The sequence below is a fragment of the Halichoerus grypus genome, chromosome 8, assembly GCF_964656455.1.
Source record: "Halichoerus grypus chromosome 8, mHalGry1.hap1.1, whole genome shotgun sequence".
In the NCBI taxonomy this organism is placed as follows: domain Eukaryota; kingdom Metazoa; phylum Chordata; class Mammalia; order Carnivora; family Phocidae; genus Halichoerus; species Halichoerus grypus.
Window position 1 is genome coordinate 30811748 of NC_135719.1, and position 242483 is coordinate 31054230.

The following is a 242483-nucleotide window of genomic DNA, read 5'->3' on the forward strand; positions in this document are numbered from 1 at the left end:
TTGTGGAAGCTCTGCATCTCTCCATCCATTCTAAATGAAAGCCTTGCCGGATAAAGTATTCTTGGCTGCATGGTCTTCTCATTTAGTACCCTGAATATGTCTTGCCAGGCCTTTCTGGTTTGCCAGGTCTCTGTGGATAGGTCTGACGTAATTGTGATGTTCCTCCCTCTGTACGTAAGGAATCTCTTCCCCCTAACTGCCCTTAAGATGGTTTCCTTGGTTCTAAGATTTGCAAGTTTTACTATTACATTCCAGGGTGTTGGCCTGTTTTCCTTGATCTTAGGAGGGGTCCTCTCTGCCTCTAGGGCTCGAATGTTTGTTTCATTCCCCAGATTAGGGAAGTTCTCAGCTACGATTTGCTCAAATATATTTTCTAGCCCTCTCTCTCTCTCCACTCCCTCCAGGATTCCAATTATTCTGACATTGGAACGCCTCATGGTGTCACTTATTTCTCTGATTCTATTTTCATGGATTCTGAGTTGTTTTTCCCTGGCCTCCTCTTTTCCTTTTTTATCTATTATACTGTCTTCCAGGTCGCTTATTCTCTCTTCTGTCTCAGTTACCCTAGCTGTTAGATTTTCTAGATTGGATTGGATCTCATTGATAGCATTTTTAAGTTCTGCCAATTCACCTTTCATTTCTGCCCTTAGACTCTATGTTGCCATTAATTGATTTCTCCATTCTAGCCATTGTCTTCACAATTGCTAGCCTGAATTCCATCTCCGACATCTTGGTTATATCTGCATCCATTTGTAAATCTGCAGCATAAGTTATAATCTCTGAGTCTTTTCTGTTTTGGGGGCTCCTCCTCCTAGTTATTCTGTTGATGGGTGTTTGAGGGAATATATAGAGTCCAAATTATTGACCAGAACCCAAGTAAGATGCACCTGTTTTCTTGGGACCTTATGGTTCCTGGCCTCTTGTTTTCCCAGCCCGTCTTCTGGGGGAGGGGCCTGCCGCACTGTTACTCAGGGAACCCTGTTTGGGCGGAGTTGCCCTGTGCCCCTGTGGTGGGGGATGGGCTCAGTGGGAATCAGTCTTCGGGGCTTTTGTTCTCTGGATCTTTTCCCTGGCGGCTTTCCGCATCTCTTCCACAAGTCAGAGCAGAAGAGACCGTTTCCAAGCCTCTGCCTCAGAGCAGAGAGACCACAGTCTGTTCTTCAGTGAGCTCTCCAGGCCACACTGTCTCCGTTTCTGTCCGTGCTGCTATAAACTGCAGTGTCCTGGGTTGTGCGCCCCTCCGCAGCGCTCCCAGTCCTGCCTCCAGGTCGGGGCACGTCTCTGCCCTTTGTGCTTCTAAAACCGCCAGCCGCTTCCAGTTCACGCGCGCGCGACTCCGCCGCTTGGGGTTTCCACCCTGGGGGTTGCAGTTCACCGGTGGGACCCCGGCTCACCAGGTTTCCGTCTCGGAGGCTGCAGTTCCCGTGTGCGCGACCGTCGCTCCCGGGTTCTGTCCAGGGGGTTGCGGTTCGTGTGCACGCGACCCCGCCAGTCTGGTCCTCCACCCCGGGGGCTGCCCTAAAGTCCTTTCCTGACGCTACCAGTCTGTGAGTCTGTGCCCCGTCCACAGCGCGTGAGGCTGTCACTCACTGGCGGTGTAGGATCCCCATGGCCAGGCACCCTCCCGCTGCCATTTATCCTCCGATATCTGCCCGCAGAATCATGGCTCTCCGCTTCATACCTCAAAACCAACCGCCTGTGATATTCTGTTTGTAGAGATCCAGATCTTCTTACATCTCAGGCTGGTTTCGTGGGTCCTCAGAGTGGTCTGGTAGATATCCAGCTCAATTCCGCGGACCAGTTGAAATAGGGTCCCCTACTCCTCTGCCATCTTTCCCCCCTCCAGAGGCTTTTTATCTTGATGAAGTCCCAAAAGTTCATTTTTCCTTTCGTTTCCCTTGCCTTTGGAGATGTGTCTTGAAAGAAGTTACTGTAGTCAATGTCAAAGAGGTTACTGCCTATGTTCTCCTCTAGGATTTTGATGGATTCCTGTCTCACATTGAGGTCTTTCATCCATTTTGAGTTTATCTTTGTGTATGGTGTAAGGGAATGGTCCAGTTTCATTCTTCTATATAGTTGTCCAATTTTCCCACCACCACTTATTGAGGAGACTGTCTTTTTTCCATTGGATATTTTTCCTGATTTGTCAAATATTAGTTGACCATAGAGTTGAGGGTCCATTTCTGGATTCTCTATTCATTTCCATTGGTCTATGTGTCTGTTTTTGTGCCAATACCATGCTCTCTTGGTGATCATGGCTTTGTAATATAGCTTGAAGTCAGGCAACATGGTGACCCCAGTTTTGTTTTTCTTTTTCTATTGGATCCTATTAGCTAGGATTTGTTGAGTATTTTGGCATCCATGTTCATCAGGGATATTGGTCTGTAATTCTCCTTTTTGAGGTGATCTTTGCCTGGTTTTGGGATCAGGGTAATGCTGGCCTCATAGAATGAGTTTGAAAGTTTTCCTTCTGTTCCTATTTTTTTTTGGAACAGCTTCAGTAGAATAGGTATTATTTCTTCTTTAAACGTTTGGTAGAATTTCCCTGGGAAGCCATCTGGCCCTGAACTCTCATTTTTGGGAGGTTTTTGATGACTGTTTCAATTTCATTACCGGTTATTGGTCTATTCAGATTGTCAATTTCTTCCTCTTCCAGTCTTGGTAGTTTGTAAGTTTCCAGGAAGGCATCCATTTCTTCCACATTGTTTAATTTGTTGGCATATAGTTGCTGGTAATAATTTCTAATAATTGTTTCTATTTCCTTGGTATTGGTCGTGAACTCCCCTCTTTCCTTCATGATTTTATTAATTTGGATCCTTTCTCTTTCTTCTGTAAAAGTTTGACCAGTGGTTTATTGATCTTATTAATTCTTTCAAAGAACCAGCTTCTAGTTTCATTCATCTGTTCTACTGTTCTTCTAGTTTCTATTTCATTGATTTCTGCTCTAATATTTATTATTTCTCTTCTCCTGCTTGATTTAGGCTTATTTGCTGTTTTTCTCCAGGTCCTTTAAGTGTAAGGTTAGCTTATACATTTGGGATTTTTCTAATTTTTTGAGAAAGGCTTGGATGGCTATGTATTTCCTCCTTAGGACTGCCTTTGCAGTATCCCATAGGTTTTGGACTGATGTGTTTTTGTTCTCATTGGTTTCCATGGATTGTTTAAGTTCTTCTTTAATTTCCTGGTTGACCCATTCATTCTTTAGCAGGATGCTCTTTAACTTCCAACTGTTTGAATTCCTTCCAAAATTTTTCTTGTGATTGAGTTCCAGTTTCAAGGCATTGTGGTCTGATAACATGCAGGGAATAATCTCAGTCTTTTGGTATTGGCTGAGACCTGATTTGTGACCCAGTATCTGGTCTATTTTGGAGAAAGTTCCATGTTCACTCATGAAGAATAAGTATTCTGCTGTTTTAGGGTGGAATGTTCTGTATATATCTATCACCTGGTCCAATGTGTCACTCAGAGCTCTTGTCTCTTTGTTGATCTTCTGGTTAGATAATCTGTCCAATGCTGAGTGGAGAGTTAAAATCTTCTACTATTAATGTATTATTGTCAATCTGATTCTTTATTTTGGTTAACAGCTGGCTTATGTAGTTGGCTGCTCCCATATTGGGGGCATAGATATTTACAATTGTTAGATTTTCTTTTTGATAGACCCTTTAAGAATGATATAGTGTCCCTCTGGATCTCTTATTACAGTCTTTGGTTTAAATTCTAATTTGTCTGATATAAGAATTGCTGCCTCAACTTTCTTTTGAGGTTGGTTGGCATGATAAATGGTTCTCCATCCCCTCACTTTCAGTCTGGAGGTGTATTTAGGTTCAAAATGAGTCTCTTGTAGCCAGCATATGGATGGGTCCTGTCTTTGTATCCAGTCTGCAACCCTGTGAAGTTTCATGGGAGCATTTAGGCCTTTCACGTTGAGAGTTACTACTGAAAGATGTGTATTTATTGCCATCCTATTGTCTGTACAGTCCCTGTTTCTATGGATTGTCTCTGTAAATTTCTGGTCTACATTACTTTTGGGGTCTTTCTTCTTTTATAGAATCCCCCTTAGTATTTCTTGCAGGGCTGGCATGGTGGTCACATATTCTTTCAGTTTCTGCTGATCCTGGAAGCTCTTTATCTCTCCATTCATTCTGAATGACAACCTTGCAGGATAAAGTATTCTTGGCTGCATGTTCTTCTCATTTAGTATCCCGAATATGTCTTCCCAGCCCTTTCTGGCTTGCCAGGTCTCTGTGGATAGGTCTGACGTTATTCTGATGTTCCTCCCTCTGTATGTAAGGAATCCCTTCCCCCTAATTGCCCTTAGGATGGCTTCCTTGGTTCTAAGATTTGTAAGTTTTACTATTATGTGCCAGGGCATGGGTCTGTTCTCCTTGATCTTGGGAGGGGTCCTCTCTGCCTCTAGGATATGAATGCTTGTTTCATTCCCCAGATTAGGGAAGTTCTCAGCTATGATTGGCTCAAATATGTCTTTTAGTCCTCTCTCTCTCTCCACCCCCTCAGGGATCTCAGTAATTCTGAATTTGGAATGTTTCTTGGCATCATTGATTTCTCTAAGTCTGTTCTCATGGATTTTAAGCTGTCCCAGGCCTCCTCCTGTCCCTTCCTTTCTATCAGCTTATCTTCTAGGTCACTAATTCATTCTTCTACCTCATTTACCCTAGCAGTTAGAGTATCCAACTTAGACTGCATCTCATTCGTAGCATTTTTATGTTCAGCCTGATTAGCTCTCATTTCTGCCCTTAGAGATTCTATGTTGCTGCTAATGGTTTTCTCAAGCCTAGCTATTGTCTTCATAATTGCTATCCTGAAGTCTATTTCTGACATCTTGCTTATATCCATATCCATTAGGTCTGTGGGAGAGGCCATTGTCTCTGGTTCTTTTCTTTGTTGGGAGTTCCTCCTCCTAGTCATTCTGTTGAGGGCTGGTTGAGGGGATATACAGAGTTGAAAATATCAACCACAATCCAGGAAGCAAGATGCACCCTGGGAAAGTTTGGAGGGGTCAGAAGCCACCATCAAAAAAACACAGCCAAAATGAAACCCAAGAATAAGATTTATAAAGTTAAAAAAAAGTCGGGGGTGTGAGGGGATGGGGAACTATAATCTCTCAATGTGGGCAAGGTAAGGTGTTTCAGTTCTTCCTGGGTGTATTTTGTTCTCTTTGCTAGAGAGCACTACTTCCCAGAGTTACAGGGAAATTAAAACTGGTATATATAAAGGTAGTATTGAATAGAGAAAAGGACTACATTGAAGCTTATATCTATATATATTAAAAAAATAGGTGTGAAAAAGTACAAGTTAAAAAGCTACTATGGAATATGTTGTATTAAACATCTAGCCCAGTGATGGGTATTAAGGAGGACATGTACTGCATGGAGCACTGGGTGTTATACAAAAACAATGAATCATGGATCACTACATCAAAAACTAATGATGTATTGTATGGTGACTGACATAACACTATAAAATAAAATTAAAAAGAATATAAATAAACATCTATTTGAAATGAGAAATAGGTAAAAAGTAAAAACAGAGAAGAAACATTAGAAAGGATTAAAAAAAAGGAAAAAAAAGTTGTACCTGAGAAATACAGTCTGTGAAGCAACACCAGGAGCTCAGTATACTATTTTCCCCTGGTGTTGGGGATTTACAGCTTTATGGGGACCCTGGGGTTATTGTCCTCCCATTCTTCCAGCTTGTCTTCTGGGGGGAGGGGCCTGTCATGTTGTTTTTCAGGCAACCCTGCTTGGGCAGAGTTGCCCTGCCCCCTATCAGGGTGCTGGTCTCCATGGAAACCGTTTTTTGGGGCCTTTGTTCTCTGGTGGCTTTTGTTCTCTGGAGGTTTTTCGTGCCTTTTTGGAGTGTCAGAGCAAAGGAAAATGTCTGCACACAGACCTCCACCCCCGGGCAGAGAAGTCACAGTCTGGTCCTCTCTGAACCCTCCAGAACACACAGTCTCCCTTTCTGTAAGCGCTGCTGAAAAGCGGTCTCCCACAGGCTGTGCCCGCCCCCAGCAACCCTCTCAGCAGTTGACTCAGGCCCCCACTTGTCTCTACACTTTGTGCTTCCAAGACTGCAAGCGGTCCGGGTCTGCGGCCCTGGGTCTGTGGGTGCAGGACCTCATGAGCGGCCATCCCAGTCCCAGTGCGCTCCCCCTCAGCTCCTGGATCCTGTCTGAATGTTGTTATCAGGCCCTTCCTGACCTGCCGCCACCGCTCTGCAAGCTATCCCCATCCCTGGGCACAGGATACTTTTGCGCTCAGATATTATATTACTTTCCAGTGGCCAGGTTCTGGTGACTCTCTCCCCCTTCTGTTTATCCTCTGATATCTGTCCACGGAATCACAACTCCATCCTTTGTACCTCAGAGACTGCTCGTCCTCTGCCCCCATAAAGATCTAGACATATTCTTACATCTCAGGCTGATTTCATGGGTGTTCAGAATGGCTTGGTAGATATCCAGCTAATTTCAGCGGACTGGTTGAAAAGGAGTCCCCCACTCTTCCACCATCTTGCCCCTCCCCCCGTGAATGATTTTTTAAATGTATTATTAGACTCAGTTTGCTCATATTTTATCGAGAATTTATGTTGCATGTTCATCAGGGATATTGGCCTGTCTTTATCTGGTTTTGGTATCAAGGTAATGCTGGCTTCATATGAATTTGGAAGTTTTCCTTCCTTTTCTATTTTTTGGAATAGTTTGAGAAGAACAGATATTACCTATTTTTAAATGTTTGGTAGGTTCACTTCTGGGTTTTCTATTCTGTTCTATTGATCTGTGTGTCACTTTTGTGTCAGTACCATACTGGCTTGATCACTACAGCTTTGTAATGTAACTTGAAGACCATAATTGGAATGTCTCCAGCTGTGCTTTTCTTTTTAAAGTTGTTTTGGCTATTTGCAGTCTTCTGTGGTTCCATACAAACTTTAGGATTGTTTGTTCTAGCTCTGCTGTTGGTATGTTTATAGGGATTACATTAAATGTGTAGATTGCTTTGGGTAACATAGGCATTTTAACAATATTTATTCTTCCAATCCATGAGTATGTATATTTTTCCATTTCTTTGTGTCATCTTCAGTTTCTTTCTTAAGTGTCCTATAGTTTTCAGAGTACATATATTTTAACTCTTTGGTAAAGTTTATTCTGATATATCTTATGGTTTTGGATGCAACTGTAAATGGGATTGATTCTTTGATTTCTCTTTCTGCTGCTTCATTATTAGTGTATAGAAATGTAACAGATTTCTATATGTTGATTTTGTATTCTGTGACTTTACTGAATTTGTGCATCATTACTATACAGTCAATTAATCTTTTACAAAGCAGGAAAGACTATCCCATGGAAAAAAGACAATCTCTTCAACAAATGGTGTTTGGAAAACTACACAGCAATGTGCAAATAATGAATCTGGACCATTTTTGTGCACCATACAAAAAGATAAAACGAAATGGATTAAAGACCTAAATGTGAGACAGGGAACCCTTAAAACCATAGAGGAGAACACAGGAATAATTTCTATGACAGAGACCATAGCAACTTTGTTCTAGATATTTCTCCTGAGGCAAAGGAAACAAAAGCACAAATCAGCTATTGGAACTGGTTCAAAATATAAAGCTTCTGCAGAACAAAGGGAACAATAACAAAACTAAAAGGCAACCTACAGAATGGGAGAAGATATTTGCAAATGACATATCTGATACAGGGTTAGTATCCAAAATATATAAAGAACTTAGCAAACTCAACACCCAAAACTCAAACAATCCAATTAAAAATGGGCAGAAGACATGAGCAAACATTTCTACAAAGAATACATACAGATGGCCAACAGGCAAATGAAAAGATGCTCCACATTACTCATCATCAGGGAAATACAAATCACAACTACACAGAGATATAACCTCACCCCAGTCAGAGTGGTCAAAATTAACAACACAAGATTCAAAAGTATTGATGAGGATGTGGAGAAAGGGGAAACCTCTTACACTGTTAGTGGAAATGCAAACTGGTGCAGCCACTGTGGAAAACAGTATGGCGGTTCCTCAAGAAGCTAAAAATAGAGCTACCCTATAAGCAATCAATTGTAGTACTAAGTATTTACACAAAGGATACAAAAATACTGATTTGAAGGGATCCATGCATCCTGATGTTTATAGCAGCATTATCTACAATAGCTAAATTATGGAAGGAGCTCAAATGTCCACAAACTGATAAATGGATAAAGAACATGTGGTATATATAAACAGTGGAATATTACTCAGACAAAAGGAATGAAATCTTGCCATTTGCAGCAATATGGATGGAGCTAGGGAGTACTATGCTAAGCGAAATGTCAGTCAGAAAATGACGAATACCATATGATTTCATTAATATGTGGAATTTAAGAAACATAACAAATGATCATAAATTTTTTTTTAAAAAGAGGAAAACCAAGAAACAGACTCTTAACTATAGAGAACAAACTGATGGTTATAAAAGGGAAGGAGAGGGGTGGGATATGTTAAATAAGGTGATAAGGATTAAAGAGTGTACTTGTATTGAGCACCAGGTGTTGTATGTAAGTGTTGAGTCACTAAATCTTACACCTGAAACTAATATTACTCTGCATACAAACTAACTGGAATTGTAAAAAAAAGCTTTAAAAAACGTTTGGTAGAATTTGCCTGTAAAGCCGTCTGGCACTTTTTGATTACTGATTACTGATTACTGATTCAGTATCTTTGTTGGTTATCAAAGTTTTCTATTTCTTCCAGTCTCAAAACTGGTAATTTATATGTTTCTAGGAATTTTTCCATTTCTTCCAGGTTGTCCAATTTGTTGGCATATAGTTTTTCATAATATTCTCTTATAATTGTTTGTATTTCAGTGACATTAGTTGTTATTTCTCCTCTCTCATTTGTGATTTTATTTATTTGGGTCCTTTCTCTTTTCTCTTTCATAAAGTCTGCCTAGAAGTTTATCAATTTTACTAATTATTAAAAAGAACCAGCTTCTGGTTATATTGATTTTTAATTTTTATTTATTTATTTATTTTTAATTTTATTATGTTATGTTAGTCACCATACAATACATCATTAGTTTTTGATGTGGTGATCCACGATCCATTGTTTTCGTATAACACCCAGTGCTCCATGCAGTACATGTCCTCCTTAATACCCATCACTGGGCTAAACAATCCCCCCTCCCCTCTCCCCTCTAAAACCCTGTTTGTTTCTCAGAGTCCATAGTCTCTCATGGTTCATCTCTCCCTCCGAATCCCCCCCGCTTCATTTTTCCCTTCCTTCTCCTAATGTCTTCCATGCTATTCCTTATGTTCCACAAATAAATGAAACCATATGATAATTGACTTTCTCTGCTTGACTTATTTCACTTAGCATAATCTCCTCCAGTCCCATCCATGTTGATGTAAAAGTTGGGTATTCATCCTTTCTGATGGCTGAGTAATATTCCATTGTATATATGGACCACATGATTTTTTAAAATTTTTTACTTTATTCAAATTCAATTAATTAACATATAAGGTATTATCAGTTTCAGAGGTAAAGTTCAGTGATTCATCAGTTGCATATAACACCCAGTGCTCATTACATCCTGTGTCCTCCTAATGCCCATCACCTAGTTACCCCATCCCCCCACCCACCTTCTTTCCAGCAACCTTCAGTTTGTTTCCTACAATTAACAGTCTCTTAAGGTTTGTCTCCCTCTCTGATTTCATCTTATTTTATTTCCCCCCCCTTCCCCTATGATCCTCTGTTTTGTCTCTTAAGTGACACATATGAGTGAAATCATATGATAGTTGTCTTTCTCTGATTGACTTATTTTGCTTAGCATAATACTCTCCAGTTCTGTCCACATCCTTGCAAATGTTAAGATTTCTTTTTTTGATGGCTGAATAATATTCTGTTATATATATATATTACATCTTCTTTATTCATTCATCTGTCGATGGACATCTGGGCTCTTCCATAGTTTGGTTATTGTGGACATTGCTGCTATAAACATTGGGGTGCAGGTGTCCCTTTGGATCACTATGTTTGTATCCTTTGTAAACAACTAGTAGTGGGATTGCTGGGTCATAAGTTAGCTCTATTTTCAGCTTTTTAGGAACTTCCATACTGTTTTCCAGAGTGGCTATACCAGCTTGCATTCCCACCAACAGTGTAAGAGGGTTCCCCTTTCTCTGCATCCTTTCCAACATTTGTTGTTTCCTGACTTGTAATTTTAGCCATTCTGGCTGGTGTGAGGTGGTATCTCATTGTGGTTTTGATCTGTATTTCTATGATGCCAAGTAATGTTTAACATTTTTTCATGTGTCTGCTGGCCATTTGTATGTCTTCTTTGGAGAAATGTCTGTTCGTATCTTCTGCCCATTACATGACTGGATTATTTGTTTTTGGGGTGTTGAGTTTAACAAATTCCTTATAGATCTTGGACACTAACCCTTTATCTGACAAGACATTTTCAAATATCTTCTCCCATTCTGTAGTTTGCCTTTGGCTTTGTCTATTTCCTTAGCTGTGCAAAAGATTTTTTATCTTCATGAAGTCCCTATAGCTCATTTTTTCTTTTGTTTCCCTTGCCTTTGGAGATGTGTCTAGCAAGAACTTTCTGCAGTTATGGTCAAAGAAGTTCCTGCCTGGGTTCTCCTCTAGGATTTTGATGGATTATTGTCTCACATTTAGGTCTTTCATTCATTTTGAGTTTATTTTTGTGTATGATGTAAGAAAATGGTCCAGTTTAATTCCCCTACATGTGGCTATCCAAATTTCCCAGCACCATTTGTTGAAGAGAATGTCTTTTTTTCCATTAGATATTCTTTACTGCTTTGTCAAAGATTAGTTGACCATAGAGTTGAGGGTCCATTTCTGGGTTCTCTATTCTGTTCTACTGAACTATGTGTCTGTTTTTGTGCCAGAACCATACTGTCTTGATGATTACAGCTTTGTATTATAGCTTGATGTCCAGCATTGTGATACCAGCAGTTTTGGTTTTCCTTTTCAACATTCCTCATGGTATTTGGGGTCTTTTCTCATTCCATACAAATCTTAGGGTTGTTCCAGCTCTGTGAAAAATGTTGATGGTTTTTCCATAGAGATTGCATTGAATGCATAGATTGCTCTGGGTAGCATAAACATTTTCACAATATTTGTTATTCCAATCCATAAGCATGGAGTGTTTTTCCATTCCTTAGTGTCTTCCTTAATTTCTTTCATAAGTGTTCTATAGTTTTCATAGTCAGATCTTTTACCTCTTGCCTTAGGTTTATTCCTAGGTATCTTACGTTTTTGGCGCTATTGTAAATAGGATCGATTCCTTAATTTCTCTTTATTCTGTCTCATTATTAGTGTACAGAAATGCAACTGATTTCAGTGTATTGATTTTATATCCTCCATGTAAAGCACCATGTCATCTGCAAAGAGTGAGAGTATGACTTTGCCAATTTGAATGCCTTCTATTTATTTTTGCTGTTTGATTGCTGAGGCCAAGATTTCTAGTACTGTGTTCGGCAACAGTGCTGAGAGTGGATATCTCTGTCGTGTTCCTGACCTTAGGGGAAAAGCTCTCAGTGTTTCCCCCTTAAGAATGATGGTCGCTGTGGGCTTTTCATAGATGGCTTTTATGATATTTTATGTTCCCTCTATCCCGACACTGTGGAGAGTTTTAATCAAGAACGGATGCTATATTTTGTCAAATGCTTTTTTCTGCATCAATTGAGAGGATAATATGATTCTTCTTTCCTTTGTTAATGTGATGTATCAAGTTGATTGATTTGCAAATGGTGAACCACCCTTGCAGCCCAGGAATAAAACCTGCTTGGTTGTGGTGAATAATCCTTTTAATGTACTTTTGGATCCTATTGGCTAGTATCTTGGTGAGAATTTTGGCATCTGTGCTCATCAGGAATATTGGTCTGTAATTCTTTTTGGTGGGGTCTTTGTCCAGTTTGGGGATCAAGGTAATGCTGGCCTAGAACAAGTTTAGAAGTTTTCTTTCCATTTCTATTTTTTGAAACAACTTCAGAAGAATAGATACTAATTTTTCTTTAAATGTTTGGTAGCAGTCCTATGGGAGCCATCTGGTCCTGGACTCCTGTTTGTTGGGAGATTCTTGATTACTGCTTCCATTTCATTGCTGGTTATGGGTCTGTTAAAATTTTCTGTTTCTTCCTATTTCAGTTTTGGTAGTTTATATATTTCTAGGTATGCATCCATTTCTTCCAGATTGCCTAATTTGTTGGCATATTGTTGTTCATAATATGTTTTTAAAATTATTTGTATTTCTTTGGTGTTGGTCGTGATCTCTCCTCTTTCATTCATGATTTTATTAGTTTGGGTCCTTTCTCTTTTCTTTTTGGTAAGTCTGGCTAGGGGTTTATCAGTCTTACTAATTATTTCAAAGAACCAGCTCCTAGTTTTGTTGATCTGTTTTACTGTTCTTTTGGTTTCTATGTCATTGATATGCTCTAATATTTATTATTTCTCTTTGCCTGCTTGGTTTAGGCTTTATTTGCTGTTCTTTCTCCAGTTCCTTTAGGTGTAGGTTTAGGTTTGTGTATTCGAGACTTTTTTTGTTTCTTGAGAAAGACCTGTATTGCTATGTACTTCCCTCTCAGGACTGCCTTTGCTGCATCCCAAAGGTTCTGAACTGTTATATTTTCATTCTCATTTGCTTCCATGATTTTTTTTTAGTTCTTCTTTAACTTATTGGTTGACCCGTTCATTCTTTAGTAGGATTCTCTTTAACTTACATGTATTTGATTTCCTTCCATATTTTCTCTTGTTGTTGAGTTCAAGTTTTAAAACATTGTGGTCTGAAAATATCCAGGGAATAATCCCAATCTTTTGTGACTGGTTGAGACCTGATTTGTGACCCAGTATATGATCTATTTTGGAAAGTGTTCCATGTTCACTCAAGAATGTGTATTCTGCTGCTTTAGGATGAAATGTTCTGAATATATCTATGAAGTCCATCTGGTGCAGTGTCATCAAAGCCCTTGTTTCATTATTAATCTTCTCCTTAGATGATCTGTCCATTGCTGTGAGTGGGGTGTTAAAGTCCCCTACTCTTATTGTTTTATTATCAATATGTTTCTTTAATTTTGTTATTAATTGGATTATATAATTGGCTGCTCCTAAGTTAGGGGCATAAATATATACAATTATTAGATCTTCTTGTTAGATAGACCCTTTTATTATGATATTGTGTCTCTCTTCATTTCTTATTACAGTCTTTGGTTTAAAATCTAATTTGTCTGATATAAGGATTGCTACACCAGCTTTCTTTTGATGTCCATTAGCATGATAAATTGTTCTCCACCCCCTCACTTTCAATCTGGAGGTGTCTTTGGGTCTAAAATGAATCTCTTGTAGATAGCATATCTTTTTTTTTTTTTTTCATTATGTTCAGTTAGCCAGCATATAGTACATCATAAATTTTTGTTGAAGTGTTCAACGATTCATTAGTTGCTTATAACACCCGGTGCTCATCCCAACACGTGCTCTCCTTAATACCCATCATTTCGTCCCCCCATCCCCCCACCACCCTCCCTTCCATAACCCTCAGTTTGTTTCCTGATGTCCAGAGTCTCTCATCATTTGTCTCCCTGTCTGATTTCTTCCCATTCAGTTTTCCCTCCCTTCCACTGTGGTCCTCTGCTCTATTCCTTATGTTTCACATATGAGTGAAACCATATAGTAATTGTCTTTCTCTGCTTGGCTTATTGTACTTTGTATCCAAACTGATACCCTGTGTCTTTTGATTGGAGCATTATGTCCATTTATATTCAGAGTAATTATTAATAGATATGAATTTAGTGCCATTGTATTACATATAAAGTCACTGTTTCTGTATATTGTCTCTGGTACTTTCTGGTCTTTGTTACTTTTGGGCTCTCCCTTCCCTTAATGGATCCCCTTTAATCTTTCTTGCAGGGCTGGTTTAGTGATCACAAATTCTTTTACTTTCTGTTTGTCCTGGAAGTTCTTTATCTCTCCTTCTATTTTGAATGACAGACTTGCTAGATAAAGTATTCTTGGCTGCATATTTGTCTCATTATTACCCTGAATATATCATGCTAGTTGTTTCTGGCCTGCCAGGTCTCTGTAGATAGGTCTGCTGCCAGCCTTATGTTTCAGCCCTTGTAGTTTAAGGACCTTTTGTCTCAGGCTGCTTTCAGGATTTTCTTTTTATCTCTGAAATTTGCAAGCTTCACTCTTATATGTTGAGTTGTTGACCTATTTTTATTGATTTTGAGGGTGGTTCTCTGTGCCTCTTGGTCTTGAATGCCTGTTTCCTTCCCCAGATTAGGGAAGTTCTCAGCTATAATTTGTTCAAATAATCTTTCTGTCATTCTCTCTCTTTCCTCTTCCTCTGGGACCCCAGTGATTCTAATATTGTTTTGCTTTATGGTTTCACTGATCTCTAGTATCCTCCCCTCATGATCCAGTAGTTATTCATCGCTTTTTCTCAGCTTCCTTATTTTCCAGCATTTTCTCTTCTATATCACTGACTCTCTCTTCAGCCTCGATTATCATAGCACTTAGAGCCTCCATTTTTTATTGCACCTCAATAATAGCCTTTTTTATTTCAACCTGATTAGATTTTAGTTCTTTTATCTCTCCTCTAATGGATTCTCTAGAGCCTTCTATGCTTTTTTCAAGCCCAGCTAGTATCTTTATAATCATTGTTTTGAATTCTAGTTCCGACATCTTACTTATATCCGTATTTATTGTATCCTTGGATGTGAGTTCTGCTCTCTTTCTTGGGGTGAGTTCTTCCATCTTGTCATTATGTCCAGAAAAGAATAGATGAAAGGGAGGGGAAATACAAATACAGAAACAATGACATCAGAAAATTATGCTCAGAAGAGAGCAGAAACCAAAAAGAAAAGAAAAGAAAAGAAAAGATAATAAAATCAAACAAGAAGTAGAACAGAAAAGAACAATAAACTGGATCCTGAGTATATTTTGGTCTGTTTGTTAGAAGAAACTAGATCCCAAAATAGGCAAGAAATAAAACTCTATATGTATAGTTTATATATATATATATATATATATATATATATATATATATATATATACACACACACACACAAATGTAGTTGAATACAATGAAAGGAAGCCAAAAATTAAATATATACATACTTTAAATATAAAAAAAATAAAAAGGACTTAAATAATAATTTATAAGATAGGATAATAGTTGAAAAGGATAATAAAATATAAAACTGAAGGACTAAAGAATAATAACTATACCAGAAAAATATACACTACACTAATCAGAAGAGAACTGAAACCAAATAGAAAAGAAAAGGGAAAAGTTGGGGAAAAAATGGGAATAAAATCAGGCAAGAACTCGAACAGAACAGAATGATAAACTGGATCCTGAGTGTATTTTGGTCTGTTTGTTAGAAGAAACTAGATCCCAAAATATTTAAGGAAGAAAAACGTATATATATACATATTTGTGTATATATACAAAACAAAACTTGAATACAATGAAAGGAAGCCAAAAATAATATATATGTATAAATGCATACATATATATATTTACTGTAAGTGTAAAAATGAAAATTAAAAATGTCTTTAAAATAATTGATACAATAAGAACATAGCTGAAAAAGATAATAAAATATAAAACTGAAGGACTAATGAATAATAAGACAACCACAATTGCTATATACTTCTTTCCCCAAGAACAGGAGTTTTACAGTTACGTATGATCAGTAAACTTGGTATTAGCTGGAAGTTCCTGCTGGTATTCTGGGGGAGGGGCCTGTTGGGCTGATTCTCAGGTGTCTTTGCTCTGGAGGAATTGCACTGCCTTTGGTAAGGGGCTGAGCTCAATTTAAGTGGCTCCAGAGCCAGTGGGGGAGGGCTGAAAATAATGGTGAGCTGATTTCTAGCCCAGAAGCTGAAATTTTGCTCCCTCACACTCTTCAGTGAGCCCTCACAGAAAAGCAATCACTCTTGTCTCCTTGGTTTCCCTCCAAACTCTGTGTTCACCCAGACTGTGACAGAGCATTTTTATCTCAGGCACGTGACCCTGTTTTGAGTCTCCAAACTTTTCAGACTCTTGCAGCAGGCACCCACACTGGTCCTCCTGGGGTGGGGAGGGGGGCCTCACTGCAGTTCTGCCTCTTGCTGGGCCCCTGCTTGGAGAGAGGTCACCCAACTGAGCAGTGGTTCGTGGTTTATGGCAACACTGAGCAGAAAGCCGATGCCTGGTCTCACTGTTTGTAACCAGCTTCTCTGCTCCAGTGCCTGGGAACTCTGCCAACTCAAGCACCCCTATTCTTTTTGTGACCCTGGGGATCCTCAGGCCACAATGTCCCACCTGGGATTTTGCCTCACTTCACCTCCTTTGCAGCTTTCAGGTAAATTTCTAAAAGTTCCAATTTTGAGCTCTACTGCTTTGTAACACTTTCCAGTACCTGGCTTCCAGAGGCTTCTTCCCCACCTCAGTTTATCTTCTGCTGTATCTCCTCAGATTCACATCAACACACCTCCTACCTTGCAAAAAGTGGTCGCTTTTCTATTTGTAGAATTGTAGCAATTCTTTTCTCAGACTCCAGTTGATTTTGTAGGTTTTCAGAATGATTTGATAACTATCTATCTGATTTCCAGGGACCAGACAAAAGTAGAATTCCCTACTCCTCTGCCATCTTGGAGAGTCTCCTCATTGATTTCTTTTATTGTTTTTTAGTTTTTATATTATTTATTTCTCCTCTAATCTTTATTATTTTCTTCCTTCTGCTTGCTTTAGCCTTCATTTGTTGTTCTTTTGTTAGCTCCTTTAGGTGCAAGGTTAGATCGTTTATTTGAGATTTTTCTTATTTCTTGAGGTAGGCTTGTATTGCTATAAAGTTCCCTCTTGAAATTGCTTTTGTTGCATCTTAGAGGTTTTGGACCATTGTGTTTCTATTGTAATTTGTTTCCATGTACTTTTTAAATTTCTTCTTTTATTTCCCGGTTTACCCATTCATTATTTAGTACCATGTCATTTGAACTCCATGTATTTGTGGTCTTTCCAAATCTTTTCTTCATTAGCATTGTGGTCAGAAAAGATGCATGGTTTGACTTTGATCTTCTTGAGTTTGTTGAGGCTGGTTTTGTGGGCTAATATGTGATCTATTCTTTGAATGTTCTATATGCACTAGAAAATAATGTATATTTTGCTGTTTTATGATGAAATGTTCTGAATATATTGGTTAAATCCATCTGTTCCAATGTGCCATTCAAAGTCATTGTTTCCTTGTGGATTTTCTGTTTAGATGATCTGCTCTTTGATGTAAGTGGGGTATTAAAATTCCCTACTATTTTTGTATTATATATTAGTTTCTTTATGTTTGTTATTAACTGTTTTATGTATTTGGGCACTCTTCAGTTGTATTCATAAATATTTATAATTGTTATATCTTCTTGTTGGATTGCCCCCTTTATTATTATATAGTGCTCTTCTTTGTCTCCTGTTACAGTCTTTGTTTTAAAGTCAGTTGTGTCTGAAATAAATATTGCTACTCCAGCTTTCTACAGACTATCATTTGCAAAATTGATGTTTCTCCATTCCTTCACTTTCAATTTTAAGGTGTCTTTTGGTCTCAAATGAGTCTTGTAGGCAACTTATTGATTGGTCTTTTTTTTTTAATCCATTCTGTCACCTTATGTCTTTTGATTTGAATGTTTAGTCCATTTACCTTCAAAGTAATTATTGATAGGTATGTCTTTATTGCCATATTATTACTTGTTTTGTGGTTGTTTCTGAAGATTTTCTCTTATCTTTTCTTGTCTTTCTGTCTCTCGTGGTTTGCTGATTTTATTTAGTGATGTATTTGGATTTCTTTCTCTTTATTCTTTGCATATTTCTTAGTGGTTTTTGATATATGCTTACCTATAGGTTTGTGTATAATGTCTTCTGCATATAGAAGTCTGTTTTAGGTTGATTGTCATTTGAGTTTGAACCCATTCTTCACTTGTACTTCCCACATTTTAGGTATATGTTACTATATTTTATAACATTTTTTAAAGTTCCTTGACTATTTTTTACATAAATATTCATTTTTGCTGTTTTCATGTTTCCGACTTTTATACTGTCACTTTTGGTCTGCCCTTTCTACTCAAAGGGTCCCCTTTAGTATTTCTTGTAGGGCTGGTTTAGTGGTCACAAACTCCTTTAGTTTTTGTTTGGGAAATTCTTTATCTCTCCTTCTATTCTGCGATAGCCTTGCTGGATAGAATATTCTTGGCTGCAAATTTTCCCATTTAGCACTTTGAATATATCATGTCCTTCGCTTATTGCTTGAAAATTTTCTGATGAAAATCTCCTGGGTTTTCCCTTGTAAGTTAATGACTTCTTTAATCTTGCTGTTTTTGTTTGTTCTTTTTTTCTTTATCACTATATTTTGCAAGTTTAATTATAATATGTCTTGGTGTGGGTCTGCTTTTGTTGATTTTGATGGGAGTTCTCTGTGCTTCCTAGATCTGGATATCTGTTTCTTTCCTCCAATTAGAGAAGTTTTCTGCTACTGTTTCACCAATAAATTTTCTGCCCCTCCCCCCTTTTCTCTCTTCTTCTGGAACTCCTACAATACAAATAATATTACATTTGATGGAGTCACTGAGTTCCCTGTCTATTCTCATTTTGTGTAATTCTTTTTTTCTCTCTTTTGTTCAGCCTGATTACTTTCCATTACTCTGTCTTTTAGGTTACTAAGTCATTCCTCTGCTTCTTCCTCCCTGCTATTCATTTCATCAAGTTTGTTTCTCATTTCATTTGCTGAGCCCTTTATCTCTGCTATGTTATTCCTTATCTCTGTTAAGGATCTCACTGATGCCTTCCACTCTTTCCTCAATTCCAGTATCTTTATTATCATTACTTTAAATTCTCTATCAGACATGTTACTTATATCTGGTTCACTTAGATCTCTGGCTGTGGCCTTGCCCTATTCTTTTATTTGGAATAAATTTCTCTATATCCTCATTTTGTCTGCCTTTCTGTGTCTGTTTCTCTGTTAAGAAAGTCAGCTGTGTCTTCTGCTGCTGAAAGTAGTCACTCTATGAAGAAGAGGTCCTGAGGTGCCCTGCAGTGCAGTGTCCCCTGTTCACTAGAACCTTGCACTTCAGAAGGGTATCCTCTGTGTATTGCTTATATCTGCTGTTGCGTCTGAGTCACTTTTTCTTTCAGTGATGTTGTTTGCACTGACTCTCTACCTGTTGTGGGCTGTGCTTTCTCTCTGTGGTGTTAGTGGACCCAGTCAGGCCTGGTCTGAGGGGGTGTGCCCACTGGGGAACTTGGGAATGGCATGGTGGTATTAGCAAAATTTGTGCTGGGGCACTACTCCCATGCTGGATCCTTGGAATAGTTTTGGCACCTGGGAGTTGAGTGCTGGGGCTACCAGAGCATGAGAGTAGGCATGGGGCAATGCTTGGGCCTGGTGCTGTGGCTGGGTGCCATACACAGTTGTAGCTGTGCACCTGGTGGCTGGTCAGGGCACATGCATGGCTTTTACAACATTTTTCCTGAGCTCAGGGCAAAGGCCAACAGGCTTGGAGTGGGCTAGTCCTCAGACTCATGGGCATGGTACACTTCCACCAGGTCAGGCAGCAAGTCTGTACAGCCCTGCCTCTGGCAGGTGGCTCTGCGTTTTTGCTGGGGGCAGGGGGGCAAAATGGCACCTGTCAACTCCCTCATTTTTGGAGAAGTCCTGCAACATGCTCCAAAATCTGTATGAATAAATCTGTCTCCTGTTTTTTCCCTGCATTTTGAAAACTGCCAATTTTTGTTGCCTCTCCATGCAGGCTGCTGTCTCTTTAAGGACAGTAACACAGCTATCACTCACGTTCCCTGCTTGCCCAGTCCTGAGTCAGCAGACTTTTAAGGCTCTAAGCTCCAAGTACCGCTGGTTTTATAAGCTCATGGAATTTAGCCCCTTTGGTTTTTAAAGCCAAACATGGGAATTAGTCTTCCCTGTGTGAGTTCCTTTGTATAAGTACCCATTTCTCTGTCCTCTCCACATGCACAGCCCCCTCCCTCCTGTGGTCAGCATCCAGCTTTGCCTTTCTGACCTTCCTAAATTTTCAGCTGCAGCTTCTTCTCTATATTTAGTTGTGGAGTTCATTCTTCCAGTCTTTGGATTGTTTTCTGGTTTGTTGATTTGGATGTGGATGATATCTAATTGAAAATGTGGGATGGGGTGAACTCAGGTCCTCCTACTCTGCCATCTTCCCAGGGGTTTCTCACTCTATTTTTTTTTTTTTTTTTTTTGTCGCTCACTTTTATCCACTTTTCCCAACCCCACCCCTTGTAGGTGACTGACTTCATTGTTGGGTGCTTTATCCTTTTTGTGTGTCTTTTCATAGAGACAAGCAAAATATGGTTATTATTTACCATTTCTCTTTTCTTAACCAAAATGTGGCATATTGTCTATTCTATTTTGCAATTGCTTTTTTTAAATTTAATTTAATTTTATTATGTTATGTCACTCTATGTTTTTTTTTTTTTAACTCAGTTTAATTCATTCACATTGCAGGTAATTATTGGCAGGTAAGAACTTAGTATTGCCATTTTGTTAATTATTTTCTGTTTGATTCTTTTCTTACTGCCTTTCTTTTGGTTTGATGATTTTTTGTAGTTGTATGGCTTATTTACTCTTTAGCTTTTGTATATTTACTATAAGTTTCTCTTTGTGGTCACCATGAGGCTTACATTGAACTACTTATAGTTATAATGGTCTGATTTAATCTGATAATAACTTCAATTGCATACAAAAGATCTACACTTTTATTACTAGGGTTCAAGTAATTTATATGCCATTGTACAGTATTACAATATTCTGTTTGTCTATATTCTTAACTTTACTAGTGAGATTTGTACATTCATATGCTTTTTTGTTTCTGTTTAGTGTTTATTTTTTCAACTTGAAGAATTTCATTAATGATTTCTTGTAAGGCAAATCTAGTGGTGACAAACTCCCTCATTGTTTTGTTTAATTGGGAAAGTATTTTTCCTTCACTAAAAAAATCTTTTGTGAGATATACAGGCTACCAACTATGATATTAATAAGTCATGGGAATGCAAGTATAGCATAAGGATTATAGTCAATTAAATTTTAATACCGTTGTATGAAGACACATAGTAGCTACACTTGTGGTAAGCATAGTATAACATATAGAGAAGTGGTATCACTGTGTTGTACATCTGAAACTAACATAACACTGTGTGTCAACTATATTCAAATAAAAAAGGGGGAAAATGTTTATTCTTTTTAAAGAAATCTTGCAAATGATACATGTTAAAATATAAAAAATAAATTTAAAATATTAAATTTTTAAAAGTTTCTTCAGGTTTAATATTCTTGGTTAGCAAATTTTTTTTCTTTCAGTATTTTAAATATATCATCCCTTTGTCTCCTGACATGCAATATTTCTACTGAGAAATCTACTTATAGTCTTATGGGAGTTCCCTTGTATGTGGTAGGTTGCTTATATCTTGCTGTTTACAAAATTCTCTCTTTGTCTTTGAATTTGACAATTTAATTGCAATGTATCTTGGTATAGACCTATTGGGTCCAATCTACTTGGTGACTTTTGGGCTTCATTAATTTCATTTCCCTCCCCATCAGCTATTATTTGTTTAAATAGAACATCTACCCCTTTTTGTCTCTCTTCTTCTGGGACTCCCAAAATGTAAATATTGTTTTACTTCATGATATTCTGTACTTCTGTAGGCTTTCTTTACTCATTTTAATTCATTTACCTTTTTGTCCCTCTGACTAGGTAATATCAAGTGATTAGTCTTCAATTCACTAATTCATTCTTCTGTTAGGTTGAACATGCTGTTGAATTTCTCTATTGAAATTTTTGTGCAGTCATTGTATTATTCATCTCTAAGATTTCTGTTTGATTTTTATAGTTTTAACTTCTTTTGGTTGTTCATGTATTATTTTCCTGATTTCATTCAGTTGTCTATGTATGTTCTTTTTTAGTTCCCTGAGCTTCTTTCAGACAATTATTTTATGTTCTTCATCAGGATGTTTGTAGATATGTTTCTTTAGAATTGGTTATTGGGGCTTTATTTGTTTCCTTTTGTAGTGCTATATTTCCCTAATTCTTTCTGATCTTTGTATCCTCATATTGGTGTCTGCACATTTGAGAAAGTAGTAACCTTTTCCATTCTTAGCTTAGCTTAGCAGGGAAAAGTGCTTCACCAATCAGCCCAGCCTAGGATTCTGGGTATACCAGTTTTAGCATCCATGTACCAGCAGGGCAAGACACCTGTGCTGTGAGGTTGGGTGAGGACACTGGCTGGGCTCTGCAGTTGCAGAGGACACTGAATGGGTTGTCTAGTCAGATGGTGATCCTGGCTGGGCTCCTTCATTAGGCGGGGCCCCTGAATGGCCTCTGTGATTTGGCAGGGCTACTGGTTGAGCTCTAAGTTTCACTGGAGCTCCCTACCTAGGCAGGACTGCTGGCTGGGCTACACAGTTGGGTGTGTTGGTGACTCAGCTCTTGAGGCCAGCAGAAGTGCTGATTGGGGTCTATGGTGGTTCAGGCTGCAGGCTGGGCTCCCTGGTTGGGTGGGGGGGCTGGCTGGGGGCATTCCTTATTGTGGCAATGCTGCTGTAAAGAGCTCTGGTTGTCCAAACTGCTGGTGGGGGCACAGGGCTTCTGCTAAGAACTGCAGCACCCATTAGCCCATGTCCCTGTGAGCCCAGGTCCCTTTTCCTTGTTTCTAACAGTCTGCATGTGGTCTAACAATTCTAATTCCCTCCTGTCCCATGTGAGACAAGAGAGAAGTGGATATCTTAGTGTACAAAACACTGGAGAAGTTGGATGTATGTCTTAGCCTCTTCTTCCCCCGCTGGAGAAATCATGTGCCAAGGAGATCTTTCTCAGTGTGGTACTGTGCCAGCTTGGAGGAAGGGTGACAAGAACAAAGTAAAACCTTTACTCTGCCCATTTTTAATGTTTTAAATTAATTTTTGCATTCCCCTGTGTGCTAAAACATTACCTTTGAGGTCTGGGATTCTCACAAAGGCATTTTTGTTGTATATTTGCTAAACTGATTTTTCTGTGAGGGAATTAGGGCCAGAGACCTCCTATTCTGACATTGCTGATGTCACTATAGATTAGCCTTCAGTCTTTTTTATTTAATTTTATTTATTTGACAGAGAGAGAGACAGTGAGAGAGGAAATACAAACAGGGGGAGTGGGAGAGGGAGAAGCAGGCTTCCGGCTGAGCAGGGAGCCCAATACGGGGCTCAATCCCAGGACCCTGGGATCATGACCTGAGTTGAAGGCAGACGCTTAATGACTGAGCCACCCAGGGGCCCCTAGCCTTCAGTCTTAACGTAAATATTTGTATTGTTAATAAATATTGTTTGTGGTCTATTGTGCAACCATCCAACTTTGAAAGAATAAAGGCTTTTCAACATTGACAGCAATTAAAATATTACATGGGAAATTAATTACTGATTTATTAGGATCATTGAAAATTCTCTAAAATATTTATATTATTTATTTTAAAACTTATATTTGAAAACAGGATAAAATATTTTTTAAAAAAGGAATTTTTAGAGTAAGCTATGAAAAGAAGTATACTAAGTTTTGGACTGGTAAAATGAAATGCCTATTACTCATATCCAGGAGCTCTGAATGATAACTTTGGAAACATCTAACTCTCTAAGAATTAGAAAATTAGAAATCAAGAGGAGCTAAGAAGAATACCATAGAAAAATGGGAATTACATTATAGGACTTTTCTTTTACCTCAATCATATATATGGGTGGCTTTTTCATAAAATCAACCAACTCATTCATACAGAAGGAGTATGTTGAAAATTTTGGAATCTTGTAATGCTTGTATTGGATTAAATAATTCAAGAAATAATGCAAAGATGTGCTGTTTGTCAAAAAAGTTCTTTACAGAGAACACATAAGATAAGTCTAAGGCCAATGTTACCTGGAGTATGATGGCAATTGGACTTAACTGAGACTCCAACTTTCAAAGGTATTAAATATTTTTAGTAATGTTATATATAATGTCCATATGGCCACAAATGTGTCTGTAGGCTAAAGCTGATACTCAAATTGTGAACAGTGCCTTACTAAATTATATATATATCATCTAAACTTTTGGAATTCCTAAACATGAAGAATTCCATAAGAAGTCATTTTATTTTATTTGATTTATTTTTTATTATGTTCAATTAGCCAACATATAGTACATCATTAGTTTTTGATGTAGTGTCCAACGATTCATTAGTTGTGTATAACACCCAGTGCTCATCACCTCACATGCCCTCCTTAATACCCATCACCTGGTGGTCATTCTATATTTGTGGCAATTCAGGAGCTTTGTAATATCCTACAAGTACTCAAAATTTGGCTACTTGCAATCATCTCCAAACTTCAGGACAAGTAGAATGAATAAACCATATCCTAAGCAATTATTGGACTAAATTGTATCAAGCCAATGTCTCACACTAACCCAAAGCCTTACAACTGGTTTTATTAAAAATAATATTAACTCTCTGTTGTAAGCATGGTATTTCTTTCTTTGAGTTTGGAAAATCTATAAATTTAGGGTTTAAGCCTACCCTATTATGTGATTTAAAAAAAAACAGTCATGATCATATATAATACTTAATGAGTTTGTGGGTTTCCTTGGGCTAATTATGCCATCATGTGACCAGGTGCTGAAAAAAAATCTCCCTGAGGAGATGTGTTATCATCATTGAACAGGAGACCTGGTCTCTATTAAAGTGTTACACTGACAGACTGATGGTCATCCATTAAACGGAGTCCTACCAGATGCCAGACGATGTTGATTAACACACTACCATTAAGGTAAAGGAGAAACCTAAGTGGATGCATGTTTCACATGTGAGACCAACACGTATAATTGAGCAGGCTTTAATTCTCATTAAGCACTTTAAGGATAAATTCTTTAGTTACTTATAATAATATGAAAGCTGAAGAGAAAATTCCTCTAATAGACAGGAGAGATAAGCTGATTTCTTAATTTTTTCTTAATTATCTTGCCCTTATGATTTTATTTTGGATTTTTATTTTTTTCAATATTCTATTTAAATTCAAGTTAGTTCATGTATAGTGTAGTATTAGTTTCAGGGGTAGAATTTAGTGAGTCATTGGTAGCATATAACACCCAGGGTTTATTACATCAAGTGCCCTCCTTAATGCCCATCACCCAATTACCCTATCCCCCACCCACTCCCCTCCAACAACCCTCAGTTGTTCTCTATAGTTAAGAGTCTCTCATGGTTTGCTTCCTTCTCTTTTTCCCCTTCTCCTGTGTTCATCTATTTTGTTTCTTACATTCCATATATGAGTGAAATTATATGGTATTTGCCTTTTCCTCACCAACATTTGTTGTTTCCTGTATTGTTAATTTTAGCCATTCTGATCTGTGTGTGGTTTTGATTTGTATTTTCCTGATGATGAGTGAGAAAACATTACTTTTTTAAAAAAATTTTTATTGTTATGTTAATCACCATACATTACATCATTAGTTTTTGATGTAGTGTTCCATGATTCATTGTTTGTGCATAACACCCAGTGCTCCATGCAGAATGTACCCTCTTCAATACCCATCACCAGGCTAACCCTTCCTCCCACCCCCCTCCCCTCTAGAACCCTCAGTTTGAGAAAACATTACTTTTTAAAGTTTATTGAAAGTATATGAGAATTTTTCAGAACTATGGTTCCTACTCCATTTTGTGAGTTTCTTTGGTCAAAATATGCAAGTATACATATTTACACTAAGTATTGTATTTTCCTTTGTTCTGTTTTTGTCAAGACTGTAAGACATTGAAGAGGACTTACAACATACTACAACAGCTTATTGGCCATGATATGAAAACTTCTTTTATGGTTACAAAGGATTCATAAAGTGACCACAATTTCAAGTGTCCTGACATCTGATTTCTAGATCCAGGGTTTCATATGGCTGAAAGAGTAAGATTTATTTGAGTTTATATGCAATGAACCATGACAAATACCCTGACATGACCTCTTGACTGGATAGAATAAGATTGACCAATGAAAGTCTCCCATGTCTGCAAACACCACCTGAATGTTTATCCAAACGTAAGAAACCTGTATATAATGTCCTTTTTCTGCTTGGTGAATGAAAGCTGCATCAACTCTGTAAGAAGTAATTTTTTTTTCCAGAAATGATCATAATAATTGCTTAACATAGAGTATGGATAAATCGTGAGTCCATGAGAGATGTAGTAAAACATTTTGTAATCTGTCTTACAACTTACAAAATGACTCTAAAAAAAGAGCGCTGTTTGTTGCCACAGAATTAACCTATGTCAGCCAGGTGCTCATGATGGTATATGGCAAAGGTCATGTCTATTTTGGCATCACAAATTGCAAAATCTATCTCTGATGAGCATAGACAGGTCAAAGTGTGTAATTTTGCAGGTAATGCTGTAGTTGGATCAAAGATGAGAACTCATATTATCTTCTAGAGAAGTGATGACCTAAAAATCATGTTCAGAAATTTTACACTGAGGCCCAATGTAGTCAGTAATACTAAAGCAAAAGGTTGAAGAACCATATTTCCCTTCTAGAGAAATGGGTTTTGGGTCTTCAAGCAACAAATCCATTCAGGGAAACTTCTCTATAGGTTTCATGATAACAACACATCCTCAAGTTTAGGCTATATTTGGTGAGCCATATTTAGTCACAGAGGGCCATCCTCAAGGCTAGTCCTTAGCTATATTTTTCTCATCATCTTATTCAGTTGGAAGTTCTGGAAAGAATTTTGCTGTTGCATTAAAATTCAAAGTGAGTAGATGTGTTTGATCATAGATATAGGTGACACAGAAAATTAGACTATATAAGAGGTCTGACTTAAGAAGATAAATAAGTGACTACTTTCATAAAGCTAAGTGTTGTAGATGTTTGATTTCTGTCTGGGAGTCAGGCAACTGGGATAGCATCGCTGGAAACATTTTAATTATACCTGAAATGGATCACACTCCAAATAGAGGAAATATTTCCTTCACTACCCAGCCGCACCCCCTCAGGAAACATTACCATCTATCTGTGCAGAGGTTGAAAATTAACTCTAATATACTGAAGGGATAATAACTGCTGGGATCATCATCAGATCCTCAAAACAAATTCCTCTAAGGAAGGATCATGTCCATGGCATCCAGAGAGTGAAATGCAAGAATTAATCTGCCAATTGGTCTTGGTTAAAAGACACTTGAGTATTCAGATAACTACATCATGGCCCCTGAGGATTATTAGGTCTTTAAAATATCAGTGTAAGGAATCGTGGGTTATTGGTGATGCCAGTTTTTCCTAACTGGCACCTTAATCTGTTTAGCGTTGCCAAATGGAACACTAGCTTCACATTTGAAGTTCTTCTTCTCAAGACACAGATCCTTTAGAAGATGGCACCATAAAGAAAAAAAAAAAACAATTTTGGAAGTACTTATATAAATATGATGTTGAGATTTTGGAGCCATAGTATCATCTACATCATGAGGTCTTGTTTGCCCAAAGTACAGAAATAAATATATATATTACAAAGAAAAATTTTTGCAGTGCTGATTGTAAGATGTTAGTAAGAACATGAAAGAGGAGTCTGAACAAAAAGAATGTATTTTAGGCCATGACCTAAAGAACCTCATGCAAAGTTTTGCCTCAGTGATGGGTAGTGAACACATTTTCAAGACTCCATAAAACTAATTCTACATAATTTTACAAGGTCATTTTATGGGTATTCATGGCCAATAGCCAAGCCCAATTATCCACATACCACTATTGCTGTGTAAACAAAAAATGGACCATAGGGAACTTGATTTTACCAGACACATCCTGACTGCTTTTCCAATCTAGAAGCTTCTTTGTAAACAAGGACTTCTCCTTTATGGTGAATGAATGGTGCTTAGCATTTTCATAAGATAAATTTATATTTATTCTTCAGGTATTAATTAATTGATTAACTAATTAATTTACAAATTTCTTTTTTATTCATTCATTCATTCATTCATTGTTTTATGCATTATCACTGGGGAAATCATAGAATTTCAGACTTGAGATAACCTCAAGGCAATCCTTTGTGCTATACAATGTCTATAAGATTCCATGTACCTAACAAATGTTAATATTTTAGGCTTTATTACATGATCCATGTTTCCCCAAAGGAGCCTTCATTTGGAACAATTCCATACCTCTTTTTCCCTCATTGTGTCTTCAGTTGAACATTCAAGCAGTGGTTGTCATAATGATATGAGGTGAGTTGATGCATTTGATCATAGATACAGGACACAAAAAAGCTAGGGCAGAAGAGTAAGCCCATGTACAGGCAATAAATATGTTTGACTCCTTTTGGAAAACTAAATAATAGAGGATTGATTTCTTCCTGTGTCATCCTGACATGATAGAATCTCTGGAAAGCATAACTTTGTTATTTTCAAAGAAATGTGTAAGATGGCAGTGGAGGATATCTGTCCTTCATGGCCACTGGGAAACATGACACAAGTCAGTATGTGTCCAGGTTGAGGAAATATATCAAATACACTTCAGAGATGACAACAGTGAGAGTCTGCTTTGAGTCTCAGACTACTTCTTCTAGAAAAGTTTGACATCCATGGTGGTCAGAGGGTGAGATAAAAAATTCATCCCATGGATCTTAGTTGGAGGACACTGAAAAGAATTCATATAGCTTACTTGTGACTCTGGTGGATTGACAAAACTTCTTATGACAATATATATATATATATATAATGGAGTATTACTCAGCCATCAAAAAGGATGAAATTTTACCATTTACATTGACATTGATGGAACTGGAGAGTATTATGCTGAGTGAAATAAGTCAACCAGAGGAGACAATTATATGATTTCACTCATGGGGGATATAAGAAATAGTGCAGAGGATCATAGGGGAAGGGAGGGAAAACTGAATGGGAAGAAATCATGGAGAAAAACCATGAAAGACTCATAACTATAGGAAACAAACAGGGTTGCTGGAGGGGAGGTGGGTGGGGGGATGGGGTAATTCGGTGATGGGCATTAAGGAGGACATGTGATGTGATGAACACTGGGCGTTATAAGCTACTGATGAATTACTAAACTCTACAACAGAAACTAATGATGTACTATATGTTGGCTAATTGAATTTAAATGAAAATAAGCAAAAAATTTGTGAGCTATTGATATTGCCAGTTGTTCATGATGGGAACTCTGACCAAATAAGTTTTACCCAATAAGGACACTGGTGTTCAAAGTACTTGGAAAATAAATCTATGGCTTAAAGAATGAAACAATCAGGAATACAAAAACTATTTCAAAGATACTTTTGTAGAAATAAATAGGAAATTCTTCAAAATATGAAAGGAACTCCCTCATGACTTCATGCTTCTTTGATCACATAGGCTCACCTTACACCAGGATGATGGAGTATATGAATCACAATTTAAATGCTGTTAGCAGAATATAGAAGGAAAACATAAAAAAAACCCATGACTTTTGAAAAATAGACTGAAAGTTGCCTTGATCATAAGGAACAAGTATCTTTTAATGATGGGAAATATGTTTTACTGAAAAACAATTCCATATAAAATCACACTGACACTTCATGAGAGTTCCTGAAATATATTAAATTATTGTACTAAGAAAATGAAATTGAAGCCAAAAATAAATGAGCCTGAAAAGTAAAATTATTGAAAATGCAGAGAGTTTAAATAATGAATCAGAACGGCTAGGCCTACTTGTGACAGAACAGATAGATGGATGGATAGATAGATGATAGATAGATAATAGATAGATAGATGATAGATGATAGATAGATAGATAGATAGATAGATAGATAGATAGATAGATAGATGATAGATGATAGATAATAGAGATATAGAAACATAAACGAAGACTAGGGGCCAATTTACAATGTTTTTAAGAAAGTAGATATGTATGGATTTGCCAATACACTATAATTATACATCCATTGGTTCACTTATTATGAACATATTCATGTATTAAATGGTTTATACAGATATAAAGAAAAAGAACACAAAAAATAACGCAGATGGAAAGGTTGTTCTGACAAATATCCTACTTCTCATTAAACAGATTACTTCTGAAAAGGAAGAAAAGCAACATACCCACACAAATGCAACACCACCGAGCTCCAAGAAGAGGCCCAAAATCGTGTGTACATGGGCATCATGCTCTGTAGTAAGCCCGGCATTCTGCTTGGACAACGTGGCAACGGAGATCTTCCATGGTGCTCCATGCCCTATCAAACCCTGTTCAAAACGAAACATGGTACAACTTTGAATGCCACAAGGGGCTTATTCCGTGCAGCTTCCAAGACTGGGCCACACCAGCTGGGGCTTCCAAACAAAAACCCAGTAAATCATGGCCGAAAAATATAAACTTCAGGAACCCTGTGTGCCTGGCTTTCTGCACGGTCGGGGGTGGGGGTGAACATTAACAATACTCAAAATCTCTTGGAGACCAAATGTTCCATTCATATGGGATCAATGAAAAGGCACAGATTTTCAGGAATGCTATGCTTCAATCAGAAATCCAAGGTTAAAAGCACATATCTGAAGACTGGCAGCTTGTGGGGGCAGGGGCAGGTGCCAAGGAGCAGGGCGTTTTGACAGCTGGCCTACCCCTCTTTCCCCAGATGCCATCCCCAGACGAAGATCCTGCCCTGAGGGCCAAGTCTTGCTAGGCCCAGCCCCGGCAAGAAGCCCAATGTCTCATGCTCTTGCACCACCTCCAGGGCATCCCAATCTACAGTAAGCAACCCCGGTAAGCAGGTTTGGGGGACGGATAGCACCCACCCATATTGCCAGTGCCTTGCTTGGGTCAATGATGAGAACTCATATTGTCCCGAAGAGAGATGATGACCTAAAAATCATGCTCAATAAGATTACGCTGAGTCCCAGTGGAGGGGACCATTCCAGGGTCAGCATCCCGAGAATGCTTAGGGTGATGGGGGAGCACTGAAGTTTGGGGCTTGAGGCGACCAATCCCTTGAGGCTCCCCACTGTGGCTGTGGACTGACTCTGGGTCTCCAGGTGCCTAAGAGGGGCTCAGGCCTTCAGCCTTGCCTGCCAACACATTCCCTCCCAGGACGACTCCCGGGGAGCCATTGCTTAGCAACCCTGGGCTCCTTGTGTCTTTCAGTGGGCAATGGTGACCAGGGTCTCAGCACAGCCTCAATCATAGCATGTGAGTGGAAGCCACTGGGTTTGGAGGGAGGCCACAGACGCCATTGGAGTGGATTCGGGAGGCCCGTGTCTGGGTGGAGGCCGCATGGTCGTTGGGTCGGGAGCCCTGGATGTCTGGAGAGGGTGGACTTACCCCTTGAAGGTCCGCCCTTGGGCCATCCAAGGTGCAGGGGAAGCGAAAGGTTGGCCGGGTCCCTGACAAGGAACGGAAAGTGCAGGGATGCTGCAGTGAGCCCATGTTCAGCTCAGGGCTCATGCTGCTTCACAGTGTACCCCATGGGCCCATCCAGATGGTGGACGTGGACCCCTTGGGGCCACAGGCAGTTATCTCCCTCAGCCCTGGGCTGTTCCTGAAGCCCTGGGACTTGGCCAGTTGCCCCAGGCAGGAGAGCCCAGAGCTCCTGTTCATGCATTGACTCCCAAGGAGCTTGGGGCCCCTTGGGGCAGCTGGGGAATTCCCCTCCCTGATCCCTTTGGCTGCTGAGACAGGAAGGCCCCACCAGGCCTAGGAGGGGAATCTCAAGTCCCTGCAGGCAAGAGGCGATGGCCCTGGGCCTCTTGCGGCAGCACTCTAGACCTGAGGGAGTGATCACAGGGAAGATGCCCAACAGGTGCAGGGAGAGGTCCCCCCTGCATGGTGGGCAGTGGGCAGCATGCCTTTGTGGCATGCATGCAGTTGGCCCAGCATCTATTCCTCTGCCTTGGGGGCCCTGGAGACCGTGGCTCCTCATGTGCTCAAGGGCATCTGCCCAGCATCGGATGCCACAGATGGCCAATCGGTGGGAGGGCGAATGCCTGGCCCTACCTACCAGGGCACACCCCCTTCATGCTGGGCCCTGTGACCACACATGTTAACTCTCGGGAGCCTGTGTGCTGGAATTCTCCTGGGGGGCAGTATCAGCAAGGCTCAGCTCCCCTGGGGGGCCACACTCTCCATTGTTTTGGGGTCCAGGTATGGGCAGCTATAGCCTGTAGCCTGCCCCTTATTTGCGGATCCTACCGTGTGCCAGCCGGCCTCAGGCCTTGCCACGTGGTGCCAGGCTTTTGGGACTGGCAGCTCTTGGCCGCAGGGGCAGGTGCCCCAGAGCAGGGTGTTCTGATAGCTGGCCTATTCCTCTCTCCCCAGATCCTGTACCCAGATGAAGATCCCACTCTGAGAGCAAAGTCTTGCTAGGCCCAGCCCTAGCAAGAGGCCCAACGTCAGGTGCCAACATACCCCAACGGGGCATCCTGCTCTACAGTAAGCACCCCTGGTAAGTAGGTTTGGGGGATGGGGAGTGCCTGCCCGAGTACCAATGCTTTGCTTGGGTCAATGATGAGAACTCATATTGTCTTGAAGAGAGATGATGACCTAAAAATCATGCTCAATAGGATTACGCTGAGGCCCAGTGGAGGGAACCATCCCCGGGTCAGCATCCCGAGGATGCTCGGGGCCCTGGGAGAGCGCCACAGTTTGGGGCTTGAGGTGACCGATCGCTCAGAGTTCCCTGCTGTGGCTATGGTCTGACTGTGGGCCTCCAGGTGCCCAAAGGTGCTCAGGCCTTTGGCCTTGCCTGCCGACTCATTCCTCCTACCAGAACGCCGCCCAGGGAGCCATTGCTTAGCAACCCTGGTCTCCTTGTGTCCTTCAGTGGGCTGTGGTGTCTAGGGTCTTGGTGCAGCCTCAACCATGGCAGGTGAGTGGAAGCCACTGGGCTTGGAGGGAGGCCACAGACACCATTATGGTGGGTTAGGGAAGCCCGTGTCTGGGAGGCGGCCACGTAGACATCGGGCCAGGGGCCCTGGATGTCCGGAGAGGGTGGACTTACTCCTTAAAGGTCCGCCCTTGGGACATCCCACGTGCAGGGGAAGTGAAAGGTTGGCTGGGTCCCTGACAAGGACCGGAAAGTGCAGTGACACCACCGTCAGCCCATGTTCAGCTGAGGGCTCTTGCTGCTTCATTGTGTGCCCCATGAACCCATCCAGATGGTGGATGTGGGCACCTTGGGGCCACTAGCGGCTGCCCCCCTCAGCCCTGGGCTGTTCCTGAAACCCAGGCCCTTGGCAAGGTGCCCATGGCGAGAGAGCCCAGAGCTCCTGTCGCATGCACCTGACTCTGAAGGAGCTTGGGTCCCCTTGGGGCAGCTGGGGAATTCCCCTCCCTGATCCCTTGGGCCGCCGAGACACGAAGGGCCCACCAGGCCTAGGAGGGGAATCTCAAGTCCCTGGGCACAAGAGGCGATGGTCCTGGGCCTCTCATGGTGGCACTCTAGGCCTCTGGGAGTGATCCCGGGGAATAGGCCCAGCAGGTACCAGGAGAGGGCCCCCCTGCATGGCGGACAGTGGGTGGCATGCCTTGGTTGCGTGCGCACAGTTGGCCCAGCATCCATTCCTCTGCCCTGGGAGTCCTGGGGGCCAGGGCTCCCCGTGTCCTCGAGGGAACCAGCCCAGCTTTGGGTGCCACAGATGGCCAATCAGTGGGAGGGCGAGGGTCTGGCCCTACCTACCAGGGCAAGCACACTTCACGCCAGGCCCCATGCCCACAGGGTGCTACATCTCTGGAAGCCTGTGTGCCGGGCCTTCTCCTGGGGGGCAGCATCAGCAAGGCTCGGCTCCCTCTAGGGCCATGGTCTCCATTGTTTCAGGGTCCAGGTATGCGCCTCTCTGCTCCGGTAGCCTACCCCTTGTTTGCAGTCTCCTGCTGTGTGCCGGCTGGCCTCAGGCCTTGCCACGGGGTGCCAGGTGTTCGGGAGTGGCAGCTCTTGACTCAGGGCAGGTGACTGAAGGCAGGGCATTTTGAAAGCTGGGCTAACCCCCTCTCCACAGATCCTGTCTCCAGACGAAGATCCTGCCCTGAGGGCCAACTCTTGCTAGGCCCAGCCACAGCAAGAGGCCCAGTGTCTCGTACACCCGCAACCCCCTTCCAGAGTATCCCGCTCTACAGTAAGCACCCCTTTAAGCAGGTTCGGGGATTGGGAGAGTGCCTGTCAGTGTCACCACTGCCTTGCATGGGTCAAAGATGAGAACTCATATTGTCTCGAAGAGAGGTGATGACCTCAATATCATGCTCAGTAGGATTATGCTGAGGCCCAATGGAGGGGACCATCCCAGGATTACCATCCCGAGGATGCTCAGGGCCCTGGGGGAGCACCACAGTTTGGGGCTTGAGGCGACCAATCTCTTGAGGCTCTCTGCTGTGGCTGTGGTCTGACTGTGGGTCTCCAGGTGCACAAGAGGGGCTCAGGTGTTCGGCCTTGCCTGCTGAACCATTCCCCCTCCCAGGACGCCTCCCAGGGAGCCATTGCTTAGAAACCCTGGTCTCCTTGTGTTTTCCAGCAGGCCATGGTGGCCAGGGTCTCAGCACAGCCTCAACCATAGAAGGTGAGTGGAAGTCACTGGGTTTGTAGCGAGGCCGCAGATGCCATTGGAGTGGGTTCGGGAGGCCCATGTCTGGGTGGCTGCCGCATGGGCATCGGGTAGGGGACCCTGCATGTCCGGAGAGGGTGGACTTCCCCCTTGAAATCCTGCCCTTTGGCCATCCTACCTGCAGGGGAAGGGAATGTTTGGCCGGGTCCCTGACAAGGACTGGAAAGTGCAGGGACACCGCTGACAGCCCACGTTCAACTGAGGGCTCTTGCTGCTTCATGGTGTGCTGCATGGGCCCCTCCAGATGGTGGACATGGGCCCCTTGGGGCCACTTGCTGCTGTCCCCCTCAGCCCTGGGCTGTTCCTGAAGCCCACGCCCTTGGCAGGATGCCCCAGGCAGGAAGCCAAGAGCTCCTGTGGCATGCACCTGACTCCAAGGAGCTTGAGCCCACTCGGGCAGCTGGGAGCTTCCCACCCCAATCCCTTGGGCCGCTGAGACAGGAAGAGCCCAACAGGCCTAGGAAGGGAATCTTGAGACCCTGGGCAAACAGGAGATGGCTTTGGGCCTCTCGCCATGGCACTCTAGACCTGAGGGAATGATCCCCGGAAGAGGCTAAGCAGGTGCAGGGAGAGGGCCCCCTTGCATGGTGGGCAGTGGGCGGCATGCCTTAGTTGTGTGCATGTGGTTGGCCCGGCATCCTTTGCTCTGCCCTGGGGGCCCTGGGGGCCCTGGGGGCTGTGGTTCCCCTTGTCTTCGAGGGCACCTGCCCAGCTCTGAGTGTCACAGATGGCAAATACGTGGGAGGGCAAGGGCCTGGCCCTACCTACCAGGATATGTACCCTTCATGCCGGGCCTTGTGCCCACAGCATGCTACATCTTGGGAAGCGTGTGTGCCGGGCCTTTTGGGGGGCAGCCTCAGCAAGGCTCAGCTCCCTCAGGGGCCATGCTCTCTGTTGTTTCAGGGTCCAAGTAAGAGCATCTCTGCTCCTGTAGCATGCCCCTTCCTTGTGGTCCCCCCCCATGTGCCTGCTGACCTCACACCTTGCCACGTGGCACCAAGCTTTCAGGGCTGGCAGCTCTTGGCTGAAGGGGCAAGTGCCCCAGAGAAGGGCATTTTGACACCTGGCCTACCCCTCTCTCCCCAGATCATGTCCCCAGACAAAGATCCCGCCCTGAGGGCCAAGTCTTGCTAGGCCCAGACACAGCAAGAAACGCAACATCTCGTGCCTCTGCCCCACCCCCCAGGGGCATCCCACTGTACAGTAAGCACCCCTGGTAAGCAGGTTCAGGGGACGGGAGAGCACCTGCCTGCATAACGACTGCCATGCTTGGGTCAATGGTGAGAACTCATATTGTCTTAAAGAGAGATGATGACCTCAATATCATGCTCAATACAATTATGCTGAGGCCCAATGGAGGGGACATCCTGGGGTCAGCATCCCGACGATGCTCGGGGTCCTGGGGGAACACTGCAGTTTGGGGCTTGAGGCGACTGATCCCTCGAGGCTCCCTGCTGTGACTGTGGCCTGACTGTGGACCTACACGTGCCCAAGAGGGGCTCAGGACTTCGGCCTTGCCTGCCGACCCATTCCACCTCCCAGGACGCCTCCAGGGGAGCCATTGTTTAGCAACCCTGGTCTCCTTGTTTCTTTCAGCGGGTGGTGGTGGCCAGGGACTCGGTGCGGCCTCAACCACGGCTGGTGAGTGGAAGCCACTGGGCTTGGAGTAGGCTGCAGATGCTTTCGGGTGGGTTCGTGAGCCCACTGTCTGGGTGGCGGCCGCATGGGCATCGGGCTGGGAGCCCTAGATGTCCAGAGAGGGTGGAGTTCCATCCTTGTGCCATCCCACATGCAGGGGAAGTGAAAGTTTGGCCGGGTCCCTGACAAGGACCGGAAAGTGCAGGGATGCCATAGTCAACCCACGTTCAGCTGAGGGCTCTTGCTGCTTCATGGTGTGCCCCATGGGCCTGTCCAGATGGTGGACGTGGGCCCCTTGGGGCCAATGGTCCGTGTCCCCCTTGGCCCTGGGCTGTTCTTGAAGCCCAGGCCCTTGGCAAGTTGCCCCGGGAGAGAGAGCCCAGAGCCCCTGTCACACACACCTGACTCCCAGGGATCTTGGGGCCCTGCGGGCATCTGGGAAGATCCTCTACCCAATCTATTGGACTGCCAAGACAGGAAGGGCCTGTTGGGTCTAGGAAGGGAATATCGAGTCCCTGGGCAAAACAGGCGATGGCATGGGCCTCTCAACGCAGCACTCTAGACCTGAGGGAGTGATCCTGGGGAAGACGCCCAGCAGGTGCCAGGAGAGGGCCCCCCTACACGGGGGGCAATGGGCGGCATGCCTTGGTAGCGTGCACGCAGATGTCCTGACATCCATTCCTCTGCCCTGGGAGCCATGGGGCAATGGCTCCCCATGTCCTCGAGGGCACCTGCCCAGCTCCGGGTCCACAGATGGCCAATCCATGGGAAGGCGAGGGCCTGACACTACCTACCTGGGCACGCACCCTTCATGCCTGGCCTCATGTCCACAGCGTAATCCTATTGAGCATGATTTTTAGGTCATCATCTCTCTTCGAGACAATATGAGTTCTCATCATTGATCCAAGGAAGGCACTGGCAACACAGGCGGGAGCTCTTGGGAAGCCTGTGGGGCTTCTGGGAGGGCAGCATCAGAAAGGCTCGGCTCTCACGGGGGCCATGCTCTTTGTTGTTTAGGGATCCAGGTATGGGCATTACTGTTCTTGTAGCCTGCCCCTTCCATGCAGTCCCCCACCATATGCCGGCTGCCTCAAGCTTTGCCACACAGTGCCAGGCTTTCCAGACTGGCAGCTCTTGGCTACAATGGCAGGTGCCCTGGAGCAGTGCATTTTGACACCTTGCCTACCTCTCTCTCTACAGATCCTGTCCCCAGACAAAGATCCCGCTCTGAGGGCCAAATCTTGCTAGGCTCAGCCGCTGTAAGATGCCCAACGACTCATGCCCCCCCCTCCCCCCAGGCATACCCCACTTCAGCAAGCACCACTGGTAAGCAGGTTCGGGGGATGGGAGAGCTCCCGCCTGTGTCGCCAGTGCTTTCCTTGGATCAATGATGAGAATTCATATTGTCTCGAAGAGAGATGATGACCTAAAAATCATGCTCAATAGGATTATGCTGAGGCCCAGTGGAGGGGATCATGCCGGGGTCAACATCCCGAGGATGCTTGGGGCCTTGGGCAAGTGCTGCAGATTGGGGTTTGAGGTGACCAGTCCCTCAAGGCTCCCCACTGCGGTTATGAATTGACTGTGGGCCTCCAGGTGCCCACGAGAGGATCAAGCATTCGGCCTTGCCTGCTGACCCATTCTTAGTCCAGGGATGCCTCCCGAAGAGCCATTGCTTTGCAACCCTGATCTTCTTGTGTCTTTCATGGGCTGTGGTGGCCAGTGTCTCGGCATGGCCACAACCATGGTAGGTGAGTGGAATCAAGTGTGCTTGGAGGGAGGCCGCAGATGTTGTTCGGGTGGGTTCGTGAGGCCCGTGTCTGGGTGGCGGCCGCATGGGAATAGGGCTAGGAACCCTGGATGTCCGGAGAGGGTGGACTTCCCCCTTGATGGTCTGCCCTTGGGCCATCCCACATGCAGGGGAAGCGAAAGATGGGCCAGGTCCCTTACAAGGACCGGAAAGTGCAGGGATGCTGCCGTCACCCAGTTCAGCTGAGGGATCTTGCTGCTTCATGGTGTGCCCCATGTGCCCATCCAGATGGTGGACGTGGGCCCCGTGGGACCACTGGTGGCTGTCCCCCTCAGCCCTCGACTGTTCCTGAAGCCCTGGCACTTGGCAAGGTGCCCTGGGCAGACAGCCCAGAGTTCCTGTCGTATGCATCTGACTCCAGGGGCTTGGGCCCCCTCGGGGCAGCTGGGAGCTCCCCTGCCCGATCCCTTGAGCTGCCGAGACAGCAAGGGCCCTAGGAGGGGAATCTCAAGTCCCTGGGCACAACAGGCAATGGCCCTGGGGCTCTTGCCCTGACACTCTAGACTTAAAGGAGTTATCCAGGGAAAGAGGCTCAGCAGGGGCAGGGAGAGCCCCCTGCCCTGTACGGCAGGCAGTGCACAGCATGCTTGGTTGCATGCGTGTGTTTCACCCAACATCCATTCCTCTACCCTGGGGAACATGGGGGCCATGGCTTCACATGTCCTCGAGGGCACCTGCCCAGCTCCGGGTCTCACAGATGGCCAATCTGTGGGAGGGTGAGGCCTTGGTCCTACCTACCAGGACAAGCTCCTTGCACACCGTGCCCTGCTCCCACACTGTGCTACCTCTCAGAAAGCCTGTGTGCCAGCCTTCTCCTGGGGAGCAGCCTCAGCAAGCCTCGGCTCCCTCGGGGGCCACACTCTCCATTGTTTTGGGATCCACGTATGGGCATCTTGGCTCCTGTAGCCTGCCCCTTTCTTGCAGTTCTGGACGTGTGTCGGCCGGCCTCACACCTTGTCATGCGGCACCAGGATTTCGGGACTGGCATCTCTTGGCTGCAGTGGTAGGTGCCCCGGAGAATGGCGTTTTGACATCAGGCCTAAACCTCTCTCCCCAGATCATGTACGCAGACGAGGATCCTGACCTGAGGGCCAAATCTTCCTAGGCCCAGCCCTGGCAAGAGGCCCAGTGTCTCCTCCCCGGCACCGTCCAGGGTAATCCACTCTACAGTAAGCTCCCCTGGTAAGTGGATTCAGGGGACAGAAGAGTGCCCACCCACATTGCTACTGCCTTGCTTGGGTCAATGATGAGAACTCATATTGTCTCGAAGAGAGATGATGACCTAAAAATCATGTTCAATAGGATTACACTGAGGCCCAATGGAGGGGACCATCCCTGTGTCAGTATCCCGAGGATGCTCAGGGCCCTGGGGGAGAGCTGCTGTTTGAAGCTTATAGCGACCGTTCCCTCGAGGCTCCCCGCTGTGGGTGTGGTGTGACTGTGGGCCTCCAGGTGCCAAAGAGGTGCTCAGGCCTTCTGCCTTACCTGCCAACTCATTCCCCCTCCCAGGACGCCTCCCAGGGAGCCATTGCTTAACAACCCTGGTCCCCTTGTGTCTTTCAGTGGGCCATGGTGGCCAGGGTCTCCATGTGGCCTCAACCATGGCAGGTGAGTGGAAGCCACTGGGCTTGCAGGGAGGCGGCAGATGCCATCGGGGTGGGTTCAGGAGGCCCGTGTCTGGGAGGTGGCTGCATGGCCATCGAGCCGGGAACCCTGGATGTCCAGATAGGATGGGTTTCTCCATTAAAGGTGCCCCCTTGGGCCATCCCACATGCAGGGGAAGTGAAAGGTTGGCCGGGTCCCTGACAAGGACCGGAAAGTGCAGGGACGCCACCACCCACGTTTAGCTGAGGGCTTTTGCTGCTTCATGGTGTGCCCCATTTCCCACCCAGATGGTGGACTTTGGCCCCTTGGGGGCACTGGTGGCTGTCCCCCTCAGCCCTGGGATGTTCCTGAAGCCTCGGCCCTTGGCAAGGTGCTCTGGGCAGTAGAGCCCAGAGCTCCTGTCACATGCAACCGACTCTCAAGGAGCTTGGGCCCCCTCAGGGCAGCTGGGGAGCATCCTCCACGATCCCTTAGGCCGCTGAAGCAGGAAGGGCTTACCGGGCCTTGGAGGGGAATCTCGAGTCCCTGGGCAAAACAGGCAATGGCCCTGCACCTATCATCGTGGCACTCTAGACCTGAGGGAGTGATCCAGAAGAGGCCCAGCAGGTCCAGGGAGAGGGCTCTCTTGCATGGCGGGCAGTGGGCGGCATGCCTTCATTGCGTGCATGTGGTTGGCCCGGCATCCATTCCTCTGCTTAAGGACCCTGGGGGCCATGGATCCCGTGTCCTTGAGGGCACCTGCCCAGCTCCAGGTGCCACAGATGGCCAATCCATGGGAGGACAGGGGCTTGGCCCTACCTACCAGGGTACTCACACTTCACAATGGTTCCAGCCCCCACAGTGTGCTACCTCTCAGGAAGCCTGTGTGCTGGGCCTTCTTGGGGGCCAGCATCAGCAAGAATCTGCTCCCTCAGGGGCCACACTCTCTGTTGTTTTGGGGTCCAGGTATGGGCATCTCTGCTACTGTAGTCTGCCCTTTCCTTGGGGTCCCCCGCTGTGTGCCAGCCAGCCTCAAGCCTTCCCATGTCCTGCCATGGTTTCGGACTGTCAGCTCTTGGCTGCAGGGACAGTGCCCCAGTGCAGGATGTTTTGACACCAAGCCTACCTCTCTCTCCCCAGATCCCATCCCAGATGAAGATCCTAGTCTGAGGGTCAAGTCTTGCTAGGCCCTGCACCTGCAAAGAGCCCAACGTCTCTTGCCCCCATCCCCGCTCATCCGGGGCGTCACGCTCTAAGTAAGCACTCCAGTAAGCAGGTTCAGGGGATGGGAGAGCGCCTGCCCACGTCACCACTGCCTTACTTGGGTCAATGATGAGAACTCATATTGTCCCAAAGAGAGATGATGAGCTAAAAATCATGCTTAATAGGATTACGCTGAAGCCCAATGGAGGGGACCATTCCTGGATCAGCATCCCCAGGATGCTCAGGGCCCTGGGGAACGCTGCAGCTTGGGGCTTGAGGTGACCGATCCCTCGAGGCTCCCCCTGTGGCTGTGGCCTGACTGTGGGCCTCCAGGGGCCCAAAGGGGTTAAGGCCTTCAGCCTTGCCTGGCCACTCATTCCCCCTCCCAGGACGCCTCCCAGGGAGCCATTGCTTGTCAACCCTGGTCTCTTTGTGTCTCTCAGCGGGCCATGCTGGCCAGGGTCTCAGTGCGGCCTCAACCATGGCATGTGAGTGGAAGCTCCTGTGTGTGGAGGGAGGCTGCAAATGCCTTCGTGGTGGGTTCGGGAGGCCCATGTCTGGGAGGTGGCTGCATGGGCGTCAGGCCAGGTGCCCTGGATGTCCGGAGACGGTGGACTTCTCCCTTGATGATCCGCCATTGGACCATCCCACATGCAGGGGAAGCTAAATGTTGTCAGAGTCCCTGACAAGGACCGGAAAGTGCAGGGACACTGCTGTCAGCCCACATTCAGCTGAGGGACCTTGCTGCTTCACGGTGTCCCCCATGGGACAATCCAGATGGTGGACATGGGCCCCTTGGGGACACTAGTGGCTGTCCCCCGTGGCCCTGGGCTGTTCCTGAAGCTCTGGCCCTTGGTAAGGTGTCCCTGGCTGGAGAGCTCAGAGCTCCTTTTGCATACTTTGGCTCCCAAGGGGGCAGCTGGGGAGCTCCCCTCCCCGATCCCTTTGGCCGCTGAGACAGGAAGGGCCCACTGGTCTTAGGAGGGAAATCTCGAGTCCCTGGGCGCAACAGGCAAGAGCCTGGGCCTCTCACGGCAGTATTCTAGACCTGAGGGAGTGATCACAGGGAAGAGGCCCAGCAGGTGCAGGGAGACACCCCCCTTGTACAGAGGACAGGGGATGGCCTGTCTTGCTTGCGTGCACACTTTGTTGGCCTAGCATCCATTCCTCTGGCCTGGGGGCCCTGGGGGCAGTGGTTCCCTGTGTCCTCGAGAGCACCTGACCACCTCCAGGTAACAGAGATGGCCAATGGTGGGAGGGCAAGGGCCTGGCCCTACCCACCAGGGCACACACCCTTCACGCTGGGCTGGGGGCCCACCATGTGCTACGTCTCAGGAAGCCTATGGGCCTGGCCTTCTCCAGGGCCCCAGCATCAGCAAAGCTTGGCTCCCTTGGGGGCCATGCTCTCCTTTGTTTCGGGGTCCAGGTATGGGCATCTCTGCTCCTGTAGCCTACCCCTTCCTTGCATTCCTCTGCCGTGTGCTGGGCGGCCTCATGCCTTGCCACGCATTGCCAGGATTCTGGGAGTGGCAGCTCTTAGCAACAGGGGCAGGTACCCCGGAGCAGGGTGTTTTGAGAGCTGGTCTACCCCTCTCTCCCCAGAGTGTGTCCCCAATTGAAGATCTTGCCCTGAGGGCCAAGTATTGCTAGGCCCAGCACCGGCAAGAGGCCCAATGTCTCATGCCTCTCCATGCCCCCAGGATAACCTGCTCTACAGTAGGTACCCCTGATGAGCAGTTTCGGGGGATGGAGAGCGCCCACTCGGGTCGCTACTGCCTTCCTTGGGTCAATGATGAGAACTCATATTGTCTCAAAGAGAGATGATGACCTAAAAATCATGCTCAATAGGATTACTCTGAGGCCCAATGGAGGGGCCAATCCAGGATCAGCATCCCAAGGATGCTGGGGGCCCTGGGGGAGCGCTGCAGTTTGGGGCTTGAAGCGACCAATCTCTTGAAGCTCCCCACATTGGTTGTGCCTTACTGTGGGCCTCAAGGTGCCCACGAAGAGATCAAGCCTTCGGCCTTGCCTGCCGACCCATTCCCCCTCCTAGGACACCTCCCAGGGAGGCATTGCTTAGCAACCCTGGGCTCTTTGTGTCTTTCACTGGGCCATGGTGGCCAGGGTCTCTGTGCGGCCTCAACCATGGCAGGTGATTGGAAGCCACTGGCTTGGCGGGAGGTCTCAGACACCATTGGGGTTGTTTTGGGAGGCTGGGTCTGGGTGGCGGCTGCATGGGCATCAGGCTGGGAGCCCTGGATGTCAGGAGAGGGAGGACTTCCCCCTCAAAGGTCCACCCTTGGATCATTCCACATGCAGGGGAAGTGAAATGTTGGCCAGTTCCCTGACAAGGACCAGAAAGTGCAGGGACGACGCTGTCAGCCAACTATCAGGTGAGGGCTCTTGCTGCTTCATGGTGTGCCCCATGGGTCTGTCCAGATGGTGGATGTGGGCCCCTTGGGGCCATTGGCAGCTGTCCTTCTCAGCCCTGGGTTGTTCCTGAAGCCACAGGAGTTGGCAAGATGCCCCGAGCGTGAGAGCCCCGAGCTCCTATTGCATGCACCTGACTCCCAAGGAACTTGGTCCCTCTTGTGGCAGCAGGAGAGCTTCCCTTCCTGATCCCTTGGGCCACTGAGACTGGATAGGGCCCGCCAGGCCTTGGAGGGGAATCGAGAATCCCTGGACGCAACAGGTGATGGCCCTGGGCCTCTCTCTGGGGCACTCTAGTCCTGAGGGAGTCATCCTAGGGAAGAGGCCCAGCGGGTGCAGGAAGAGGCCTCCCCTGCATGGTGGACAGTGGGCGGCCCTCCTTGATTGGGAGCACGTGTTTGGCCCGGCACTCATTCCTCTTCTTTGGAGGCCCTGGGGAAGCACCTGCCCATCTCCGGGTGCAACAGATGGCCAGTCCATGGGATGGCAAGGGCCTGGCCCTAGCTACCACAGTATGCATACTTCATGCCCGGGCCTGCGCCCACAGCGTGCTACCTCTCAGGAAGCCTGTGTGCCGGGCCTTCTCCTGGTGGTAGCATCCGCAACACTTGGCTCCCTCGGGGGCTACCCTCTCCGTTGTTTAGGGGTCCAGGTATGGGCATCTCTGCTCCTGTAGCCTGCCCCTCCTTGCGGTCCTCTGCCGTGTGCTGGACTGCCTAATGCCTTGCCACGCAGAACCAAGCTTTCAGAACTGGCAGCTTTTGGCAGCTGACACAGGTGCCCCACAGCAGGACATTTTGACACCTAGACTACTACTCTCTCCACAGATCCTGTCCCTAGGCAAAGTTCCCGCCCTGAGATTCAAGTCTTGTTAGGCCAAGCCCTGGCAGGAATCCCAATGCCTTGGGTCCCCACCCCCCACCAGGGCATCCCACTCTGCAGTAAGCACCCCGGGTAAGCAGGTTCGGGGGGCAGGAGAGGGCTCGCTGGCGTCGCCATTACCTTGCTTGGGTCAATGATGAGAACTCATATTGTCTTGAAGAGAGATGATGACCTAAAAATCATGCTCAATAGAATTACGCTGAGGCCCAATGGAGGGAATCATGCCAGGGTCAGCATCCCGAGGATGCTCAGGGCCCTGGGAGAGTGCTGCAGATTGGGGCTTGAGGCAACCGTTCCCTCAAGCCTCCCCACTGTGGCTATGAACTGACTGTGGGCCTCCAGGTGCCCACAAGTGGATCTAAACTTCGGCCTTCTCTGCTGACCCATTCTACCTCCAAGGACACCTACTGAAAGCCATTGCTTTGCAACCCTGATCTCCTTGTGTCTTTCAGAGGACCATTGTGGCCAGTGTCTCTGCACAGCCACAAACATGGCAGGTGAGTGGAAGCCACTGCACTTGGAGGGAGGCCACAGATGTCGTTGGGGTGGGTTGTGAGGGAATATGGCTGGAAGCCCTGGATGTCCGGAGAGGGTGGACTTCCCCCTTGATGGTCCGCCCTTGGGCCATCCCACATGCAGGGGAAACGAAAGATGGGCCGGGTGCCTTACAAGGACTAGAAAGTGCAGGGACGCCGTCATCACCCAGTTCAGCTGAGGGATCTTGCTGCTTCATGGTGTTCCCCATGGGCCCATCCAGATGGTGAACATGGGCCCTGTGGGACCACTGGCGGCTGTCCCCCTCAGCCCTCGGCTTTTGCTGAAGCCCTAGCACTTGGCAAGGTGTCCTGGGTGGAAGAGCCCAGAGTTCCTGTCGCATGTACCCGACTCCCAAGAAGTTTGGGCCCCCTCAGGGCAGCTGGGAGCTCCCCTCCCTGATCCCTTGGGCTACTGAGACAGCAAGGGCCCACCGGGTCTAGGAGGGGAATCTCAACTTCCTGGGCACAACAGACGATGGCCCTGGGGCTCTTGCCCTGACACTCTAGATTTAATGGAGTTATCCAGGGGAAGAGACTCAGCAGGTGCAGGGAGAGGCCCCCCACTGCGTGACAGGCAGTGCACTGCATGCCTTGGTTCCATGCACATGTTTGGCCCAGCATCCATTCCTCTGCCCTGGGGACCCTGGGGGCCATGGCTTCCCATGTCCTCGAGGGCACCTGCCCTCGAGGGTGTCACAGACGGCCAATCTGTGGGAGGGTGAGGCCTTGGCCCTACCTAAAAGGACAAGATCCCTGCATGCCATGCCTCGCTCCCAAACTGTGCTACCTCTCAGGTAGCCTGTGTGCCGGGTCTTCTCCTGGGGTGCAGCCTCAGTAAAGCTCGGCTCCCTCAGGGGCCGCGCTCTCCATTGTTTCGGGGTCCAGGTATGGGCATCTCGGCTCCTGTAGCCTGCCCCTTTCTTGCAGTTCCCGCCGTGTGCCGTCCGGCCTGAAGCCTTGCCAGGCGGTGCCACAATTTTGGGACTGGCAGCTCTTGGTCGCAGGGGTATGTGCCCCGGAGAATGGCATTTTGACACCAGGCCTACCGTCTCTCCCCAGGTCACGTATCCAGACGAAGATCCCACCTTGAGGACCAAATCTTCCTAGGCCCAGCCCTGGCAACTGGCCCAACATCTCCTGCTCTGACACCCTCCAGGGTAATCCACTCTACAGTAAGCTCCCCCGGTAAGCAGAGTCAGGGGACAAGGGAGTGCCCCCCTGCATTGCTACTGCCTCCCATGGGTGAATGATGAGAGCTCATATTGTCTCAAAGAGAAATGATGACCTCAAAATCATGCTCAATAGAATTACGCTGAGTCCCATTTGCAGGGTCCATCCCGAGGTCAGCATTCTGAGGATGCTTGGGGCCCTGGGGGACCACTGCAGTTTGGGGCTTGAGGTGACTGATCCCTCGGGGGTCCCTGCTGTGGCTATGGACTGACTGTGGGCCTCCAGGTGCCCAAAGGTGTTCAGGCTTTTGGCCTTGCCTGCCGACTTATTCCTCCTACCAGGACGCCTCCAAGGGAGCCATTGCTTAGCAATCCTGGACTCCTTGTGTTTCTGCGGTCTGTGGTGGCCAGGGTCTCCATGTGGCCTCAACCATGGAAGGTGATTGGAAGCCACTGGGCTTGGAGGGAGGCCGAGAAGCCATAGGGGTGGGTTCAGGAGACTGGTATCTGGGTGGTGGCTCCATGGGCTTAGGGCTGGTAGCCCTGGATTTACAGTGAGGGTGGACTTACCTCTTGAAGGTCCACCCTTGGGCCATCCCACCTGCAAGGGAAGGGAAAGTTTGGCCGTGTCCCTGACAAGGACCAGAAAGTGCAGGGACACCACCGTCAGCCCACGTTCAGCTGAGGGCTCGTGCTGCTTCACGTTGTGACGCATTGGCCTGTCCAGATGGTGGACCTGGGCCCCTTGGGCCACTGGTGGCTGTCCCCCTCGGCCCTGGGCTGTTCCTGAAGCCCTGGCCCTTGCCAAGGTGACCCAGGTGGGATAGCCCAGAGCTTCTGTCACACACAGCCAACTCCCAAGGAGCTTGGGCCTCCTCGGACCAGGTGGGGAGCACTCCTCCTTGATCCCTTGGGCTGTCAAGACAGAAAGGGCCCACCAGGCCAAAGAGGGGAATCTTGAGTTTCTGGGTGCAACAGGCGATAGCACTGGGCCTCACGCAGCAGCACTCTAGACCTGAGGTAGTGATCTCAGGAAGAGGCCCAGCAGATACAGGGAGAGGGGCCCCCTGCAAGGGGTCAGTGGGCGGCATGACCTGGTTGCAGGCATGCAGTTGGCCCGGTATCCATTCCTCTGCCCTGGGGACCCTGGGGCCGTGGCTCTCCATGTCCTCGAGGGCACCTGCCAGGCTCAGGGTTCGACAGATGGCCAATACATGGGAAGGCGAGGGCCTGGACCTACCTACCAGGGCACGCACACTTCATGACTGGCCCCGCACACACAGCGTGCTACCTCTCGGGAAGCGTGTGTGCCATGCCTTCTTCTGGGGAGCAGCATCAAAAAGGCTCGGCTCCTTCAGGGGCCACGCTCTCCGTTTATTCGGGGTCCAGGTATGGGCATCTCTGCTTCTATAGCCTGCCCCTTCCTTGGGGTCACCCACTATATGCTGGCCAGCCTAAAGCCTTGCCACGGGGCACCAGGCTTTTGGGACCGGCACTTTGTGGCTGCAGGGGCAGGTTCCACACAGCAGGGCGTTCTGACACCTGGCCTATCCCTCTCTCCCCAGATCGTGTCCCCAGATGAAGATTCCGCCCTGAGGGCCAAGTCTTGCCAGGCCCAGCCCCTGCAAGAGGCCCAAAGTTTCGTGACTCCGTCCCCCCCGGGGCATCCCACTCTACAGTAAGCACCCCAGAAAACAGTTTTGGGGGACAGCATAATGCCTGCCTATGTCATCACTACCTTCCTTGGGTCAATGATGAGAACTCATATTGTCTCAAAGAGAGATGATGACCTAAAAATCATGCTCAATCGGATTACGCTGAGGCCCAATGGAGGGTCAACCCTGGATCAGCATCCCGAGGATGCTGGGGGCCCTGGGGGAGCGCTGCAGTTTGGGGCTTGAAGTGACTGATCCCTTGAAGCTCACCACATTGGTTGTGCCTTACTGTGGGCCTCAAGGTGCCCATGAGGGGATCAAGCCTTCGGCCTTGCCTGCCGACCCATTCCCCCTCCTAGGACGCCTCCCAGGGAGTCATTGCTTAACAACCCTGGGCTCCTTGTTTCTTTCACTGGGCCATGGTGGCCAGGGTCTCTGTGCAGCCTCAACCATGGCAGGTGATTGGAAGCCACTGGCTTGGTGGGAGGTCTCAGACACCATTGGGGTCGTTTCGGGTGACCAGGGTCTCAGTGTGGCCACAAACATGGTAGGTGAGTGGAGTCACTGGGCTTCGAGGAAGGCCATATACACCATCCAGAGTGTGTGCAGGAGGCCTGTGTCTGGGGGCGGCCACATGAGGGTCAGGCTGGGAAACCTGGACGGCCGGAGAGGGTGGATTTCCCCATTGAAGGTCCGCCCTTGGGCCATCTCAGGTGCAGTGGAATCAAAAGATTGGCCGGGTCCCTGACAAGGACCAGAAAGTGCAGGGACGCCCCTGTCAGCCAATGATTAGCTGAGGGACCTCGCTGCTTCATGGTGTGCCCCATGTGCCCATCCAGATGGTGGATATAGGCCCCTTGGGGCCACTGGTGGTTGTCCCCCTCGGACCTGGGGTGTTCATGAGGCCCCGGACCTTGGCAAGTTGCCCTGGGCCAGAGAGCTCAGAGCTCCTGTCACATGCACCCGACTCCCAAGGAGCTTGGGCCCCCTCGGGGAACTGGGGAGTTCCCCTCTCCAATCCCTTGGGCTGCCGAGACAGGAAGGGCCAACCTGGCCTAGGAGGGTAATCTTGAGTCCCTGGGCACAACAGGCGATGTCCTTGGGCCTATCGTCGTGGCAATCTAGATCTGAGGGAGTGATCCCGGTGATGAGGCCCAGCAGGTGCAGGGAGAGGGCCCCCATGCACAGTGGGAATGGGCGGCATGCCTGGTTGTGAGCACGCTGTTAGCGCAGCATCCATTCCTCTGCCCTCGGGACCTTGAGGGCTGTGGGTCCCCATGTCCTTGAGGCACTAGCCCAACTCCGGGTGTCAGAGATGGCCAATCCGTGGGAGGGCGAGGGCCTAACTGTACGTACCAGGGCACCCACCCTTCATGCCTGGCCCAGAGTCCACAGCGTGCTACCTCTCAGGAAGCCTGTGGGGCTTCTGGGGGGCAGCATCAGCAAAGCTCAGCTCTCACGAGGGCCATGATCTTTGTTGTTTCGTGGTCTAGGTATGGACATTTCTGCTCCTGTTGCTTGCCCCTTCTGTGCGGTCCCCCACCGTATGCCAGCCGGCCTCACACCTTGCCATGTGATGCCAGGCTTTCTGGACTGGCAGCTCTTGGCTACAATGGCAGGTGCCTGGGAGCAGTGGGTTTTGACACCTCGCCTACCCTTCCTTCCCCAGATCCTGTCCTCAAATGAGGATCCCGCCCTGAAGGCCAAGTCTTGCTACGCCCAGGCACTGCAAGATGCCCAAAATCTCGTGCCCCCACCTCTCCCCCTGGACATCCCACTCTACATTAAGCACCCCTGGTAAGCAGGTTCGTGGGACAGGAGAGTGCCTGCCTGCATTGCCACTGCCTTCCTTGGGTCAATGATGAGAACTCATAATGTCTCGAAGAGAGATGATGACCTAAAAATCATGCTCAATAGGATTACTCTGAGGCCCAATGGAGGGGATCATGCTGCGGTCAGCATCCTGAGGATGCTCGGAGCCTTGGGCAAGCGCTGCAGATTGGGGCTTGAGACGACCATTCCCTCAAGGCTCCCCACTGTGACTATGAACTGACTGTGGGCCTCCAGGTGCCCACGAGTGGATCAAGCCTTCGGGCTTGCCTGCCGACCCATTTTTCCTCCAAGTACCCCTCCAGAGGAGCCATTGCTTTGCAACCCTGATCTCCTTGTGTCTTTCTCGGGCCATGGAGGCCCGTGTCTCGGCATGGCCACAACCATGTCAGGTGAATGGAAGCCACTGCACTTGGAGGGAGGCTGCAGATGTCGTTGAGGTGGGTCATGAGGGAATATGGCTGGGAGCCCTGGATGTCCAGAGAGGGTGGACTTCCCCCTTGATGGTCCGCCCTTGGGCCATCCCACATGCAGGGGAAACGAAAGATAGGCCGGGTCCCTTACAAGGATGAGAAAGTGCAGGGATGCTGCCATCACCCAGTTCAGCTGAGGGATCTTGCTGCTTCATGGTGTTCCCCATGGGCCCATCCAGATGGTGGATGTGGGCCCTTAGGCGGCTGTCCCCCTCAGCCCTCAACTGTTCCTGCAGCCCTGGTACATGGCAAGGTGCCCTGGGTGGAAGAGCCTAGAGTTCTTGTCGCATGCACCCGACTGCCAAGGAACTTGGGCCCCCCCCGGGCAGCTGGGAGCTCCCCTCCTCGATCCCTTGGGCTGCCAAGACAGCAAGGGCCCACCGGGTCTAGGAGGGGAATCTCAAGTCCCTGGGCACAACAGGCGATGGCCCTGGGGCTCTTGCCCTGACACTCTAGACTTAATGGAGTTATCCAGGGAAAGAGACTCAGCAGGTGCAGGGAGAGGCCCCCACTGCATGGCAGGCAGGTAACAGCATGCCTTGGTTGCATGCATGCGTTTGGCCCAGCATCCATTCCTCTACCCTGGGGACCCTGGGGTCATGGCTTCCCATGTCCTGGAGAGCACCTGCCTAGCTTTGGATGTTATAGATGGCCAATCCATGGGAGGGTGAGGCCTTGGTCCTACCTACCAGGACAAGCTCCTTGCATACCGTGCCCTGCTCCTACACCATGCTACCTCTCAGATAGCCTGTGTGCCGGCCTTCTCCTGGGGGGAAGCCTCAGCAAGGCTTGGCTCCCTCGGGGGCCATGCTCTCTGTTGTTTTGTGGTCCAGGTATGAGCATCTCGGCTCCTGAAGCCTGCTCCTTTCTTACGGTTCCCGCTGTGTGCCATCCAGCCTGAACCCTTGCCAGGCAGCACCACAATTTTGGGACTGGCAGCTCTTGGCCGCAGGGCTATGTGCCCCGGAGAATGGCGTTTTGACACCAGGCCTACCGTCTCTCCCCAGATCATGTACCCAGATGAAGATCCCACCCTGAGGGCCAAATCTTCCTAGGCCCACCCCTGGCAACTGGCCCAACATCTCCTGCCCTGGAACCCTCCAGGGTAATCCACTCTACAGTAAGCTCCCCTGGTAAGCCGATTCGGGGGACAAGAGAGTCCCACCTGTGTTGCTAGTGCCTTCCATGGGTGAATGATGAGAGCTCATACTGTCTCGAAGAGATGATGACCTAAAAATCATGCTCAATAGGATTACACTGAGGCCCATTGGCAGGGTCCATCCCGAGGTCAGCATCCTGAGGATGCTCGGGGCCCTGGGGGACCACTGCAGTTTGGGGCTTGAGGTGACCAATCGCTCGGGGGTCCCTGCTGTGGCTATGGACTGACTGTGGGCCTCCAGGTGCCCAAAGGTGCTCAGGCTTTTGGCCTTGCCTGCCGACTTATTCCTCCTACCAGGATGCCTCCAAGGGAGCCATTGCTTAGCAATCCTGGACTCCTTGTGTTTCTGTGGTCTGTGGTGGCCAGGGTCTCCATGTGGCCTCAACCATGGAAGGTGATTGGAAGCCACTGGGCTTGGAGGGAGACCGAGAAGCCATAGGGGTGGGTTCAGGAGACTGGTATCTTGGTGGCAGCTGCATGGGCTTAGGGCTGGTAGCCCTGGATTTACAGTGAGGGTGGACTTACCTCTTGAAGGTCCACCCTTGGGCCATCCCACCTGCAAGGGAAGGGAAAGTTTGGCCGTGTCCCTGACAAGGACTGGAAAGTTCAGGGACACCGCCGTCAGCCCACGTTCAGCAGAGAGCACATCCTGCTTCATGTTGTGATGCATTGGCCTGTCCAGATGGTGGACCTGGGCCCCTTGGGCCACCGGTGGCTGTCCCCCTCGGCCCTGGGCTGTTCCTGAAGCCCTGGCCCTTGCCAAGGTGACCCAGGTGGGACAGCCCAGAGCTTCTGTCACACGCACCCAACTCCCAAGGAGCTTGGGCCTCCTCGGACCAGGTGGGGAGCACTCCTCCTTGATCCCTTGGGCTGTCAAGACAGAAAGGGCCCACCAGGCCAAAGAGGGGAATCTTGAGTTCCTGGGTGCAACAGGCGATGGCCCTTTGCCTCACACAGTGGCCCTCTAGACCTGAGGAAGTGATCCTAGGAAGAGGCCCAGCAGATACAGGGAGAGGGCCCCCCTGCAAGGGGGGCAGTGGGCAGCATGACCTGGTTGCATGCATGCAGTTGGCCCTGTATCCATTCCTCTGCCCTGGGGACCCTGGGGCCGTGGCTCTCCATGTCCCCGAGGGCACCTGCCAGGCTCGGGGTACGACAGATGGCCAATACATGGGAGGGCGAGGGCCTGGACCTACCTACCAGGGCACGCACCCTTCATGACCGGCCCCACACCCACAGCTTGCTACCTCTCGGGAAGCATGTGTGCTGTGCCTTCTTCTGGGGGGCAGCATCAAAAAGGCTCATCTCCTTCAGGGACCACGCTCTCCATTTTTTTCAGGGTCCAGGTATGGGCATCTCTGCTCCTATAGCCTGCCCCTTCCTTAGAGTCACCCACTATGTGCCGGTCGGCCTAAAGCCTTGCCATGGGATGCCAAGCTTTCGGGACTGGCACTTCTTGGCTGCAGGGGCATGTGCCACGCAGCAGGGCGTTCTGACACTTGGCATACCCCTCTCTTCCCAGATCGGATCCCCAGACAAAGATTCCTCCCTGAGGGCCACATCTTGCTAGGCCCAGCCCCTGCAAGAGGCGCAAAGTCTCATGACTCCATCTATGCCCCACCCCGGGGCATCCCGCTCTACAGTAAGCACCCCAGAAAGCAGGTTCAGGGGACAGCATAACGCCCGCTGCGTCGTCACTGCCTTGCTTGGGTCAATGATGAGAACTCATATTGTCTCTGAAGAGAGATGATGACCTAAAAATCATGCTCAATAGGATTACGCTGAGGTCCAATGGAGGGTATCATGCCGGGGTCAACATCCCAAGGTTGCTTGGGGTCCAGGGGGAGTGCTGTAGTTTGGAGCTTGAGGTGACGGTTCCCTCGAAGTTCCCCACTGTGGCTGTGGTCTTTCTCTGGGCCTCCAAGTGCCCAAAGGTTCTCAGGCCTTCGACCTTCCCTGCTGACCCATTCCCCCTCCCAGGACACCTCCTGGGGAGCCATTGTTTAACACCTGGTTCCTCTTGTGTCTTTCAGTGGGTCGTGGTGGCCAGGGTCTCTGCATGGCCTCAAACATGGCAGGTGAGTGGAAGCCACTGGGCTTAGAGGGAAGGGGCAGATGCCATTGGGGTGGGTTCGGGTACCTGTCCCTGGATGGCGGCTGCATGGACATTGGACTGGGAGCCCTGGATGTCTGTAAAGGGTGGACTTCCCCCTTGACTGTCCACCCTTGGACCATCTCATGTGCAGAGGAAGGAAATGTTTGGGTGGGTCCCTGACAAGGACCGGAAAGTGTAAGGGCACCAGCGTCAGCCCACGTTCAGCTGAGGGCTCTTGCTGCTACATGGTGTGCCCCATGGGCCCATCCAGATGGTGGATGTGGGCCCCTTGAGCCACTGGCATCTGTCCACCTGGGCCCTGAGCTGTTCCTGAAGCACTGGTCCTTGGCAATTTGCCCCGGGCAGGAGAGCCCAGAGCTCCTGTCACATGCACTTGACTCCCAAGGAGCTTGGGCCCACTTGGGGCAGCTGGGGAGCTCCCCTCTTGATCCCTTGGGGCGCATAGACAGGAAGAGCCCACTGGGCCTAGGAGGGGAATCTCGAATCCCTAGGCGCAACAGGCGATGGCACTGGGCCTATGGTCGCAGCACTCTAGACCTGAGGGAGTGATCCCAGGAAGAGGCCAAACAGGTGCAAGGACAGGGTCCCCCTGCATGGCAGACAGTGGATGGCATGCCTTGGTTGCGTGGACATGATTACCCTGGCATCCATTCCACTGACCTTGGGGCCCTGGGGGCCATGGATCCCCATGTCCTCGAGGTCACTTGCCCAACTCCAGGTGCCAGAGATGGCCAATCTGTGGGAGGGCGAAGGCCTGGTCCTACCTACCAGGGAATGCACCCTTCACGACAGGCTCCCCGACCACAGTGTGCTACCTCTTGGGAAGCAGTGTGCCAGGCCTTCTGGGCAGCAGCATCGGCAAGGCTCAGCTCCCTCAGGGGCCACACTCTCCATTGTTTCAGGGTCCAGGTACGGGCATCTCTGCTCCTGTATCCTGTCCCTTCCTTTCGGTCCCCCAATGTGTGCTGGCAATTCTCACAACTTGCCATGTGGCACCAGGCTTTCCAGACTGGCAGCACTTGGCCACAGGGACAGGTGCCCCAGTGCAGGACATTTTGACAGCTGGCCTACCCCTCTCTCCCCAGATGCCATCCCCAGATGAAGACCCCGCCCTGAGGTCCAAGTCTTGCTAGGCCAAGCCCCAGCAAGAGGCCCAACATCTCGTGCCATCGCTCCCCTCCCAGGGCATCCCATTCTACAGTGAACACCCAGGGTAAGCCGGTTCAGGGGATGGGAGAGCACCTGCCTGCATTTCCATTGCCTTGCTTGGGTCAATGATGAGAACTCTTATGTCTTGAAGAGAGATGATGACCTGAAAATCATGCTCAAAAGGATTACACTGAGGCCCAGTGGAGGGGACCATCCCTGGGTCAGCATCCAGAAGATGCTCGCAGCCCTGGGGGAGAGCTGCTGTTTGGGGCTTATAGCGACTGTTCCCTCGAGGCTCCCCGCTGTGGCCGTGGTGTGACTGTGTGCCTCCAGGTGCCCAAAGGTGCTCAGGCCTTCTGCCTTGCCTGCTGACTCATTCCCCCTCCCAGGACGCCACCCAGGGAGCCATTGCTTAACAACCCTGGTCCCCTTGTGTCTTTCAGTGGGCCGTGGTGGCCAGGGTCTCCATGTGGCCTCAACCATGGCAGGTGAGTGGAAGCCACTGGGCTTGCAGGGAGACCACAGATGCCATCGGGGTTGGTTCGGGAGGCCTGTGTCTGGGAGGCAGCCCTATGGCCATCGGGCCGGGAGCCCTGGATGTCTGGAGAGGGTGGACTTACCCCTTAAAGGTCCCCCCTTGGGCCATCCCACATTCAGGGGTAGTGAAATGTTGGCCGGGTCCCTGACAAGGACCAGAAAGTGCAGGGATGCCACCGTCAGTCCACGTTCAGCTGAGGGCTTTTGCTGCTTCATGGTGTGCCCCATTTCCCATCCAGGAGGTGGACTTGGTCGGCATTTCCCATCCAGGCGGTGGACACTGGTGGCTGTCCCTCTTGGCCCTGGGGTGTTCTTGAAGCCTCAGCCCTTGGCAAGGTGCCCGGGGCAGGAGAGTCCAGAGCTCCTGTCACATGCAACCGACTCTCAAGGAGCTTGGTCTCCTTCAGGGCAGCTGGGGAGCACCCTCCTCGATCCCTTAGGCCGCTGAAGCAGGAAGGGCTTACCGGGCCTTGGAGGGGAATCTCAAGTCCCTGAGCAAAATAGGCGATGGCCCTGCGACTATCGTCGTGGCACTCTAGACCTGAGGGAGTGATCCAGAAGAGGCCCAGGTGCAGGGAGAGGGCTCTCTTGCATGGTGGGCAGTGGGCAGCATGCCTTGGTTGCATGCATGCGGTTGGCCTGGCATCCATTCCTCTGCCTTAAGGACCCTGGGGGCTGTGGTTCCCCATGTCCTCGAGGGCACCTGCCCAGCTCTGGGTGCAACAGATGGCCAATCCGTGGGAGGGCAGGGTCTGGCCCTCCCTACCAGGGTACTCACACTTCACAACGGTTCCAGCCCCCACAGCATGCTACCTCTCAGGAAGCCTGTGTGCTGGGCCTTCTTGGGGGCCAGCATCAGCAAGAATATGTTCCCTCAGGGGCCACACTCTCCATTGTTTCGGGGTTGAGGTATGGTCATCTCTGCTACTGTAGCCTGCCTTTTCCTTGGGGTCCCTGCCGTGTGCTGGCCAGCCTCAAGCCTTGCCATGCACTGCCACGGTTTCAGACTGTCAGCTCTTGGCCGCAGGGACAGTGCCCCGGTGCAGAATGTTTTGACAGTTGGCCTACCCCTCTCTCCCCAGATCCTGTCCCAGATGAAGATCCTAGTCTGAGGGTCAAGTCTTGCTAGGCCCTGCGCCTGCAAGGAGCCCAACGTCTCTTGCCCCCATCCGCGCTGATCCGGGGCGTCACGCTCTAAGTAAGCACCCCGGTACGCAGGTTCGGGGGATGGGGGAACACCTGCCCGCGTCACCACTGCCTTGCTTGGGTCAATGATGAGAACTCATATTGTCCCGAAGAGAGATGATGACCTAAGAATCATGCTTAATAGGATTACGCTGAGTCCCAGTGGAGGGGACCATTCCTGGATCAGCATCCCCAGGATGCTCAGGGCCCTGGGGAGTGCTACAGCTTGGGGTTTCAGCTGACCAATCCCTCGAGGCTCCCCCCTGTGGTTGTGGCCCCCTCCAGGGGCCCAAAGGGTTTAAGGCCTTCAGCCTTGCCTGGCCACTCATTCCCCCTCCCAGGACGCCTCCCGGGGCGCCATTGCTTGTCAACCCTGGTCTCTTTGTGTCTCTCAGCAGGCCATGCTGGCCAGGGTCTCAGCACAGCCTCAACCATGGCAGGTGAGTGGAAGCCCCTGGGCATGGAGGGAGGCTGCAGATGCCTTCGTGGTGGGTTCAGGAGGCCCATGTCTGGGAGGTGGCTGCATGGGAATCGGGCCAGGAGCCCTGGATGTCCAGAGACAGTGGACTTCTCCCTTGAAGGTCTGCCCTTGGGCCTTCCCATGTGCAGGGGAAGTTAAATGTTGTCAGGGTCCCAGACAAGGACTGAAAAGTGCAGGGATGTCGCTGTCAGTCCATGTTCAGCTGAGGGACCTTGCTGCTTCATGGTGTGCCCCATGGGACCATCCAGATGCTGGACATAGGCCCCTTTGGGCCACTGGTGGCTGTCCCCAATAGCCCTGGGCTGTTCCTGAAGCCCTCAACCTTGGTAAGGTGTCCCAGGCTAGAGAGCTCAGAGCTCCTTTCACATCCATCGATTCCCAAGGGACTTAGGCCCCCTTGGGGCAGCTGGGGAGTTCCCATCCCTGATCCCTTTGGCTGATGAGACAGGAAGAGCCCACCCGGCCTAGGAGGGGAATCTCGAGTCCCTGGGTGCAACAGGCTATAGCCCTGGGCCTATCACAGCGGCACTCTAGACCTGAGAGATTGATCTGAGGGAAGAGGCCCAGCAGGTGCAGGGAGATGTCCCCCTTGTACGGCGGGCAGTGGGCGGCATGCCTTGTTTGCATGCACATCTTGTTTGCCCAGCATCCATTTCTCTGCCTTGCGGGCCCTGGGGGCAGTGGCTCCCTATGTCCTCAAGAGCACCTGCCCAGCTCTGGGTGTCACAGGTGGCCAACAGTGGGAAGGCAAGGGCCTGGCCCTACCTACCAGGGCATACATACTGCACACTGGGCTGCATGCCCACTGCATGCTACCTCTCAGGAATCCGATGTGCCGAGCCTTCTCCTGGGGGCCAGCATCAGCAAGGCTTGGCTTCCTTGGGGGCCATGTTCTCCATTGTTTCCGGGTCCACGTATGGGCATCTCTGCTCCTGTAGCCACCCCTTCCTTGTGTCCCTCCGCCGTGTGCCGGGCGGCCTCACGTGTTGCCACGCATTGCCAGGATTCCGGGAGTGGACCCTCTGGGACGCAGGGGCAGGTACCCTGGAGCAGGGTGTTTTGAGAGCTGGCCTACCCCTCTCTCCCCAGATTGCATCCCCAGTTGAAGATTCAGCCTTGAGGGCCAAGTTTTGCTAGGCCCAGCACCAGCAAGAGGCCCAACATTTCATGCCCCACACCCCCACTGGGCATCCTGCTCTAGAGTAGGCACCCCTGAGGAGCAGTTTAGGGGATGGAGAGCACCCCCTCAGGTCGCCACTGCCTTCCTTGGGTTATGCGGCACCAGGCTTTCAGACTGGCAGCTTTTGGCCACTGAGGCAGGTGCCCCACAGCAGGACATTTTGACACTTAGCCTACGACTCTCTCCACAGATCCTGCCCTAGACCAACTTCCTGCCCTGAGTTTCAAGTCTTGCTAGGCCAAGCCCCAGCCGGAATCCTAATGTCTTGGGACCCCATCCCCCACAGGAGCATGCCACTCTGCAGTAAGCACCCTGGGTAAGCAGGTTCGGGGGGCAGGAGAGGGCTCGCCGGCATCGCCATTGCCTTGCTTGGGTCAATGATGAGAACTCATATTGTCTCGAAGAGAGATGATGACCTAAAAATCATGCTCAATAGGATTACGCTGAGGCCCAATGGAACGGACCATCTCAGAGTCAGCATCCTGAGGATGCTCAGGGCCCTCAGGGAGTGCTGCAGTTTGGGGCTTGAAGCGACCGATCCCTCAGGCCTCACCGCTTTGGCTGTGGCCTGACTGTGGGCCTCCAGGTGCACAAGAGGTGCTCGGGCCTTCAGCCTTGCCTGCTGACCCATCCCCCCTCCCAGGATGCCTTCCAGGGAGCCATTGCTTAGCAACCCTGGTCTCTTTGTGTCTTTCAGTGGGCCTTTGTGGCCAGGGTCTCAGTGTGGTCACAAACATGGCAGGTGAGTGGAGCCACTGGGCTTCGAGGGAGGCCATAGACGCCATCCAGAGTGGGTGCGGAAGGCCTGTGTCTGGGGGCGGCCACATGGGGGTTGGGTTGGGAAACCTGGATGGTCGGAGAGGGTGGATTTCCCCATTGAAGATTTGCCCTTGGGCCATCCCAGGTGCAGGGGAATCGAAAGATTGGCCGGGTCCCTGACATGGAGCAGAAAGTGCAGGGATGCCACTGTCAGCCAACGATTAGCTGAGGGACCTCGCTGCTTCACGGTGTGCCCCATGTGCCCATCCAGATGGTGGATATAGGCCCCTTGGGGCCACTGGAGGCTGTCTCCTCGGGCCTGGGGTGTTCATGAAGCCCCGGACCTTGGCATGTTGTCCTGGGCGGGAGAGCTCAGAACTCCTGTCGCATGCACCCAACTCCCAAGGAGCTTGGGCCCCCTCGGGGCAACTGAGGAGTTCCCCTCTCCAATTCCTTGGGCTGCAGAGACAGGAAGGGCCAACCTGGCCTAGGAGGGTAATCTTGAGTCCCTGGGCACAACAGGCGATGTCCTTGGGCCTATCATCATGTCACTCTATATCTGAGGGAGTGATCCCAACGATGAGGCCCAGCAGGTGCAGGGAGAGGGCTCCTATGCAGGGCGGGAATGGCGGCATGCCTGGTTGCGAGCACGCTGTTATCCCGGCATCCATTCCTCTGCCCTTGGGACCCTGAGGGCCATGGGTCCCCATGTCCCCGAGGGAACCAGCCCAACTCCGGGTGTCAGAGATGGCCAATCTATGGGAGGGCGAGGGCCTGACTGTACATACCAGGGCACCCACCCTTCATGCCTGGCCCAGAGTCCACAGCGTGCTACCTCTCTGGAAGGCTGTGTGCCGGGCCTTCTGGGGGGCAGCACAGCAAGGCTCGGCTCTCATGGGGACCACGCTCTCTGTTGTTTTGAGGTCAAGGTATCGGCATTTGCTCCTGTAGCTTGTCCCTTCCATGCAGTCCCATGCTGTATGCCGCCCAGCCTCACACCTTGCCATGTGGCACCAGGCTTTTCGGACTGGCAGCTCTTGGCTATAATGGCAGGTGCTGCAGAGCTGTGTGGTTTGAAACCTTGCCTACACCTCTCTCTCCAGATCCTGTTCCCAGATGAAGATCCTGCCCTGAGGGCCATTTCTTCCTAGGCCCAAGCACTATAAGACACTCAACGTCTCTTGCCCCCACCCCCCCAGGCATCTGCTCTACAGTAAGCACCCCAGTAAGCTGGTTCAGGGAGGGGTGAGTGTTTGTCTGCGTCGCCACTGCCTTCCTTGGGTCAATGATGAGAACTCTTAATGTCTCGAAGAGATATGATGACCTAAAAATCATCCTCAATAGGATTACGCTGAGCCCCAATGGAGGGAATCATGCCAGAGTCAGCATCCTGAGGATGCTTGGGGCCCTGGGAGAGTGCTGCAGATTAGGGCTTGAAGCAACTGTTCCCTCAAGGCTCCCCACTGTGACTATGAACTGACTGTGGGCCTCCAGGTGCCCATGAGTGGATCACGCCTTTGGCCTTCCCTGCCGACCCATTCTTCCTCCAAGGACGCCTCCTAAGAGCCATTGCTTTGCAACCCCGATTTCCTTGTGTCTTTCTCGGGCCATGGTGGCCACTGTCTCGGTGCAGCCACAACCATGGCAGGTGAGTGGAAGCCACTGCATTTGGAGGGAGGCCACAGATGTCATTGGGGTGGGTTGTGAGGCCCATGTCTAGGTGGCTGCCGCATAGGAATATGGCGGGGAGCCCTGTATTTCCAGAGAGGGTGGACTTCCCCCTTGAAGGTCTACCCTTGGGTCATCCCACATGCAAGGGCTGGTTCCCTTACAAGGAGTAGAAAGTGCAGGGACACCACTGTTACCCAGTTCAGCTGAGGGATCTTGCTGCTTCAAGGTGTGCCCCATGGGCCCATCCAGATGGTAGACGTGGGCCCCTTGGGACCACTGGCAGCTGTCCCCCTCAGCCCTCAACTGTTCCTGTAGCCCCGGCACATGGCAAGGTGCCCTGGGCAGAAGAGCCCAGAGTTCTTGTCACACGCATCCAACTGCCAAGAAGCTTGAGTCCCCTTGGGGCAGCTGGGAACTCCCCTCCTTGATCCCTTGTGCTGCTGAGACAGCAAGGGCCCACCGGGACTAGGAGGGGAATCTCAAGTCCCTGGGCACAACAGGCGATGGCCCTGGGACTCTTGCGCTGACACTCTAGACCTGATGGATTTATCCAGGGGAATAGGCTCAGCAGATGCAGGGAGAGGCCCCCTACTTGGGCAGCAGGCGGTGCACTACATGCCTTGGTTGCGTGCATGTGTTTGGCCCAGCATTTATTCCTCTACCCTGGGGACCCTGGGGGCCATGGCTCCCTGTGTCTTCGAGGGCAGCTGCCAGGCTCGGGGTGCAACAGATGGCCAATACGTGGGAGGGCAAGGGCCTAGACCTACCTACCAGGGCACACACCCTTCACGACGGCCCTGCACCCACAGCGTGCTACCTCTCAGGAAGCGTGTGTGCCATGCCTTCTTCTGGGGGGCAGCATCAACAAGGCTTGGCTCCTTCGGGGGCCGAGCTCTCCTTTTTTTGGGGCCCAGGTATGGGCATCTCGGCTCCGTAGCCTGCCCCTTTTTTGCAGTTCCCACCATATGTTGGAGGGCCTCACGCCTTGCCCTGCAGCACCAGGATTTCAGGACTGGCAGCTCTTGGCCGTAGCAGTAGGTGCCCCAGAGAATGGCGTTTTGACACCAGGCCTATCCTCTCTCCCCAGATCACGTACCCATACGAGGATCCTGCCCTGAGGGCCAAATCTTCCTAGGCCCAGCCCTGGCAACTGACCCAACGTCTCCTGCCCTGACACCTTCCAGGGTAATCTGCTCTACAGTAAGCTCCCCCGGTAAGTGGATTCGGTGACAGGAGAGTGCACACCCACATCGCTACTGCCTTGCTTGGGTCCATGATGAGAACTTATATTGTCTCAAAGAGAGATGATGACCTAAAAATCATGCTCAATAGGATTACGCTGAGGCCCATTGGCAGGGTCCATCCCGAGGTCAGCATCCCGAGGATGCTCGGGGCCCTGGGGGAGCACTGCAGTTTGGGGCATGAGGAGACCGATCCCTTGGGGGTCCCCGCTGTGGCTATGGTCTGACTATGGGCCTCCAGGTGCCCAAAGGTGCTCAGGCCTTTGGCCTTGCCTGCCGACTAATTCCCCCCACCAGGTCGCCTCCCAGGGAGCCATTGCTTAGCCATTTGGGACTCCTTGTGTCTTTCCATGGGCCATGGTGGCCAGGGTCACTGTTCGACCAGCCCCGCGCCCACAGCATGCTACCTCTCAAGAAGCATGTGTGCCGTGCCTTCTTCTGGGGGGCAGCATCAACAAGGCTCGGTCCTTAAGGGACCAAGCTCTCCGTTTTTTGGGGGTCCAGGTGTGGGCATCTCTGCTCCTATAGCCTGCCCCTTCCTTGTGGTCAATTGCTGTGTTCTGGCTGGCCTAAAACCTTGCCATGCGGTGCCAGGCTTTTGGGACTGGCACTTCGTGGCTGCAGGGGCAGATGCCACACAGCAGGGCATTCTGACACCTGGCCTACCCCTCTCTCCCCAGATCATGACCCTAGATGAAGATTCTGCCCTGAGGGTGAAGTCTTGCTAGGCCCAGCCCCTGCAAGAGGCTCAAAGTCTCATGACTCTGTTGCCCACCGGGGTATCCGGCTCTACACTAAGCACCCAAGAAAGCAGGTTCGGGGGATGCATTGCACCCTCCTGCGTCATCACTACCTTGCTTGGGTCAATGATGAGAACTCATACTGTCTCGAAGAGAGATGATGACTTAAAATCGTGCTCAGTAGGATTACGCTGCGGCCCATTTGTAGGGTCCATCCTGAGGTCAGCATCTCGAGGATGCTCGGGGCCCTGGGGGAATGCTGCAGTTTGGGGTTTGAGGTGACCAATCCCTCGGGTGTCCCCGCTGTGGCTATGGTCTGACTGTGGGCCTCCAGGTACCCAAAGGTGCTCAGGCCTTCGGCCTTGCCTGCTGACTCATTCCCCCTACGAGGACACCTAGCAGGGATCCATTGTTGGCAATCCTGGACTCTTTGTGTCTTTCCACAGGCTGTGGTGGCCAGGGTCACAGTTCGGCCTCAACCATGGCAGGTAATTGGAAGCCACTGGGCTTGAAGGGAGGCTGAGATGCCATAGGGGTAGGTTTGGGAGGCTTGTATCTGGGCAGCAGCCACATGGGCTCGGGCTGATAGCCCTGGATATAAGGAGAGGGTGGACTTACCTCTTGACAGTCCGCCCTTGGGCCATCCCACCTGCAAGGGAAAGGAAAGTTTGGCTGTGTCCCTGACAAGGACCTTAACGTGCAGGGACACCGCCCTCAGCCCACGTTTAGGTGAGGGTTCGTGCTGCTCACGTTGTGACACATTCGCCTGTCCAGATGGTGGACCTGGGCCCCTTGGGCCACTGGCGGCTGTCCCCCTCAGCCCTGGGCTATTCCTGAAGCCCCGGCCATTGCCAAGGTGACCCGGGTGGGACAGCCCAGAGCTTCTGTCCCACACACCTACTCCAAGGAGCTTGGGCCTCCTTGGACCAGCTGGGAAGCTCTCCTCCCTGATCCCTTGGGCTGTCAAGACAGAAAGGACCCACCAGGCCAAGGAGGGGAATCTTGAGTTCCTGGATGCAACAGGAGATGGCCCTGGGCCTCTCGCAGCGGCACTCTAGACCTGAGGTAGTGATTCTGGGAAAAGGCCCAGCAGGTGTAGGGAGAGGGCCTCCTGCAAGGGGGTCAGTGGGTGGCATGACCTGGTTGCATGCATGCGGTTGGCACAGTATCCATTCCTCTGCCCTGGGAACCCTGGGGGCCGTGCCTCCCCATGTCTTCGAGAGCACCTGCCAGGCTCGGGGTGCAACAGATGGCCGGCCAATCCATGGGAAGGCGAGGGCCTGGACCTACCTACCAGTGCATGCACCCTTCACGACCAGCCTCATGCCCACAGTGTGCTACCTCTCGAGAACCGTGTGTGCTGTGCCTTCTTCTGGGGGGCAGCATCAAAAAGGCTCAGGTTCTTCAGGGGCCAAGCTCTCCGTTTTTTTAGTGTCCAGGTATGGGCATCTCTGCTCCGATAGCCTGCCCGTTCCTTGTGGTCACCCGCTGTGTGCCAGCCTGCCTAAAGCCTTGCCACGTCATGCCAGGCTTTCGGGACTGGCACTTCGTGGCTGCAGGGGCAGGTGCCACGCAGCAGGGCGTTCTGACACCTGGCCTACCCCTCTCTCCCCAGATCACATCAGCAGACGAAGATTCTGCCCTGAGGGCGAAGTCTTGCTAGGCCCAGCCCCTGCAAGAGGCTGAAAGTCTCGTGACTCTGTTGCACACCAGGGCATCCCGCTCTACACTAAGCACCCCAGAAAGTAGGTTCAGGGGACGTCATAGCACCCGCCTTCGTCATCACTGCCTTGCTTGGGTCAATGATGAGAACTCATATTGTCTCGAAGAGAGATGATGACTTAAAAATCATGCTCAATAGGATTATGCTGAGGCCCAATAGAGAAGACCATGCCAGGGTTAAATTCCCAAGGTTGCTTCGGGTCCTGGGGAATGCTGTAGTTTTGGGCTTGAAGCGACGGATCCCTTGAAGATCCCTGCTGTGGTGGTGGCCTTACTGTGGACCTCCATGTGCCCAAAGGGACTCAGGCATTTGACCTTCCCTGCTGACCCATTATCCCTCCCAGGACACCTCCCGTGGAGCCATTGCTTAGCACCTGGTTCTCCTTGTGTCATTCAGTGGGCCATGGTGGCCAGGGTCTCTGCACGGCCTCAAACATGGCAGGTGAGTGGAAGCCACTGGGCTTGGAGGGAAGCGGCAGATGCCATAGGGGTGGGTTCGGGTGGCCCGTGTCTGGGTGGCGGCGCTATGGACATCAGACCGGAGGCCCTGGATGTCTGTAGTGGGGAAGTCCACCCTTGGACTATCTCATGTGCAGAGGAAGGAAAAGTTTGCGTGGGTCCCTGACAAGGACTGGAAATTGTAAGGGTGCCAACGACAGCCCACATTCAGCTGAGGGCTCTTCCTGCTTCACGGTGTGCCCCATGGGCCCATGCAGATGGTGGATGTGGGGGTCTTGGGCCACTGGCGTCTGTCCACCTCGGCCCTGAGCTATTCCTGAAGCCCCATCCATTGCCAAGGTGACCCGGGTGGGACAACCCAGAGCTGTTCCTGAAGCACTGGCCCTTGGCAAGTTGCTCTGGGCAGGAGAGCCAAGAGCTCCTGTCACATGCACTCGACTCCGAAGGAGCTTGGGCCCACTCGGGGCCGCTGGGTGGCTCCCCTACTGATTCCTTGGGCTGTGGAGTCAGGACGAGCCCACTGGGCCTAGGAGGGGAATCTCAAATCCCTAGGCACAACAGGCGATGGCACTGGGCCTATGGTCGCAGCACTCTAGACCTGAGGGAGTGATCCCAGGAAGAGGCCAAACAGGTGCAGGGACAGGGTCCCCCTTCACGGCGGACAGTGGGAGGCATGCCTGGTTGCGTGGACATAATTAACCTGGCATCCATTCCTCTGACCTTGGGGCCCTGAGGGCCGTGGTTCCCCATGTCCTCAAGGTCACTTGCCCAACTCCGGGTGTTACAGATGGCCAATCCCTGGGAGGGCTTGGGCCTGGTCCTACCCACGAGGGAACGCACCCTTCACGCCCAGCCCCCCACCAACAGTGTGCTACCTCTCGGGAAGCCTGTGTGCAGTGCTTTCTCCTGGTCGGCAGTATTAGCAAGCCTCGGCTCCCTCGGGGGCCACACTTTCCGTTGTTTCGGGGTCAGGTATGGGCATCTCTGTTCCTGTAGCCTGCCCCTTCCTTGCGGTCCCCTGATGTGTGCTCACAATTCTCACAACTTGCCACGCAGCACCAGGCTTTCAAGACTGGCAGCTCTTGGCCGCAGGGACAGGTGACCTGGGGAAGGACATTTTGACACTGCTCTACCCCTCTCTCCCCAGATGCTGTCCCCAGATTAAGATCCCGCCCTGAAGTGCAAGTCTTGCTAGGCTAAGCCCTGCAAGAGGCCCAACATCTCGTGCCATCACCCCCCTCCCAGGGCATCCCGTTCTACAGTAAACACCCAGGGTAAGCCGGTTTGGGAGACGGGAGAGCATCCACCTGCGTAGCCAATGCCTTGCTTGGGTCAATGATAAGAACTCATACTGTCTTGAAGAGAGATGATGACCTAAAATTCATGCTCAATAGGATTACGCTGAGGCCCAATGGAGGGAATCACGCCAGGGTCAGCATCCCGAGGATGCTTGGGGCCCTGGGAGAGTGCTGCAGATTGGGGCTTGAAGCAACCGTTCCCTCAACGCTCCCCACTGTGGCTATGAACTAACTGTGGGCCTTCAGGTGCCCACGAGTAGATCAAGCCTTCAGACTTGCCTGCCAACCCATTCTTCCTCCAGGACGCCTCCTGAAGAGCCATTGCTTTGCAACCCTGATTTCCTTGTGTCTTTCTCGGGCCTTGGTGGCCATTGTCTTGGCGCAGCCACAACCATGGCAGGTGAGTGGAAGCCACTGCACTTGGAGGAAGGCCGCAGATGTCGTTGGGGTGGGTCATGAGGTCCGTGTCTAGGTGGCTGCCGCATGGGAATATGGCTGGGAGCCCTGTATGTCTGGAGAGGATGGACTTCCCCTTGAAGGTCTGCCCTTGGGCCATCCAACATGCAGGGGAAACGAAAGATGGGCCGGGTCCCTTACAAGGACCAGAAAGCGTAGGGATGCTGCCGTCACCCAGTTCAGCTGAAGGATCTTGCTGCTTCAAGGTGTGCCCATGGGCCCATCCAGATGGTGGATGTGGGCCCCTGGGGACCACTGGCAGCTGACCCCTCAGCCCTCAACCGTTCCTGCAGCCCCAGCACTTGGCAAGGTGCCCTGGGTAGAAGAGCCCTCCAGAGTTCCTGTCACATGTACCCAACTCCCAAGGAGCTTGGGTCCCCTCGGGGCAGCTGGGAGCTCCCCTCCCCGATCCCTTGGGCTGCCGAGAGCAAGAGCCCTCCGGGTCTAGGAGGGGAATCTCAAGTCCCTCGGCACAAAAGGCGATGGCCCTGGGGCTCTCGCCCTGACACTCCAGACTTAATGGAGTTATCCAGGGGAAGAGGCTCAGCAGGTGCAGGGAGAGGCACCCCATTCCCAGCGGGCAGTGGCTGCATGCCTTGGTTGCGTGCATGTGCTTGGCCAGGCATCCATTCCTATACCCTGGGGACCCTGGGGGCCATGGCTTCCCGTGTCCTCAAGGACACCTGTCCTCGAGGGTGTCACAGATGGCCAATCCGTGGGAGGGTGAGGCCTCGGCCCTACCTACCAGGACAGGCTCCCTGCACGCCAAGCTTTGCTCCCACACACTGCTACCTCTCAGGTAACCTGTGTGCCGGCCTTCTCCTGGGGGGCAGCCTCAGAAAGCCTCCACTCCCTCGGGGGCCATGCTCTCCATTGTTTCGGGGTCCAGGTATGGGCATCTCGGTTCCTGTAGCCTGCCCCTTTCATGCAGTTCCCACCATATGCCAGTGGGCCTCATGCCTTGCCATGCAGCACCAGGATTTCGGGACTGGCAGCTCTTGGCCGCAGGGGTAGGTGCCCCGCAGAATGGCGTTTTGACACCAGGCCTACACTCTCTCCACAGATCACGTACCCAGACAAAGATCCTGCCCTGAGGGCCAAATCTTCCTAGGCCCACCCCTGGCAACTGGCCCAACATCTCCTGCCCAGGCACCCTCCAGGGTAATCCACTCTACAGTAAGCTCCCCTGGTAAGCGGATTCGGGGGACAAGGGAGTGCCCCCCGCGTTGCTACTGCCTTCCTTGGGTCATGATGAGAACTCATATTGACTCGAAGAGAGATGATGGCCTAAAAATCATGCTCAGTAGGATTATGCTGAGGCCCATTGGAAGGGTCCATCCCGAGGTCAGCATCCCGAGGATGCTCGGGGCCCTGGGGGAGCGCTGCAGTTTGGGGCTTGAGGTGACTGATCCCTCAGGGGTCCCTGGTGTGGCTATATTCTGACTGTGGGCCTCCTGGTGCCCAAAGGTGCTTAGGCCTTTGGCCTTGCCTGCCGACTCATTCCCCCTACCAGGACGCCTCCCAAGAGCCATTGCTCAGCAATCCTGGACTCCTTGTGTCTTTCTGCGGGCCATGGTGGCCAGGGTCTCAGTTCGGCCTCAACCATGGCAGGTGATTTGAAGCCCTGGGATTGGAGGGAAGCCAAGACACCATGGGTGGGTTAGGAAGGCTGGTATCTGGGTGGCCGACGTATGGGCTTCGGGCTGGTAGCCCTGGATATAAGAGAGGGTGGACTTACCTCTTGAAGTTCCACCATTGGGCCATCCCACCTTCAAGGAAAGGGAAAATTTGGCTGTGTTCCTGACAAGGACCTTAACGTGCAGGGAGACTGCCATCAGCCCACGTTCAGCTGAGGGCTCGTGCTGCTTCACGTTGTGATGCATTGGCCTGTCCAGATAGTGGACCTGGGCCCCTTGGGCCACTGGCGGCTGTCCCCCTCAGCCCTGGGCTGTTCTTGAAGCCCCGGCCATTGCCAAGATGACTCGGGTGGGACAGCCCAGAGCTTCTGTCCCACGCACCTAATTCCAAGGAGCTTGGGCCTCCTCGGACCAGCTGGGGAGTTCTCCTCCCTGATCCCTTGGGCTGTCAAGACAGAAAGGGCCCACCAGGCCAAAGAGGGGAATCTTGAGTTCCTGGGTGCAACAGGCGATGGCCCTGGGGCTCTCGCAGCAGCTCCCTAGCCCTGAGGTAGTGATCCCGGGAAGAGGCCCAGTAGGTGCAAGGAGAGGGCTCCCCTGCAAGGGGAGCAATGGCGTCATGACCTGGTTGCATGCATGCGGTTGGCCCAATATCCATTCCTCTGCCCTGGGGATGCTGGGGGCCATGGTTCCCCATGTCTTCGAGGGCACCTGCCAGGCTCGGGGTGCGACAGATGGCCAATCCGTGGGAGGGCGAGGGTCTGGACCTAACTACTTACCAGGGCACGTACCCTTCACGACCGGACCCGTGCCCACAGCGTGCTACCTCTTGGGAAGCGTGCGTGCCGTGCCTTCTTCTGGGGGGCAGCATCAAAAAGGCTCAGCTCCTTCAGGGGCCAACCTCTCCGTTTTTTCGGTGTCCAGGTATGGGCATCTCTGATCCTATAGCCTGCCCCTTCCTTGTGGTTACCCGCTGTGTGCCGGCTGGCCTAAAGCCTTGCCACACAGCACTAGGCTTTCGGGACTGGCACTTCGTGGCTGTAGGGGCAGGTGCCACGCAGCAGGGCGTTCTGACACCTTGCCTACCCCTCTCTCCCCAGATCATGTCCCCAGACGAAGATTCCGCCCTGAGGGCCATGTCTTGCTTGGCCCAGCCCCTGCAAGAGGCCCAAAGTCTCGTGACTCTGTCCCTGCTCCCCCCACCGGGGCATCCTGCTCTACAGTAAGCACCCCTGAAATCAGGTTCGGGGGACGCCCTAATGCCCGCCTTCGTCATCACTGCCTTGCTTGGGTCAATGATGAGAACTCATATTGTCTCGAAGAGAGATGATGACTTAAAAATCATGCTCAATAGGATTACGCTGAGGCCCAAAGGAGGGGACCATGCCGGGGTCAACATCTGAAGGTTGCTTGTGGTCCTGGGGGAGTGCTATAGTTTGGGGCTTGAGGCGATGGATCCCCCGAGTTCCCTGCTGAGGCTGTGGCATTTCGATGAGCCTCCAAGTGCCCAAAGGGCCTCAGGACTTCGAACTTCCCTGCTAACCCTATCTGCCTCCCAGGACAGATCCTGGGGAGCCATTGCTTAGCACCTGGTTCTCCTTGTGTCTTTCAGTGGACCTTGGTGGCCAGGGTCTCCATACGGCCTCAAACATGGCAGGTGAGTGGAAGCCACTGGGATTGGAGGGAAGCAGCAGACGCCATTGGGGTGGGGTCAGGTGGCCCGTGTCTGGGTGGCTGCACTTGGACATCGGACTGGGAGCCCTGGATACCTGTAGCAGGTGGATTTCCCCCTTGAAAGTCCGCCCTTCTACCATCTCACGTGCAGGGTAAGCAAGGGTTTGCGTGGGTCCCTGACAAGGATCGGAAAGTGTAAGGTCACCAATGTCAGCCCACGTTCAGCTGAGGGCTCTTGCTGCATCATGGTGTGCCTCATGGGCCCATCCAGATGGTGGACGTGGGCCCCTTGGGCCACTGGCATCTGTCCACCTCGGCCCTGAGCTATTCCTGAAGTGCTGGCCCTTGGCAAGTTCCCCTGGGCAGGAGAGCCAAGAGCTCCTGTCACATGCACTCGACTCCCAAGGAGCTTGGGCCCAATTGGAGAAGCTGGGGAGCTCCCCTCCCAATCCCTTGGGGCACATAGACAGGAAGAACCCCCTGGGCCTAGGAGGGGATTCTTGAATCCCTAGGCGCCACAGGCGTTGGCCCTGGGCCTATGGTCACAGCACTCTAGACCTGAGGAAGTGATCCCCGGAAGAGGCCAAACAGGTGCAGGGACAGGGTCCCCCTGCACAGCGGACAGTGGGCAGCATGCCTTGGTTGCATGGACGTGATTACCCTGACATCCATTCCTCTGACCTTGGGGCCCCCGGGGGCTGTGACTCCCCGTGTCCTCGAGGTCACTTGCCCAACTGCGGGTGTCACAGATGGCCAGTCCCTAGGAGCGCGAGGGCCTGGTCCTACCTACAAGACAACGCACCCTTCACACTTGGCCCCTTGCCCACAGTATGCTACCTCTCGGGATGCCTGTGTGCCAGGCCTTCTCCTGGGTGGCAGCATCAGCAAGGCTCGGTTCCCTTAGGGACTACATTCTCCATTGTTTCGGGGTCCAGGTATGGACATCTCTGCTCCTGTATCCTGCCCCTTCCTTTCGGTCCCCCAATGTGTGCTGGCAATCCTCACGACTTGCCACGCGGCACCAGGCTTTCAGGACTGGCAGCTCTTGGCCACAGGGACAGGTGCCCCAGTGCAGGACATTTTGACAGCTGGCCACCCCTCTCTCCCCAGATGCCATCCCCGAGATGAAGATCCCTCCCTGAGGTCCAAGTCTTGCTAGGCCAAGCCCTGGCAAGGGGCCCAACATCTCGTGCCATCGCCCCCTTCCCGGGGCATCCCATTCTACAGAAAGCACCCTGGGTAAGCCAGTTTGGGGGATGGGAGAGTGCCCCCCTGCATCACCATTGCCTTGCTTGGGTCAATGATAACTCAATTTGTCCCGAAGAGAGATGATGACCTAAAAATCATGCTCAAAAGGATTACACTGAGGCCCAGTGGAGGGGACCATCCCCGGGTCAGCATCCAGAAGATTCTCAGGGCCCTGGGGGAGAGCTGCTGTTTGGGGCTTGAAGCAACCAATCCCTTCAGGCTCCCCGCTGTGGCTGTGGTCTGACTGTGGGCCTCCAGGTGCCAAAGAGGTGCTCAGGCCTTCTGCCTTGCCTGCCGACTCATTCCCCCTCCCAGGACGCCTCCCAGGGAGCCATTGCTTAAGAACCCTGGTCCCCTTGTGTCTTTCAGTGGGCCGTGGTGGCCAGGGTCTCCATGTGGATTCAACCATGGCAGGTGAATGGAAGCCACTGGCCTTGGAGGAAGGCCGCAGATGCCATCCAGGTGGGTTCGGGAGGTCCGTGTCTGGGAGGTGGCTACACGGGCGTCGTGCCGGGAGCCCTAGATGTCCGGATAGGGTAGATTTCCCCATTGAAGGTCCTCCCTTGGACCATCGCACGTGCAGGGGAAGTGAAAGGTTGGCGGGGTGCTTGACAAGGACTGGAAAGTGCAAGGACACCACCGTCAGTCCATGTTCAGCTGAGGGCTCCTGTTGCTTCATTTTGTGTCCCATGGACCTGTACAAATGGTGGACTTTGGCCCCTTGGGGCCACTGGCGGCTCTTCCCCTCAGCCCTGGGGTGTTCCTGAAGCCCTGGCCCTTGGCAATGTGCCCTGGGCAGGAGAGCCCAGAGCTCTTGTCACATGCAACCGACTCTCAAAGAGCTTGGGCCCCCTCAGGGCAGCTGAGGAGCACCGTCCCTGATCCCTTAGCCTGAAGCAGGAAGGGCTTACCGGAACTTGAAGGGGAATCTCGAGTCCCTGGGCACAACAGGCAATGGCCCTGGGCCTATTGTGGTGGCACTCTAGACCTGAGGGAGTGATCCAGAAGAGGCCCTGCAGGTGCAGGGAGAGGGCTCTCTTGCACGGCAGGCAGTGGGCGGCATGCCTTGGTTGCATGCATGTGGGTGGCCCGGCATCCATTCATCTGCCTTAAGGACCCCGAAGGCTGTGGCTCCCCTTGTCCTCAAGGGCACCTGCCCAGTTCCAGGTGCCACAAATGGCCAATACGTGGGAGAACGAGGGCCTGGCCCTACCTACCAGGGCACTCACCCTTCATGCCCGGTCCTGTGCCCACAGCTTGCTACCTCTCAGGAAGCCTGTGTGCTGGGCCTTCTTGGGGGGCAGCATCAGCAAGAATCGGCTCCCTCAGGGACCACACTCTCCATTGTTTTGGGGTCCAGGTATGGCCACCTCTGCTCCTGTAGCCTGCCCCTTCCTCGCAGTCCCCCGCATGTGCCAGCCTGGCTCAAGTTTTCCACACACTGCCATGGTTTTGGACTGTCAGCTTACGGCCACAGGGACAGGTGCCCTGGTGTAGGACGTTTTGACACCCGGCTTACCCCTCTCTCCCCAGATCCCGTCCCAGATAAAGATCTCACTCTGACGGCCAAGTCCTGCTTGGCCCTGCCCCTGCAAGGAGCCCAACGTCTCTTGCCCCCACCCCCCCTCAACCGGGATGTCCAACTCTACAGTAAGCACCCCGGTAAGCAGGTTCGGGGGGTGGGAGAACACCTGTCACCATTGTCTTCCTTGGGTCAATGATGAGAACTCATATTGTCTTGAAGAGAGATGATCACCTAAAAATCATGCTTAATAGGATTACGCTGAGTCCCAGTGGAGGGGACCATTCTGGGATCAGTATCCCCAGGATGCTCAGGGCCCTGGGGAGTGCTGTAGCTTGGGGCTTGAGGCGACTGATCCCTCGAGGCTCCCCCCTGTGGCTGTGGCCCCCTCCAGGGGCCCAAAGGGGTTAAGGCCTTTGGATTCCTGAGAGTCCCTGGGCACAACAGGCAATGGCCACTCATTCCCCCTCCCAGGACGCCTCCCAGGGAGCCATTGCTTGTCAACCCTGGTCTCTTTGTGTCTCTCAGCGGGCCATGCTGGCCAGGGTCTCAGCACATCCTCAACAATGACAGGTGAGTGGAAGCCCCTGGACATTGAGGGAGGCTGCAGATGCCTTTGTGGTGGGTTCGGGAGGCCCATGTCTGGGAGGCGGCCGCATGGGAATTGGGCCAGGAGCCCTGGATGTCCGCAGAGTGTGGACATTTCCCTTGAAGGTCTGCCCTTGGGCCATCCCACATGCAGGGGAAGTTAAATGTTGTCAGGGTCCCGGACAAGGACTGGAAAGTGCAGGGACGTCGCTGTCAGCCAATGATCAGCTGAGGGACCTCGCTACTTCACGGTGTGCCCCATGGGACCATCCAGATGGTGGATGTGAGCCTCTTTGGGCCACTGGTGACTGTCCCCAATGGTCCTGCACTGTTCCTGATGCCCTCGCCCTTGGTAAGGTGTCCTGGGCTGGAGAGCTCAGAGCTCCTTTCGCATACATCAACTCCCAAGGGACTTGAGCCCCCTTGGGGCAGCTGGGGAGTTCCCATCCCCGATCCCTTTGGCCGATGAGACAGGAAGGGCACACCAGGCCTAGGAGGGGAATCTTGAGTCCCTGTGTGCAACAGGTGATAGCCCTGGGCCTATCACAGCGGCACTCTAGACCTGAGAGATTGATATGAGGGAAGAGGCCCAGCAGGTACAGGGAGATGCCCCCTTGTACGGCAGGCATTGGGCGGCATGCCTTGTTTGCATGCACATCTTGTTTGCCCAGCATCCATTCCTCTGCCTTGCGGGCCCTGGGGGCAGTGGCTCCCCATGTCCTCAAGAGCACCTGCCCAGCTCCGGGTGCCACAGATGGCCAATGGTGGGAGGGCAAGGGCCTCCCCTACCTACCAGGGCATGCACACTGCACACTGGGCTGCATGCCCACAGTGTTCTACCTCTCAGGAATCCAATGTGCCAAGCCTTCTCCTGGGGGCCAGCATCAGCAAGGCTTGGCTCCCTTGGGGGCCATGTTCTCCATTGTTTCCGGGTCCATGTATGGGCATCTCTGCTCCTGTAGCCACCCCTTCCTTGTGTTCCTCCGCCGTGTGCCAGGCAGCCTCATGTGTTGCCACGCGTCGCCAGGGTTCCGGGAGTGGACCCTCTTGGACGCAGGGGCAGGTACCATGGAGCAGGGCGTTTTGAGGGCCAGCCTACTCCTCTCTCCCCAGATTGTGTCCCCAGTTGAAGATCCCGCCCTGAGGGCCAAGTCTTGCTAGGCCCAGCGCCCGCAAGAAGCCCAACATTTCATGTCCCCGCACCACCGCGTGGCAACCTGCTCTACAGTAGGCACCCCTGATGAGCAGTTTGGGGGACGGAGAGCGCCCGCTCGGGTGGGCTTCCTTGGGTTACATGGCACCAGGCTTTCGGAACTGGGAGCTTTTGGCCACTGAGGCGGGTGCCCCACAGCAGGACATTTTGACACTTAGCCTACGACTCTCTCCACAGATCCTGCCCCAGACCAAGTTCCTGCCCTGAGTTCAAGTCTTGCTAGGCCAAGCTGCGGCCGGAATCCCAACTCTTGGGTCCTCATCACCCACCGGAGCATGCCACTCTGCAGTAAGCACCCCGGGTAAGCAGGTTCGGGGGGCAGGAGAGGGCTCGCCGGCATCACCATTGCCTTGCTTGGGTCAATGATGAGAACTCATATTGTCTCAAAGAGAGATGATGACCTAAAAATCATGCTCAATAGGATTACGCTGAGGCCCAGTGGAAGGGACCATCTCAGAGTCAGCATCCTGAGGATGCTCAGGGCCCTCGGGGAGCACTGCAGTTTGGGGCTTGAAGCGACCGATCCCTCAGGCCTCACTGCTTTGGCTGTGGCCTGACTGTGGGCCTCCAGGTGCACAAGAGGTGGTCGGGCCTTCAGCCTTGCCTGCCGACCCATCCCCCCTTCCAGGATGCCTTCCAGGGAGCCATTGCTAGGCAACCCTGGTCTCTTTGTGTCTTTCAGCAGACCTTCGTGGCCAGGGTCTCAGTGTGGTCACAAACATGGCAGGTGAGTGGAGCCACTGGGCTTCGAGGGAGGCCATAGATGCCATTTGGAGTGGGTTCGGGTGGCCTGTGTCTGGGTGGCGGCCACATGGGGGTCTGGTTGGGAAACCTGGATGGTCGGAGAGGGTGGATTTCCCCATTGAAGGTCCGACCTTGGGTCATCCCAGGTGGAGGGGAATTGAAAGATTGGCCGGGTCTCTGACATGGACCAGAAAGTGCAGGGACACCGCTGTCAGCCACTGATCAGCTGAGAGACCTTGCTGCTTCACGGTGTGCCCCATGTGCCCATCCAGATGGTGGATATGGGCCCCTAGGGGCCACTGGGGGCTGTCTCCTTGGACCTGGGGTATTCATGAAGCCCCAGACCTTGGCAAGTTGCCCTGGGCCAGAGAGGTCAGAGTTCCTGTCGCATGCACCCGACTCCCATGGAGCTGGGGCCCCTCGGGGCAACTGAGGAGTTCCCCTCTCCAATCCCTTGGGCCGCTGAGACAGGAAGGGGCACCTGGCCTAGGAGGGTAATCTTGAGTCCCTGGGCACAACAGGAAATGTCCTTGGGCCTATCATCGCGGCACTCTAGATCTGAGGGAGTGATCCCAGTGATGAGGCCCAACAGGTGCAGGGAGGGGGCTCCCGTGCACAGTGGGAATGGGTGGCATGCCTGGTTAGGAGCACGCTGTTATCCCGGCATCCATTCCTCTGCCCTTGGGACCCTGAGGGCCATGGGTTCCCATGTCCCCGAGGGAACCAGCCCAACTCTGGGTGTCAGAGATGGCCAATCTGTAGGAGGGCGAGGGCCTGACTGTACATACCAGGGCACCCACCCTTCATGCCTGGCCCAGAGTCCACAGCGTGCTACCTCTCTGGAAGGCTGTGTGCCGGGCCTTCTGGGGGGCAGCACAGCAAGGCTCAGTGCTCATGGGGGCCACGCTCTCTGTTGTTTTGTGGTCAAGGTATGGGCATTTCTGCTCCTGTAGTTTGCCCCTTCCATGTGGTCCCCTGCCGTATGCTGGCCGGCCTCACACCTTGCCACGCGGCCGCAGGCTTTACGCACTGGCCACTCTTGGCTACAATGGCAGGTGCTGCGGAGCAGTGCATTTTGACACCTCGCCTACCCCTCTCTCCCCAGCTCGTGTCCCCAGACGAAGATCCCACCCTGAGGTCCAAGTCTTGCTAGGCTCAGACACTGCAAGATGCCCAACGTCTCATGCCCCCACCCCGCCCCCGGGCATCCCTCTCTACAGTAAGCAACCCCAGTAAGCTGGTTCGGGGGAGGGGTGAGTGCCTGTCTCGTCGCCACTGCCTTCCTTGGGTCAATGATGAGAACTCATAATGTCTCGAAGAGAGATGATGACCAAAAAATCATGCTCAATAGGATTACGCTGAGGCCCAAGGGAGGGGATCATGCTGGGGTCAGCATCCCGAAGATGCTTGGGGCCCTGGGTGAGCACTTCAGATTGGGGCTTGAGGCAACTGTTCTCTCAAGGCTCCCCACTGTGGCTATGAACTGACTGTGGGCCTCCAGGTGACCACGAGTGGATCAAGCCTTCGGCCTTGCCTGCCAACCCATTCTTCCTCCAAGGATGCCTCCTGAAGAGCCATTGCTTTGCAACCCCGATTTCCTTGTGTCTTTCTCGGGCCTTGGTGGCCATTGTCTCGGCACAGCCACAACCATGGCAGGTGAGTGGAAGCTACTGCACTTGGAGGGAGGCCACAGATGTCATTGGGGTGGGTTGTGAGGCCCGTGTCTAGGAGGCTGCCGCATGGGAATATGGCTGGGAGCCCTGGATGTCCAGAGAGGGTGGACTTCCCCTTGAAGGTCCACCGTTGGGCATGTGAAAGATGGGCCGGGTCCCTTAGGAGGACTAGAAAGTGCAGGGGCGCTGCCGTCACCCAGTTCAGTTGAGGGATCTTGCTGCTTCAAGGTGTGCCCCATGGGCCCATCCAGATGGTGGACGTGGGCCCCTTGGGACCACTGGCGGCTGTCCCCCTCAGGCCTCAACTGTTCCTATAGCCCCAGCACTTAGCAAGGTGCCCTGGGCGGAAGAGCCCAGAGTTCCTGATGCATGCACCCAACTGCCAAGGAGCTTGGGTCACCTCAGGGCAGCTGGGAGCTCCCCTCCCCGATCCCTTGGGCTGCTGAGACATCAAGGGGCCCTCTGGTACTAGGAGGGGAATCTCAATCCCTGGACACAACAGGCGATGGCCCTGGGGCTCTTGCCCTGACACTCTAGACCTGATGGAGTTATCCAGGGGAAGAGGCTCAGCAGATGCAGGGAGAGGCCCCCCCCTTGCATGCCGGGCAGTGCGCTACATGCCTTGGTTGTGTGCATGTGTTTGGCTCAGCATTCATTCCTCTACCCTGGGGACCTTGGGGGCCATGGCTTCCTGTGTCCTCGAGGACACCTGCCCTCGAGGGTGTCACAGATGGCCAATCCGTGGGAGGGTGAGGCCTTGGCCCTACCTACCAGGATAGGCTCCCTGCACGCCATGTCTCGTTCCCATATCCTGCTAACTCTCAGGTAGCCTGTGTGCTGGCCTTCTCCTGGGGGGTAGCCTCAGCAAGGCTTGGTTCCCTCGGGGGCCACGCTCTCCATTTTTGCGGGGTTCAGGTATGGGCATCTTGGCCCTGTAGCCTGTCCTTTTCTTGCAGTTCCAACTGTATGCCAGACGGCCTCACGGCTTGCCATGCGGCACCAGGATTTTGGGACTGGCATCCCTGGCTTCAGGGGTAGGTGCCATGGAGAATGGCGTTTTGACACCAAGCCTACCCTCTCTCCCCAGATCACGTACCCATACGAGGATCCTGCCCTGAGGACCAAATCTTCCTAGGCCCAGCCCTGGCAAGTGGCCCAATGTCTCCTGCTCTGACACCCTCCAGGGTAATCCACTCTACAGGGCTGTTCCTGAAGCCCCGGCCATTGTCAAGATGACCCAGGTGGGACAGCCCAGAGCTTCTGTCCCACACACCTACTCCAAGGAGCTTGGGCCTCCTCGGACCAGCTGGGAAGCTCTCCTCCCTGATCCCTTGGGCTGTCAAGACAGAAAGGACCCACCAGGCCAAAGAGGGGAATCTTGAGTTCCTGGATGCAACAGGCGATGGCCCTGGGCCTCTCGCAGGGGCTCTCTAGACCTGAGGTAGTGATCCCGGGAAAAGGCCCAGCAGGTGCAGGGAGAGGGCCCCCCTGCAAGGGGAGTAATGGGCGTCATGACCTGGTTGCATGCATGCGGTTTGCCCAGTATCCATTCCTCTGCCCTGGGGACGCTGGGGGCTGTGCCTCCCCATGTCTTCGAGGGCACCTGCCAGGCTCGGGGTATGACAGATGGCCAGTCCGTGGGAGGGCAAGGGCCTGGACCTAACTACAAGGGCACGCACCCTTCACGACTGGCCCCACGCCCACAGCGTGCTACCTCTCGGGAAGCATGTGTGCCGTGCCTTCTTCTGGGGGGCAGCATCAAAAAGGCTCAGCTCCTTCAGGGGCCAAGCTTTCCGTTTTTTCGGTGTCCAGGTATGGGCATCTCTGCTCCTATAGCCTGCCCCTTCCTTGCAGTTACCCACTGTGTGCCAGCCGGCCTAAAGCCTTGCCACGTGGTGCTAGGCTTTCGGGACTGGCACTTCTTGGCTGCATGGGCTGGTTCCATGCAACAGGGCGTTCTGACACTTGGCCTACCCCTCTCTCCCCAGATCGTGTCCCCAGATGAAGATTCTGCCCTGAGGGCCACGTCTTGCTAGGCCCAGCCCCTGCAAGAGGCCCAAAGTCTCGTAACTCTTCCCCCACCCCCCGCCGGGGCATCCCACTCTACAGTAAGCACCCCAGATATCAGGTTCGGGGGATGCCCTAATGCACGCCTGCGTCATCACTGCCTTGCTTGGGTCAATGATGAGAACTCATATTGTCTCAAAGCGAGATGATGACCTAAAAATCATGCTCAATAGGATTACTCTGAGGCCCAATGGAGGATACCATGCTGGGATCAACATCTGAAGATTGCTTGGGGTCCTGGGGGAGCACTGTAGTTTGGGGCTTGAGGCAATGGATCCCCCGAAGTTCCCCACTGTGGCTGTGGCCTTTCAATGGGCCTCCAAGTGCCCAAAGGGCCTCAGGCCTTCGAACTCCCTTGATCACCCTATCCGCCTCCCAGGACAACTGGAGAGCCATTGCTTAGCACCTGGTTCTCCTTGTGACTTTCAGCTGACCATGGTGGCCAGAGCCTCTGCACGGCCTCAAACACGGCAGGTGAGTGGAAGCCACTGGGATTGGAGGGAAGCAGCAGACGCCATTGGGGTGGGGTCGGGTGGCCCGTGTCTGGGTGGCTGCACATGGACATTGGACTGGGAGCCCTGGATATCTGTAGCGGGTGGATTTCCCTCTTGAAAGTCCGCCCTTGGACCATCTCATGTGCAGGGTAAGCAAGGGTTTGCGTGGGTCCCTGACAAGGACTGGAAAGTGTAAGGTCACCAACGTCAGCCCACGTTCAGCTGAGGGCTCTTGCTGCTTCATGGTGTGCCTCATGGGCACATCCAGATGGTGGACGTGGGCCCCTTGGGCCACTGGCATCTGTCCACCTCGGCCCTGAGCTATTCCTGAAGCACTGGCCCTTGGCAATTTGCTCCGGGTGGGAGAGACAAGAATTCCTGTCACATGCAGTCGACTCCCAAAGAGCTTGGGCCCAATTTGGGCAGCTGGGGAGCTCCCCTCCTGATCCCTTGGGGCGCATAGACAGGAAGAGCCCACCAGGCCTAGGAGGGGATTCTCAAATCCCTAGGCGCAAAAGGCATTGGCCCTGGGCCTATGGTCACAGCACTCTAGACATGAGGGAGTGATCCCTGGAAGAGGCCAAACAGGTGCAGGAACAGGGTGCCCTTGCACAGCGGACAGTGGGTGGAATGCCTTGGTTGCATGGACATGATTACCCTGGCATCCATTCCTCTGACCTTGGGGCCCCAGGGGCTGTGACTCCCTGGGTCCTCAAGGTCACTTGCCCAACTGCGGGTGTCACAGATGGCCAATCCCTAGGAGGGCGAGGGCCTTGTCCTAACTACAAGAGAACACACCCTTCACACCTGGCCCCTCACCCACAGTGTGCTACCTTTCGGGAAGCCTATCTGCCTGGCCTTCTCCTGGGTGGCAGCATCAGCAAGGCTCGGTTCCCTCAGGGACTACACTCTCCGTTGTTTCAGGGTCCAGTTATGGGCATCTCTGCTCCTGTAGCCTGCCCCTTCCTTTCGGTCCCCCAATGTGTGCTGGCAATCCTCACGACTTGCCACGCGGCACCAGGCTTTCAGGACTGGCAGCTCTTGGCCACAGGGACAGGTGCCCCAGTGCAGGACATTTTGACAGCTGGCCACCCCTCTCTCCCCAGATGCCATCCCCGAGATGAAGATCCCTCCCTGAGGTCCAAGTCTTGCTAGGCCAAGCCCTGGCAAGGGGCCCAACATCTCGTGCCATCGCCCCCTTCCCGGGGCATCACGTTCTACAGAAAGCATCCCGGGTAAGCCAGTTTGGGGGATGGGAGAGTGCCCCCCTGCATCACCATTGCCTTGCTTGGGTCAATGATAACTCAATTTGTCCCGAAGAGAGATGATGACCTAAAAATCATGCTCAAAAGGATTACAATGAGGCCCAGTGGAGGGGACCATCCCCGGGTCAGCATCCAGAAGATTCTCAAGGCCCTGGGGGAGAGCTGCTGTTTGGGGCTTGAAGCAACCATTCCCTTCAGGCTCCCCGCTGTGGCTGTGGTCTGACTGTGGGCCTCCAGGTGCCAAAGAGGTGCTCAGGCCTTCTGCCTTGCCTGCCGACTCATTCCCCCTCCCAGGACGCCTCCCAGGGAGCCATTGCTTAAGAACCCTGGTCCCCTTGTGTCTTTCAGTGGGCCGTGGTGGCCCGGGTCTCCATGTGGATTCAACCATGGCAGGTGAATGGAAGCCACTGGCCTTGGAGGAAGGCCGCAGATGCCATCCAGGTGGGTTCGGGAGGTCCGTGTCTGGGAGGTGGCCACACGGGCATCGTGCCGGGAGCCCTAGATGTCCGGATAGGGTGGATTTCCCCATTGAAGGTCCTCCCTTGGGCCATCGCACGTGCAGGGGAAGTGAAAGGTTGGTGGGGTGCCTGACAAGGACTGGAAAGTGCAAGGACGCCACCGTCAGTCCACGTTCAGCTGAGGGCTCCTGTTGCTTCATTTTGTGTCCCATGGACCTGTACAAATGGTGGACTTTGGCCCCTTGGGGCCACTGGCAGCTCTCCCCCTCAGCCCTGGGGTGTTCCTGAAGCCCTGGCCCTTGGCAATGTGCCCTGGGCAGGAGAGCCCAGAGCTCTTGTCACATGCAACCGACTCTCAAAGAGCTTGGGCCCCCTCAGGGCAGCTGAGGAGCACCGTCCCTGATCCCTTAGCCTGAAGCAGGAAGGGCTTACCGGGACTTGAAGGGGAATCTCGAGTCCCTGGGCACAACAGGCAATGGCCCTGGGCCTATCGTGGTGGCACTCTAGACATGAGGGAATGATCCAGAAGAGGCCCAGCAGGTGCAGGGAGAGGGCTCTCTTGCACGGCGGGCAGTGGGCGGCATGCCTTGGTTGCATGCATGCAGGTGGCCCGGCATCCATTCATCTGCCTTAAGGACCCTGAGGGCTGTGGCTCCCCTTGTCCTCAAGGGCACCTGCCCAGTTCCAGGTGCCACAAATGGCCAATACGTGGGAGGACGGGGGCCTGGCCCTACCTACCAGGGCACTCACCCTTCATGCCCGGTCCTGTGCCCACAGCTTGCTACCTCTCAGGAAACCTGTGTGCTGGGCCTTCTTGGGGGGCAGCATCAGCAAGAATCGGCTTCCTCAGGGGCCACACTCTCCGTTGTTTTGGGGTCCAGGTATGGCCACCTCTGCTCCTGTAGCCTGCCCCTTCCTCGCAGTCACCCGCATGTGACGGCCAGGCTCAAGCCTTGCCACACACTGCCACGGTTTTGGACTGTCAGCTTACGGCGACAGGGATAGGTGCCCTGGTGTAGGACATTTTGACACCCGGCCTACCCCTCTCTCCCCAGATCCCGTCCCAGGTGAAGATCTCACTCTGACGGCCAAGTCCTGCTTGGCCCTGCCCCTGCAAGGAACCCAACGTCTCTTGCCCCCATCCCCCCTTAACCCGGACATCCAACTCTACAGTAAGCACCCCGGTAACCAGATTCGGGGGATAGGAGAGTACCTGCCCGCGTCATCACTGCCTTGCTTGGGTCAAAATGAGAACTCATATTGTCTCAAAGAGAGATGATTACCTAAAAATCATGCTTAATAGGATTACGCTGAGTCCCAATGGAGGGGACCATTCTGGGATCAGCATCCCCAGGATGCTCAGGGCCCTGGGGAGCACTGCAGCTTGGGACTTGGGGTGACTGATCCCTCGAGGCTCCCCCCTGTGGCTGTGGCCCCCTCCAGGGGCCCAAAGGGGTTAAGGCCTTAGCCTTGCCTGGCAACTCATTCACCCTCCTAGGACGCCTCCCGGGGAGCCATTGCTTGTTAACCCTGGTCTCTTTGTGTCTCTCAGCGGGTCATGCTGGCCAGGGTCTCAGCACGTCCTCAACAATGACAGGTGAGTGGAAGCCCCTGGGCATGGAGGGAGGCTGCAGATGCCTTTGTGGTGGGTTCGGGAGGCCGGTGTCTGGGACGCAGCCGCATGGGAATCGGGCCAGGAGCCCTGGATGTCCAGAGAGGGTGGACTTCCCCCTTGAAGGTCCGCCCTTGGACCCTCCCACATGCAGGGGAAGTTAAATGTTGTCAGGGTCCCGGACAAGGACTGGAAAGTGCAGGGACACCGCCGTCAGCCCACGTTCAGCTGAGGGACCTTGCTGCTTCACGGTGTGCCCCATGGGACCATCCAGATGTTGGACGTAGGCCCCCTTGGGCCACTGGTGACTGTCCCCAATGGCCCTGGGCTGTTCCTGAAGCCCTCAACCTCGGTAAGGTGTTCCGGGCTGGAGAGCTCAGAGCTCCTTTTGCATACATCGACTCCCAAGGGGCTTGAGCCGCCTGGGGGCAGCTGGGGAGTTCCCTTCCCCGATCTCTGTGGCCGCTGAGACAGGAAGGGCCCACCAGGCTTAGGAAGGGAATCTCAAGTCCCTGGGTGCAACAGGCAATAGCCCTGGGCTTATCACGGTGGCACTCTAGACCTGAGAGATTGATATGAGGGAAGAGGCCCAGCAGGTACAGGGAGATGCCCCCTTGTACGGCAGGCATTGGGCGGCATGCCTTGTGCGTGCACATCTTGTTTGCCTAGCATCCATTTCTCTGCCTTGCGGGCCCTGGGGGCAGTGGCTCCCCATGTCCTCAAGAGCACCTGCCCACCTGCGGGTGCCATTGATGGCCAACGGTGGGAGGGCAAGGGCCTGGCCCTACCTACCAGGGCATGCACACTGCACACTGGGCTGCATGCCCACAGCGTTCTACCTCTCAGGAAGCCTATGTGCTGAGCCTTCCCCTGGGGGCCAGCATCAGCAAGGCTTGGCTCCCTTCGGGGCCATGTTCTCCGTTGTTTCCGGGTCCAGGTATGGGCATCTCTGTCCTGTAGCCACCCCTTCCTTGTGTCCCTCCACCGTGTGCCAGGTGGCCTCACGTGTTGCCATGCGTCTCCAGGATTCCGGGAGTTGCCCCTCTTGGACGCAGGGGCAGGTACCCTGGAGCAGGGAGTTTTGAGAGCTGGCCTACCTCTCTCTCCCCAAATTTCATCCCCAGTTGAAGTTCCCGCCCTGAGGGCCAAGTCTTGCTAGGCCCAGCACCCGCAAGAAGCCCAACATTTCATGCTCCTGCACCACCGCGTGGCAACCTGCTCTACAGTAGGCACCCCTGATGAGCAGTTTGGGGGATGGAGAGCACCCACTCGGGTCGCCACTGCCTTCCTTGGGTTACGTGGCACCAGGCTTTCGGAACTGGGAGCTTTTGGCCACTGAGGCGGTGCCCCACAGCAGGACATTTTGACACCTAGACTAGTACTCTCTCCACAGATCCTGCCCCAGACCAAGTTCCTGCCCTGAGTTCAAGTCTTGCTAGGCCAAGCCGCGGCCGGAATCCCAACTCTTGGGTCCCCATCACCCACCAGAGCATGCCATTCTGCAGTAAGCACCCTGGGTAAGCAGGTTCGGGGGGCAGGAGAGGCCTCGCCGGCATCACCATTGCCTTGCTTGGGTCAATGATGAGAACTCATATTGTCTCGAAGAGAGATGATGACCTAAAAATCATGCTCAATAGGATTATGCTGAGGCCCAGTGGAAGGGACCATCTCAGAGTCAGCATCCTGAGGATGCTCAGGGCCCTCGGGGAGCACTGCAGTTTGGGGCTTGAAGCGACCGATCCCTCAGGCCTCACCGCTTTGGCTGTTTCCTGACTGTGGGCCTCCAGGTGCCCAAGAGGTGCTCGGGCCTTCAGCCTTGCCTGCCAACCCATCCCCCCTCCCAGGATGCCTTCCGGGGAGCCATTGCTTAGCAACTCTGGTCTCTTTGTGTCTTTCAGCGGGCCTTGGTGGCCAGGGTCTCAGTGTGGTCACAAACATGGCAGGTGAGTGGAGCCACTGGGCTTCGAGGGAGGCCATAGACACCATCTGGAGTGGGTACGGGTGGCCTGTGTCTGGGTGGCGGCCACATGGGGGCCGGGTTGGGAAACCTGGATGGCGGGAGAGGGTGGATTTCCCCATTGAAGGTCCAAACTTGGACCACCCCAGGTGCAGGGGAATCGAAAGATTGGCCGGGTCCCTGACATGGACTAGAAAGTGCAGGGTCACCGCTGTCAGGCAATGATCAGCTGAGGGACCTCACTGCTTCACGGTGTGCCCCATATGCCCATCAAGATGGTGGATATAGGCCCTTTGGGGCCACTGGTGGCTGTCTCCTCGGACGTGGGGTATTCATGACGCCCCAGACCTTGGCAAGTTGCCCTGGGCCGGAAAGCCCAGAGCTCCTGTCACATTCACCTGACTCCCAAGTAGCTTGGGCCCCCTCGGGGAACTGGGGAGTTCCCCTCTCCAATCCCTTGGGCTGCTGAGACAAGAAGGGCCAACCTGACCTAGGAGGGTAATCTTGAGTCCCTGGGCACAGCAGGCGATGTCCTTGGGCCTATCGTCCTGGCAGTCTAGATCTGAGGGGGTGATCCCAGCAATGAGGCCCAGCAGGTGCAGGGAGAGGGCCCCTATGCAGGGCGGGAGTGGGCGGCATGCCTGGTTGGGAGCACGCTTTTATCCCGGCATGCATTCCTCTGCCCTCAGGACTCTGAGAGCCATGGGTCCCCATGTCCTCGAGGACACCAGCCCAACTCTGGATGTCAGAGATAGCCAATCCATGGGAGAGCGAGGGCCTAACTGTACATACCAGGACACCCACCTTTCATGCCTGGCCCAGAGTCCACAGCAAGCTACCTCTCAGGAAGCCTGTTTGCCAGGCCATCTGGGGGGCAGCATCAGCAAGGCTCAGCTCTCACGGGGGCCACGCCCTCTGTTGTTTTGTGGTCAAAGTATGGGCATTTTTGCTCCTGTAACTTGCCCCTTCCATGCTGTCTCCTGCCTAATGCCGGCTGGCCTCACACCTTGCCATGCAGTACCAGGCTTTCTGGACTGGCAGCTCTTGGCTACAATGGCAGGTGCTGCGGAGCAGTGTGTTTTCACACCTCACCTACACCTCTCTCCCCAGATCCTCTCCCCAGACAAAGATCCCACCCTGAGGGCCAAGTCTTGCTAGGCCCAGACATTGCAAGATGCCCAACGTCTCGTGCCCCCACCCCCCCCGCCGGGCATCACGCTCTACAGTAAGCACCCACAGTAATCAGTTTCAGGGGAGGGGTGAGTGCCTGTCTGTGTCACCACTGCTTTCCTTGGATCAATGATGAGAACTCATAATGTCTCGAAGAGAGATGATGACCTAAAAATCATGCTCAATAGGATTACGCTGAGGCCCAATGGATTGGATCATGCTGGGTTCAGCATCCTGAGGATGCTCGGAGCCCTGGGCAAGCACTTCAGATTGGGGCTTGAGGCAACCATTCCCTCAAGGCTCCCCACTGTGGCTATGTACTGACTGTGGGCCTCCAGGTGCCCACGAGTGGATCATGCCTTCGGCCTTGCCTGCCAACCCATTCTCCCTCCAAGGATGCCTCCTGAAGAGCCATTGCTTTGCAACCCCGATTTCCTTGTCTTTCTCAGGCTGTGGTGGCCATTGTCTCGGCGCAGCCACAGTGAAGCCACTGCACTTGGAGGGAGGCCGCAGATGTCATTGGGGTGGGTCGTGAGGCCCATGTCTAGGTGGCTGCCGCATAGGAATATGGCTGAGAGCCCTGGATGTCCAGAGAGGGTGGTCTTCCCCTTGGAGATCCGCCCTTGGGCCATCCCACATGCCAGGGAAGTGAAAGATGGGCTGGGTCCCTTACAAGGACTAGAAAGTGCAGGGATGCTGCCGTCACCCAGTTCAGCTGAGGGATCTTGCTGCTTCATGGTGTGCCCCATGGGCCCATTCAGATGGTGGATGTGGGCCCTTAGGGACCACTGGCGGCTGTCCCCCTCAGCTCTCAACTGTTCCTGCAGCTCTGGTACATGGCAAGGTGCCCTGGGTGGAAGAGCCTAGAGTTCTTGTCGCATGCACCCGATTGCCAAGGAACTTGGGCCCCCTCCGGGCAGCTGGGAGCTCCCCTCCTCGATCCCTTGGGCTGCCAAGACAGCAAGGGCCCACCGGGTCTAGGAGGGGAATCTCAAGTCCCTCGGCACAACAGGCGATGGCCCTGGGGCTCTCGCCCTGACACTCTAGACCTGATGGAGTTATCCAGCAGAAGAGGCTCAGCAGGTGCAGGGAGAGGCCCCCCGCCCTTGTGCGGCGGGCAGTGTGCTACATGCCTTGGTTGCGTGCATGTGCTTGGCCCAGCATCCATTCCTCTATCCTGGGGACCCTGGGGGCCATGGCTTCCCATGTCCTTGAGGACACCTGCCCTCGAGGGTGTCATAGATGGCCAATCAATGGGAGGGTGAGGCCTTGGCCCTACCTACCAGGACAAGCTCCCTGCACACCATGCCTCACTCCCACACCCTGCTACCTCTCAGGTAGCCTGTGTGCCAGCCTTCTCCTGGGGGGCAGCCTCAGCAAGGCTCAGCTCCCTCGGGGGCCATGCTCTCCATTGTTTCGGGGTCCAAGTATGGGCATCTCTGCTCCTGTAGCCTACCCCTTTCTTGCAGTTCCCACCATATGCCAGCAGGCCTCACACCTTGCCATGTGGCACCAGGTTTTGGGACTGGCAGCTCTTGGCTGCAGGGGTTGGTGCCCCGGAGAATGGTGTTTTGACACCAGGCCTACCCTCTCTCCCCAGATCATGTACCCAGACGAGGATCCTGCCCTGAGGGCCAAATCTTCCTAGGCCCAGCCCTGACAACAGGCCCAATGTCTCCTGCCCTGACACCCAGGCGAGGGCCTGGACCTACCTACCAGGGCACACACCCTTCATGACTGGCCCCGCTCACACAGCGTGCTACCTCTTGGGAAGCTTGTGTGCCACGCCTTCTTCTGGGGGGCAGCATCAAAAAGGCTCAGCTCCTTCAGGGGCCACGCTCTCCGTTTTTTCGGGGTCCAGGTATGGGCATCTCTGCTCCTATAGCCTGCCCCTTCCTTGGAGTTACCCACTAATTGCTGGCTGGCCTAAAGCCTTGCCATAGGGTGCCAGGCTTTCGGGATTGCCACATCTTGGCTGCAGGGGCAGGTGCCACGCAGCAGGGCATTCTGACACCTGGCCTACCCCTCTCTCCCCAGATTGTGTCCCCAGATGAAGATTCTGCCCTGAAGACCAAGTCTTGCTAGGCAAGAGGCCCAAAGTCTCGTGACTCCATCCACCCCCCCCCCCCCGCAGGGCATCCCGCTCTACAGTAAGCTCCCCTGGTAAGTGGATTCCAGGGACAGTATAACGCCCACCTGGGTCGTTACTGCTTTCCTTGGGTCAATGATGAGAACTCATACTGTCTCGAAGAGAGATGATGACCTAAAAATCATGCTCAGTAGGATTATGTTGAGGCCCAATGGAGGATACCATGCCATGGTCAACATCCCAAGGTTGCTTGGTGTCCTGGGGGAGCTCTGTAGTTTGGAGCTTGAGGTGACGGTTCCCTCGAAGTTCCCCACTGTGGCTGTGGCCTTTCTGTGGGCCTCCAAGTGCCCAAAAGGCCTCAGGCCTTCGACCTTCCCTGATGACCCATTCCACCTTCCAGGACACCTCCTGGGGAGCTATTGCTTAGCACCTGGTTCTCCTTGTGTCTTTTAGTAGGCCTTGGAGGCCAGGGTGTCCGTGCGGCCTCAAACATGGCAGGTGAGTGGACCTCTGGGCTTTGAGGGAAGTGGCAGATGCCATTGGTGTGGGTTCAGGTGACCTGTGTGTGGATAGCGGCACATGGACATTGGCCCGGAAGCCCTGGATGTCTGTAAAGGGTGGACTTCCCCCTTGAAAGTCTGCCCTTGGACCATCTCATGTTCATGGGAAGCAAAGGTTTGTGTGGGTCCCTGACAAGGACCAGAAAGTGTAAGGGGGCCAGCATCAGCCCACATTCAGCTGAGGGCTCTTGCTGCTTCATGGTGTGCCCCATGGACCCATCCAGATGGTGGACGTGGGCCCCTTGGGCCACTGGCATCTGTCCACCTGGGTCCTGAGCTGTTCCTGAAGCACTGGCCATTGGCAAGTTGCCCTGGGTGGGAGAGCCCAGAGCTCCTGTCGCATGTACTCGACTCCCAAAGAGCTTGGGCCCACTTGGGGCAGCTGGGGAGCTCCCCTCCCAATCCCTTGGAATGCATAGACAGGAAGAGCCCACCGGGCCTAGGAGGGGATTCTTGAATCCCTAGGCGCAACAGGCGATGGCACTGGGCCTATGGTCGCAGCACTCTAGACCTGAGGGAGTGATCCAAGTAAGAGGCTAAACAGGTGTAGGGACAGGGTCCCCCTGCATGGAGGACAGTGGGTGACATGCCTTGGTTGCGTGGACGTGATTACCCTGGCATCCATTCCTCTGACCTGGGGCCCTGGGGGCCGTGGATCCCCGTGTCCTCGAGGGCATCTGCCCAACTCCGGGTGCCACAGATGTCCAATCCGTGGGAGGGTGATGTCCTGGCCCTACCTACCAGGGCACGCACCCTTCATGTCCGGCCCACCGCCCACAGTGTGCTACCTCTCGGGAAGCCTGTGTGCCGGGCCTTCTCCTTGGGGCAGCATCAGCAAGGCTCGGCTCCCTCAGGGGCCGTACTCTCCGTTTTTTGGGGTCCAGGGATAGGTATCTCTGCTCCTGTAGCCTGCCCCTTCCTTGCGGTCCCCTGATGTGTGCTGGCAATTCTCACAACTTACCAAGGGGCACCAGACTTTTGGGACTGGCAGCACTTGGCCGCAGGGACAGGTGCCCCAGTGCAGGACATTTTGACAGCTGGCCTACCCCTCTCTTTCCAGATGCCATCCTAGAATGAAGATCCCGCCCTGAGGTCCAGGTCTTCCTAGGCTAAGCCCCATTAAGAGGCCCAACATCTTGTGCCATCGACCCCTTCCCGGGGCATCCCGTTCTACAGGAAGAACCCCGGGTAAGCCGGTTTGGTGGATGGGAGAGCGCCCACCTGTGTCAACATTGCCTTGCTTGGGTCAATGATGAGAACTCATATTGTCTCAAAGAGAGTTGATGACCTAAAAATCATGCTCAGTAGGATTACACTGAGGCCAAGTGCCTCAACCATGGCAGGTGAGTGGAAGCCACTGGCTTTGCAAGGAGGTCACAGATGCCATCGTGGTTGGTTTGGGAGGCCTGTGTCTGGGAGGTAGCCACATGGGCTTCGGGCCAGGAGCCCTGGATATACGGAGAGGGTGGACTTACCTCTTGAAGGTCCGCCCTTGTGCCATCCCCCCTGCAAGGAAAGGGAAACTTTGGCCGTGTCCCTGACAAGGACCTTAACATGAAGGGACACCGCCGTCAGCCCACGATCAGCTGAGGGCTCATGCTGCTTCACGTTGTGATGCATTGGCCTGTCCAGATGGTGGACCTGGGCCCCTTGGGCCACTGGCGGCTGTCCCCCTCAGCCCTGGGCTGTTCGTGAAGCCCCAGCCATTGCCAAGGTGACCCAGGTGGGACAGCCCAGAGCTTCTGTCCCACGCACCTACTCCAAGGAGCTTGGGCCTCCCTGGACCAGCTGGGAAGCTCTCCTCCTGATCCCTTGGACTGTCAAGACAGAAAGGGCCCACCAGGCCAAAGAGGGGAATCTTGAGTTCCAGGGTGCAACAGGCGATGGCCCTGGGCCTCTCACAGTGGCACTCTAGACCTGAGGTAGTGATTCCGGGAAAAGGCCCAGCAGGTGCAGGGAGAGGACCCCCTGCCAGGGGAGCAGTGGGCGTCATGACCTGTTTGCATGCATGTGGTTGGCCCAGTATCCATTCCTCTGCCCTGGGAACCCTGGGAGCCATGCCTCCCCATGTCTTCAAGGGCACCTGCCAGGCTCGGGGTGCAACAGATGGCCAATTCGTGGGAGGGCGAGGGCCTGGACCTACCTACCAGGGCACGCACACTTCACAACCGGCCCCGCACCCACAGCATGCCACCAAAAGAGGAAGGGCCCACCGGGCCTAGCAAGGGAATCTGGAGTCCTAGACACAACAAGCGATGTCCCTGGGCCTATCGTCACAGCACTCTAGACCTAAGGGATTGGTGCCAGTGAAGAGACCCAGCAGGTGCAGGGAGAAGGCATCCCTGCATGGCGGGGAGTGGGCTGCATGCCTTGGTTGCATGCACGCAGTTGGCCCAGCATCCATTCTTCTGCCTTGGGAGCCCTTGGAGGCCATGGCTCCCCATGTCTTCGAGGGCACCTGCCCAGCTCTGGGTGCCACAGATGGCCAATCAATGGGATGGCGAGGGCCTGGCCCTAGCTACCACAGCATGCACACATCACGCCAGGCCCTGTGCCCACAGCGTGCTACCTCTCGGGAAGCCTGTGCACCAGGCCTTCTCCTGGGGCAGCATCTGCAACACTCGGCTCCCTTGGGGGCCACCCTCTCCGTTGTTTAGGGGTCCATGTATGGGCATCTCTGCTCCTGTAGCCTGCCCCTCCTTGTGGTCCTCTGCTGTGTGCCAGCCTGCCTAACACCTTGCCACGTGGCACCAGGCTTTTGGAACTGTCAGCTTTTGGCAGCTGGGGCAGGTGCCCCAGAGCAGGACATTTTGACACCTAGACTACCACTCTCTCCACGGATCTTGTCCCCAGAAGAAGTTCCCGCCCTGAGATTCGAGTCTTGCTAGGCCACGGCCCAGCAGGATCCCCAACGTCTTGGATCCCCACCCCTCACCGTGGCATCCCACTTTACAGTAAGCACCCCCGGTAAGCAGGTTCACGGGGCGGGAGACGGCTTTCCCGCCATTGCCTTGCTTGGGTCAATGATGAGAACTCATACTGTCTCAAAGAGAGATGATCTAAAAATCATGCTCAATAGGATTACACTGAGGCCCAATGGAAGGGACCATGCCTGGGTCAGCATCCTGAGGATGCTCAGGGCCCTGGGGGAGCGCTGCAGGTTGGGGCTTGAAGTGACCGATCCCTCAAGCCTCCCCGCTTTGGCTGTGGCCTGACTGTGGGTCTCCAGGTGCCCAAGAGGTGCTCGGGCCTTCAACCTTGCCTGCCGACCCATCCCCCCTCCCAGGACGCCTTCCAGGGAGCCATTGCTTAGCAACCCTGGTCTCTTTGTGTCTTTCAGTGGGCCTTGGTGGCCAGGGTCTCGGTGTGGCCACAAACATGGGCAGGTGAGTGGAGCCGCTGGGCTTTGAGGGAGGCCATAGACACCATCCAGAGTGGGTTCGGGAGGCCTGTGTCTGGGTGGCGGCCACATGGGGGTCAGGCTTGGAAACGTGGATGTCTGGAGAAGTGGATTTCCCCGTTGCAGGTCCGTCCTTGGGCCATCCCAGGTGCAGAGGAATCGAAAGATTGGCCGGGTCCCTGACAAGGACCGGAAAGTGCAGGGACGCCGTTGTCACCCAACGATCAGCTAAGGGACCTCACTGTTTCACGGTGTGCAGATGGTGGATATAGGCCTGTTGGGGCCACTGGCAGCTGTCCCCCTTGGACCTGGAGTGTTCATGAAGCCCCAGACCTTGGCATGTTGCCCAGGGCCGGGGAGCCCAGAGCTCCTGTCGCATGCACCCAACTCCCATGGAGCTTGGGCCCCCTTGGGGCAACTGGGGAGTTCCCCTCTCCAATCCCTTGGGCCACTGAGAGAGGAAGGGTCAGTCTGGCCTAGGAGGGTAATCTTGAGTCCCTGAGCGCAACAGGCAATGTCTTTGAGCCTATCGTCGCGGCACTCTAGATCTGAGGGAGTGATCCCATGGATGAGTCCCAGCAGGTGCAGGGAGAGGGCTCCCATGCATGGCGGGAATGGGCGGCATGCCTGATTGTGAGCACGCTGTTGGCCTGGCATCCATTCTTCCGCCTTCAGAACCCTGAGGGCCAGGGGTGCCCATGTCATCGAGGGCACCAGCCCAACTCCAGGTGTCAGAGATGGCCAATCCGTGGGAGGGCGAGGCCCTGACTGTACATACCAGGGCACCTACCCTTCATGCCTGGCCCAGATTCCACAGTGTGCTACCTCTCAGGAAGCCTGTGTGCCGGGCCTTCTGGGGGGCAGCATCAGCAAAGCTCAGCTCTCATGAGGGCCACACTCTCTGTTGCTTCGTGGTCCAGGTATGGGCATTTTTGCTCCTGTAGCTTGCCCCTTCCATGTGGTCCCCCCGCCGTATGCCCGCCGGCCTCACACCTTGCCACACGGCACCAGGGTTTCCAGACTGGCAGCTCTTGGCTACAATGGCAGGTGTCCCGGAGCAGTGCATTTTGACACCTTGTCTACCCTTCATCCCCAGATCCTGTCCCCAGATGAAGATCCCACCCTGAGGGCCAAGTCTTGCTAGGCAGAGCCAGTCCAAGACGCCCAACATCTCATGCCCCCACCCCTCCCCCTGGGCATGCCATTCTACAGTAAGCACCCCTGGTAAGCAGGTTTGGGGGAGGGGAGAGTGCCTGCCCGCGAAGCCACTGCCTTCCATGGTCAATGATGACAATTCATATTGTCTCGAAGAGAGATGATGACCAAGAAATCATGCTCAATAGGATTACGCTGAGGCCCAATGGAGGGAATCATGCCAGGGTCAGCATCCCGAGGATGCTCTGTGCCCTGGGCGAGTGATGCAGATTGGGCTTTGAGGTGACTGTGCCCTCAAAGCTCCCCACTGTGGCTATGAACTGACTGTGGGCCTCCAGGTGCCCATGAGGGGATCAAGTCTTCGGCCTTGCCTGCTGACCCATTCTTCCTCCAAGGACGCCTCCTAAAGAGCCATTGCTTTTCAACCCTGATCTTGTGTCTTTCAGAGGACCATGGTGGCTAGTGTCTCTGCGCAATGACAACCATGGCAGGTGAGTGGAAGCCACTGCACTTGGAGGGAGGGCACAGATGTCATTGGGGTGGGTTGTGAGGCCCGGGTCTGGGTGGCAGCAGCATGGGAATATGGCTGGGAGCCCTGGATGTCTGGAGAGAGCAGATTTCCCCCTTGAAGGTCCACTCTTGGGCCATCCCACATGCAGGGGAAGCAAAAGATGGGCCGGGTCCCTGAGAAGGACTGGAAGGTGCAGGGATGCCACTGTCGTCCAGGTCAGCTAGGGATCTTGCTGCGTCAAGGTGTGCCTCATGGGCCCATCCAGACGGTGGACATGGGCCCCTTGGGACCGCTGGCAGCTGTCCCCCTCAGGCCTTGGCTATTCCTAAAACACTGGCACATGGCAAGGTGTCCTGGGCAGAAGAGCCCAGAGTTCCTGTTGCATGCACCCGACTCCCAAGGAGCTTGGGTCCCCTCGGGGGAGCTGGGAGCTCCCCTCTCCGATCCTTTGGGCTGCTGAGACAGGAAGGGCCCACCAGGTCTAGGAGGGGAATCTCATATCCCTGGGCACAACAGGCGGTGGCCCTGGGGCTCTCACCCTGACACTCTAGATTTAATGGAGTTATCCAGGGGAAGAGGCTCAGCAGGTGCAGGGAGAAGCCCCTCCTTGCGAGGCAGGCAGTGGGCCGCATGCTTTGGTTGCTTTCATGTGTTTGGCCCAGGAACTATTCCTCTACCCTGGGGACCCTGGGGGCCATGGCTTCCTGTGTCCTCAAGGACACCTGCCCGGCTCCGGTTGTCACAGATGACCAATCTTTGGGAGGGTGAGGCCTTGGCCCTTCCTACCAGGACAAGCTCCCTGCATGCCATGCCTTGCTCCCACACCATGCTACCTCTCAGGTGACCTGTGTGCCAGTCTTCTCCTGGGGGGCAACCTCAGCAAGGCTCGGCTCCCTCAGGGGGTATGCTCTCCATTGTTTTGGGTTCCAGGTATGGGCATCTCGGCTCCTGTAGCCTGCCCCTTTCTTTCGGTTCCCACCATATGCCAGCCGGCCTCATGCCTTGCCATGTGGCACCAGGATTTCGGGACTGGCAGCTCTTGGCCGCAGGGGTAGGTGCCCCAGAGAATGGCGTTTTGACACCAGGCCTACACGTCTCTCCCCAGATCACATAAACAGACGAAGATCCCGCCCTGAGGGCCAAATCTTCTTAGGCCCAGCCCTGGCAACAGGCCCAATGTCTCCTGCCCTGGTACCCTCCAGAGTAATCCGCTCTACACTAAGCTCCCCCGGTAAGTGGGTTCAGGGGACAGGAGAGTGCCCACCCTCATTGCTACTGCCTTGCTTGGGTCAATGATGAGAACTCATATCGTCTCAAAGAGAGATGATGACCTAAAAATCATGCTCATTAGGATTACACTGAGGCCCAATGGAGGGGACCATGCCTGGGTCAGCATCCAGAAGATGCTCGCGGCCCTGGGGGAGAGCTGCTGTTTGGGGCTTGTAGCGAAAGTTCCCTCTGGGCTCCCCGCTGTGGTCTGACAGTGGGCCTCCAGCTGCCCAAAGGTGCTCAGGCCTTCAGCCTTGCCTGCCAACTCATTCCCCCTCCCAGGACACCTTCCAGGGAGCCATTGCTTAGCAATCCTGGACTCCTTGTGTCTTTCAGTGGGCCGTGGTGGCCAGGGTCTTGGTGCGGCCTCAACCATGGCAGGTGAGTGGAGCCACTGGGCTTGGAGGGAGGCCGCAGACACCATAGGGGTAGGTTCGGGAGGCTGGTATCTGGGCGGCAGCCACGTGAGATTCGGGCCAGGAGCCCTGGATATATGGAGAGGGTGGACTTACCTCTTGAAGGTCCGCCCTTGGGCCATGCCACCTTAGGGGAAGGGAAAGTTTGGCCGTGTCCCTGACAAGGACCTTAAAGTGCAGGGACACTGCCATCAGCCCATGTTCAGCTGAGGGCTCATGCTGCTACATGTTGTGACACATTGGCCTGCCCAGATGGTGGACCTGGGCCCCTTGGGCCACTGGCGGCTGTCCCCCTCAGCCCTGGGCTGTTCCTGAAGCCCCAGTCATTGCCAAGGTGACCCGGGTGGGACAGCCCAGAGCTTCTGTCACATGCACCCAACTCCCAAGGAGCTTGGGCCTCCTCAGACCAGCTGGGGAGTTCTCCTCCCTGATCCCTTGGGCTGTCAAGACAGAAAGGGCCCACCAGGCGAAGGAAGGGAATCTTGAGTTGCTGGGTGCAACAGGCAATGGCCCTGGGCCTCTCACAGTGGCACTCTAGACCTGAGGTAGTGATCCTGGGAAAAGGTCCAGCAGGTGCAGGGAGAGGGCCCCCCTGCAAGGGGGCAATGGGTGGCATGACCTGGTTGCATGCATGGGGTTTGCCCAGTATCCATTCCTCTGCCCCGGGGACCCTGGGTGCTGTGGCTCCACATCTCCTTGAGGGCACCTGCCAGGCTCGGGGTGTGACAGATGGCCAATCTGTGGGAGGGTGAGGGCCTGGACCTACCTACCAAGGCATGCACCCTTTACGACCGGCCCTGCACCCACAGCGTGCTACCTCTCGGGAAGCGTGTGTGCTGTGCCTTCTTTTGGGCAGCATCAGCAAGGCTCAGCTCCTTCCGGGGCTACACCCTCCATTTTTTCGGAGTCCAGGTATGGGCATCTCTGCTTCTATAGCCTGCCCCTTCCTTGCGGTCACCCGCTATGTGCCGGCTGGCCTAAAGCCTTGCCATGCGGCGCTAGGCTTTCGGGACTGGCACTTCTTGGCTTCAGGAGCAGGTGCCATGCAGCAGGGTGTTCTGACACCTGGCCTACCCCCTCTCTCCCCAGATCGTGTCCCCAGACGAAGATTCCTCCCTGAGGGCCATGTCTTGCTAGGCCCAGCTCCTGCAAGAGGCCCAAAGTCTCATGACTCTGTCCACTCCCCGCCATGGCATCCCGCTCTACAGTAAGCACCCCAGAAAGCAGGTTTGGGGGATGGCATAATGCCTGCTGCGTTGTCACTGCCTTGCTTGGGTCAATGATGAGAACTCATATTGTCTCGAAGAGAAATGATGACCTAAAAATCATGCTCAATAGGATTATGCTGAGGCCCAATGGAGGAGACCATGCCGAGGTCAACATCCCAAGGTTGCTTGTGGTCCTGGGGGAGTGCTGTATTTTGGGGCTTGAGGCGATGGATCCCTCGAAGTTCTCCACTGTAGCTATGGCCTTACTGTGGGCCTCCAAGTGCCCAAAGGGCCTCAGGCCTTCGACCTTCCTTGCTGACCCATTCTCCCTCCCAGGACACCTCCCGTGGAGCCATTGCTTAGCACCTGGTTCTCCTTGTGTCTTTCAGTGGCCAGTGGTGGCCAGGGTCTCCGCAAGGCCTCAAACATGGCAGGTGAGTGGAAGCCACTGGGCTTGGAAGGCAGCGGCAGATGCCATTGGGGTGGGTTTGCGTGGCCCGTGTCTGGGTGGCGGCTGCATGGACATCGGACTGGGAGCCCTGGATGTTTGTAGTGGGTGGACTTCCCCCTTGAAAGTCCGCCCTTGGACCATCTCATGTGCAGGGGAAGCAATAGTTTGCGCGGGTCCCTGACAAGGACTGGAAAGTGTAACTGCGCTAACACCTTGCCACGTGGCTCCAGGCTTTCCGGAGTGGCAGTTTTTAGCTACAATGGCAGTTGCCACAGAGCAGTGCGTTTTGACACCTCGCCTACCCCTCTCTCCCCAGATCCTGTCCCCAGACGAATATCCCACCCTGAGGGCCAAGTGTGCTAGGACCAGCCACTGCAAAACGCCCAATGTCTTGTGTCCCCCCCCCCCCCAGGCATCCCACTCTACAGTACGTACCCCTGGTAAGCAGGTTCGGGGGATGGGAGAGAACCCCACGTCACCACTGGCTTCCTTGGGTCAATGATGAGAACTCATATTGTCTTGAAGAGAGATGATGACCTAAAAATCATGCTCAATAGGATTACACTGAGGCCCAATGGAGGGGACCGTCCCGGAGTCAGCATCCCGAGGATGCTCTGTGCCCTGAGCGAGCACTGCAGATTGGGGCTTTAGGTGACCATTCCCTTAAGGGTCCCTGCTGTGACTGTGAACTGACTGTGGGCCTCCAGGTGCCCAGGAGTGGATCAAGCCTTGCCTGCCAACCTGTTCTTCCAGGGACAGCTCCCGTAGAGCCATTGCTTTGCAACCCTGATCTCCTTGTGTCTTTCATGGGCCATGGTGGCCATTGTCTCGGTGCAGCCACAACTATGGCAGGTGAGTGGAAGCCACTGTGCTTGGAGGGAGGCTGACAGACGTCATTGGGGTGGGTTCGTGAGGTCCGTGTCTGGGTGGTGGCCACATGGGAATCGGGCTGGGAACCCTTGATGTTGGGAGAGAGTGGACTTCCCCTTGAAGGTCTGCCCTTGGGCCATCCCTCATGCAGGGGAAGTGAAAGATGGGCCGGGTCCCTGACAAAGACTGGAAAGTGCAGGGACACCGCCGTCACCCAGTTCAGCTGAGGGATCTTGCTGCTTCATAATGGGCCACATGGGCCAGTCCAGATGGTGGACGTCGGCACCTTGGGACAACTGGCTGCTGTCCCCCTCAGCCCTCAGCTGTTCCTGAATTCCCCATGCATGGCAAGGTGCCATGGGCAGAAGATCCCAGAGATCCTGTCACACGCACCTGACTCCCAAGCAGCTTGGGCCCCCTCAGGACAGCTGGGAGCTCCCCTTCCCCATCCGTTGGGCTGCTGTGACAGGAAAGGACCACCAGGTCTAGAAGGGGAATCTCAAGTTCCTGAGCACAATGGGTGATGGCCCTGGGCCTCTCGCCCTGACACTCCAGACCTGAGGGAGTGATTCATGGGAAGAGGCTCAGCAGGTGCAGGGAGAGGACCCTTGGTTGCGTGCACATGTTTGTCCCCCATGCCCCCCCCATTCCTCTGCCCTGGGGACTCTGAGGGCCATGGGTCCCCATGTCCTCGAGGGCATGTGCCCATCTCCAGGTGTCACAGATTGCAAATCCGTGGGAGGGTGAGGCCTTGGCCCTACCTACCAGGACAAGCTCCCTGCACGCCGTGCCCCACTCCCATACCGTACTACCTCTCAGGGAGTCTGTATGCTGGCCTTCTCCTGGGGAACAGCCTCAGCAAGACTTGGCTCCCTCAGGGGCCATGGACTCCATTGTTTCAGGATCCAGGTATGGGCATCTCCCGTCCTGTAGCCTGCCCCTTTCTTTGGTTTCCCGCCATGTGCCAGCTGGCCTCATGCCTTGCCATGTGGTGCCAGGATTTCGGGACTGGCAGCTCTTGGTCTCAGGGACAGGTGTCATGGTGCAGGACATTTTGACAGCTGGCCTACCCCCTCTCTCCCCAGATGCCATCCCCAGATGAAGATCTAGCCCCGAGGTCCAAGTCTTGCTAAGCCAAGCCCCGGCAAGAGGCCCAAAGTCTCGTGCCCCCGCCTCCCTCCCAGGGCATCCCACTCTACAGTAAGCACCTCGGGTAAGCAGGTTCAGGGGATGGGACAGCACCCGCCTGCATCGCCATTGCCTTGCTTGGGTCAATATGAGAACTCATATTGTCTTGAAGAGAGATGATGACTTAAAAATCATGCTCAATAGGATTACAGTGAGGCCCAGTGGAGGGGACTATCCCGGAGTCAGCATCCCGAGGATTCTTGGGGCCCTGGGGGAGCGCTGCAGTTTGGGGCTTGAAGTGACTGATTCCTCAAGGCTCCTAGCTTTGGCTGTGCCTTGACTGTGTGCCTCCAGGTGCCCAAGAGGGGCTCAGACCTTTGGCCTTGCCTGCCAACCCATCCCCCCTCCCAGGACACCTTCCGGGGAGTCATTGCTTAGCAACCCTGGTCTCCTTGTGTCTTTCAGCAAGCGTGGTGTCTAGGGTCTCGGTGCGGCCTCGACAATGGCTGGTGAGTGGGAGCCACTGCACTTGGAGGGAGGCCGCAGACATCGTTGGGGTGGGTTCGTGAGGCCTGTGTCTGGGTGGTGGCCACATGGGAATCGGGCCGGGAGCCCTGGATGTCCGGAGAGGGTGGACTTCCCCCATGAAGGTCCACCCTTGGGCCATCCCACATGCAGGGGAAGGGAAAGATGAGCTGGTTCCCTGACAAGGAGTAGAAAGTGCAGGGACGCCGCTGTCACCCAGGTTAGCTGAGGGATCTTGCTGCTTTACGGTGTGCCCCATCGGCCCATCCAGATGGTGGACATGGGCCCCTTGGGACCACTGGTGGCTGTCCCCCTCAGCCCTCAGCTGTTCCTAAAGCCCTGGTGCTGGCAAGTTGCCCTGGGCAGAAGAGCCCAGAGCCCCTGTCACATGCACCCGACTCCCAAGGAGCTTGGGCCCCCTCAGGGCAGCTGGGAGCTGCCCTCCCTGATCCCTTGGGCTGCCGAGACAGGAAAGGACCACTGGGTCTAGGAGGGGAATCTCAAGTCCCTGGGCACAATGGGCAATGGCCCTGGGCCTCTCACCCTGACACTCTAGACCTGAGGGAGTGATTCATGGGAAGAGGCTCAGCAGGTGCTGGGAGAGGCCCCCCCCTCTCCCAGCAGGCTGTGTGCAGCATGCCTTGGTTGTGTGCACATGTTTGGCCCAGCATTCATTCCTCTGCCCTGGGGACTCTGGGGGCTGTGGCTTCCTGTGTCCTCGAGGGCATGTGTCCAGCCCGGGTGCCACAGATGGCCAGTCCTTGGGAGGGCGAGGGCCTTGCCCTACCTACTAGGGCATGCACCCTTCACACCTGAACCTGCACCCACAGTGTGCTACCTCTCTGGAAGCCTGTGTGTCAGGCCTTCTGGGGGCCATCATCAGCAAGGTTCAGCTCCCTTGGGGGCCGCACTCTCCATTGTTTGGGGGCCCAGGTATGGGCATCTCTGTTCCTGTAGCTTGTCCCTTCCTTGTGGTCCCCCACTGTGTGCCGACCAGCCTTAGGCCTTACCACTCGCTGCCAGGCTTTTGAGACTGGCAGCTCTTGGCCACAGGAGCAGATGCCCCGGAGTAGGGAGTTTTGACAGCTGGCCTACCCCTCTCTCCCCAGATCCCATGTCCAAGGATCCTGCCCTGAGGGCCATGTCTTGCTAGGCCCAGCCCCTGCAAGAAGCCCAAAGTTCATACCCCTGCCCCCCCCCCCGGGGCATCCGTTCTACAATAAGCACCCTGGTAAGCAGGTTCAGGGGACGGGAGAGCACCTGCCCACATCACCACTGCCTTGCTTGGGTCAATGATGAGAACTCATATTGTCTCAGAGAGAGATGATGACCTAAAAATCATGGTCAATAGGATTATGCTGAGGCCCAATGGAGGGGACCATCCTGGGGTCAGCATCTCGAGGATTCTCAGGGCCCTGGGGGAGCACTGCAATTTGGGGCTTGAGGCAACAGATCCTTTGGGTCTCCTTGCTGTTGCTCTGGCCTGTCTGTGGGCCTCCAGGTGCCCAAGAGCTACTCCAGCCTTCGGCCTTGCCTCCCAACCCATTCCTCCTCCCGGGACACCTTCTCGTGAACCAATGCTTAGAAACCCTCGTCTCCTTTTGTCTTTCAGTGTACCTTTGTGGCCATCGTCTTGGCACGGCCTCGACAATGAGATTTGATTAGATGCCTCTGGAGCTTTTTGGAGGTCTCAGATGTAAACAGTCGGTGGGAAGTTCCACATGATGCAGCTTCGGCACTTCTCTCTTGGTGGGACACCTTCATGGCCAGTGAGGGTTGACTTCTCCTTGAATGTTCTCCCTTGTCCTTTGGCAAATCCACCTGATGAGTACATTTGCCCATCCTCCTGACATGGTCTCGAATATCCAGGGAGATCTCCACTCTGCCACCAATCTCCTACTACATTCCTCACCCCCTGTCATTGAGTTCTCAGCTTTAGCAGCCTCTGTTTGATGCCGGTCTCTTTCAGGAAATGCCATTTTATTTTGAAGAGAATTTGTTTGTCCAGTGAGGTGGGGTAAATCAGGCCTTTGTCCCTGCTGTCCACTTTGGGTGTTTCAGGAAATTGCCTGTACTGAGGCTCCCAGCTGGAGATTCCCAGCTGGATCTCCCTAGCCAGCCTTCAGAAGAGGGGAAGCCATCCCCTGAGGGGTGCTTCCTGTTTTCTTATGAACAACACTGTTTTTTCTGGACAATTTCTTGCAGATTTCTGGCAGATTACAATCCAATTGTAATCTCTGACTGAAACACAGCTAGATAATCATCAAATCATACTGAAATAGCAGGAATTCTTATCCTTCTCCACAGCAGCTTAGACAGAGAAGGCCATGTGGCCAAAATTAGGATGCATTGAGACATGATTTTTGGGAGAATTGGATCCCTGAGATCCTGGCCAGTTTGGGCCTCTGATCATGGAAAAGGCAAGAGAGAGTGGAGTTCACGTGGCAACACCTAGAGAAATACATCCCCCTACATTGCCTGGGAAAAGCTTAGAGGCTCATTTTTGTTGTTTTTGTAACCAGAAGCTTTTGAGGACTGTAATTTTATATTCGGTGGGCTTTTTTTGTGATTGATATTTGAGGGCACTGTCCTTGTCCTGGAGAAAAGGCAAGCAATCTACCCTGGCCAAATGGTGGGCCCTGAGTATCACCTGGGCACAGCTGTGGGCAATTATTTGCTCCTCTTGGACCATATTTGTGGTAGGTCACTTTCACAGAGTGGCCTCTTAGGATACAAAGGATCCAGTGATTTCCATTTCCCTTCTACACCTTTCAGCATAAATGCAGAGTCACCTGCCAAGTGCCGCTCATCCCTGACATTGGCTGCATAGTTGCTTGCTCCACATTCTAGGACCCTGTGCTCTTCTTTGTTAAATATCCCTTAGTTCCAGCACACTGAATTCCTCCCCCAGAAGCCCAGGATAGTCTCTGTCCACACTCTGTACCTAAAGTCTGGATTTTTAAATGATATCCAGCTTGGTTGGGATAGAATATGGATGGCACTGTTGCTCCTGGAGAGAAAGCAGGAAAACAGCCTGGAGTTAGACAGTGTGAAAACAGTGACTGAAAAATACCTAAGACACTCATGGGGGAGATAATTTGCTCTTCTTAGAGTGCTTCCCTGAGGAAAGCAAGCACTAAGACCCCTTTCCAGGGACAGAGGAGCTGGCTGGCACTGTTTCCCTTCTCCACCCCTCAGTATAAACATAGAACCAGCTTCCATAAATAGCATAATGCCTACAGTGACTTCCTAACCCACTTATTCAGGTCACGCACCCCTTTGCTGTGCCAGCACTGCCCTTGTACTACAAATTCGCCTCACTCCTAGTGTGGAGGACCCCTTCTTCAGAAGACCAGCATAAACCCCTAATCACACCACATCTTCTGACCATAGAGTTCTGCAAAGCCTCTGTGCTATCAGAAGTAGCATCAGATCTCATTTAACATGGAGACCAGAGCACACCTAGTTAAAACTCACCCACTCTGACCAAGTTCCAAACACTACCTACTGAAGAACCTCTGAAGATAACTGGCCTGCAGGATAGAGCAGCCAAAACACAGCAGCAGAGTGCATGCAGCACACAACAGAGACACTCCCTGAAGCACCAGGCGCTGGATATTATATGAATTTCTTCTTAACAAAGCCATTACTCTCAGAAGCAGGAAACATAGCAGGCTTTTCTAACTCAGAGAAGAAGACAGAGGCTTAGACAAAATCCCAAGACAGTGTAATTCATCCCCCAAGAAAGAACAAGATAAGGTCATGGCCAGAGATCTAATCAAAACAGATATAAATAATATGCCTTATGGAGAATTTAAAGCAATAATCACCAAGATACTCACTGGGCTTGAGAAAAGCATAAAAGACAACAGGGAGGCCCTTACCACAGAGATAAAAAAGTTAAAAAAAAACAGTCAGAAATTAAAAATTCAATAACTGAGATTCCAAACTGACTGGATGTAATGACCATGAGGATGAAAGAAGCAGAGGAACAAATAAGTGATATGGAAGACAAAATAATGGGAAACCATGAAGCTGAAAAAAAAGAGAAAGAATTATGGAACACAAAAGTAGATATAGGGTATTCAGTGTCCCTGTAAAATGTAATAACATTTGTATTATAGGTGTCCAGATTAAGAACAGAGGCAAAAGCGGACAGAAAATTTAATTGAGGAAATATTAGCTGGAAACTTCCCCAATTTGGGGAAGGAAACAGACATCCTAATCCAGGAGGAACAGAGACCTCCTGTTAAAATCAACAAAAGCAGGCCAACACCATGACCTATCATATTTAAACTTGCAAATTATAGTGACAAAGAAAAGATGTTAAAGCAGCATGACAAAATAAGTACCTAACTTATAAGGAAAGACCCATAAAGCTAGCTGTATATCTCTCCACAGAAACGTGGCAAGCCAGAAGAAAGTGGCATGATATATTCAACATGCTGAATCGGAAATACCTGCTGCAAAGAATACCCTATCCACAAAAGCTATTAGTCAGAGTAGAAGGAGAGAAAAAGAGTTTCCCAGACAAAACTAAAGAAGGTTGTGACCACTAACTCAGCCCTGCAAAAAAATATTAAAGGAGACTCTTTGAATAGAAAGGAAAGACCAAAAGTGACAAAGACTAGAAAGGCAAAAAGAATCTCCAGAAACAATGACAAAACAAGTAATAAAATGGCATTAAATACATATCTGCCAATAATTACTGAATGTAAATGGACTAAACACCACAACCAAAAGATCTGGAATGTCAGAATGGATAAAAATCCAAGACCTGTCTATATTCTGTGCACGAGACTCGTTTTAGACCTAAAGATTGAAAGTGAGGGGATGGAGAAATATTTACCATGCAATAGCACATCAAAAGAAAGAGTAGTGGTACTTATATTCAACAGACTAGATTTTAATCCAAAAACTGTAACAAGAAATGAAGAAAGGTACTATATCATAATAAAGGGGTCTATCCAACAAGAAGATCTAACATTTGTAAATATTTATGCTCCCAAATGGGAGGACCCAGATATATAAAACAATTAATAACAAACATAAGGGACTCATTGATAATAATACAATAATAGTAAGGGATTTAAACACCCCACTTACATCAATGAACAGATATCTAAGTAGAAAATCATCAAGGAAACAATGGTTTTGAATGTGGACCAAATAGACTTACCATATATATTCAGAACATTCCACTCCAAAGCGGCAGAATACACATTCTTTTCAGATGCACATGGGACATTCTCCAGGATAGGTTACATGCTAGTTCATAAATCAGGTCTCAACAAGAACAAAATGACTGAGATCATACTATGCATAGTTTCATATGTTTCACATGATGCTATGAAACATGAACTGAACCACAAGAAAAAAATTGGAGAAGACTGCAAATACATGAAGGTTAGGCAAAATGCTACTAAACAACAAATTAGTCAACAAGGAAATCAAAGAAGAAAAAATACATGGAAACAAATGAAAATGAAATCACAACAGTCCAAAATCTTTGTGATGCAGCAAAAGCGGTCTTAAAAAGACATAGATAGCAATTCAGGCCTACATTAAGAAGCAAGAAAAATATCAAATAAAAAACATAACCTCACACGTAAAGGAGCTCAAAAAGAATTTTTTTAAAAGCCTAAAACCAGCAGAAGAAGGGAAATAATAAAGACCAGAGCAGAAATAAATGATATAGAAACTAAAAAACAACAGATCAGTGAAACCTGAAGAAGGTTCTTTGAAAAAAAAATAAAATAAAATTGATAAACTATTAGACTTATCAAAGACAAAAGCAAATGGACACAAAAAGTAAAATCACAAATGAGAGAGGAGAAATAACCAACACCACAGAAATATAAACAATTATAAAAGGATATTATATAAAACTACATGGCAACAAATTGGACAAACTGGAAGAAATGGATAAATTCCTAGAAACATATAAACCACCAAAACTGAAACAGGAAGAAATAGAAAACCTTAACAGATGGATAACCAGCAAAAAAATTGGACGAGTAATCAGTACTCTCCCAATAAACAAAGTTCACAGCCATGTGTCTTCACAGTTGAATTCTATGAAACATTTAAGGAAGAGTTAATATGTATTCTTCTCAAACTATTTAAAAAAATAGAAATGGAAGGAAAACTTCAAAATTCATTCTATGAGGCCAACATTACACTGATAACAAAACCAGATAAAGACTCCATTAAAAACCAGAACTACAGGCCAATATCATTGGTAAACATGGAGGCAAGAATTCTAAGTAAAATATTAGCAAATCGAATCCAACAATACATTAAAAGAATCATTTGAGATAAGCAAATGTGATTTATGCCTGGGCTGCAAGAGTGGATCACTATTCACAAATCAATCAACATGATACACCACATTAATAAAAGAAAGGATAACAACCATATGATCTCAGTAGATGCAGAAAAAGCTTTTGGCAAAGCACAACATCCATCCTTGATAAAAAAAACAAAACAAAACAAAAAAAAACAAAAAAAACCTCAACAAAGTAGAGTTAGAGGGAACATACCTCAACATAGTAAAGTCCATAAATGAAAAACCCGCTAGTAAGATCCTCAATAGGGAAAAATTGAGAGCTTTCATCTATGATCAGGAACAAGGCAGGGATATCCAGTCTCACCACTATTATGAAACATAATACTGGAAGCAATCAGAAAACAAAAAGAAATAAAAGGCATCCAAGTCACCAAGGAAGAAGTAAAACTTTCAATATTTGCAGATGACATGATACTCTATATAGAAATTCCAAAACTCCACCAAAAAATTGCTATTATTGATACACAAATTCAGTAAAGTCACAGGATACAAAATCAATGTACAGAAATCTGTTGCCTTACTATACACGAATAATAAACAGCAGAAAGAGAAATCAATGAATCCATCCCATCTACAACTGTACCAAAAATCATAAGAATAAACCCAACCAAAGAGGTAAAATATGTGTACTCTGAAAACTATAAACCACTGTTGAAAGAAATTGATGATGACACGAAGAACTGGGAAAACATTCCATGCTCATGGTTTAGAAGAATAAATATTTTTAAATTGTCTATATTACCCAAAGGAATCTGCACATTTAATGCAATCACCATCAAAATATGAACAGCAGTTTTCACAGAGTTAAAAAAGAATCCTAACACCCAGTTACCCCCTCCCCCTACACCTCCCTTCCAGCAATCCACACTGATTATAATGAGCACTGGGTGTTATATGCAACTGATGAATCACCAAACTCTATGTCAGAAACTAATAATACACTATATGCTAATTAAATTGATTTTAAATTTAAAAAAAGGAAAAGAATCCTAAAATTTGTATGGAACCACAAAAGACCTCGACTAGCCAAACCAATCTTGAAAATGAAAAGCAAAGCTGGTGGCATCACAATTCTGGACTTCAAGTTATATGACAAAGCTGTAGTGATCAAGACAGTATGGTTCTGGCACAAAAACAGACACATAGATCAATGGAAAGAATAGAGAGCCCAGAAATGGACCCTCAACTCTATGGTCAACTAATCTTCGACAAAGTAGGAATGAATATCCAATGAAAAAAAGACAGTCTCTTCAACAAATGGTGTTGGGAAAACTGGACAGCCACAGGCAGAAGAATGAAACTGAACCACTTTCTTACACCACACACAAAAATAAAATCAAAATGGATGAAAAACCTAAATGTGAGACAGGAAATGAAAATCCTAGAGAAGAACACAGGCAGAAACCTCTTTCACATTGGCCGTAGCAACTTCTGACTAGATATGCCTCTGGAGAAGGGGGAAACAAAAGCAAAAATAAACTGTTGGGACTTCATCAAGATAAAATGCTTCTACACAGCATAGGAAACAATCAACAAAACTAAAGGCAACCTACAGAATGGGAGAAGATATTTGCAAATGACCTATCTGATAAGGGGTTTATATTCAAAATCTACAAAGAACTTATCAAACTCAACATACAAAAAAACAATCCAGTTAAGAAACAGGCAGAAATCATGAATAGACACTTTTCCAAAAAAGACATGCAGATGACTAACAGACAAATGAAAAGATGTTCATCATCACTCATCATCAGGGAAATACAAATCAAAACCACAATGAGATACCACCTCACATCTGTCAGAATGGCTAAAATTAATAACACAGGAAATAATAGATGTCGGCAAGGATGCAGAGAAAGGGGAACCCTCTTACACTGTTGGTGGAAATGCAAACTGGTGCAGACACTCTGGAAAACAGTATGGAGGTTCCTCAAAATGTTCAGAATAGAAGTACCATATGACCCAGCAATTGCACTGTCTTAGAGAAAGACAAATACCATATGATTTCACTTGTATGTGGTATTTAAGAAACAAAACAGATAACCATTTGCAAAGGAGAAAAAAAGAGAAAAGGAAGCATGCCATAAAAGAATCTTAATGATAGAGAACAAACTGAGGGTTGATGGAGGGAGGTGGGTGGGGGAAGTGTTAAATGGGTATTAAGGAGGGCACTTGTTATGATGAGCCCTCAGTGTTATATGTAAGTTATGAATCATTAACGTTACTCCTGAGACCAATATTACACTATATATTAACTAACTAGAATTTTTAAATTTTTTTTATTAACATATAATGTGTTATTTGTTTCAGGGATACAGATCTGTGATTCATCAGTCTTACACAATTCACAGTGCTCACCATAGTACATACACTCCCCAATGTCCATCACCCAGCCACCCCATCCCTCCCACCCCTTTCCACTCCAGCAATCCTCAGTTTGTTTCCTGAGATTAAGAGTCTCTTATGGTTTGTCTCCCTCTCTGGTTTCATCTTGTTTCATGTTCCCCTCCCTCCCCCTATGATCCTCTGTCTTGTTTCTCAAATTCCTCATATCAGTGAGATCATATACTTGTCTTTCTCTGATTGACTTATTTCGCTTAGCATAATACCCTCTAGTTCCATCCACGTTGTTGCAAATGGCAAGATTTCATTTTTTTAATGGCGGCATAATATTCCACTGTATATATATACACCATATCTTCTTTATCCATTCATCTGTTGATGGACATCTAGGCTCTTTCCATAGTTCATTGCTGCTATAAACATTGGGGTTCATGTGCCCCTTCGGATCACTACATTTGTATCTTTGGGGTAAATACCCAGTAGTAAAAATGCTGGGCCATAGGGTAGCTCTATTTTTAACTTTTTGAGGAACCTCCATACTGTTTTCCAGAGTGGTTGCACCAGCTTGCATTCCCACCAACAGTGGAGGAGGGTCCCCCTTTCTCTGCATCCTCGCCAACATCTGTCATTTCCTGACTTGTTAATTTTAGCCATTCTGACTGGTGTGTGGTGGTATCTCATTGAAGTTTTGATTTGGATTTCCCTGATGCCCTGTGATGTTGAGCACTTTTTCATGTGTCTGTTGGCCATTTGGATGTCTTCTTTGCAGAAATGTCTGTTCATCTCTTCTGCCCATTTCTTGACTGGATTATTTGTTCTTTGAGTGTTGAGTTTGATAAATTCTTCATAGATTTTGGATACTAGCCCTTTATCTGATATGTCATTTGCAAATATCTTCTCCCATTCTGTTGGTTGTCTTCTGGTTTTGTTGACTGTTTCCTTTGCTGTGCAAAAGCTTTTTATCTTGATGAAGTCCCAATAGTTCATTTTTGCCCTTGCTTCCCTTGCCTTTGGCGATGTTTCTAGGAAGAAGTTGTTGTGGCTGAGTCGAAAAGGTTGCTGCCTGTGTTCTCCTCTAGGATTTTGATGGATTCCTGTCTCACATTTAGGTCTTTCATCCATTTTGAGTCTATTTTTGTGGATGTAAAGAAATGGTCCAGTTTCATTCTTCTGCATGTGGCTGTCCAATTTTCCCAACACCATTTGTTGAAGAGACTGTCTTTTTTCCATTGGACATTCTTTCCTGCTTTGTCGAAGATTAGTTGACCATAGAATTGAGGGTCCATTTCTGGGCTCTCTATTCTGTTCCATTGATCTATGTGTCTGTTTTTGTGCCAGAACCATACTGTCTTGATCACTACAGCTTTGTCATATAACTTGAGTCCAGAATTGTGACGCCACCAGCTTTCTTTTCTTTCTCAACATTCCTCTGGCTATGCAGGGTCTTTTCTGGTTCCATACAAATTTTAGGATTATTTGTTCCATTTCTCTGAAAAAAGTTGATGGTATTTTGATAGGGATTGCATTAAATGTGTAGATTGCTCTAGGTAGCATAGACATTTTCACAATATTTATTCTTCTAATCCATGAGCATGGAACGTTTTTCCATTTCTTGTGTCTTCCTCATTTTTTTCACGAGTATTCTTTTTTTTTTTTTTTTAAAGATTTTATTTATTTATTTGACAGAGAGAGAGAGAGCGAGAGCAGGAACACAAGCAGGGGAGTGGGAGAGGGAGAAGCAGGCTTCCTGCCGAGCAGGGAGCCCGATGTGGGACTCGATCCCAGGACCCTGGGATCATGACCTGAGCCGAAGGCAGACACTTAACGACTGAGCCACCCAGGCGCCCTTTTCACGAGTATTCTATAGTTTTCTGAGTTCAGATCCTTTGCCTCTTTGGTTAGATTTGTTCCTAGGTATCTTATGGTTTTGGGTGCAATTGTAAATGGGATCAACTCCTTAATTTCTCTTTCTTCTGTCTTGTTGTTGGTGTATAGAAATGCAACTGATTTCTGTGCATTGATTTTCTATCCTGCCACTTTACTGAATTCCTGTATGAGTTCTAGGAGTTTTGGGGTGGAGTCTTTTGAGTTTTCCACATAAAGTATTATATCATCTGCAAAAAGTGAGAGTCTCACTTCTTCTTTGCCAATTCAGATGCCTTTTATTTCTTTTTGTTGTCTGATTGCTGAGGCTAGGACTTCTAGTACTATGTTGAACAGCAGTGGTGATAGTGGACATCCCTGCCGTATTCCTGACCTTAGAGGAAAAGCTCTCAGTTTTTCCCCACTGAGTATGATATTCGCTGTGGGTTTTTCATAGATGGCTTTTATGATATTAAGGTATGCACCTATCCCTACAATTTGAAGTTTTACTCAAGAAACGATGTTGTATTTTGTTGAATGCTTTTTCTGCATCTATTTAGAGGATCATATGGTTCTTGTTCTTTCTTTTATTAATGTATTAACTAACTAGAATTTAAATAAAAATTTGAAACAACAAAAAAGCGACCTATCTAGTAAGAAGTTGCTACAGCCAATGTCAAAGGGGTTAGTGCCTGTGTTCTCTAGGATTTTAATGCTTTCCTGCCTCACATCTAGGTCTTTCACACAAATTGAATTTATTTTTGTGTATGGTGTAAGAAAGTGGCCAGGTTTCATTCTTTTGCACGTTGCTGTCCGATTTTCCCAACACCATTTGTTGAAGAGACCATCTTTTTTCCATCTTATTCATATTTGTTCTTCCAATCCATGAGCATGGAATTTTTTTTTTCCATTTCTTTGTGTCTTCTTCAATTTCTTTCAGAAGTGTCTATAGTTTTCAGGGTACATATCTTTTACTTCCTTGGTTTATTCCTAGGTATCTTATTGTTTGTGTTTGGTGCAATTGCAAATGGGATCAATTCCTTGGTTTCTTTTCCTACTGTTTCATTATTGATGTATAGAAATGCAACAGATTTCTGTACATTGATTTTGCATCCTTTGACTTTACTAAATTCATGTATCAATTCTAGTAGGTTTTTGGCTTTCAGGTTTTCTATATAAAGTATCATGTCATCTGCAAATACTGAATCTTTCACTTCTTCTTTGCCAATTTGAATGCCTTTCATTTCTTTTTGTTGTCTGATTGCTGAGGCTATGATTTCCAGTACTGTGTTACATAACAATGGTGAAAGTGAACCTCCATCTTGTTCCTGACCATAGAGGAAAAGCTCTGGTTTTCCCCATTGAAATTATATTAGTTGTGGGTCTTCCATTTATGGCCTTTATGATGTTGAGGTATGTCCAGGATTCCTACTTTGTTGAGGGTTTTTACAAGGATGGATGCTGTATTTTGTCAAATGTTGTTTCTGCATTTATTGAGAGGATCATAGGGCTCTTTTCCTTTCTTTTTTAATGTGATGTTTCACATTGATTGATTTGCAAATATTGAACCACCCTAGAACCCAGGAATAAATCCCATTTAATCGTGGTGAATAATTTTTTTTAAGATTTTATTCATTTATTTATTTTGAGAGAGAGAGAGAGCAAGGGGACGAGCAGAGGGGAGGAAGAGGAAAAGGAAGGGGGAAAGAATCCAAAGCAGACTCCATGGTGAGTGCAGAGCCCAGCATGGGGCTTGATCTCATGACTCTGAGATCATGACCTGAACCAAAACCAAGAATCAGATGCTTAACCAACTGAGCCACCCAGGCGCCATGGTGAATAATTTGTTTAATGTACTGTTGGGTTTGATTTGCTGGTATCGTGTTGAGATTTTTTGCATCCATGTTCATCAGATATTGTTCTATAATTCTCTTTTTTTGTGGGGTCTCAGTTTTGGAATCAAGGTAATTCTGGCTTCATAGAATGAGTTTGGAAGTTTTCCTTCCATTTCTATGTCAGAAGAATAGGTATTAATTCTTTAAAGTTTGGTAGAATTCTTCTGGGAAGCCATCCAGCCCTGTACTCTTGTTTCTTGGGAGATTTTTTACTACTGATTTAATTTCTTTGCTAGTCATGGGTTTAATAAATTTTCTGAGCCTTGGTATTATCTCCAACATTCATAATCTTATACATGAGTATAGGAGTAGACATATTCATCCCAATTATTATGTTTTTGTGGTGATGGTGGGACATGGATGAGGACTGTTAACATAAAAACAATGGTTTATCAGCCACAGCTGAAAATTCCCATAAATCGGTTGAAAGATTAAAGAAAAACACAATTGTGGTTATTGTTATCTTGTTTTCTAAAAATAAGTTTCATATGGATTTATTGTTTCATTTTTTTAAGATTTTATTTATTTATTTGTCAGAGAGAGAGAGCACAAGCAGGGGTGAGCAGCAGGCAGAGGGAGAAGCAGCCTCCTGACTGAGCAAGGAGCCCAATGCGGGACTCAATCCCAGGACACTGGGATCATGACCTGAGCCAAAGGCCAACCCTTAACCAGCTGATCCACCTAGGCATCCCTGTTGTTTCATTTTATCCAAGTTGAAATGCAATGGACCATGTCAAGTGTTGCTGATATGGCTCCTTGATCAAATATGCCAAAAATGATCAATGAGATGCTCTTATTTCAACATGACATTGCCTAATTAGTTTTCCAAAGTCAAGAAACTTATATGCTTTGTCAAACTTTTGTTTGGTGAATTAATGTCAAATAGCCTATGTAATGGGTCATTCTTGCAGAAATGATTATATTGGTCCATTATAGAGAAGCATGCATGAGCCCCATGCGCATGAGAGATGAAGTGCTTTGTTTTGACAGCATTGTTATTCCTGTCTACCTAGATTATGACTCCAGAGGAAGAACCCTGTTGGTCTCAGTGTCGCTGGGGCAATCTGTAACATCCAGGAGTCCAACATGCAATACAATGAAACTCCTAATCACCTTGGCTTCATAGTTTCCTGTATCCATCTTTGGTAAGCATAGTTAGGTTCAAGTATATATATGCTTGGGGAATCCTGTGCTGCATCAATTTTGAAACCTCATATTGTATTGAAAAGATTTGTTTACCTAAAAGTCATGTTCAATGGCATTACACTGAGGCTCACTCTAGGTTTACAATCCTGAGACAGAATTTTAAGGATACTTGTTTTTCTTCTACAGGTATTGTATTTTTTATTTATCAGTAAATCACTTAAAGGAAACTTATAATTTCTAAACCTATCTATTCTCTTCAAATTACACAATAACTCATCCTTTTCATTTTTTTCGATGGTCGATAAGTTCTAATAATTTGACACATTTGGGGCTCACCTTAACTCTTTTTCTCTTATTGTTTCTTTTGGTAAGATGTTTCACAAGATATCCATCATTAAATTGATGAGACGTGTTAGTCTTGGTCATAAATACCTTCCAAGTAGACTTTCAGGCTTATAAAGTTTCACTCTAAGGCAGTTAGATTTACTCATTTGAGTAACTTAAATATCCATATGTTTTCCTACTCAATGTATGACTGAACTACTTGATTTGATCCCAAGAAAATATCTTTAACTTTTACCTGAACTTAGTGTTTTTAACAATGAGGGATTTTTTCATTCTTTGGTATTCAATCCAGTGTGAGATATATATTTGAATATATAAACAAATAGACTGATTTTCATGTATTGATGCTATAAGTTTCTAATGATGTTAGGCTGCTTTGGGGTTACTGACATAAATATCATCACTAAAGGTCTCTGACAATGGAAAAAATAATGTAAGATGTGGTAATTTGCTTTGCCCATATATGTTAAGATGGAATCCATTGATAAAGAAACCTGTATAAGGGTTTCCTGAGCTAATGAATACAATACATTCAATTCCATGTGCCCTAATATCTGATATCCAAATCCTGAGATTTATGTGGTTTTAAGAGTGTCAGTGCTTTATGAGCATTCATATACAATAAACCATGTCAGATGTTAGTGTTATGACTTTCTTGACTATATAGACAAGGGATGATCAATGAAATTCTCTTGACTCTACATGAAGACACTGGATTGCTTCTCCAAAGTCAAGTGACCTGTAAGTTTCATACTCATTAATTTTTGTTAATCAATGAACTAAACTCTGAAATGAGGTGGGTTTTTTTGAGTACTAACATTTTTTTCTCATTTAATGAAAAACATGCACAACCCATATGCACCAGCGAGAGGTAGTTCTCCCTTTAATAACAGTTCTGGTTTTTGTCCTCTTAGATAATGATATGGAAAAACATTCTGTGGCATGCTGTGACTGGAGCAATTGATATCACCCAAGGATCATGTAATAAGTACACGCTAACTCCAATTCACTTTAGCACCAGGGTTTTAAGACTTGCTGGTAAGGTAATCAGGTCCACGTTTGTGTATGCATGGGAAGTGTCATGGCTTTTGACAATGATGGGACCTTAAGTTGTCTCGAAGAGAAATAACTTAAAAGTTATGCTCAATAGAATTAAACAGGCTAGAATTAAATGACAATTCTGGGACAGATAATAGTAACTCTTTATTTCCCTTCTAGGAGAATTTTATCTTGAATTTGAGATAATAAAATTTCATGAATAACTTGTTTGCCCAACATTATCTATGTACCTATAAATAAACAAACATCTCTTATTCTTTAAGCTTTGTTTCAGATATTTGCATTTTCTAAAACTATGGCATTTTCAGATTTCATTTCTTAGGTCTTTTTATCTCATTTTTTGTTTCAGTAAGACTTGATTCCAAGAAATATAACATTCCATTATAAGAGATCAGTGGCTTCTTTTGACATACATATTTCATATAAACATTGAACTAGTGAAGATTTACACCTAAGGCAGTTTTATTCACTCAGGAAAACTGAATATCAATATATTTTTTTTCTTCTTGATATGATCCTCTTAACAAAATATGTAATTTTTATATGAACTTCAGATAATTGAATGTTGAACAATTGTTTGATTTTCTGTTACCTAGTCCAAAATGCAATATTCATTTAGGTGTAAATAAATGTCTAGAAAAAAATTTGCTCTATTATTATGGGATTCTAATGTTGCTTTTGGTTTCTCATAAACTTTCCCATAACTGCAGTACTGTGCTAATAGAGGAGATTGTGAGATTCAGTAATGTGCTTTGCCTATTAAACTTAAATTGAATAATTTGATGACCAAATTGATACCTATAAAACTTAAATTGGATAATTTGATGACTAAACTTTATCTTATGGGTATCATGTGACCCCACTGTTTTCAGAAAAATAAAAATGTATGCTATAAATGATGACAGTTGTTCCTGATATGGACTTTGAAATGACTAAGTTCACCAATTCAGTCATCATGAACCCTATTATGGGTTCTTCTCAGTGAGTGAATGACCTATTTGATGACATCTTCTTCAAAAATGTTTATTGTTTACTGAAATTTTATTTAAATAATGGAACATTTTTACTCATGTTTACTCTATGGTATGACGTGATATTACAGGGTATCCAATGTCAAGAAAACTGTATGCTTTGTCTTAATGTTGATGAATCAATTATTTAGAGCCTTAGTAATGTGTCTTTGTGATGGTATAAACCATCTCTCCACTAATAAATAGTATGTATAAGCCATACACACACATATTTCTGATTTTGAACTACTATCTTACTTCTATCTTCCTAGATAAGGACTATTGAGGAAGAGCACTCTTTGGCATGTTACACTGAGACAAGTGCTACCATCCAAGTATAGTATAGTGAATCTAAGTGGTCTCCTGTCCCTTTTGAATTACAGTTTAAGGATGCCAATCTGGTGTTTACAAGACAAAGTGGATGTGTATGTGAAAAGTGTCTTGAGGAGATGTAATGATGTAAAAATTATGCTCAGTAGTATGCTAAGGCCCAAAAGAAGTGACAATCCTTGCAACAAGGTGTAAGCAGTCATTAAATTTTTCTGGGGTATTCTATTCAGGAATTTGTAGAAAGAAACCCTTTTGGGGAATCCTGTTTTATCCATCTTTATCTGCTTCTAAGAGAAGTTTTTAAAACAATTTTTGATTTTAGTGTCTTTATTCTTAATATTTATACATTGTTAGAGTTGATATCTTGGTTTATTTTTTCCTCAGCATGGGCTTCAGAATATCAACCAGCAAGAGATGTGCCATTCCATGGAAAAGATGTAAGTTCTACCTTTGGTGATTAAAAAATTGCAAATAGGCCATTTGACTAGTGGTCTGTCCTTTAAAATAATTAAATCCACTCATTCACGCAAAATGAGTAAATAATACCTATTCTTCCCAATGAGTGACTGATTTGCTTAATGGGATCCTCATTAAAGATTTACTTTTAAATCCTAACTGTGTTTTAGAGATGAAAAGTTTTGTAATTTATTACAATCATCTCTTTAGTAAAATATTCATTTGCTATAAATGCACAAATAAATGATTTATTTATATTATTCTATTTTTTGGGTGCTATGGTATTACAATGTTTGTGGATCATTCAGATACTAATCACAGCTGAAAGATTTTTGGCAATTATGGGAAATAGTTTGAGATTCATGTGCAGTTTGCCTTTGATTTGTGAAATTGAATACAATTACAGGTGGTCTGAAATCTTATTTCCATATTCTGAGTTTCATGTGGTTTTATTACATTTATTATAAAAGAATGTATATGCTATGTATGATGCCAGTTGTTACTGATATGGGTCTCTGTATATTTAGTGAAAAGATGGTAATGAGAAGCTTTTGTTTCTGTCAGGTAATAATTTCTTCTCAGATTCTCAACATAAACCTATATTCTTGGTTCTTAACATATGTGGCTAATTATTGGTCCACAGCTTAAGTTATGGGTCATATTTTGTGTAGCAAATATATCAATCATATAGAAATTAAAGACCAAGCAGGGAGTGCCTGGGTGGCTCAGTCAGTTAAGCATCTGCTTTCAGTTCAGGTCAGGACCTCAGGGTCCTAGGATCAAGCCCCATATCAGGCTCCTCACTCAGCAGGGAGCCTACTTCTCCCTCTCCCACTGAGCCTCCCCCTCACCCCGCCCCCTGCACATGCTCTCTCTCCCTCTCTCTCTCATGCATTCACTCTCTCAAATAAATAAATAAAATCTTTAAAAAAAAGAAAGACCAAGCGGGAGCCATACACACATAAAAGATGTAATTCTTCTTTTTAACTATAGTTCCACTCTTGTCCTCTTAGAGAAATACTACCAACAAGGAACACTCTTTGCCCTGTTGTCCATGGGGCAGTTTATACCACCCTAGTGTCCTGCATTTAATCCACTTTAGCACTAGTGTTTAAGGAAGCTATCTCTGGTAATCATATTAAGTCTAACTGTATGTATGCATACAAATGTGATGGCTTGGGTCAATAATGAGTTAATGTCTTGAACAGAAATGAAAACACAAAAATCAAGCTCAGTTGGATTATGCTGAAGCCCAGCATAGGTAACAATCATGTGACAAGAAGTTTGGATTCCTTAGTTCCCTTTGATAGGATTGTAATTTGGGGCCTCATTGAAATCTCTGTGTGAAGCTTCTTTGCACATTTCTATCTATGCATTACTAAGTGAACTATAAATTCTGATTGTTTATGTGTTAAATATCTATAATTCCTCTTTTTTGACATTTGGTTCTGAGACCTTGGTTCTTCTTTCATTGAGTTTTTCAGTAAATCTTACTAGCACTATCCTATTTATTACAAGTCAGTGGTGCCTTTGCTAACTGAAAAATCCAAAGAGACTATTAGACTAGTGAAGACTCACTTCTATAACAATTAGACTTACTCATTCCGGAAACATGAACAGCATTATAGATCATTTTTCTCAATGATAAATTAACATATCTGATGCTATCCTTATTTAAAAAATCTTTACTTTTTACCTGAAATTGAGTTAATTGAATGCTGAAAATGTTATGATACATTGGAATTATGTTCAATCCACTATATTCAGTAGGGTTTAAATACACAAATAGACCAACATTTTTTTTCTATAATATTAGTACAGTATTTAAGAGCACTGGATTATTCTTTTATCTCTGATTAACTTCTCATAACTTAAGGACCCTCATAATTAGGGTAAGAATGTAACTTTCAGTAATATATGTGCCCAGGTTGAAATTGGATAAAATAATGAATAACCTTGTACTTGATTTTCACATTGGGCCTTTTTGTAAGTCCTGCTGGCAAGAGATATACCAACCCATTATTTATAGATAACTGGCTGCCTTTGCTGAAAGACAAATTCCAAATAAATAATTGGAAGATTGAAAAATCACTTTTAAGACAAATAGGTTTACTCATTTAAACAAGGTGAGCATCATTATGTTTTTTTTTCCCCTCAGTAAGTGGTTTACCTGCTTGCTGTGATTCTCACAAGAAAATTTATATTTTTAATCTGAATTTGATTTGATTGAAACTTGATAAATTTTGTGATTCCTTGGTTCCATAATCAATGTGCAAATCCATTTCGTTCTGAATACATAAGAAGACCATTTTCCCCTATAATCTCATTAAGAAATTGTAATGGTGTAGGGATGTGTTTAGCCATTGATGAACTTGTTATAACAGAAAGAGTCCAACAATTAGGGTGAGAATGTAAGACTCAGTAATATGCTTATCCCATGAAACTTGAAATGGAATAAAGTGATGAGCAACCTGATACTTGCTTTTCATCTACTGAGTGCATGTGGTTCCATTTTTATCAAAATAATGAAAGAAGATGCTGTGAATAATGTCAGTTATTACTAATAAGGTCTTCAAGTAGACTTGGTTTATGAACAAAATCAACATGAATTGCATTATAGGTTCTTTGTAATGGTATGCCTGATAGACCTATTTGATGAGATTCTTACGATAAAAGCTTAATTTCTTTTTACAAAACTAGATTGATATAATGTTGAGAAGTTTTGTGATTCATTCATATCGTCTTTACAGGGTGATATTCTCTTTGTCCAAATACAGGAATAGGCATACTTATCCTTATTATATTATGTTCGAGTTGTTATGATTTTGTGATATTTGGGGTTACTTATGACAAGTTATAACATAAAGAAAATAGGATTGTAGTCACCACCTTGAAATTCAGGTATATGCACTGCCTTTAATTTATTATGAGTTGTCTGATATCTGATATCCATATCCTGAATTTCATGTGGTTCATCAAGTGTACACACTTAAGGTTGATACCAGTTGTTATTGATATTGCTTCCTGGATATGTAGAGAAGAGGTGACTAATAGTAAGATCTTGTTTCTGCATGGAACCACCTGAGAAGTTCTCCAAAATATAAAACCTACATGTTTGCCTTTGTGGTGTTTGATGAATCAATGGTCTAGAGCTCATGTAATGGGTCATTTTTTGACAACTCGTGTCTCTCCATTAAGGTATAATACACATGGATCATATAAAATGAGAGATTTAATTCCAATTTTGAACTACAGTCCTGTCTCTGTTCTCTTAGATAAGAACTACTGAATAAATACTCTTTTAGTCTACTGCCTCTAGGGAAACTTGAAAGCACCCAAGTTTCTCACATTGAATATGCCGAAACTTTAATCTGCTCTAATATGAAGGTTTAAGGTTGTGATCCTTGATGAGCCTTTTCAATTCCAAGGGGCATATGCATGGGGAATGCTATGAGTTGGGTCAATTATATGATTTCATATTACTTTGAGAAGACATAATAGATTATAAACCATGTTTATTAAAAGCCATGGACCATGGTAGGTAACAACGGTTTTTGCTAAGATTGTGCTTTCTTTAGGTTTGTTCTGAGACAACTTTATTTTGGGTTTGAGATTGTCAAATCCTGGTGAGAAGTTTATTTTGGTAATCTATATCTATTCTCATCTAAGAGAATATTACTTTTAGAATAGTTGATCTGATTTTAGTGTTCTATAAATCTTAATTCTCCTGTTACTTTGAGGCTGATACTTTAGTTATTATTCTTCAAGTTGCATTTTGGAATGCTGAATATCATGAGATGCATCACCCCATGAAATAGATGTGAGTATCTGTCTTTGGTGACTGAGAAATTCCAAGTATGCCAAGTATGTGACCAGTGAACTTGGCCTTTAAGATAACTGGTTTTGGGGAAAAAAATGAAAAAAAAAAAGAAGAAGAAAAAAGATGGCTCAGTTGGTTGAGCATTTGACTCTTGACTTCAGCTCAGGTCATGATCTCAGGGTTGTGAGATTGAGCCCTGGCATCAGGCTCAGGGTAAGCAGGTAGTCTGCTGCTCTCCCTCTCCCTCTTCCCCTCCCCCCACTCCTGCTCACTCACTCCTCTCTCTCTCAAATAAATAAATATTTTTAAGAAGATAATTGCTTTCATTCATTCTGGCACATAAATATCATTAGTGTTCTCCTCAATTAGTGATTGGCCTACCTAATGGGATCCTTATAGCAATATCTTCACTCTACCAGAGCTTTGTTTGATTTGATATTATGTTTTGTGATTCATTGGTATCACCCTGATGGTATGATATTTATTGAAGTCTAAATGCAGTAGTGAAAAAATTCATGCTTATTACGTTATTTCAGTTATGATATTATGTATTATTGAAGACCTACTCATAACCAAGTGACAGAAACAATTGTGGCCAAGGGTTTGAGATTATGCATATGTTTTACCCCTGATACACGAAATTTAAATAAATGAATGTGCAGTCTTATATCTGATTCCCAGTTCAAGAATTTATGTATTTAAATTATGCTCATTTCAAAGTAATGGGTATGCTCTGGAAGAAGCCAGTGCTTTCTGATATGGCTTGCTGAATATATAACTAAGGGATTATCAATGAGGTTTTCATTTCTGTATAAAACAACTCAACAGGTTCTTCAAGGAGAAGAAACCAGTATATTTTACTCTTATTGTGTTTGTTGAGTAAGTTATCTACAGCCTAATTAATGGTGCTTCTTGTATTGCTATATCTCTCTTGTAGAAATAAAAGAATGTCATGCGTACACTATATACACATGAGAGGTATTTTTCTAATCTTTAATTTCTGTCCTACTCCTATCGCCTTAGGTAAAGAGTACTGAAGTAGAGGACCTTTTGGCCTGTTGTCCTTGACTCACTTTTTCAATTCAGGCATCCTGAACTCAATGTGCCTGACTACAGTCCACTTCTGCACTACAAATGAAGATTTCCATTCCTGGTAAGAGTTTTCAGGAACAAGGAGATGTATATTTGTGGGAAGCCATATCTTGGGTAATAATAAAATCTAATCTTGTCTTCAGTAGATTCTTAACATCTGATCTTAAGTGGCAGACATTTTCCAAATATTTAGGCCTGATTTCTGAAATCTCTGCCATTATTGGAGCTAATGTTTTGGTGGCTTTATTATTATTTTTTCATTATGCATTTCTGGGTGCCTGGTTTGTAGGAGATATCCTAGTCTATGATTTTATGTGGGTGACTGCTTGTGGTGGCTATAAATTTCTAAATAGACCACTGGACTAATGAAAACAGGGCTCGAAGATAGTTTTATTCCATCAAGAAACATGAATATCATAATGGGTTTTCTTCTCTTTAATGTGGTCTACATCACAAAATCCTTATGAGAAAATTTTCACTTTTTTTCTGAATTTGCTTAAAATTGAAACTTGAGAAGTTTTGTGATTGTCTTGCAACATATTTATTATAGCTTAAAATCATGTGTAGACAAATTCATTCCTGTTATATTTCAGGCTGGTTATAGTGTTGTGATATGTTTTGATCATTAATAAACTACTTACAACTAAAAGACCCAGGCATTTGTGGTCTCAAGTTTGAGATTCTGATATATGCTTTGCCTATGATATGTGATCTTGAATAAATTACATGCAGTCTGATATCTGTTTCAATTTAAATCTGATATTTACATTAGTTCACTTCTTTCTTTATAAAGGATAGTACACACTTTGATTAATCATTATTGTTCTTGATATTTCATCCTTGAAGATATATCCAAATAATTGTCAAATTCTGTCTGATTTGTTATATCCATATTTGAGTCTGCAGTCTAAGTATGGTGGCGTTTTTAGAGTAAGAATAGAGTTCCTTGTGTAGAATATGGAATAGTTCAAATGAGCAATACATATATTAGAAATGTAGTTCTCACCCTTGATGACTAATACTGTCAAAATGAGCACTGGGTGTTATACACAACTAATGAATCATTGAACACTACATCAAAAACTAATGATGTACTATATGTTGGCTAATTGAACTTAATAAAAAAATAAAATAGAAAAAAATTAATAATAATTTAAAAGTGATTTCTCAAGATCCTCAAGGACACTGTAACTACCCAGTAATTCATGCCCCAGTCTCCAGGTAACTTTGACACCAGGGTTCAAAGTCATCATATCTTGTAAAAGTTTTATGGCTGTATGTGTACATAGTTTGATATCTTGAATCAGTGAGAGCCTTTATTTTCTTTTTTCCAACTTTATTGAGGAATAATTGACAACTATAATTGCATATAACTAAGGTGTACATAATGATTTCATATATTATACATTATGAAACCACTACTAAGATCCAGATAATTAACACATCCATCACTTCACATAGTTAACTCATGTGGGCATGTGGTTGTGTGTGGGTGTGGGTGGTGATAATGCCTAAAATCTCTCAGCAAATTTTAAGTATACAATATTGTATTATTAAATATAGTCCTCATTCTGTATATTAGAACCTCAGAACTTATTCATCTTATAACGCAAAATTTGTACTCTTTTACCTATATGCCCTTGACTCCCCCCACCAGCTCCTGGCAACCACCATTCTATTCTATTTCTATAAAATTGGCTTTTTTTTTTAGATTACATACATAAATGATATCATATAGTATTTATCTGGTGGACTGGTTAATTTCATTTATCCATACAGTCCACCACATTTATCCATACTGCCACAAATGGCAAGATTTCCTTCTGTTTTGTGGCTAAATAATATTCCATTGAATATATATGTTTTTTAAATCAATTTATCCATCATTGGACAATGGACACCTAGGTTGTTTCCATATCTTGTCTATTGTAAATAATGCTACAAAGAACATGAGTGCAGACATCTTTTTGGGATACTGATTTTACTTTATCTGATATAGTGAGATTGCTGGATCATATGGAAGTCTATTTTTAATTTTTTTTTAAATTTTTTTATTGTTATGTTAATCCCCATACATTACATCATTCGTTTTAGATGTAGTGTTCCACGATTCATTGTTTGTGTATAACTCCCAGTGCTCCATGCAGAACGTGCCCTCTTCAATACCCATCACCAGGCTAACCCATCCTCCCACCCCCCTCCCCTCTAGAACCCTCAGTTTGTTTTTCGGAGTCCATCGTCTCTCATGGTTCGTCTACCCTGCTGATTCCCCCCCTTCATTCTTCCCCTCCTGCTACTATCTTCTTCTTCTTCTTTTTTCTTTCTTAACATATATTGCATTATTTCTTTCAGAGGTACAGATCTGAGATTCAACAGTCTTGCACAATTCACAGCGCTTACCAGAGCACATACCCTCCCCAGTGTCCATCACACAGTCACCCCATCCCGCCCACCCCACCCCCCAATCCAGCAACCCTCAGTTTGTTTCCTGAGATTAAGAATTCCTCATATCAGTGAGGGCATATGATACATGTCTTTCTCTGTTTGACTTATTTCGCTCAGCATAATACCCTCCAGTTCCATCCACGTCATTGCAAATGGCAAGATCTCATTCCCTTTGATGGCTGCATAATATTCCATTGTATATATATACCACTCCTTCTTTATCCATTCATCTGTTGATGGACATCTTGGCTCTTTCCACAGTTTGGCTATTATGGACATTGCTGCTATAAACATCAGGGTGCACGTACCCTTTCGGATGCCTACTTTTGTATCTTTGGGGTAAATACCCAGTAGTGCAATTGCTGGATCATAGGGTAGCTCTATTTTCAACTTTGTGAGGAACATCCATACTGTTTTCCAGAGTGGCTGCACCAGCTTGCATTCCCACCAACAGTGTAGGAGGGTTCCCCTTTCTCCGCATCCCCGCCAACATCTGTCATTTCCTGACTTGTTAATTTTAGCCATTCTGACTGGTGTGAGGTGGTATCTCACTGAGGTTTTGATTTGGATTTCCCTGATGCCGAGCGATACTGAGCACTTTTTCATGTGTCTGTTGGCCATTTGGATGTCTTCTTTGGAAAACTGTCTGTTCATGTCTTCTGCCCATTTCTTGATTGGATTCTTTGTTCTTTTGGTGTTGAGTTTGATGAGTTCTTTATAGATTTTGGATACTAGCCCTTTATCTGATATGTCATTTGCAAATATCTTCTCCCGTTCTGTCGGTTGTCTTTTGGTTTTGTTGACTGTTTCCTTTGCTGGGCAAAAGGTTTTTATCTTGATGAAGTCCCAATAGTTCATTTTTGCCCTTGCTTCCCTTGCCTTTGGCGATGTTTCTAGGAAGAAGTTGCTGCGGCTGAGGTCGAAGAGGTTGCTGCCTGTGTTCTCCTTTAGGATTTTGATGGACTCCTGTCTCACATTGAGGTCTTTCAATCATTTGGAGTCTATTTTTGTGTGTGGTGTAAGGAAATGGTCCAGTTTCATTCTTCTGCATGTGGCTATCCAATTTTCCCATCACCATTGGTTGAAGAGACTGTCTTTTTTCCATTGGACATTCTTTCCTACTTTGTCAAAGATGAGTTGACCATAGAGTTGAGGGTCCATTTCTTGGCTCTCTATTCTGTTCCATTGATCTATGTGCCTGTTTTTGTGCCAGTACCATAGTGTCTTGATGATGACAGCTTTGTAATAGAGCTGGAAGTCCGGAATTGTGATGCCGCCAGCTTTGCTTTTCTTTTTCAATATTCCTCTGGCTATGTGGGGTCTTTTCTGGTTCCATACACATTTTAGGATTATTTGTTCCATTTCTTTGAAAAAAGTGGATGGTATTTTGATGGGGATTGCATTGAATGTGTAGATCGCTCTAGGTAGGATTGACATCTTCACAATATTTGTTCTTCCAATCCATGAGCATGGAACATTTTTCCATTTCTTTGTGTCTTCCTCAATTTCTTTCATGAGTATTTTATAGTTTTCTGAGTACAGATCCTTTGCCTCTTTGGTTAGATTTATTCCTAGGTATCTTATGGTTTTGGGTGCAATTGTAAATGGGATCGACTCCTTAATTTCTCTTTCTTCTGACTTGTTGTTGGTGTATAGGAATGCCACTGACTTCTGTGCATTGATTTTATATCCTGCCACTTGACTGAATTCCTGTATGAGTTCTAGCAGTTTTGGGGTGGAGTCTTTGGGGTTTTCCACATAAAGTATCATATCATCTGCAAAGAGTGAGAGTTTGACTTCTTCTTTGCCAATTTGGATGCCTTTGATTTCTTTTTGTTGTCTGATTGCTGTGGCTAGGACTTCGAATACTATGTTGAATAGCAGTGGTGATAGTGGACATCCCTGCCGCTTTCCTGACCTTAGGGGGAAAGCTCTCAGTTTTTCCCCATTGAGAATGATATTCGCTGTAGGTTTTTCATAGATGGCTTTTATGATATTGAGGTATGTACCCTCTATCCCTATACTCTGAAGAGTTTTGATCAAGAAAGGATGCTGTACTTTGTCAAATGCTTTTTCTGCATCTATTGAGAGGATCATATGATTCTTGTTCCTTCTTTTGTTAATGTATTGTATCACGTTGATTGATTTGCGGATGTTGAACCAAACTTGCAGCCCAGGGATAAATCCAACTTGGTCGTGGTGAATAATCCTTTTAACGTACTGTTGGATCCTATTGGCTAGTATTTTGGTGAGAATTTTTGCATCCATGTTCATCAGGGATATTGGTCTGTAATTCTCCTTTTTGATGGGGTCTTTGTCTGGTTTTGGGATCAAGGTAATGCTGGCCTCATAAAATGAGTTTGGAAGTTTTCCTTCCATTTCTATTTTTTGGAACAGTTTCAGAAGGATAGGTATTAATTCTTCTTGAAATGTTTGGTAGAATTCCCCTGGGAAGCCATCTGGCCCTGGGCTTTTGTGTTTTGGGAGATTTTTGATGACTGCTTCTATTTCCTTAGTGGTTATAGGTCTGTTGAGGTTTTCTATTTCTTCCTGGTTCAGTTTTGGTAGTTGATACATCTCTACGAATGCATCCATTACTTCCAGGTTATCTAATTTGCTGGCATAGAGTTGCTCATAATATGTTCTTATAATTGTTTGTATTTCTTTGGTGTTGGTTGTGATCTCTCCTCTTTCATTCATGATTTTGTTGATTTGGGTCATTTCTCTTTTCTTTTTGATAAGTCTGGCCAGGGGCTTATCAATTTTGTTAATTCTTTCAAAGAACCAGCTCCTAGTTTCGTTGATCTGTTCTACTGTTCTTTTGGTTTCTATTTCATTGATTTCTGCTCTGATCTTTATTATTTCTCTTCTCCTGCTGGGTTTACGCTTTACTTGCTGTTCTTTCTCCAGCTCCTTTAGGTGTAGGGTTAGGTTGTGTACTTGAGACCTTTCTTGTTTCTTGAGAAAGGCTTGTATTGCTATATACTTTCCTCTTAGGACTGCCTTTGTTGTATCCCAAAGATTTTAAATAGTTGTGTTTTCATTTTCATTGGTTTCCATGAATTTTTTAAATTCTTCTTTAATTTCCTGGTTGAGCCATTCATTCTTCAGTAGGATGCTCTTTAGCCTCCATGTATTTGAGTTCTTTCCGACTTTCCTCTTGTGATTGAGTTCTAGTTTCAAAGCATTGTGGTTTGAAAATAGGCAGGGGATGATCCCAATCTTCTGGTACCGGTTGAGACCTGATTTATGACCTAGGATGTGATCTATTCTGGAGAATGTTCCATGGGCACTAGAGAAGAATGTGTATTCCGTTGCTTTGGGATGGAATGTTCTGAATATGTCTGTGAAGTCCATTTGGTCCAGTGTGTCATTTAAAGTCTTTATTTCCTTGTTGATCTTTTGCTTAGACGATCTGTCCATTTCAGTGAGGGGGGTATTAAAGTCCCCCACTATTATTGTATTGTTGTTGATGTGTTTCTTTGCTTTTGTTATTAATTGCCTTATATAATTGGCTGCTCCCATGTTAGGGGCATAGATATTTACAATTGTTAGATCTTCTTGTTGGATAGACCCTTTAAGTATGATATAGTGTCCTTCCTCATCTCTTATTACAGTCTTTGGTTTAAAATCTAATTTGTCTGATATAAGGATTGCCACCCCAGCTTTCTTTTGGTGTCCATTAGCATGGTAAATGGTTTTCCACCCCCTCACTTTCAATCTGGGGGTGTCTTTGGGTCTAAAATGAGTCTCTTGCAGACAGCATATCGATGGGTCTTGTTTTTTAATCCAATCTGATAGCCTGTGTCTTTTGATTGGGGCATTTAGCCCATTTACATTCAGGGTAACTATTGAAAGATAGGAATTCAGTGCCATTGTATTGCCTGTAAAGTGACTGTTACTGTATATTGTTTGTGTTCCTTTCTGGTCTATGTTGCTTTTAGGCTCTCTCTTTGCTTAGAGGACCCCTTTCAAGATTTGTTGTAGGGCTGGTTTCGTGTTTGCAAATTCCTTTAGTTTTTGTTTGTCCTGGAAGCTTTTTATCTCTCCTTCAATTTTCAATGACAGCCTAGCTGGATATAGTATTCTTGGCTGCATATTTTTCTCATTTAGTGCTCTGAATATGTCCTGCCAGTCCTTTCTTGCCTGCCAGGTCTCTGTGGATATGTCTGTTGCCAATCTAATGTTTCTACCATTGTAGGTTACATATCTCTTCTCCCGAGTTGCTTTCAGGATTTTCTCTTTGTTTCTGAGACTCGTAAGTTTTACTATTAGATGTTGGCGTGTTGACCTATTTTTATTGATTTTGAGAGGGGTTCTCTGTGCTTCCTGGATTTTGATGCCTGTTTCCTTCCCCAAATTAGGGAAGTTCTCTGCTATAATTTGCTCCATTATACCTTCTGCCCCTCTCTCTCTTTCTTCTTCTTCTGGGATCCCAATTATTCTAATGTTGTTTCGTCTTATGGTATCGTTTATCTCTCGAATTCTGCCCTCGTGATCCAGTAGTTGTTTATCTCTCTTTTTCTCAGCTTCTTTATTTTCCATCATTTGGTCTTCTATCTCATTGATTCTTTCTTCTGCCTCATTTATCCTAGCAGTTAGCGCCCCCATATTTGATTGCACCTCATTGATAGCCTTTTTGATTTCGACTTGGTTAGATTTTAGTTCTTTTACTTCTCCAGAAAGGGTTTCTCTAATAACTTCCATGCTTTTTTCAAGCCCAGCTAGTATCTTTAAAGTGATGATTCTGAACTCTAGATCTGACATCGTACTAATGTCCGTATTGAGTAGGTCCCTGGCAGTCGGTACTACCTCTTGTTCTTTTTGTTGAGGTGATTTTTTCCGTCTTGTCATTTTGTGCAGAGGAGAATAGATTAATGAGAGAACAAAATGCTAGCAGGGTAACAATGTCCCCAGAAAATATACTCTAAACAAATCAGAAAAGACCTGAAGCAGTGGGAAAAGAAAGGGAAAGAAAGGGAAAGAGAGAAAAAAGAAAAGGAAAGAAAAAAAGAAAAAAGAAAAAGATAAAGATAAAAACAAACAAAAGCAGAACAAAACAAAACAAAACAAAAACAGAATGTGATCAAATATGATGAGGCTGGATTATAGATCAGTGCCACACACTAGATTTTGGGTGTATTTTGGTCTGTTAAAAGAAAGTCCCGGGCGCCTGGGTGGCCCAGATGGTTAAGCGTCTGCCTTCGGCTCAGGTCATGATCCCAGAGACCTGGGATCGAGTCCCGCATCAGGCTCCCTGCTCCTTGGGAGCCTGCTTCTCCCTCTGCCTCTCTCTCTCTCTCTGTCTCTCATGAATAAATAAATAAAATCTTTAAAAAAAAAATAAATAAAAAAAAAAAAAAAGAAAGTCCCTCCCAAAATTTTAAAGAAAGAAAAACTTATATATGTACAAAACTAAGGGTTGATATGATGAAGGGATGGAATATGACTGTAAAGATGGAAATTATAAAAAAATTTAAAAAAGGATTTGATAAGTTGTTTGAAAAAAGAGATGAGGATTAAAAAAAAAAAGAAAGAAAGAAAAAAGGGAGAGAATGTGATCAGGCAGGGGAGTAGAAAACCATACACTAGAGATTTAGAGTATATTTTGATCTGTTAGAAGAAACTATCTCAAGATTTTAAAGAGAGAACAACTTATATATATATATGCCAAAAATATGGGTAACTACTATGAAGGGATAGAATATGACTTTAAAAATGAAAAATAAAAATGTTTTTTTTAAAAAAAGGGATTGATAAGATGTTGGTTGAAAAAGGGAAAAAGAAAAATTCAAAGAAAAAGGAAAAAGGAAAAAAGAAAAAAAGACAGTTAAAAAAAAAATTAACTTTGAAAGACTAAAGAATCATGGGAAAAAAGCCATGAATTCTATGTGCAGTATTCCCCTAGCGCTGGAGTTCTGCCGTTCTCATTGATCGGTAAACTTGGTCTTGGCTGGCTGTTCTCGCTGATCTTCTGGGGGAGGGGCCTGTTGCCGTGGTTCCCAAATGTCTTTGCCGGAGGCAAAATTGCCCCGCCCTTGCCCGTCCGGGCTAAGTAATCTGCTCGGGTTTGCTCTCCGGAGCTTTTGTTCCCTGCAAGCTTTCCGTACAGCTTTGGAGGCGGAGAGTGAGAATGGCGGCCTCCCAGTCTCCGCCCCGGAGGAGCCGAGAACTCGGGGTCCCACTCCTCAGCGAGCCCCCAGAGAAAAGCAGTCATTCACTCCCGTCTCCCCGGTCTCCGGCCACACTCCGCGCTCACCCAGCCTGTGACCGCGTCTTTCTATCTGGCACCCGACCCCGGGTGGAGTCTCCAAACCCAGCAGATCCCCGCGGTGCGCTCCCGCACCTCTCCTCCCAGGGGAAGAAGGTGAGTCTCCCCGGATCTGCCGCTTGTTGGGTCCCTGCTGGAGGAGCAGTGGCCCGACTGTGCCGCGGATCACCGTTTATGGCAACCCCGAGCTGAGAGCCCGCGCCTGGGCTCCGTCTCTGCAGCCGGCTTCCCTGCTCCGATACCTGGGAGCTCTGCCGCACTCAGGCACCCCCGGTCTTTCTGTGACCCCGAGGGTCCTGAGACCACACTGTCCTGCGAGGGTTCCACCCCCCACTTCGCCACCAGAGTGACGTCCCTCAGCGGAGCAGACTTCTAAAAGTTCCGATTTTGTGCTCCGTGGCTCTATCACTTGCCAGAAGCGGCCAACGGAGGCCCCTCCCCCGCCGTCTATCCTCCCGAATATCACCTCGGATTCACTTCTCCGCACGTCCTACCTTCCAGAAAGTGGTCGCTTTTCTGTTCAGAGAGTTGTTGCTATTCTTTTCTTTGATCTCCTTTTGAGTTTGTAGGTGTTCCGAATGGTTTGATCCCTATCCAGCTGGATTCCTGAGAGGAGACGAAATCCAGGTCTCGTACTCCTCCGCCATCTTGCTTCTACCTAAACTCTTCTTTTAATGTCTGGTAGAATCCCCCCTGGGAAGTCATCTGGCCTTGGACTTTTGTTTCTTGGGAGATTTTTTATTACTGATTAAATGTCTTTGCTGGTTATTGGTCTGTTCAAATTTTCTATTTCTTCCTGTTTCAGTTTTTGTAGTTTACATGTTTCTAGGAATTTATCCATTTATTTTATTTTATTTTACTTTACTTTATTTTATTTTATGTTAGTCACCATAGAGTACATCGTTAGTTTTTGATGTAGTGTTCCATGATTCATTGTTTGAGCATAACACCCAGTGCTCCATGCAATACGTACCTTCCTTAATACCCATCACCAGGCTAACCCATCCTCCCAATCCCCTCCCCTTTAAAACCCTCAGTTTGTTTCCTGGAGTCCATAGTCTCTCATGGTTCGTCTCCCCCTCTGATTCCCCCTGCTTCCTCTTTCCCTTCCTTCTCCTAATGTCTTCCATGCTATTCTTTATGTTCCACAAATAAGTGAAACCATATGATAATTGACATTCTCTGCTGCTTGACTTATTTTACTTAGCATAATCTCTAGTCCCATCCATGTTGATGTAAAAGTTGGGTATTCATTCTTTCTGATGGCTGAGTAATATTCCATTGTATATATGGACCACACCTTCTTTATCCATTCATCTGTTGAAGGAAATCTCAGCTCTTTCAACAGTTTGGCTATTGTGGACATTGCTGCTATGAACATTAGGGTGCATATGATCCTTCCTTTCACTACATCTGTATTTTTGGGAAAATACCCAGCAGCGCAATTGCTAAGTCATAGGGTAGCCATATTTTTCTTTATCATTTTTTTAAAAAATTTCATTGTTATGTTAATCACCATACATTATATCATTAGTTTTAGATGTAGTGTTCCCTGATTCATTGTTTGTGCATAACAGCCAGTGCTCCATGCAGAACGTGCCCTCTTTAATACCCATCACCAGGCTAACCTATCCTACCACCCCCTTCACCTCTAGAACCCTCAGTTTGTTTTTCAGAGTCCATCGTCTCTCATGGTTCATCTACCCCTCCGATTTCTCCCCCTTCATTCTTCCCCTCCTGCTATCTTCTTCTTTTTTTTTTCTTAACATATATTGCATTATTTGTTTCAGAGGTACAGATCTGAGATTCAACAGCCTTGCACAATTCACAGTGCTCACCGTAGCACATACCCTCCCCAATGTCTATCACACAGCCACCCCATCACTCCCACCCCCCACTCCAGCAACCCTCAGTTTGTTTCCTGAGATTAAGAATTCCTCATATCAGTGAGGTCATATGATACATGTCTTTCTCTGTTTGACTTATTTCGCTCAGCATAATACCCTCCAGTTCCATCCACGTCGTTGCAAATGGCAAGATCTCATTCCTTTTGATGGCTGTGTAATATTCCATTGTATATATATACCACTTCTTCTTTATCCATTCATCTGTCGATGGACATCTTGGCTCTTTCCACAGTTTGGCTATTGTGGACATTGCTGCTATAAACATCGGGGTGCATGTACCCCTTCAGATCCCTACTTTTGTATCCTTGGGTTAAATACCCAGTAGTGCAATTGCTGGATCATATGGTAGCTCTATTTTCAACTTTTTGAGGAACCTCCATACTGTTTTCCAGAGTGGCTGCACCAGCTTGCAATCCCACCAACAGTGTAGGAGGGTTCCCCTTTCTCCGCATCCCCACCAACATCTGTCATTTCCTGACTTGTTAATTTTACCCATTCTGACTGGTGTGAGGTGGTTTCTCATTGAGGTTTTTTTTTTTTTTTTTTTTTTTTTTCATTGAGGTTTTGATTTGGATTTCCCTGATGCCACTTTTTCATGTGTCTGTTGGCCATTTGGATGTCTTCTTTGGAAAAATGTCTGTTCATGTTTTCTGCCCATTTCTTGATTGGATTATTTGTTCTTTGGGTGTTGAGTTTGATAAGTTCTTTATAAATTTTGGATACTACCCCTTATCTGATATGTCATTTGCAAATATCTTCTCCCATTCTGTTGGCTGTATTTTGGTTTTGTTGACTGTTTCTTTTGCTGTGCAAAAGCTTTTTATCTTGATGAAGTCCCAATAGATCATTTTTGCCCTTGCTTCCCTTGCCTTTGACGAAGTTTCCAGGAAGAAGTTGCTGTGGCTGAGGTCTAAGAGGTTGCTGCCTGTGTTCTCCTTTAGGATTTTGATGGATTCCTGTCTCACATTGAGGTCTTTCAACCATTTGGATTCTATTTTTGTGTGTGGTGTAAGGAAATGGTCCAGTTTCATTCTTCTGCATGTGACTGTCCAATTTCCCCAACACCATTGGTTGAAGAGACTGTTTTTTTTCCATTGGACATTCTTTCCTGCTTTGTCAAAGATTAGTTGACCAGAGAGTTGACAGTCCACTTCTGGGCGCTCTATTCTGTTCCATTGATCTATGTGTCTGTTTTTGTGCCAGTACCATACTGTCTTGATGATGACAGCTTTGTAATAGAGCTGGAAGTCCGGAATTGTGATGCCGCCAGCTTTGCTTTTCTTTTTCAACATTCCTCTGGCTATGTGGGGTCTGTTCTGGTTCCATACAAATTTTAGGATTATTTGTTCCATTTCTTTGAAAAAAGTGGATGGTATTTTGATAGGGATTGCATTGAATGTATAGATTGTTCTAGGTAGCATTGACATCTTCACAATATTTGTTCTTCCAATCCATGAGCATGGAACGTTTTTCCATTTCTTTGTGTCTTCCTCAATTTCCTTCATGAGTATTTTATAGTTTTCTGAGTACAGATCCTTTGCCTCTGGTTAGATTTATTCCTAGGTATCTTATGGTTTGGGGGGCAATTGTAAATGGGACCGACTCCTTGATTTCTCTTTATTCTGTCTTGTTGTTGGTGTAAAGGAAGGCCACTGATTTCTGTGCATTGATTTTATATCCTGCCACTTGACTGAATTCCTGTATGAGTTCTAGCAGTTTTGGGGTGGAGTCTTTTGGGTTTTCCACATAAAGTATCATAACATCTGCAAAGAGTGAGAGTTTGACTTCTTCTTTGCCAATTTGGATGCCTTTGATTTCTTTTTGTTGTCTGATTGCTGTGGCTAGGACTTCGAATACTATGTTGAATAGCAGTGGTGATAGTGGACATCCCTGCCGCGTTCCTGACCTTAGGGGGAAAGCTCTCAGTCTTTCCCCATTGAGAATGATATTTGCTGTAGGTTTTTCATAGATGTCTTTTATGATATTGAGGTGTGTACCCTCGATCCCTATACTTGAAGAGTTTTGATCAAGAAAGGATGCTGTACTTTGTCAAATGCTTTTTCTGCATCTATTGAGAGGATCATATGATTCTTGTTCTTTCTTTTGTTAATGTATTATATCACGTTGATTGATTTGCGGATGTTGAACCAAACTTGCAGCCCAGGGATAAATCCCACTTGGTTGTGGTGAATAATCCTTTTAATGGACTGTTGGATCCTGTTGGCTAGTATTTTGGTGAGAATTTTTGCATCCATGTTCATCAGGGATATTGGTCTGTAATTCTCCTTTTTGATGGGGTCTTTGTCTGGTTTTGGGATCTAGGTAATGGTAGCCTCATAAAATGAGTTTGGAAGTTTTCCTTCCATTTCTATTTTTTGAAACAGTTTCAGAAGAATGGGTATTAATTCTTCTTTAAATGTTTGGTAGAATTCCCCTGGGAAGCCATCTGGCCCTGGGCTTTTGTTTGTTGGGAGATTTTTGATAACTGCTTCAATTTCCTTAGTGGTTATAGGTCTGTTCAGGTTTTCTATTTCTTCCTGGTTCAGTTTTGGTAGTTGATACATCTCTAGGAATGCATCCATTACTTCCAGGCTATCTAATTTGCTGGCATAGAGTTGCTCATAATATGTTCTTATAATTGTTTGTATTTCTTTGGTGTTGGTTGTGATCTCTCCTCTTTCATTCATGATTTTGTTGATTTGGGTCATTTCTCTTTTCTTTTTGATAAGTCTGGCCGGGGGTTATCAATCTTGTTAATTCTTTCAAAGAACCAGCTCCTAGTTTCGTTGATCTCTTCTACTGTTCTTTTGGTTTCTATTTCATTGATTTCTGCTCTGATCTTTACTATTTCTCTTCTCCTGCTGGGTTTACACTTTATTTGCTGTTCCTTCTCCAGCTCCTTTAGGTGTAGGGTTAGGTTGTGTACTTGAGACCTTTCTTGTTTCTTGAGAAAGGATTGTATTGCTATATACTTTCCTCTTAGGACTGCCTTTGCTGCATGCCAAAGATTTTGAACAGTTGTGTTTTCATTCCATTGGTTTTTGTGAATTTTTTAAATTCTTCTTTAATTTCCTGGTTGAGCCATTCATTCTTTAGTAGGATGGTCTTTAGCCTCCATGTATTTGTGTTCTTTCCAACTTTCCTCTTTTGATTGAGTTCTAGTTTCAAAGCATTGTGGTCTGAAAATAGGCAGGGAATGATCCCAATCTTTTGGTACCGGTTGAGACCTGATTTATGACCTAGGATGTGATCTATTCTGGAGAATGTTCCATGGGCACTAGAGAAGAATGTGTATTCTGTTGCTTTGGGATGGAATGTTCTGAATATGTCTGTGAAGTCCATTTGGTCCACTGCGTCATTTAAAGACTTTATTTCCTTGTTGGTCTTTTGCTTAGATGATCTGTCCATTTCAGTGAGGGGGGTGTAAAAGTCCCTCACTATTATTGTATTGTTGTCGATGTGTTTCTTTGCTTTTGTTATTAATTGCCTTATATAATTGGCTGCTCCCATGTTAGGGGCATAGATATTTACAATTGTTAGATCTTCTTGTTGGATAGACCCTTTCAGTAGGATATAGTGTCCTTCCTTATCTCTTATTACAGTCTTTGGTTTAAAATCTAATTTGTCTGATATAAGGATTGCCACCCCAGCTTTCTTTTGGTGTCCATTAGCATGGTAAATGGTTTTCCACCCCCTCACTTTCAATCTGGGGGTGTCTTTGGGTCTAAAATGAGTCTCTTGCAGACAGCATATTGATGGGTCTTGTTTTTTAATGCAATCTGATAGCCTGTGTCTTTTGATTGGGGCATTTAGCCCATTTACATTCAGGGTAACTATTGAAAGATAGGAATTTAGTGCATTGTATTGCCTGTTAGGTGACTGTTACTGTATATTGTCTGTGTTCCTTTCTGGTCTATGTTGCTTTTAGGGTCTCTCTTTGCTTAGAGGACCCCTTTCAAGATTTGTTGTAGGGCTGGTTTCGTGTTTGCCAATTCCTTTAGTTTTTGTTTGTCCTGGAAGCTTTTTATCTCTCCTTCAATTTTCAATGACAGCCTAGCTGGATATAGTATTCTTGGCTGCATATTTTTCTCATTTAGTGCTCTGAATATATCCTCCCAGTCCTTTCTGGCCTGCTAGGTCTCTGTGGATAAGTCTGTTGCCAATCTAATGTTTCTACCATTGTAGGTTACAGATCTCTTCTCCCGAGCTGCTTTCAGGATTTTCTCTTTGTCTCTGGGACTCGTAAATTTTACTATTAGATGTCAGGGTGTTGACCTCTTTTTATTGATTTTGAGAGGGGTTCTCTGTGCTTCCTGGATTTTGATGCCTGTTTCCTTCCCCAAATTAGGGAAGTTCTCTGCTATAATTTGCTCCAGTATACCTTCTGCCCCCCTCTCTCTTTCTTCTTCTTCTGGAATCCTATTTTTTCTAATGTTGTTTCGTCTTATGGTATCGTTTATCTCTCGAATTCTGCCCTCGTGATCCAGTAGTTGTTTATCTCTCTTTTTCTCAGCTTCTTTATTTTCCATCATTTGGTCTTCTATCTCACTGATTCTTTCTTCTACCTCATTTATCCTAGCAGTTAGCGCCCCCATATTTGATTGCACCTCATTAATAGCCTTTTTGATTTCAAGCTGGTTAGATTTTAGTTCTTTTATTTCTCCAGAAAGCGTTTCTCTAATAACTTCCATGCTTTTTTCAAGCCCAGTTAGTATCTTTAAAGTGATGATTCTGAACTCTAGATCCGACATCGTACTAATGTCCGTATTGAGTTGGTCCCTGGCAGTCGGTACTACCTCTTGTTCTTTTTGTTGAGGTGATTTTTCCGCCTTGTCATTTTGTCCAGAGGAGAATAGATGAATGAGAGAACAAAATGCTAACAGGGTAACAACGTCCCCAGAAAATATACTCTAAACAAAACAGAAAAGATCTGAAGCAGGGGGAAAAGAAAGGGAAAGAGAGAAAAAAGAAAAAGAAAAAAAAAGAAAAGGATAAAGATAAAAACAAACAAAAACAGCACAAAACAAACAAAAAAACAGAATATGATCAAATATGATCAGCTGGTACAAAGATCAGTGCCACACACTAGATTTTGGGTGTATTTTGGTCTGTTAGAAGAAAGTGCCTCCCAAAATTTAAAGAAATAAAAACTTATATATGTACAAAATTAAGGGTTGCTATGATGAAGGGATGGAATATGACTGTAAAGATGAAAATTATAAAAAATTTTATAAATGGAATTGATAAGAAGTTGTTTGAAAAAAGAAACAAGAGGATTTAAAAAAAAGAAAAGAAAAAAATGGAGAGAATGTGATCAGGCAGGAGAGTAGAAAAAAAACATACACTAGAGATTTAGGGTATATTTTGATCTGTTAGAAGATACTATCTCAAAATTTTAAAGAGAGAACAACTTATATATATATGCCAAAAATATGGGTAACTACCATGAAGGGATAGAATATGACTCTAAAATGAAAAATAAAAATGTTTTTTAAAAAAGGGATTGATAAGTGCTCGCTTCGGCAGCACATATACTAAATAAGATGTTGGTTGAAAAAGGGAAAAAGAAAAATTCAAAAAAAAAAGTTAAAAAAAATTAACTTTGAAAGACTAAAGAATCATGGTAAAAAAGCCATGGATTCTATGTGCATTATTCCCCTAGCGCTTGAGTTCGGCCATTCTCATTGATGGGTAAACTTGGTCTTGGCTGGCTGTTCTCGCTGATCTTCTGGGGGAGGGGCCTGTTGCCGTGGTTCCCAAATGTCTTTGCCAGAGGCGGAATTGCTTCGCCCTTGCCGGGTCCGGGCTAAGTAATCTGCTCAGGTTTGCTCTCCAGAGCTCTTGTTCCCTGCACGCTCTCTGTTCGGCTTTGGAGGCCGAGAGTGAAAATGGCAGCCTCCCAATCTCTGCCCTGGAGGAGCCGAGAACTCGGGGCCCCACTCCTCAGTGTGCCCCCAGAGAAAAGGCAATCACTCCTGTCTCCCTGGACTCCAGACGCACTCTGTGCTCACCCGCCCTGTGACCGAGCGTTTCTATCTCTGGCAACCGACCCCATGTGGAGTATCCAAACCCAGCAGATCCCTGTGGTGCGCTCCTGTGCCGCTCCTCCCAGGGAGGAAGGGTAGTCTTCCCGGATCTGCCACTTGTTGGGTCCCTGCTGGAGGAGCAGTGGCCCGACTGTGCCATGGATCACGGTTTATGGCAACCCCGAGCTTAGAGCCCGGGCCTCAGCTCTGTCTCTGCAACCGGCTTCCCTGCTCCAATACCTGGGAGCTCTGCTGCACTCAGGTACCCCTGGTCTTTCTGTGACCCCGAGGGTCCTGAGACCACACTGTCTCACGAGGGTTCCACCCCCCACTTAGCCACTGGAGTGACGTCCCTCAGCAGAGCTGACTTCTAAAATTTCCGATTTGTGCTCGGCGGCTCTATCACTTGCCAGAAGTGGCCGACAGAGGCCCCTTCCCCGCTGTCTATCCTCCCGAATATCTCCTCGGATTCACTTCTCTGCATGTCCTACCTTCCAGAAATTGGTCGCTTTTCTGTTCAGAGAGTTGTTGCTATTCTTTTCTTCGATCTCCTGTTGAGTTTGTAGGTGTTCAGAATGGTTTGATCCCTATCCAGCTGAATTCCTGAGACCAGATGAAATCCACGTCTCCTACTTCTCTGCCATCTTGCTCTGCCCCCCTAGGGTAGCCATTTTTTTAATTTTTGGAGGAACCTCCACACTGTTTGCCAAAGAGGCTGTACCAACTTGCATTCCCACCAACAGTGGAAGAGGGTTCCCCTTTCTCCACAACCTCTACGACATTTGTTGTTTCTTGCCTTCTCAGTTTTTGCATTCTAACTGGTGTAAGGTGGTTTCTCAATGTAGTTTTGATTTGAATTTCCCTGATGGCTAATGATGATGAGCATTTTCTCATGTGTCTGTTAGCCATTTGTATGTCTTCTTTGGAGAAGTGTATGTTCATGTCTTCTGCCCATTATTTGACTTGATTATTTGTTTTTTGGGGGGGGCAGTGTTGAGTTTGAGAAGTTCTTTATAGATCTTGGATATCAGCCCTTTGTCTGTAATGTCATTTGCAAATATCTTCTCCCATTCTGTGAGTTGCCTCTTTGTTTTGTTGACTGTTTCCTTTTGCTGTGCAGAAGCTGTTTATCTTGATGAAGTCCCAAAAGTTCATTTTGCTTTTGTTTCCCTTGCTTTGGGATCGTGTCTTGAAAGAAGTTGCTGTGGCCCATGTCGAAGAGGTTACTGCCTATGCTCTCATCTTGGATTTTGATAGATTCCTGTCTCACATTGAGGTCTTTCATCCATTTTGAGTTTAGCTTTTTTTTTTTTTTTTAAGATTTTATTTATTTGCGAGAGAGAGAATGAGAGACAGAGAGCATGAGAAGGAGGAGGGTCAGAGGGAGAAGCAGACTCCCCGCCGAGCAGGGAGCCCGATGTGGGACTCGATCCCGGGACTCCAGGATCATGACCTGAGCCGAAGGCAGTCGTGTAACCAACTGAGCCACCCAGGCGCCCTTGAGTTTAGCTTTGTGTGTGGTGTAAGAAAATGTCGAGTTTCATTCTTCTGCATGTGGCTGTCCAATTTTCCCAGCACCATTTATTGAAGAGACTGTCTTTTTTCCATTGCATATTTTTTCTTGCTTTGTCAAAGATTATTTGACCATAGAGTTGAAGGGCCATATCTGGGTTCTCTATTCTGTTCCATTGGTCTATGTGTCTGTTTTTGTGCCAGTACCATGCTGTCTTGGTGATCATAGCTTTGTAATATAGCTTGAAATCAGGCAACGTGATGTCCCCAGCTTTGTTTTTCTTTTTCAACATTCCTTGGCTATTCGTGGTCTTTTCTGATTCCATAGAAATTTTAGGATTGTTTGTTCCAGCTGTTTGAAAAATGTCATTGGAATTTTGATCAGGATGGCGTTGAAGGTATAGATTGCTCTGGGCAGCATAGACATTTAAACAATGTTTATTCTTCTGATCCATGAGCATGGAATATTTTTCCAACTTTTTGTGTCTTCTTCAATTTCTTTCATGAGAGTTCTGTAGTTCCTAGAGTATAGATCCTTTACCTCTTTGGTTAGGTTTATTCCGAGGTATCTTATGGTTTTTGGTGCTATTGTAAATGGAATCGATTCTCTAATTTCTCTTTCTACAGTTGCCTTGTTAGTGTATAAGAAAGCAACTGATTTCTGGACATTGATTTTGTATCCTGCCACATTACTGAATTGCTGAATGAGTTCTAGCAATTTGGGGGTGGAGTCTTTTGGGTTTTCCACATAAAGTATCATGTCATCTGTGAAGAGAGAGAGTTTGACTTCTTTGCCAATTTGAATACCTTTCATTTCTTTTTGTTGTCTGATTACTGTTGCTAGGACTTCCAGTACTATGTTGAACAATAGTGGCAAGAGTGGGCATCCTTGTCGTGTTCCTGATCTTAAAGGAAAGGCTCTCAGCTTTTCCCTATTGAGAATGATATTTGCTGTGGGTTTTTCATAGATGGATTTTATGATCTTGAGGAATGTTCCCTCTATCCCTACACTGTGAAGAGTTTTAATCAGGAGAGGATGCTGTATTTTGCCAAATGCCTTTTCTGCATCAATTGAGAGGACCATATTGTTCTCTCTCTTATTAATGTGTTCTATCACATTGATTGATTTACAAATGTTGAACCACCCTTGCATCCTGGGGCTTAATCCCACTTGGTCATGGTGGATGATCCTTTAAATGTATTGTTGGATCTCATTAGCTAGAATTTTGTTGAGAATTTTGGAATCCGTATTTATCAGGGATATCGATCTGAAATTCTCCTTTTTGATGGGGTCTTTGCTGGTTTGGGGATCAAGGTAATGTTGGCCTCATAGAATGAATCTGGAAGCTTTCCTTCTGTTTCTATTTTTTGAAGCAGCTTCAGGAAAATAGGTATTATTTCTTCTTTGAATGTTTGGTAGAATTCCCCAGGAAATCCATCAGGCCCTGGACTCTTGTTTTTTGGGAGGTTTTTGATCACTGCTTCAATCTCGTTACTGGGTATTGGCCTATTCAGGTTGTCAATTTCTTCTTGTTTCATCTTGGTAGTTTATAGGTTTCCAGGAAGGCATCCATTTCTTCTCGGTTGCTTAATTTATTGGCATATAGTTGTTGATAATAATTTCTACTAATTGTTTCTATTTCCTTGGTGTTATTCATGATCTCTCCCCTTTCATTCATAATTTTATTAATTTGGGTCCTTTCTCTTTTCTTTTGGATAAGTCTGGCCAGTGGTTTATCGATCCTATTAATTCTTTCTAAGAACCAGTGTCTAGTTTCTTTGATCTGATCTACTGTGTTTCTGGTTTCTAATTCATTCATCTCTGCTCTAATCTTAATTATTTCTCTTCGAATATGTGAATTAGGCATTGTTTGTTGCTTTTTATCTAGTTCTTTAAAGTGTAAAGTTAGTTGGTGAATTTGGGATTTTTCTATTTTTTTTGAGTGAGGCTTGGATGGCTATGTATTTCCCCTTCAGACCACCTTTACAGTATCCCATAGGTTTTGGATCGACATGATTTCATTCTCATTGATTTCCATGAATTTTTTAAGTTCTTCTTTGATTTCCTGGTTAACCCAAACATTCTTAAGCAGAGTGGTCTTTAGTTTCCAAGTGTTTGAATTTCTGCCAAATTTTTTCTTGTGATTGAGTTCTAGTTTTAAAGCATTATCGTCTGAGAAGATGCAGGGAATAATCTCAGTCTTTTGGTATTGGTTGAGACCTGATTTGTGGCCCAGTATGTGGTCTATTCTGGAGAAAGTTCTGTGTGTGCTTGAGAAGAATGAGTACTCTGTTGTTTTAGGGTGGAATGTTCTGTATATATCTATGAGGTCCATCTGGTCCAGTGTGTCATTCAAAGCTCTTGTTTCTTTGTTGATGTTCTGCTTAGATGATCTGTCTATTGCTGAGAGTGGAGTATTGAGGTCTCCTACAATTAACGTATTATCAATATGACTCTCTATTTTGGTTAACAGCTGGCTTATGTAGATGGCTGCTCCCATGTTGGGGATATTTACAATTGTTAGATCTTCTTGTTGGATAGTCCCTTTAAGAATGATAGAGTGTCCTTTGTGTTCCTAACTACAGTCTTTAGCTTAAAATCTAATTTGTCTGATATGAGAATTGCTACCCCAGCTTTCTTTTGAGGTCTGCTGGCATGGAAGATGGATCTCCATCACTTCACTTTCAGTCTGGATATATCTTTAGGTTCAAAATGAGTGTCTTGTAGAGAGCATATGGATGGGTCCTGTCTTTGTATCTAATCTGCAACCCTGTGCCATTTTATGGGAGCATTTAGGCCGTTCACGTTGAGAGTGTCTATTGAAAGATATGAATTTATTGTCATCATATCGCCTTTGAAGTCCTTGTTTCTATACATTGTCTCTGTTAATTTCTGTTGTATATCATTCTTGGGGTCTTTCTCTTTTTATAGAACCCCCCTTGATATTTCTTCCAGGGCCAGCTTAGTGGTCACATATCCTTTCAGTTTCTGCCAGTCCTGGAAGCTCTGCATCTCTCCATCCATTCTTAATGACAGCCTTGCCGGATAAAGTATTCTTGGCTGCATGTTCTTCTCATTTAGTACCCTGAATATGTCTTGCCAGGCCTTTCTGGCTTGCCAGGTCTCTGTGGATAGGTCTGACATTATTCTGATGTTCCTCCCTCTGTACGTAAGGAATCTCTTCCCCCTAACTGCCCTTAAGATGGCTTCCTTGGTTCTAAGATTTATGAGTTTTATTATTACATGCCGGGGTGTTGGCCTGTTCTCCTTGATCTTGGGAGGGGTCCTCTCTGCCTCTACTTTGTTTCATTCCCCAGATTAGGGAAGTTCTCAGCTACGATTTGCTCAAATATATCTTCTAGTCCTATCTCTCTCTCCACCTCCTCCAGGATCCCAATAATTCTGACATTGGAATGTTTCATGGCATCGCTTATTTCTCTAATTCTGTTTTCATGGATTTATGCTGTTTTTCCCAGGCCTCCTCATTTTCCTTCTTTTCTATCAGTTTGTCTTCTAGATCACTAATTTTTTCTTCTGCCTCATTTTCCCTAGCTGTTAGAGTATCTAGATTAGATTGGATTTCATTGATACCATTTTTAAGTTCTACAAGTTCAGCTATCATTTCTGCCCTTAGAGACTTTATGTTGCCATTAATTGATTTCTGTATTCTAGCTGTCATCTTCATAACTGTTACCCTGAAGTCTATTTCCAACATCTTGTTTATATCAATATCCATTAGGTCTGTGAGAGAGGCCATTGTCTCTGGGTCTTTTTTTTTTGGGGAGTTTCTCCTCCTAGTCATTCTTTTGAGTTGTGGTTGAGGGGATGTACTGTGAAAAATATCAACCACAATCCAGGCAAGGTGCACCCTGGAAAAGTTCAGAGCAATCAGAAGCCACCACCAAAAAAACCCAGCCAAAATGAAACCCAAGAATAAGATTTATAAAGTAAAAAAATAAAAACAAACAAAAAAACAAACAACCCCCCCCCCAAAAACCCCGACAAATAAAAAAAATGGGGGTGCAGTGAAGGTGGCTATAATTCTTCTATGTGGGCAGGGTAGAGTGTTTGAGCTCTTCCTCAGTGTATTTTGTTCTCTTTGTTAGAGAACAGTACTTCTCAGAGATACAGGGGAATTAAAACTGGTATATATATAAATGTAGTACTGAGTAGGGAAAAAAGGACTACATTGAAGCTTATATATCTATCTATATCTATCTATATCTATATCTATATATAAAGAAAAAGAAAAAACTATATGTGTGAAGAAGTTCAAGTTTAAAAGTTACTATGGAATATGTTGTATTAAACATCTGGTTGAAATGATAAGTAGGTAAAAAAAAAAAAAGAAGCATGAGAAAGAATTAAAAAAGAGAGAGAGAGAGAGAGAGAAAAGTTGTATCTAAGAAATACACAGGCCATGAGGCAACACCAGGAGCTTAATATACTAATTTTCCCCTGGTGTTGGGGTTTTACAGTTTTATGGGGACCTGGGGTTGTTGTCCTCTTGTTCTTCCCACTTGTCTTCTGGGGGAGGGGCCTGCCTCCTTGTTTTTCAGTCAATCCTGCTTGGGCAGAGTTGCCCTGCCCCCTATCAAGGGGCTGGGCTCTGTGGAAACCGGTTTTTTGGGCTTTTGTTCTCTGACGGCTTTTTTCTCTGGCAGCTTTTGGCGCCTTTTCCGAGGGTCAGGGCAAAGGAAAATGTTCGTACCCAAACCCCTGCCCCAGAGGAGAGAAGCCAGAGTCTGCTCCTCTCTAAATCCTCCAGAACACACAGTCTCCTGCTCTGTAAGCGCCGCTGAAAACCGCAGCCTTCCACAGGCAGTGCATGCCCCCAGGGATCTTCTCAACTTGTCTCTGCCTCCTGCCACCAAAACTGGGAGCGATCCCGGACTGGGCGCCCGGGCTGTGGTGGGAGCGGTGGCTGGCCCCCAAGTCAGTCCGGTCCTCCTGGGCACAGGCAGAGGTGGTGGCTGCCCCAGTCCAAAACGGGTCCTCGCGGGCAGGTGTTCGGGCGCAGGCAGCAGCTGGCAGCCCCCTGGCTCTGATCTATCATTTCCCTTCTTCTGCTGGATTTAGCCCCTTTTGCTGTTCCTTTTCTAGTTCCTTTAGGTGTAAGGTTAGGTTGTGTATTCCAGACTTCTTGAGATAGGCCTATATTGCAGTATACATCCCTCTTAAGACTGCCTTTGCTGCATCCCAAAGGTTTTAGACTGTTGTGTTTCTATTTCCATTTGCTTCCATGTATTTGTTTATTTCTTCTCTAATTTCCTGGTTAACCCATTCATTCTTTAGTTGGATGTTCTTTAACCTCCATGCATTTGAGGTCTTTCCAAATTTTTTCTTGTGGTTGACTTCAAGTTTCATAGCATCGTGGCCTGAAAATATGCATGGCATGATCTTGATCTTTTGTACTTGTTGAGGGCTAATTTGTGACCCAGTATGTGAATGTATTCTGGAGAATTTTCCATGTGCGCTCAAAAAGAATGTGTATTCTGCTGCTTTAGGATGACATGTTCTGAAGATATCTGTTAGTACATCTGGTCCAGTGTATCATTAAAAGTCACTGTTTCCTTGTTGATTTTCTGTTTAGATGATCTATCCATTGCTGTGAGTGGGGTGTTAAAGTCCCCTACTATTGTTGGATTATTATCAGTGAGTTTCTTTATGTTTTTTATAATTGATCATATATTTGGCTGCTCCCGAGTTGGCAGCATATATATTTACAATTGTTAGATGTTCTTGATGGATGGACCCCTTAATTATGATATAATGCCCCTCTTCATCTCCTGTTACAGCCTTTGGTTTAAAATCTGGTTTGTCTGATACAAGTATGGCTACTCCAGGTTTCTTTTGATGTCTATTAACATGATAGATGGTTCTCCATCCTCTCACTTTCAATCTGCGGTTATCTTTAGGTCTAAAATGAATCCTTTGCAGGCAGCATATAAATGGATCTTGTTTTTTTGTTGTTTGTTTTTTATTTTTTAATCCATTCTGATACCCTACATCTCTTGATTGGAACATTTAGTCCATTTACATTCAGAGTGATTATTGATAGATATGAATTCAGTCCCATTGTGTTACCTGTAAAGTAGGTGTTTCTGGTGATGTTCTCTGCTCTTTTCTAGTCTTTGTCACTTTGGGTCTTTTTTTCTCCACTCAGAGTTCCCCCTTAAAATTACTTTCAATGGAATATTACTCAGCCATCAGAAAGGATGAATACCCATCATTTGCATCGACATGGATGGAACTGGAGGAGATTGTGCTAAGTGAAATAAGTCAAGCAGAGAAAGATAATTATCATACGGTTTCACTTATTTGTGGAACATAAAGAATAGCATGGAGGACATTAGGAGAAAGATGGGAAAAATGAAGGGGGGGAAATCAGAAGGGGAGATGAACCATGAGAGACTATGGACTCCAGGAAACAAACTGAGGGTTTTAGAGGGGAGAGAGATGGGGGGATGTGTTAACCCGGTGATGGGTATTAAGGAGGGCACGTATTGCATGGAGCACTTGGTGTTATACTCAAACAATGAATCATGGAACACTACATCAAAAATTAATGATGTACCATATGGTGACTAACATAGCATAATAAAAAAAAATTACTTTCAGGGCTGGTTAATGGTCATGAACATCTTTAGTTTTTCTTTGTCTGAGAAACTCTATCTTTCTATTCTTAATAACAGCCTTGCCAGATGAAGAATTCTTGATTGTATATTTCTCCCATTCAGCATGTTGAATATATTCTGCCACTGTTTTGGCTGGCTCATTTCTATGGACAGATCTGCTGCAAACCTGATCTGTCTTCCTTTGTAGGTTAAGGACTTTTTAATCCCTTGCTGCTTTCAGGAATCTTTCCTTGTCTGTGTATTTGGTTAATTTGACTATGATATGCCTTGGCGATGGTCAGCTTTTGTTTAATTTAATGGGAGGCTCTCTGCTTCTTGGATTTTGATGTCTGTGTCCTTCCCTAGATTAGGGAAGTTTTTAGCTATAATTTGCTCAAATAAAGCTTCTGCCCCTTTTTCTCTCTCTTCATCTCTGGGACTGTTATAATATGAATGTTATGTTTTAAGAAGTCACTGAGTTCCCTAAGTCTAACTTCATGATCCAGTACCTCTCTTTCACTTTTCTTTTCAGCTTCATTATTTTCCATAATTTTATCTCCTATATCACAGATTCATTCTTCTCCTTTGTCCACCCTCATTTTTATGGCATCCATTTGGGTTTAATCTCCAGTATAATATTTTTAATTTTGGCCTGACCAGATTTTAGTTCTTTCATCCCTGTAGTAAGGGATTCTTAATGTCTTCAATGCTTTTTTCAAGCCCAGCTAGTATCCTTTAATTGTTGTTTTAAGTTTTAATTCAGACATCTTACTTATATCTGTATTGATTAAATCCCTCGCTATGAGTTCTACTTCCTGTTCTTTCTTTTGGGGCAAATTTCTCCATCTCATCATTTTGTCCAGAAAAGAAAAGAAGAAAAAGAAAAAAAAGAAAAACAAACAAAACAAAACAAAAACCTCCAAAAATTAAAAACACTAGATCCTGGATGTCCTGGATGTGTTTTGGCCTGCTTGTTAAAAGATTCTAGATCCAATTAAAATAAAATAAAATAAAAATAAAAATAATCAAAAAAAATGTATATATGTAAAATATATATAAAGATTTAAAAATGTAATAATAAAAATTTAAAAAGGAATTGAAAAAATAAGAAAATAAATGAACAAAATAAAAGTAAAAAGGAAGCTAGATTCTATTTCCCCTAGAGCTGATGCTTTGCAGCACCCTATGATCAGTAGATTGGTATGAGCAAGTTGCCTGTGCTGGTCGTCTAGGGGACGGGCCTGTTTTGCTGATTCTCAGGTGGACTTGCCCTAGTGGAAATAAGCCTTCAGGGCACAGGGAAGCAGGACTCCTTGTAAGCAGCTCTGGACTCCACTAGGTGGCACTGTTTTGCTCCCTGAAGTCATTCAGCATTGACGGCAGTATGCATGTGGCTGCACCCTGCTTTCTAGCCCCAGAACTGAAAGTTTGAGCCCCCCACTCTTCAGGGAGCCCTCACAGAAGAGCAATCAATCACCCCTCTTGTGTCCCTGATTTCCATCAGATCCCTGTGTTCACTCTGCCTGTGTCTGAGCTTTTTTATCTCAGACTATGACTGAGTTTCAAACCTCCAAATTTAGGGACTCCCAGGGCATGGACCCATACTGATCCTCTGGGGGAGTGTCTTGCCGAGCTTTTGCTGATTGCCAGCTTATTCCAGGAAAGCAGTCACACGACCACACAGCAGTTCAGATTTCATGGCAAAACAGAACAGAAAGCTGACACCAAGACTCACTGTTCTCAGCCATCAACCCCTTTCCTATGCCTGTTGGCACCACCCATTCTTCTTGTGACCCAGGGGATCCTCAGACCACACTATCACTCCTGGGTCTCTGACCCACTTCACCACCTGAGCACCTTTAAGCCAGGCACATCTTCCATGGTAGCAGACTTCCAAAAGTTCAGATTTCATGCTTTGCTGCTTTTAATACTGAGTTATAGCCTTCATAAGCAGTACTCACTCCCCCCCCCACCGCAGTACCCAGTTATATCTCCCCCGAATCAACTCTCCACATCTCCTAGCTTCCAAAAGATGGCCGCTTTTCTACTTGTAGACTTGCAGTTTTTGTTCTCTCAGACCTCTGATTGATTTCTTTGGTGTTCAGAATGATTTGATAACTATCTAGCTATGTTTGAGTGACAAGACAAGTTGAGGGTCCCCCTACTCCTCACCACCTTAATTCCAATCCTGTGCAGAAACATTTTAGATTGATGTAGTATTTTGCTTTTGTTGCTTGTGCTTTTAGTGTTATATCCAAAAGAAATTATTGCCAAAACCAATATCAAGAAGCTTTTTCTCTGTTTCTTCTAGGAGTTTTATGGTTTCAGGTATTATGCTTAGCCCTTTAATCCATTTTGAGTTGATTTTTTAAGTGGTATAAGATAGGGGTTCAGTTTCATTCTTCTTCATTTGGTGGTCCAGTTTTCCTAGCACCGTTGATTGAAGAGACTATGCTTTCTCCATTGTATATTGTCACCACCCTTGTTGAATGTTTATATGAATGGGTTTATTTCTGAGTTCACTATTTTGGTCCATTAATCTATATATCTATTTTTATGCCACTGTACTATAATGCTTAAATTGCTGTAGCTTTGTAATACATTTTGAAATTGGGAAGTATGATGCCTCTAGTTTTATTCTCCTTTCTCAAGACTGCTTTGGCTAGTTGAAGTCTAAAATTCTTTGGGATAGTTTTTTCTGCTTCTGTGAAAACTGCCTGATGAAACTTGATAGGGATTGTGTGGAATCTGTAGATTATTTTAGGTAGTATGGGTATTTTAACAATATTAATTCTTCCAAAACAGGAACACAAGATATATTTATTTATGTCTTCTGCAGTTTTTTCATGGATGCCTTATAGTTTTTAGGGTATAGTTCTTTCAAATCCTTGGCTAAATTTATGTTTAAGTATTTTAATGTTTTTTATTTCACTAAAAATGAGATCACTGGGGTGCCTGAGTGGCTCAGTCAGTTAAGCATCTGGCTTTGGCTCAGGTCATGATCTCAGGGTCCTGGGATGGAGTCCCAAGTCTGGCTCCCTGCTTAGAAGGGAGTCTGCTTCTCCCTCTCCCTCAGCCCCTCACTCTGCGGGTGCCCCTTCTCCTTCCCTCATGCTCACTCTCCCTCTCTCTCTCAAATAAATAAAATCTTTTTTAAAATATGAAATTACTTCCTTAACTTCTCTTTCATATAATTTGTTGATATATATCAGTTCAACTGATTTTTGTATATTGATTTTGTATCCTGCAAATTTATTGAATTGTGTATTAGGTCTAACAGTTTTTTGGTGGAATCTTTAGGATTTTTCTATATTTAAAATCATATCATCTGCAAACAGAGATAATTTAACTTCCCATTAGTTGATTTGGATGCCTTTTATATAAATTTCTTCTCTCATTGCTCTGGCTAAAACTTCCAGATTGCTGGGTAATATGGTAGTTATATGTTTAATTTTTTAATCACTATCCAAAAAGTGTGCCAAAGTAGCTATATCATTTTCTATTCCCATCAACAATGAATGAGACGTCTTGATGTTATGCATGATTACCATCATTTAATATTTGGTATTGTCAGATTTTTAAAATTTTAGCTGTTTTAATATGTGTATAGCTAATATCTCATTGTGGTTTTAGTTACCATTTCCCTAATGACTAATAAGCACCTTTTCAAAAAAACATTTTATTTATTTATTTGACAGAGAGAGAGAAAGCATAAGCAGGGGGAACAGCAGGCAGAGAGAGAGAGAGAGAGAGAGAGGGAGAAGCAGGCTTCCTGCTGAGCAGGGAGCCCAATGTGGGACTCAATCCCAGGACCCTGGGATCATGACCTGAGCCGAAGACAGACACTTAACTGACTGAGCCACCCAGGAGTCCTAATGAGCATCTTTTAATGTGATTGTCATCTATATATCTACTTTGGTAAAGTATTCATTCAGATTATTTGTTCAATTTTGTTTTTTTGTTGTTTTTTTATAGTTTCAAATTTTTATTTAAATTCTAGTTAGTTAACATATAGTGTAATATTAGTTTCAGGACTAGAATTTAGTAATTCATAACTTACATACAACACCAGGTACTCATCCAAAGAAGTACCCTCCTAAATACCCATCATATATTTAGTCCATCCCCCAACAACATCCCCTCCAGCAAACCTGTTTGTTAAGAGTCTATTATGGATTGCCTCCCTTTGTTTTTATTTTCCCCTTCCTTTATGTTTATCTGTTTTGATTCTTAAATTTCACATATGAGTGAAACCATATGGTATTTGTCTTTCTCTGACTGACTTATTTCACTTAGCATAATACACACTAGCTCCATCCACATCATTGCAAATGACAAAATTTCATTCTTTTTGATGGCTAATATTCCATTTTATATATACATCTTCTTTATCCATTCATCAGTTGATGGACGTCTGGACTTTCCATTATTTGGCTGTTGTTGATAATCCTGCTATAAATATTGGGGTTCATGTGCCTCTTCAAATCAGTATTTTTGTATCCTTTGGGTAAATACTGAGAGGTGCAATTGGTGGGTCATAGGGTACTTCTATTTTTAACTTATTGAGGAATCTCCATACTGTTTTCGAGAGTAGGTGCACCAGTTTGCATTCCACCAAAAGTGTAAGAGGGTTCCCCATTCCCCACAACTTCACCAACACCTGTTCCTTCCTGTGTTAATTTTGGCAATTCTGACAGCTGTGAGGTGGTATCTCATTGTAGCTTTGATTTGTATTTCCCTGATGATCAGTGATTTGAGCATCTTTTCATGTGTCTGTTAGCCATTTGTATGTCTTCTTTGGAAAAATGTCTATTCATGTCTTCTACCCATTCCTTAACTGGATTATTTGTGTTTAGGGTGTTGAGTTTGATAAGTTCTTTATATATTTTGGAGACTAATCCTTTATCGGATATGTCATTTGCAAATATCTTCTCCCATTCTGTAGGCTGCCTTTTAGTTTTTTTTATTGTTCCCTTTGCTGTGCAGAAGTTTTTACCTTGATGAAGTCCCAATAGTTCATTTTTGCTTTTATTTCCCTTGCCTCTGGAGAGTATCTAGTAAGTAGTTGCTATGAATAATGTCAAAGAGGTTGCTGCCCATGTTCTCCTCTAGGATTTTGATGGTTTCCTATCTCACACTTATGTCTTTAATCCATTTTGAGTTTATTTCTGTGTATGGTGTAAAAACGTGGTCCATTTTCATTCTTCTGCATGTTGCTGTCCAGTTATCCCAACACCATTTGTTGAAGAAACTGTCTTTTATCCATTGGTTATTCTTTCCTGCTTTGTCAAAGATTACTTGACCATATAGTTGTGGGTCCATCTGGGTTTTCTATTCTGTATTGATCTGTCTCTTTATGTGCCAGTACCATAATGTCTTTATGACTACAGCTTTGTAATATAGCTTGAAATCCAGAATCATGATGCCTCCATTTCTGTTTTGTTTTTTCCAAGGTTTCTTTAGCATTTTGGAGTCTTTTGTGGTTCTATACACATTTTGGGATTGTTTATTCTAGCTCTGTGTAAACTGCTGGGGTTATTTTGATACGGGTTGCATTAACTGTGTAGATTGCTTTGGATAGTATAGACATTTTAACAATTATTTGTTCTTCCAATCATTGAGCATGCAATGTTTTTCTATTTCTCTGTGTCATCTTTAATTTCTTTCATATGTGTTCTACAGTTTTCAGAGTGCGGATTTTTACTTTTTTTTTTTTTTTTTAAATCTTTTACCTCTTACATTAGGTCTATCCCTAGGTGTCTTATGGTTTTGGTGCAATTGTAAATGGGATCGATTCCTTGATTTCTCTTTCTGCTGCTTCATTGTTGGTGTATATATGTACAACAAATTTCTGTATATTGATTTTGTATCTGGCAACTTTATTGAATTTGTGTATTCTAGAAATTTTTGGTGGAGTCTTTTGGCTTTTCTACATAGAGTATCATGTCGTCTGCAAATAGTGAAAGTTTGACTTCTTGCTTACAGATGTGGATGACTTTTATTTTTGTTGTTGTCTGATTGCTGAGGCTGACTTCCAGTATTATGTTAAATAACAATGGTGAGAGTGGACATCCCTGTCTTGATCCTGAGTAGGGGGGAAAGCTCTCAGTTTTTCCCAATTTAAGATTATATTAGCTGTAGGCTTTCCATATATGGCCTTTATGATATTGAAGTATGTCCCTGTATCCCTACTTTGTTGAGGGTTTTTATCAAGAAAGAATGCTGTATTTTGTCAAATGCTTTTTCTCCATCAATTGAGAGGATCATAAGGTTCTTATCCTTTCTTTTATAAATGTGGGCATCATGTTGATTGATTTGCAAATATTGAACCACTCTTGATGCCCAGAAATAAATCCTACTTCATCCCAGTGAATCATTCTTTCAGTGTACTGTTGCATTTGATTTTCTACTATCTTGTTGAAAACCTTTTCATCCATGTTCATCAAGGATATTTGTCTGTAATTCCCCCTTTTTAGTGGGGTCTTTGTTTAGTTTTGGAATCAAGGTAATGCTGGCTTCATAGGATATGTTTGGAAGTTTTCCTTCCATTTCTACTTTTTGGAACATTTTCAGAAGCATAGGTACAAACTCTTCTTTAAATGTCTGGTAGAATTCCCCTGGGAAGCCATCTGCCCTGGACTTTTGTTTGTTAGGAGATTTTTGATTACTGATTCAATTTCTTTGCTGGTTATGGGTTTGTTCAAATTTTCTATTTCTTCCTGTTTCAGTTTTGGTAGTTTTTATGTTTCTAGGAATTTATCCATTTCTTCCAGATTGCCCATTTTGTTGGAATATATTTTTTCCATACTATTCTCTTATAATCATTTATATTTCTGTGGTATTGGTTGTGATCTCTCCTCTCTCATTCATGATTTTACTTATTTAGGTCTTTCTCTTTTCTTTTTGATAAGTCTGGCTAGGTGTTTATCAATTTTATTAACCTTTTCAAAGAACCAACTCCTGCTTTCATTGATCTGTCCTATTGTTTTTTTTTCTTTCTATATCATTGATTTCTGCTCCATTCTTTATTATTTCCATTCTTCTGTTGGCTTTAGGCTTTGTTGGTTTTTCTTTTTCTAGCTCCTTTATGTGTAAGGTTAGGTTGTGTACTTGAGATTTTTCATTCTTCATGAGGTAGGCCTGTATTGCTAGATATTTCCCTCCTTTGACCACTTTTGCTGCGTCCCAAAGGTTTTGGACTGTCGTGTTTTCATTTTCATTTGCTTCCATTTTTTTTTTTTTTAATTTCATCTCTAATTTCCTGGTTAACCCATTCATTCTTTAGTAAGATATTCTTTGACCTCCATGTATTTTTGGTCTTTCCAAATTTTTCTTGTGTTGACTTCAAATTTCATAGCAGTGTGGTCAGAAAAAAATGCATCGTATGATCTCAATCTTTTTGTACTGGTTGAGTCCTGATTTGTGACTTGTGACCCAGTATGTGATCTATTCTGGAGACTATTCCATGTGCACTCAAAAAAGATATGTATTCTGGTGCTTTAGGATTAAATGTTCTGAATATATCTGTTAAGTCCATCTGATGCAGTGTGTCATTCAAAGTCCTTGTTTCCTTGTTGATCTTCTGATTACATCATCTGTTACTTGCTGTGAGTGGGATGTTAAAGTCCTTACTATTATTGTATTATTATCATTGAGTTTCTTTATGTTTTTCATTAATTGATTTATATATTTGGGTGCTACCAAGTTGGGGGCATAAATATTTACAATTGTTAGATTTCTTGTTGGATAGACTCCTTTATTATGATATAGTAACATTTTTCATCTCTTTTTACAGCCTAAATCTAGTTTGTCTGATATAAGTATGGCTACTTCAGCTTTCTTTTGATGTCCATTAGAATGATAGATGGTTCTCCATCCCTTCACTTTCAATCTGTAGGTATCTTCAGGTCTAAAATGACTCCATTGTAGACAGCATATACATGGGTCTTGTTTTGTTTTGTTTTGTTTTGTTTTTTAATCCATTCTGACACCTTATGTTTTTTGATTGGAGCATTTGGTCCATTTGGTCCATTTACATTCAGAGTGTTTATTGATAGATATGAATTCAGTGCCATTATATTACCTGTAAAGTCATTGTTTCTGGAGATTTTCTTTTCCTTTCTAGTCTGTTGCTTTTGTTCTTTCTTTCCCTTTCAGAAGGTCCCCTTTTGTATTTCTTGTAGGGCTGGTAGTGGTCACTAAATTTAGTGTTTGTTTGTCTTGGAAACTTTGTTTTTCTTCTACTCTGAATGACAGCCTTGCTGGATAAAATATTCTTGGCTGCATATTTTCCCCATTCAGCATATTGAATATATCATGTTAATCCCTTCTTGCCTGTCATGTTTCTGTGGATAGATCTGCTGCTAATCTTATTTGTCTTCCCTTGTAAGTTATTTTCTTATTTTTTCAATCCTTTTTATTATTTATTTATTTTTATTATTTATTTATTTATTTTCTTATATATTTATTATTTTTAAATTTTTATTTTTATATGTACTTTATATATTATCTTTTATTTCCTTTCATTATACTTTATTCTATGTTATAAAATTTATTATTTATTTATTATAAATAATAGGGAAACTAGATCCCAAATTTCTTTCTTTCTTATTTTGGAATCTAGTTTCTGTTAACAAGCAGACCAAAACACACCCATGACCTAGGTTTTTTGTTTGTTTGTTTTGTTGTTGTTGTGTTTTTCTTTTTCTTTCTTCTTTTCTTTCCTGGCAAAAATGACAAGTCAGAGAAAGTCACCCCAAAAGAAAGAACAGGAGGTAGTATTCACAGCCAGAGATTTAATCAATACAGATATAAGCAAGATGTCTGAAACTGTAATGGGTCAACCAGGAAATTATAGAAGAATTTAAAAAATTCTAGGAAACAAATGAAAATGAAAAGAAAACTGTTCAAAACCTTTGAGATACAACAAAGGCAGTTGATTTTTGAGGGAAGTTCATAGCAGTACAAACCTTTCTCAAAAAATTAGAAAAGTCTCAAATAAACAAGCTAACCTTAAACCTAAAGGAGCTGGAAAGAACATCAAATAAAACCTAGCAGAAATCAATGAAATGGAAACCAGAAAAACAGTAGAACAGATCAAAGAAACAAGAAGCTGGTTCTTTGAAAGAATTAATAAGATCGATAAACCCCTAGCCAGACTTACCAGAAAGAAAAGAGAAAGGACCCAAACTGGGGCGCCTGGGTGGCTCAGTTGGTTAAGCGACTGCCTTCGGCTCAGGTCATGATCCTGGAGTCCCGGGATCGAGTCCCGCATCAGGCTCCCTGCTGAACAGGGAGCCTGCTTCTCCCTCTGACCCTCCTCCCTCTCATGCTCTCTCTACCTCATTCTCTCTCTCAAATAAATAAATAAAATCTTAAAAAAAAAAAAGGACCCAAACTAATAAAATCATAAATGAAAGAGGAGAGATCACGACCAACACCAAAGAAATACAAACAATTTTAAAAACATATTACAAACAACAATATGCCAACATATTAGGCAATCTGGAAGAAATGGATGCATTCCTAGAAACATATAAACTACCAAAACTGAAACAGTAAGAAATAGAAAACCCTAACAGACCCATAACCAGCAGAAAAATTGAATCACTAATCAAAAATCTCCCAAGAGTCCAGGACCAGATAGCCTCCCAGGGAGACTCTACCAAACATTTATGTTTTAATTAAGTTCAATTAGCCAACATTAAAGAGGAATTAATACCTATTGTTCTAAAGCTGTTTCGAAAAAAAGAAATGGAAAGAAAACTTCCAAACTCATTCTATGAGATCACCCTTACCTAGATCTCAAAACCAGACAGAGACCCCAACAAAAAAGGAAAATTACAGACCAATATCCCTGATGAATGTGGATGCCAAAATTCTCACCAAGATACTAGCTAATACAATCCAAGAGTACATTAAAAGGATTATTCACCACAACCAAGTGGGATTTATTCCTGGGCAGCAAGGGTGGTTCAACATTTGCAAATCGATCACTTGATACATCACATTAACAAAAGAAAGGACAAGAACCATATGACCCTCTCAATAGATGCAGAAAAAGCATTTGACAAAATACAACATCCTTTTCTGATGAAAACTCTCTGCAGTGTAGGGATAGAGGGAACATAACTCAGTAACATAAAAGCCATACACAAAAAGCCCACAGCAAATATCCTCAATGCAGAAAAACAGAGCTTTTCCCCTAAGGTCAGGAACACGGACAGAGATGTCCACCCTCACCATTTTTGTTCAACATAGTAGTGGAAGTCCTGGCCTCAGCAATCAAAAAAAAATACAAAAGAAAACAATGGCATCTAAATCAGCAAAGAGGAAGTCAAACTTTCACTCTTCACAGATGACACAATACACTATCTAGAAAACTCAAAAGACTCCACCAAAAAAATTGCTACAACTGCTACAGGAATTCAGCAAGGTGGAAGAATATAAAAACAAATCACAGAAGTCTGTTGCATTTTTAAACACTAAAAATGAAGCAGCAGAAAGAGAAATAAAGGAATTGATCCCATTTACAGTTGCACCAAAAACCATAAGATACCTAGGAATAAACCTAACCTAAGTGGTAAAAGATTTGTACTCTGAAAACTATACAAGAGTTATGAAAGACATGGAGGAAGACACAAAGAGATGGAAAAACATTCCATGCACATGGATTTGTGCAACCCAGAGCAATCTATACATTCAATGCAATCCCTATCATAATAACCAACAACATTTTTCATAGACCTGGAACAAATAATCCTAAAATTTGTATGGAACCTGAAAAGACCCCAAATAGCCAAAAGAATTTGAAAAAAAGAAAACCAAAGCTGGTTTGTTTTCCACAGTTCTGGACTTCAAGCTGAATTACAAAGCTGTAATCATCAAGACAGTTGGTACTAGCACAAAAACAGACACATATCTTCTCCCATTCCGTAGGTTGCCTCTTACTTTTGTGGACTGTTTCCTTTACTGTGCAGAAGCTTTTTATCTTGACGAAATCCCAGTAGTTCATTTTTGCTTTTGTTTCCCTTGCATTTTTTTATTTTATTTTCTTCTAAATTTTATTTTTTTTATTATGTTCAGTTAGCCAACATATTGTACATCATTAGTTTTTGATGTAGTGTTCAACGATTCATTAGTTGTATATTATAACACCCAGTGCTCATCACAACACATGCCCTCCTTAATACCCATCATCTGGTTACCGCATTCTCCAACCCCCTCCCTTCTCTAGCCCTCACTTTGTTTCCCAGAATCCAGAGTCTCTCATGGTTTGTCTCCCTCCTTTCCCCTGTGGTCCTCTGCACTATTCCTTATGTTCCACATATGAGTGAAACCATATGATAATTGTCTTTCTCTGCTTGACTTATTTCACTTGGCATAATCCCCTCCAGTTCCATCATGTTGAGGCAAATGGTAAAAATTCATCCTTTCTGATGGCTGACTAATATTCCATTGTGTATATGACCCACATCTTTATCCATTCATCTGTGAAAGACATCTGGGCTCCTTCCACAGTTTGGCTATTGTGGACATTGCTGCTATGAACATTGGGGTGCATGTGCCCCTTCTTTTCAATACGTCTGTATCTTTGGGATAAATGCCTAGAGTACATTACTGGGTTATAGGGTAGCTCTATTTTTAACGTTTTGAGGAACCTCCATACTGTTTTCCAGAGTGGCTGTACCAGCTTGCATTCCCACCAACAGTGTAACAGGGTACCCCTTTCACCACATCATCACCAACATTTGCTGTTTCCTGTCTTATTATATTTGCCATTCTGACTGGTGTAAGGTGGTATCTCATTGTGGTTATGATTTGTATTACTCTGACGACTATTGATGTTGAACATTTTTTCATGTGTCTGTTAGCCATTTGTATATCTACTTTAGAGAAGTGTCCGTTCATGTCTTCTGCCCATTTCTTGACTGGATTATTTGTTTTTTGGGTGTTGAGTTTGAGAAGTTCTTTGTAGATCTTGGACACCAGCCCTTTATCCGATATGTCATTTGCAAATATCCCATTCCATGGGTTGCCTCTTAGTTTTGTTGACTGTTTCCTTTATCTTGATCAAGTCCCAAAAGTTCATTTTTGGCTTTGATTCTCTTGCCTGTAGAGACGTATCTTGAAAGAAGTTGCTGTGGCCCATGTCGAAGAGGTTATTGCCTATGTTCTCCTCTAGGATTTTGATGGATTCCTATCTCACATTTAGATCTTTCATTCACTTTGAGTTTATCTTTGTGTATGGTGTAAGAGAATGGTCCAGTTTCATTCTTCTGCATGTCGCTGTCCAGTTTTCCCAGCATCATTTATTGAAGAGACTATCTTTTTTCCATTGGGTGTTCTTTCCTGCTCTGTCGAAGATTAGTTGACCATAGAGTTGAGGGTCTATTTCTGGGCTCTCTATTCTGTTCCACTGATGTATGTGTCTGTTTTTGTGCCAGTACCATTCTGTCTTGATGATCACAATTTTCTAATATAGCTTGAAGTCAGGTATTGTGATGCCCCCCATTTTGGTTTTCTTTTTCAACATTTTTCTGGCTATTTAGGGTCTTTTCTGGTTCTATACAAATTTTAAGATTATTTGTTTCAACTCTGTGAGATATTTGCAAATGACATATCAGATAAAGGGCTGGTATCCAATATCTATAAAGAACCATTGAACATTACATCAAAAACTAATGATGTACTGTATGTTGGCTAATTGAATTTAACTTTTAAAAAAGCTTCTCAAACTCAACACCCAAAAAACAAATAATAAATGGGAAGAATATGAGACTCGTGACCCTGGGAAACAAACTGAGGGCTGCAGAAAAGAAGGTGGGTGGGGCGATGGGGTAACTGGGTGATGGGAATTAAAGAGGGCACATGATATGTTGAGCACTGGGTATTATATTCAACTAAAGAATCGTTGAACATTATATCAAAAACTAATGATGTACTATACCTTGGCTAATTGAATTTAAATAAAAAACAAAGAAAAAAGAAATGGATGTAAGACATGAACAGACATTTCTCAAAAGAAGACATACAAATGGCCATCAGACACATGAAAAAATGCTCCACATCCCTTGGTATCAGGGAAATCCAAATCAAAGCCACAATGAGATACCACTTCACACCATACAGAATGGCTTAAAGTAACAACTCAGGAAACAACAGATGTTGGTGAGGATGCAGAGAAAGGGAAACTCTCTCACACTGTTGGTGGGAATGTAAACTGGTACAGTCACTTTGGAGGTTCCTCAAAAATTTAAAAATAGAGGTATCCTACAACCCAGCAATTGCACTACTAGGTATTTATCCAAAGGATACAAACATAATGATTCGAAGGGGCACATGCAGCCCAAAGTTTATTAGCAGCTATGTCCACAACACCTAAAATATGGAAAGAGCCCAGGTGTCCATGGACAGATACACACACACACACACACACACACACACACACACACACACACACACACTGGAATATTACTCAGATATCACAAAGAATGAAATCTTGCCATTTGCAATGACGTGGATGGAACTAGAGGGTATTATGCTAAGTGAAATAAGTCAGTTAGGGGAAGACAAATACTATATGATTTCATTCATATGTGAAATTTAAGAAACAAAACAGATGAACATAGGGGAAGGGAAGGAAAAATAATATAAGATATAAACAGAGAGGGAGGCAAACGATAAGAGACTATTAACTGTAGGAAACAAACTGTGGGTTGCTGGGAGGGAGGTCGGGGGGTAGATAGGATAATTCGGTGATCAGCATTAAGGAAGGCACTTGATGTAATGAGCACTGGGTGTATATGCAACTGATGAACACTAAACTCTACCCCTGAAACTAATAATACTTTACATGTTAACTAAATTGAATTCAAATATTAAAATGTTAAAAAAAAAAAAAAAAACTCCAAATTTTAGGGACCTGGCGTGGTGCAGATCTTCTGGGATAGATTCTCATTCTGCTGGGGCTGGTGCTCATTTTCCCCAGAAAGGCAGTCTCATAAACACGTACCACACCTTGGAGTTTAGAGTAAAGCACAACAAAAAGCCAGCTTCCAGGTTAGCTTTCCTCAGCAGGTGGCTCTGCCCCTATGCTAATGACTGTGGCAGCACTCTGGTGCCCACCAGCTCTTTTGTCCCCTGAGAGGCCATGCCATATCTCCCACATGCACTCCAGGAAGGGGAACTGTCTCTCCCAGTGCGTCCCAGGGGATCCTCAGACCATGTTGTCTGTTCCAAGGCCTCTGTTTCTCTTTTCCACAGAAGAACCACTATGCCCACTGGGCTCCATGCCAGCCACTGCATGGACTTCTAACACTTCAGTCTTTGAGCTCCACTGATTGCAAAACTCACAATAATCAGCCCTTCTTATTTTCCCAGTCAGTGGTTTGGGGAAGTGTTTTTCTTGCACAATCCTTTGTGCAGTGCTCTCCCTCTACCTCTTTCTCTTTTTCTCTCCTCTCTCTGTGATCAGGGCTCCCCCTTCCCTGCAGCACCTGTGATTCTTTTCTGCCCCAAATCACATCTCCGCACCTCCTATCTTCTACAATGTGGACTCTTTTATCCTTCTAGTTCTGCAGTTTGTTCTCGCAGTCCTCAGATTGATTTCTTGGGTGATCAGAATGATTTGATATTAATCTAGCTGTGTTTGAGGGACAAAGCCAGCATAGGGTGCCCCTACTACTCCACCATTTTAACTCCTGTTGGGATCAGCCATTATTTCTTAAAATAAAATTTCTGTCCTTTTTTCTCTCTTTTCTACTGCTGGGACTCCTATTATGCATATATTGGGTCACTTAATGGAGTCTGCTATTTACTGAATGCTTGTGTTTTGTCAAAATGTATACTTTAAAATACTAACCACCAATATGATGCTTTAGAATATGGGACCTTTGAGAGGTTATTAAGTGATGAGGGTGGAGTCCTCATGAATCTGATTAATACCCTTATAAAAGTGGCCCTAGAAATATCCTTTATCCTTTCTGCCATATGAGGTTATAGTAAGAAATGGCAATCAATGAGAAAGTGGACCTTTGCCAAACACTGAATCCACTGGTGTTAGGACTTTGGACTTTCCAGATCCCTGAAATGCATGAAAAATTTTTCTGCTGTTTATAAGCTACCCAGGCTATTGTGTTTTTGTTATAGAAGCCCAAACAGACAAAGACATAAAATAGGTATTGAGATACTAAGATGCTGCTGTAAATAAATACCTAAAAGTGTGAAAGCATCTTTGGAACTGGGTAATGGTAGATGATGGAAGAGTTTTGAGGTCCATGCTAAAAAAGGCCTACATTGCCATGAAGAGACTGTTAAGTGTAATTCTGGTGAATGCCTGGAATGAAAATAGAACTATAAGGAAGCCTCAAAATTCTTAAAGACTACTTAAGTAATCTGAATAGAATGTTGGTAGAAATATTGACATCAAGGTTATTCTGATAATGTCTCAGACATAATGGGGAACATGTTATTGGAAACTGGAGGAATATCCATTCTTGTTATAAAGTGGTAAAGCATTTGGCTGAATTCTGTTCATATCCTTGTGTTTTATGGAAGGTAGAATCTGCAAGTGACAAAATTGGACATTTGGCTGAGGAAACATCTAAGGAAAGCACTGAGCTTTCAGCTTGGCTCCTCTTGACTGTTAAATGCAAGAAGAAATAAATAACTTAAAGATGAAATTGTTAATCAGAAAGGAAGGAGATCCTAAGAATTTAGAATATTTTTAGCTGCCCACATTGGAAAAAATGAGAAAGCCTGCTTGGGAAAGAATACAAAGATTATGGTCAAATGCGATAAAGAAATTAGTATGTAACTGATAACTGAACAGAAGCTAGGAACCATTCATCAAGACAATGGGGTTATTAGTCAGCCACATGAACAGAGCCAAGGTCTATTGTCCAAGACAATGGAAGAATGACCATGAAGACATATCAGAGATTATCAAAGCTACCTCTCCCAGAGGGCAAGGACCTGGGTGCAGAATATTTTCAAAGGCTCTTCCACTGCCTGGCACTACCTTTAATCAGAGATTCTGTTCCTGCACTATCACTGCATTCCTCAGCTTCCCCAGATGTGGCCCCAGTGGACCCCAGTGCTATATACAACCCCAAATATTTAGAGCTTCTAGCATGTAATTCCAACCTATGACAGCCACAGGCACATTGCTCCAACCCATTAGGGCTCTGGCATGGATTGTACCCAGCAAAGCCATGGGAACAGAGTTGCTCAATGCCATGGGGGCACTCCACCCAGAGCCTTTGGAACCCAATCCCTGTGCCATTATGTCTGGAAAGAGTGACGGCATTAATAGGATGTATCAAGTTGATTGACTTGTGAATGTTGAACCACACTTGCAGCCCAGGAATAAATCCCACCTGGACGTAGTGAATAATCCTTTTAATGTACTTTTGGATCCTATTGGTTATTATTGTGGCGAGAATTTTGGCATCCATATTCTGCAGGGATATTGGTCTGTAGTTCTCCTTTATGGTGGGGTCTATTGTGGTTTTGGGATCAAGGTAATGCTGGCCTCATAAAACAAGTTTGGGAGTTATCCTTCCATTTCTATTTTTTGAGACAGCTTCAGATGAATAGGTATTATTTCTTCTTTAAATGTTTGGTAGAATTCCCCTGGGAAGCCATCTGGTCCTAGACTCTTTTGTCCAGAGATTTTTGATTACTGCTTCAATTTCCTTGCTGGGTATGGGTCTGTTCAGAACTTCTATTTCTTACTGTTTCAGTTTTGGTAGTTTATATGTTTCCAGGAATGCATCCATTTCTTTCAGATTGCCTAATTTGTTGGCATATAGTCGCTCATAATATGTTCTTAAAATTGTTTGTATTTCTTTGGTATTGGTCGTGATCTCTCCTCTTTCAATCATGATTTTATTGATTTGGGTCCTTTTTCTTTTAAAGTCTGTCTAGGGGTTTATCAATCCTATTAATTCTTTCAAAGAACAAGCTTCTTTTTTCATTGATCTGTTCTACTGTTTTTTTTTATTATTTCTATTTCATTGATTTCTGCTCTAATCTTTATTATTTTTCTTCTTCTGCTTGGCTTAGGCTTTATTTGCTGTTCTTTCTCCAGGTCATTTAGGTGTAAGGTAAGCTTGTGTATTTGAGACATTTCTAATTTTTTGATAGAGACATGTATTGCTATGTACTTCCCTCTTAGGACCTCCAATGCTATATCCCAAAGATTTTGGACAGTTGTGTTTTCATTTTCATTTGTTTCCATGATTTTTTTTGATAGAAACTCTATTTTTAATTGCCATTCAAATCCATTCACAGGTAAGTGACCAAAACAAATTGTGGCATATCCAGCTCATGGAATACTACTTGGTTTAGCAGGGTAATCTCTTCACACACATAACAAAATGGGTAAAGATTTTATTTTTTGCTCAGATAATTATTCTGAGCAAAAAAACATCAAAGCAAAATAATGTACATAGCATATGATTTAAAATATAAAACCTTAGGAATTGGAAATAATTCTATTGTAACAGAAAGCCAATCAGTGGTTTCCTGAGGTGGGAGTGTGAGGGAGGAATTGCCAGGAGCACAAGCAAACTTTTCGGGGTGATAGATATATCCACTATCTGGGTGATGCATATATATGTTCAAATGTACTAAACTTTAGACTTTAATTATATACATTTTCTTGCATGTAAATTATATCTCAATATACCTGTTGAAACAGTTTAAATTACAAAAACAAAAACTTACATACCCTGAAATTCAAAAAGTGTTTTTTATATTTTCCAAAAAGTTCAACCGTATGTTTTTGCAAGCCTAAAGTAGGCACTGATTTATTTCTTTGGATACGAAAATGAATTTATCTATCTTTATCTTTCTTTTTTATTATTTTTTAAATTTTTTTATTGTTATGTTAATCACCATACATTACATCATTAGTTTTTGATGTAGTGTTCCATGATTCATTGTTTGTGCATAACACCCAGTGCTCCATGCAGAACGTGCCCTCTTTAACACCCATCACCAGGCTAACCCATCCTCCCACCCCCCTCCCCTCCAGAACCCTCAGTTTGTTTTTCAGAGTCCATCGTCTCTCATGGTTCATCTACCCTCCGATTTCCCCCCTTCATTCTTCCCCTCCTGCTATCTTCTTTATCTTTCTATTTCTTTTCTTACATATATTACATTATTGGTTCTGGAGGTACAGATCTGTGATTCAACAATCTTGCACAATTCACAGTGCTCACCATAGCACATACACTCCCCAATGTCTATCACCCAGCCACCCCATCCCTCCACCCCACCTCCCACTCCAGCAACCCTGTTTGTTTCCTGAGTTTAAGAATTCCTCATATCAGTGCGGTCATATGATACATGTCTTTCTCTGATTGACTTATTTCGCTCAGCATAATACCCTCCAGTTCCATCCACGTCGTTGCAAATGGCAAGATTTCATTCATTTTGATGGCTGCAGAATATTCCATTGTATATATATATCACTTCTTCTGTATCCATTCATCTACCGATGGACATCTTGGCTCTTTCCACAGTTTGGCTATTGTGGACATTCCTGCTATAAACATTGGGGTGCATGTACCCGTTTGGATCCCTACATTTGTATCTTTGGGGTAAATACCCAATAGTGCAATTGCTGAATCTATGGTAGTTCTATTTTCAACTTTTTGAGGAACCTCCATACTGTTTTCCAGAGTGGTTGCACCAGCTTGCATTCCCACCAACAGTGTAGGAGGGTTCCCCTTTCTCCGCATCCCCGCCAACATCTGTCATTTCCTGACTTGTTAATTTTAGCCATTCTGACTGGTGTGAGGTGGTTTCTCATTGAAGTTTTGATTTGGATTTCCCTGATGCCGAGCGATGTTGAGCACTTTTTCATGTGTCTGTTGGCCGTTTGGATGTCTTCTTTGGAAAAATGTCTGTTCATGTCTTCTGCCCATTTCTTGATTGGATTCTTTGTTCTTTGGGTGTTGAGTTTCATAAGTTCTTTATAGATTTTGGATACTAGCCCCTTATGTGATATGTCATTTGCAAATATCTGCTCCCATTCTGTCGGTTGTCCTTTGGTTCTCTTGACTGTTTCTTTTGCTGTGCAAAAGCTTTTTATCTTGATGAAGTCCCAATAGTTCATTTTTGCACTTGCTTCCCTTGCCTTTGGCAATGTTTCTAGGAAGAAGTTGCTGCGGCTGAGGTCGAAGAGGTTGCTGCCTGTGTTCTCCTTTAGGATTTTGATGGACTCCTGTCTCACATTTAGGTCTTTCAACCATTTGGAGACTATTTTTGTGTGTGGTGTAAGGAAATGGTCCAATTTCATTCTTCTGCATGTGGCTGTCCAATTTTCCCAACACCATTTGTTGAAGAGACTGTCTTATTTCCATTGGACATTCTTTCCTGCTTTGTTAAAGATTAGTTGACCATAGAGTTGAGGGTCCATTTCTGGGCTCTCTATTCTGTTCCATTGATCTATGTGTCTGTTTTTGTGCCAGTACCATACTGTCTTGATAATGACAGCTCTGTAATACAGCTGGAAGTCCGGAATTGTGATGCCACCCGCTTTGCTTTTCTATTTCAACATTCCTCTGGCTATTCAGGGTCTTTTCTCATTCCATACAAATTTTAGGATTATTTGTTCCATTTCTTTGAAAAAAGTGGATGGTATTTTGATGGGGATTGCATTGGATGTGTAGATTGCTCTAGGTACCATTGACATCTTCACAATATTTGTTCTTCCAATCCATGAGCATGGAACATTTTTCCATTTCTTTGTGTCTTCCTCAATTTCTTTCATGAGTATTTTATAGTTTTCTGAGTACAGATCCTTTGCCTCTTTGGTTAGATTTATTCCTAGGTATCTTATGGTTTTGGGTGCAATTGTAAATGGGATCGACTCCTTAATTTCTCTTTCTTCTGTCTTGTTGTTGGTGTATAGGAATGCCACTGATTTCTGTGCATTGATTTTATATCCTGCCACTTGACTGAATTCCTGTATGAGTTCTAGCAGTTTTGGGATGGAGTCTTTGGGATTTTCCACATAAAGTATCATATCATCTGCAAAGAGTGAGAGTTTGACTTCTTCTTTGCTGATTTGGATGCCTTTGATTTCTTTTTGTTGTCTGATTGCTGTGGCTAGGACTTCAAATACTGTTGAATAGCACTGGTGATACTGGACATCCCTGCCATGTTCCTGACCTTAAGGGGAAAGCTCTTAGTTTTTCCCCATTGAGAATGATATTCGCTGTAGGTTTTTCATAGATGGCTTGTATGATATTGAGGTATGTACCCTCTATGCCTATACTCTGAAGAGTTTTGATCAAGAAAGGATGCTGTGGGTGCCTGGGTGGCTCAGTTGGTTGGGCGACTGCCTTCGGTTCAGGTCATGATCCTGGAGTCCCGGGATCAAGTCCCACATTGGGCTCCCTGCTCAGCGGGGAGTCTGCTTCTCCCTCTGATCCTCCACCCTCTCATGCCCTCTGTCTCTCATTCTCTCACTCGCAAATAAATAAAATCTTAAAAAAAAAAAAGAAAGGATGCTGTACTTTGTCAAATGCTTTTCTGCATCTATTCAGAAGATCATATGATTCTTGTTTTCTTTTGTTAATATATTGTATCACATTGATTGATTTGTGGATGTTGAACCAATCTTGCAGCCCAGGGATAAATGTCACTTGGTCGTGGTGAATAATCCTTTTAATGGACTGTTGGATCCTGTTGGCTAGTATTTTGGTGAGAATTTTTGCATCCATGTTCATCAAGGATATTAGTCTGTAGTTCTCCTTTTTGATAGGGTCTTTGTCTGGTTTTGGGATCAAGGTAATGGTGGCCTCATAAAATGACTTTGGAAGTTTTCCTTCCATTTCTATTTTTGGGAACAGTTTCAGAAGAATAGGTATTAATTCTTTGTGAAATGTTTGGTAGAATTCCCCTGGGAAGCCATCTGGCCCTGGGCTTTTGTTTGTTGGGAGATTTTTGATGACTGCTTCAATTTCCTTAGTGGTTATAGGTCTGTTCAGGTTTTCTATTTCTTCCTGGTTCAGTTTTGGTAGTTGTTACATCTCTAGGAATATATCCATTACTTCCAGGCTATCTAATTTGCTGGCATAGAGTTGCTCATAATATGTTCTTATAATTGTTTGTATTTCTTTGGTGTTGGTTGTGGTCTCCCTCTTGCATTCATGATTTTATTTATTTGGGTCATTTCTCTTTTCTTTTTGATATGTCTGGCCAGGGGTTTATCAATCTTGTTAATTCTTTCAAAGAACCAGCTCCTAGTTTCGTTGATCTGTTCTACTGTTCTTTTGGTTTCTATTTCATTGATTTATGCTCTGATCTTTATTATTTGTCTTCTCCTGCTGGATTTTGTCTTTATTTGCTGTTCTTTCTCCGCCTCCTTTAGGTGTAGGGTTAGGTTGAGTACTTGAGACCTTTCTTGTTTCTTGAGAAAGGCTTGTATTGCTATAAACTTTCCTCTTAGGACTGCCTTCGCTGCATCCCAAAGATTTTGAACAGTTGTGTTTTCATTTTCATTGGTTTTCATGAATTTTTTAAAATTCTTCTTTAATTTCCTGGTTGAGCCATTCATTGTTCAGTAGGATGCTCTTTAGCCTCCATGTATTTGAGTTCTTTCCAACTTTCCTCTTGTGATTGAGTCTAGTTTCAAAGCATTGTGGTCTGAAAATAGGCAGAGAATTATCCCAATTTTTTGATACCGGTTGAGACCTGATTTGTGACCTAGGATGTGATCTATTCTGGGAATGTTCCATGGGCACTAGAGAAGAATGTGTATTCCGTTGCTTTGGGATGGAATGTTCTGAATATGTCTGTGAAGTCCATTTGGTCCAGTGTGTCATTTAAAGTCTTTATTTCCTTGTTGATCTTTTGCTTCGATGATCTGTCCATTTCAGTGAGGTGGTATTAAAGTCCCCCACTATTATTGTATTGTTCTCGATGTGTTTCTTTGCTTTTGTTATTAATTGCCTTATATAATTGGCTGCTCCCATGTTAGGGACATAGATAGTTACAATTGTTAGATCTACTTGTTGGATAGACTCTTTAAGTAGGATAGAGTGTCCTTCCTTATCTCTTATTACAGTCTTTGGTTTAAAATCTAATTTGTCTGGGGCGCCTGGGTGGCTCAGTCATTAAGCGTCTGCCTTTGGCTCAGGTCATGATCCCAGGGTCCTGGGATTGAGCCCTGCATCTGGCTCCCTGCTCAGCAGGAAGCCTGCTTCTCCCTCTCCCACTCCCCCTGCTTGTGTTCCCTCTCTCGCTGTGTGTCTCTCTCTCAAATAAATAAAATCTTTATAAAAAAAAAATAATAAAATCTAATTTGTCTGATATAAGGATTGCCACCCCAGCTTTCTTTGGGCGTCTAGTACATGGTAAATGGTTTTCCACCCCCTCACTTTCAATCTGGGGGTGTCTTTGGGTCTAAAATGAGTCTCTTGCAGACAGCATATCGATGGGTCTTGTTTTTTAATCCAATCTGATAGCCTGTGTCTTTTGATTGGGGCATTTAGCCCATTTACATTCGGGGTAACTATTGGAAGATATGAATTTAGTGCCATTGTATTGCCTGTAAGGTGACTGTTATGTATATTGTCTGTGTTCCTTTCTGGTCTATATTGCTTTTAGGGTCTCTCTTTGCTTAGAGGACCCCTTTCAAGATTTCTTGTAGGGCTGGTTTCGTGTTTGCAAATTCTTTTACTTTTTGTTTGTCCTGGAAACTTTTTATCTCTCCTATTTTCAATGACAGCCTAGCTGGATATAGTATTCCTGCTGCATATTTTTCTCATGTAGTGCTCTGAATATATCATGCCAGTCCTTTCTGGCCTGCCAGGTCTCTGTGGATAGGTCTGTTGCCAATCTAACGTTTCTACCATTGTAGGTTACAGATCTCTTCTCCCGAGCTGCTTTCAGGATTTTCTCTTTGTCTCTGATACCTGTAAGTTTTACTATTAGATGTCAGGCTGTTGACCTATTTTTATTGATTTTGAGGGGAGTTCTCTGAGTCTCCTGGATTTTGATGCCTGTTTCTTTCCCCAAATTAGGGAAGTTCTCTGCTATAATTTGCTCCAATATACCTTCTGCCCCTCTCTCTCTTTTTTTTTCTTCTGGGATCCCAATTATTCTAATATTGTTTCATCTTATGGTATCACTTATCTCTCGAATTCTGCCCTCGTGATCCAGTAGTTGTTTGTCTCTCTTCTTCTCAGCTCATTTTCCATCATTTGGTCTTCTGTATCACTAATTCTTCCTTCTGCCTCATTTATCCTGGCAGTTTGAGCCTCCATTTTTGATTACACCTCATTAATAGCCTTGTTGATTTCGACTTGGTTAGATTTTAGGTCTTTTATTTCTCCAGAAAGGGTTTCTCTAATATCTTCCATGCTTTTTTCGAGCCCAGCGAGTATCTTTAAAATCATCATTCTGAACTCTTCTTCCAACATCTTCCTAATGTCCGTACTGATTAGGTCCCTCCAGTCAGTACTGCCTCTTCTTTTTGTTGAGTTGATTTTTTCCGTCTTGTCATTTTGTCCAGAGGAGAATAGATGAATGAGAGAACAAAATACTAACAGGGTAACAACGTCCCCAGAAAAATATACACTAAACAAATCAGACGAGAACTGAAACCAGGGGAAAAGAAAGGGAAAGAAAGAAAAAAGAAAAAATAACAAGCAAACAAACAAGCAAAAAAACAGAATATGATCAAATATGATCAGGCTGGTCCATAGATCAGTGCCACACACTAGATTTTGGGTGTATTTTGGTCTGTTAAAAGAAAGTACCGCCCAAAATTTTAAAGAAAGAAAAACTTATATATGTACAAAAATAAGGGTTGATATGATGAAAGGATGGAATATGACTGTAAAGATGAAAATTATAAAAAATTTTATAGAAGGAATTGGTAAGAAGGTGTTTGAAAAAAGAAAGGAGAGGATTTCAAAAAAAAAAAAGAAAGAAAGAAAAGGGAGAGAATGTGATCAGGCAGGAGAGTAGAACAAAACCATACACTAGAGATTTAGGGTATATTTTGATCTGTTAGAAGAAACTGTATCTCAAAATTTTAAAGAGAGAACAACTTATATATATATGCCAAAAATAAGGGTAACTACTATGAAGGGATAGAATATGACTCAAAAAATGAAAAATATAAATGTTTTTTTAAAAAGGGATTGATAAGATGTTGATTGAAAAAGGGAAAAAGAAAAATTCAAAAAAAAAAAGACAGTTAAAAAAAAATTAACTTTGAAAGACTAAAGAATCATGGTAAAAAAAAGCCATGGATTCTATGTGCATTATTCCCCTAGCACTGGAGTTCTGCCATTCTCATTGATGGGTGAACTTGGTCTTGGCTGGCTGTTCTTGCTGATCTTCTGGGGCTGGGGCCTGTTGCCGTGGTTCCCAAATGTCTTTGCCGGAGGCAGAATTGCCCCCCCCCCTTGCCCTGTCTGGGCTTAGTAATCCGCTTGGGTTTGTTCTTGGGAGCTTTTGTTCCCTGCGAGCTTTCCGTTCAGCTTTGGAGGACGAGTGAAAATGGCAGCCTCCCAATCTCTGCCCCAGAGGAGTCGAGACCTCGGGCCCCACTCTTCAGTGCACCCCCAGAGAAAAGCAGTCAATCACTCCTGTCTCCCTGGTCTCTGGCCACACTCCGTGCTCACCTGGCCTGTGACCGAGCATTTCTATCTCTGGCACCCGACTCGTGTGGAGTCTCCAAACCAAGCAGATCCCTGCAGGGCACTCCCGCACCACTCCTCCTGGGGGAGGAAGGGGTGTCTCCCCAGACCTGCCACTTGTTGGGTCCCCGCTGGAGGAGCAGTGGCCCGACAGTGCCGTGGATCACAGTTTATGGCAACCCTGAGCTGAGATCCTGTGCCTCAGCTCCGTCTCCACAGCCGGCTTCTCCACTCCGATACCTGGGAGCTCTGCCACACTCAGGCACCCCCAGTGTTTCTGTGACCACACTGTCCCACGAAGGTTTCACCCCCCACTTAGCCACTGGAGTGACGTCCCTCAGCGGAGCAGACTTCTAAAAGTTCTGATTTTGTGCTCCACAGCTCTATCACTTGCCAGAAGCAGCTGATGGAGGCCCCTTCCCCTGCAGTCTATCCTCCCAAATATTGCCTCAGATTCACTTCTCCGCAGGTCCTACCTTCCAGAAAGTGGTCGCTTTTCTGTTCAGAGAGTTGTTGCTATTCTTTTCTTCAATAGCCTGTTGAGTTTGTAGGTGTTCAGAATGGTTTGATCCCTATCCAGCTGAATTCCTGAGACCAGATGAAATCCAGGTCTCCTACTCCTCTGCCATCTTGCTCCACCCCCTGTTTCCATGAATTTTTAAAATTCTTCTTTAATTTCCTGGTTGACCCATTCATTCTTTAGTAGGATGCTCTTTAACCTCCAAGTGTTTGAATTCTTTCCAAATTTCCTCTTGCGATTGACTTGAAGTTTCAAAGCATTGTGGTCTGAGAATATGCAGGGAATAATCCCAATATTTGGTATCAGTTGAGACCTGATTTGTGACCCAATATATGATCTATCCTGGAGAATGTTTCATGTGCACTCAAGAAGAATGTGTATTCTGATGCTTTAGGAAGGAATACTCTGTATATATCTGTGAAATCCATCACATTACTAAAAGAAATGACAAGAGCCATATGATCCTCTCAATTGATGCAGAAAAAGCATTTGACAAAATACAGCATACTTTCTCAATTAAAACTCTCTACAGTGCACGGATAGAGGGAACATACCTCAACATCATAAAAACCATCTACAAAAAGCCCACAGCAAATATCCTCAATGGGGAAAACAGAGATTTTCCTCTAACGTCAGGAACACAACAGGGATGCCCACTCTTACCACTGTTGTTAAACATAGTACTAGAAGTCTTAACCTCAGCAATCAGACAACAAAAAGAAATAAAAAGCATTCAAATTGGCAAAGAAGTCAAACTTTTTTCCTTCACAGATGACATGATACTTAATGTGGAAAACACAAAAGACTCCACAACTAGAACACGTACAGCAATTCAGCAATGTGGCAGGATACAATATCCATGCACAAAAATCAGTTGCACTTCTATACATTAACAATGAGACTGAAGAAAGAGAAATTAAGGTATTGATTCCATGAACAATAGCACCAAAAACCATAAGATACCTAGGAATAAACTTAACCAAAGAGGTAAAGGATCTGCACTCTAAAAACTACAGAGCAGGAGGAAGAAAAGATGGCAGAGGAGTTGGGGACCCTATTCCAACCAGTCCCCAGAATTGAGCTGGATATCTAGCAGACCACTCTGAACACCCACGAAATCGGCCTAAGATGTAAGAAGATAGATGTGGATCTCTACAAACAGAATATCGCAGGCAGTTGGTTTTGAGGTATGAAGCAGGGAGCCATGATTCCGTGGGCACATATCCAAAGATAAACAGAAGGGGGAGGGAGCTGCCATAAGTGCTAGCACTGGGAAGGTGAAATAACACAGGAGTGAAAAAGCCTCCTGACCTGGGGACCGGGCACAGAATCGCAGACTGGTAGCAATGGGGAAAGGACTTTAGGGCAGCCCCTGGACAGAAATCTGGCACGGCGGGGCCATACGTGCCAAATAGGGGCAGCTGGCAGTTTTAGAAGCACAAAGGGCAGAGACGTGCCCTGACCTGGAGGTGAGGACTGGGAGCGCTGTTGAGGGGCGCACAACCCATGACACTGCAGTTTAGAGCAACACAGACAGAAATGGAGATAGTGTGGCCTGGAGAGCTCACTGAAGAGCAGACTGTGATCTCTCTCCTCTGAGGCACAGGGTTGGAAACGATCTCTTCTGCTCTGACTCCTGGAAAAGACACGGAAAGCCACCAGGGAAAGCTGCCAGAGAACAAAAGCTCCAAAAAACCAGTTTTTACTGAGCCCATCCCCCCCCCCCACAGAGGGCAGGGCAACTCTGCCCAAACAGGGTTGCCTGAGTAACCGCACTGCAGGCCCCTCCAGCAGAAGACAGGCTGGGAAAACAAGAGGCCAGCAACCCTAAGGACCCTATAAAATAGGTGCATCTTGCATGGGTTGTAGCCAATAATTTGGACTCTGTACATTCCCTCAACCACCCTTCAACAGAATGACTAGGAGGAGGACCCCCAAAATAGGAAAGACTCAGAGACTGTGACTTCTGCCACAGATTTACAAATGGATACAGATATAACCAAGATGTCAGAAATGGAATTCAGGGTAGCAATTGTGAAAACAATAGCTACAATGAAGAAATCGATTAATGGCAACATAGAGTCTCTAAGGGCAGAAATGAGAGCAAATCTGGCAGAACTTAAAAATGCTATAAATGAAATCCAATTTAATCTACATAATCTAACAGCTAGGGTAAGCGAGGCAGAAGAACGAATTAGTGGTCTACAAGACCAATTGATAGAAAAGAGGGGGCCAGGGAAAAACAACTCAAAATCAATGAAAATAGAATTAGAGAAATAAGTGACACCAAGAAACGTTTCAAAGTCAGAATTATTGGGATCCCTGAGGGGGTGGAGAGAGAGAGAACTAGAAGACTAGCAAATCGTAGCTAAGAACTTCCCTAATCTTGGGAATGAAACAAACATTCGTGTCCTAGAAGCAGAGAGGACCCCTCCCAAGATCAAGGAAAACAGGTAAACACCCCGGCATGTAATAGTAAAACTTAAATCTTAGAACCAAAGACCATCCTAAGTGCAGGTAGAAGGAAGATATTCCTTACGTACAGAGGGAGGAACATCAGAATAACGTCAGACCTATCCACAGAGACCTAGCAAGCGAGAAAGGCCTCACAAGACATATTCAGGGTACTAAATAAGAAGAATGTGCAGCCAAGAATACTTTATCCAGCAAGGCTGTCAGTTAGAATGGATGGAGAGATGCAGAGCTTGCAGGATCGGCAGAAACTGAAAGAATATGTGACCACTAAGCCAGCCCTGCAAGAAATATTAAGGGTGGTTCTATAAAAGGAGAAAGACCCCAAGAGTGATATACAACAGAAATGTACAGGGACAATTTATAAAAACAAGGTCTTCACAGGCAACATGATGACAATTAATTCATATCTTTCAATAATCATTCTCAATGTGAATGGCCTAAATGCTCCCATAAAACAGCACAAGGTTGCGGATTGGATATAAAGACAGGACCCACCCATATGCTGTCTACAAGACACTCATTTTGAACCTAAAGATACATCCAGACTGAAAGTGAAGGGATAGAGATCCATCTTCCATTCCAACAGACCTCAAAGAAAGCTCGGTTAGCAATTCTCATGTCAGAAAAATTAGATTTTAAGCCAAAGACTGTAATTAGAGACACAGAAGGACACTATATCATTCTTAAAGGGTCTATCCAACAAGAAGATCTAACAACTGTAAATATTTATGCCCCCAACATGGGAGCAGCCAACTACATAAGCAAGCTGTTAACCAAAATAAAGAGTCATATTGATAACAATATATTGATTGTAGGAGACCTCAATACTCCACTCTCAGCAATACTCCATTCTCATCTAAGCAGAAAATCAACAAAGAAACAAGAGCTTTGAATGACACACTGGACCAGATGGCCCTCATAGATATATACAGAACATTCCACCCTAAAACAGAATACTCTTTCTTCTTGAGTGCACATTGAACTTTCTCCAGAATAGACCACATACTGGGTCACAAATCAGATCTCAACCGATACCAAGAGATTCAGATTATTCCCTGCATTTTCTCAGACCATAATGCTTTAAAACTAGAACTCAATCACAAGAAAAAAATTGGCAGAAATTCAAACACTTGGAAGCTAAAGACCACTTAGCTCAATAATGCTTGGCTCAACCAAGAAATCAAAGAAGAATTCAAACAATTCATGGAAAACAATGAGAATGAAAACACATCGGTCCAAAACCTATGGGATATTGCAAAGGCAGTCCTAAGGGGGAAATACAAAGCCACCCAAGCCTCACTCAAGAAAAAAAAGAAAAGAAAAGAAAAGAAAAGAAAAAGCCCAAACTCACCAACTAACTTTACACCTTAAAGAACTAGAGAAAAAGCAACAAACAATGCTTAACCCACACATTTGAAGAGAACTAATTAAGATTAGAGCAGAGATCAGTGAATTAGAAACCAGAAACACAGTAGATCAGATCAAAGAAACTAGACGCTGGTTCTTTGAAAGAATTAAGAAGATCAATAAACCATTGGCCAGACTTATCCAAAAGAAAAGAGAAAGGACCCAAATTAACAAAATTATGAATGAAAGGGGAGAGATCATGACTAACACCAAGTAATTAGAAACAATTACTAGAAATTATTATCAACAACTATATGTCAATAAATTAAGCAACCTAGAAGAAATGGATACCTTCCGGGAAACCTATAAACTCCCAAGACTGAAACAGGAAAAAATTGACAACCTGAATAGGCCAATTACCAGTAACGAGATTGAAGCAGTGATCAAAAACCTCCCAAAAAACAAGAGTCCAGGGCCTGATGGATTCCCTAGGGAATTCTACCAAACATTCAAAGAAGAAATAATACCTATTAACCTGAAGCTGTTGCAAAGAATAAAAACAGAAGGAAAGCTTCCAGACTCATTCTATGAGGCCAACATTACCTTAATCCCCAAACCAGGCAAAGACCCCATCTAAAAGGAGAATTTCAGACCAATATCCCTGATGAATATGGATTCCAAAATCCTCAACAAAATCCTAGCTAATAGGATCCAACAATACATTAAAAGGATCACCCACCATGACCAAGTGGGATTTATCCCTGGGATGCAAGGTTGGTTCAACATTCACAAATCATTCAATGTCATAGAACACATTAATGAGAGGAGAGAGAAGAACCATATGGTCTTCTCAATTGATGCATAAAAAGCATTTGACAAAATACAGCATCCTTTCCTGATTAAAACTCTTCAGAGTATAGGGATAGAGGGAACATTCCCCAAGTTCATAAAAGCCATCTATGAGAAACCCACAGCAAATATCATCCTCAAAAGGGAAAAGCTGAGAGCGTTTCCCTTAAGATCAGGAACACGACAAGGATGCCCACTCTTGCCACCATTGTTCAACATAGTACTAGAAGTCCTAGCAACAGTAATCAGACAACAAAAAGAAATAAAAGGTATTTAAATTGGCAAAGAACTCAAACACTCTCTCTTCACAGATGACATGATACCTTATGTGGAAAACCCAAAAGACTCCACCCCCAAATTACTAGAACTCATACAGCAATTCAGTAATGTGGCAGGATACAAAATCAATGCACAGAAATCAGTTGTTTTCTTATACACTAACAATGCAACTATAGAAAGAGAAATGAGAGAGACGATTCCATTTACAATAGCACTGAAAACCATAAGATACCTCAGAATAAACCTGACCAAAGACGTAAAGGATCTATACTCTAGGAACTACAGAATACTCATGAAAGAAATTGAAGAAGACACAAAACGATGGAAAAACATTCCATACTCATGGATCAAAAGAATAAACATTGTTAAAATGACTATGCTACCCAAAGCAATCTATACCTTCAACGCCATCCCAATCAAAGTTCCAATGACATATTTCAAAGTGCTGGAACAAACAATCTTAATTAAAATTTGTATGGAATCAGAAAAGACCCCAAATCAACAAGGAAATGTTGAAAAAGAAAAACAAAGCTGGGGGCATCACGTTGCCCGATTTCAAGCTATGTTACAAAGCAGTGATCACCAAGACAGCATGGTACTGGCACAAAAGCAGACATATAGACCAATGGAACACAATAGAGAACCCAGGTATGGACCCTGAACTCTATGGTCAAATAATCTTTGACAAAGCAGGAAAAAGTATGCAATGGAAAAAAGACAGTCTCTTCAATAAATGGTGCTGGGAAAAATGGACAGCTATATACAGAAGAATGAAACTCAACCATTCTCTAACACCATACACAAAGATAAACTCAAAATGGATGAACGACTTCAATGTGAGACAGGAATCCATCAAAATCCTAGAGGAGAACACAGGCAGTAACCTCTTTGTCATCGGTCACAACAACTTCTTTCATGATACATCTCCAAATCCGAGGGAAACAAAAGCAAAAATGAACTTTTGGGACTTCATCAAGATAAACAGCTTCTGCACGGCAAAGGAAATAGTCAACAAAACAAAGAGGCAGCCCACGGAATGGGAGGAGGTATTTGCAATTGACACTACAGACAAAGCACTGATTTACAAGATCTATGAATAACTTCTCAATCTGAACACCCAATAAACAAATAATCAAGCCAAAAATGGGCAAAAGACATGAATAGACACTTCTCCAAAGAAGACATACAAATGGCTAACAGACACCTGAAAAAATGTTTATCATCATTAGCCATCAGGGAAATTCATATCAAAACCACATTGAGATACTACCTTACACCAGTTAGAATGGCAAAAATTGACAAGGCAAGAAATAACAAATGTTGGAGAGGATGTGGAGAAAAGGGGACTCTTTTACACTGTTGGTGGGAATGCAAGTCGGTAGAGCCACTTTGGAAAACAGTGTGGAGGTTCCTCAAAAAATTAAAAATAGAGCTACCCTATGACCCAGCAATTGCACTCCTGGGTATTTACCTCAAAGACACAGATGTAGTGAGAAGAAGGGCCTATGTACCCAAGTGTTCATAACAGCAATGTCCACAATAGCCAAACTGTGGAAAGAGCTAAGATGCCCTTCAACAGACGAATGGATAAAGAAGATGTGGTCCATATATACAATGGAATATTACTCAGCCATCAGAAAGGATGAATACCCAACTTCTACGTCAACATGGATGGGACTGGAGGAGATTATGCTAAGCGAAATAAGTCAGGCAGAGAAAGTCAATTATCATATGGTTTCACTTACTTGTGGAACATAAGGAATAGCATGGCAGACAATAGGAGAGGTAAGGGAAAATGAAGGGGGGGGGGAATCAGAGGGGGAGATAAACCATGAGAGACTATGGACTCCGAGAAATAGACTGAGGATTTTGGAGGGGAGGGGGTGGAGGGATGGGTTGGCCCCATGGTGGGTATTAAGGAGGGCAAGTACTGCATGGAAACTGGGTGTTATATAAAAACAATGAATCGTGGATCAGTACATAAAAAACTAATGATGTATTGTATGGTGACTAACATAACATAATAAAATTAAATTAAATTAAGGGGTGTCTTATTGGCTTAGTCATTAAGCGTCTGCCTTCAGCTCGGGTTATGGTCCCAGGGTCCTGGGATCGAGCCACACATCAGGCTCCCTCCTTGGCAGGAAACCTGCTTCTCCCTCTCCCACTCCCCCTGCTTGTGTTCCCTCTCTCGTTGTGTCTCTCTCTGTCAAATAACTAAATAAAATCTTCAAAAAAATAAAACTATCCATTTCGAGTTTATCTTTGTGTATGGGGTTAGAGAATGGTCGAATTTCATTCTTCTGCATGTGGTTGTCCCATTTTCCAGCACCATTTATTGAAGAGACTTTTTTCCATTGCATACTTTTTCCTGCGTTGTCGAAGATTATTTGACCATAGAGTTGAGGGTCCATATCTGGGCTCTCTATTGTGTTCCATTTGTCTATATGTCTGTTTTTGTGCCAGTACCATGCTGTCTTGGTGATCACTGCTTTGTAACATAGCTTGAAATCGGGCAACGTGATGCCCCCAGCTTTGTTTTTCTTTTTCAACATTTCCTTGTTGATTTGGGGTCTTTTCTGATTCCATACAAATTTTAATTAAGATTGTTTGTTCCAGCACTTTGAAATATGTCATTGGAATTTTGGTTGGAATGGCATTGAAGGTATAGATAGCTCTGGGTAGCATAGACATTTTAACAATGTTTATTCTTTTGATCCATGAGTATGGAATGTTTTTCCATCGTTTTGTGTCTTCTTCAATTTCTTTCACGAGTGTTCTGTAGTTCCTAAAGTATAGATCCTTTACCTCTTTGGTTAGGTTTATTCCAAGGTATCTTATGGTTTTTGGTCTATTATAAATGGGATTGTTTCTCTAATTTCTTTTTCTACAGTTGCATTGTTAGTGTATAAGAAAGCAACTGATTTCTGTGCATTGATTTTGTATCCTGCCACATTACTGAATTGCTGTATGAGTTCTAGTAATTTGGGGGTGGAGTCTTTTGGGTTTTCCACATAAGGTATCATGTCATCTGTGAAAAGAGAGAGTTTTCCTTCTTCTTTGCCAATTTGAATACTTTTATTTCTTTTTGTTGTCTGATTACTGTTGCTAGGACTTCTAGTACTATGTTGAACAATAGTGGCGAGATTGGGCATCCTTGACGTGTTCCTGTTCTTAAAGGAAAGGCTCTCAGCTTTTCCCCATTGAGGTTGATATTCACTGTGGGTTTTTCATAGATGGCTTTTATGGACTTGGGGAATGTTCCCTCTATCCCTATACTCTGAAGAGTTTTAATCAGGAAATGATGCTATATTTTGTCAAATGCTTTTTCTGCATCAATTGAGAGGACCATATGTTTCTTCTCTTTCTTCTTATTAATGTGTTCTATCACACCGATTGATTTGTGAATGTTGAACCACCTTTGCATCCCAGCGATAAATCCCACTTGGTCATGGTGGAGGATCCTTTTAATGTATTGTTGGATCCTATTAGCTAGGATTTTGTTGAGGATTTTGGAATCCATATTCATCAGGGATATTGGTCTGAAATTCTCCTTTTAGATGGGGTCTTTGCCTGGTTTGGGGATTAAGGTAATGCTGGCCTCATAGAATGAGTCTGGAAGCTTTCCTTCTGTTTCTATTTTTTAAAGCAGCTTCAGTAGAATAGGTATTATTTCTTCTTTGAATGTTTGGTAGATTCCCTAGGGAATCCATCAGGCCCTGGACTCTTGTTTTTTGGGCGGTTTTTGATCAGTGCTTCAATCTCGTTACTGGTTATTGGCCTTTTCAAGTTCTCAATTTCTTCCTGTTTCAGTCTTGGCAGCTTATAAGTTTCTAGGAAGACATGATTTTATTTTTTTTAATATTTTATTTTTAAAAATTTTTTTTATGTTATTTTAGTCACCATACAGTACATAATTAGTTTTTGATGTAGTGTTCAATGACTCATTATTTGCATATAACAGTACAATTCTTGCCTTCCTTAATACCCGTCACGGGGCTAACCCACCCTCCCCCTTTGAAACCCTCAGATTGTTTCCTGGAGTCCATAGTCTCTCATGATTCGTCCCCCCCCCCTCTGATTTCCCTCTTTGAGTTTTCCCTTCCTTCCCCTAATGTCCTCCTTGCTATTCCTTATGTTCCACATATGAGTAATACCATATGATAATTGTCTTTCTCTGCTTCACTTACTTCACTTAGCATAATCCCCTCCAGTTCCATCCATGTCAGTGCAAATGATGGGTATTCATCCTTTCTGATGCCTCAGTAATATTCCATTATACACACACACACACACACACACACACACACACACACACACACACCACATATTCTTTATCCATTTGTCTGTTGAAGGGCATCTCAGCTCTTTCCACAGTTTGGCTATTGTGGACATTGCTGCTAAGAACATTGGGGTGCATGTGCCCCTTCTTTTCAATACATCTATATCTTTGATGGAAATACCCAGTAGGGCAATTGCTGGGTCATAGGGTAGTTCTATTTTTAACTTTTTGAGGAACCTCCATACTGTTTTCCAATGTGGTTGTACCAGCTTGCATTCCCACCAACATTGTAAGAGGGTTTTCCTTTCTCTGCATCCTCACCAACATTTGTTGTTTCCTGCCTTGTTAATTTTTGCCATTCTAATTGGTATAAGGTGGGTATCTCAATGTGGTTTTGATTTGAATTTCTCTGATGGCTAATGATGTTGAACATTTTTTCATTTTATTTTTAAGTAATTGCTATACCCAGTGTGGGGCTCGAACTTACAACCCTGAGATCAAGGGTCACATGCCCTACTGACTGAGCCAGCAAAGCACCCCTAGATTGACCTTAGCTTTAAGACCAATGTCCAAAAGGATACAAGCCTCTTGACACAAAATTGCCTTCCAGCTCTGTCCCTTTTTGGCCACAGAATGAGAACTAGATGAAGAAGCTATCGGGTGTCCCTAAGTTCCATTTTTTGTGTCCTGACTTAAGTCTCATAACCCACTCATCTCAGCTACCATCACTTGTGTTCTCAATTTAATGGCTTGCTTATGAAATTTATAGCTGTATTCCTTTAGAATGTGTTCATATACCTGAGAAGCAGAACTCTTATTTTTCATTTTGCTAACCTCATCTAACATTGTTTTAGTTACAGCCTCTAATTAATAGGTCAGTGCTTCTAAGTAAGGAATGGAAGTATCAGTGCCACCTCCCCCTGTTAATTTCTGATCTTTGGTACTAGTATGGTATGCCAGGACCAGCAAAGAAGGAAAACTAACAATGGGAGGTCATCTTGCAGTGGAAATATGGGTGGAACACTGCTGAAAATTAAAAATGAAGCTCCAGAAGAAATGTAACACCAGTTAAAACTTAAGAATAGTAACAAGGCTGTGGCAGAAAGGAGAAAAGGGGCAAGGAAGACATAGTGAGCAAATAAATGGATTAGAAAGTAGTCTTATAACAGAGGGTATATTCTAGGATTCCCATAGGGAATAAGTAGGGAAATATAGTGGTTCAGAACACAGACTCTGGAGCTAGACATCTTGTTTGAGTCCAGTCTCCTCCACTTGCTAAGTGTATGATGCTAGGCAAGCTACTTAACCTTTCTGAGCCTTAGCCATCTCACCTGTGGTTGTTCTCCACCTCATGCAGTGGCTGTGAAGATGAAGCGAGTTAATATATTCAAAAGTCCTTAGGTAGTGCCTGTCTTATTGTAAATACTTCATAAGCATTAGCCATTCTTCTGAGTTGGGGTCTAAGACCCTGTGTGTTTGGGGTTTGATGTTTGTACCTTCCTATTCTTGAGTTAATCAAGTCAAATAGAAGAGAATATATGGGTAGATTATTAGGTCCAGTTCATGCATCTCCACTCCCCATTCTCATGGCCATGGAAGAGGATAAAAAGGATTCTGCCTGAGTGATCTCACCACTGCCTCTTCCTCAGTCACTGGTGGCAAGAGGTGAAGTCAGCTTGTTGGCTTGGGTGCTAATGATCCCTCACTGGATCTGTCACTTAGAATTGGTAAATGGACAGTGTGAGGATTCAGGAAGAGTGTGTTCCTTTTCTGGAGTCATGCTATCAAACTCATGTGACCAGTTACCTAGCCTCTTGGTACCTTACCTCCCAATCCTGAGATAATAATAGTAACTAGTTTATAGGCTGTTGAGTAGCTTAAGGTGCTATAATATGTTGCTCCTTAAACAGGAATAATAAACGTTGACAGGACCAGTTGCTAATATCTTTCCACTTTTCTTCCCCTCTTTTTTAATTATAGATCCTCTCTTAATTTTAAAGCCCTCTCCTCCTCTACAGGCCCTCTACACAAAACACACATTAAAGGGCTGATAGTGAGAAATAAGGAGTCAGGCATTCCTCATGAAGGACTTATTGTAGAAAACAGGTATAGTCTGTCTGCCATTTTGAATTCATCAGTGGCACCAATCCTCATGCCTACTTTGTTCTTCTGCCCCTTTATTGTTCTGGTGACTGCTTTGTGGGGTGCGTCTGAATCTCTGTGCATTTCTTATCATATATACTTCACGACACCATGCTCTGCATGGGCCTAGTATTCATAAATTGCTCATGATATAAGGATCAGGCTGAATCTGCCAAAAATGAAGTAGAACAATTGGTGATTATTACTGTTTTTCACAACAACTAATATTGAGCTAAACACATTCATGCTTCTCATTTCTGATTTAAGTTATTTGTGTCCTTTTTCACTTCTTTGTGATAAATCTGGCTAGATATTTACCAATTTTTTCAAAGAACAAGCATTGTTTTCATTGATCTGTTCTATTGTTTTGTTTTGTTTTCAGTTTTTAGTTCTATATCATTGATTTCTCCTCTTATCTTTATTATTTCCCTTCTTAAGCTGGCATTAGGCTTCATTTTTTGTTCTTTTTCTAGCTTCTTTAGGTGTAAGTTTAGGTTGTTCATTTGAGATTTTTCATGCTTCTTGAGGTGACCTGTATTGCTATATACTTCCCTCTTATGACTGCTTTTGGTGAATCCCAAAAGTTTTGAATTGTTGGGTTTATATTTTCTTTTGTTTCCATGTATTTTTTAATTTCTTCTTTGATTTCCTGGTTGACCCATGCATTGTTTAGTAGCATGCTGTATAACTTCCATGTGTTTCTAGCCTTTCCAATTTTCTTTCTAAGGTTGACTTCTAGTTTCATAGCACCATGCTCAGAAAAGGTGCATAGAGAGATTATGAAGAAGGTATCAGCAGGAGAGGGGAGAGGTTGGCCAGCACCACGGCTGGTGGACAAGGATGAAGATAGGCTTCTTGTTCTCTCAGCAAACACCTTTCCTAAATATATAAGTTATGTGCATGTTCCAACCCACAGGGAACAAATATTTTTACAGAAAATAGTTTATTTTTTATTTTTTATTACGTTATGTTAATCACCATAAATTACATCATTAGTTTTTGATGTAGTGTTCCATGATTCATTGTTTGCGTATAACACCCAGTGCTCCATTCAGTACGTGCTCTCTTTAACACCCATCACCAGGCTAACCCATCCCCCCCTCCCCTCTAGAACCCTCGGTTTGTTTCTGAGAGTCCCATGGTTCGTCTCCCCCTCTGATTATCCTCCCTTCATTTTTCCCTTCCTGCTATATTCTTATTTTTTTTAACATATAATGTATTATTTGTTTCAGAGGTACAGGTCTGTGATTCAACAGTCTTACACAATTCACAGCGCTTACCATAGCACATACACTCCCCAATATCTATCACCCAACCACCCCAACCCTCCCACCCCCCACCAATCCAGTAACACTAAGTTTGTTTCCTGAGATTAAGAATTCCTCATATCAGTGAGATCATATGATACATGCCTTTCTCTGATTGACCTATTTCACTTAGCATAATACCCTCCAGTTCCATCCACATCATTGCAAAAGGCAAGATTTCATTCCTTTTGATGGCTGCATAATATTCCATTGTATATATATACCACTCCTTCTTTATCCATTCATCTGTCGATGGACATCTTGGCTCTTCCCATAGTTTGGCTATTGTGGACGTTGCTGCTATAAACATCGGGGTGCACATACCCCTTCGGATCCCTACATTTGTATCTTTGGGGTAAATACCCAGTAATGCAATTGCTGGGTCATAGGGTAGCTCTATTTTCAACTTTTTGAGGAACCTCCATACTGTTTTCCAAAGTGGCTGCACCAGCTTGCATTCCCACCAACAGTGAAGGAGGGTTCCCCTTTCTCCACATCCTCGCCAACACCTGTTGTTTCCTGACTTGTTAATTTTAGCCATTCTGACTGGTGTGAGGTGCTATCTCACTGAGGTTTTGATTTGGATTTCCCTGATGCCGAGTGATGTTGAGGACTTTTTCATGTCTCTGTTGGCCATTTGGATGTCTTCTTTGGAAAAATGTCTGTTCATGTCTTCTGCCCAATTCTTGATTGGATCATTTGTTCTTTGGGTGTTGAGTTTGATAAGTTCTTTATAGATTTTGGATACTAACCCTTTATCTGATATGTCATTTGCAAATATCTTCTCCCATTCTGTCAGTTGTCTTTTGGTTTTGTTGACTGTTTCCTTTGCTGGGCAAAAGCTTTTTATCTTGATGAATTCCCAATAGTTCATTTTTACCCTTGCTTCCCTTGCCTTTGGCGATGTTTCTAGGAAGAAGTTGCTGTGGCTGAGGTCGAAGAGGTTGCTGCCTGTGTTCTCCTTTAGGATTTTGATGGACTCCTGTCTCACATTGAGGTCTTTCAACCATTTTGAGTATATATTCGTGTGTGGTGTAAGGAAATGGTCCAGTTTCATTCTTCTGCATGTGGCTGTCCAATTTTCCCAACACCATTTGTTGAAGATATTGTCTTTTTTCCATTGGATATTCATTCCTGGTTTGTTGAAGATTAGTTGACTGTAGAGTTAAGGGTCCATTTCTGGGCTCTCTATTCTGTTCCATTGATCTATGTGTCTGTTTTTGTGCCAGTACCATACTGTCTTGATGATGACAGCTTTGGAATAGAGCTTGAAATCCGGAATTGTGATGCCACCAGCTTTGCTTTTGTTTTTCACCATTCCTCTGGCCATTCAGGGTCTTTTCTCATTCCATACAAATTTTATGATTATTTGTTCCATTTCTTTGAAGAAAGTGGATGGTATTTTGATGGGGATTGCATTGAATGTGTAGATTGCTCTAGGTAGGATTGACATCTTCACAATATTTGTTCTTCCAATCCATGAGCATGGAACGTTTTTCTATTTCTTTGTGTCTTTCTCAATTTCTTTCATGAGTATTTTATAGTTTTCTGAGTACAGATCCTTTGCCTCTTTGGTTAGATTTATTCCCAGGTATCTTATGGTTTTGGGTGCAATTGTAAATGGGATCGACTCCTTAATTTCTCTTTCTTCTGTCTTGTTGTTGGTGTATAGGAATGGCACTGATTTCTGTGCATTGATTTTATATCCTGCCACTTGACTGAACTCCTGTATGAGTTCTAGCAGTTTTGGGGTGGAGTCTTTTGGGTTTTCCACATAAAGTATCATATCATCTGCAGAGAGTGAGAGTTTGACTTCTTTGCTGATTCGGATGCCTTTGATTTCTTTTTGTTGTCTGATTGCTGTGGCTAGGACTTCTAATACTATGTTGAATAGCAGTGGCGATACTGGACATCCTTGTCCTGTTCCTGACCTTAGGGGAAAGTTCTCAGCTTTTCCCCATTGAGAATGATATTCACTGTGGGTTTTTCATAGATGGCTTTTATGATATTGAGGTATGTACCTTCTATCCCTTATACTCTGAAGAGTTTTGATCAAGGAAGGATGCTGTACTTTCTCAAATGCTTTTTCTGCATCTATTGAGAGGATCATATGGTTCTTTTTCTTTCTTTTATTAATGTATTGTATCACGTTGACTGATTTGTGGATGTTGAACAAACCTTGCAGCCCAGGGATAAAACCCACTTGGTTGTAGTGAATAATCCTTTGAATGTACTGTTGGATCCTATTGGCTAGTATTTTGGTGAGAATTTTTGCATTCATGTTCATCAGGGATATTGGTCTGTAATTCTCCTTTTTGATGGGGTCTTTGTCTGGTTTTGGGATCAAGGTAATGGTGGCCTCATAAAACGAGTTTGGAAGTTTTCCTTCCATTTCTATTTTCTGGAACAGTTTCAGAAGAATAGGTATTAATTCTTCTTGAAATGTTTGGTAGCATTCCCCTGGGATGCCATCTGGCCCTGGGCATTTGTTTTTTGGGAGATTTTTGATGACTGCTTCAATTTCCTTAGTGGTTATAGGTCTGTTCTGGTTTTCTATTTCTTCCTGGTTCAGTTTTGGTAGTTTATACATCTCCAGGAATGCATCCATTTCTTCCAGATTATCTAATCTGCTGGCATATAGTTGCTCATAATATGTTCTTATAATTGTTTGTATTTCTTTGGTGTTGGTTGTGATCTCTCCTCTTTCATTCATGATTTTGTTGATTTGGGTCCTTTCTGTTTTCTTTTTGATAAGTCTGGCCAGGGGTTTATCAATCTTGCTAATTCTTTCAAAGAACCAGCTCCTAGTTTCGCTGATCTTTTCTACTGTTCTTTGGTTTCTATTTCCTTGATTTCTGCTCTGATCTTTATTATTTCTCTTCTTCTGCTGGGTTTAGGCTTTATTTTCTGTTCTTTCTCCACCTCCTTTAGGTGTAGGGTTAGGTTGTGTACTTGAGACCTTTCTTGTTTCTTGAGAAATGCTTGTATTGCTATATACTTTCCTCTTAGGACTGCCTTTACTGCATCCCAAAGATTTTGCACGGTTGTGGTTTCATTTTCATTTGTTTCCATGAATTTTTTTAATTCTTCTTTAATGTCCTGGTTGACCCATTCATTCTTCAGTAGGATGCTCTTTAGCTTCCATGTATTTGAGTTCTTTCCGACTTTCCTCTTTGATTGAGTTCTAGTTTCAAAACATCATTTTCTGAAAATATGCAGGGAATGATCCCAATCTTTTGGTACTGACTGAGACCTGATTTATGACCTAGGATGTGATCTATTCTGGATAATGTTCCATGGGCAGTAGATAAGAGTGCTATTCTATTGCTTTGGGATGGAATGTTCTGAATATACCTGTGAAGTCCATTTGGTCCAATGTGTCATTTAAAGTCTTTATTTCCTTGTTGATCTTTTGCTTAAATGATCTGTCCATTTCAGTGAGGAGGATGTTAAAATCCCCCACTATTATTGTATTATTGTCGATGTGTTTCTTTGCTTTTGTTATTAATTGGCTTATATAATTGGCTGCTCCCATGTTAGGGGCATTGATATTTACAATTGTTAGATCTTCTTGTTGGATAGACCCTTTAAGTAGGATATAGTGTCCTTCCTTATCTCTTACTATAGTCTTTGGTTTAAACTCTGATTTGTCTGATATAAGGATTGCCACCCAGCTTTCTTTTGGTGTCCATTAGCATGGTAAATGGTTTTCCACCCCCTCACTTTCAATCTGGGGGTGTCTTTGGTTCTAAAATGAGTCTCTTGCAGACAGCATATCGATGGGTCTTGTTTTTTTATCCAATCTGATAGCCTGTGTCTTTTGATTGGGGCATTTAGCCCATTTACATTCAGAGTAACTATTGGAAGATACGAATTTAGTGCCATTGTATTGCCTGTAAGGTGACTGTTACTGTATATTGTCTGTGTTCCTTTCTGGTCTATGTTGCTTTTAGGGTCTCTCTTTGCTTAGAGGACCCCTTTCAAGATTTCTTGTAGGGCTGGTTTCGTGTTTGCAAATTCCTTTAGTTTTTGTTTGTCCTGGAAGCTTTTTATCTCTTCCTCTTTTTTCAATGACAGCCTAGCTGGATATCGTATTCTTGGCTGTATATTTTTCTCATTTAGTGCTCTGAATATATCCTCCCAGTCCTTTCTGGCCTGCCAGGTCTCTGTGGACAGGTCTATTGCAAATCTAATATTTCTACCATTCTAGGTTACAGATCTCTTCTCCTGGGCTGCTTTCAAGATTTTCTCTTTGTCTCTGAGACTCGTAAGTTTTACTATTAGATGTCAGGCTGCTGACCTATTTTTATTGATTTTGAATGGAATTTTCTGTGCCTCCTGGATTTTGATGCCTGTTTCCTTCCCCAAATTAGGGAAGTTCTCTGCTATAATTTGCCCCAAAAACCTTCTGCCCCTCTCTCTCTTTCTTCTTCTTCTGCGATCCCAATTATTCTAATATTGTTTCATCTTATGGTATCACTTATCTCTCGAATTCTGCCCTCGTGATCCAGTAGTTGTTTATCTCTCTTTTTCTCAGCTTCTTTATTTTCCATCATTTGGTCTTCTATCTCACTGATTCTTTCTTCTGCCTCATTTATCCTAGCAGTGAGCACCTCCTTTTTGGATTGCACCTCATTAAAAGCCTTTTTGATTTCGACTTGGTTAGATTTTAGTTCTTTTATTTCTCCAGAAAGGGTTTCTCTAATATCTTCCATGCTTTTTTCAAACCCAGCTAGTATCTTTATAATCATCATTCTGAACTCTAGTTCTAACATCTTACTAATATCCATATTGATTAGGTCCCTGGCAGTCAGTACTGCCTCCTCTTTTTGTTGAGGTGATTTTTTCCATCTTGTCATTTTGTCCAGAGAAGAATAGATGAATGAGAGAACAAAATGCTAATAGGGTAACAACAACCCCAGAAAAATATACACTAAAAATATCAGAAGAGACCTGAAACTGAGGGGAAAGAAAGGGAAAGAGAGAAAAAGGAAAAAAAAAAGAAAAAGATAACAAACAAATGAACAGCAACAACAAAAAGAACAGGCTGGTGAATAGATCAGTGCCACACACTAGATTTTGGGAGTATTTTGGTCTGTTAGAAGAAAGTGCCTCCCAAAAATTTAAAGAAAAAAAGCTTATATATGTACAAAAATAAGGGTAAATATGATGAAGGGATGGAATATGACTGTAAAGATGAAAATTATAAAAGATTTTATAAAAGGAAATGATAAGAAATTGGTTGAAAACAGAAAGAAGAGGATTTAAAAAAAAAAAGAAAGGGAGAGAATGTGATCAGGCAGGAGACTAGAACAAAGCCTGTGATCAGGCAGGAGACTAGAACAAAGCCATACACTAGAGATTTAGGTTATATTTTGGTCTGTTAGAAGAAACTGTATCCCAAAATTTGAAAGAGAGAACCATATATATGAAAGGATAGAATATGACTCTAAAAATGAAAAATAAAAAAGATTTTTTAAAAAATGGGATTGATAAGATGTTGGTTGAAAAAGCAAAAAAGAAAAATTCAAAAAAGAAAAAAAGAAGAAAAAGAAAATTAAAAAAATTAACATTGAAAGATTAAAGAATCATGGGGAAAAAAGCCATGAATTCTATGTGCAGTATTCCCCTAGTGCTGGAGTTCTGCCATTCTCATTGATTGGTAAACTTGGTCTTGGCTGGCTGTTCTTGCTGAGCTTCTGGGGGAAGGGCCTGTTGCCGTGTTCTCAAGGTCTTTGCCAGAGGTGGAATTGCCCTGCCCTTGCTAGGGGCTGGGCTAGGTAATCTGCTTGGGTTTGCTCTCGGGAGCTTTTGTTCCCTGCAAGCTTTCCATACAGCTTTGGAGGATGAGAGTGAAAATGGTGGCCTCCCAAGCTCAGCCCCAGAGGAGCTGAGAACTTGGGGCTCACTCCTCAGTGAGCCCCTAGAGAAAAGCAGTCAATCACTCACGTCTCTTCGGTTTCTGGCTGCACTCTGTGCTCATCTGGCCTGTGACCAAGCATTTCTATCTCTGGCACATGACCCCGTGTGGAGTTTCCAAACCCAGTAGAGTTCTGCGGTGTGCTTCCATGCCACTCCTCCCGGGGGAGGAAGGGGAGTCTCCCCGGATCTGCCACTTGTTGGGTCCCTGCTGGAAGAGCAGTGGCCTCGCTGTACCACGGATCACAGTTTATGGCAACCCCGAGCTGAGAGCCCACTCCTCCGCTCTGTCTCTGCAGCCGGCTTCCCCACTCTGATACCTGGGAGCTCTGCTGCACTCAGGCACCCCTGGTCTTTCTGTGACCCCGAGGGTCCAGAGACCACACTGTCCCAGCGAGGGTTCCACCCCCCCCCCCGCTTAGCCCCTGGAGTGACGTCCCTCAGTGGAGCAGACTTCTAAAAGTTCTGATTTTGTGCTCTGCTGCTCTGTCACTTGCCAGTAGCGGCCAATGGAGGCCCCCTCCCCCTCAGTCTATCCTTCCTAGTATCGCCCGGGATTCACTTCTCCGCACGTCCTACCTTCCAGAAAGTGATTGCTTTTCTGTTCAGAGAGTTGCTGCTATTCTTTTCTTTGATCTCCTGTTGAGTTCGTAGGTGTTCAGAATTGTTTGATCCCTATCTAGCTGAATTCCTGGGACCAGACAAAATTTAGGTCTCCTACTCCTCTACAGAGAATATTTATTTCTGGATTTCCAGAGATAAAATATTTCTAAGAATGTTGCTTATCTGCAAAGAATTGCTACTTCCCCAACTGACATTTGTGGGACAGTGGGTACCTATTCAGGAATGGAACCTCAAGATAAAATGCCATGATCTCATCTCCTTGCTGGGAAGTAATTATCATTTCACCTGTAATTGCAATTGCAGTGTCTACAAAGGGGAGTGGAGATTATCTGTGAAAACACTTGTGAATTGTGTACATTACTGAACACTATTAAAATGTAATAATGAAGATTGTCAACAGATGTGGCAAAATATTTGAAAAAGATATTATGTGGGAAATATGGGGAGAGGGAAAGTAAAAAGGGATCAGAAGAGAGGTGCACAGCATACATTGAAATCTAATAAATGAGAGAATGTGGTTAAGCAAATTTCTTTACTGGATTCTTCATCACTTTGAAGGTTTTGTTTTTAAAATATGAGGTGTCAACAATTTAATTATGATGAGCTATGATGTGAATTCTTACTTTTATTCTTACTGGGACTTCTTGAGTTTTTAGTTTCCAACAAATTTGAAAATGTTTAAGCCAATTTGTATTAATTTTTTTACCACTTTGCTTCTGGTATTCCAAATACATGTATACTTATATTTTTTTACAAGTCACTTACACTCTTTTTTTTCCCCTTTCTCTCTCCCTCCCTGTGGTTCTTTCCCCATAACTTCCATAGCTACAAGCTCAGTGATCTTTTATTACACATTATCTGCTGCTCATCCCATGTAGTATATTTTAAACTTTATATATTGTGTTTCTTTAAATCTCCATATGTTTGAATCAGGTCTGTTTTTGCATCTTATATTTTTATCTTTATGAGGTTCACCTTTCCCCCCATACTTCCAAAAACAAATGTATAATATTAATAAAAGCTGCATAATATGCTTTGCAAAAAAAAAGAAAAGAAAAGAAATGGTGCATAGTATTATCTCAATCTTTTTGTATTTGTTGAGGACTGTTTTGTGACTTAATATGTGACCTATTCTGGAGAATGTCCCATGTTTACTTGAAAAGAATGTGTATTCTGCTGTTTTAGGATGGAATGTTCTGAATATATCTGTTAACTCCATCTGTTCCGAAGTATCACTCAAAGATATTGTTTCCTTGTTGAATTTTCTGTTTAGATGATATATCCTTTGATGTAAGTCAGGTGTTCAAGTCCCCTACTATTATTGTATTATTATCAATGAGTTTCTTTATGTTTGTTATTATTTTATATAATTTGTGCTCCCATGTTGGTTGCATAAATATTTGCAATTGTTACATAGTTTTGCTGGATTGTTGCCTTTATCATTTCATAGTGCCCTTCTTTTTCTCTTGTTACAGTCTTTGTGTTAATGTCTAGTTTGTCCAATATAAGCATTGCTGCTCCAGCTTTCTTTTGACATCCATTTGCATGATAAACGTTTTGCCATCTCCTCACTTCCAAAGTGCAGGTGTCTTTATGGGCGCCTGGGTGGCGCAGTCATTAAGCATCTGCCTTCAGCTCAGGTCATGATCCTAGGGTCCTGGGATTGAGCCCCACATTGGGCTCCCTGCTCTACGGGAAGCCTGCTTCTCCCTCTCCCACTCCCCCTGCTTGTGTTTCCTCTCTCGCTGTGTCTCTCTCTGTCAAATAAATAAATAAAATCTTTAAAGAAAAACCAAAGTGCAGGTGTCTTTAAGTCTAAAATGAGTCTCTTGTGGGCAGCATATAGATGGGTCTTTTTTTTTCCATTCTGAAACCCTATGTCTTTTTATTGGAGCATTTAGTCCATTTACATTCAAAGTAATTATTGACAGATATGTATTTATTACCATTTTATTACAATAAAATAATGTTTCTGGAGATTTTCTCTGATTTGATCCTTTCTTGTCTTTGTCACTTTTGGTCTCTCCACTCAGAGAGTCCCCTTTAATATTTCCTGTAGGACTGGTTTGGTCGTTACAAACTCCTTTCATTTTTGTTTGTCTGGGAAACTCTTTATCTCTCTATCTCTCCTTCTATTCTGAATGATAGCCTTGCTGGATATAGTATTCTTGACTGCGTATTTTTCCCATTCAGCACATTGAATATATCATGCCACTCTCTTCTGGCTTGCCCAGTTTCTGTTGAGTAATCTCCAGGTAGCCTTATCAGGTTTTCCCTTGTAAGGTAAGGACTTCTTTTGTCTTGCTGCTTTTAAGAATTTTTTATTTACCACTGTATTTTGCAAATTTTGTTACTGTTGGACTGCTTTTGCTGATTTCAATGGGAGTTCTCTGCCTCTTGAATTTGGATGTCTGTTTCCTTCCCCAGATTAAAGAAATTTTTAGGCATCATCACTTCAAATAAATTTTCTGCCCCCTTTTCTCTCTTTTTCTTCTAGGACTCCCATAATATGACTGCTATTATGTTTGGTGGAGTCAGTGAGTTCCCTAAGTCTATTCTTGTGTTGCATAATTCTTCTTTCTCTCTTTTCTTCAGCTTCATTTCTTTCCATTAATTTGTCTTTACATCACTATTTGTTTGTCTGCTTCTCCTGGCCTGCTGTTCATTTCATCAAGAATATTTCTAATCATATTTATTGCACTTTTCATCTTTGATTGTTTTTTTTAACTCTTTGATCTCTGTGGTAATGGTCTTCTTATATCTTCTATTCTTTTTTCAAACCCAGTGAATATCCTTATGATTGTTGCTTTAAATTCTCCATCAGGAATGTTATTCATAAGCTTTTTTGCTTAGATCTCTGGCTATGACCTTATCTTGTTATTTTATTTGGGATAACTTCCTCCATCTTCACATTTTGTCTAAGTCTCTGCCTTCTTCTCTATGTTAGAAAAGCCAATTATGACTACTGCTCCTTAAAGTAATGGCCTTATGAAGAAGAGTCATGTAGTGCCCAGAGCCTGGCACTTCAGGGAGTGTTTCTAGTGTGTGTTGTATGTGCTCTGCTGTTGCATTTTGGCTGCTCTGTCCTTTAGGCCAGTCATCTGCAGAGGTTCTCCTTGTCTGCTATGGGCAGTGTTTGGGCCCTGATCTGAATGTGGCAAGTTTTAACTAGGTGTGCTCTGGTCTGCTTGTGAAATAAGACCTGTCACCACCTCCACCGGATCTGAGGCCCTACAGAACTTTCTGGTGATGTGGTGTGGGCAGGGGTTTCTGCAGGTCTTTTGGGGAATGGGCCTGCCACACTGGGCCTGATGCATGTGGGACTGAGAAGGGCAGTCCCACTGGAGTGCAGGGTGGTGGGGCTTAATGCATGCAAGTTATATAGCTAGTGTCAGTGCTGTGCTGATTCCCAGAAGTGGCTCTGTGTTTATACTGAGGGGCTGGTGAAGGAAATGGCTCTGGCCAGCTCCTTTGTTTCCAGAGAGGTGTCTCTGTGAATAATCCTTCTCAGGGATGTGCTCCAAGAAGAGCAAATAATCTCCCCACTCTGTGCCCCAGGCTTTCTTCATACTGCTGTTTCCATACTGTCTGCCCCTGCATTTTTGCCTGCCTTCTCTCCAGAAGCATAGTGTCCTTGGGGCTCTAGCCCTGTCAAGTCCACTGACCTTTAAAACTCCAGTATTTAAGCCTGACTGGTTGCAAGAACTCACAAAATTCAACCCCTCTTATTTTTCAACCCAATGGCTTTGGGGAAATGTTTTCTTTGTGCCTTCCCCTGTGTACTCCTGTCTCTCTTGCCATTCTCTGTGACCATGCTCCCTCCCCTCTGCAGCACCTGCAATCCATTTCACCCCTAAACTATGTCTCCACACTTCCTACTTTCTTTGATGTGGCTTCTTACTACCCCCCCCCCTTATTTGTGGAGTTTGTTCTGTCACCCTTCAGGTCTATGTCTGGAGTATTTAAGAGATTGATATCTAGTTGCATTCATGGGAAGAGGTGAGACTAGGGTCCTCCTACTCCACCACCATCTTCCTTTACACAATAACTTTGAATTTTTTGTCAGGCAATTCATAAATCTACATTTCCTTGGGGTTAATTTACTGAAGCTTGATTAGTTTCCTTTGGTGGTTTTATGTGTGCCTGATTCTTGATTCATGATTTATGTAGACTAGCACTGATGTCTGTATATTTCAAGGAAAAAAACACCTCTTCCTTTCTTTATATACTGTTGTCAGTAAGACTCTCCTTCTAAATCCCCAGGCTAATGGAACTGTTTCTGGGATCACAGTTGAAGAGGGCTTGAATTAGGCCATGTGGCTGCTGCCATATCTACAGTCGGGTTCATGGTTGGCAGGCCTATTACTGAGGGTTCAGGCAAGCAAGGTTCCTGTTCTTTCAACAGATTGGTGGGACTGCCTCTGAGATCATAGTCAAAAAGGGCTAGGGCCAAGTCTCAGAGTTGTTTCTGGGTCCACAATCAAGTCTGTACATGGTGGGCTTATCATCAGGGCCTTGGAAGGTGTGGTTACTGTAGATTCCCTGTGCGGGCAGAACTTTCCCCAGACCATTGCAAAATGGGGTTGGAACTAAGTCTCAGGGCCACGTCAGTGTCCATAGACAAGACTGATGTCAGTGGTACTATTACCAGGAATGCAGAAAGGCATCACACGGCTCCTGGGCAGGCAAGGGAGGCAGGGCTGACTCTAGACCACAGTATAGCAGAACTGGAGCCAAATCTCAGGGCTATGTCAAGATCTACAGTTGAGACTAAAGTCAGTGGGCTGGTTACCAGGGGCAGAGATGGGTGTGTTTCCTCTCATGGGGGAAGAGTGACTCCAGACTGTGGCAGAACAGGACTAGGGCCAGGCCATAGGGCCACTTCAGTATTCACAGTCAGAGATTGGAAAACTACTACCAGGGACACAGATGGACATAGCTCTGCTAGGGTCCCTTCGTGAATGAGGCTGCTTTCAAGACCACAACCAAGCAGCACTGGAGCTGAGTGCATAGTGGGATGAGACTGTTTTCAGTCTGCAGCGGGGACCATGTTTAGTGAGCCCACCATTAAGGTATGGGCCTGCCTTCTCAAAGCAGCTTTCTTTAGTCTTGGGCCCGCTGGAGTTTCACAATCTCCTACCTGGATCCCAAAGCTCCCACAAAGGCACTTTTATCCATGGATGGCTGCCAGATCACAGTTTGTCTTGGGCCATACAAGCTAGGAATTTCCTACTTTGTCATTTTGTTCCATCTATTTTAAAAAAAAAGATATTATAGTTTTAATTTCTAGAATTCCCATTTTGTTCATGCTTATAATTTCCATTTTTCTTATGAGATCTATTAACACATCTGTCATAATTTTCTATGCATTCTTCAGAATAGACTTAAAATATTTTCTGTGTTCCTCCTAAAATATGGTCATCTGCCATCAGTTTTAAGGATTATGGGTTACATTTTTTGCTTCATCTTGCCTCATTCTTTTTTGTACGTTGTACATTTCATGTAGAACAAAAGTGGAAACTTATTTGTACTGTCTTTTTCATTTTGTTTTAGACAATATGTAGTTGCTTGGGAGAAAGAATTATCATTCAAATTTCACCATAAGTCCAGTTTATCTGAAACTGAGGAATAGCTTTTATATTATACCATCTGCCTATCCTTATAAGCACATCTGTATTTTTATTTGTGTGCATGCTATATTTATAAATCATAAATATTATCTTAACTCTTCAAATATTTTGCTATCTTGAGGAATTTTATTTGAATAATAGCACCTTCCTACTGTATTTTGGTAGCTAACCAATAATAATTGTTGCTAACTTATTCCTTTAATGGATGTAGTGGTTAATATTTTACATGTATTAATCAGATGTATTTATTATATCTATTTCTTATTTTCAATTATTTGCTGTTAATATTTGATACTCTTGCAAATAATAGTACATTAAACTGAATTCAGATGTTGGGAAGTCAGCCAGATCAGGAAAATGACAAAAATATTCTTTTTGTAGGGTATTTTTTGTAACTTCTGACAGGGAATATATTTGGGATAATAGTAATGAGGAATGGGTTTTGTTTTTAAAAATCTAGATATTTGGGAGCACTTACAGATTAACGAAGGCAAGTCATAGAATAGATTTGGTTTGTATGTGTGTGTATTGAAGTAAAGTTGCTCCTAGTGAGATAAAACAGAGAATGGTATAGGGTAATGATCTTATACTTTCAATATGGACATATATCTTCTCTCCAGGGACTATAGACTAAACAAATGAAAGTAGTATCACATTGTCAGATAGATCCTAACATAACTTAATATCTTTTAAGTGATATAACCTAACTTCACAGTTAACTCCTGATTCTTTTTTTTTTTCTATCTTATTGAATATATCAGAATTAAAAACTCCCCCACTGCAATATCATTTTATGTATCACTCTAAAAATAAGGATTCTGGGAAGCTTCTGGAGTTGCCATTATAACCAGATTTACTAAAGTCCAGTTAAATGTCTACCTGTGCTGTTTTTCACTGTAAGCTAAATGCAAGTAGTAAATTGTTAAGAGCATTAGTGTGGTGTGAGGAATGCTTATTGGTTGTACTGGTCCTGTTTGGATCAAGAATAAGCATAAACATCTGGGGTTGCTGAAGTCCAGCTGAGTGGCCTTCTATAAGATAAATAAGACTCATGTAAAGTGGTATCTCATTGTAAATTAATGATGTATTATTCCTTGGCTAATTGAATTTAAATTAAAAAAATAAAATAAATTTGATTGTGGCAATGGTTGCACAATATGGCATTTACTAAAAATGATTGAATTGTATGCTTTAAATGGGTGAATTATATGTGAATAATATCTCAATATCTCAATAATACTTTAAAAAAAGCAAATAAGACTCACTTTTAGTACTGCTCAATTGATGAGGTCATCAGTAATCCTCACAATACCTCTCATAATACCCCTTCATCATACTCCTCAGTAATCTCACAATACTCCTACTATGTTCTTTTCATTTTTCACGTCACAGGGCATTTTTAACATCACAAGGTATTTTCAGTCTTTATTGGGTGGAATACAGCTTTAGAATTTCCCATTTTAAAGATAACCACTATATACTTATTTGAATAGCTCAGCAGAGAGAATTATTGGCCATTTGCAAAGTAAAGAACTCAGGTAGGAAACAGATGAATAAATGATATGACAGAAATGACAAAGGATCAAGCAAATGTGATGTTTGTGGCAAGGGATATCTGTATGATTAATTAAAATAGAACAAATGTTATGCATTATTTTTAATTAATTTAATGCATTGTCTCATCTGATCTATTTTTTTTATAATGTTTTGCAGGTCCAAAGCTAGAACAGGTTACTGTTTTTTTTCAAGTGAATAAGTTACTTTCAGGGAAGAAAGGTGAGTGGCTATCCTGGTGCTTTTGAAATAATGTATTTTATTACTAGTGATGTCAGTGCTTCAAATTCTGTGAGTTCATTCTTTCAGAAGCTTAAGAAAGAATATTTTTATGATAGATATTTTTCCCAGTGAGTGCCCCTAAATGGAACAAAGAGTCCCCATTATTGCTCCCTTTTTAAAATATCTTTTAAAAGTAACCTGAATATCTTTGGGGAATTATTCCCATATTTCTTTTTTTCACAATTTTGTATTGGATGAAAATAAACTTGTAGTGAAATTCAACTATGCTAACTACTGATATTTTTTAATCTTTATCTGAAATATTCACAACATATATGATCTACTCATATTATAATCAACCTTTATATTATTTTTGGTACCTCATTTGCTCTTTAAAATTTTTGTTGATTAAAGGTTTTTTTTTTTTATATTCCCAATAGATCTTACCTAATTTTATTAGAACAATCAAAGGTAGCATTTTTTTAATGCTACATATATGGGTCCCATTTTTCAGGTACTAAATACAATATCTACTACACACTTACTGTTCTTTATTCAAACCTGCACAACATAAGCCTGGCTATGGAAATGCTTATTTGTTGGGAGGGTGCTTGTCTGGATCAATGATGAGCACAACTGTCTGAGGATGCTGAGGGACTCATTCCAGATGTCAATCTGAGGTCCAGATGAGTGGCCCTCTACTAGGACAAATAAGACTCTCAGGGCCTGGCTGTCTTTAATGACCCCTCAGTGACAACATAATACCACTGTTAGCATGCTCTTTTTCCCAGAACAGGGCATTTATGTCTTATTTTATAAGTCACCATGCACCTTTAGATATGATCAGCAATCCAAGATTTGCTTCATTTTGCTTACTTTGAATGAAAGTTGTAGAAAGATACCGATATAGAGAAAAGATGTTCTTGAGTAACAAATGAGGGAATAAAAATGATTGAAATAAGAAGGAGAGAAGCAATTGTGATGGGTACTGAAATTCTCATTTGGGCTAAAAGAAGAAAAAAATGTATGCCCATATTAAATAATGACAATGGAACCAATTTTTTACTGCTGAATATTTTCTGATACTCTGTCTTTGTTTTTCTTTCTGTCATGTTGTGCTGAGATAGAAGGACTAGGATCAGGGCTTTTACTTCAGAGAACAGAGGTGAGTAACTAAACAAAGATCCTTTGAAGCTCATATGTTATATTCTGTATGCCAGGTCTTGAGGTCTCTGTGTGCATCTTTTCAGAAGCTTATTCAAGAATATTTTTATAATGTATCTTTTTCCTCATTGAGGCCTTAGTCAAGGTTACCTACATTATTGTATCCTCATAATTTGTTCTTTCATTTTGATTCTTTTCTGCTTTGATGGAAAGATGTAGACTATTAGAGAAATTTTAACAGTTTCATATTGGATCAAAATTATTATAGTGAAATCCAAATATGCCAAAATGTTATCAGATTTCTTCATCTGCTTAATTATTGAACTTTAAGAATAGAGACTCTATGATTCATAAGGTTTTTGTAGTCACATTGCATTATATTTCTGCCTCTAATTTAATCTTTGGGGAATGATGTGAATTGTTTCTCATTTTTGCAACATGGGACTTTGTATGTGAAATTTTGTTAGATCTCTTTAAGACCATTAAGTTTTTATATGATAAAAGTTGCAATAATTCTTTTGAAACACAAAACAGTTCAATTTTCAATACTGCTCTAGGCCTTTAAAAAGGATATTATGTTAGAGGTATTAAATGGAGAGATATGGAAATATCATATCATTATTATTTCTTACTAAAACTTGAAATACACATCCCTAAGAAAAGTTGTTTATATATTTCCTGGCAAGGTTTGTTGAAAATTGTGTGTTACCTGAGACCTAGTGGCTATTGCCTTAAGCATACGCAAAATTTTTTCTTGACGAAGTTCTGTCACAACTCTTATCAAGTAGTGCTTATTTTTGTATCCATTTATTATAATTTTTAAATTTACATTTATTATCTAGAACCATAGAAGGTGATTCTAAAAAACTGAGCAACTACTAATAGTCACAGATCAAAAAGGAAATTAGCTCTGCCAGATATTGAAATGAACTCTAGAACCTCAATCATTAACAACTTCGAACAGACATATAGCAGGAACGATAGGTCCTGTTTTTTATTTAAAAAGCATATTCTTACAAGCCCCTACTTGTATATTTGTTACCATTAGTAGATTCACAGATTCAAGGAGTTGGTGATACTGTCTCAATCCATACAGTGTAACAGCACATTGATGCATAATATCTATGAAGTAAATTGTCCATGTTATGATGCTATATTATAGGACTCAGACATAGAAGAAAAATATAACTAACACAATAGAATCTTCCCTTATGACCAGCTCCAGCCCCTCCTCCCCAAATGCAACTCTTCTGAAAATGTATTTCACTTTTTTCTTCATTTTTTCTTTATAAAAATGTGATTATATAGTTTTGCTCTCTTTGTGACTGCATTTTCTCAAGATTCTTACTAGTTAGATGAACATTTTATTCATTACTGCAAGTTTTTTTAGTAATATCTTTTTATTTTGTATGTCTTTTAGATATTCATATTTTGTGTTATCTCCCATTCTCGATTAATCTTGGTAGGAGGGTTATAATCGTATTAATTAATTCAAATTATTTTTTGTTGTTGCCTTTTCCTTTTGTAAGTCTGCTTTTTATTTTGCTGATTTCTGCTCTTAACCTCTTTAATTTTTCTGTATTTATATCCTTCTGGATTTTTATTTGTCTATCTTCATCTGGCTTCTTGTAAAATACAATTTATTTATTTTTTTAACCTTCCTCAATTCTAATATATTGTTTTTCACTCTAAATTTCCCTGTAAGCACATTTTAGCTGCATGAGCACAAGTTTAGCATTTACATTTTTTCTATTACTAATATAAATATATTTTCTTATTTCTATGTTGATTTATTTTTGAATTATGGAATATTTAAAAGGGCATTGCTTAATTTCCAAGAAGTAGGGCTTTTTTTCTTGATCCTTATTAATGATTTCTAACCTAATTCCATATGATGGAAAAACATACTTTGAATTGATTTTATTACTTTTGAATAGTTTTGTAACTCTGCAATGGTATAGGGTATGGCACAATTTAATAAGTATTCCATTTGCACTTATAATTACATTAATATATAATTATATTATTGTGGATTCAGTGTTCTATATATTCCAGTTAGTTCTATTTTGAAATTGCCTTACCTATATTTCTTGTATCTTTACTAGTCTATGATCTGAAAATAAGTTACTCAGGGAAAGTCATGAGGGAGATAGTCATGGAGATAAGACACCTTGGTGGTTTCTGGAATGCTTGTAATATTTTTATATTGATCTGTGTCTTGATTAGTTGTTTTGTCTGGACGGTGAAAATTTACTGAGCTGTACAATTTTCATGCATAGACTTTTCTACACATGTAACATATTTTAATAGAAAGTTAAAAATATCCCATCAAATTAGTCCAAACATTAGCTAATACATTTCCTAGGAATAGTGTCTAATATTGATAATATGTTACTTGGGATTTAAGGATTGATGTCTTCAGGATAGGTCGAGCATTCTCTTCTAAATGCAGACATTATCAGTAAATCATAACATTACACTGACAGTCATACCAAGATAGATTTTCATTAACAATCACTTAAATACTATTATTAATTTCAAAGCAAAATTTGTATACTAAGATTCAGATGTTCTGAAAAAGCCATTGTCTGGATCAATCATAGTTTCTATAAAATTTTTATTATAATAATTTATATTCTGATAACACATGCAAGGATGACAATGAGAGAACAAAATTTATTACACTGATAAAAAAGTGTTCCCATAAAGAATTAATCAGGATAAGCTTCCATAGTGGGAATTTTTAAGGTTCAAACATTATGTGTGTTTCTTTTCAGGTAAGTTTGAGAGTCATATTTGGTGTATGGGTTTTTCTTTTCATTTGTTTTAGTGCTGGTAATGCATACTTGAGAGTGAAAAAATAAGAAAATAAATATAAAGGTATAAGTTATGGTACCTGAATGGGGTAGTGAATTAATCACACAGGATACAGAGAATTTTAATTTAGCATAATGTTTACTTAGCTTTATAGAAGTGTGTAGAATGGACATTGTCATCTCACTGAAAGATCTAATAGTTACTGATACACAGTTTTGTTTCACACTGACCACACTATGAATATTTTATGACTTATTCATATGGGAGCCTAAGGGTGTGTGTATGTGTGTGTTGTGTGTCAGAACTTGATACAGAGAAACAAGAAAATCTGGTTGTTAGTATATATGGATATGGGGTCATGTTGAGTCAGACTTACATATCAACCATGCCTTACTCAGCTCTGGAGTGAGCCTACAGGTCATGCATTCCAAGTAGAGATAGCAGGTTAAAGTCTTTTCACAATTAGGGTCAACATAGAAGCAACAGCCTGCAGAAAGGGAGGGAGATCTGTTTATACTGATGTCAGAATGTGTTGGGAGACTTCTCTGGAAACAAATGAGCTGGCAGGTGACATTTTCCTCCCCCACCTCCAACATAAAAACAAAGACACCTGGCAGGGGTGGGGGGGGGAGTAGCACTGCACAGACAATTGCTACCTAACCAGCTAGCAGCACACCCTAACCACAAGTTCTCTGAGAACTCACCTATCCCAAGCCTACTGGCCTCAGCCCTTAGCTCAGCACAAATTTTGTGAAGGCCACATACAGCCTGCCTAGCCATTGATTCTGTGCCATGCCCAAGGAGTTAACATGATTCAGGGGATCTGGTCAAGGACTAGAGGCTCAGTGCAAATTTTGCTAACACTGGCCCCTGCCCCCAAGTCCTTCTGCTGCCACGCCCCCTCAGAGCTTGCCTGCCTGGGTCTCACTAACATCACAGAGAGGAAGCACAGCCCACAACAAGCAAAGAGTCAGTACAGAAGTCTGAACTGAAAGGAAAAGTAACTCAGATACAAAAGCAGGACACAAGCAACACACATAGGAGACTGAACTGAAGTGTTGGGTTCTGGTGAACAGGAGACAGACACTGCACTACAGGGGACTACAGGACCTCTTCTTCACAAAGCCACTACTTTCAAGAGAAGGAGACATAGCTGAATTTCCTAACACAGAGAAACAAACACAGAGAGGTACACAAAATGAGGATAGAGAGGAGTATGTGCCAAATGAGAGAACAGGACAAAATCACAGCAAGATGTATAAGTGAAAGAGAAATAAGTAATATGCCTGATACATAATTTAAAGTAATGATCATAAAGATACTCACTGGACTCAGAAAAGGATGGTGGACATCAATGAGATACTTGACAAAGAGATAAAAATAAAATATCAGAGATGAAGCACTCAATAAGTGAAATAAAAATATAATTGATGGAATAAATAGTAGGTTACAGGAAGCAGAGGAAAGTATCAGTGACCTGGAAGAGAGAGTAATGGAAAACAAGCTGAACAGGTGAGAGACAAATATTGCATAATGAGAATAGACTTAGAAAACTCAGTGACCTCATTAAGTGTAATAACATTCACATTATAGGGATTCCAGAAGGAGAAGAAGAGAAAGAAAGGCACAAAATATGTTTGAAGAAATAATAGCTGAAAATTCCTGAGTCTGGGGAGGGGAACAGAGATCCAGATTCAGGAGGCATAGAGATCCTCCAACAAATTTAACCCAAGGAGATCTACACCAAGGCACATAGTAATTAAATTGGCAAAGAATAATGATACAGAAGAATATTGGAAGGTTGCAAGAGAAAAGAAGAGAGTTACATACAAAGGAAACCCCATAAAACTATCAACTGATTTTTCAGCATAAGCTTTACAGGCTAGGAGGGAGTAGCATCATGTATTCACAGTGCTAAAAGGGAAAAATATGCAGCCAAGAATATTTTATCAAACAAGGCTATCATTAAGAATAGAAGGAAAGATAAAGAGTTTCTCGCCAAACAAAAGCTAAAAGAATTTCTGACCATTAAACCAGCCCTAAAAAAAAAAAAAAAGAAAAAACGGTTAAGGGACTCTGTGAGTGGAAAATAAAAACCATAAGTAACAGTAAGAAAAATAGAAAGTACAAAAGCAAAAAAAAAATTTATATATATATATATATATATATATATATATATATATATATACACACATACTATATATGTATATAGTATACCAGTAAGAATCACTTAAGAAAAGCACAAAATAAAAGGATGTAAAATATGATACCAAATACCTGAAATGTGGCAGTGAAGGGAGTAAATGAGTATAAAATTAAACAACCATAAGCTTAAAATAGACTGCTATATGCAGAAAATGTTATATAAACAGAATGATAACCACAAATCAAAAAACAGTAATAGGGAAAAATAAAGAGTAAGAAATCCAAGTATAACACTAAAGAAACACAGCAAACCATGAAAGAGAGAAAGAGAAGGGTAAGAGAAAAACTACAAAAACAACCAGAAATCAAGTAACAATATGGCAATAAATGCATATCTATCAATAATTACTTTAAATGTAAATTGACTAAATGCTACAGTCACAAGACATAGGGTGTCACAGGGGGTATAAAAACAAGAATCATCTATATTCTGCCTACAAGAGACTGTTTTACACCTCAAGACATCTGCAAATTAAAAATGAGGAGATAGGAAAACATTTAATATACAAATGGATGTCAAAAAAAAAGCCAGAGTAGCAAACTTATATCAGACAAAATAGACTTTAAAATAAAGTCTGTCTTTTTGTGTCTTCTTCAATTTCTTTCATGAGTGTTCTGTAGTTCCTAGAGTATAGATCCTTTACCCCTTTGGTTAGGTTTATTCCAAGGTATCTTGGGGTTTTTGGTGCTATTGTAAATGGAATCATTTCTCTCATTTCTCTTTCTACAGTTGCATTGTTAGTGTATAAGAAAGCAACTGATTTCTGTGCATTGATTTTGTATCCTGCCACATTACTGAATTGCTGTATGAGTTCTAGTAATTTGGGCATGGAGTCTTTCGGGTTTTCCACATAAAGTATCATGTCATCTGCGAAGAGAGAGAGTTTGACTTCTTCTTTGCCAATTTGAATACCTTTTATTTCTTTGTATTGTCTGATTGCTGCTGTTAGGACTTCTAGTACTATGATGAACAATAGTGGTGAGAGTGGGCATCCTTGATGTGATCCTGATCTTAAGGGAAAGGTTCTCAGCTTTTCCCCATTGAGGATGATATTTGCTGTGGGCTTTTCATAGATGGATTTTATGAACTTGAGGAATGTTCCTTCAATCCCTATACTCTGAAGAGTTTTAATCAGGAAAGGATGCGGTATTTTGTCAAATGGTTTTTCTGCATCAATTGAGAGGACCATACGGTTCTTCTCTCTCCTCTTATTAATGTATTCTATCACATTGATTGATGTGCGAATGTTGAACCACCCTTGCATCCCGGGGATAAATCCCACTTGGTCGTGGTGGATGATCCTTTTAATATACTGTTGGATCCATTAGCTAGGATTTTGTTGAGGATTTTGGAATCCATATTCATCAGGGATATCAGTCTGAAATTCTCCTTTTTGACGAAGTCTTTGCCTGGTTTAGGAATTAAGGTAATGCTGGCCTCGTAGAATGAGTCTGGAAGCTTTCCTTCTGTTTCTATTCTTTGAAACAGCTTTGGGAGAATAGGTATTATTTCTTCTTTGAATGTTTGGTAGAATTCCCCAGGGAATCCATCAGGCCCTGGACTCTTGTTTTTTGGGAGGTTTTTGATCACTGCTTCAATCTTGTTATTGGTAATTGGCCTATTCAGGTTGTTGATTTCTTCCTGTTTCAGTCTTGGTAGTTTATAGGTTTCCAGGAAGGCATCCATTTCATCCAGATTGCTCAGTTTATTGGCATATAGTTGTTGATAATAATTTCCTCTTTTTTTTTTTCTGGTTAATTGAAGTTCTGAAAAATTTTTTTATTACTTTTTTTTATTTTTGTATTGTTATGTTAATCCCCATACATTACATCATTAGTTTTAGATGTAGTGTTCCATGATTCATTGTTTGTGCATAACACCCAGTGCTCCATGCAGAACGTGCCCTCTTTAACACCCATCACAAGGCTAACCAATCCTCCCACGACCCTCACCTCTAGAACCCTCAGTTTGTTTCTCAGAGTCCATCCTCTCATGGTTCATCTACCCCTCCGATTTCCCCCCCTTCATTCTTCCCCTCCTGCTACCTTCTTTTTTTTTTCCTTAACATATATTCCATTATTTGTTTCAGAGGTACAGATCTGAGATTCAACAGTCTTGCAAAATTCAGAGCGCTTGCCAGAGCACATACCCTCCCCAGTGTCTATCACCCAGTCACCCCATCCCTCCCACCCCACCCCCCACTCCAGCAACTCTCAGTTTGTTTCCTGAGATTAAGAATTCCTCATATCAGTGAGGTCATATGATACATGTCTTTCTCTGTTTGACTTATTTCGCTCAGCATAATACCCTCCAGTTCCATCCAAGTCGTTGCAAATGGAAAGATCTCGTTCCTTTTGATGGCTGCATCATATTCCATTGTATATATATACCACTTCTTCTTTATCCATTCATCTGTCGATGGACATCTTGGCTCTTTCCACAGTTTGGCTACTGTGGACATTGCTGCTATAAACATTAGGGTGCACGTACCCTTTCGGATCCCTACTTTTGTATCTTTGGGGTAAATACCCAGTAATGCAATTGCTGGATCATAGGGTAGCTCTATTTTCAACTTTTTGAGGAACCTCCATACTGTTTTCCAGAGTGGCTGTACCAGCTTGCATTCCCACCAACAGTGTAGGAGGGTTCCCCTTTCTTCGCATCCCCATCAACATCTGTCATTTCCCGACTTGTTAATTTTAGCCATTCTGACTGGTGTGAGGTGGTTTCTCATTGAGGTTTTGATTTGGATTTCCCTGATGCCGAGCAATGTTGAGCACTTTTTCATGTGTCTGTTGGCCATTTGGATGTCTTCCTTGCAGAAATGTCTGTTCATGTCTTCTGCCCATTTCTTGATTGGATTCTTTGTTCTTTGGGTGTTGAGTTTGATGAGTTCTTTATAGATTTTGGATACTAGCCCTTTATCTGATATGTCATTTGCAAATATCTTATCCCGTTCTGTCGGTTGTCTTTTGGTTTTGTTGACTGTTTCCTTTGCTGTGCAAAAGCTTTTTATCTTGATGAAGTCCCAATAGTTCATTTTTGCCCTTGCTTCCCTTGCCTTTGGTGATGTTTCTAGGAAGAAGTTGCTGTGGCTGAGGTCGAAGAGGTTGCTGCCTGTGTTCTCCTTTAGGATTTTGATGAACTCCTGTCTCACATTGAGGTCTTTCAACCATTTTGAGTATATTTTTGTGTGTGGTGTAAGGAAATGGTCCAGTTTCATTCTTCTGCATGTGGCTGTCCAATTTTCCCAACACCATTTGTTGAAGAGACTGTCTTTTTTCCATTGGACATTCTTTCCTGCTTTGTCGAAGATTAGTTGACCACAGAGTTGAGGGTCCATTTCTGGGCTCTCTATTCTGTTCCATTGATCTATGTGCCTGTTTTTGTGCCAGTACCATACTGTCTTGATGATGAGAGCTTTGTAATAGAGCTGGAAGTCCGGAATTGTGATGCCGCCAGCTTTCCTTTGCTTTTTCAACATTCCTCTGGCTATGCGGGGTCTTTTCTGGTTCCATACAAATTTTAGGATTATTTGTTCCATTTCTTTGAAAAAAGTGGAAGGTATTTTGATGGGGATTGCATTGAATGTGTAGATTGCTCTAGGTAGCATTGACATCTTCACAATATTTGTTCTTCCATCCATGAGCATGGAACATTTTTCCATTTCTTTGTGTCTTCCTCAATTTCTTTCATGAGTATTTTATAGTTTTCTGAGTACAGATCCTTTGCCTCTTTGGTTAGATTTATTCCTAGGTATCTTATGGTTTTGGGTGCAATTGTAAATGGGATCGACTCCTTAATTTCTCTTTCTTCTTTCTTGTTGTTGGTGTATAGGAATGCCACTGACTTCTGTGCATTGATTTTATATCCTGCCACTTGACTGAATTCCTGTATGAGTTCTAGCAGTTTTGGGGTGGAGTCTTTGGGGTTTTCCACGTAAAGTATCATATCATCTGCAAAGAGTGAGAGTTGACTTCTTCTTTGCCGATTTGGATGCCTTTGATTTCTTTTTGTTGTCTGATTGCTGTGGTTAGGACTTCCAGTACTATGTCGAATAGCAGTGGTGATAGTGGACATCCCTGCCGCATTCCTGACCTTAGGGGGAAAGCTCTCAGATTTTCCCCATTGAGAATGATATTCGCTGTAGGTTTTTCATAGATGGCTTTTATGATATTGAGGTATGTACCCTCTATGCCTATACTCTGAAGAGTTTTGATCAAGAAAGGATGCTATACTTTGTCAAATGCTTTTTCTGCATCTATTGAGGGGATCCTATGATTCTTGTTTTTTCTTTTGTTAATGTATTGTATCACGTTGATTGATTTGCGGATGTTGAACCAACCTTGCAGCCCAGGGATAAATCCCACTTGGTCGTGGTGAATAATCCTTTTAATGTACTGTTGGATCCTATTGGCTAGTATTTTGGTGAGAAGTTTTGCATCCATGTTCATCAGGGATATTGGTCTGTAATTCTCCTTTTTGATGGGGTCTTTGTCTGGTTTTGGGATCAAGGTAATGGTGGCCTCATAAAATGACTTTGAAAGTTTTCCTTCCATTTCTATTTTTGGGAACAGTTTCAGAAGAATAGGTATTAATTCTTCTTGAAATGTTTGGTAGAATTCCCCTGGGAAGCCATCTGGCCCTGGGCTTTTGTTTGTTGGGATATTTTTGATTACTGCTTCAATTTCCTTAGTGGTTATAGGTCTGTTCAGGTTTTCTATTTCTTCATGGTTCAGTTTTGGTAGTTGATACATCTCTAGGAATGCATCCATTTCTTCCAGGTTATCTAATTTGCTGGCATAGAGTTGCTCATAATATGTTCTTATAATTGTTTGTATTTCTTTGGTGTTGGTTGTGATCTCTCCTCTTTCATTCATGATTTTGTTGATTTGGGTCATTTCTCTTTTCTTTTTGATAAGTCTGGCCAGGGGTTTATCAATCTTGTTAATTCTTTCAAAGAACCAGCTCCTAGTTTCGTTGATCTCTTCTACTGTTGTTTTAGTTTCTATTTCATTGATTTCTGCTCTGAGATTTATGATTTCTCTTCTCCTGCTGGGTTGAGGCTTTATTTGCTGTTCTTTCTCCAGCTCCTTTAGTTGTAGGGTTAGGTTGTGTACTTGAGACTTTTCTTGTTTCTTGAGAAAGGCTTGTATTGCTATATACTTTCCTCTTAGGACAGCCTTTGCTGCATCCCAAAGATTTTGAATAGTTGTGTTTTCATTTTCATTGGTTTCCATGAATTTTTTTAATTCTTCTTTAATTTCCTGGTTCAGCCATTCATTCTTCAGTAGGATGCTCTTTAGCCTCCATGTATTTGAGTTCTTTCCGACTTTCCTCTTGTGATTGAGTTCTAGTTTCAAAGTATGGTGGTCTGAAAATAGGCAGGGAATGATCCCAATTTTTTGGTACCGGTTGAGACCTGATTTATGACTCAGGATGTGATCTATTCTGGAGAATGTTGCATGGGTACTAGAGAAGAATGTGTATTCCGTTGCTTTGGGATGAAATGTTCTGAATATGTCTGTGAAGTCCATTTGGTCCAGTGTGTCAATTAAAGTCTTTATTTCCTTGTTGATCTTTTGCTTAGAATATCTGTCCATTTCAGTGAGGGGGGTGTTAAAATGAGGGGGTATTGTTGTCGATGTGTTTCTTTGCTTTTGTTATTAATTGCCTTATATGATTGGCTGCTCCCATGTTAGGGGCATAGATATTTACAATTGTTAGATCTTCTTGTTGGATAGACCCTTTCAGTAGGATATAGTGTCCTTCCTCATCTCTTATTATAGTCTTTGGTTTAAAACCTAATTTGTCTGATATAAGGATTGCCACCCCAGCTTTCTTTTGGTGTCCATTAGCATGGTAAATGGTTTTCCACCCCCTCACTTTCAATCTGGGGGTGTCTTTGGGTCTAAAATGAGTCTCTTGCAGACAGCATATCGATGGGTCTTGTTTTTTTATCCAATCTGATAGCTTGTGTCTTTTGAGTGGGGCATTTAGCCCATTTACATTCAGGGTAACTATTGAAAGATAGGAATTTAGTGCCATTGTATTGCCTGTAAGGTGACTGTTACTGTATATTGTCTGTGTTCCTTTCTGGTCTATGTTGCTTTTAGGCTCTCTTTGCTTAGAGGACCCCTTTCAAGATTTCTTGTAGGGCTGGTTTCGTGTTTGCAAATTCTTTTAGTTTTTGTTTGTCCTGGAAGCTTTTATCTCTCCTTCTATTTTCAATGATAGCCTAGCTGGATATAGTATTCTTGGCTGCATATTTTTCTCATTTAGTGCTCTGAATATATCCTGCCAGGCCTTTCTGGCCTGCCAGGTCTCTGTGAATAGGTCTGTTGCCAATCTAATGTTTCTACCATTGTAGGTTACCTATCTCTTCTCCTGAGCTGCTTTCTGGATTTTCTCTTTGTCTCTGAGACTCATAAGTTTTACTATTAGACGTCGGGGTGTTGACCTATTTTTATTGATTTTGAGAGGGGTTCTCTGTGCTTCCTGGATTTTGATGCCTGTTTCCTTCCCCAAATTAGGGAAGTTCTCTGCTATAATTTGCTCCAGTATACCTTCTGCCCCTCTCTCTCTCTTTCTTCTTCTTCTGGGATCCCAATTATTCTAATGTTGTTTCGTCTTATGGTATCGCTTATCTCTCGAATTCTGCCCTCGTGATCCAGTAGTTGTTTATCTCTCTTTTCCTCAGCTTCTTTATTTTCCATCATTTGGTCTTCTATCTCACTGATTCTTTCTTCTGCCTCATTTATCCTAGCAGTTAGCGCCCCCATATTTGATTGCACCTCATTAATAGCCTTTTTGATTTCTACTTGGTTAGATTTTAGTTCTTTTACTTCTCCAGAAAGGGTTTCTCTAATAACTTCCATGCTTTTTTCAAGCCCAGCTAGTATCTTTAAAGTGATGATTCTGAAGTCTAGATCTGACATTGTACTAATGTCCGTATTGAGTAGGTCCCTGGCAGTCGGTACTACCTCTTTTTCTTTTTGTTGAGGTGATTTTTTCCATCTTGTCATTTTGTGCAGAGGAGAATAGATGAATGAGAGAACAAAATGCTAGCAGGGTAACAATGTCCCCAGAAAATATACTCTAAACATATCAGAAAAGAACTGAAGCAGTGGGAAAAGAAAGGGAAAGAGTGAAAAAAGAAAAAGAAAAAGATAATGATAAAAACAAACAAAAACAGAACAAAACAAAACAAAACAAAAAACAGAATGTGATCAAATACGATCAGGCTGGTATATAGATCAGTGCCACACACTAGATTTTGGGTGTATTTTGGTCTGGTAGAAGAAAGTGCCTCCCAAAATTTAAAGAAAGAAAAACTTATATATGTACAAAAATAAGGGTTGATATGATGAAGGGATGGAATATGACTGTAAAGATGGAAATTATAAAAAATTTTATATAAGGAATTGATAAGAAGTTGTTTGAAAAAAAAAGAAGAGGATTTAAAAAAAAAGAAAAAAAAGGGAGAGAATGTGATCAGGCAGAGGAGTAGAAAAAAACCATACACTAGAGATTTAGGGTATATTTTGATCTGTTAGAAGAAACTATCTCAAAATTTTAAAGAGAGAACAACTTATATATATATGCCAAAAATACGGGTAACTACTATGAAGGGATAGAATATGACTCTAAAAATGAAAAATAAAAATGTTTTTTAAAAAAGGGATTGATAAGGGGCGCCTGGGTGGCTCAGTCAGTTAAGCGGCTGCCTTCAGCTCGGGTCATGATCCTAGGGTCCTGGGATCGAGTCCCTCATCAGGCTCCCTGCTCTGTGGGGAGCCTGCTTCTCCCTCTCCCTCTGCCTGCTTCTTTGCCTACTTGTGTTCTCTCTCTATCTCTCTGTCAAATAAATGAATAAAATCTTTAAAAAAAAAAAAAGGGATAAGATGTTGGTTGAAAAAGGGAAAAAGAAAAATTCAAAAAAAAAAAGACAGTTAAGAAAAAAAATTAACTTTGAAAGACAAAAGAATCTTGGTAAAAAAGCCATGAATTCTATGTGCAGTATTCCCCTAGCACTGGAGTTCTGCCGTTCTCATTGATCGGTAAACTTGGTCTTGGCTGGCTGTTCTCGCTGATCTTCTGGGGGAGCGGCCTGTTGACGTGGTTTCCAAATGTCTTTGCCGGAGGCGGAATTGCCCCATCCTTGCCCAGTCCGGGCTAAGTAATCTGCTCGGGTTTGCTCTCCGGAGCTTTTGTTCCCTGCAAGCTTTCCGTACACCTTTGGAGGCAGAGAGTGAAAATGGTGGCCTCCCAATCTCCACCTCGGAGGAGCCGAGAACTCGGGGCCCCGCTCCTCAGTGAGCCCCCAGAGAAAAGCCATCAGTCACTCCTGTCTCCCCAGTCTCCGGCTGCACTCCGTGCTCACCCGGCCTGTGACCGCGCGTTTCTATCTCTGGCACCTGACCCTGGGTGGAGTCTCCAAACCCAGCAGATCCCTGCAGTGTGCTCCCGCGCTGCTCCTCCCGGGGGAGGAAGGGGAGTCTCCCTGGATCTGCCGCTTTTTGGGTCCCTGCTGGAGGAGCAGTGGCCCGACTGTGCTGCGGATCACGGTTCATGGCAACCCCGAGCTGAGAGCCCGCGCCTGGGCTCCGTCTCTGCAGCCGGCTTCCCTGCTCCGATACCTGGGAGCTCTGCCGCACTCAGGCACCCCCGGTCTTTCTGTGACCCCGAGGGTCCTGAGAGCACAGTGTCCCACGAGGGTTCCACCCCCCACTTAGCCACCAGAGTGACGTCCCTCAGCAGAGCAAACAGTCCTAAAAGTTCCGATTTTGTGTTCCGCGGCTCTATCACTTGCCAGAAGCGGCCAACGGAGGCCCCTCCCCTGCCATCTATCCTCCCGAATATCGCCTCAGATTCACTTCTCCGCACGTCCTACCTTCCAGAAAGTGGTCGCTTTTCTGTTCAGAGAGTTGTTGCTATTCTTTTCTTCGATCTCCTGTTGAGTTTGTAGGTGTTCAGAATGGTTTGATCCCTATCCAGCTGAATTCCTGAGAGGAGAGGAAATCCAGGTCTCCTACTCCTCCGCCATCTTGCTCCACCCCCGATAATAATTTCTAGTAATTGTTTCTATTTCCTTGGTGTTAGTCGTGCTCTCTCCCCTTTCATTCATAATTTTATTAATTTGGGTCCTTTCTCTTTTCTTTTGGATATCTGGCCAATGGTTTATCAACCTTATTAATTCTTTCAAAGAACCAACTTCTAGTTTCGTTGATCTGATCTACTGTGTTTCTGGTTTCTAATTCATTAATCTCTGCTCTAATCCTAATTATTTCTCTTCTAATGCGTGGCTTAGGTATCATTTGTTGCCTTTTCTCTAGTTCTTTAAGGTGTAGAGTTAGTTGGTGAATTTGGGATTTTTCTATTTTTTTGAGTGAGGCTTGAATGGCTATGTATTTCCCCCTTAGGACCGCCTTTGCAGTATCCCATAGGTTTTGGACCGATGTGTTTTCGTTCTCATTGATTTCCATGAATTGTTTAAGTTCTTCTTTGATTTCCTGCTTGACCCAAACATTCTTGAGCAGAGTGGTCTTTAGCTTCCAAGTGTTTGAATTTCTGCCAAATATTTTTTTGTGATTGTGTTCCAGTTTTAAAGCATTGTGGTCTGAGAATATGCAGGGAATAATCTCAATCTTTTGATATCGGCTGAGACCTGATTTTTGACCCAGTATGTGGTCTATTCTGGAGAAAGTTCCATGTGCGCTCAAGAAAATGAGTAGTCTGTTGTTTTAGGGTGGAATGTTCTGTAAATATCTATGAGGTCCATCTGGTCCAGTGTGTCATTCAAAGTTCTTGTTTCCTTGTTGATTTTCTGCTTAGATGATCTTTCCATTGCTGAGAGTGGAGTATTGAGGTCTCCTACAATTAACATATTGTTATCAATATGACTATTTTGGTTAACAGTTGGCTTATGTAGATGGCTGCTCCCATGTTGGGGGCATAGATATTTACAATTGTTAGATCTTCTTGTTGGATAAACCCTTTAAGAATGATATAGTGTCCTTCTGTGTCTCTAACTACAGTCTTTAGTTTAAAATCCAATTTGTCTGATGAAAGAATTGCTACCCCAACTTTCTTTTGAGTTCCGCTGGCATGCAAGATGAATCTCCATCCCTTCACTTTCAGTCTGGATGTATCTTTAGGTTCAAAATGAGTCTCTTGTAGACAGCATATGGATGGGATGCTCATGAATCAGAGGAAAAATCATTGTTAAAGTGTCTAGGCTACCCAGAGCAATATATACTTTCAGTGCCATCCCAATCAAAATTCCAATGACATTTTTCAAAGTGCTGGAACAAACAATCCTAAAATTTGTCTGGAATCAGAAAAGACCCCAAATCGCCAAGGAATTGTTGAAAAAGAAAAACAAAGCTGGGGACATCACATTGCCTGATTTCAACCTATATTACAAAGTAGTGATCACCAAGACATCATGGTACTGGCACAAAAACAGACATATAGACAAATGGAACACAAAAGAGAGCCCAGATATGGACCCTCAACTCTATGGTCAAATAATCTTCGACAAAGCAGGAAAAAATATGCAATGAAAAGAAGATAGCCTCTTCAATAAATGGTGCTGGGAAAATTGGACAGCCACATGCAGAAGAATGAAACTCGACCATTCTCTAGCACCATACACAAAGATAAACTCAAAATGGATGAAAGACCTCAACGTGAGACAGAAATCCATCAGAATCCTAGAGGAGATCATAGGCAGTAACCTCTTTGACATCGGCCACAGCAACTTCTTTCAAGATACATCTCCAAAAGCTAGTGAAACAAAAACAAAAATGAACTTTTGGGACTTCATCAAGATAAACAGCTTTTGCACAGCAAAGGAAACAGTCAACTAAACAAAGAGGCAACCCACAGAATGGGAGAAGATATTTGCAAATGACACTACAGATAAAGGGCTGATATTCAAGATCTATGAAGAACTTCTCACACTCAACATCAAATAATCAAGTCAAAAAATGGGCAGAAGATATGAATAGACACTTCTCTGAAGAAGACATACAAATGGCTAACAGACACATGAGAAAATGCTCATCACCATTAGCCATCAGGGAAATTCAAATCAAAACTACATTGAGAAACCACTGTACACCATTTAGAATGGCAAAAATTGACAAGGCAAGAAACAACAAATGTTGGAGAGGTTGTGGAGAAAGGGGAACCCTCTTACACTGTTGGTGGGAATGCAAGTTGGTACAGCCACTTTGGAAAACAGTGTGGAGGTGCCTCAAAAAATTAAAAAGAGAGCTACCCTATGACCCAGCAATTGCAGTACTCGGTATTTACCCCAAAGACACAGATGTAGTGAAAAGAAGGGACATATGCACCCCAATATTCATTACAGCAATGTCCGCAATAGCCAAACTGTGGAAAGAGCCGAGATGTCCTTCAACAGACAAATGGATAAAGAAGATGTGATCCATATATACAATGGAATATTACTCAGCCATCAGAAAGAATGAATACCCAACTTTTGCATCAACATGGATGGGACTGGAGGAGATTATGCTAAGTGAAATAAGTCAAGCAGAGAAAGTCAATTATCATATGGTTTCACTTACTTGTGGACCATAAGGAATAGCATGGAGGACATTAGGAGAAGGAAGTGTAAAATGAAGGGGGTGGGGAATCAGAAGGAAAGATTAACCATGAGACACTATGGACTCTGAGAAACAAACAGGGTTTTAGAGAGGAGGGGGTTGGGGGGCTGGGTTAGCCTGGTGATGGGTATTAAGGAGGGCAAGTACTGCATGGATCACTGGGTGTTGTACAAAACAATGAATTGTGGATCACTGCATCGATAACTGGTGATGTATTGTATGGTGACTAACATAACATAAAAAATTAAAATTAAAAAAAAAAGAAAAAGAACAACAAAGAAAACCCAAAACCAGCAAAGGAAGGAAATAATAAAGATTAGGGTAGAAATAAATGGTACAGAAACTAAAAAGAAAATAGAACAGATCAATGAAACTATGATCTGTCCCTTTGAAAATAGAAAAAAAATTTATAAACCTCTAGCCACTCTCATCTGGCCTCTCTCTCATGAAAGAGAGAGAGAGAGAGAGAGAGAACTTAAATAAAGTACCCAATGAAAGAGGAGAAATAACAACCAACACCACAGAAATACAAATAAGTATAAGAGAATAGTATGAAAAACTATATGCCAACATATTAGACAACCTGAAAGAAATGGATAAATTCCTAGAAACATATAACTTACCAAAACTGAAGCAGGAAGAAATAGAAAATTTGAATAGACTGATTACCAGCAAGGAGATTGAATCAGTAATCAAAAAAAAAAAAAAAAAAGCAAAAGCCCAGAACCAGATGGCTTCACAGGCCAATTCTACAAAACATTTAAGGAACAGCTAATACCTATGATACCCAAACTCTCCCCTCCAAATAAATAGAAGGAAAACTTCCAAATTCATTCTATGAAGTGAGTATCACCCTGATACCAAAACCAGATAAGACATCATGACAAAAGAGAACTGCAGACCAACATCTCTGATGAACCAAGGTACAAAAATCCTCAACAAAATACTAGCAAATAGAATGCAAAAATACATTTAAAAAATCATTCACCATGATCAAGTAAGATTTATTCCTGGGATGCAAGTGTGGTTCAATATTCTCAAAACAATCAATGTGATACATCACATCAATAAGAGATGTATAAAAGAGAAAGTATAAAAACCATATGATAATATTAATAGATGCAGAACAAGCATTTGACAAAGTATAATAATGATTCATGAAAAAAGCTCTCAACAGAGTAGGTTTAGAGTGAACATACCTCAACATAATAAAGGCCATATACAAAAAAAAAAAAAAAACCAGCAAATATCATTCTCAATGGGGGAAAACTGAGAGTGTCTCCCTAAGATTAAGAACAAGACAAGGATATCCACTTTCATCACCTTTATTAACCATAGTACTGAAAGTCCTACCCACCGCAATTAGACAACAAAAGCAAATAAAAGGCATTCAAATTAGTAAGGAAAAAGTAAAACCTTTTTTGTAGATGACATAATACTTTATATAGAAAATGGTAAACATTCCACCAAAAACTACTAAAACTAATAAATGAATTCAATAAAGTCACAGGAACTGGAGAGTATTATGCTAAGTGAAATAAGTCAATCAGAGAAAGACAATTATCATATGGTTTCACTCATATGTGGAACATAAGGAATAGTTCAGAGGACAATGGTGGGGGGGAACTGAATGGGAAGAAATCAGAGAGGGACACAAACAATATGAGACTCTTGACTCTGGGAAATAAACTGAGGGTTGCAGAAAGGGAAGTGGGTGGGAGGATGGGGTAACTGGGTGATGGGCACTGAAGAGGGCACGGGATATGATGAGCACTGGGTAATATACTCAACTAATGAATCATTGAACATTATATCCCAAACTAATGATGTACTATACCTTGGCTAATTGAATTTAAATTAAAAAAAAGAAAGATGCTTTCAGCACAGAAAAAATGGGGGGGGGGCAGGATGAATAAGAGGAGCCCAGTGGATTTTTAGGGCAGTGAAACTATTCTGTATGATACTTTAATGGTGGATACATGTCATTATACACTTGTCAAACCTGAATTTACAACTCAGAGTGAAACAGAATGTAAACTATACACCTTAGCTAATAATAAGGTATCAACATCAGCTTGTCAACTGTAACACATGTATGACACTAATGCAAGATGTTACGAATTGGGGAAACTGGATGTGGAGGTAGGGAGATAGGGACCAGCTGTATTTCCCACTCATGTTTTTTTTCTGTAAACCTAAAACCACCAAAAGAGATAAAGTCTATTTAAAAAACAAAAAAATAATAATAATCATGGTGCAGAAATCTATTGCATTTCTACACCAATAAAAAAGCAGCAGAAAGAGAAATCAAGGAACCAATCCCATTTACAATTACTCCAAAACCCATAAGATACCTAGGAATAAATTTACCCAATGAGACAAAAGATCTGTACTCTAAAAACTAACACTGATGAAAGAAACTGAAGATGATGCAAAGAAATGAAGAGACATTCCATCCTCATGGTTTGGAAGAACAAACGTTGTTAAATTATCTATACTACCCAAAGCAATGTACACATTTAATGCAATCCCTGTCAAAATACCACCAGCATTTTTCACAGAACTAGGACAAACAATCCTAAAATTTGTATGAAACCACAAAAGAACCCAAATAACCAAAGAAAAGAAAACCCAAATAACCAAAAAAAGAAAACCAAAGCTTGAGACATCACAATTCTGGACTTCAAGCTATATTATAAAACTGTAGTGATCAAGACAGTATGGTACTGGCACAAAAACAGAAGCATAGATCAACGGAACAGAATAGAAAACTCAGAAATTAACCCACAACTATATGGTCAATTAATCTTCGACAAAGCAGGAAAGAATATCCAACGGGAAAAAGTCTCTTCAACAAATGGTGTTGGGAAAACTGGACAGCAACATGCAAAAGAATGAAAGGGATCCAGTTTCTTACACCATACAAAAAATAAATTCAAAATGGATGAAAGACCTAAATGTGAGACAGGAAACCATCAAAATCCTAGAGGAGAATACAGACAGAAACTTCTTTGACATTGACCATAGCAACTTCTTACTAAAGCAAGGGAAACAAAAGCAAAAATGAACCATTGGGACTTCATCAAAATAAAAATCTTCTGCACTGTGAAGGAAACAATCAAAAAACAGAAAGGCATTGTACAGAATAGAAGATATTTGCAAATGACATATCTGATAAAGGCTTAGTATCCAAAATCTACAAAGAACTTATCAAGCTCAGCACCCAAAAAAACAATAATCCAGGTAAGAAATGGGCAGAAGACATGAATAGACATTTTTCCAAAGACATCCAGATAGCTAACAGACACATGAAAAGATGCTCAACATCACTTATCATCAGGGAAATACAAATCAAAACTACAATGAGATATCACCTCACACCAGTCAAGAATGACTAAAGTCAACAACACATAAAACAAGTGTTAGCAAGGATGTGGAGAAAATGGAACCCTCTTGCACTGTTGGTGGAGTATGGAGGTTATCAAAAAGTTCAAAATAGTACTAACCTATGATCTAGAAATTGCCATAGTAGGTATTTACCCAAAGGATACAAAAATCCTGATTGAAAGGATGCATGCACCCCAATGTTTATAGCAGCATTATCTATAATAACCAAATTATAGAAAGAGCCCAAATGTCCTCAATGACTGATGAATGGATGAAGAAGAGGTGGTATATATACACTGGGATATTACTCAGCCATAAAAAAGCATGAAATCTTGCCATTTGCAATTACATGGGTGGAGCTAGAGATTATTATGCTAAGTGAAATAAGTCAGTCAGAGAAAGCCAGATACCATATAATTTGACTCAACTGTGGAATTTAAGAAAGAGAACAAATGAATATAGGGGAAAAGAGAGAGAGAGGCAAACTAAGAGACTCTTAACCAGAGAGAATGAACTAATAGTTACCAGAGGGGAGGTGGTGGGGGGATGGGTTAAATAGGTGATGGGGATTAAGGAATGCACTTCTTGTGATGAGCACTGGATGTTGTATGGAAGTGTTGAATCACTATATTGTACACCTAAAACTAATATTACACTGTATGTCCACTAAGTGGAATTTAAATAAAAACTTAAAAAAGGGGTACATGCACCCCAATGTTCATAGCAGCAATGTCTACAATAGCCAAACCGTGGAAGGAACCCAGATGCCCTTCAACAGACAAAAGGATAAAGAAGATGTGGTGCATATATACAATGGAATATTACTCAGCCATCAGAAAGGATGAATACTCATCATTTGCATTGACATGGATGGAAGTGGAGGGGATTATGCTAAGTGAAATAAGTCAAGCAGAGAAAGACAATTATCATATGGTTTCACTCATATGTGGAACATAAGGAAAAGAGCAGAGGACCAGAGGGGAAGGGAGGGAAAACAGAATGGGAAGAAATCAGAGAGGGAGACAAACCATGAGAGACTCTGTACTCCAGGAACCAAACTGAGGGTTACAGATGGGAGGGGGCGGGGGGTTGGAGTAACCAGGTGATGGGTATTAAGCAGGGCACCTGATGGGATGAGCACTGGGTGTTATACACAACTAATGAATCATTGAACACTACAACAAAAACTTATGATGTACTATATGCTGGCTAACTGAACATAAAATATATATATTATAAACATAAAATTGAACATAATATATATATATATGAAAAATGCACATAAAAACAAAAGCAAAACATGTAAAGAACTTATGCAAATCAACACCAAAAAATAAACAAAACAATTTAAAAATGTGCAGAAGACATGAACAGACATCTCCAAAGAAGACATCCAGAGGACCAACAGATACATGAAAAGATGCTTAGAACTCAACGTCAGAGAAATGCAAATCAAAACTAAAATGAGATATCACCTCACACTTGTAAGAATAGCTAAAATCAACAATACAAGAAACAACAAGTGTTAGCAAGGATGTGGAGAAAACGGAACACTCTTGCCCTGTTGGTGGGAATGCAAACTGGTGCAGCCTCTCAGGAAAACAGTATGTAGGTTCTTCAAAAAGTGAAAAATATAACTACACTAGGATCCAGCAATCACGCTATTGGGTATTTACCCAAAGAATACAAAAATACTAATTCAAAGTGATACATGCATGCCTATCCTTATTGCAGCATTATTTACAATAACCAGCTCCTTTAAGTGTAAGTTTGTGTATTTGAGACTTTTCTTGCTTCTTTAGGTAGGCCTGTATTTCTATATAGTTCCCTCTTAGGACCACCTTTGCTGCATCTCAAAGGGTTTGGGCAGTTGTGTTTCCATTCATTTTCATTTGCTTCCATGTATTTTGTTATTTCTTCTTTCATTTCCTGGTTAACCCATTCATTCTGTATTAGGATGTTCTTTAACCTCCATGCATTTGAGGTCTTTCCAAATTTTTTCTTGTGGTTGACTTCAAGTTTCATAGCTTTGTGATCTGATAATATGATGGTGTGATCTTAATCTTTTTGTACTTGTTGAGGGCTGATTTGTGACCCAGTATGTGATCTATTCTGGAGAACGTTCCATGTGCCTTTGAAAAGAATGTGCATTCTTCTGCTTTAAGATGAAATGTTCTGAATATATCTGTTAAGTCCATCTGTCCCAGTGTGTCATTTAAAGCTATTGTTTCCTTGTTGATTTTCTGCTTAGATTATCTGTCCATTGCTGTGAGTGGGGTGTTAAGGTCCCCTCCCATTATTGTATTATTATCAGTGTGTTTCTTTATGTTTGTTATTAATTTATTTATATATTTGGGTGCTCCCAAATTGGGGGCATAAATATTTACAATTTTTCAATCTTCTTGTTGGATAGATCCCTTTATTATGATATAGTAATCTTCAGCATCTCTTGTTTCAGCCTTTGGTTTAAAATCTAGTTTTTCTGATATAAGTATGGCTAGTACAGCTTTCTTTTGATGTTCATTGGAATGATAGATGGTCCTCCATCCCCTCACTTTCAATCAGCAGGTGACTTTAGGTATAAAATGAGTCTTTTGTAAGCAGCATATAGATGGGTCTTATTTTTTTATCCAATCTAATACTCTATGTCTTTTGATTGGAGAACTTAGTCCATTTGCATTCAGAGTGTTTATTAACAGATATGAATTTAGTGCCATTGTATTACCTGTAAAATCGTTGTTTCTGGAGATTTTCTCTGTTCCTTTCCAATCTTTGCTGCTTTTGGTCTTTCTTTCCCACTCAAGAGGTTCCCTTTAATATTTCTCGCAGGGCTAGTTTAGTGGTCATGAACTCCTTTAGTTTTTGTTTGTCTGGGAAGCTCTTTATCTCTCCTTCTATTCTGAATGAGAGCCTTGCTGAATAAAGTACTTTGGGCTGCATATTTTCCCCTTCAGCACGTTGAATATATTGTGCCACCTTCTTCTAGCCTAACAGGTTTCTGTGGAGAAATCTGTTGCAAACCTGATTTGTCTTCCCTTGTATGTTAGGGATTTCTTTCCCCTTGTTGCTTTCAGGATTCTTTCCTTATCTTTATATTTTAAAAATTTTACTATGATATATGTTGGTGTTGGCTGGCTTTTGTTGAATTTGGTGGGAGTCCTCTATGCCTCCTGGATTTGGATGTCTGTTTCCTTTCCCAGATGAGGGGAATTTTTCAGCTATAACTTGCTCAAATAAACCTTCTTCCCCTTTTCCTCTCTCTTCTTCTTCTGGGACTCCTATGATATGAATGTTAGTACAATTTATGGAGTCACTGAGCTCCCTAAGTCTACATTCGTGATCTATACTTTCCTTTCCCTCTTCTTTTGGCTTCATTATTTTCCATAATAGTATCTTCTATATCACTAATTCATTCCTTTACTTCATCCATTCTCATGGTCATTACAACCAGTTCATTTTGTAACTCAGTTACAGCACTTTTTAAAAATTTCAGTCTGACTAGTTTTCAGTTCTTTTATCTCTGCACTAAGTGATTCTCTAGTGTCTTCTATGCTTTTCTCAAGCCCAGCTTGTATCCTTATGATTGCTGCTTTGAATTCTGGTTCAGGCATATTACTTTTATCTGTTTTTATTAAATTCCTGGCCATGACCGCTTCATGTTCTTTCTTTTGGGGTGAATTCCTCTGTCTTGACACTTTGTCTAGGTTAGTGTCTGTGTGTGTGTGTGTGTGTGTGTGTGTGTGTGTTAGGAAACTCTGTTGTATTTCCTGTTCCTGAGAGTAATGGCTACATTACAATGATGTCCTATACTGTCCAGGGTCTGGTGTTTCAGGAAGTGTTTCAGAGTGTGCACTCTGCTGTTGTATTTTGGCTACTCTTTCCCTCAGGACAGTTCTCTGCAGTTTCTCCGTCCCTGCAGTGGAGAGTGTTTGGATCTTGTCCAGTGTGTGGTGTTTTAACTTGGTGTTAAACTTTGGTCTGCTTGTTAAAATAAGCCTGGTCTTATTTCCATTAGAGCTGAAGCTTTGTAGCACTCTATGGTCAGTAGGCTTCGTGCATGTCACGGGTTGGGGTGGACTGTATTGGTCTTCTGGGGAAGGGGCCTGTTGTGCTGGTTCTCAGGCTGACTTGCCTTTGCTAGGGTAAAGATGCACCTACAGGGCACAGTAGAGTGGGGCTTGGTATAAGCAGGTCCAGCCTCCACTGGGTGGGGAGGGGGCACTGTATTGCTCACTGAAATCTGTCTGTGTTGATGGTCAGGGAAAAAGTGGCATAGTCCTGCTCTCCTCCTGAGAGAGGGGAATTCCCACCCATGGCTGTTCAGGAAGCCCTAACAGAAGATTGAACAATCTCTCCTTGTGTCCCAGGCTTCCATCTGATCCTTGCCTTCACCCTGTGTGTGTCTGAGCCTCGGCCTGCCTGGAGGCACAGTACTCCTGTATTTTATCTCAGGCATGTGGTTGGGTTTCAAAAACTCTAAATTTTAGGGACCTGGTGCAGTGCAGACCCATGCTGATCCTCTGGGGGAGGGTCTTCCCTCACTGTAGCTGGTGCCAGTTTGTCCCAGAAAAGCAGTCACATGACTGGCAAGGACTAAGAGTTTATGGTAAAGCATAGCCAAAAGCTGGCTTCCACGTTAGCTGCCTTCAGTAGGTACCTCTGCTGCTATGCTAATTAATGTGGCCAATGGTGCCCACTGTCTCTTTTGTCCCCTGAGAGGCAGTGCCACCTCTCCCAAATGCAATGGGCAGATCATCTAAGCAGAAAATCAGCAAGGAAACAGTAGTTTTAAATGACACACTGGACCAGAAGGGGAGGTGTTTCTCCTGGTGCAAGCCAGGAGATCTGCAGACCATGCTGTCCATTCCCAGGCCTCTGCCCTTCTTCCCCAGAGGAGCACTGTTAAGTCCACGAGGCACAACCCCAGCAATGGCACAGACTTCTTAAACTTCAGACTTTGAGCTCTGCTGCTTGTAAAAACTTGGGATAATCAGCTCCTCTCCTTTTCCCAGTCAATGGTTTTGGGGAAGAGTTTTTCTTGTGCAATCCCCTCCATGCTGCTTTCTCTCTTTCTCTCTCTCTTCTCTCTCTGTGATCCTCCCCTCCACAGCACCTGTGATTTTTTTTCTCCTCCAAATCAACTCTTCACAGCCTCTACCTTCCACAATGTGGCCATCTTTCTCCCTCTAAATGTTCAGTGTGTTCTCCCAGTCCACAAATCTATTTCTTGGGTGTTCAGAGGGATTTGATATTTATCTAGCTGTGTCAAGGGTTGAGGCAAGCATAGGGTCCCCCTACTACTCTGCCATGTTAACTCCTCTACAATTCTATATTAGTTTACTCAAGAACTGCCAAACTGTTTTCCACAGTGGCTGCATCATTTTACATTCCCACCCATAATGGATGAAGGTTCCAATTTCTCCACATCTTCACCAACATTTGTTGTTTTCCATTTGTCCATTATAACCATCTCATCAGTATGTGATCTTGTGGTTTTTATTTACATTTCCCTAATGAATAATGATGGTGAACATCTATTCATGTGATTGTTGGCCATTTGTATATCTTACTTGGAGAAATGTCTGCTTAAGTACTCTCCCCATTATTCAATTGAGTTGTCTTCATTGTAGAATTCTTTTTCTTAAAGATTTTATTTAATTTATCAGAGAGAGAGAGAGCATAAGCAGGGGGAGCATCAGGCAGAGGGAGAAACAGGCTCCCCGCTGAGCAGGGAGCCTGATGCGGGACTCAATCCCAGGATCACAGGATTATGACCTGAGCCAAAGGCAGATGCTTAACCAACTGAGCCACCCAGGCGTCACTTCACTGTAGAATTAAGAGTTACTTAGATATTCTGGATAGACATTTTTATATTTATCTATGTATTTACCCTTATCAGAGATTTTTTATCTTCATACAGCTTTGAATTATTGTGTTGTGTCCTTTTATTTCAACCTGACAGACTCCTTTTAGCAACTCTTGTAGGGCAAATTTAGTGATAATGAAATCCCTCAGTTTTTGTTTATTTGGGAATGCCTTAATTTCTCCTTCATTTTTGAAGGACAGTTTTACTGGCTATAGAATTATTAGTTGACAGATTTCTTTTCTTTCAGCCTTTTAAATATATTGTCCCAATGCCATCTAGCTACCAAGATTTTTGTTGAAAGAATTCAGCTTATAATCTTATTGAAGATCCTTTGTAGATGAGTTGCTTCTCTCTTGCTGCTTTCAAAATTCTGTCTTTGCCTTTTGACAGATTATAATGTGCCTTGATGTGGGTCTCTTTCTTTGAATGTATCTTACTTAGAGTTTACTGGGATTCTTGGATTTTATGGATTCATGTCTTTCAACAAGTTTGGGTAGTTTTCAGACATTATTTTTTTAATGATATTTCCCTTCTCCATCTGGTGACCCCATAATGCCTATATTGATTTACATGATGATGGCTTACAAGTCCTTTAAGCTCTGTTCACTTTTCCTCAATTTTTTTCTCTTAGCTCCATGACTTGATCATTTAACTCATCTTGTATTTGGTTTTTCTATTTTTTTCTTCTGCCTGCTCAAATCTGCTGTTGAACCCCCTAGTAAAATTTTCAATTCAGTTATTGTATTTTTCAGATCCAGAATTTTTGTTTGGTCTCTCTTTATAATTTCTATCTCTGTTGATATTCTCATTTTGTTCATATATAATTTTCCTGATTTCTTTTATTTGTTTATTTTTTGGTCTGTGTTTTCCTTAAGCTATATGAACATATTTAAGAGAATTCTCTTAAAATCTTTATCTAGTTAAGTCCAGTGTCTGTGCTTCTTTGGTGATAGTTTCTGCCAAATTTACTTTCTTCTTCTTTTTTTTTTTTTTTTAAGATTTTATTTATTTGACAGAGAGACACAGTGAGAGAGGGAACACAAGCAGGGGGAGTAGGAGAGGTAGAAGCAGGCTTCCCCACGGAGCAGGGAGCCTGATGTGGGGCTCGATCCCAGGACGCTGGGATCTTGACCTGAGGCGAAGGCAGACACTTAACGACTGAGCCACCCAGGTGCCCCTACTTTCTTCTTTTTAATTGTCCATGTTTTTACTGTTTCTTTGTATGTATGCCTTGTGATTTTGTTGTTGTTGAAAATTGGCAATTGTGAAAACAGACAACTTTCCCATTCTTTGTAGACTGTTTCTGTGCCAGAGCAGTCCTTCTCTGATTAGCTGGAGATGCTCTGAGTTTAGGAGTCAGCTGAGGTAAAGCATAAGATCTTTCCAAAACATGTCTCTTGACCCTGCCTGTGTGTGACTTTCTCAATTCCCCTGTACACATACACAGCTCCTTTTGAATGTCTTAATTTTCCAAAAAGTCTCACCTCACTTCAGCTTCTCCTCAAGGGTTTGCATGGTCTATTGTATGTCTCCACCTATAATCTCTTGCCCCAGTTGTCTGCATGTCTGTAATACCACTGCAGCTTTCACCACCAGTGGCTGCTGCATTTTCCTACCTGAGATCTGAGTTAGGTAAGACAGAGATCAGTCCTCTAGGGAGCCCCCAGGCAGGTTAGAATGTTGCAAATAAGGTCTGTTCTGCTCCCTCTGGCTCAAGGGAGGGCATTAGGAACTGAGTTTCACCTTCTCCAGACCAAGACCATACTGTGCCAAGAAGGTAGTGGAGCAAGTGAGAGTAAAAAAAACTATAAAATTTCCTACCATTTAGAACATGTCTGGTTTTTTTGTTTGTTTGTTTTTCTTGATTGGGCATTTGATTGGTTGCTATAGACTTTTATCTGTTTTCTAGAACTCCTAAAGGTTGTTTTAGACAATTTCTGGTTCTTTTCTGCTGTCTCCATGGAAAAACCACAGTTTAGAGCTTCCTAGTCCACCATTTTGCTGTCACTATTATGTGTTTACCTTTTGATATATTTACACCTATTTTATGGCCTGAAATATGATTTATCCTGACAAACATTCAATGTACACTTGAAAATTATGTGTATTCTGCTGCTGTTGTATGGAGTATCCTGGAAATGTCACTTAAATCAAAGTGATTGATAGTATTGTTTAAGGCTTATAACTTTGCTGATTTTATGCCCATTTATTCTATCAATAATTGAAAGAGATTTACTAAAATCTCTGACTTTAATTTTGGATTTGTCTTTTCCTTGCATTTCTATCAATTTTCACTTCAAGTCTTTCAGAGGTCAGTTAGGTGAACAAGCACTTCAGATTATTATGGCCATGTTAAGTTGGTTCCTTCATAGTTCTGAAGTAAACTTTATTATCACTACTAAATTCTTTGCTCTGAAACATACTTTGTGGGTATTAATATAGTCATCCCAGATTTCTTTGATTAGTGTTAGCATGGTATATCTGTTTCTATCTTTTTACCTTTAATTTTTTTATTATTATGTTCAATTAGCCAATATATAGTACATCATTAGTTTTTGATGTAGTGTTCAATGATTCATTAGTTGCGTATAACACCCATTGCTCATCACAACTTGTGCTCTCCTTTTCTAAATTTTATTTTATTATGTTATGTTCTCTCCTTAATGCCCATCACTCGGTTCCCTTCCCCTATGGTCCTCTGCGCTATTCCTATGTTCCACATGTGAGTGAAACTATATGATAATTGTCTTTCTCTGCTTGACTTATTTCACTTAGCATAATCCCCTCCAGTTCCATCCATGTCAGTGCAAATGGTGGGTATTCATCCTTTCTGATGGCTGAGTAATATTCCATTGTATATATGAACCACATCTTCTTCACTTGATCTTAGCCAAAAGGCCGAGAAGCGATGAACCACATCTTCTTTATCCATTCATCTGTTGAAGGATATCTCAGCTCCTTCCACAGTTTGGCTATTGTGGACATTGCTGCTGTGAACCTTTAACCTATTTGTGTCTTTAGATTTAAAGTGCATTTCCTGAAGAATGCATACGGTTGGGTCTTTTTTTTTTTTTTTTTTTTTGTAATCCAATCTGATATTCTCTGCCTTTTCATTAGAGTTTTTATATGATTTACATTTAATATGATTACTGTTATATCTAATATAAAGTCTATCATCCTATTATTTGGTTTCTACTTGTCTCATCAGGTTATTTTTTTTTCCCTTTTCTGCTTTCTTTTGGATTTTGTATTAGTTTCCTACAGCTGCTGTAACAAAGTTCTACAAAGAGAATAGCTTAAAACAACAGAAATTCATTGTCACAGTTTTGGAGGCTAGTCATTTGAAATAAAAATGTCAGCGAAGTCATAGTCTCTCTGAAATTTATAAGAGAGAATCTTTCCTTGTCTCTTCTAGCTTCTGATGATTTTCAGGAATCCATGGCCTTCTTTGTCTTTTAGATTCATTTCTCCAGTCTTTGCCTTCATCATTACATGGCCATCTTCTCCATATGTGTTTCTGTTTTCTTCTACTAAGGACACCAGTCATATTGAATTCAGCCCCAACTTAATGATCTCCTCTTAGGTTGATTACATCTGCAAAGATCTTATATCCAAAAAAGGCCACATTCACAGTTATCAGGGATTAGGACTTCAACATATCCTTTTAGGGGATACAATTCAACTCATAATAAATGACCTACTTAACTTTATTTTATGTCCTTTGTTGGCTTAATGGTTACAACTCTGCTTTGTTAATTTAGTGGTTGCTTTGGGGTTTATAGTATACATCTTTATCACAGTCTACCTTCAAGTAATATTATACCTATATAATATCTGTATAGTTTAAAAACCTGTATAGTTTAAGAACCTTATGATACTATATTCCATTTCTTCTCTCTGGCCTTTAGTATATAAATTTGCATAATTTGATTTACACCTATTTTATAAATCCCACAATGTCATTTATGTTTGAAAAGTCAGTTATCTTTTAAAGAGATTTAAATAAGAAAAAAATCTTCTATATTTACTCAAGTAGTTACCAGTTTTGATATTCTTTGTGTATTTCTTTGTGTAACCATATTCCCACTTGGTATCTACTCCTTTTGCCTGAAAGCTATGAATAAGATTTTTTTTCTTTATCACTGTTTTTGAGCCATTTCATTATTATGTGTTTTGGTATTGTTTTCTTCTTGTACTTGGAATTCAGTGGTATTTTTGATTCTGTGAATTTAAGGGCTTTTAAAATCAAATCTGGAAATCTTTGGCTATTATATATTTAAATATATATTTTTTAATTTTCCCTTTGCCTTTTCTGTCCTTAGGGAACTCTAATTTACATCTACCCATATTAGGCTGGTTGAAGTTATTCCAGGGCTTTTTTTTTTTCTGTTTCATTTTGGATAGTTTCTACTGCTACAGCTTCAAGTTTATTAACATTTTATTTTGTAATCTCTGATATGTTGTTAACCACATTCAGTGGATTTTTCATTTCAAACATTTTTTTTAATCTCTAGAATTTCATTTGAGTTCTTTAAAAAATATCTTTTGTCTTTACTTTTGAACATATGAAATACAGTTATAATAACTGTTTTTAATGTCCTCATGTGCTAATTCTAACATCAGTTTTTTATACCAATGAAAAATCAGTACTTAAAAAAGATGCTTGACATTATTAAGAAATTTATTTTAAATTATTAGAAATTTAAATTGAAGCCATGAGGTACCACTTGACTCTTACTATCAACAAAAAGGCAGATAATAACAAGTGTTGGACATGGAGAAATCAGACATGCATATATCACTGGTGGGACTCTAAAATGGGGCAGCACTTTGGAAAACAATTGGCAGTTCTGTTAAAGGCCAAACAGTTACCATAAGATATATAATCCACTCCTAGGTATATATTCCAGGGAAATGAAAGCATATGTCCACCCAAAACATGAACGCTAAAGTTCATAGCAGCATTATTCATAATAGCAAAATAGCAGAAAACACCTAAATGTCCATCTACTGATGAATGAATAAACAAGTTGTGGTATATGCATACAATGGAATATTATTCAGTAATAAAAATAAGTGAAGAACTGACACATGCTACCTGAATAAACCTTGAAAACATCATGCCAAATGAAAAAAGCTAAACAGAAAAGGCCACAGGTTGCAAATCTTGAAAGCATGGAGATCTTACAGTAAATCTTGTGTGAACACTCCTATGTGTGTTCGCTAAGAAATGTGTTTTAATTAATGTCTATGGCACAATTTGATCTGACACTGGCTGTTTTTATAAACTGCTAACAAAGTAATGGAGCGGGGCGCCTGGGTGGCTCAGTTGGTTAAGCGACTGCCTTCGGCTCAGGTCATGATCCCAGCGTCCTGGGATCAAGTCCCACATCGGGCTCCTGGCTCAGCGGGGAGCCTGCTTCTCCCTCTGACCCTCTCCTCTCTCATGCTGTTTCTCTCTCGCTCGCTCTCCAATAAATAAATAAATAAAATCTTTAAAAAAACAACAAAAAAAACCAAAGTGATGGAGCATGGCTAACTCTTACCCACTTTCCTTGCCAAATGGGAACCTACTGTTACCTACCAAAAGTACCTAATAGCTGTATGTAATCAATATGCCAGTTAGGTCAAAATACATTGAAAGCAGAGTTTGGTGTGAGAAAATCAATAACATCACAAAGTATCTCATCAGAACAAGTACAAGTTTTTCACGACTTGATAGATATCCAGGGTTACTTGAGTTTTAGATGTGGGTGGTGATTCCCAGCCTGTGCAACAAGACTATTATATTCTCAAAGTTCTTTTTGAGTAGGTTACCTGGAATTTGAAGCATTGGTAGTTACACCTAACAGAGGTTCAAAGAAAAATATCTGCTGCTAGGAAGAGCTGCCCAGGTGCATTGAGCAGAATGGATGTAGGTATCCTAACTCAGGTCACAAGTTTAAGGGGGGTCTCAGTGTACCTTGTGAGAAGAGAGCCCCATAAGCATTGACACTTCCATCTTGGCCTGTGCACTGCTGCAGATCCCATTTGGGGCCTCAGACATATGGCTTGCCTGTGTCTTTGAAATGGTTTTTTTAAATGATCTTTGATTTGGCTTATGCTCTAAAAGTGGATTGAAAGCAAGGGCTTTCTGCTCCACTTGCCCGGCAAGAGATGGATTGGCAGGGGAGAAGCCCATTCACCTCTAAAGAAGGCAGCACCTGTGCAGATGGTGTAAGGGGAGAACAAAATACCCATTCAGTTTGAATGAAGGGGACATGGGAGCTGTAGACTGCCATTGGGAGGATAATTTTCTCTGCCTTTGTGCCCACAAAGAGCACTCCATACCTTGCACTTTGTTAGCTATCTCCTCAACAAGGTTATAAGCAGAGGCAACCAGGTATAGTAGAGTCCTGGGTTTGATCCCTGGATCTAGTGCTAGGTGAAAACTTGGCAAGTCCCGTATCCTTTTTGGCCTTCAGACCCCTCATCATTTGAGCTGTGTGACCCCTGGAAGCCTTTCCTACTTTTATATTCTGTAATCTCAGAGGCTGAATAAAGTGAGGATTAACCCATAAAGAAGTTCTCAGTTTCTATGGGATCAGAACTCTTGTTAAACACACCACAGACAAAAGAAGCTACAGTATAAAGAGTTAGTCAGAAGATCCTAGTGGTTGATGCCATCAGGTATTATTAACTCAAGGTACCAGTTCCTTATAGGCATATACTCCCTGCATTGATGGGCTATGTCTTTCACAGGTAGGAGCTTGTCCTCTTGGCCATTGGTCCTCCAGGGCTAGCCTTTTTCAGTCTTTCTGTAGAGATTTCTGAGGCTGACCAATCCTTTTCATTGATACAGGTCTTCAGAAGAAGGGTCAAGGTATTGTGTCATGTTATAGGTCTGGGAATCCTGCCTGGTTAAAGTAATCTTATTTCCATATTTCCAAATTCTACAGGGAGGTGAAATATCAAGTGTGACTGCACTGTGGCACTTAGATCCTAGGTCCCAGAAACAGGATAAAATATAGATTGAAGGGTCACAAAGGCCCCTTAGTCTATGTGATGATAATTGAAGTGGTGGCTAAAAAGAAGAGATGATATTAAGACCATTTCTGAGATGATATATATAAAACCAGAGGGGCAACTAGATAGGGAGGGTCAGAAACAAAGAGCTGGAGATGTCTTTGAGGTTCCCAACATAAGTAACATGTTGTTTAAGAAAGCATCAACATGAGATTAAGGTATAGTCTATAGTCACTGAACTAAACTGTAATTTCAAAGTGTTTATTTCATAGACGTCAAGGGTATGGTGACCTGATTATCTGAGCTAACAGTCCTATGACTCTAGAAGAAAATCACATAGATTGGTGCCATGTCAATGGTAAGTGTAAATGTCACCACCATAATCACAGTGGGACAGTGCTATTGGTTATTCATCTAGAACTTGGTGCTATTCCACATTTTGGTGGTGCTCACCTCCACCAAGGTCTTTTTGGCCCTTTCCTCTCTTTTCCAACATCAGTAAATCATTGCACAGCTAATCCTCATATAATAGTGTGTTAAACTGATTGATCTCTAAGATCACTTACAGTGGTAAAACTGTTCTATTATATGGACACCTTAATAGACAATTATGGACACATCTATAATTAAAGGCAGTGTTTCAGGGGCTGATGTGTTTTCTGCTGCAATGGTTGTTTACATCTATCATCTATTCCCATTGGTTGGTGCCGCATTGTCAAATATTTGGAGATTGTCCTTGGATGTTTTAAAGTGCTGGGCTGGACTCTGTTGACTATAAAACAAACTAGTATTTCTGACCTGACCTATAGAGGCTCAGACTAGGAGAAACCACCATTAGGAGGCAGGGAAATACAGCCAACAAAGGTGTAATTGGGTAAATTCTGCCCCTTCACCAGTTGCAATAAGACAACCCAACTGCCCAAGCCGTTATGATGGTTATCCTGCTTTAAGTTGGTGAGGTCAAAGCAGGATCCTCCTGCACATTGTGCAGTGGAACAACATAATTTTTACAAGGCCACTTGTTTTGCCTTCAAAGGAATTCTGGTACTTTGCTAAGAAGTAAAATTTTCTTAAGTCAGTTACAGGAGTTTATCAGTGAAGATACTGTTAGCTGAAGACTTGTAAGATGATTGGACGATAAGCCTCAACCATGTGATTTAAAATCTGGGTTCTGTCCTTCCAACAGCCATCCATGGGTCAGCATTATCTGAAGGCTGGGTACCCTTGGTGGTAGGAAGGCTGACAATAGAAACTAGAGCAAAGAGCAACTAGAGAAATAAGTTTCCTTGTTTAGGTAGAGTGTTGCTTCCCAAAACTCATATAAGAGCAAGCATACTTAGGAGCGCCTGGGACGATTAAGCATCCAACTCTTGATTTTGGCTCAGGCCATGATCTCAGGATTCTGAGATGGAGCCCTGCTTTGTACTCTGCGCTCAGCTGGGCTTGAGATTCTCTCTCCCTCTCCCTCTACCTCCACCCTCACCTCACCTCTCTGTCTCTCACATAAATAAATAAATCTTAAAAAGAAAAAAAAAAGAGCAAGCATACTTTCCCCCAAGCCATAGTAAGCATCCTGTCATATCTTACAGGTTCACAGTGGTTTTGGCCAGCCCAGACTCAAACCAATCAGTATGGCAAGGCAGGTTTTGCTTTACCCTGATAGGCTTAGACAAATCTTCTTATCCCTGGAGCTGGGCACAGTTTTGGGGTCAGCCCTCCAAACTACATATAGCCATTCAGAGAGGAAGGGTAGGTTGGATGTTTGGGGGCAATCTGGATTTATGAAAACTCACTTAGATTTATATAATATTTTCTAATTGAGAAGCCACTTTTATACATTTCATTTTACTGATATAAATACCACTTTTACTCTAAATGTAAGCAAAGGATAAGGTCCAGGCTTGTGAGAGAGCTATCAAAAGCTTTGTGTTTTTACACAGTAGGGTTTGGCAAAGCAGTAACTGTTAAGGAAGGAGAACGAACACAGGGAAATCTAAGATTGCAAGAAGGTTTAGTGGGCTAAAGGAAGACTCAGGGCTATTTTAGGAATACAATGTTTAGATAAAAGAAGTTGGTGTCTGCTTTCTTGAGGAGAATTGAGAATGGACTGGAAAACAGGAGCAAGAGGGATAGGGAAAAAAAGGATGGGGACAGATGATTTACATACTATATGGGCAACACTTAATGGACCCTAAGCAGAGGGAGATTATAGTTGTTAAAAGTTTAGTTGTTAAAAAAAAGAAGAAGAAAGGAAAGGAGGGAGGAAGGGAGGAAAGAAAACTTTACAAGTAACAGTCTAGAATTGCAAAGTGGCTGGGTCACAAATACATTCCTGGTAGAACAAATTTAGCAGCTTACTTGAAGGTGCTTATGTAAATGGGGCTACAGTTTGAGGGATAAGAGCTGGGGTTAAAAATGTAGGGCTTCTGCAGACTGGCACCAGCACTATCTAGGGCTTCTGTGGTACTTCCTGCTGTTACCCTGTCTGAGGCTGTCTAGAGAAGGTCTGACATCCAGTTAGGGCCACATCTCTTGAGCTCAGCATCTAGAGGCAGACTGTTAACAGTTGATGTACCTTCGACAAGAGGATCCTCATTTATCTCTTCTCTTCTTCCTCCTTCTCCACCTCTCCCATACCCCTCTTTTTTTTTTTTTCCTTGGCTTTTGGGAGGTCTCATCTTTGGATAAAGTTCTTATATATCACAATTAATGAAGGGGTTCAACTTCAACCAACTGACCAATTTCATCCTTGAGAGGTTCACATAATACAACTATATAAAGTACCTTTTCAATCACCTACATAAACATTCTCCTATTAGATTATACTTCCAAATCTCATATTTTTGTTAATAATCTTATTAAAAACTTCCCTATCATCACCTGCCAGGGAGATAGAGGGAACTAAATTTAAGAAATCTCTAACATCTATAAGTTACTAAAAAGCAAACACATGGACCTTTCAGCCTTGCCCCTGCGAATTCAGTCCGTCACACAGAGACAGGGTAGCTGGACTTCAAGCCCCCTTTCCCTTGGAAAAGGGACAGTTCTCAGGTGGAAGCCGGGCTTGCAGTAAACAGGCCAGTGAATATGTTTCCCAGGACTTCTGTTTTTGTGAGAGGCACTTGACAACCAGACCGTGTGCCTTGATGACCCACAGAGTTCTTAACAACAAACATTGAAGCCCGGAATAGAACCCTTTGATCATAGTGCCCACATGTCACTAAGCACCCTCACAGGTCTGCTGACAGAATACTGGCTGCCATGTCCCAGGTAGGAAGAGAAATGTCTGATCCACAGGTCCAACTGGGCATCTTATGGAGAAAGAACCAGAACAGCGACTGTCAGAACCTGTTGGACAGCATCAGCAATCAGGGAAACAGACACTATTCCACATTTGGAGACAATGTAAAGTTTATGGAAACAGAGAAGTCCTACTCAATTCTGTCCTTCAACTGGAAAGAAGAGAACTTGTTGAAAAAGAAACTCAGTTTTCTGGAGTCCATGAAGAAATGTGAAGCTAATGCCTGGCTAATGGAGCAGAAAGCCTTTTATAAACAATGCCACTTGAAGCTCCAAAAGTCAGAGCTGGCTCATGCCCGTTTGCTAGGCAACAAGGACCTGGTCAAACGGCTCACCTCCAAGAACTTGTTGTCCAACTACACCTCCACCTTGGTGGATGAGAGTGAGGCAGCAGTGAAGGCAATAGTCCAGAATAAGAGAGGGTGGGAGAAGAACAAGATGATCTTCAGACTTAGCCTGGATAAGAACAGACTCTATCCACCCCTTGGTAGTAGTCTGCTGAAGAAGGTGGAGGCCTGGCCAGCTTCCAGCACAGCTTTAAAGGCAAACTCCACGAAAGAGAATGTAAGGGCAACTGTAAAAATCAGGAGGTCTCCTTCCAGAGAGGAGGGCAAGCCAGCTCTGTTTTTATCTTTAGAGTCTCTGAATAGCCCACAGCAGGAAGCAAAACAGAAAAAGCTTCCTGCAGACAGCAGGCCATTGCTGGACAGGGAAGGAATCACGAGGGACTTCTCCAGCGGGCCATCAAGCATTGTTCAGAGCCGTCTCCAAGATTCAGCCACTGGCAGGAAATCGAAAGGCAAACTTCTTAAATACCTAGTGTATGGAGACAGAAGTGTGGAGCACCCCAAAAAGAAAATGCCAAGACCCAGGAACAACCCCCATGGCTCAGAAAGTGTGCAAATGGACCCAGCACTGCTGACCCAGATTCAAGGCTTCCTAAGGCAAGAGTCTCTCATAAATGAAAGAGCTACGTATCTGGAGGACAGAATCCAAGGTCTGCCACAGCCCACACATTTTGTCTTTCAAGATTACTCTTCCAACAGTCCCTTGGAGAAAGGAAGTGAGGGAGTACTGCATGCTCCAGGAATCAGAACGCATGGTGTAGGAAGAGAGCAGAAAATCATTCTTGAAGAGATTAGAAAACAAATTTGAAGCAATTCCATCACCAAGAACAAACACTTTCTTCCCTAAGGTACCCTTCCCCTTTCTACCCATTTATCATTCAGCAACAATTTCTTAATACGTAACAAAGAAAAATATTACCCCTGACTGCAAACTGCTTCTGAACTCAGGGAGAAAATGCTTTTTTTCCCTCTTCTATAAAAACATGACAATCATGTTTTAACATGATTTAACAGTAAGAAAGTGGACGTGGGTCATGACTGGCTCTGCAGCCTTGAATATGAAGACACAGAGACAAGCAGAGAGCACAGGCTGTGCTGGGACCAGGGCATCTTGAACTATCCACACCAGGCTTCATCTCCACACCAAACAACACATTTCAAGGAGTAAATATCTAAGAGGAACGTGACTCTGGGAAACTTTTTGCCAATATTGCTTTTACTGTAAAAAAGAGAGTGAAAGACAGTAATTTGGGAAATGTTGGCAAATTTGTTTCTTCGGTGGCATGGAGAGGGAGTGGGCATGGGAACTTGACTCTAATTTCTCACCTTTTTATAATAAAAACAAACAAATGAAAAGTAGTTGACTTGAAAACTAGGAGAAATCTCTTTCTCTCTTCCTCTCCCAACCCTTCATCCCAGGTGAGAGCCTTATGGGGAGCCTCCTTATATTTCATTAAGCAAAGACAGCGCTGATTGAAGCAGGCCGAAGTTTACGGGCATGATAATGTAGAAAGAGCATGGGGCAGGAGGCAGAGGCTCTGGTTTCTACCTTTATTTATATAAATTTATATAAATGCGATGGCCAGAGTAATCTTGGGCAAAGTGCTTCACAGTTTGACACCTGTTTCCTCACCTATAATATGAGGGTTAGACAATATGATCTTTTAGGCCACTTTTACCCCAAAACCTCCTTAGTACATTTACTTTGACTTGTCACAAAAACAGATATTGGATGGCTGCCCTTGAGGAAAATGAAACATCGTCAGTCTTTTGTCCCTCCAGTGGCCTTTCCAGTGATAAAGTTAACATTTCAGACTTTTTTCCTGAAGTAACATAAGGCAGTTAAAACCTTTTTTATTATCAGTTAGATGGTAATGAGATAAATACTTAAGGTGGTAATTTTATATTTAAGTAAGTAATGGTCTCTCTCTAAATATTATTTCTGTATATTTCCTAGATATTTAAGTCCCATGATGTCAGCAAAGGTAACCTAAGAAAGTGGAATTCATGAAAGCACATGGCTCTTTCATCACAGGTTTAGTGTCACCTGTGAAAATCAGATGGCTGAAATGAGTCCCATCGCAGGCAGAGGATACTCCTGTCACACATTGCAGTGGTCTGTGCTGTCCCAAATGACTGTTTCCAATTCATGTGGGTTCAATGTAAATTTTATTAATTTCCTCTGTGGGTTACTTGAGTAGAAGCATTGAAAACACACAGATGGTTATCATGAGAAACAAAAAGCCATCCTTAAATAATGTGATTACAAGAGTGATTTTGGAGCGAGGAGGCTGGGTGGGGAACTGGGGTAGGGAGGAATAAAGCAGCTCTCTTTAAAGTCACCTAGGAAGATATGATCTATTTACTCACCACGTTCTTAGGAATATATGGAAGACAAACTGGTTTTCTCCTCTTACATTCCCAAACCAGCTACATTCATAAGTGTTGTGCTGTCCCTGAACAGTAGAAAGAAAGTGTGAGAAGCACCTGAATAGCAGAAAAGCCTCAAGACCCTTCTTCACATTCAGGAACAATTCTTACACTACCTTTTACTGGTAGTTTCTATAGAGGTCTGGAAGTCCAGTTGACAAATCAGGCCCTTCAGCTTTGCAAATATAATTTCATTCATTCATACACTCCTTCAACAGTTACGTACTGGACATTGAGGTAAAGAAAACAGACATGTTCTTACTCTCCTGGAGTTTACAATTTAAGAAGGGAGCTAGGCAGTAATGAAGCAAACAAAAGAATACATTGTGATAGGCACTATAGAAATATGATAAACATTTTGGAAAACACAATTTAAATTTGAAAAATATGTCTGTCCTATTAATATATATTGAAGTCAAATGGCATTTTCACTGGGTTGGATTGCATTCACAGAAGGCAAGCACAATGGGGGCAATTCTGAAATGCATTTTTAGATAAAATAACTTCCATTTGACAGGCCCAAGTATATACTGTATAGTTGTGGTGAGCTGGGATTGTCTCAATCTCAGCTTGAAGCACCTGAAGTTTATCTTCTTGCCCTTGGTGTTATCTTTAGAGCAAGCCTACCTTCTTATTTGCCTCAAGTAACAGATTTTATATCACTACTGTCCCCTTTAGGGCCCACTGAGGTGGAGATCAAACCCAGCAGTGTCAGGCAGTGATAGGTCCTGAAAGGTGGATAATTGATGTAATTGATTTTGGAGTTTATATATCATATTTCAAAAGTTTTAAAATATTTTCCCTTAGCTGATTTATCTTCATGTGATGTACATATACACTCTTCTAAAAAGCTGCAAGAGGAGTTGCAATTGAGGGGAGGGTGTCAGTCAGTGGTGTGCAAAGGTACAGCAGTGAGGATGAAAAGGAGTTTCTGAGACACCCAGGTTGCTGTGTAGCTACATAAAGCATGTTTACATTCTGCTGCTGGCACTGGGGGCACAGCCATGAATAAGAAAAAAATCCCTGCCTTCATTGGGCTTGGTTTCTAGTGGAGCACACATAAAAATGTGCAAACTAACAAGGACAACATCAACAATTTTCCTTTACTGAAAGTTCCATGTGTAACTCAAATGCTACCATTTTCCAGGGATACTGACCATGTTCTTCCTTCCCTTTATTCCCTTTCCCTGGTTCCTACCTATGGGTTCAGCTATGACCTATATGACCTATATGAGGAAGAGCCAACATTTTTATCTTCTGTGTATGCTTTTCTCTAGACACATACGTATTTAACTCTCTGTGGACAGCTCCACTTGCATATCTTTCAGCTACTTCAACTAAAACAACTAAACCCAACTGTACTAGCTTTCCCTCCAAAGTCTGCTCATCTTCTATTTAGACCAACAGCCCCACTATCTACCCAGTTACCCAAACCAGAAATGTGGTAGTTCTTATGACTCCACTCTACCCCATGCAAGAATATCTTCTAATCAGTCTCCTGGTTCCAGTCCCTAACATGTCTTAGATTGTTCCTTCCCTTCTATCCTCAGCTCTTATATGCATTTCTAGCATTATGTCAATAGTCTCCTAACTACAAAGACCACATGGCATTTATGCTCCTCCAGTTTATATTATAAAATAGATATAGAATGCAAAACTGATTATCTTTGCTTCTTAATGTCTGCAAAATTAAGTCCTAAGTGTTTGGTATGGTCTACAAGGCCCTCTGTGATCTGATCTATCATTGTCCTTTCCAACCCCATCTTGATCCTTTTATGCCTCACACTCAGGCATATTGAACACTCTCCACTTTGCCTAGTATATACCTTCCCATCTGTTAAGATTGAGTTAAACCTTTATCTCCTACTTGAAAAATTTTTGGATCTGAATTCTCTGCTCAAATTGTACCTTTACATACTTTTATTACCCTTAGTGGTCTGTACATGTCTGGCCTATTAGATTGTCTCCCCATAATAGACAAAGCAGTTTTGAATCAATCTAAAACTTCCAGCAAACCTGCAATGTGGCAAGCATTCAATTAGAATTTGTTAGTAAATGTTAATGAAAGGAAAAAAATTCACACTTCAGTTGGAATAGGATAAGAAGCAGGTTTTGGTATGTCCTGTAGAAATCTTTCCTTATCATATCATCATCGTCTTGTGTCCCAAGTTCTTTCCATAAGTCTGATTTACTAAATAATGAGGACTGTGTGTATGTGTATGGGGGAGGGGAGTGTGGAGCAGCAGAAGACAACTTTCTTTTTGCAAACCTGCTCTCTGGCTCTGAATGTTTTTTTCAGGGATGAAATCTCAGGTCATGTAAGATTTCTGGTATTAAGTCCACACTAGTGAAACTCTCTTAACTGAAAACATAACTCGCACTCAGGTCTCCCTCTAGGTGGGAAGGCTAAAGACAGGTATATGAACAACTGCTTCTTTTCTCTTCCTCCCTTTACCTTTCTTCTTACTAAACAGCTGTTTCTGGCCCTTCTGGAAGGGAGGGATTTATAGAAAAGGTTTCTGCCATATCTAGTTGGTGCAGCTATAATAGGGTATTGGACCTTCAAGGAGAGGTGGGAGTTAATAGCTTTCTTTCATGAAATATGTCCTACTGGGAACCCCAATTGAGAATCTCTAGTTTGGCTGGCAGCTTCCCATTTCTCCTCCCCTCACAGCTTCTACGTTTGATGGTGCTCAGATGTTGGGTGGTTTGCCACACGCAAGCCAACATATGTAGGGTAATTTGCAAGATGGCTCACCTCTTACAACCACATGTGGCTTATGGGAAACATACACCTCTGCCCCATTATTGGTGAATGTGCCCTTTCTTCAGTTGTCACAGTTCCCTTCAGCCACATCTTACCCAAGGACCCTTTCCAGGAGGAGTCAAGTACCATCCTTGTGTTCCCCCAAATCTAAAGATCACAAGGTCAAGGTCTCCAATTATTTCATTTGAAACATACCTCACTGACTTTAAGATGAAGGAAAGCCTCCAACTCATTCTATGAAACCAGTATTACCCTGATATAAAAACCAAAGATATAACAAGAAAACTACAGACCAATATTTCTTATCAACACAGATACAAATATTCTAAAGAAATGTTAGCAAACCAAATCCAGCAGCATATAAAAAGGTTTGTGAACCATGGACAAGTACGATTATCTCATGAATATCTCATCACACTTGATAGTGAAAGAATAAATGCTTTCCTCCTAAAATCAAGGATAAGACAAAGATGTCTGTTCTTGCCACTTCTATTCAATATTATACTAGCAGTGCTGACTAAGCACTTAGGCAAGAAGAACAAGCAAAAAGAATCCAGAGTGGAAAGGAAGAAGTCAAACTATTTCTATTCACAGATGCACAATGTTGTATATACAAACTCCGAAGGAAGGAAGGAAGGAAGGAAGGGGAATACAAGATCAATATACAAAAATTATTTATATTTTATATACTAGCAATTAGCAATCCAAATGTTTATAGTAGCATCAAAAATAACAACTTAGGAAAATATCTAACCAAAGAAGTCAAGACTTGTACCCTGAAATCTATAAACATCAATGAAAAAAATTAAGGACCTGAACAAATGGAGAGACATCCCATGTTCATGGATTGGAAACCATTATATTGTTAAAATAGCAATATTCCCTATAAACACAACACAATCCCTATCAAAATTCCAGCTGTGTGTTTTGCTGACTATAAAATTCATATGGCACTGCAAGAGACCTCAAGTAGACAAAATGATCTTGGAAAGGAACGGAGATGGGGGACTCACACATCCCAAATTCAAAACCGAGCTATCGTAATTAAGCTATGATAATCAAGACAGTGTGGTACTGGCATAAGGCCAGACATATATATCAATGGAATAAAACTGAAAGTCCGAAAATAAAGTCTAATATTTACAGTCAATTACTTCTCAATAATGGTGCCAAGACCATTCATAGGGAAACAAGTCTTTTCAACAACTGTGCTTGGACAACTGGACATCCATATGTCAAAGAATGAAGCTGGACTCCTACAATGCACAATAGGCAAAAATGGATGAAAGACCTAAAACTATAAGACACTTAAAACAGGTATGACTTGCAGTAGGTAAATTTTTTTCTTTAAAGATATACCAAAAGCACAAATCACACACACACACACACAAAGAGAGAGAATTTGGACATCACCAAAATTGAAAACTTTGTGCTTCAAAGAGCACCATCCAGAAAGTGAAAATACTATCCAAAGAATGGGAGAAAATATTTGCAAGTAATTTATCTGGTAAGGAACTTGCATCCAGAAAAAAGAATTCAGTAATAAAAAGAACCCAATTAAGAAATAGGTAAAGGATATGAATAGACATTTCTCCAAAGATGAACAAATGGCCAAAAGCACATGAAAAGATGCTCAACCTTATTAGCCATTAAGGAAATGCAAATCAAAACCATTAAATACTTCACTCTCACTAGGATGGCTAGAATAAAAATGTCAGTAATAATTTAGTGTTGGCCAAGATGTAGAGAAATTGGAACTCTCACACACTTGTTGATGGAAATGTCAAATAGTACAGCCACTTTGGACAAGTTTGATAGTTCCTTGAAAGGAGTAGGCATACGACCCAGGAATTTCACTCCTATGTACATAACCAAGAGAAATAAAAACTGATATCCACATAGAAACCTGTACACAAATGTTCATAGTAGTAGTATTTATAATAGCCAACAAACAGAAATAATGCAAATATCCATCAAATGAGTGAACAAAAATATGGTATATCAATAAAATGAAATATTATTCAGCCATAAAAAGAAATGAAGTACTGATTCATGCTACAACATAGATGCACCTTGAAAACCTTGTTCTAAGTGGAAAGTTAGACAAAAGGCCACATACTGCACGAATCCATTGATATGAAATGTCCCAAACAGGCGAATCTATAGACAGAAAGATTAGTGATTACCAGGGGCTTTGTTGTGTGTGTTTGTGCGGGGTATTGGGGAGACTGTTGAGGGGAGAATAAACAGTCACTCCTAATGGGTACAGGATTATTTTTTATAGTGATAAGTGCTCTGTATATAATGGTGATGATTGCACAATTTCATGAATATTCTAAAAGCCATGAAT

At 44.4% G+C, this 242483-nt stretch overlaps 2 protein-coding genes, 1 long non-coding RNA gene, 46 other non-coding genes and 2 pseudogenes across 84 annotated transcripts; 50 read left to right on the plus strand and 1 right to left on the minus strand.

Annotated features, from left to right (window-relative positions):
- Window positions 1-26473: 26473 nt before the first annotated feature.
- Window positions 26474-26554, plus strand: LOC118525583 (small nucleolar RNA SNORD115). The gene has a single exon (XR_004912240.1). It is a non-coding gene; the product is annotated as a small nucleolar RNA SNORD115 (small nucleolar RNA).
- A 4312-nt stretch (window positions 26555-30866) lies between these two features.
- Window positions 30867-30947, plus strand: LOC118525550 (small nucleolar RNA SNORD115). Its single transcript, XR_004912208.1, has one exon. It is a non-coding gene; the product is annotated as a small nucleolar RNA SNORD115 (small nucleolar RNA).
- Window positions 30948-32540: 1593 nt separating this feature from the next.
- Window positions 32541-32621, plus strand: LOC118525540 (small nucleolar RNA SNORD115). Its single transcript, XR_004912198.1, has one exon. It is a non-coding gene; the product is annotated as a small nucleolar RNA SNORD115 (small nucleolar RNA).
- A 1602-nt stretch (window positions 32622-34223) lies between these two features.
- Window positions 34224-34304, plus strand: LOC118525575 (small nucleolar RNA SNORD115). The gene has a single exon (XR_004912233.1). It is a non-coding gene; the product is annotated as a small nucleolar RNA SNORD115 (small nucleolar RNA).
- A 1606-nt stretch (window positions 34305-35910) lies between these two features.
- LOC118525578 (small nucleolar RNA SNORD115) lies at window positions 35911-35991 on the plus strand. Its single transcript, XR_004912236.1, has one exon. It is a non-coding gene; the product is annotated as a small nucleolar RNA SNORD115 (small nucleolar RNA).
- A 1110-nt stretch (window positions 35992-37101) lies between these two features.
- Window positions 37102-37182, minus strand: LOC118525576 (small nucleolar RNA SNORD115). The gene has a single exon (XR_004912234.1). It is a non-coding gene; the product is annotated as a small nucleolar RNA SNORD115 (small nucleolar RNA).
- A 476-nt stretch (window positions 37183-37658) lies between these two features.
- LOC118525561 (small nucleolar RNA SNORD115) lies at window positions 37659-37739 on the plus strand. Its single transcript, XR_004912219.1, has one exon. It is a non-coding gene; the product is annotated as a small nucleolar RNA SNORD115 (small nucleolar RNA).
- Window positions 37740-39324: 1585 nt separating this feature from the next.
- LOC118525543 (small nucleolar RNA SNORD115) lies at window positions 39325-39405 on the plus strand. The gene has a single exon (XR_004912201.1). It is a non-coding gene; the product is annotated as a small nucleolar RNA SNORD115 (small nucleolar RNA).
- Window positions 39406-39526: 121 nt separating this feature from the next.
- LOC144382746 (uncharacterized) lies at window positions 39527-41361 on the plus strand. Its single transcript, XR_013450136.1, has 3 exons — window positions 39527-39695; window positions 40812-40927; window positions 41318-41361. It is a non-coding gene; the product is annotated as an uncharacterized LOC144382746 (long non-coding RNA).
- Window positions 40995-41075, plus strand: LOC118525564 (small nucleolar RNA SNORD115). The gene has a single exon (XR_004912222.1). It is a non-coding gene; the product is annotated as a small nucleolar RNA SNORD115 (small nucleolar RNA).
- Window positions 41362-42657: 1296 nt separating the features above from the next.
- On the plus strand, window positions 42658-42738 carry LOC118525553 (small nucleolar RNA SNORD115). Its single transcript, XR_004912211.1, has one exon. It is a non-coding gene; the product is annotated as a small nucleolar RNA SNORD115 (small nucleolar RNA).
- A 1575-nt stretch (window positions 42739-44313) lies between these two features.
- On the plus strand, window positions 44314-44394 carry LOC118525541 (small nucleolar RNA SNORD115). The gene has a single exon (XR_004912199.1). It is a non-coding gene; the product is annotated as a small nucleolar RNA SNORD115 (small nucleolar RNA).
- Window positions 44395-45962: 1568 nt separating this feature from the next.
- Window positions 45963-46043, plus strand: LOC118525580 (small nucleolar RNA SNORD115). The gene has a single exon (XR_004912238.1). It is a non-coding gene; the product is annotated as a small nucleolar RNA SNORD115 (small nucleolar RNA).
- Window positions 46044-47636: 1593 nt separating this feature from the next.
- On the plus strand, window positions 47637-47717 carry LOC118525547 (small nucleolar RNA SNORD115). Its single transcript, XR_004912205.1, has one exon. It is a non-coding gene; the product is annotated as a small nucleolar RNA SNORD115 (small nucleolar RNA).
- A 1509-nt stretch (window positions 47718-49226) lies between these two features.
- LOC144382863 (uncharacterized) lies at window positions 49227-98893 on the plus strand. 36 transcript variants are annotated; one of them, XR_013450322.1, is made up of 36 exons: window positions 49229-49816; window positions 50683-50982; window positions 54717-54761; window positions 55893-56008; window positions 56391-56435; window positions 57847-57972; window positions 58354-58398; window positions 59519-59640; window positions 61174-61299; window positions 62008-62288; window positions 62514-62555; window positions 62842-63132; window positions 63683-63812; window positions 64134-64231; window positions 65396-65522; window positions 65849-65946; window positions 67066-67191; window positions 70931-71023; window positions 72095-72223; window positions 72558-72656; window positions 83591-83714; window positions 84096-84140; window positions 87362-87487; window positions 89034-89161; window positions 91314-91359; window positions 91500-91645; window positions 92470-92597; window positions 92975-93019; window positions 94145-94270; window positions 94645-94689; window positions 95814-95931; window positions 96322-96366; window positions 96700-96810; window positions 97137-97235; window positions 98339-98466; window positions 98847-98893. XR_013450322.1 is itself a non-coding variant. In XM_078078998.1 (21 exons), the coding sequence occupies exons 14-21, from the start codon at window positions 65940-65942 to the stop codon at window positions 85293-85295; spliced, it is 654 nt and encodes a 217-aa protein (XP_077935124.1). In that variant the 5' UTR covers window positions 49227-49816; window positions 50683-50982; window positions 54717-54761; window positions 55893-56008; window positions 56391-56435; window positions 57847-57972; window positions 58354-58398; window positions 59519-59640; window positions 61174-61299; window positions 62008-62555; window positions 63683-63812; window positions 64134-64231; window positions 65396-65522; window positions 65849-65939; the 3' UTR covers window positions 85296-85345. The 36 variants fall into 36 exon arrangements, 2 of the variants coding, with proteins under 2 accessions (XP_077935124.1, XP_077935123.1); XR_013450332.1 differs by lacking the exons at window positions 49229-49816; window positions 50683-50982; window positions 62842-63132 and adding exons at window positions 53846-54033; window positions 54210-54337; window positions 54425-54616; window positions 55218-55379 and having other exon boundaries at window positions 62008-62555; XR_013450337.1 differs by lacking the exons at window positions 62842-63132; window positions 83591-83714; window positions 84096-84140 and adding exons at window positions 74062-74185; window positions 74567-74611; window positions 78290-78348 and having other exon boundaries at window positions 49227-49816; window positions 62008-62555; window positions 87410-87487.
- On the plus strand, window positions 49399-49479 carry LOC118525552 (small nucleolar RNA SNORD115). The gene has a single exon (XR_004912210.1). It is a non-coding gene; the product is annotated as a small nucleolar RNA SNORD115 (small nucleolar RNA).
- On the plus strand, window positions 51037-51115 carry LOC118525579 (small nucleolar RNA SNORD115). The gene has a single exon (XR_004912237.1). It is a non-coding gene; the product is annotated as a small nucleolar RNA SNORD115 (small nucleolar RNA).
- Window positions 52717-52798, plus strand: LOC118525559 (small nucleolar RNA SNORD115). The gene has a single exon (XR_004912217.1). It is a non-coding gene; the product is annotated as a small nucleolar RNA SNORD115 (small nucleolar RNA).
- On the plus strand, window positions 54393-54472 carry LOC118525565 (small nucleolar RNA SNORD115). Its single transcript, XR_004912223.1, has one exon. It is a non-coding gene; the product is annotated as a small nucleolar RNA SNORD115 (small nucleolar RNA).
- LOC118525558 (small nucleolar RNA SNORD115) lies at window positions 56076-56156 on the plus strand. The gene has a single exon (XR_004912216.1). It is a non-coding gene; the product is annotated as a small nucleolar RNA SNORD115 (small nucleolar RNA).
- On the plus strand, window positions 58028-58108 carry LOC118525573 (small nucleolar RNA SNORD115). The gene has a single exon (XR_004912231.1). It is a non-coding gene; the product is annotated as a small nucleolar RNA SNORD115 (small nucleolar RNA).
- LOC118525568 (small nucleolar RNA SNORD115) lies at window positions 59695-59775 on the plus strand. Its single transcript, XR_004912226.1, has one exon. It is a non-coding gene; the product is annotated as a small nucleolar RNA SNORD115 (small nucleolar RNA).
- On the plus strand, window positions 61354-61434 carry LOC118525549 (small nucleolar RNA SNORD115). Its single transcript, XR_004912207.1, has one exon. It is a non-coding gene; the product is annotated as a small nucleolar RNA SNORD115 (small nucleolar RNA).
- LOC118525572 (small nucleolar RNA SNORD115) lies at window positions 62188-62267 on the plus strand. Its single transcript, XR_004912230.1, has one exon. It is a non-coding gene; the product is annotated as a small nucleolar RNA SNORD115 (small nucleolar RNA).
- Window positions 63864-63944, plus strand: LOC118525584 (small nucleolar RNA SNORD115). The gene has a single exon (XR_004912241.1). It is a non-coding gene; the product is annotated as a small nucleolar RNA SNORD115 (small nucleolar RNA).
- Window positions 65578-65658, plus strand: LOC118525548 (small nucleolar RNA SNORD115). Its single transcript, XR_004912206.1, has one exon. It is a non-coding gene; the product is annotated as a small nucleolar RNA SNORD115 (small nucleolar RNA).
- On the plus strand, window positions 67246-67325 carry LOC118525574 (small nucleolar RNA SNORD115). Its single transcript, XR_004912232.1, has one exon. It is a non-coding gene; the product is annotated as a small nucleolar RNA SNORD115 (small nucleolar RNA).
- Window positions 68929-69009, plus strand: LOC118525551 (small nucleolar RNA SNORD115). Its single transcript, XR_004912209.1, has one exon. It is a non-coding gene; the product is annotated as a small nucleolar RNA SNORD115 (small nucleolar RNA).
- Window positions 70608-70685, plus strand: LOC118525570 (small nucleolar RNA SNORD115). Its single transcript, XR_004912228.1, has one exon. It is a non-coding gene; the product is annotated as a small nucleolar RNA SNORD115 (small nucleolar RNA).
- LOC118525554 (small nucleolar RNA SNORD115) lies at window positions 72273-72353 on the plus strand. Its single transcript, XR_004912212.1, has one exon. It is a non-coding gene; the product is annotated as a small nucleolar RNA SNORD115 (small nucleolar RNA).
- Window positions 74241-74321, plus strand: LOC118525542 (small nucleolar RNA SNORD115). The gene has a single exon (XR_004912200.1). It is a non-coding gene; the product is annotated as a small nucleolar RNA SNORD115 (small nucleolar RNA).
- On the plus strand, window positions 75915-75995 carry LOC118525545 (small nucleolar RNA SNORD115). Its single transcript, XR_004912203.1, has one exon. It is a non-coding gene; the product is annotated as a small nucleolar RNA SNORD115 (small nucleolar RNA).
- LOC118525563 (small nucleolar RNA SNORD115) lies at window positions 78477-78557 on the plus strand. The gene has a single exon (XR_004912221.1). It is a non-coding gene; the product is annotated as a small nucleolar RNA SNORD115 (small nucleolar RNA).
- Window positions 80153-80230, plus strand: LOC118525577 (small nucleolar RNA SNORD115). The gene has a single exon (XR_004912235.1). It is a non-coding gene; the product is annotated as a small nucleolar RNA SNORD115 (small nucleolar RNA).
- On the plus strand, window positions 81825-81904 carry LOC118525581 (small nucleolar RNA SNORD115). Its single transcript, XR_004912239.1, has one exon. It is a non-coding gene; the product is annotated as a small nucleolar RNA SNORD115 (small nucleolar RNA).
- On the plus strand, window positions 83770-83850 carry LOC118525544 (small nucleolar RNA SNORD115). The gene has a single exon (XR_004912202.1). It is a non-coding gene; the product is annotated as a small nucleolar RNA SNORD115 (small nucleolar RNA).
- LOC118525555 (small nucleolar RNA SNORD115) lies at window positions 85448-85528 on the plus strand. The gene has a single exon (XR_004912213.1). It is a non-coding gene; the product is annotated as a small nucleolar RNA SNORD115 (small nucleolar RNA).
- Window positions 87543-87623, plus strand: LOC118525557 (small nucleolar RNA SNORD115). Its single transcript, XR_004912215.1, has one exon. It is a non-coding gene; the product is annotated as a small nucleolar RNA SNORD115 (small nucleolar RNA).
- Window positions 89217-89297, plus strand: LOC118525567 (small nucleolar RNA SNORD115). The gene has a single exon (XR_004912225.1). It is a non-coding gene; the product is annotated as a small nucleolar RNA SNORD115 (small nucleolar RNA).
- LOC118525569 (small nucleolar RNA SNORD115) lies at window positions 90991-91068 on the plus strand. Its single transcript, XR_004912227.1, has one exon. It is a non-coding gene; the product is annotated as a small nucleolar RNA SNORD115 (small nucleolar RNA).
- Window positions 92652-92732, plus strand: LOC118525571 (small nucleolar RNA SNORD115). The gene has a single exon (XR_004912229.1). It is a non-coding gene; the product is annotated as a small nucleolar RNA SNORD115 (small nucleolar RNA).
- Window positions 94326-94406, plus strand: LOC118525556 (small nucleolar RNA SNORD115). The gene has a single exon (XR_004912214.1). It is a non-coding gene; the product is annotated as a small nucleolar RNA SNORD115 (small nucleolar RNA).
- Window positions 95998-96078, plus strand: LOC118525546 (small nucleolar RNA SNORD115). Its single transcript, XR_004912204.1, has one exon. It is a non-coding gene; the product is annotated as a small nucleolar RNA SNORD115 (small nucleolar RNA).
- Window positions 96876-96956, plus strand: LOC118525562 (small nucleolar RNA SNORD115). The gene has a single exon (XR_004912220.1). It is a non-coding gene; the product is annotated as a small nucleolar RNA SNORD115 (small nucleolar RNA).
- On the plus strand, window positions 98522-98601 carry LOC118525566 (small nucleolar RNA SNORD115). The gene has a single exon (XR_004912224.1). It is a non-coding gene; the product is annotated as a small nucleolar RNA SNORD115 (small nucleolar RNA).
- A 1299-nt stretch (window positions 98894-100192) lies between the features above and the next one.
- On the plus strand, window positions 100193-100273 carry LOC118525560 (small nucleolar RNA SNORD115). The gene has a single exon (XR_004912218.1). It is a non-coding gene; the product is annotated as a small nucleolar RNA SNORD115 (small nucleolar RNA).
- Window positions 100274-112550: 12277 nt separating this feature from the next.
- On the plus strand, window positions 112551-112631 carry LOC118525585 (small nucleolar RNA SNORD115). Its single transcript, XR_004912242.1, has one exon. It is a non-coding gene; the product is annotated as a small nucleolar RNA SNORD115 (small nucleolar RNA).
- A 1268-nt stretch (window positions 112632-113899) lies between these two features.
- On the plus strand, window positions 113900-235744 carry LOC144382842 (uncharacterized). Its single transcript, XM_078078925.1, has 6 exons — window positions 113900-115437; window positions 115631-115683; window positions 120546-120675; window positions 197149-197211; window positions 198339-198376; window positions 234587-235744. Exons 3-6 carry the CDS (start codon window positions 120657-120659, stop codon window positions 235742-235744), a joined length of 1278 nt encoding a protein of 425 aa, XP_077935051.1. The 5' UTR covers window positions 113900-115437; window positions 115631-115683; window positions 120546-120656.
- On the plus strand, window positions 113936-114011 carry LOC118525587 (small nucleolar RNA SNORD115; annotated as a pseudogene).
- On the plus strand, window positions 116881-116956 carry LOC118525582 (small nucleolar RNA SNORD115; annotated as a pseudogene).
- LOC118522139 (small nucleolar RNA SNORD109A) lies at window positions 197829-197895 on the plus strand. Its single transcript, XR_004910495.1, has one exon. It is a non-coding gene; the product is annotated as a small nucleolar RNA SNORD109A (small nucleolar RNA).
- Window positions 235745-242483: the final 6739 nt, after the last annotated feature.

Excerpts from the sequence above, each read along its gene's own strand:
- LOC144382842 (XM_078078925.1), top strand. Across the intron at positions 197,212-198,338 it reads GTTACTTTCAGGGAAGAAAG|AAGGACTAGGATCAGGGCTT; the intron begins GTGAGTGGCTAT and ends GTGCTGAGATAG. Across the intron at positions 198,377-234,586 it reads TTTTACTTCAGAGAACAGAG|GTCCAACTGGGCATCTTATG; the intron begins GTGAGTAACTAA and ends TCTGATCCACAG.
- LOC144382863 (XM_078078998.1), top strand. Across the intron at positions 83,715-84,095 it reads TTCTGCAGTAAGCACCCTGG|CGGGCCTTGGTGGCCAGGGT; the intron begins GTAAGCAGGTTC and ends TGTGTCTTTCAG. Across the intron at positions 84,141-85,264 it reads TGTGGTCACAAACATGGCAG|ATCCTCTCCCCAGACAAAGA; the intron begins GTGAGTGGAGCC and ends CTCTCTCCCCAG.